Source organism: Cryptomeria japonica, chromosome 4, assembly GCF_030272615.1.
Source record: "Cryptomeria japonica chromosome 4, Sugi_1.0, whole genome shotgun sequence".
NCBI classification, from domain to species: Eukaryota; Viridiplantae; Streptophyta; class Pinopsida; order Cupressales; family Cupressaceae; genus Cryptomeria; species Cryptomeria japonica.
Window position 1 is genome coordinate 111,278,381 of NC_081408.1, and position 288,358 is coordinate 111,566,738.

The 288,358-nt window shown below is 37.2% G+C and overlaps 1 protein-coding gene across 3 annotated transcripts; it reads left to right on the plus strand.

The window, feature by feature from the left end:
- The first annotated feature begins 25,698 nt into the window (after positions 1 to 25,698).
- On the plus strand, positions 25,699 to 200,275 carry LOC131046138 (chaperone protein dnaJ 10). Of its 3 annotated transcripts, none has more exons than XR_009105935.2 (11): positions 25,699 to 26,090; positions 26,507 to 26,598; positions 36,477 to 36,536; positions 45,870 to 45,952; positions 122,223 to 122,382; positions 126,135 to 126,264; positions 136,412 to 136,570; positions 136,844 to 137,019; positions 138,899 to 138,979; positions 156,753 to 156,932; positions 199,792 to 199,927. XR_009105935.2 is itself a non-coding variant. In XM_057979802.2 (11 exons), exons 2-10 carry the CDS (start codon positions 26,512 to 26,514, stop codon positions 157,652 to 157,654), a joined length of 1,038 nt encoding a protein of 345 aa, XP_057835785.2. In that variant the 5' UTR covers positions 25,702 to 26,090; positions 26,507 to 26,511; the 3' UTR covers positions 157,655 to 157,660; positions 199,792 to 199,930. The 3 variants fall into 3 exon arrangements, 2 of the variants coding, with proteins under 2 accessions (XP_057835786.2, XP_057835785.2); XM_057979802.2 differs by lacking the exon at positions 156,753 to 156,932 and adding an exon at positions 157,553 to 157,660 and having other exon boundaries at positions 25,702 to 26,090; positions 199,792 to 199,930; XM_057979803.2 differs by lacking the exon at positions 156,753 to 156,932 and having other exon boundaries at positions 199,792 to 200,275.
- The last annotated feature ends 88,083 nt before the right edge of the window (positions 200,276 to 288,358 follow it).

The following is a 288,358-nucleotide window of genomic DNA, read 5'->3' on the forward strand; positions in this document are numbered from 1 at the left end:
CTTAGCCTTGAATGGAGACTTAGAATGATCAATTGCTTGAAGGAATGTTTGAATGCTTGAATATCGTTTCCACGCTTTTTCCGTCATACCAAAATGAGAGAGAAAATGTCGTTTATATACTTGTCAATTAGGGCTAATAGACTGATTTTCCCGACCTTAGGCCGACCAGGAAATGATATTTTCCAAATTGCAAACAAAAAGACCCGAAGTCCCATAGGAGACTGGGCCCAAAATAGGGCCAGGGACCAGGGCACTGGCCGCCATGGTCCTGGGGGACCAGGGTGCTGGGCGCCCTGGTCCTGAAGGACCAGGGCGCTGGGCGCTCTGGTCCCACCTCCCGGGACAGCAGGGTGCAAAGGAGGTTCAGGCCAGGGTGCTAGAAAATGAAGTTTTTGGTGTCATAATCAGGTTTCGGGGTCTCCATTCAGGTTCTGTGTTGCGTCGCCATCGTGAAGACCGAAATGCAGTCGAAACTGCAAGTGTCGCAATTTTAGGACGCTACACATATATATATATATACATATATATATACATATATATATATGTATGTATGTATATATATACATATATATATATATTTATGTCTGTATACATATATATATATATATATGTATATGTGTATGTATATATGTATGTATATGTATATGTGTATGTATATGTGTGTGTGTGTGTGTGTGTGTGTGTGTGTGTGTGTGTGTGTGTGTGTGTGTGTGTGTGTGTGTGTGTGTGTGTGTGTCTATATATATATATGTACATACATATATATATGTATATATATGTATGTACATATATATATATATATATATGTACATACATATAGATACATATATATATGTATATATATGTATGTACATATATATATGTACATACATACATATATATATATATGTACATACATATATATACATATATATATGTATCTATATGTACATACATATATATACATATATATATGTACATACATATATATATGTATCTATATGTACATACATATATATACATATGTATATGTACATACATATATATACATATGTATGTACATATCTATGTATGTACATATATGTATGTATATATATATATGTATGTATATACATACATATATGTACATACATATATATACATATGTATATATATGTATATATATATATGTATGTATATATATATGTATATGTGTATGTATATATACATATATGTATATATGTATAGATATATATATGTATGTATATATGTATGTATATATATGTGTGTGTGTGTGTGTGTGTCTGTGTGTGTGTGTGTGTCTGTGTCGGAGAGGAACTGTGGCAACAGTTTAAGAGCAGAATCCTCAACGAAGATCTAGCTAACTTCAAAAGTTTTGCAGAGTCTGAAGAGTGGTGGCTGTCCGAGTCGTCCACAAAGAAGTTGAATGATCTGGGTGACTACGCGATTGCAATACTTTAAATTATGAAGAGTTAGATTTCTATCAGACTAGTAGTGTGTTGTTGTATATTTATAATGCTATTTTGGTATTAGGAGTTGTTTGTTTTTTGAAACTTTCTGGGTAGTATATGGGGTTGGGGCTGCTATGATTGCCAGGGAATTAGGCAATCATTTTGAAGTGTCTATATATTGTAATATTTTGTTAAGAAATAGAGGGAGCTATCCCCAATAAAGATAGCACTTACCTTTATATATATATATATATATATATATATTTTTTTTTTTTTTTTTTTTTTATTTTTATTTTTTTTTTTTATTTTATTATTTTTTTTTTTTTTAAGGTAAGTGCTATATATATAGAGGGAGCTATCCCCGATAAAGATAGCACTTACCTTAATATATATATATATATATATATATATATATATATATATATATATATATATATATATATATATATATTTATATATATATATGTATGTATGTATACGTATATATATATATATATATATATATATATATATATATATATATATATGTATACGTATATATGTATTATATGCACACACACATATATATATTTATGTATGTATATGTATATGTGTATATGTATATATGTATATATGTATGTACATATACATACATACATATATGTGTATATATACATATATATGTGTGTATATATATACATATATATGTATATACACATACATATATATACTATATGTATATACATATATATGTATCTGTATATACATATATATGTATGTATATATATACATATACATATATACTTTTCACTTTTTGAAAATCCAAATTCAAATTCAGATAAAAATGAAATTTGGATTTCATCTCAAAATCCTACGACACATGTTGAAATTCTAATTCCCACTGCAATCAATTCAATCAACTGAGCAATCTATTCAGTGATCTCCCCAGTTAACTCCCCAATCACCTTTTTCAACTCTCAATTAGATTTTTGGTACAGAGCAATCAATTCAGTTAACAAATTAATCAATTCAATTCACTTACTAATCAATTTAGTCATCTGATCAATCAATCATGTTCACTCATCAATCAAATGAGTTAAATTCTCAATCAATTTTGTCTCAAGCAATCTCAGTCATTGATCAATTTTGTTCCAGAATGAATCTCAACTATCCATTTTCATCCTCCAAAATCTAATAATTCAACTCAATTTCTCCTAATTTCCCCTAACCACTATCTTTATAATTATTGTGTCTAACTTATGCAGGTACTCCAACACAACACTGAGAGCCACGTCAACACAATCATGAAGAAGAGTAATGTAAGCCTATTGGATTGGAAAGAAGGGGGTTTTGATGCTTCAATTAAGTGTTTTGTCAATTTGATTAAATTCCATTGTGCTTAAGGATTTATTTAGTTATATTCTAGTTTTGGTGGTTAGTTTGGTTAATCTAGCTTATTTATGACTAATTTTTTCTTAGATCAATATATACATATATATGTATATTATATATTATATGTATATATGTATGTATGTATGTGTACACATACACATACATACACACATACATACATACATGTGTGTGTGTGCATATATATATGTGTGTGTGCGCACACATACACACATATATACATATACACACACATAGATATGTGTGTGTGTGTGTGTACTTTTTTTTTACTGATAATATGTTGATTTTTTATTATATCATGAAATAAAGCACTACAGAAACAAAGAGTCATTAAACAACCAACCACCCATAAAAACACCCAAACCACCCAGCAAAACTAGAAACAAAAAACCACCAACCAACCACCCTTTAGCCTAGCAACCCACACCCGAGTAACGATTATTGAGCACAAAAAAATCTCGTTACAACTTTGCAATTATCAAAATTCGTTTGCAATTAAAAAAAACAAACTTAAAGCATAAGAGTTATGAACTAAAAACTAAACTACGCATATGTCGAACAAAAAATAGGTGTACACGAGCCTCATCTTGATCATGGGTGAGCTTCCTCCTCCTCCTTCACCACCATTGCATGTGAAAATCCACTCATACCTTCCATCGCCACTCCATGATTACTCGAAATCACTGTCAAACATGAATTTCTTGCCGCCATAGACTTAGACATTTTCCTAGTTCATGACCTCAACTACCATCCATACATCTCAGCATCCTCTACTTCCCCATGTGCCTGTTAGATGATCTCTTCCAACTCCAAGATTTGGACATACAACTTCAGTGCCTCTCAACCGCGCGTCGTTGTCTCCCGAAACCGAGCCTTCACTTCTTCTCTATGCTTGAGGAAGGGGATGCACCTACATCTATTTCTGAGTTCAACCAAAATACCTTCCGTTATATCAAAACCCCACCCCGGCACTACCCACTCAAGCAACAAATACATATTTTGTAAACAATACTCCAACTCAATTGCCTGCATAACCTTTCTAACTTCCTCACACAGGGTGCCCAATTCTAACCCCCACGCCATAATGAGTGAATAAAAATCCACCCTTGAGCAGTATCTATGGCTGATAACCGCCACCTCCTCTCCTAGCACCAACTGCATGACTTTCTGAAACAAGGGCTCCTTAGACTTGAATATAGTCTGCAATCTTCTCTTAGGGATCGACCCCCAAAAAGAAGGCATTAATTTGTTGGATTTAAGCGTAAAATTAGCTTCCATTACATTCACCACCTATGAAACCACCTTCCTTTGTCACAAAAAACTCTCTCAACCTCCAACAGTCATTAATCATCCACACTAGCTAGGCATTCATTCTCAAACTTTCCATAAATGCATCCTCCATAGCTCCACTACAAAATACATCGGCATTAATTGTCAACATCAGAGAAATTCACCTAGGATCGCACGCAAGGTGTGGGAAATTAATCTCGCTCACATCAATCGGGCAGCTATACAAAACAAGAACTATCATTTAAATTATGCCAATGAAATAAATCATCATCCTTGTCCCACCATTTCGTCATGCCTTTTTCCAGCTCACATGCCACATTGGATAGAGCATCTGCTAATACATTGCCACCTCTTTTGATTTGAGTAATACAAAAATCTTGAAATTTCTGCAACTTCAACACAATCAAGGCTATGAGTTTATTTAATCTCTAGCTCGATGAAAGCCCTTTCATCAATGCATTCACTATAACCTTTGAATCTCCTTCAAGGTGAACCTTCAAGATCTTCATATTAATTGCCAACTCCACTGCTAACAAAGTGGCATGCACTCCAGCCTCATTATTTTGTTTCATCTTGTAGTCTCTTTGCACCCTTAAAAAGGGTCAATGCATTATCATCATGAGCAGGACAACCCCGCCCCTGAGATGCCTGGATTTCCCCTAGAAGCCCCATCAAAATTTATTTTAATCCACCCTTGCTTCGACTTAATCCACTGTTCCTCCTCCTTTCTTTTTTCTTCTACTGAAGGATGAACCCTTGGAAACCCATGAATGGGTATGAGTTGAATCAAAGGCCATCTTGCTTGAATAAAATTATTCATCATAATATATGAATTCTTTACAAAATTATGACTAATAGTCACCAATGACACAACTCCAGAGATAGCCCTTTCCACTCTATCACACAGTTTTTCCAAAGATTCTTCTTTGTCCTGAAAGATTCTCCTATTGTGTTCTTTCCATATTCCCCATAGCACTAATGAAGGCAAAACAATCCATATACTAGAAAGGAACGACTTTCTATTTTCTCAAAACCAGCTCTTAAACAAGTCCAAAATCATGTTTGGGAGAGGAATTTCCCGTCCCAACTTATTTAGTAGAAATTTCCAAACAACTTGGGCTATCTCACAATGTAGCAATAAGTGTTCTATTGATTCTTTTGTTTCTCTACACATCACACACTGAAACAGTCCATTGAAACCTAACTACTTTAGTCTATCTCTCGTCAAGATCCTCTTTTTTAGAACGAACCAAGAAAATACCCCCACCTTCGTGACACATTTGGAGCTCCAACAAAGCTTGGATGGCCACTCCAAATTCATCTCTGAATTTTCAATGAGGTTAGACCCCAGTTAACTAAGTAGCTCCCAGATTTTGAACCACACCATTTTAAGACATCTTCTCTCAAACCAAGACGTAGTTTAGAATCTTCTAATATCTCATTAAATACGAATTTGAGCTGAGGGGAAAGAGGCAACCCATCAACATCCTTCTATAACCACTCATCAACTCTATTCAATCTTGTATTGATCATATAATCCTTTACTTTAGTACCCCAATGGGCTTCTGCCACCTGTTGAATGTGGTCTACATTACTTTGCAAGACTAAGGATGGTCTGCCCTCCCACGAATATGCCCAAAAATTTGCTTTTTCCCCATTCCCCAGTTGCCAAGTAAGTTGCTTTGTGATTACCTTTCTGCAGGTCATTAGAAAATTCCAGATCGCTGAACCTCTTGGTGGGTCCCTGACTATGAATATTCTTTCCCTAAGATTCAAATCTAAATATTTGTGTTTCATAATTTGCACCCACTTTTGTTCTAGTTTTTCATACATCTGCCAAATTAATTTCGCACCCATTGTTTCATTCAACAAACTCCAGTTCCTCAAACCTGCACCCCTTGCACCTTTTGATTGACAAACCTTATCCCAAGCTACCAGTGGAATCTTATCCTGCTGATTATTACCATACCAGAAGAACTTTCACATGAATTGATTAATGCTTTAGACAATTTTCTCTGGGACTTTTAAGCACATTATAGAGTAATAGGCATTGTCGATAAAACTGATTTCAGCAATAGTAGTCTCCCTACTAAAGTGAGCCAATTACTCTTCCAACCTTCCAACTTATTTACATAGTTGTCCATCAACTGGTGCCACAATCATGTCTGATTCAGTCCCCCAAAGAAGGGGGTACCTAGGAACCTTCTCGGTAAATTCCCAATCTTAACACCCAATATTTTGACAATCTCTCTTTGTTCGGTCAGATCCGTATTGAAGAAAAATATGTCTGATTTAGACCAATTCACCTGCTGGCCAGATGCTATACAAAATACGTCAAGTTCTTTTCTGATGATACGAGCTTCATGAAACGAAGCATCCCCAAACATGATTATGTCATCAATAAATTATTGATGAGTAACTAGATCAACCCTAGCTACCACATGAATCCCTTTTCATAGGCCCTCACCTCGTATATGTCTAATAAATATTCTTAATGTTTTTGCTAAAATAATAAACAAGAAGGGAGATAGTGGATCACCTTGCCTCAATCCTTAGGATGTTTGAAAGAAGCCCTACATACTCCCATTCACCAAAATAGAAACCCATAGTCCATCAATGCATGCCCGCACAATCTAGTGAGGAGAAAAGCCAAACCAATCTAGAACTCAGGCTAAGAAATCTCAATCCACCATGTCATAAGCCTTTCTAATATCTAGCTTGATCAACATTTGTTCAACGTTCTCTTTTTGAACTGTATGTATTGTTTCATGGGCTATAATAACACCTTCCACTATTGATCTCCCTGGAACAAATCCACTCCTCTTCTGAAATGATTAGTTTTACGAGAGGTTTCAATCTGTTCATTATAACTTTTTCAATTACTTTATACAGAACATTGCATAAAGAGATTGGTCTGAAGTCACCAAAAGAACTCGAATTCTCAACTTTAGGAATCAGGGCCAAGAAGGTACAATTTAAGGCTTTATCTATCCATGCATTTTCTCTTGCCTCTTCTACAACCGACCAGACATCATAACAAACAATGTCCCAAAACTGTTGATAGAAAAAGGTAGGGAAACCATCTAGCCCCGAAGCCTCATCTCCCACCATCGAAAAAAAAACCTATTGAATTTCTCTAATAAGAATTGGTTTCCACAAAGCATGATTCTGACTATCTAAGATGATGCATGGGATATGCTCCAACAATTGATCTTGTTGTGGGGTGTTCAAACTTGAATTCTTTGTCAAAAGATCACTGAAAAACTCAATCACCTTCTTGTTAATAGCTTTTGCCTTATCCAACAACACATTTGCCCTACTTTTAATAGATGTCACTTTGTTCCAAGATCTCCTAACCTTCATCGAGTTATGAAAATATTTTGTGTTCATATCTCCTTCCTTCAACCTACCTTCTCGATACTTTTGTTTCCAATACACCTCCTCTCTAGCTAGAATTTCATTATATCTTGATTTCAAGTTTTTCTCCCTGTTATAAGTATCCCATGTCACACCATGATCCATGATGTCTTTTTGGATTGATTCTAATTCCACTTCTAAAGTATTTCTACCAACAAAGACATTTCCAAACTTCTCTCGATTCCATTCTTTTAATTTCCCTTTTAGGAACTGCAATTTCTTAAAAAACTGGAAAGCCTTCAACCCAAAAATTAGAGGCGCTTCCTCCCACCAAGTTTTAATTAGGTCATTCAGCCCCATATCCCTTAACCATATTTTCTCAAATTTAAAGGGACATCTAATCGAGGCACTATCTAAACATACGAGGAGTTCGATTGGAAAATGATCCGATGCAACAACCAGTTTGACCCTAGCTTCAAAGATTAACGATTTAGCAACCCAATTACCTCCCATGATAAATCTGTCTAAATTTTTAGTGATATGGTTGCTCCCAATTCTTCAATAAGACCAACTGAAGGTTCCTTTATTAGTTCTTACTTCTCTCAAACCATTCTCCGAAACAAAATTCTGGAAGCCAACTTAAGATGCAGTAACACCTGCATTACCTCCTTTCTTATCTAACAGGTCTAAAATTGCATTAAAATCCCCCCCGAGAATAACCAATTCCTATGATAAATTACTCAGAACATCCGTCAATTGTTTCCAAGTCTCCAACTGCAGATTATCTTTCCTCGGGCCATAGACATTAATAAGAAAGAAGTGACAATTAAGGCTATTAGCATGGATTTTACATAACTACCAAGCTTGATTTTTGATGATTTCTTCCACATTAACAAGGGCAGGGTTCCATAAAATACCCATTCCACCTGAGTCACCAATAAAACTTGAAAAAACCCTCATTCATGACTGTCGGGCTCTCAACAACTGCCTCCTCCAAATTCGATTTGGTCTCTGGTAAACATATCAGATCTGATTTCATCTGTTCAAGACCCCGCTTGATCAAATGACATTTGTCAAGGGCATTACAACCCCTGACATTCCAACTTATGAGTTTCTTTTTTCTTCAAGAAGGGGACACCCCTTCCCTACAGTGAGTTTACTCTGACCCTTAGCATTACCTGCCAACACAATCCAAACCCTATTGGGTTTTCTACCTCTAGACATTTTCTCTCCAAGACAGGCTTTCATGAGCTGGAATTCTGTTTGATTAATGGCGTGGCTCTTAATAATGTCTTCTTCATCAAAGGCCCCCCAGTCCTCATCCTCATCTTCCCAGATCATTTCATTTGTCTCCTCTTCCCCAACTATCTTTTTCCCATTGATTATGTTAACACCTTGAGATTGATCCAGTTGTTTATCTTTCTCTGCACTCAGATCTAGTTGGGACCCAACCACACCCGCATCCAATGCCACCATAGCAACTTCCATTTTGTTTAGGGCTTCTTCCACTAGGTTAACGACCTGAATCTGGCTTGCTATTCTATCTGCATCGCTAGGAGCCGCTATCTGATCCATTGTTGTATTTGCCCCATTTTCCTCAGTGTCTTGCATGATCATGGAAGGGGGCTCCCCTTCAATTATCCATAGATTTATTTTGCCTCTTCTCCTTCTCCTCCTCTGCATGTTGTACCACTATGGCCTCCAGTGAAGAGACTTCAGTCTTACCCTTGGGCCCAATCATACACACCTCCTCTGAGTGGCCTTCCTTACCACACACAATGCATTTTTCTAGTTGATCTTCGACCTCTAACTATTGTGTCCAACAACCTGCATTTGTATTAATTTCAAGCCATGCAAGCAAAGGGATGTGCAGTTTCCATCCTATGCATATTCTTGAATATGTGCTGAAATCTTTTTTCTCTATGGCTTCATCCAACTTGATATAAAACCCTAACTTGTTGCCGATCATTTGAAATGTCACTTCATTCCAATATTCCCTCATAAGATTATAAAGGTGCAACCAAATGGGAACTTCTTCTAGAGGGGCTTTGAAGGGGTTAAATTTTGGCTCCCAATCCCTGATATATAGACCTCTGTCTCCCATGAAAAATGGACCATTATTTAAAACCCATTGCTTATCCTCACTATTCTCCTTGATAACTAAGAAAAACCTGTTAGGCATTGTCTTAATGTCCACTTTGAAGGGCCACTCCTCCTCACACCATTTCTTAACACGACAAAAGGTTGACTAGTCCCCAATCCATTTCATGAAAAAACCCTTTTCTTTGAAGAATGCTACTGAATCATTCCAACTTTTGTTATCTAGAAAAAAAGATAATTTTGGGCTTCCATCGGTTTAGGGTTTACCTTCTCCACCACCTCCATTCTTGGGATCTTTCTTGATCTCCATTCCTTTTCACAAACCTTTTGCCACTTTGTTTTCACCCTAGGCTGATTGGTATTGTGATTGCTAAAAACACCCTGGTGATCATGTTTGGGTCTCCATTGGTCCTTGTTCCAACCATTGCTTCCTTCCCATGAATGGTGTGGGGGCTCTATTCTGATCCTTCCAAACCCATTTTGGCTTCGTCTAGGAGATAAAGCCTATATTTGCATAGAACCTTGGTCGATCATTCGGTCGAAAATATCTGAACTCTCTAGGTTGCAAACCCAATTTCCTGTGCATCACCATTTCACACATGTATGAATGTAATAAATTGTATAGGTGTTCCTTATTATAATGGTGTTTGAAACCTGTGAAAAATGAATATGTGTGTGTGTGTATACTTATATACATACATACATAGATATATATGTATGTATGTATGTATGTATGTATATATGTGTGTACACATATACATATACGTGTATGTGTGCATATATGTATATATATATACATGTACATATACATATATACACATATGTGTGTGCGCACGCGCACATTTGTGTAGTTCTATTTATGTATACATATATGTGCACTTTATTTATTCATGTATATATATTATTATCTTTCTCATTTTTTATATAAAAATAAATAATATTAATGATGACTTAAGTACAAGAATCATAAATATTTTCAAGTCATCGTAGCCATTATAATACACAAACAAAATAGAATCCATACAGTATACCGTATCTTTATAAAACTAGCTAATAAGAAACTAAATAAAGCAACATATCCAAACATCTCAAGCCCTCCTATCCCCATGAATAATTCCATGAAGGATTTGTGAATGATCTTGATTTAGATCTTGCCATCTCCATGTGTCAACCACTCAAATTCAGCTAATCAATCAAAAGCCTTGTTCCACTTCCTAAGAACATGAACAAAATATTCAACTTCAAAATGTGTGGCTGTATGAAAGATCTATTTAGACATCAAAGCTAACCTCCAAGAATAGTCCTAATTTTTTTATATTCAAAAGGTTGACAAGGATTATTGAATTAGTCTCACAAATAACATTTTTTTAGCCACCAACATAATCTATCTCCAAAGCATAGAGAAAAGCCCAAGATTCCATTTGATCATTAGAATGAGAAATCAAAGAATAAGAGAAGAAAAAGTAAATAGAACTCGCAGTATCATAATCAATACCAACTTAACCTAGGTTACCCCTCGAGGATCCATCAATATTGATTTTAAGAAAATCATAAGGATGAGGAAATCACTTGCCTTAATGATTCATCTTCTTACAATGATGAATTCCGAGGCAAGGCCTATTGTGTTAATAAGGAGTATGTGATAACTCTAAGAAATCAGCAATACAAAGTTTTGTAAAGGTAAGAGGTCCCTCATCATAAAAAATTTCATCATAACCTCTATTTAATGCCAGACTTGAATAATTGCCTCTAACTTTATCTCAAATATGCAATTATTTATTTGCAAATAGATTTTCCATTGGGTAAAAGAGGGACCGATATACCAAATATATAAAAGGAAAGAGGTTGAAAAAAGGGGTCTACCCAAACTATTCGAAAACATAGGGTATGAAGTGAAATAACAACATGTCTATTTCATATTTTCCACCAAATAGTCCTTAATCAAATAGAGAAATGTCACTAAAAGAAAATATGATTAGTGTCTTGCTCATGAATGCCATAAAACACAATTAGAAGGCCCTTAAATACATCTTTTACAATTGTTTTACCAAGTGAGGCGCTTATTCAAACTTACTAGCCATAGTTGCCATTGACATGTTGTGATGGTTAAGTGGTGGTGTTGTTATTCTTGTCGTCAAGGTTCAAACATTGCTAGGGTGCTATTGTTGAATTTTTAAATGGGAATGAGGTCCTCCATTTGTGACCTCACTAGTTCATAGCTTTGGATCAAAATCATTAACCCCTTTTGACAAAAATCTTACTAGCCAAATTTGTTCCATACTCTCCATCCAAGAAGTTCAACATGTCTTCCTTTTTGTATCTCCAAAGCATGGTATCCAAGTCTAATAGGTACTCATCTTTAGAGCTAAGGCCCTAGGCAAGAATATTTGAATCCTTTAGAGGGCTATAAGAGCTATCAACCAAAATTAAAATGAGGGCTTCTCTATCTTCCACAAATACCCCTGTAGACCAAATTGTATGGTTTTTCCAACCATGGAGCAATGATATTCTCAAGGAATGTCTTAACTTAAAAATTATCCGTCTTGGGGCAGCCAATTGCCAAGAAGATATCTTGAATGGGTTTGAAGGTGGGGAAAGAAGAGATGATGGGAGGATGATTGTCCCAAAAATCATCTTAAGACAAATCATCAATATTTCAATTAATGATCCAAAACAGACCCTAATTAATTATTGAAACACCTATTTTCAAAGTGTTCCAAATGATCGACCATTTCCATTCAACTCCATCATTGGAGTATCTTTGTTAGCTATTCCTCTCAAATATTTTAAATCAAGGATCTTGGACAAAGGTTTCTTATGATCCTTACACCATCACCATTATAATTTGGACCCCAAGTATTTAAAATTGAGCTTAGAATGACAAAGACCAAGACCTCTTGGTTTTGTAGAATGACACACCATATCCCAACTTGAATAAGACTCCATTTTTGATAATCCAAAATTTCCTTCTAGATAAATATCCTCAAATGAGAATCAAACACCCTAAGAAATATTTTGGGAGTGGCTAATATTAAGAATTTATAGAAAATAAAGGACTATAGAACACAATTCAAAGGAATCGCTCTACCAATAGAGGATAACCATATGAAAGTTTATTGATCCACCTCCATACAAAATTTATCCAAAATATTTTTTCAATACTCTCTTCTAATATTACCAACTAAGAGGGGTATTTCTACACAATCCAAAGGTAAGATCCTGATTTTCAAGTGAAAAATATCAAAAATTATGTGTTGAATAGTCTTAGGTGTATTGAAGAAAAAACTACTTTATTTTTCTTATTGATTTGTTGGCCTAAATTAGATAGGTAGATGCCTATAACCATTATAAAGTTGACCACCTCATCAATTTTTGTCAAACCCATCAATGTTATATCATTAACAAATTGTTAAAAAGTTTGTGAAGTAAGATTATGAGCTTAGGACCAACCATTAATAAGCCTTGCCAATTCATGATTCTTCAATGATTTGCTCAAATCTTCTACCATCAAAATCAACAAACAAGGAGACAAAGAATAGAAGTAGAAAAAAGAGTTGAAGTGATACCATTGATAAGAACATACAAGAAAATCAAGAATACACATCTCATAACCCATTCAATCTATCCATGAGGAACTATAAAATTATGAAGAAAGGACCAACTCTAACTCTATCATAAGCCTTAGGCATGTTAAGTTTAATAAAGACGTCCTTCTCCTTTGAGAAGGTCATAGAATGGATAGCTTCCAACCACGACCACAATGCCTGAATCCATGATTGTGAGATCAAATTGCATTTTAAGGATTAATGAGGTAAAAAATTCATAGCTAGAAGTAGGACACACATTAAAATAGGTCTAAAATAGTCACCATGCAAGCCATTGAAAAGAGTCTCTACACTCGAGTTGAAGACTTAGTTTGTTTGTCAATTTTCAGAATCATCTTTGTAGTCATCAAGTAGTTTATTTTGCATAGTCATTTTTCCCACTCATTAAAGTCTTATACACTTTGAACCACTAAATTCAGGAAAGAATGACATTAGTTAAAATACCAAGACTAAAGATGCCTATAGTGAATCATTAGTGGTGAAATAAATAAAGTGACTCACAAATATTGTTACATGAATTTTACTCAATATTTATGTAATTTGTTGTGTCTGGAAGTCGATCATAATTGTCACATGTCACCTTCTTAAGTCATTATTATTTTCTCATTAACTTAGAGGGTAGGCAAGAGACATGGTCTAGGATTAGGAGTGTGTATGATGACTAGTGCCAACCCTTAGCCTAGTCATGTTGATCTGAATTATGGATTTAGAAGACAACACCTGAGTGAAAACTTGAGGTATTGTCGATGAACAAGATAAACACAAAATTGAAGCAAGCCAAAAAGTGATCTATTCAATTTGAAAATCCAACATATATCAATTCATGAGATTCCAAGGGTCACCAAAACCTTTTGAGAATCAAAACCCAATAGTCACATCTTTTTATTTACATAATAAAATCTAAAACTACGAAAATTTCAAAAAAACTATATGAAATTTTGTCCTAACTTTAACTAGGCATTTCTACTCGGGACTCAAAATTACGAACCGTTTAACTTGTTGGAAAGGTCTCCAAGAGTTGAAGACGAAGTCTTGAAAGAACCTGCCTATGGAAAATTTCTAAAGGAGAGGCCAAACTTTCAAGGGTTGAAAATGCCCCGAAGGCCTTAAAAAATGCCAAATACTAACATATAGAAAAACTAGAAAAAATATAAAAATAGTTTTTTTTTCAATATTTCAAAATTTCTTTTGATCATTACTTCCCCCTTGAAAAGAAGTGGGCCGCATTGCATCAACACTCTGAATGAGATGAGCAAAACAAAGCTGAAGCTGCTCCTTGGTAAACCTCTTTCCTTGTTGAAAAATCTGCCCTGCTCGAACTACTTTGTATAGATAGATCTTCTGTGGTTTGAGTATTTTCACCATGGTGTCCACAATCTGGTCACATTAGAATGGAGAAGCTGCATCTAGATTCAATTCTGTAGTGGAAATTGCTTCTGCCACATCAACAACATCTAATAGTGGAGGAAAATATGGCTTCAAGAGTTCCACATTGAAGACTGGGTGAAGAACCATAAATGGGGGTAAATTAAGCTCAAAAGCATTATCACCAACTGGCTTGATGATTGTTTATGGCCCATAACACAAAGGAAGAAGCTTCCTATTGGAACCTTGCAATCGTTCCTTTTGGATATGCAACCACACCTTGTCCCCAACATGAAAATTATGAGGATTACGATGCTCATCATGTCTCTCCTTATATTTCTTATTGGTATGCTCCAATATTTCATGAACTTGTTGTTGCAGATGATGAATTCTATCAATGAAATGGGTTGCCTTATCTTCCTCCTTACCAACACGTGGAACTAGATCGGGTTGAATAAGTGGTATGGCAACATCCATGGGTGCAAGTGGCTGATAACCAAGACAAACTCAAATGGGTTGTGACCAGTCAAACTGTGAATTGCCCTGTTGTAGCTATGTTGAACATATGGAAGACTTTCATCCCATGTGTGGGGATGTTTTGAGTGATACATGCGTAGGATGTGAATGGTCATCCAATTCCCTACCTCTGTTTGGCCATCTGTTTGAGGATAGAAAGTAGTAGACTTTGTTAATTTTGTGTCCATCTTTTCCCATAATGTAGATCAGGACTTACTAAGAAACCTGTTGTCCCTATCTGAAATAATGGTATTCGACAGACCAAAATGAACCCAAATGTGTTCAAAGAAAAGCTTTGGAGTGTCCTTTGCAGAAAATATTTTTTTACAAGCCACAATTACTGTCATTTTTGAGAACCTATCTACCACAACATGCACACAATCGTGGCCTCTTTTGGTGGTAGGAAGATCAGACATAAAGTCCATAGAAACTGAATGCCAAGGTTTTTTAGGAACAGGAAGTGGTGAATACAGTCCAAGTTTACGATTGGTAGGCTTAGCAATAGCACATGCGGTAAAAGCTTGAATATATGAAATGACATCATTTCTCAACTTTGGAGAAAAAAAAAACCTCTAAAGTATAGCAGTAGTCTTACCTATGCCAAAATGACCAACAACCTTACTATCAGCTTTTTGCATTCTGCATTGGGCACACAAATTTGGCCAAGGTGACAAAACATTCCATCTTGCAAATAGAAGTCATTCACTTGACATCCCTTCACAAATTGATTATAAATATCTGCAAATTCAACATCATTCTCATACAAGCAAGCCCAGGCTTCAGTTTGATGACCACATGAGTCCAATACCATACTGATAGCTGCAATTGGAGGCCTGCTCAAACAGTCTGCTACTTTGTTAGTGCTTCCCTTCTTGTGGAAAATAATGAGATGAAATTGTTGAAGATAGGCTAACCATCGTTGATGTCGATCATTCTACAACTTCCCTTGTGTTTGAAAAAATTGAGGAGGTTTGTGGTCTATGTGGATGACAGTCTCCTTACCCAAAATATAATGTTTCAACTACTTACATGCTTGAAAAATAACATACAGTTCCTTGTCGTAAGTGGCATACCGATGCACTATATCAGAGAAAGTCTTACTATGATGTGCAATTGGGTGACCATGCTGCATGAGGACTGCTCCTAGGGCATATTCTGATGCATCGGTTTGTATTTCAAATGACTGTTGCAGGTCAGGAAGAGATAAAATTGGTGCAAAACATAACCTTCGTTTTAACTCCTCGAATGCTTCCTGTTGAGCACCTGTCCATTTAAACTTTGCTTGTGTTCCCCCCACAATGAATGATTTAGAGGCCAAGACAAATGGGAAAACCCCAACACAAATCTGCGATAAAAAGTTTGCTAGCCTGAGGAAACTTTGTAACTCTGTGAGATTTCTAGGAGATGGCCAGTCCTTAATTACTTGTATCTTCTCCGGGTCAACATGGACACCCTCACTGTCAATAACATATCCTAAGTATCTGATACTCTACATACCAAAGGAGCACTTTTCTTTGTTTGCATAAAGCCCATGATCTTGTAAAGTTGAGAGAATTTTTTCCACATGTTGCAAATGTTCTTCCCAAGTTTTGCTGAAGATGAGCATGTCACCTAGATATATCACCACGAAGGAATAAGTGAATGTTCTGAGTACATCATTCATCATTCTCATGAATGTTGTTGGGGCATTTGTGAGACTGAAAGGCATCACTAGCCATTCAAACAATCCCTCTTTAGATTTGAAAGTTGTCTTCCACACATCAGCTGAGTCAATTGGTACTTGATGGTATCCCGATTTCAAATCAATTTTTGTGAAGAAGCGGGCCCCTCTAAGATGGTCCAAGAGGTCATCTATTTGAGGAAGTGGATACCTATTTTTGACTGAAATTTTATTCAAGGCCCTATAGTAAATACAAAGTCTCCAAGTTCCATCCTTTTTCTTTGCCATAACAATGGGACTGCCACGGGGTGATGCACTTGGACGAATATGTCCCTTCTCAATCAATTCTTGTATTTGCCTCTTAATTTCATTATTTTCTAATACTAATCTATGGTAGACTGGTTCATTAGGCAATGGAGTTCCTGGTATCAAATCAATAGTGTGTCTCACTTGGCAGTGTGTAGGTACCCCAGTTGGTAACTTAAACAGATTCTCATATTTTATCAAAATTTGATCCATTGATCTTTTTTGTAGTGTTGTGGTGTTTGTGATGGCATGAGAATTATATACTGACTTCCTTTCTTCTTTAGAACGAATCATCAATAATATGAATGTTCCTGTTTTGGCAACCAACCTCCTACATTGCTTAGCACTAATCAAAGAGATAGAGTATGCAGGGCTTACCTCTGGTATTTGGTATTTCTGCTCACCTAATCTAATTGTCACATTGTGAGGTCTAGACTCATAAACACCATGGCGCTGGTACATATATGGTTGTCCCAACAAAACATCACAAACATCTAAAGGAGCCACATCACATATTACCTCATCTTTGAAAGGCTTTATAGAGTATGAAAGGCGACACTGCTCCAATGCACTTGGATATATCTCCCTTGACTTACCCATCCCATAGAATAGGGTTGGGGGTGTGCTGTTGTTTTTAGATTCAATCTCTTCATAGTCTTTGTTGATATTAGGTTCTATTGACTTCCACTATCAACAATAAAGTGCAGGGCTTTTCCTCCAACCCACATCTATGAGTGAAACAATCTCTCCTCATCCTCTCGAGGCAATATCTTTGTAGTAGCTACCATTGCATATGGATCAACCTCAATGACCTATTCATGACTTTCTTTTGTGCAAGATTCTACCACCTTAGGTTTTGCCTTATCCTCATGCGTCTCCATCATTAAAATTTTTATGGTTCTGCAATCTTTTGTGTTACGAGAGGGACTCTTATGGAATTCACACCACATACTTTTCTCTTGTGTCTTCTTCATTCCCCATGCCTTTTTCGTTGGTGAATTGGGAGAAGATTCCTTCGAGGTTTGTTTCCATGTAGTTTTGCCTCCTTCACCCTTCCATTTGTTGTTTGCGAAGTTATCCCTCATTCCTTTCTATTTGAATTTCTCCTCAATTTTTGTAGCAAATTTATATGCACTAGGTAAAGTCTCTATGTTCAGGAATTCCATTTTGGTTTGGATATACCTATGGAGTCCACTTTGATATTTCAAAACTCGGTGCTTCTCACAATCTTTGATGCCTAGCTTTGTTGCTAAAGCATGAAACATTTAGTATATTCTTGAACAATTTGGTACTTTTTCTGTTGAAACAATTGCCACTGCATACATTTATGTTCATATGTATCTACAGGAAAATATTCTTCCTTTATGTGCTCCATGAATTCTCCCCATATGGGTTTTTGATAAAAAATAAAAGTACTGCCAGTTTCTGCTTCCTTGGATGCTAACTTCGGTTCCCATGAATCTTTCACATGGTTTTAAATTTTGAGAAGAGCAAAAGTTATTTTCTCTTCATCTGAGAACTGGTTGACAGAGAAATACCTTTCCAGTTTTGAAACCCAATCATCAACAACATCTACATCAATCTTTCCTTGAAATGTGGGTATATCAAAATTCACTTGCACCTTGAATGGTGTATACCCTGTGAATGGTGGGTTTGCTAGTGACCCATGACTTTCCAGCATTTGTTTGAACTACTCCATCATTTCTTCACGTTGTTTTGTTAATGCATCTGCAACCAACGCTTTAATTTCATTGTCGGCCTGCAACTTAGCCATCTGCGATCGTGTGCGTCTAAATGGAAGGTAGTCTGAAGGATTCCTTGTTTCCAACCCCAATCTTTGATATGTTGATTGTGTGTGATATGACACATAGGAGCGAACTTTCTCTGATACCACTGTTCCGAATTATGGATTCGAATGACAACACCTGAGTGAGATTTTGCAGTGTTGTGGATGAACAAGATAAACACAGAATTGAAGCAAGCCAAAAAGTGATCTATTCAATTAAAAAATCCAACATATATCAGTTCATGAGATTCCAAGGGTCACCAAAACCCCTTGAGAATCAAAACCCAATAGTCACATCTATTTATTTACATAATAAAATCTAAAACTACGAAAAATTTCAAAAAAAACTATATGAAATTTTGTCCTAACTTTAACTAGGCATAACTTTCTACTCGGGACTCGAAATTACGAGCCGTTTAACTCATTGGAAAGGTCTCCAAGAGTTGAAGGCGAAGTCCTGAAAGAACTTGCCTATGACAACATTCTAAAGGACATGCCAAACTTTCAAGGGCTGAAAATGCCCCGAAGGCCTTCAAAAACGCTAATTACTAACATATAGAAAAACTAGAAAATATATAAAAATAGTTTTTTTCGATATTTCAAATTTGCTTCTGATCACATGCTCCTCAAAAAATTATCCTCTACCGAAAGATGATCATTCTCCATATAAAGTCAAAATTGCCTAACCAACATGATGTTGGATTAGTTGAAGAGATCAAAATATTGAAAGGGGTTGGGGGGGGAGGTGAATCAATATTCGCACCAATTAATTTTTTTTCCCCAAAATCAAGACCTTTTTGAGACATACCAAATTAACTGATTAAGCATATCAAACATGAAACAACAAATGCAAAATAAACATGAAAACATAGCCACAAATGGAACACCAAAATTTATATGTGGAAAACCCAAACGGAAAAAACCACAAAGAATGTTAGCTCTCAAGATAATAGAACTAGTTATATGGTGTTTACAAGATGGGGGTGGCTCACTGCCAAATTACAAAAATGGCTCACTGTCGGAGTGCTCACTGCAAGATTATAAAAATGACTCACTACTGGAATTCTCACTACAACAAGTATAAATGAACTGAATAAAGTTGCATCTCCAAATGCATGAAATCAGTTCTAGATTAAGCTCATGTGACAACTCACAAAACCTACAATAGATTTGATGAAAGAACTCTATATTACTATCCACAAATACTTGCAACAGATCCGATGAAGGATTACTACAACACCGCTCTACTCCAACTGCTTCATTGTCTACACTTCACACTTCACACACTACTTCATATCGCACACACATCTTCATTTTTTATGTTCTATTCATACTTTCTATATATACTAGAAAGCTTACACACTGGGATAATATGTTGGCCAAGAGCAACACGTTATCCAATAAAGCCTTAATAAAAAACATGACAACCAAGTCAGTCTCTACAAGATCTCTACACGCTTCCTTTACACAATACATTCACCGATGCATATACCTTGATTACCAAAATAGAACAAGGGTCAACCAGACCCATATATACTAACCCATAAACACAAAATTCCAAGCACAACAAATCCAAGCTCCAAAACACATGAATGCCATGCATTGCATCGGTACCAAACCACGAGACATAAAAGACACAACTGGCATAACTGAAATAGCTGATACCGAAACACACAACTGATATCAAGATAAGCATAACTCAAGATTCTGGAGATGAAGATCTTTTGGAAGTGACTCTAGTAGATCATCTTTGTAGTACCTCTCCTCGATCGAACTTGTTAGACTCATATTTTACTGCAGTTTACTTTCAGTGGATACATTGCTACTATGTGTTATTCAGACTTATTGATAGTAATTCATGCTTTAAATTGGATATGTGATGTATGCTTTATTTACGGTATTTCAGTACTTGTGATTAGTATTACGTTTATGGATTATTGTCATGGACTGACACTTTTACCTTACTTATGCGATGTGTCATGTATATGTTGCGTGTTTGCAAGTGTATTGGATGCGAGGGGATGATTTTCCTTCACTCACTTCGGTGAGACAGGGAACGTCACGATTCTCCTTCATCGGTGTGTATGTCGTGTATTCTATATTTGTATATATGCATGTGTGGTTTTATGATGCATGATATTGCGGGTACAAGTACCGGGTAGGTACGGGGTATCGTCTCCACTTGGCTTCATAGGTCTGAGCGTGCCTTATTTGTCCAATGGGAGTGGAGGAGATAGTGGTTGACCCTAATTTTACCCCAGTTACACTCTTGTGAGTGTCATTAGTTGGTTGTACTATCTGTTTGTTCGGCTTTCGAGTGTTGTCATTTGATTTTTTCTGAGTCTTCGTTTGGGTTTTCTCAGTTTGTGTGCCCTAGTGGATTTGATTATTTAATTAAATTTATGGTGTCATTTCATAGTTGGTGAATTTAAATTATGTATTATTATGCATTGTGATTATGAATTTAATTAATTAAATGAAGTAATTAGATTTAGTTTGCAAGTTGCATTATATTAGAAATATAATTTTATTTAAATTTACTAGAAAATAAATTAAATTAATTGCATTTATTGTTCTCTAGATTTTAAAAATAAAATAGAGTTAAATTATTGCCTTAATTTTTTTTTGGAAAAGTTAATTAATTGGCATGAGAAAAGAAAAATAAAAAGTAATGATTTTTGCAAATTCATTCTATTTACTTTTTTGTGGAAATTAGAAAAGAAAATAAAATCCCTTTTATTAATAAATTAAATATTATGTTTTTGGGGAAAAATATTTGCAACCTAAAAGTTTAGGTTAAAAATATTTTATTTTTCATTCCTCCGAGTTCACGAGAAGGAGGCGGAGATTTTTGGGAGATAAATTATTTTTGGATGCATTATTTTTGTTGAAGAAGTAAAAATCAGAGGATTGTTGGTAAGGGGGATTGGCTTGGAAATCTGGTTGCAGGGCTAAGATCTTCCACAAGATTCTTCTAGGAAAGCTTCACAGGTTGGATTGCTTTGCCTAGTTTTGTTTTTAAAAATAAATAAGGTAGTATGAATCTCCAATATCTGTTGTGGAGATTCTCGTGTTTTATTTATTTCCTTTCTGTATTTATTTAAGCTTGATATTTGTGAAATTGGAGGGGGTTATGCTAGCAAAATTTTGCTAGATTTACCCTCCTTTGTTCCAAATAAATTTTTCCTATGTGTTATGCGTTTTGTGTTCTTCCTGTATGTAGAAAAATAATTAGAATTTGGTTTAAAAATTTGTCCTTATGGTTTTGTGAAGGAAGATTTCTTTTTAAAAGAATATTGGTGGTTTTTACCAATCTTTGTGTTGTTTAAGAGATTTGAGTTCTTTGGTAGATTTATTTACCAGTAAATTTTTATGTTTGAACTTTAGTTTTTTTGATGAAATTTTATTAAATTAAAGAGAGAAAAAAATAAATAAACAAATAAATAAATATATTACCTGTGATTTTATTAGACTCTGTTTTCTCAGAGTGCAAGAATGAGATTTTATAATCTCTGTTTTTGTAATGAGAAATTTTAATGTAAAAAAAAAAATAAAAAAAAAAAAAAAAATAAATAAATAAATATATATATATATATATATATATATATATATATATATATAATTTTTGGTAGGGGGCAGTAGCCTGCTACCGACGGTAGCAGTGCTATCGTGTGGTAGCAGTGCTATCGTGTGGTAGCAGTGCTATCGTGCGGTAGCATGCTACCCTATGGTAACCGAACTACCAAGGCAATTAATTCGCCTTCCCCGTGTTCAGGTTTCGTGCCTCCAGTTTATATTTGATTCGGATTTTCATATATATATATATGTTTTTTTTTTACATTGACATTTTATTATTTGAGTTTTAATGAATATTGTGTAAATTAGTTTTTTTTTAACATTGACATTTTATTATTTGAGTTTTAATGAATATTGTGTAAATTAGTTTATATGTTTTTTTTTAACATTGACATTTTATTATTTGAGTTTTAATGAATATTGTGTAAATTAGTTTTTTTTTAACATTGACATTTTATTATTTGAGTTTTAATGAATATTGTGTAAATTAGTTTTTTTTTAACATTGACATTTTATTATTTGAGTTTTAATGAATATTGTGTAAATTAGTTTATATATATATATATATTTTAATATGAATATATTTATATGATATATATTCGGTAAATACATACATACATACATACATATATGTTAGGGGGTAATTTTTATGTGGTTAAATTTAGCATTATTGGACAAATGACAACTCTGCTATTCTTTTATCAATAAAGATGTATTTTCTATTTTTCTGGAATATTTGCATTTGCAAAGTATATAATGCTTTTTACTGTTTTAAAAAGATAGCATGTTATAGATCTTTAGTATAAATGGTAGTTTTGGTAAAAGCATATTTACGTTGTAAATTTGATTTTGAGTTATTGTCATGTCGTAATGGTTGTTCATACCCCTTGGTCAAGTGTTGTTGTGTAATCCTGTTGATGTGAGCCATTGTGTGTTTTATTCCAAATGGTCAAATCCTGGGTTAATGATTTGTGTATCCTTCACCTGTAGTTTGTCAGGATTAGATATGGCTGTCAATTTCGTCATAGGGTTCTCGTAGAGAGACTGTTTCTGTTAGTGCCCTATGAGAGAGTGGCTTTCGAGCGGGGGCCGCACCCGAAGAGGATGGCTGGATAACCCCTCGAGAGTCAGTTAATAAGTGATGACTAATAGTTGATTAGGGGGTGGGTAGTTATAATGTTAATTAAGATATTGTACCTCGCACATGGTCGAGTGCTTGTAAAGGCTCAAGATGTTGTGGGAAGGCTTGGAATGGCATACTTACCACCTTGTCTTCACGAAGGGTTGGTAAGGTCCGCATGATACTTGGACGGAGTCGGGGGTTCGGGAGACCTACCTAGGGTAACCATCTTAAGCCATGTGATGACACTCTCTCTTTAGGGTCACTAGTGTTTTGTGAGTTGAGTCACTTGAGTTTTGCGGAGTCATGTTGTACTGTCGTACTTGTCTTGTTATGCTTGCTCGAGGGTCTTCTACTATCTCCTAGCACGGTGGGGTGGTTCCATTTCGGGATCACATAGTCGGGTGGTAGTGCCACTTCCCATCAGATATCTTTGTTTATATCTTCATGCGAGGATCAACTTCGCTGGTGTTTCTTGGTTCGTGACTCTTGTATCAACTCATGTTCGAGATTATTGTACTTTTGAGACCATTTGGTCATTGCATCAGTAAACTATGTAACCTTGGCATTATAACCTATGCATTTTAGTTGTACTTTTGGAAGCCATGTAATTATTGAATATTATAATTTTAATTCAATGGAATGTATGTTATTTCAGTTATCTTTCTTCTTATGTGTAAATGAATCATTGGAAGTAAATATATTGTAACACTTTAAATCTTTCAATGTGGAAATCAGTTTATTTATTTGATTTAATTAATTGTAATTGAGTCTCCCTAATTAGATGGATAATTGGATTAACATTGTGATGTTGTTTTAGTTCGAAGTAATCTTCGTTGGTAACCCTTTAGGATGTCAATGTTAGACTTCCGCTTGTGATATTAAATGTGCAATGTGATAATCAATGCACTTAATCCTTTTAATCTTTCAAAAAAAATTATTTCACCCTTTAGTTGCCTTGTAGTGTGGTTTTCCTTTAGGGTTTCTGGCAGGGCATTACAATCTTCACATTACTGCATCATATCAAAACTCCATACACCCACTGCACATACCAACTGCATACATATATATAACATCCTATCATCCGCATACATCCACATATACTATCCGGACCAAACCGAATAAGTAGTTTGACATCAATGACAACAATGACGACATTCACACAAGTCTAACACATGATAGATAGAAGCAAACACATTTTTGTATCTACTTAGAAGTATAGGTACCTCTACATTGACCAAAAGATTATTCCTCCTTAGAATAGGAAAGAGGATGCCCAACATTGAAAACCTTAATAAAGTAATATTTCACTAGTCTTCATATTAGAGAAAAGTGTATAGCAAATATAGGAGAATAGATGAACCAACAAGTAGATCTGTGCAAACTACTAAATCATTTCTATGAGTGTAATATGTTTGCTTAGGTACAAATTCGACCCTGATTCATACAATTGACCTCAAACATCATAGACCTTTTACCCAAATCTTGAAGCATTATTTAGACACATAAGTATCACTTCTAAAAAATAAAAAACAAGATCCTATAATCTTCATTAAAAACATCATTCTTTGATCGCTGAATTAAATATCTTCATCCTTTTCACATTCACTTTCATAACATAATATTCAATTCAAAACCATATTAAACCACAAATTATTATTAATTAATTTAAATTAATTATTTCTCTCACAAAGTCTTTTTTGTTGTTGTTGTGCGAGGGGGTATCCCCGCGACCCAACCCAACACTCAACCCGCCTTGCCTTGGTCTTATTTATTACCAAGTTGGGCTAGGAAGGGGTGAGTTGAGGCGAGACTAATCCTATGGGGATGCACATAATCAATCACAAACTATGTGCATTGGGTAAACCAAGGCTTCATAATCGAATTCAAAACCAAAAGAGAACAAACCCACACCCAAGCCAACTCCACTACTTATACATACTTATTGTTCTCCTAAAATCTTATAAAATAAAAATGCTTATAAAAATATAATTTTTTTTTCTACTCTACTCATAAACATTAAAATTCTATTCTATAATATTATCCACTTTATTCTTTTATACTTAAAGAGGGACACGAAAATTCTACGCTAACCGCATTAAAATTATTCTTTTCTATTCTATAATATTATCCTACTTTATTCTTTTATACTTAACGAGGGACACGAAAGTTCTACGCTAACCGGGTGCCCTCCAGGCCCCACGTTCCCTTCCCATACCTGTCCACCTAACGGATTCAATCTTCACCGTTTCCAAATTTTTCCTGCTGCTCAGTGACGTCATGCCTTCAGTCTCTCTATAATTTACCTCCTCATCTGCTTTTCAAACTAATTCGTCAACTGAACAGTTTCAGTTGATGGCAGCGGCCGATTCCAGTAAAACCAGCTTTTGCATTTGGGACATTCTGCTGGATGCATAGTTTTCGCGCCTCCGCCTCCGCTGAAAATAATCAAAGGAAAACGCATTGAAGAATACAGCCGGATCATAGCACTACTTGTCTTTGAAACCCTCATCCGTACAAATTATCTGCAATCTTTGCTACTCCACGTTGCTGTCTTCAGGCACTTTGTAAAGGAGTCCGCGAAATTATTGTAAGCTGTGAATTTCAAAATAATCCAGAAATTAATGGAAAACCATTGAAGATTTTAAAATACTGTTGACTATATTTGAATTCATTGGATTTCAATCGTCAGACGATTTGATATTTCACATTTTCAAATTGACATGGCAGTTAAAACAACTCTTTTCTGATCATCTTTACTTTAGTAAAGAACAATTCAAATTTAACACAACAGTTGGTCTAGCTTTTCCTGCTATATTTTCGAGACGCGACTAAAAAATTCAAGAATCCTATCCCTTCTTTTCACTTTATACAGACAATGGATTTAATTCCGCTAGTCTAGGGTTATATATTAAACCCTCAATGAGCATATAATGTTCATATGCTTTTGGTCTGTGTATATAAAACCTTCTATGGATCTCTTATTTTTTGTTTTGTTGATTGCAGTGACAATGGTGAAGGAAACAGGGTACTATGACATTCTAGGAGTGAAGCCCGATGCTTCTGCTTCTGAGATCAAAAAGGCTTATTATATTAAGGTCTTATCTTACCTTGCATTCAGCCCTGAAAATAATAAACATCATTTGGAAAAAGATGGCAAGCTTTATTTTTATACCTTTTTAAGTGCATTTCAGGTTTATTCGGCCAATATATGAATGAATTTTCACTGACTGATAACGTAACTAAAATCTATGTTCGTAAAAACAAAGTTGGAATGCTGTTTTTTTTACTCTTTGCCTATAGGCTAATTTCTCATAAGATTTTCAGAAATTACTTTCACAATCTGCCAAATATATTTTGCCAATTTTTCATATAGAATGAGTGTTACTAGATTTTCCAAACAATGTATAAAATTGCAATAGTCTACAAAAAATCATGATTATACCTGATTAATCCCGAATCCTGGAGCCAGCTGATTTATTCCCAAAACAATGCCCGATTCACGGAAAAATCATTGACCAATTGTTGGCCCAATTTTCCAATGATTTTTTGCATTTATATTGAATTAAAATCATGTTAAACACCCCCCCCCCACCCGGCCCACCCATGACAAATTTTTTTTGTTTTTGAAATCATTGTAAAAACTCGCAAAACCCTAGAAAAACTCGTGAAATTACTGAATTGCTCAGAAATAGGGCCGATCCAAGATGGAATCAGAGTCAATGTGGAATCAACGTTGAAACAGTTTGTTATTTTGTCCCTTAGTTTTGTTTCGGACCTCTGAAAATCCCTAAATAAAGGAGTGGGAGGAGCAATGTGATGGGGTCCCAGCACCACACTAATGCAAAGGCGAACGACCCGTCTAAAACAGTGACAGGAGCTTGAAAAAGAAAAAATATCAATAGTTAATTGCCACAGAAATCTTCAATGGAAGGATGACTACTCCAACCTAGGCGACGGGAAATTAAAAGACAGAGATTTACAAATCACTGGAGACTCAATGTTGCATTCAACCAATCCAACCGTCTTTACTATCTATGCTGGACAAAATGATTATAGAACAGAACAGAGAGAGAAATATTCATTTATTCATGCCAGAAAAGTTTACAAGATTTGGGACCAACCCCTTTACATCCTCGGATACATTTCCAGACCAAGACGTTGGTCAGTTGAACAAACTACAGACAACTCGGACTTCTTCAAGTCCTCCCGACTCACGCCCTCTCTACTTCCGTTTGTTTTCCATTCCCCCCATCTTATCGATCCCTTTCCACTTTTGTCTTTTTCCATTGGCTCTCCCTCCTCCTGGGTGTTACCACAACCAAAAGGAAAACAACAAACTCCAAAAATTGAGACTGCCACCGTGTCAAACTGAAAATTGCCATCGTGTCTTATTGCCTGCCCATGTGTCGACAGAAATAAAAACCTTCTAGTAAGCAACACAAAGACATAAATAAATAAAGCAAAGTTTAAGGGGAAACGATGCCCCTGCATCAGGCTCCTCGGGTGAGGAGTTTGTGAGCTATAGTAGGACTACACTTCCAAGCTATCACCAACTTGCAGCATGCCCCCTTATGCTTGGACTTAGCACCTTGATCAATTTACTTCTTTCCTTTCTTCCAGCATGTGAGCAGAATAGAGCCATCTTTACATAGTGAGATGAATTCAGGTTCCTCATGTTCACTTGTGGATCTAGGTCCACCATGAATTGAACTTCTCCTCCCAAGTACTGTTTGCATTTGTTGTAGCCTCTCGTTCCTGCACCTTTCCCATTCTTTGCACATGTTACAAGAGTCAATTCTATCATCAATATGAACAATATTTGAGACAGCACCTATGGTGTTAGAAATGTTTCTTGTCCCCACTCTTGCACTATGATGTTTGGCTTTCTCATACAACTTGATTTCAATCATTGCAGATTCATGTAAAGCAACTTCAGTTGTATCAAAGAATTGTGAAGACTGAGATTTTACCTTTTCACCCCTTGCTGTAATGTTTGTCCCACTTCCAGTTAGTGCAAACTACTCTTCCTCAACAGCTGCAATTTGAAGTAACAGGTCAGCTTCAGTATGTTGTTTTGTTGTCTCCACACTGTATCCATGAAGACTATGACCAATCTTTACATCTGCCCCAACATATGCTTCTTGCTTATCTACTATAAACTGGTTATCCTCTTTTCCTGTTGGCTGTCCCATATGCAAATCAATATCGTTCACAACCTTGCAACATTCAAAGAAATGAAGAACCACCTCCTTCGTTGTTGCTGCAACATTGTCTTTCTCCTCACCATCTACAAACATTTTCCCACTTACTAACATTACCTTACTATTGCCACTATGGTGGTCCCCTTTTGGCTCTTTTAAAGGCAACAAGGTATGTTTAGTTCCATCCTTCTCAATAGTATAAGTATTATTTCTACCATCATGCACTGCATTCCGATCAAACTGCCAAGGTCTACCGAGCAACACATGGCACACATCCATAGGCATGATATAGCACACAACACTATCCTTATAGTTTCCTATTTGAAATTCAATCAAAGCTGCTCATCTACCAATAAGTGATGCCCCTTTTGTAACCAAAAAACTTTGTAAGGTGTAGGATGTTTAACCTTCTCAAGACATAGTTTATCCACCATTTCAACTGTCACTAGATTATCAATACTACTGTTGTCTATAATAAGTTTACAACACTTGCCTTCTGTTTTGAATAAATCTCTCCTTTGTACAGGTTCTTGACTTTCCTTTGATGGCTTTAACAATACTCTTTTTAACAGCAAAGACTTTGCAGACTTAGGTTCCTTATTGTGAAGAGAAGTTGATCCCACACTTCCTTAATCTTCTTGCACAATTTGATTGTGCCTTTCAAGCCTTGTTCATCCTTCCTGTAGAAACTCAAGACACTCCCAACTTTTATGACCAGCATACTGATTGCACTTAAAACATTTACCCAAGAGACTTAGGTTCCTCATTGTGAAGAGAAGTTGATCCCACACTTCCTTGATAATCACCTCTTCCAGATGATCTACCTCCTTTGGTTTGATAGTCTCCTCTTTCGTGATTGGCTGGTTCAATAGAACTACTGGTTTCCTCATCTTGATGTTGCTGCTGTTCTTTGTTAGCATACTGTCCTCTTCCTCCATAGCCTCTTCCTGTACCTTTTTCTTGTCGGCTTTGCTTCCTCATAAGCTTCTCCTCTGCCTTAATAGCAAATTGTTAGGCTTCCTCCAGTGATCTAGGGGATACAAGACTCAACTCATCTTGCAAATTATGCTTCAACCCATGCACATATCTAGTCAGTTTCTCCAAATCCTCTTCACTATGGCCAGATCGTATCACCAATTTGTAAAACTCTTTGATATAGTCTTTTACCGACATATCCTTTTGTTTAAGGTTCTGCAATCTTTTGAAAAGATTGGTTTGATAATCACTCAGAAGGAACTTGGCCTTCAACTTAGCAACCATTCTATCCCAAGATCTAATCTTTTCCTTATTCTTTTTTCATCTCTCTGATTGAACATAATCCCACCACATTGTAGCATGGCCTTTGAGTCACATACATGCATTGTTAACTCTCATTTCTTTTGCAACCCTTTCATACTCAAAATATTTGTCAAGTTCATTAATCCAATCGATGAGTTCCTCTCCATTGAGACTTCCAAAATAATTGGAAACCTCTACCTTTGGCTTGGCTACACTCATGATTGCTCTTATTAATCTTTCATCATCTCCAGCTGGTTCTACAAGAACATTATCATTGACTTGGGGTTCCTCTTCTTCCTCAACATCATTACTCCCCTTCTTTGAGCCTACCTGATGTATTTCAATATATTAAAATTGATTGATATTCTTCAATTAGTTATTAACAAGTGGTTATCTATTTTCCTCATTAGATGATTAATATCATTTTAATATAGATATCAGACCGTTCTACCACTTCAGTTTTAAGGGAGAAGAGTTTACGTATGTTACCAAAGCGCTTAGAGACCAACTACAATAGGTTCCCTCAAAGTTTACAGATCCAAGCCCTTACCTATCTTGGGTCTATACCCTCAAGGCTTATGGGTCGCCGATCCCCACCCTATCTTGTGACTTAACCTATTGCTTGGTTTTAGACTGCCCCTCTTTGGAACATCTCATCCCCATCTTCTTAAATACTGACAGTAATAACATGATTTAGACTATAAGTACACTAACTTCTAGTGTATTATGAATATATATGATATTAAGTATGACTGTCATACTTATTGTAGTTTATAACAATATTATTACTAGATTTTGCATAACAACTTTATTAGGCTTCATATACTAAGCATACATATTAAGCACATCCCCATGCATACCACTAAGAACACAAATGTTACTGCCTGTAACTTGATAACAATTCTGATCTGATTTGATCAATGGTGATGTCACTAGATGCTTTTGATTCCTTCCCTTTATATCTCTCAATTTGAGGGAGAGGTCACACCTCTTCATCATGTATGCCCTTTGGCAAGAGACATACCCTTTCACCATTAGCACCCTTTGAAAGAGTGCAACTCTTTATTATTTCTACCCTTTGAAAGGGACACAGCCTTTCATAATCAGATCTGTACTTATTATTTAAATCAGATCCGCACTTCTCATTTCCAAATTATCCCCCCCTCTCAAATGAGGTTCTCTTCTCCCTTTTATATCTCATTGTTGAGGGAGTCACAACTTTTCCTTTCACGTCTTTTGACTTTTCATTAACTTAATTAATTTTTAATTAATCATATTTAATTATATTATTTTATATTTTAATTTGATTTTTAATGTTTTAATTTTATTATTATCATTTATTATTAAATTCTATTTCAAAGTGGGGACATTACAACATGGCATCCAACCTTGCCATAATGTTTTGCAACATTTCAAATATTCCATCTCCTGACCTCTTTGACCACCTCCTCTGTTCATTCTTCTTGGTGGTGTACTGCTCTCTCCTCTCCCAATCTCTTAAGGCTCTGATATCAAATGATGGGGTCCCAGCACCACACTGATGCAAATGCAAACGGGTGGTGTACTGCTCTCTCCTCTCCCAATCTCTTAAGTCTCTGATATCAAATGATGGGGTCCCAGCACCACACTGATGTAAATGCAAACGACCCCTGTCTAAAACAGTGAGAGGAGCTTGAAAAAGAAAATATATTAACAGTCAATTGCCACACAAATCTTCAATGGAAGGACGACTACTCCAACCTAGGTGATAGGAAATTAAAAGACAAAAATTTACAAATCACTGGAGACTCAACGAAGCATTCAACCAATACAACCGTCTTTACTACAATTCGATGCTGGGAAAAACGATTATAGAACAAACGAGAGAAAGAGAAATAAAAAAGCTCCCAAGATTTGGGACCAACCCTCTTAAATCCTCGGATACATTTCCAGACCAAGACGTTGGTCAATTGAAAAAACTACAGACAACTCGGACTTCTTCAAGTCTTGATGACTCATGCCCACTCTACTTCCGTTTGTTTTCCACTTCCCCCCGTCAAAAACCATCTAGAAAGCAACACAAAAACATAAATAAATAAAGCAAAGTTTAAGGGGAAATGGTGCCCTTGCATCACGTTGGTGGTCATCAATTGATTTTGAAAGGGCCTCAATCGTCCTAAATCATGTGGGGCATATGAGATAGTGTTGAAGCAGTTGGCAAATGTCCTCTAAATCATGCCTTCGATATGATTCAAGCTCTTTGCACACCTCAGTCCATGGATTTTGATGCGAACCAGTATATAATTAATATTGTACACTAGCTTTAAAATTAATTCTATTATGCACTATTATAGATGGCACTTTGACAAGAAGGAGTGAACCCCTATAGTTTATAATTAATACTATAAAGTAGTTTTAAATTTTAAACTATAGGGGTAGTTTTAAATTTTAAACTATTATAGACGATGAATATATATTAATAGTTATATAATAACTATAAATTAAAAAAAAATGTAAAATATATAATGCATATATTTAATTTTTAATATAATATATAATACAATATTTTTTTGATGGAGGAAAATCGAGTTTTTAGCTTGGTCTGATCCCAGAGAGACCACTTACAAAGGATCTCTTCCCACAAGGCCATTTCTAGGGGGTCATCATTCCCCACACTTAACTTGTTCAGACCCGTGAGCTCAATGACCCAGCAAAGGTAGAAGACTCGTGAGCTCAATGGCCCAGCGGGGGTTTGAACCTTGGTGTCTGCCTCACCAACGGAGTATTTCTACCATAACACTAAATGTCTGAAGACATATATAATATATAAAGATAGAGATATAGAATTTATAATTTATAATTGATATAATTAATTTTTGCTCAAACAAAGACATACAATTCATTATGTGAGCAATATATCCAAAGTGCTCCATGAGATAAATCTGAATGACAGCAAACAAGCTATACTTGTAATAAAACAGCCTCCAACCCATAATCATTAAAATTTGTCTCTACCTAATATAGTAGTTGCAAGCTAGGTATTGCCAAAACCAGTGGCTTGCTAATCTTTTACTTCAACTAAACAAATGCCTTTTGATTAATTCTACCCCATATAAAAGACCTATTGATTATTGCAATTGTGGAATATGATTTGATAAGCTTTCTCAAATATTGAACTAACCCTAGAAAGCTCCTTGCCTCAATCACAATGAAAGTCTTGGATCACTTTAAAATGGCTTCCACTTTTACTAAATTCCTAACAATATCTGGATCTAACCCTAGAAAACTCCTTGCCTCAATCACAATGAAAGTCTTGGATCACTTTAAAATGGCTTCCACTTTTACTAAATTCCTAACAATATCTGGATCGCTGTCTGATAAATTTTGATCTCAGCTATTTCATAGTTTAGCTAATCTTTGATCTCAGACTGCCCTTTGGTGTATTTGGTGACTGCCCTTTTAAAAAGTTAACTGAATATTTGCCTATGTAATCAGCAATATGAATATAAACAACAAAAATCTATTTTCTACTTATTTACTCCCTATATCTATGCTATGGAAATGCCCTTAAGTTTAAAAAAAAGTGGTTTGTGTTAATTTTAGTAATCAGATAAGCATTAAAGAACAGAAAATCAGAATCAAACACAAAATTAACATGACACACACATACCCTGGGAAAACCTCCCTCTTGGAGGAAAAACCCAGCAACAAGGATCTCAGATCTGATTATATTAAGGGCAGAAATAATCAGTTATACATTCACCCAGCTAGGGAACAATAGGAGCAAACTCATCCGGATATTAGATCTGATCTGAGCTTCATTAATTTCAGAATGATGATGAGCGGACCCTGAAGACAGCTCTCAGATTTCGCTCAGCAAAATGGAAGAGCTTCGCTTGCTAGACCTCTTGTAAATTGCCTGAAATCAAGTTCGCCTTGTATAGAACTGAGTTCGCTGGATTAGGGAGAGTGTTCGCTGTCTTCTAAGATGAAATTCACTGACTTTGTATTGCAGACCTGAATTCTCTTAAGGCAGAGGATGATTGCTTTTTCTTGATGTAGAATGAATTACATTGCCTTGTATATATATGAGATACAAATGGCCGATTTGTCTTAGTCGGCTAAGGATCTTGGCACCAAAATATAATGCTTCAAAATGACATTACACGCTTCATTTGTATTTGCCCTAGCACGTTTCATTTAGTTTATGTGCCCAAGTAGGACCAATCTCATGTGCCCACAAGTTACATTAAAATATTACAATATGTTATCAAATTTAAATAATCCGATCTAGCTATTAATTTCAACTGTTTGTGTCTATTTTTATACAATTTTTTACAATATTTTAAAATCTAAATTTTTACCCATTTTAAAAAAAATCTTAATAATTTTGGTTTGCTGTTCTTATCCCCAAACAATTTTTGCTGCTATGATATAAATCATTGCAATTGTGGAATATGATTTGATAAACTTTCTAAAATATCAAATTAACCCTACAAAACTCCTTGCCTCAATCACAATGAAATTCTTGGATCACTTCAAAATGGCTTCCACTTTTAATAAATTCCTAACAGTAGCTGGACTGTTGTCTGTTAAGTTTTGATCTCAGTTACTTCATAGACTTAGCTAATATTTGATCTCAGACTTGGACAACACTTTGGTGTATTTGGTGACTGCTCTCTTAAAAATTTAACTGAATATTTGCCTATGTAATCAGCAATATGAATATAAGCAACAAAAAATTATTTTATACAATTCATGGGTTAAACTTGTTGAGACATGGACCAGCTAGGACTCGAGCCTAGGACCTTCCATATGCTGCTGGAGTGCTCTACCATCGAGCTACTGGTCCCTCTTGGACCAGTCCATCATTGGTCCGGGTGTGGCTTATTTCCAACACCAACACCCCCCCTTAAGCCACACCTCTCGTGTGCTTGGGGCTCCTAGCCTGGACCTGGCTCTGATACCATGTTGAGACATGGACCAGCTAGGACTTGAACCTAGGACCTTCCATATGCTGCTGGAGTGCTCTACCACTGGGCTACTGGCCCCTCTTGGACCAGTCCATCATCGGTCCAGGTGTGGCTTATTTCCAACACCAACAAAACTCTATTTTTGCTCTCTATATCTCTATGCTATGGAAATGCCCTTAAGTTTTTAAAAGTTTTGTCTCTTTTTGTACAATTTTTTATGTTTTTTTAAAAAAATCCGATTTTCCCGAATTTTTTAAAATCTGATTTTCCTGAATTTTGCTGCTATGGACTATAAATAAGAAACATAGGCTATAATTCAAATATTTCTTACTTTTTGAGCAGGAAAGATTCACTCGTATTAACTAATAAAGAGTCACAAGCAAACAAGAGCTGCAGACCCAATTTTTCTCATCTGAATTTAGAGATGGGAGTGAATAACTAAGTGCTGCACACCTAATTGTTTTTGACAGGGTTAATACCATAATCTGTGTTTGAAATAAAAATTAAAGAAACAAAAGCAACCCTTTGCAATGATGCCATAATGATTATAGAATGGAATAGCTTCACAAACAGAATCCAAACTTTGTTGCTACATATTATGAACAGGCTGTAAACTAGTTGAAATATCATACATCTGGAAAGATGTCCATTGAATTGATAAATCAGTCAATGGCTCCCTTTGCCCATTATTTACTTTAACTTCCAAAAACACGTCATCAGACTGCCAATAGTGCTGACTGTTAAGTGTCAATTTTTTTGAGATCTCACTCTGACCAATTCAGTCTTCAGCTATATGAGTAGTTTGGTTTTGCTCATCCATGAAAACATGCGTGGCTTTGATCAAAGCCAATTAACGAGGGTAGGATTAAACAAAAGTTAAAACCAATACTAACAAAGAAACCATAATGTAAGATTTAGGGAAAGGAAGTAACACAGTACTCAAAGTTAATTGCTAAAATGAAACACAAGTGCTAATACAAAGCTCAACACCAGCCTTTACTATAATTTAATTATCAAGATCTTACACTATAAAATGATAACTCAATTTAAACGTTCAAAGGACAATCTCTACAGCAGAAGTTAGACTTCAAGTTTTGTTGAGAGTTCATGTACTGAAAGCACTTATTTATAGGTTATAATAAGTTGCTTTTAGGGATTTAAGATTATTAAATAAATATCCCAAATGAATTGTTTTTAAAGAAAAACTATCCTCATGCAGAACAAATTCTTGGTTGTAATTGCCTCACTATTGAATCATTGATACACCTTCGTAATAATGTATCTTAATTATTATGCATATCATTTTGAATGATTCTGATAGCAATTTCTGAAATGTGTTTCATCTTCTTTTTTCTATATCTAATAGAGAGATTTTAAAGCCATTTACTCATCTTTTAAAAAGTCATTTTTGTAATTTTAAGTGAAACATTACAGAGTGCTAATGTAGTCATAGAATTTATTTCTTTTCACAATGCTAAGAATTTTTTTAATTTTTCAGTTCATATAAAGAATTCATGCATGTTTCTATCTGGGGTGTTGCAGGCAAGGCAAGTGCACCCAGACAAGAATCCTAATGATTCTCAAGCAGCGCATAATTTTCAGGTAGCCAAAATCATTGAATTGGCAAGTAATTTGTGGGCTAGTTTTTTCTGATTTTCAAACTAGCATATTATCATATTTTAGCACATTTAATTTTTTTCAAGAGTATTAGATTCCCTAATTATCATGGTTTGGAGCTTGTCTACCTAAACATGAAAATTAGAAAGAAAACATGACAGCATCAGTAAATTGTAGATCTATGCCTACTCAAGAACAAGGTATTTACTATCATGTAACAAGGCTTACTTTGTGGACATACTATAAGATTGCCAAACTCTTCAGACCTCTTAATGTCCCCACTTTGAAATACAATTTAATGGTAAATAATAATAATAAAATTAATATTATAAAAGAATATAATTAAATTTTAATTAAGTTAATGAATGGTCAAAGACATGAAATGAAAAGTTGTAACTCCCTCAAACACAAGATATAAAAGGGAGAAGAGAACCTCATTTGAGGGGGATAATTTGGGAAATCAGAAGTGTGAAGATCTGATTTAAATAAGAAGTGCAGATCTGATTTAAATAAGGAGTGCAGGTCTGATTGTGAAAGGTTGTGTCCCTTTCAAAAGGTGCTAATTGTGAAAGGGTGTGTCTCCTGGCATACATGATGAAGAGGTGTGACCTCTCCCTCACATTGAGTGATATAAAGGAAAGGAATCAAAAGCCTCCAGTGATATCACCATCGATCAGATCAGATCAGAACTGTTATTAAGTTACTGGCAGCAATTATCAGAGCAGAGAATAGCAAAATCTAATCTATCATATGCAGCAATAATAATAATAAATGCATGACAATAATAGTCAGCAAATGGTAGACTAAAGGCTGCAACCCTGATATTACAATTATAATACAAAACCATAGCTTAACGATGATAATTAAGAAAGGTTGTCAATCATAATCTGATTCGATAACCAACAAGTGATTAGTTAAGGCAGAAGACTTGGTGAAGGGTTGCTACTCTTGGAAAGGGGGGGGCTGTTGGGAAGGAACATAACCTTCCACCCCGGTCAAAGGATATATATGTGCAACACTTCAAACATTCCAAGGATGAAAAGAAAACAGATCAACGAAGGCTTGAATCTGATATAAGGAGATCAGATTTGATATTGATAATAAATTAATGCATACAGCAGATTGATCATATCTGTGATTTTGGTTTCCCTCTTAAGAAGATAAAAGTTCTCCCCTCTAATCCTCTACCTTATTGGCCGAGAATTGTGATCTAGGGCAAACTAGGACATTTTACAAAAAGGGGACATTATAGACCTTCAGTTGATGGTGCCATGCTGTTAAAGATCTTTTCTTGATGGTGCCATGTTATAGTAGCTCTGCACCTGTTTAACCAAAATGAAAATGAAATCTTGCGTTTGGCTCTGATCCACAAAATATTAGATGTCAAATAGAATTGGTACCTTTGAGCCCTTTCCATTGGATCTGTTTCTGTTTAATCTATTTATGTACAACCGAGATCTCTTTCAAGTTGTAATTGGAAATAAGATATCATAGATCTATTTTAGCCACTGGATAGTGATGGAATGGATTGATAGCAGTCACCAATAGATAACTTATCATTAGGAGCTTTTTAATTCTTGAATGGGCTTTATAACACAAGCAGGTAGAAACAAATCTAATAATTTACAGGCATTAATCAACATTATTTAATAACAAAAAACAAACATGATAGCTGTGCTCTAAGATATTGAAGTCCTCCAATAGATCATAGAACCAATGGCTGTTATTCCTAATTCCCAAATTGGGTACGTGGGGGACTCAAAAAGATTAGAAATTGAACTAGTTAGAATGGGCATCTAGTTAAATGACCTACGTTACCCCAAGTTTCCGGGATGGGGGACAAGGGGACAGGGGGATGAGTTTCCAGGACGGCAAATTTTTATGCCAAATTTGGGGAGGTGGGGGGACGGCTATATAAAATATATAGGAAAATTCTAAATGTTTATATGAAAACATGGATAAAGCATGCATCTATACATTATATTCATATGAAAACATGGATACAGCATGTGTATGATACTATGAAAACATTCTAGAATGCAAACATCAAACATACAACATTATCAATATGCATTTCATAATAGATATTAAAGAAATAACATACAAAATGCCCAAAGGCTACACTGCTGCCATATTGTTTCATTGTCAGTTGCGATATGGAAATCAAAATAGTACTAAGTAAATACTAAAAAGCAAAGTATAATATTTATTATTTAATTTATTTTCTATTTATAAATTTTAAAATTTATAATATTAATTAATTTAAAATTATAAATATTTGATATGAATTAATAAATTTAATGTTGCATTTTAAATTTTAATTTTAATGCTGGAAAAATTAATTTTTTTTTGAAAATACGACATTTTTTTATTCTTTTAATATTTTTCCCTAGCCCTAGATGTGGGGGACGTCTAGCCGTCCCCAATCCGTCCCTAGCCGTCCTTGGGACGTACGAACGTCCCCTCAAAATTCTGATAATTTGGGGACGGGGGGGAGACGTCCCTTGGCTGTCCCCAAGTCCCCGAAACGTCCCTGAGACTGGGACGGGGGTTTTCAGGTAGGGGACGCGTCCTCGGGTTTCGTAGTAAATGACTTATTTAAATAGAGGGGAAAATGTTGATGAACTAAAATACAGTGTTCCACGGGTGTTGGGGATGGGGGGACAAAGGGCCTAAGTTTGGGGACAAAGACGGGGGGTGGCGGTGCTGATTTAGTTATACATATACTTATAGTACTTGAAAAACTAGTTGTGAAAAGATGTATAATAGTATAACAGTATAAGAAATACATTTCAAATGAAACTATAGGAAATTTCAAATTAGTAAAATTATAAAATAGCAAAATTTGAAATACGAAATCTAAATATGGAGATTTTAGATTTCTTGAATGCTAATTGCTAAATAAAATTTGACAAATGAAATTGTCAAATTGGAGATTTCTATTATATCGAAAAATGAATATCTGATGTCATATGATATATCACAAAGTCTATAAAGATGTTTACATGATTTATCATTACAATGAGTAGCAAATAGTGAAATACAGATACTAATAGCAATAGCATTACAAAAGACAAAATGCCAAAATGTCAAAACTCAAAATGTAGTGAAGGGACGCCTCTAATCATCTGCAAAGTCCTCATCACTGGAACTGTTGGACTCTGCAAGGTCAAGATCCCTCAAGCTCACACCAACCAGCCTTGAATATGAAGTGGTAGGATCATTCTCATTAATTTGTGAAAACTCCTTTGGCTCTACATCCCATCGTGCCGCTGGACTCTACTTGTACACAAGTGTCTTGCGATCCATGAGACGCAAAGCACCGTGTACAGTCACAAGCTTCTTTGCTCTCTTAGAGGTAAGTACGTTCCTCTTAAGAGAGTGAATGAAGCTATATGTAGACTAGTTCCTCTCAGCAGTTGAAGAATTGGAAACCTGGGATAGCAGACAGACAACTAGAGTGGTGGTCAAAGATTTCAGACCATGACAATTCCACCACAAATGTGTGTCCTCCTGTGCCATAGTTTCTATATCCATCTTTGCCACATTTGAATAGCCTCTAAGAGTGGCAAATTTTCCCCACTTAGTGCGAATTATGCCAGCATGTCTAGAATCAAACATCTTCTCTATGCACCTAAAGAAACCCGCCTGCACCTCATCATCCTGAATTGGTGTCACTCTACTTGGTCTAGCCTTGTATGTCATGTCCCCTCCTTGACTGTTATATATATATCCTAAATAAAGCAATTATTATTATTAATTTAATTTATTAATTACCAGCAAAAGATGATTTGAGATCTTCTTATTTATTAAATATTATTATTTTTTAATTAATATTTATCACTAATATTCTTGAAATATTCAAATAAAAATAAATAAATTATATTATACACATAATTTATATACATATTTACATATTCTTAATAACACAAGTTATATATTTAAAATAATTATGGATTCACACCAAGACTATTAAGAATGGAAATGAACAAAATAAACAAATTAATTAAGATGTTAACCAATAATTTAATTATGATGTTAACTAATGGTTAATGTGGTACAATTTAAGCAAATGAAGTGGTGGCGGTTAAGAAGAAATATCTCTTCTCAAAATAAATGACTAGTGTAATAAGACGTTTCTTTCCAGAATAAATGAGGCACATATTAATAAAGTTTGGAATGAAGAAAGTACGGAAAAAAGGATAGAATGGAGGAGTTCCTCAATCTGAAATATCAGAGCTATATTTTCAAATCTGATTGGTAATAAAGTATATATCAAATAAACTTTGTTGCTGACAGAGGAGAATGCATGGAGAAAGAAGGAATGAGATAGAGCCATGGAAAGATGAATTCCGATCAGACCAGAATCAGACCGCAACGTCATGGCCGTGGGTGATATGCATGGTGACGTACTTAATATGTGATTGTTGTATGAAGCCGCTGGCTCTTATACAGAACTTAATAATAATATTAATAATAAGAATTTAATAACAAATATTAATAATAAAATAATAATTATGGTTATTATAGTACTTTGTGAGAACTGCTCTGCAGTAATACGTATAATGTTAATATCTGAGAATAAATATATATATACGAGTACATATATAAATATAAAAGAATATTGTTTGATCAGACAAACAAATATTGGAATATAAATCAGGAAGAATTCATAAGTTAATATCAAAAAGAAAAGTATCTTTTTCTGTTAAGATTGTCAGTATTTAAGAGGTTGGGAAATGAGATGTTTCCAAAAAGGGGCAATCAAAATCCAATCAATAGGATGATTACCACAACAGTGTAGGGATTAGCGTTCCGAAAACCTTGAGGGCATGTACCTAAGATAGGACAAGGGCTTGGATCTGTAAACTTTGAGGGAACCTATTGTATTATGGTATCTAAGCACTTTGGTAACATAGACATCTGCTTCTTCCTGAAACTGAAGTATTGATTAAGGATGACATTTGCATTAAGAATTATGAATGATAGATTGATTATCTAGTATAATAGATGAACCATTTCCTCATTAATAATTGATAAATTAATTGGAACTATGGAATATCATCGACTTGATTCATTATAAGATAGTTTTGTCTCCTAATCAACTTAGTTTCTGTCACAAGTAGGTTGAGATGGATTGATTATGGTTAAAACAGGCCAAAATCTAGTAGGGGACATTACATCGTCCCACTTAGGATTCAAGGCAAAGGCAGCCATATGCAAAGGAGTGTTCAACTTGTTCCATCTGCGCTGAATAATTGGGCGGATGTGCTCATTATAGAATGCTAGAGAGGGGTCCTTCACTTGCATAGCAACCCTCATCTGGTCAAGCATAGAGTTGATGCACTCATACACCTCTCCAAGGTTAGGTGCATCCCCATCCCCATATCTAATGACCTGGAATACTGGAGAAATGATGGAGACAATGTATTTTGCATCAGTCCGAAACACATCACTCTTCACTATCTCCTTCACCCTTCTCCCCTGCCCTGTCTTGACCCACCTATTCCACTCATTAGTCATAACCATGAGTTGTGATGCCTCTTGCAACTCAATCATTCTCTCCAAGACAATGAAATAGGATGCATATCTGGTCTCAACTGGTTTCAAGAACTCCCTTTGCGAAGGTCCTGAAGAGTGCATGTGAAGTGTGGTGGTTGTAGATAAACATCTGCACATCTCTCGCATCGCTGACCACTCCTCTAATCCAGTCAATCTTCCTCATGTCCTTGAGTGCATTGTTCATGGCATGCACACAACATGGGGTCCACCAAATATGTCTATAGGCTGCCTCAATGAGTTTCCGTGCTGCTTTACACACATTGGCTGCATTTGTCACTACTTGGACGACATTTTGTGGCCCAACCTCCTCAATAACCTCCCTGAGGACCTGAAACTGAAAATCAGCATCTTTGCGATGCCATGTACAATCCACTGCTCTATGGAAGTATGGGCCCTTTGCACATGTGACCATGATTTTGATGAGTGGACAATGGCTAATGTCCGTCCACCCATCCATAACTATGTTGCACCCAGATGCCAACCAACATGCCTTCATTTTCTCCATCAAAATATTGATCTTGGAATAACTCTTATCCAAGATCGTGGTCCTCAATTTTGTCTCACCTGGTGGCACATATGTTGTTCCTCCCTTCCTCACCATAGCCATCATCTCCCTATAATAAGGAGACCATGTAACATGAAATGGGATGCTATTGGCAAAGAAGAACTTGTCGATGGATTCATCTATCTCATCTCTCAGCTGCACATTAAACATATCAACTAGGGGGTTACTCTGTGATGTTTGCAACTTGCGTTTCTCTGACCCCCTAGCCTCTCGTGATTGGGGCATGGCACTAGAAGTGGAAGTGGATGAAGGTCTAAACATCATTCCTCTCGTCTGCAATGCATGAGGAGAAGTATGTTGCACTTGCTAGCTCTACTGAAAGGATGCCTTAGTAGACAAAGTAGTAGGGATTGAAGCATGTGTCATCTAGAATGCCCCAAAGCTTGTTCATCTCAATTCTGTACTCTATATTTTTAGTTTCCTTCAAAAACTTACAATGATCCACATCTTTTCTAGTCCAAAAAGGTAAGATTGCATTCACTCTAGTGATGCTACCAAACCATTCAACCCCACTAATGTTGCACTTCCACTTCCTTGTTCCCCCACTTGTACGTGATGTGCCTTCTAATCTTGAAGCAAACTGTCTTAGAGGTGATCTAGGATCATAAGCACCCTTGGCAAACTGTGCCAACAACTCTGAAGGGCAACCTGTACTAGCTGGTGCACTCACCATGGAACTAGATTGGGCTCCAGGATCAGCCCCATGGTCACCCCCTCATCCTTAGGTTCAAATTTTGAATCATGTTCACTATGAGAATGGATTTCCTTCTTATCCTCACTCATGTCATGGGAGCTCATTGTGATAGTGACACTGCATTTCGCTAAAAATAAAAATAAAAATCAGCCTAGTTTAACAAATTGAAATACAAATTTGGAATTTTAATTTTGAAAGCAAAATTTACAATTTATAATTTTATATTATTTAAATTAAAAATAATAAAATTTGATGTTGAATCTTGAGGGCAAAATGATGAATGATTCATTCATCATTTTACCCTCAAGATTCAACATCAAATCTGATTTTGAGATGAATAAATTAAAAAACATGTTTAAACAAACAAAGAATTGAAAATCAGAAAATAAAACAAACAAAAAACAAGAAAAACCTACCTTGTGCTATAAAAATACCTCCAAAATGTTGTAAAATCCTCTTCCTCCTCTTCTTCTTGCTCCTTCTCACTCCTCTCACACTTACACTCACTCTTTTCACTCCTTCGATTAGACTTCTCCAAGTTTTTCCTCCTCTTCAGCTTGCTGGAAAAAAAAATCAAGACTTTGAAAATGTGAATGAAATCACGAAATATGGTGGTTTGTGTTATTTTGGGGGAAGGGGTGGGGCCTATGTCATATGAGGGTTACCCCCAACTCCCAAAAATAACACTTTTTTTTTAAATTTAATTTTTAAATTGCCTTTTACGTCTGGGCAACAAGAGACGTCTAGACGTCTCTCCACCCCTTGAGAAATGCCTAGGCATCTCCTAAGGAGACTTGGCGATGCCGAGATACACGGAGACGTTTCCCCGTCTTTGGTGGAGCACTGGTGGTGGTGGTGGGATGGCAGGAGACGTCACATCCCCATTTCCCTGTCTTGGAAGCGGCCCAAAAGGGGGGGGAAATGTGTTTGCGTGGAATTCTGCTAAAGGGAAACCTAATGAGTAGCATAATGGGGCAAGTAGGCGCAAGAAAAATAAAGTGAAAAAAATGTGTCACTATTTTCAAACATTCGTGCATTGTAGAGGCTTTTGGAGGGCTAATGTGATCGGACCATTTCATTCGGTCATTGTTGGATTTAGTGTCATGTCTTCTTTCCAAGCTTAAGTTTTTCGGAGTCCCTTTGCCTATTATTTTATTTCTCATAGGTTAAAGGGGGTGAAAGTAAGGGAAATAATTTAATAATTGAACTCAAGTTGTCCAAATTAACTTTATGTTACATTCAAAACCTGGATAAGATTGAGACTGAAGTTGCTGAGGCTCTGAAAAATATTTGTTAAAGAGCTTTGATTGGTCTCTCTTTGTCTTGTCTGATCTGTTCTGGTTTAGTTCTTAGTTTTTAGTTTTTGCTGATGGTTGGCTGCCGGTAGGCTATGTTTATCTTTATGGCAGCATTTAGTATATATGGTTTTAGGTCCCTTCAAAACCTGATTTTCCCTCTTTATGTTATATTAATAAAAGGATAACTTATGTTCTATTATTAAAAAGTGCGTCTAGAAAAAGGTCAATGTAATATTTCTAAACTTCAATTGTGTGCCTCTCTCCTTTTTAAGTCTGTAAAATTTCCTTTGTTTTTTCACTTTATATAAAGTTGTATCTTTTTCATTTCTTATAGGTAGTATTACATTATCTGCTTGGCTTGTGTACCTCTTGCAATGCAGAAGGCAACATGTAACAATTATGATCAACTCCCAGAGACAGCTAATTATGTAAATATTGAGTAAAATTCATGTAACAATATTTGTGAGTTACTTTATTTGTTTCACTACTGAAGATACACTATTTGTGGCTTTAGTCTTGGTGTTTTAACTAATGTCAGTGTTTCCTGAATTTGGTGTTTCAAAGTGTTAGACTTTATTTGAGTGGGAGAAATGATTGCAAAATATACTACCTAATGACTACAAATTTGATTCTGAAAATTGACAAACAAACTAAGTCTTCAACTCAAGTGTAGAGACTCTTTTCAATGGCTTTCATGGTGATTGTTTTAGGCATATTTTGGTGTCTGTTCTGCTTCCAGCTATGACTTTTTTACCTCATTAATCCTTATAATGCAATTTGATCTCACAATTATGGATTTATACATCATAGGAAGTTAATGGACGCTTAATGCTGACTATCTTGTGATAATGTTTGTGACAAATGGTCTCTTACAAATTTTGCCATCAGATATTTTTCTTGGTTTTGCTTGTCATTGGGACATCAACTGATAACCATTTCTGGAAAATTTCATTTACTATGAAGAATTTACTTATATCATCCATAGAAAACTAAATGATGAGAGTCTATTTGTAGTAGAGGCTGTAACCATTATTGACAATCCAATATAATCAGGATTGTAGTTTTTGAATCTAATGTCATTATAGTATTTTTCTTCATTTTAATTTATTTTACTTATGCTAGTTCTGGATAATATTTTTTATAAGAAACATGTGATAGTTCTTGATTTTCTTTTCTTATATTTTATTTCTTTTGGAAAGATGCTTGGAGAGGCTTATCAAGTTCTAAGTGATCCTCAAAAGCGGGAGGCATATGACAATTATGGAAAGACAGGTGTATCAAAGTGAGTAGCTATATGTTCTTACCATAATTGTTTGAGCAACTGCTCTTTTTAGACTTGAGTAAACTTGTTTTACATGCATTTGTATTTTCATCTTGTTGTGACCATTTCACACATCGCCCCATCGCAAATGGGGACCCCCTCTTTTTGCTTGTTTTTGTTCGTTTTCGCTTTCGTTTTTAGGGTTTTGTTAGTTAGTTAGTCGTCTGGATTTAGGGCCAAGCCTTAGGGTTTTAGATTTTGCCTTTTCAAGCCAAAATCCAGTCATTTTTGAGAGCTTTTTGAGCTTCTTTCCTAGAATGCAAAATTTTTGAATGCAATGAATTCGCCAAAATGGTCTAATTTTCAATTGGAATGTTCATGCAGAGCTTAAACTTGTCTAAATGATGACCGTCAATGTGAATTTTTGTCTGATTGAATATTTTGACCAAATTTTGACTTTTTTGAAGTTTGATCATGGGCATTGGAATTGATTTGTTTTCGCCTCGTGAAGTGTTAAAATGTGAAAAATCTTGTTATTTTGGCCTGTAGGAGCAAAATCGCTCCTGTCCCTCAGTGAAGGACGGGAGCTCAATTTCAAATATCTCATTGTCCTTGCAGAGCCCAGACAAATTTTACGTTTGAAGTGATGAAGAACGACGAGATCTTTTCATTGAATATAAATTGAAGATTTTCATGAGCACAGAAAGGTCTCCAGAAGGAAAATCGCTCCTGTCCCTCAGTGAAGGACCGGAGCTACAATTCAAATTTCGCCATGCCCATGCAAGATTTTGATAGCTCAGCAATTGGAGGACGTCCGAAGGAAGATACTTTGCCAAATGAATATAATTTGAGATGCAAAAAATGGAGAAAAATGACCTATATTGACTAAATCGCTCCTGTCCCTCTCCAAGGGACCAGGGCGAGGTACCTTGCAGCTCTCGTCCCTCTCCCAGGGACCAGAGCGATTCCCTCCATTTTGCAAAAACCAGACAAGGGTCAAGGCAAGTTTACGTTCAAAAACGAAGGAGAACATGAGATGAACGCATTGAATATAAATTGAAGATTTTTGGGACGTCCATACCAGTGTTAAATGCCTAGTTCGCTCCTGTCCCTCTCCAAGGGACCAGGGCGATACAATGGTAAAGATACGTCCCTCTCAAGTTCAAGGTCGTCCCTCCAAGGTTCAAGACCGATCCAAGCCAGGACAAAAGGTGGCGAGGACATTTCAAGGCATTTACATCAAGCGCAACGTTACAAAGGTCATCACATGGAAGGATTTGTACTCTAAAGACCTAGATCGCTCCTGTCCTTTGGCAAGGGACCAGAGCGATATCTACATAATGGCGTAGATTTCAAAAGGCGAACAAAGTTTCGAGCAACCAAGAAGGTCGAAAGGACGTCATTTCACGCAATGAAGTTGATTGCAAGTTGGTACAAACAAGAACAAGCATATAATGATGAACTTCGCTCCTGTCCCTCAGGAAGGGACCAGGGCGATGTTCGATGCATTGACCATTTCATGCAAAATTTACGTAAGGACAAGACATTGCAATATTTTAGAGGGTCCATGGTACGACAACAAGATGATAAACAAGAGTTTTGAACGTTAAATAATCACCAAAATGGATCTAGGAACCATATCGCTCCTGTCCCTCTCCAAGGGACCAGGGCGATTTGCTTTGGATTCCTTGTTTGTTTCAAGTTCAAGCTAAGTCAAGATGTCCTAAGATAGCATATGGTCCAAGGCATCGTTTGAAGATAATTTGCAAGGGTTTTGAACGTCCAAACATTGCCAAATAATGTAAAAGCCTCACATCGCTCCTGTCCTTTGGACAAGGACCAGGGCGATCCTATCAAAAACGCTCATATTCCTCCAAAATCGAAACAAGGCGAGGTTAAGCAAGACAAAGGACGGCGTTTGGAAAACATCACAATGAAGGATCGAAGGTCAAAAATGCATATTGAACGTGAAAAAATCAAGATCGCTCCTGTCCTTTGGACAAGGACCAAGGCGATGCTATTAAAACACTCCCGTCCCTTCAAAGATCAAAGCGAAGCAAGGTTAGGTAAGGTGAAGGACGACGTTTGAAGGACATTACCATGAAGATCGAAGTACAAAGTTGACAAGGCCAAGGAAAACATGTGGATCGCTCCTGTCCCTCTTCAAGGGACAAGGGCGATGATCCTTATAACATCGAAGGTACCTTGCAAAAGCAAATGGAAATAAGCGCAAAGGACACAAGCAATGATATTTCGAAGGTCAAAGATGCGAGATGGACATGAAAACAAGAAGATCGCTCCTGTCCTTTGGACAAGGACCAGGGCGATATGCACTTAAAGGACACCCATATGCGCACACAAGGCGATCAAATTCGAAGGACCATCAAGGTGATCGATTTTTAACGTGGAGATGAAGGAGTTGGACGTAAGAAATGCAAGAATCATGCCAAAGATGGTGAATCGCTCCTGTCCCTCTCCAAGGGACCAGAGCGATGAGGTACGTCCCTCTATTTACATATTTTTTGGCGCCAAATTAGATAATTTGAATTTACTTTAAATGCTAAATCAATTTAAAAAATTGAAAATCCATTTTTATTGGCATTTAATATGGCGTTGACACTTATTAATTATTTTTGCCTTATTTAAAAAACCGAAATTTGCAATTTAAAAACGCAAGGCATTAGTAATTAATTAATTAATTAATAAAAAAAAATCGATTTGAGCACTCATATATGGAAGTCGGCCTTGTTATGTCATTGCAAATCATTTAAAAATCGTTTGAAATTGTTATATTTCATCAAGTCGGCCAAAGAGATAAATCGATGAGAGCGCTATATATATAGGGGGGTGAAAACTATTATTTTCACATCATTATTTTACCTCTCTACATGCGAATCAAGGAAGACAAAGGAAAGTGTTAAGTGTGTTTAAAGATAGTGCGAATATTATCCAAGGTGGTGCGAGTTTCATTCATCCAAGGGTGGCGCGCTTAGCTATCAAAGGTGGTGCGATTCCAAACCAAAGGTGGTGCGAATTTGAAGATCACGCCTAAGGCGAATTTGCTAAAGACTTGGAGATTTATTTGTGCGAATTTGAAGATCCATTTGAGACCACGTCCAAGGCGATAAGTGAAGATCACATTCTATCCAGAGGTGGCGAAGTATATTTTGAGGGAATCATATTGAAGATTATCTTATACCTCAAATTTTGCCTAGGCGAATTTTGTTTTTGCATTCTAGAGTTAGCTCTCTGTCGAGGTATGGCGACCCCAAAGGCGGGAGCATCCACCAGTCGCTCGGCTCTCATGAAAGAAGATCAGAAGACCGAAGAAGTGGAGACCAAGATCGTGTCCAAGTGGAGCAACATTGGAGATACAAACTTGGGGAACTTTAACACGAAGAAGTTCCGAGAGGTCCCTTACATCGGCAAGCCATCACCTGTCGCCCGGAGAATAATAGAAAGTGGCATCATTAAGGCGGCCGGTTTTCCTCCAGCCATTCAGTGTCACGAGTTGATGATCGAGTGTGCCCGTCATTATAATCCACAGTCCAGGACCATTGTGTCCAATGAGGGAAATATTTTGGCGTACCTTTCAGAGGAGGCCATAAGTGAAGCCTTCCATCTTCCAGAGCACAGGGACATGATATACAAGAACATTGAAGGAGCCAGATCAGTGTACGATGATGATCCAGATGCTTGCCTAAGCATAATCAACAAGAACTGGCTACTTAAGAGTCGTCCCCGTCTGAGCAAAGTACCGAACACACCACACCGGATCGATTTCCAAGAGGAGTACAGAGATTTGATTACCATGCTCAACAGAGTTACAGGAGCACCTCATGCCTTCTATTTTGAGAAATGGATGTTTTATTTCATCCAGGTGATTGTTCAAGGGAAGGGTACAATACATTGGGCTAGGATAATTAGCCATTGCTTAGACGTACAGTTGAGAAGACTCAGGGCTACTAAGTCCTTCCACATGAGTTCATACGTCATCTATGCCTTAATCAGGAGCGTTGAGTACGCAGGACTACCTCACAAAGGAGTGATTGGAAGAGGACCCGGTGAGGTCAGAGTTTGCGAATCCTATACCTACTTGCATCATCCACCAGGGAAGAACTACAAGTTAATCAATGATACTTTCACGATGAACATCACAAGGACGTTGCAAGGAGGGATTCACAACAGATTATCTCAAGATGCCCAGGAATTAATCAAGAGGTACGGTGCTTGGTTCATTCAGTTTCCCAAGTTCACTTACATTAGAGTGTATGGATGTCCTTTACCTCCATACATGTTGCCGAGGTACCCGACAGACAGGATTGTGTTACTTGAAGTAACAAGGCAGTTGGCAGCATATGTGAAGGCATTCAGACACAGACATCAGAATGGAGTTCAGGTACCTATTATTTTGGGTAATTCAGTTGAGGTATGTCCCAATGTCTCAGCCATGGATGATGCAGAGAGGGAGTTAGCCTTGTATCCTTTTTCATCTTTTGCTTGGAGGAATAGTTTTGATCCTCATGGACATTTAGAGGAGACAGTCGGTAGAAGATTTAGACATGAGTACCAGATTGAAGATTTTATGATGAATCTCCTAGATGATCTCGAAGTGAAACGAAAGATACATTCTAGATTGCCTCTGGATTTCATCAGGAAATGTAAGATTTACAGAGTAGCCGACCAAGCTCAGGACAACGGCAGGCACATCCAATCTTCATATGATAGAGAAAGCAAAACAATAAGTTTGAATTGGAATGAGCCCGAGGCCGTGGATTTAGATGAATTGATGGCGCCAGTCTTGTCTTGTACTCGCAGATGGGTAGACATTCAACATCAGAAGTTGAGAGAACAAGGCATAGCCATGTCTTTTACTTTGGAAGAAAAGCCAGCCGAAGGAGGAGCCAGTGTTAGTGAAGGCAATCCTAATCCTAGGAATTCAGGTGAAGGTAACCTTCGATGTGCCAGTGAGGGCAATCTCCATTCGAGAGGTTCAAAGAGAAAGGAAAGATCAGAAAAGAAAGAGCCTTCCAAGAAAAAGCAAGGTGCTAACAAAGATCAAACACTAGGTACTTCTTCCAGGCCAGAAGATAGAACAGTTCGAGTGGAAGAATCCATGGAATCAATGGTACAGAATGACAGGCAGGAGGAAGAACAGGCACAGCATGTTTCATCCGATGGATCTCTCCAAGACTATGATTTAGAAGAAGATAATGAAGTAACATCTCCTCCCAGACAAGAAGAAGTAGTACACAAAAAAATTCAAGTTCAAGAGACAAGATCAAATATCCCAGATTGGTTGAAGGAAAGATTGACTAAGGTGATCGTAATGGAGGACGAGGACAGTGCAATCGATCTAGAGAGCCTTGTTGGACGTTCACATATGACAACAGAGAAGAAGAAGGCTACAAAGATGTCCAAGATGATTCGAGATGAGACTGGATCTAGAAAACTGCAGATAGCTACACCGGCGGCAGACAAATATGAGGGTGAGATCCTAGCAGAAGACTATCATATACAGACTATTGAGTTAGGACCATCCACAGCAGAGCAGACTTTAGATGATGCCACCGACACATTTGAGGCATTGAAGGATAAATTTAGAGAAGAAGTAGAGAAGAATAGAAAGCTTGAGAAAGAGGTCGGTGCATGGAGAACATATTTCAGTCACATCAATGAACCTTTGGGACGTCAGGATCCAGTTAGATCACCATTGCAGGCATTGCCCCTTCAATCAATCAATGAAGCAGAGAGATTTAGGAATATGGTCCAGCGTACATGTAATTGGATGGATAGATCTCACACGGTGGCCATTGAGTTTATTACAAGGATGTCGAAGATCACCCATCAGGCTAACCAAGTCCTTGAGATAATCCACAGACTGATGGCAACAGTAGATGCATTTGCCCATACCAAGGACGTTGTCATTCCTGTCTTGAAAGTTATAAGACATACATCCAGAAGAATTTTAGCACAAGAGAAGATCTTGGAAGGCGATTCTCACAGTTTGTTTCAGTGGTCAACCTTACTCCATATAAAGAGTGTTCTCTTTGAGGACATCAGTATTAGATGTGGTCAAGTTGAGGAGGTGATCAATCCGATCCAGGACAGAGTATTTGAGGTACTTCGTACCATTCTTGGCAGAAGGATCGAGGTCGAGACAGATGTGGATTTACAAGAATTTGAAGATAGAATCAAGATCATCTTTCGCAAGGACGCAGATGTTACAGATGAGCAGTATGATCAGATGTATGCCACCATGCTCCTAATTGATAGAACTAAGGAACTTGAACCCACTTGGGACACAGCTCTTCTAGATGCATTTGATCAGGTTATCCACTTAGAAGAGAGTATCAAGAATCTTCCCGAGATTCCAAGCACAGAAATCGAAGGAATTGTGACAAAATTCATTGCATATGCTAAGAAAGAGAATTGGAAGGGGAATAAGATTCTAGATGAAAGGTTGTTACAGATGACGTGACATCTTAATTCTCATTGGCTGATACCTCCTAGATTTTTGTGCCAAATTTAATATTTGGCTATGTATTTAATGTTGTTCAGTAAAAAGGAGGTCATTTGTAACAAACCCTAATTAGGGTTTAGGTGTCATGATCTTGTCCATTGATTTACTTTCAATCTGGACCTTTCATTGTAACTGGGGATGCTATTTATACCCCCATTTTTCATTTCATTTATATTAGAATAGTCAATAGAGAAATAGAGTTGAAGTTATAAGCAATTTTTATTTTGTAGCAAGATTGAGTCTTGAAGAGAGAAGTTCAAGCAATTGTTGTATATGATGACTTGGAAATCAATAAAATATTGAAGTTATGGTGTTTTGTTGCAAGTTTCTTGAGTTATCTTCATGGTTGTTGGATGTACTTGAATCACGCTCAATCAAAGTAGTTTGTTAATTTGAAAGACTAAGTGTAAGATTTGATATTTGGTAGGATTCGTAATCCAAACCACTAGCTTCTTGCTGATTGTAGGAACGCCTTGCGTGGTCGACTGGAAAACGTTTTGAGTCCTTAGCCTTCAAGCATTTTCGCATCTAGGATATGTACCTTCGTAGTAGTGTCCTTGGTCTTTGATGCATTGAATACCATTATTACCTTAGAAGATCGCACTAATTTCAGTTGAGTTGTTATCTTATGGCAAAATTGAAATTGGTTGAGTCTTGCCAAATCTCATTCATGCTAAGTCGTTCATAGGGTTAGATTAGATTAGACCTCTTAAACCCTGTCCTTTTTTCCTTTTTTTTTGAAAAGTTCCTTTTAGATTAGTAAAACCTTCGAACTATTGAATCCGTAAGAAGCCTTGAAGGAAACAGCAAATCACATCATACCACTAAAAAAGCTTGTCCACACGTGGAGACCCCACTAAAAGAACCTTGGAGTCCACCTAACTGATCCTTTTTGCAGATCTTCAGCAGTTAGAGACTATTTTCTCAAGAGAGGATAAGATGCCTGTCGGTATTTTATTCTGTGTATGATTGTGTACAAAATACACGTCAACAGAATTGGCGCTAGAAGGAGGGCTCTCTTCCGTTTTAAAGTTCGAAGTCCGAAGATTTTGAAAAGAGAAAAATATTGCAAACATGATCATGAAGTACGATGGTGTTGCCGAATGAAGGACTGAATCAAGTGGTGCAACCCAATTTGCAAGTAGGCAATACCCAAGAAGACATCATTTCCCAATTGAATCAAGTAGCTTGGAACGCAAGGAGAAGCCAAGTCGAATATAACAGAGTCAGAATCATCTTAGAGCAAGAGGAAGATATAGCCGAAGAACATCAAAGGGTCATAGCTAGGAATCTTCGCAATCAAAGGAACGTACAATAATCCTTGCAAGACTTCACGCTGGATCGCATTGGTTCATCCTCGCCCGAGAAACATCAAAGGTTGTTGAGGTCCACACCAGGCATCAAAGATCTAAGTGAACTTCAGTTTACTTCCAAAGCAAAGCGAGTTAAGAGAGAGGACACTCCCAAAGAGTTCGAACTAAGATTGGAAGGATCTCCTGAGTCATCACAAGTTCTCCAAGAACAAGTCCAAGCGGCGATCCAATCTAGTATCCAAGCAATTTCACAAACAAAGAGCCAAGCTAGTTCATCAAGTTCAGTTTCAAGGAATACAATGGCTCATCGTGCTCCACCACCACCTCCTCCTCCTCATGTACTCAATGGTGCGACGTGGCTAGTCAACAATCCATCACCGTTGGAATTTGCAGTTTATCATGATATGCCAAAGAATCCCGAACACTTTTGTTCCAAGTTCAATGTTAGTGATTTCCATCGCACAGCAGAAGATCACATCAAGATGTTCGAGGACCTTCTTCGTAACAGACAAATTGAATATGGAGATGTGGCATGTAGGCTTTTTCCCTACTCATTGGGAGAAGAGGCATACTTTTGGTTTATTCATTTGCCTACAGGGTCCATCAGGACTTGGGACGCGATGAAAGACGCATTCATTGCTAAATTTGGCATCCCAACTACACCAGCAGAGTTATATAGACAATTTGTTGAGGTTCGAAGGAGAGAGCATGAACCTATTACTTCCTTCAACGACAGATTTCACCGAGCATACACAATGCTACGTCCTCCTTATCTTATTGCAGATCCAAGGGAAATTTACTATGGAGCCTTAGATCATCTCACAGCTATGTTCGTAAGGACACATCCAACTCCGAATGATCTAAATGCGGCATATACAAGAGCCATTGAAGTAAGTAAGCACATGGGACAAAACATCACTGGACCACTACTACACATGGGATCCGTCGCAGCACCTAACCAGATGCAAGCAGTTGGCACGGCTTTAGCCAACCAAACTCCAGTCATGAATCCAATTCCGCAAGCGACATATCCTAACGTACAGCCGGCGAATCAGTTGGTCCTTCACCCAGGAGCTCCAATTTCTCAAGCCCCACCCGCTCAACCTGTGTACCTGCAAAATGCTACAAATTCGTCAAGGACACAAGAAGAGAAAGATGAAATGAAAGAGTTGATTGAGCAAGTCAAGAAGTTATCAACTGAGGTCACCCACCTGAGGAACCAGAATAATCAACTCCAGAGCATGCAGAGGGCCAACCACGGCCAACACGCGAACAACCAGAATTTCCAAGGCAATAATAATCAAGGATTCAGAAACAATTATCAAGGAAATAACAATCAAGGTTTCCAAAGAAGACCATGGAATACAGCTCCCAACAATGGAAATGTGGTGACGCCCTTGGACAATCCACCAAATGCGCAAAGTCAAGAGAACCCCTCTTCGGGCAAAGTGTTTTTAGCCGAAGCAGCCTTGTCTAGTTGGTGCAGACTCCACAACACGAACCAACATTCCGAGTTGCAGTGTCCTGAGTTCAAGATTGCGGCCGACATTTTCCAACAAGAGATGCGTACTACCAATCCGCCTGAAAATCCTCCCACCACAGGGTACGAAATTGTTCCAACCACGCAGTATGGTCAAGCCATGATCGTCGAAACCTGCAGATATTCACAAGAAGAAATTAGTCCAGTACAAAATGGGAGATTTCCTCCAGAATCGGCCAATGGACCAATGGTGCCACCAGGATCTCAGTTTCCGCCAGCATCTGCAAACGGACCTGTAGAGGATTCAGAATACTATTTCCCACCATTGAACGACAGTGTTTTAGTAGAAGGAATCAAGGAAGTGTTCCACCAATCGTCAGGAGGTGCAAACCAAAGAGTTTATCACAGGAATCAGAGAAATCCCGAACCATTAACAACATCGATTCCTCCAAACAATTTTTCAACTCCACCGGATCCCCAAGCTAGCAACGTCCCTGAATATCCACAAAACGCTCAAGAATACAGACAAAGGAACACTACGCCTCCTGCGGGAAATGAAATGAAAAGATTGGCCGCCTTGGTGTTAGATGAACTTAAGAAAGTCAAGGTGAGTTTACCACTCTATGAGTTGCTCAAAGTGTCTGAAATTAAAGAGGCAGTGATCAATAGTTTGAGTGAACCTAGTGCAACGAGGTCAAATGTTCAAGCCACTATCAATGTGACTCAAGAGGAAGCCGATTCTCAAGAACAACCTGAGCAAAACGAGTGCATGGTTCAAACTATAACCTTCCCAGCTAAAAAGGAAAATATGTTGGAAGGAAAAGTATTACTCAAAAGAGGCGAAACCAAGAAAACTCAGCCTATAGTCAAAGAGAACCTCACTACTAACTTGGTTCTGCCCGAGAAAGAAGTTACAATCAAGAAAGATGTGGTTAAAAAAGGAAAATCTGCAAACCAAGCCAGTCACTCAAAAGAGGAGAGCCCAGCAAAGGAAGATCACTCAAAGATCAATCAAATTAAACATCAAGAACCAAGTGAAGAAAATTCAGTGCCTTCTCAAGGAAAGGACGAACCGGCCCCGTTCCTACTATCAGTCAGAATATTTGGAAAATTATTACACAATTGCCTTTATGATTCCGGAGCCTCAAGCAATGTCATGCCCTTAGCCGTTTGTCAAAGACTGGGAATAACTCCCGCACCTACCAAGAGAAAAGTCACTCAGCTTGACAAGACAGAAGTTCCAGTCATGGGAGAATTGAACAACATTCACATGCAATTGGCCGCAGACCCAAGAGTCCAGAATTTTATAGATATATCAGTAGTGGATATTCCAGATTCATATGGAATGCTCCTGAGTCGAGATTGGTCCCGAAAATTGAATGGATATGTATCAACCGATTTCGCACACATGTGGCTACCATGGAGAGGAGTCCCGAACCAGATTAAAATTGATAGCACCCCAAGGTTGAGATTGATGATAACTGAATATGGAGAGGACAATGAAGTCCTATTTTTAGAGTCCGACCTAGGAACATATAAACCCAAAGTAGAGGAGATCCTAATGATACAAGATATACAAGATAAAAATACCCAACAAGAGGTCATGGAGTCAACCGAGATCGTCATTGAAAGCGATCAAGGATCCGACCAAGAGGACGAAGGGATGTTTGAAAACTTCAGAAGGTTTGTACAAAGAAACATTCAGCAAAGTGTACAACTTGGCAATATAGCATCCGTCCGAGATCTGCTTCTTCCGAATTGGTGTAGAATTCACAATGCCGTCCACTCAGAATTATCTTGTGCTTTATGCCAGACCGCATTGGAGCAAGTGAACAAAAGAATCCCGCAGACACTAATTGTAGAGGAAATTCAAGATTCAGAGAATGAAAGCTCTACAGACACCGAGAGTTCTGTAGAAGATGAAGTTTCGTCCGATACAACAGATGAAAGTCATGAAAGTCCAGAAACAGACAATCAAGAAAATCAGATATGGACACTAAGGTTCGACGGATCTAAGTCCAAACAAGGATCCGGAGCCGGATATGAATTAATTAGTCCTAAAGGAGAAACTTACCTTGCCGCTCACAGATTACAGTTCCCTTGCACCAACAACGTAGCAGAGTATGAATCTTTGGTTCATGGATTACTGTTAGCCATCCAAAAGGGGGCAAAGATACTGCAAGTATACGGAGACTCAGAAATCGCAATAAGACAAATCAGGAAGCAATATGTCTGCCATGACAAAAGGCTAACCAAGTATAGAAATCGAGTCTGGGATCTAATTGAAAGTTTTGATGCTTTCAATATCAATTCAATTTATAGACATCAGAATCAAGTGGCCAATTCATTTGCACAGGCCGCGAGCTCATTGATTCCATTAGCAATGGAAGGATTAAAGAAGTTTACCATCGAGTTGATATCAGTTCCTTCAGTCCCAGATAACATCACCAATTTCCAAGTTTTCGAAGACGACAAGCACATTTTAGACTTCCTAACCAGCACGGACGTCTTCTTAACACAGATCATAGATGAAGATGAAGTGGGTGAAGCTGAGTTCGATGCCGAAGGAGTCCTGAACTTAAAGACAAACACTATTCCGAAAGGAATGGTCGAATTAGAAAGGATTTTTGATCCTGATAAGTTGAAAGAAAAGAAGAATCACAGTGTAGAAGGCAATATGTGTGACGCGATCAATCTAGGTGACGAGACACAAGTTAAGAATGTTTTCATTGGAAAGTCTTGCACAACAATTGAAAAGGATGGAATCCTAAAGAACATGAGGGACTTCCCAGATGTCATTGCATGGAGCTATGAAGATCTCAAGACCTACGACACTGCGATTATCACTCACACAATCCCGTTGAAACCAGGAAGCAAGCCATTCAGGCAAAGACAGAGACCCGTCAATCCTTTGTTAGAACCGCTGATATACCAAGAAGTGAAGAAGTTACTCACTGCTAAAATCATCTTCCCAGTAAGACACTCGACGTGGGTCGCCAACCTGGTACCTGTTAGAAAGAAAAATGGAGAGATCAGATTGTGTGTTGATTTCAGAAATCTCAACAGAGCATCAGAGAAAGATAACTATCCGCTTCCATCATTAGATGAAGTACTGCAGATCGTCAATGGATCGCAAATGATGTCCTTCCTAGACGGATATTCAGGATACAATCAAGTCCTAGTCGAACCTGAAGATCGAATAAAGACTGCTTTCACCACCAAATGGGGAACATTTGCCTATAAGAGAATGCCTTTTGGACTCATAAACGCCGGGGCCACATTCCAGAGAGCTATGGATATCGCTTTCAGAGATTTAATTGGTAAAAGCATTATTATATATATGGATGATATCACAGTTTTCTCTAGACAGAGAGAAGATCATGTGGACGATTTGAGAAGAGTCTTCCAAAGATGTAGAAGATACGGTGTCTCCCTTAATCCGAAGAAATGCATATTTGGAGTCACAGAAGGAAAGCTTTTAGGACATGTCATTTCAGAGAAAGGAATATCTATTGATCCTGAAAGGGTGAAGGCCATATCTACTATCAATTTGCCAGCAAGTAAGAAAGAGCTCAAATCATTTTTCGGCAAAATCAACTTCGTCCGAAAGTTCATTACCGGATTTGCCGAGATTGTCAGGCCATTGAATGAAATGTTAAAGAAAGATGCAAAGGTCGAGTGGACTCCACAAGCTAGAAAGGCATTTGAAGAAATAAAGACCGCAATTATGGAGGCGCCAGTCTTGATTAGTCCTGATTATCTCAAACCATTTTATTTATATTCCTTCGCCTCCGAATACACTTGTGCCGCCATTCTCACCCAAAGAAGTGAAGAGAGGGATGAAAATCCCATTGCTTTCATGAGCACCCCGTTGAAAGACGCAGAATTAAGATATCCAAATGTTGAAAAGCAGGCATACGCATTAGTAAAGGCAGTTAAGAAATTCAGACATTACCTCCTGAGAGCCAAGATTTATGCAATAGTGCCTGATGCGGCAGTCAAGACTCTTCTCATGCAAAATGAATTAGGAGAGAGAAGAGGAAAGTGGGTCGCCATTATCCAAGAATTTGATATTGAGATACAACCCATGAAACTTGTCCGAGGACAAGCTTTGGCACAGACATTAGCGATAGATGGGCCAGGATTAGTCCAACAAATTTATGAATTAGAAGATGTCACACCTGATGAATGGTACAAAGACATTGTGACATATTTGCTTAATCACAGATGTCCTGCTCAGATGACACCTACACAAAAGAGAGCATTAAGGTTAAAGTGTCAACATTACGTGCTTCAAGGATCTGTCCTATACCGTAAAAACTATGAAGGAGTGTACCTGAGATGTGTTGGCAAAGACGAAGCAAAGCAGATAATTGAACATTTCCATTCCAAGTTTGGAACCGGACATGGAGCCAACCTCGCCACAGCTCACCAGATCCTAAGAGCAGGATATTACTGGCCTACGCTTTTTAAAGATACGTTCAATCACATTAAGACGTGCCACACATGTCAAGTCGCAGCTATAAGAGAGAGAAATCCTGCCATGCCACTGAATCCCGTGATTGAAGCCAGACCATTTGCGAAATGGGGAATGGACTTTATTGGTGTCATCAACCCCGCATCCTCAGCACAACACAAGTACATCATTACAGCTACTGATTATTGTACCAGATGGTCAGAGGCACAGGCACTTAAGGTTTGTTCTACTGAAGTTGTAATCAAGTTTCTAGAGGAGAACATAATCACAAGGTTTGGATGTCCCTATGCGTTGGTTTGCGATAATGGATCGGCATTCACATCATTGAGATTCTCAAATTGGGTTTTTGAGTACGGGATAACCCTCAAGTTTTCATCAAACTATTACCCTCAGGGTAATGGATTAGCAGAATCTACAAACAAAAATTTGCTCAGTGTTATCAAGAAATTAATAGAGAGAAGCCCCAGAGAATGGCATACCCAGTTGAGATTTGCTTTATGGGCAGACAGAATCAGAACAAAGAACGCACTAGGCATTTCGCCTTATTTTCTAGTATATGGTCAGGACCCAGTCTTCCCCATGCAACTCAGGATTCCAACCTTGAGATTCATTCAGGAGTACATGGAAGACACTTATGCAGTGCAGGCCAGGTTGACACAGTTGATGAACCTAGAAGAGAAAAGAGATCAAGCACTGGATAACTTTGCTAAACACCAAGGAGTGGTGAAGAGATGGTTTGATCGACAAGCAAGAGTCAAGGCGTTCCGAATTTCGGATCTCGTCCTGTATTGGGACAAAGCTCATGAGAAAAGAGGAGAACATGATAAATTTGATAAGCTTTGGAAAGGTCCTTATCAAATTTCAGAGATATTGGGAGAAAACGCATTTAGATTGCAGACTTTAACTGGAGAGGACATCCCGTTGCCCGTCAATGGGAGATATCTCAAACATTATTTTCAATCCTAAAATGCCAAGGCCTTCCCTTGTACATAATTAGTTTAGTTCGCTTTCGTTGTTTTTTTTGTTTTGTTTTGTTCTCGTTTTGTTGTAGTTTAGGTGCTTTTGCTTTTAGGTTAGTTTGTTTTGTGTCCTGAGGGGTATCCATTTGACATTGGGTGATTTTGTTATATTACGCTCTGACTTCCTGCTGGATTGTTGGATGCATTTGGAAAATCATGAGGTCTTTTGGAATTACTAAGGGAGTTTCTTTTAATGAAGCTTTGAGTCAGGACGTATTTGCATTGAAGTAGGTTAGCTTATTGAACTCACGTATTCTGTCCTTCAGTTATTATATTTTCACATACTTATAATCTCCGAGTCATTATGGTTTACAGGCGAAGCTGTGATCAGTGAAAAATCTAAAGTCTAGCTTCAGCGCCACCGCAATCCTCAAACCCTAGTGAGTTTCACTACTCACGAGCCAAAGAATTGACAGAACTAAAAGGCAGTATCAAAAGAAAAGATGAAAAATGAGAAAAATCAAAAGAAAAGAAATGAGCTAAAAGGAAATATCAAATTGGCTAAAGGGAATTTACGAATAACTCCATCGGGGCTATAGACGCCTGACTGGCAATGGAGCAATATTCGTGAGCTTGTGGCGATAACCTCGTCGGGACTATAGACGTCTGACTGGCAGCGAGGCTCTATCCAGGATGCTTTTGGAGTTTAGACGAACCATGTAGCTTATCACAGGGGAACCTGAAGATCATGATTGTCTTGTTGAGGGGAATTAACGCATTTGCACACACATGGGTAACTGTGGACTTGATACTTTGTCTCAATATGATGGTCTCTTCTTGTAAGTGTTTCTTAACTCCTGGTTTTGTTGAGGGAGGTTTTCTGGGTCTTCTTTTAGAAAGATTGATTCCCAAATGTTTTGCAACATTTCTCAGTGGTGTCGCCAGATGTTGTGACCATTTCACACATCGCCCCATCGCAAATGGGGACCCCCTCTTTTTGCTTGTTTTTGTTCGTTTTCGCTTTCGTTTTTAGGGTTTTGTTAGTTAGTTAGTCGTCTGGATTTAGGGCCAAGCCTTAGGGTTTTAGATTTTGCCTTTTCAAGCCAAAATCCAGTCATTTTTGAGAGCTTTTTGAGCTTCTTTCCTAGAATGCAAAATTTTTGAATGCAATGAATTCGCCAAAATGGTCTAATTTTCAATTGGAATGTTCATGCAGAGCTTAAACTTGTCTAAATGATGACCGTCAATGTGAATTTTTGTCTGATTGAATATTTTGACCAAATTTTGACTTTTTTGAAGTTTGATCATGGGCATTGGAATTGATTTGTTTTCGCCTCGTGAAGTGTTAAAATGTGAAAAATCTTGTTATTTTGGCCTGTAGGAGCAAAATCGCTCCTGTCCCTCAGTGAAGGACGGGAGCTCAATTTCAAATATCTCATTGTCCTTGCAGAGCCCAGACAAATTTTACGTTTGAAGTGATGAAGAACGACGAGATCTTTTCATTGAATATAAATTGAAGATTTTCATGAGCACAGAAAGGTCTCCAGAAGGAAAATCGCTCCTGTCCCTCAGTGAAGGACCGGAGCTACAATTCAAATTTCGCCATGCCCATGCAAGATTTTGATAGCTCAGCAATTGGAGGACGTCCGAAGGAAGATACTTTGCCAAATGAATATAATTTGAGATGCAAAAAATGGAGAAAAATGACCTATATTGACTAAATCGCTCCTGTCCCTCTCCAAGGGACCAGGGCGAGGTACCTTGCAGCTCTCGTCCCTCTCCCAGGGACCAGAGCGATTCCCTCCATTTTGCAAAAACCAGACAAGGGTCAAGGCAAGTTTACGTTCAAAAACGAAGGAGAACATGAGATGAACGCATTGAATATAAATTGAAGATTTTTGGGACGTCCATACCAGTGTTAAATGCCTAGTTCGCTCCTGTCCCTCTCCAAGGGACCAGGGCGATACAATGGTAAAGATACGTCCCTCTCAAGTTCAAGGTCGTCCCTCCAAGGTTCAAGACCGATCCAAGCCAGGACAAAAGGTGGCGAGGACATTTCAAGGCATTTACATCAAGCGCAACGTTACAAAGGTCATCACATGGAAGGATTTGTACTCTAAAGACCTAGATCGCTCCTGTCCTTTGGCAAGGGACCAGAGCGATATCTACATAATGGCGTAGATTTCAAAAGGCGAACAAAGTTTCGAGCAACCAAGAAGGTCGAAAGGACGTCATTTCACGCAATGAAGTTGATTGCAAGTTGGTACAAACAAGAACAAGCATATAATGATGAACTTCGCTCCTGTCCCTCAGGAAGGGACCAGGGCGATGTTCGATGCATTGACCATTTCATGCAAAATTTACGTAAGGACAAGACATTGCAATATTTTAGAGGGTCCATGGTACGACAACAAGATGATAAACAAGAGTTTTGAACGTTAAATAATCACCAAAATGGATCTAGGAACCATATCGCTCCTGTCCCTCTCCAAGGGACCAGGGCGATTTGCTTTGGATTCCTTGTTTGTTTCAAGTTCAAGCTAAGTCAAGATGTCCTAAGATAGCATATGGTCCAAGGCATCGTTTGAAGATAATTTGCAAGGGTTTTGAACGTCCAAACATTGCCAAATAATGTAAAAGCCTCACATCGCTCCTGTCCTTTGGACAAGGACCAGGGCGATCCTATCAAAAACGCTCATATTCCTCCAAAATCGAAACAAGGCGAGGTTAAGCAAGACAAAGGACGGCGTTTGGAAAACATCACAATGAAGGATCGAAGGTCAAAAATGCATATTGAACGTGAAAAAATCAAGATCGCTCCTGTCCTTTGGACAAGGACCAAGGCGATGCTATTAAAACACTCCCGTCCCTTCAAAGATCAAAGCGAAGCAAGGTTAGGTAAGGTGAAGGACGACGTTTGAAGGACATTACCATGAAGATCGAAGTACAAAGTTGACAAGGCCAAGGAAAACATGTGGATCGCTCCTGTCCCTCTTCAAGGGACAAGGGCGATGATCCTTATAACATCGAAGGTACCTTGCAAAAGCAAATGGAAATAAGCGCAAAGGACACAAGCAATGATATTTCGAAGGTCAAAGATGCGAGATGGACATGAAAACAAGAAGATCGCTCCTGTCCTTTGGACAAGGACCAGGGCGATATGCACTTAAAGGACACCCATATGCGCACACAAGGCGATCAAATTCGAAGGACCATCAAGGTGATCGATTTTTAACGTGGAGATGAAGGAGTTGGACGTAAGAAATGCAAGAATCATGCCAAAGATGGTGAATCGCTCCTGTCCCTCTCCAAGGGACCAGAGCGATGAGGTACGTCCCTCTATTTACATATTTTTTGGCGCCAAATTAGATAATTTGAATTTACTTTAAATGCTAAATCAATTTAAAAAATTGAAAATCCATTTTTATTGGCATTTAATATGGCGTTGACACTTATTAATTATTTTTGCCTTATTTAAAAAACCGAAATTTGCAATTTAAAAACGCAAGGCATTAGTAATTAATTAATTAATTAATAAAAAAAAATCGATTTGAGCACTCATATATGGAAGTCGGCCTTGTTATGTCATTGCAAATCATTTAAAAATCGTTTGAAATTGTTATATTTCATCAAGTCGGCCAAAGAGATAAATCGATGAGAGCGCTATATATATAGGGGGGTGAAAACTATTATTTTCACATCATTATTTTACCTCTCTACATGCGAATCAAGGAAGACAAAGGAAAGTGTTAAGTGTGTTTAAAGATAGTGCGAATATTATCCAAGGTGGTGCGAGTTTCATTCATCCAAGGGTGGCGCGCTTAGCTATCAAAGGTGGTGCGATTCCAAACCAAAGGTGGTGCGAATTTGAAGATCACGCCTAAGGCGAATTTGCTAAAGACTTGGAGATTTATTTGTGCGAATTTGAAGATCCATTTGAGACCACGTCCAAGGCGATAAGTGAAGATCACATTCTATCCAGAGGTGGCGAAGTATATTTTGAGGGAATCATATTGAAGATTATCTTATACCTCAAATTTTGCCTAGGCGAATTTTGTTTTTGCATTCTAGAGTTAGCTCTCTGTCGAGGTATGGCGACCCCAAAGGCGGGAGCATCCACCAGTCGCTCGGCTCTCATGAAAGAAGATCAGAAGACCGAAGAAGTGGAGACCAAGATCGTGTCCAAGTGGAGCAACATTGGAGATACAAACTTGGGGAACTTTAACACGAAGAAGTTCCGAGAGGTCCCTTACATCGGCAAGCCATCACCTGTCGCCCGGAGAATAATAGAAAGTGGCATCATTAAGGCGGCCGGTTTTCCTCCAGCCATTCAGTGTCACGAGTTGATGATCGAGTGTGCCCGTCATTATAATCCACAGTCCAGGACCATTGTGTCCAATGAGGGAAATATTTTGGCGTACCTTTCAGAGGAGGCCATAAGTGAAGCCTTCCATCTTCCAGAGCACAGGGACATGATATACAAGAACATTGAAGGAGCCAGATCAGTGTACGATGATGATCCAGATGCTTGCCTAAGCATAATCAACAAGAACTGGCTACTTAAGAGTCGTCCCCGTCTGAGCAAAGTACCGAACACACCACACCGGATCGATTTCCAAGAGGAGTACAGAGATTTGATTACCATGCTCAACAGAGTTACAGGAGCACCTCATGCCTTCTATTTTGAGAAATGGATGTTTTATTTCATCCAGGTGATTGTTCAAGGGAAGGGTACAATACATTGGGCTAGGATAATTAGCCATTGCTTAGACGTACAGTTGAGAAGACTCAGGGCTACTAAGTCCTTCCACATGAGTTCATACGTCATCTATGCCTTAATCAGGAGCGTTGAGTACGCAGGACTACCTCACAAAGGAGTGATTGGAAGAGGACCCGGTGAGGTCAGAGTTTGCGAATCCTATACCTACTTGCATCATCCACCAGGGAAGAACTACAAGTTAATCAATGATACTTTCACGATGAACATCACAAGGACGTTGCAAGGAGGGATTCACAACAGATTATCTCAAGATGCCCAGGAATTAATCAAGAGGTACGGTGCTTGGTTCATTCAGTTTCCCAAGTTCACTTACATTAGAGTGTATGGATGTCCTTTACCTCCATACATGTTGCCGAGGTACCCGACAGACAGGATTGTGTTACTTGAAGTAACAAGGCAGTTGGCAGCATATGTGAAGGCATTCAGACACAGACATCAGAATGGAGTTCAGGTACCTATTATTTTGGGTAATTCAGTTGAGGTATGTCCCAATGTCTCAGCCATGGATGATGCAGAGAGGGAGTTAGCCTTGTATCCTTTTTCATCTTTTGCTTGGAGGAATAGTTTTGATCCTCATGGACATTTAGAGGAGACAGTCGGTAGAAGATTTAGACATGAGTACCAGATTGAAGATTTTATGATGAATCTCCTAGATGATCTCGAAGTGAAACGAAAGATACATTCTAGATTGCCTCTGGATTTCATCAGGAAATGTAAGATTTACAGAGTAGCCGACCAAGCTCAGGACAACGGCAGGCACATCCAATCTTCATATGATAGAGAAAGCAAAACAATAAGTTTGAATTGGAATGAGCCCGAGGCCGTGGATTTAGATGAATTGATGGCGCCAGTCTTGTCTTGTACTCGCAGATGGGTAGACATTCAACATCAGAAGTTGAGAGAACAAGGCATAGCCATGTCTTTTACTTTGGAAGAAAAGCCAGCCGAAGGAGGAGCCAGTGTTAGTGAAGGCAATCCTAATCCTAGGAATTCAGGTGAAGGTAACCTTCGATGTGCCAGTGAGGGCAATCTCCATTCGAGAGGTTCAAAGAGAAAGGAAAGATCAGAAAAGAAAGAGCCTTCCAAGAAAAAGCAAGGTGCTAACAAAGATCAAACACTAGGTACTTCTTCCAGGCCAGAAGATAGAACAGTTCGAGTGGAAGAATCCATGGAATCAATGGTACAGAATGACAGGCAGGAGGAAGAACAGGCACAGCATGTTTCATCCGATGGATCTCTCCAAGACTATGATTTAGAAGAAGATAATGAAGTAACATCTCCTCCCAGACAAGAAGAAGTAGTACACAAAAAAATTCAAGTTCAAGAGACAAGATCAAATATCCCAGATTGGTTGAAGGAAAGATTGACTAAGGTGATCGTAATGGAGGACGAGGACAGTGCAATCGATCTAGAGAGCCTTGTTGGACGTTCACATATGACAACAGAGAAGAAGAAGGCTACAAAGATGTCCAAGATGATTCGAGATGAGACTGGATCTAGAAAACTGCAGATAGCTACACCGGCGGCAGACAAATATGAGGGTGAGATCCTAGCAGAAGACTATCATATACAGACTATTGAGTTAGGACCATCCACAACAGAGCAGACTTTAGATGATGCCACCGACACATTTGAGGCATTGAAGGATAAATTTAGAGAAGAAGTAGAGAAGAATAGAAAGCTTGAGAAAGAGGTCGGTGCATGGAGAACATATTTCAGTCACATCAATGAACCTTTGGGACGTCAGGATCCAGTTAGATCACCATTGCAGGCATTGCCCCTTCAATCAATCAATGAAGCAGAGAGATTTAGGAATATGGTCCAGCGTACATGTAATTGGATGGATAGATCTCACACGGTGGCCATTGAGTTTATTACAAGGATGTCGAAGATCACCCATCAGGCTAACCAAGTCCTTGAGATAATCCACAGACTGATGGCAACAGTAGATGCATTTGCCCATACCAAGGACGTTGTCATTCCTGTCTTGAAAGTTATAAGACATACATCCAGAAGAATTTTAGCACAAGAGAAGATCTTGGAAGGCGATTCTCACAGTTTGTTTCAGTGGTCAACCTTACTCCATATAAAGAGTGTTCTCTTTGAGGACATCAGTATTAGATGTGGTCAAGTTGAGGAGGTGATCAATCCGATCCAGGACAGAGTATTTGAGGTACTTCGTACCATTCTTGGCAGAAGGATCGAGGTCGAGACAGATGTGGATTTACAAGAATTTGAAGATAGAATCAAGATCATCTTTCGCAAGGACGCAGATGTTACAGATGAGCAGTATGATCAGATGTATGCCACCATGCTCCTAATTGATAGAACTAAGGAACTTGAACCCACTTGGGACACAGCTCTTCTAGATGCATTTGATCAGGTTATCCACTTAGAAGAGAGTATCAAGAATCTTCCCGAGATTCCAAGCACAGAAATCGAAGGAATTGTGACAAAATTCATTGCATATGCTAAGAAAGAGAATTGGAAGGGGAATAAGATTCTAGATGAAAGGTTGTTACAGATGACGTGACATCTTAATTCTCATTGGCTGATACCTCCTAGATTTTTGTGCCAAATTTAATATTTGGCTATGTATTTAATGTTGTTCAGTAAAAAGGAGGTCATTTGTAACAAACCCTAATTAGGGTTTAGGTGTCATGATCTTGTCCATTGATTTACTTTCAATCTGGACCTTTCATTGTAACTGGGGATGCTATTTATACCCCCATTTTTCATTTCATTTATATTAGAATAGTCAATAGAGAAATAGAGTTGAAGTTATAAGCAATTTTTATTTTGTAGCAAGATTGAGTCTTGAAGAGAGAAGTTCAAGCAATTGTTGTATATGATGACTTGGAAATCAATAAAATATTGAAGTTATGGTGTTTTGTTGCAAGTTTCTTGAGTTATCTTCATGGTTGTTGGATGTACTTGAATCACGCTCAATCAAAGTAGTTTGTTAATTTGAAAGACTAAGTGTAAGATTTGATATTTGGTAGGATTCGTAATCCAAACCACTAGCTTCTTGCTGATTGTAGGAACGCCTTGCGTGGTCGACTGGAAAACGTTTTGAGTCCTTAGCCTTCAAGCATTTTCGCATCTAGGATATGTACCTTCGTAGTAGTGTCCTTGGTCTTTGATGCATTGAATACCATTATTACCTTAGAAGATCGCACTAATTTCAGTTGAGTTGTTATCTTATGGCAAAATTGAAATTGGTTGAGTCTTGCCAAATCTCATTCATGCTAAGTCGTTCATAGGGTTAGATTAGATTAGACCTCTTAAACCCTGTCCTTTTTTCCTTTTTTTTTGAAAAGTTCCTTTTAGATTAGTAAAACCTTCGAACTATTGAATCCGTAAGAAGCCTTGAAGGAAACAGCAAATCACATCATACCACTAAAAAAGCTTGTCCACACGTGGAGACCCCACTAAAAGAACCTTGGAGTCCACCTAACTGATCCTTTTTGCAGATCTTCAGCAGTTAGAGACTATTTTCTCAAGAGAGGATAAGATGCCTGTCGGTATTTTATTCTGTGTATGATTGTGTACAAAATACACGTCAACACATGTTAATGAAAGTTGTATGGAAAATGACTTCTTAAGGGCGTTTTAAGAATTTCTTGGTATTTAATTGATGTTTTTATTGGTTTCTTTAATCAATTTCATGTCAGATTATACGTGCAAGGTCCATATTGATCATAATTTCCACAAGCAAAGAGAATGAATACCAAGAAGTGGAGGGAAAAATTAAAAAGGTGAGAGGCATAGCCTCTATCTATATGCTTCTGAAACATACGCCGTAAGGACAACATGTAGGCCCATTGACACATGCAGGCTCCTTACGCACCATACATAGGACTCAAATAAGAGGAATGTAACCCAAATGTATACTATAGGCATTGGTAACTATTATCACAAAAGCTTGCACCCTTGCTGAGCTATCAACTCAGCAACCTTGTGAAACATGGAAACAACCCCGAAGTGTGGGACCTTGCGCAAGGGGTTTGTATCTCCGGAGAAGGCTGACTTCCTTCTCTATCTAGGTGCAGGTGTTGAACCAACTCAACCCTTCAAAGCTAATTCCTAAGCCTACTCTAACAACTTGCAGAGGAAAAGAGAAGAGAGAAATTGCTTGAAAACAAAGGGAGGTGATGCACCAAGAAGAGATAGTTCCTCTCCCTACCGAAATGACACAAGTAATTAACTGAAACACCCTGAAGATGCACAACTTTCAGTTGTATGAGTAACCCCAATGCATAGATGAAGGTTAGAATCCACTGAATGCCAAGAGGGGAGAAGAATTCCCACAAGTCACACTCAGAAAACCAGTGATTTCATTGCTTTTCTCCTTGATCAACTGGGCAGCGCTGGTCCATGGAACATATCTATGATCGGTTCTCACTGATGGACCAAGGGTGTCATAAAATGACAACATTTTTGGCGATTTTTGCGGGATGCTTGCCTGCTAAGCATGAAGTCCAGAAGCTTTGAGCAATCCATTGGGCACTGAGTCATTTGAAAAGACCCAAAACATGTGTGTGCCATCACTTGGAGAAAAACTGAAAACTAGAGCCCACGCTCTCTTAAGGAGAATGCGGCATGTGCACAAGCACTTATGAAAGCAAAACAACTTCTAGTCTAATATTTACATAGCTTTATATGGAAAGGGAAATCAAACAAAGCCATTGACAGGCTTATCAAAATAGCTGCCTTTCCTAACTAGCTTTTGATGCCCTTAATGTTTGTGGACAACCAGCTAGAAAAAGAAAAAAGATAGGCACCTGTCAAGCTGTTGGAATGCCTCCCAAAGCTTGAGAGCAATGAAGCTTAGCCATGTTTGAATGTTGTCCTCTTCAGGTGGATGGGTGAAAAGAACTTGCTCTCCTTGATGCTCAACTTCATGCTTAGAGGTAAGCATGACATGGGACGACCTACATAGCTCAATCCATGCGAGATGCTTGATTGGACACCCTCTTGATAATTCTAGGTTCGAGCAAAAAACATTGATCTCGCTATCTCGCTCAACTGCCTTGATATCTTGCTGGCTGGCAAGGGTGGGTATTGATGACTCATCTAATGAAGCGTGAATCCCCTGCTGTTGTTCACAACACTCCTCCAGTTGAGGAGATGATGATTGGATGTGGATGGATGAGCAAAAAATTTCCAACTCATCCCAGAATTGATCTTCATCAATCTCCTCCATGCTTCGCTCCGTGCTAGGAAGTGCCCCCATATCACAGCAATCATGATGACTATTGGGAGAAGTATGAAGCTCCTCCCTTTGGAGCGTAGGTTCTATTGTGATGTTATGCATAGGTTGAGAGACACCCCTAGGCATGTCAACCGCCTCATCCTCGAGGGAAAAAATGTGTTCATGTTTTGCCACTTCCAGTTCAGTCTCATGCTCATGTTGCAGCTTCCCCTCATCCTTGACTTCCATCTGCTGATGATTCAAGACCTTATCAACCGCGGGCATGTCCTCCTCATTCTTAAGGAGGAAAGGAAGCTCATCAAATAAGAGGAATGAATCCTCTTCCTTGTTGTCATTGTTTGCCTGGATAGAGGTTCCTTGAGAGTGATTATCTTCAATCACCTCATGCAACAAGCCTGACAATGCACCCTCATGAGTGTGTGAAAGCTCACAAATGGTAGGTTGCAACACTCCCCTCCCTTGCTCACTGGCACAATCAGCTCTCCATATGACAGGTCCGCCCCTGAAGAGTGAAATAGTATCAGGATAAGAGGGTTGAGTGGGTGAAAATTTTTGCAAGGAAAACTGAGGCATTTGATTTTCTCGCATAGGAGAAGACCCCTGAGGCGGGTGCCTCTGTGAGATAGTGGATTGGGATCCTCCAAATTTTGGGTGTTGAATCTTGGAGGTTCAATCAAAGGCTTAGAGGGTGCCCCCTGTCTGAAACTTGGAATTTCAAATTTGGGCACCTTAGGGGCAGACCCTTCCTCCTGCATGAGCCACATCTCTATGGCTGCTAGTTGCTTAATTTCCTCCTTCCTAGTAGAGGCAAGCTGCCTTGCAAGGAACTCCTCATGTTGTCTTTGGGCTCCCAATTGTTGTTGCTGAAGCTGAGCTTGATAAGCAAGCTGATCTTGCTGCAAATCCCACTCCTGTTGCCTCTTCAACTCCTCTAGCTGCTTGGTGAAATCAAGCAACACACTTTTGATTTTTGTAATTTGCATTTTTTCATCATCTTGGGGCTGGTTGGGCTGCCAAGAAGTTTGAGCAGGGATGGGTGGGTGGCAAGCATTAGGAAAGTACCCACCTGTTGCTGAAGTGAAGTTGATTGGGTTGAAACTAGGAGTAGTCCTAGTTCGGTCCTGCTGGTATGGAGGGGAAAAATGGCTGGGATTCTCATAGAATGGGGGTGAATAGAAGTTACACCCATGATATGAACTCATTTTAAAGCATTTGAAGGAGATGGAGCTTGTTTAACAAAATGCTTAAAATAGCATATGGACCCTCTCAACCAGAGATTGATAACATACCACAGATCCACCAAATGTTTGTAGAGTCGCTAGGTGCTTGAAAGATGTTGCCTCCAAAGGCTTGATGAACTGAAGAACACACCGAACCTTCAGTTGGCTTTGGCTTAGGACTGCATGACTTCGGAACCTGGGGGTTCCGGACTTAAGCACTTCGGAACCTGTGGGTTCCGGACCTCCGAAGTAGTGGACCTAGGAACTGCGGAACCTGGGTGTCCCGGGCTTCTGGGGTAAGCAGAGTTACGATGACCTGGGATCCTGGGGGTTTCGGGGTCATAGAGTTATGAACTTTGTGTGAGCATGAACTGGTCCTTGAGCAGAGTCGCCAAGTGCTTGAGAGATGACTGCCTCAAAAGGCCAAGACACTAAGAATAGCACTGAATCCTTAGCATGTGAATTGAATAAGTCCCACCGGGCGTGCCAAAAATTGTTATCACAAAAGCTTGCACCCTTGCTGAGCTGATAGCTCAGCAACCTTGTGAAACATGGAAACAACCTCGAAGTGTGGGACCTTGTGCAAGGGGGTTGTATCTCCGAAGAAGGCCGGCTTCTTTCTCTATCTAGGTGCAGCTGTTGAACCAACTCAACACTTCAAAGCTAATTCCTAAGCCTACCCTAACAACTTGCAAAGGAAAAGAGAAGAGAGAAATTGCTTGAAAACAAAGGGAGGTGATGCACCAAGAAGAGATAGTTCCTCTCCCTACCAAAATGACACAAGTAATTAACTGAAACACCTTGAAGATGCACAACTTTCAGTTGTATGAGTAACCCCAATGCATAGATGAAGGTTAGAATCCACTAAATGCCAAGAGGGGAGAAAAATTCCCACAAGTCACACTCAGAAAACCAATGATTTCACTGCTTTTCTCCTTGATCAACTAGGGCAGCGTTGGTCCATGGAACATATCTCTGATCGGTTCTCACTGATGGACCAAGGGTGTCATAAAATGACAACAGTAACTCTATGGGACCTAGCAAAATTAGTTTTACGTTCTAGCATCCCCCATATAATTCAACTTGGAGGGGCAAGAGGATGGTGGCATTCTCCAATCCTTGTAAAAAAGAGAGGCATCAACACCCCTCTTAATCATATTTTGTAAGCTTGACGAGTTCTTGCTAAACTGACAGGAGCCTATGAGAAATTTCACAAGGTGAGTAACTAGCCAGACTTCTTGCCTTCTAGAGAAACTTGCTAGTTACTCAATTGTTCTTGCCCAAAAATTCATTCAAACTTGACGAGATTTGGTAAAAAATCTGCCATAAAAAAAAATGCATTGGGAGTCATTAAAACTTCTTTTTGTCATTTTGATCTTCAATGGTTATTGTTATCACAAAAGCTTGCACCCTTGCCGAGCTATCAACTCAGCAACCTTGTGAAACATGGAAACAACCCCGAAGTGTGGGACCTTGCACGAGGGGGTTGAATCTCCGGAGAAGGCCGGCTTCCTTCTCTATCTAGGTGTAGGTGTTGAACCAACTCAACACTTCAAAGCTAATTCCCAAGCCTACCCTAACAACTTGCAGAGGAAAAGAGAAGAGAGAAATTGCTTGAAACAAGGGAGGTGATGCACCAAGAAGAGATAGTTCCTCTCCCTACCTAAATGACACAAGTAATTAATTGAAACACCCTGAAGATGCACAACTTTCTGTTATATGAGTAACCCCAATGCATAGATGAAGGTTAGAATCCACTGAATGCCAAGAGGGGAGAAGGATTCCCACAAGTCACACTCAGAAAACCAGTTAACACAGCATATATGAAGAGAAAGAGCCACAACATGCACCTATGATGAAGGTAACAAAGCATACACAACATACATAGGTTTAAAGAGGGCAAGAATAGTGTTCTTCAATTAATCATAAGGCCAAACGCCAATCTTACAGTTGTAGAAATGCAAAGATTACAAGTCTTCAAGAGAAGAGGAGAGCATAAGAAAACTCCATGCAGCAGGGAGAGAACCCCTTACAATGAGGCTTAAAAGCCATTATATAGAAAATGGTCACAAGGGTGATCATGACCCTTGCATGTCAGTCTGGAAGTGCAGGGAAGTGCATGCACTTGACTTGTACATACAAGCAACTTAGCCATACCTCCAAAGGCAATGTTGAGGAAGATAGATTGACTGACCTTCCAAAGTCAGGCATGACATAAGTCACCCGGCATGGCCCTGTACCTCCCTTGATGGGAATCCTGCCAAAAACATCAAATGCACCCCTGTGGCTCCACAAAAAGTGCATAAGTCACCAAAACTGTCGGAGCATTTAAAGCCTTGAGTGTCAATCATGCCATCCGGAGACTTCGGAGGTTCGGACTCCCGAAGTGGGGAAGACAAGGGAAGGAGCAAGGAACCTCGGAACCTCGAGGTTCCGGAGTTTCGAGATAGGAGAAAGGAGGGCTAGGAAAGGAACTTCAGAACCTCGGGTTCTGGAGTTCCGGAGGAGCTAGGGAGAGAAGGCAAAAGGGGAAGGAACTTCGGAACCTCGGGGGTCCGGAGTTCCGGGATAGACAGGGAAAGGGAACTTCGCAGACCGGGGTCTCCGTAGTTGGACAAGGAACTTCGGAACCTGGGGGTTCCGAAGTTTCGGGGAAAGGACTAGGGAACTTCGGAACCTGGGGGTTCCGGAGTTCGGGGGAAGAGGACAAGGGAACTTCGGAACCTGGGGGTTCCGAAGTTTTGGGGAAGAGGACAAGGGAACTTCGGAACCTGGGGGTTTCGGAGTTCCGGGGTAGAAGACAAGGGAACTTTGGAACCTGGGGGTTTCAGAGTTCCGAGGGAGAGAACAAAAGAAAAGCTAAGGGAAGGAAGGGAACTTCGGAAACTCGGAATTCCGGAGTTCCGGAGCAGGAAAGAAAGAAGCTAAGGCAAAGAAACTCGGAACCCTGGGGTTCCGAAGTTCCGGGCTAGAGAAAGAGAGAGCCAAGGAACTTCCGACAAGACAAAACTTCAAACCATGATTTCATTGCTTTTCTCCTTGATCAACTGGGCAGCGCTGGTCCATGGAACATATCTCTGATCGGTTCTCACTGATGGACCAAGGGTGTCATAAAATGACTACAGTTACAATCTCAGCATGGATGGTGGGTGCTAATGATTGGTACTGTAATAATACAGCATGTAATTTGGTGGACAACCCATATTGGGATAGATTGGTAATTGCATTAATCATTGTTGGTGCTGGGTTTAAGACACCGACTTGTATGATTTAGTGGCTCATTGTTAGAGGAAGTCATAAAAGTTACACAACTAGTAGAAGATCAAAGGAAACTATGGTGGAAAATATGTTGAATCATTTTATTTGATGGGTGGACAAATGGCAAGATCAAGATGTTGATAAACATTTTAGTGCTTTCAAGCGGCATATTGATGTTGTTGAAGTCCGTTGATGCCTTGTATGAAGTCAAGAATGTTGATACCTTTTGCAATTTGTTGGAGGGATTGATCCATGGGGTTGGAGTGGAGAATGTTGTACAAATTTTCACAAAAAACTTAACTTGATATGTAGTTGTAGGAAGACTTATTTAGGGGAGGCACCCCACCATTTGTTGGAGTTCTTGTACATTGCATGGATCTAATACTTGGGGACATTTGAAAGATTGGATGAATCAGAAGTGTGTTGAATATGCTAGAAACATTACCAAGTTAATTTACAAATACACTTGGGTCCTATTGTGATGTTTTCACACATTGCCCCATTGCAAATGGGGACTCCCTTGTTTTTGCTTTTTAGGGTAGTGTTTTGGTGTCTTAGGGTTTTGTCTCCGATTTCTTGCCTTTGCAAATGAGTCAAGTTTTTCAAAATTTGGAGGAGTCACCAAAATCAATAAGGAGAAGGAATGGTCAAAAGGGTGTTTTGATGATATAGACGTGCTTGGAAACGTCGAAGGAGTAAAATCGCAATTCCACGGGATCAATTTTGACAACTTCCTACTTTTCAGGAAATTTTTTTTTCTGCTTTTTCTAAATTTAGGAAGTTTTATTTTTGGCATTTTGGGGCTAATCTGAGAACTTGATTTTTAAAGAACTAGAAACTTGCTTTTTTTTTTGCTTTTTTGGGATAGGTGGTCATTGGGTTAGAAGAAATGTCAAGTTAGGAGAATTCATCCGGAACAAACCAAGTATGGAATCACTTTCGAATCCAGAGGATAATTTCTAAAAAGCTAATTGAAGATCATGAAGAATGGCTAAGCCTGGCTTGACTCATGGGATTCCTTGTTCTTATCATGAAGATGATCGAGGCATGGTGAAGATTTCCTATCCAAGATGAAGTCCACCCTTCTCCAAGCATGGATGTCTGTCTAGACACCAAGTCCGCCTAAGGCATGAGGAAAGTTCCCCATCTCCAATGAAGTCTGCCTTGGGCAACATCAAAATTTCCAAGGCTTTATGAAGTCTGCCCATGGTATGAGGATAATTCTAAAGAAGCATGAAGTCCGCCATGGCATCATGATTGAAGTTTCCAATCTATGCTCAAGTCCACCCATGGTATAAGGAAGAATTCCAATGACAAATGAAGTCCACCCTCCCTATGGCAAAGTTTCCAAAGCAACTTCAATTCCGCCTTGGCATTTTGGAAGAAGTTCCTTGTTTCATGACCAAGTCCGCATCTTCCAATGAGGATTTTCCCAATCCACACACCAAGTCTTCCCAAGGAGAAGGTAAGAAATTGACAGCATAAGAAAATTTCTAATCAAGAGGAAAGCCTGTCTTGAATTGCATGGTAAAACTCCTTGTTCCTATGTCAAGTCTGCCCAACACTTAGCATGATTTCCTTGATCAAGCACTAAGTCCGCCTACGCAAGGTGAAAATTCCTTGTGGAACCACCAAGTTCGCTCTAAAGTGTGAGGAAATTCCTCAAGTGCTAGTAAGTCCGCGCCCCCCCCTCCCCCCCCTTGGTAGAAACCTCCCAATCATGGGCAAAGTTTGCCCAAAGTGAAGAGAAGGAAACATTAGTTAAGTATAGGTGGATTAAAACAAGAAAAGTGATGAGGTGAATAAAGCGAAAAAGTAAAAAACAAGAAGAAATTCGCCCAAGTGAAGAAAGAAAAGTTGTGGTGGATTAAAGCAAAACTCAAAGGTAAGGATAACATTTGCTTAAGTCTTGAAAGAGGAAGAATTTGAAAATTTTGGAAAAGTGTTGAGGAATAAAGAAAAGGTTGAAATCAAGATGAAATTTGCCTAAGTGTTGAAAAAGAAGAATTAGAAAATTTGGCTGTGTTGAAAAAATAAATTGAAATCTCGATAAAATTTGTCGTGAAGAGAAGGTCAAAGTTGGAGTGATTCCTTAAAGAATTTAAGGAGTTTTCATCAAAATTCTCAAGTTTACTTGCAGGACAACTTCCACTTCAAATCATCTTGCTTTTTTATGTTTTTAGGGGCAAATGCTTCAATTTCCAAAATTTTACTAAGTCTAAGAGTTATCCTTTGAAAATGTCTTCGAGCTTTGCACTCTAGGCTGGAAATTAACATCAAACCCCCATTATCGTTTTTTTTAACTTAGAAAATTTTCATTATTTTGAGGTGGTAGATGTCAACTCAAGGAAGGATTTCAAGAAACGTGTAGATGAGGTTCAATAACAAAGGACCAAAGCTGGAGTCCAAGATCGTGATGGAATGGAAGAGAGTTGGGGATATCAACCTTGGCCATGTGGACCTTGAAGACTTCAAGAAAAGAAGAAGGCAAAGAAATATTTCGTAATCCATAAATATTCCTTGGAAAAGATGAAGATTGATGGTGCCAGAAAAGAAGAAATTGTCAAAGTAGTCTGAGACAAGGACATGGATGTAGAGAATCTGAAGGCCAAAATTCAAAGCAACTTCACTTGTGCAAATCTAATTCAGAAGCAACATTTTGGCAAGGCATCCTCATTTTTGTCCATTAAGGATGGTTTTCGAAAACTGATGAGATGGACCTGATGGAATACGAGATTGACATTTTGCCAAGTGTCCCAATGGAAAAGCTTGACCTCATAGTAATCGGGCTCATTGAATTTGCTGCCAAAGAAAAGGATAAGGGACGCCGTCTTCTAGAAGAAAGTTAGATTTAGTGGTTGTTTATTTCTCATTGGTCCATTTTGGATAACCATTGTAGCTTGCCTTAATTAGAGTTTAATGTTTTAATCTTGGCCGTTGATCTTGGATCAATCTGGGCCATTGCTTTGTAATGGGATGTCTATATAAACCACCCTCCTCTCATTTATAAAGAAGGAGATTTCTGAGAAATTGTTGTAGTGATACTTCTTACGTGTTAAGACATTATTCATTGTTCAAAATGTTGGTGAATTTTTGTCTACTTTTGCAAGTTAGCATGGTTTCTTGGCTCTCAATAGGATAAATTTTATTTTCAAGTTGTTAGATTGAATGAAGGATTTGATAGAATTGCTTAATGTGGAATGGATATTTTCATACTTTTATAATTGGATGATTTTCAATTATTTTGCAACTTTAGCCTAAACCAATAAATGAAATTTAATTTCTATTGCTTTATTCATTGTTTAAAATGTTGGTGAATGAGTGATATGAAAATCTTCTGGATTTCCGTAGAAGATAGCACCATTCTTGTGTAGTTGTTGAATTTGGCAAAGTAAGAATTGGTTTTTAATTCCATGTTTGCAATTTCTATCTCCCGAGTTCATAGGATTAGCTTAGGGTTAGAATTATATTCCTAAACCCTCCTGTTGACGTGGCTAAAATCGCATTGCTACGACTCCATCCGGCCAACGTAGAATAGAATGTACTCGCTCAGTATCCTATCCTCTCTTGAGATAAGGAAGTCCCTAATGCTATTTCAATTGATCAATGGGGACGACCTCAAGGTTTCGATTGTCAGGTCTTGACTGCGGGATAGCTTAGTGATTGATGTGATTTGCTGGGAGCACAAGGGGACTTACGTTTTGCAACAAGCTGGTTTGCTGTGAATTTTGGATTGCGAAATAAAAGCAAAAGGGAAGGGTTTAGGAAGCCTAAGGACAAGGATGATAACAGTTGATGCAGTGGGTAGACAGATTTCGATAAACCAGTTCTTGTTTTGCTAGAGATACCCTCACAACTAGACAAGAACGGTGCAAGCTCCAAGGGATGAAGGATTTTCAGACCAGAGACACTCGTTTTAAGCACCCAATTCTGGCGCAGCCTAAGACGAACACCTGCAATTGAACTAAGCACAGTTTGGGTTCAGACTAACTATGCACGGTGACCTACAATCAGCAAACCCCCAATGGTATGAAATCGAAATGCATCAGATACCCCTCTACACTTCACCATTAAAATCCCTGCACTCTAAAATTAACCAGCTGAAAGAAACCATGCAAATAGACTAAAAACAAGATGATAAACACCAAATTTCAATGTTCATATATTTGCTTCAACTGCCATTACAACAATTTCTGTAGCATCTCTATGCTATGCCTAAAATCTAAGCTATTCTAACTCTAAAATCTAACTACAAAATTCTAACCCCAAAATTCTAACCCTTTAGAAAAGAAAGGCCTCTGCCTTTTCTAGATTTTACGATATGAATCAGAGGCTAGGATGGACTGCATCTAAGGGTCCTGATCTGCCTTCCAGAAGCATGGAAGCTTTAACCCATGCCCATTAAACTCTCAGTCATCCACCCAACAACCCTCTCAACTGCCTACAACTGTTTGGCTTCAATTTGAGTCTATCCGGTAGTTGGACATAACTGTCCACAACTGACCTGTTTCCCCTTTGTTTCAAAATATCTTGAGTGGGGCCCATAGGCAGTTTTACAATAAAACAATTTTAGTTTTCAGAAACTGAACTTCTGGAATTAAATCCAGCTGTGTATTTCTCGAGAATGCATAGACTTGCCGCATTCAGAGTGTTCTTCAGTCTTTGGTCCCAGTGGTGGACTTCAGCTTTGTGGTCTGGTGGCACTGTGGCACACTTCCCAATGCTCAGTTCAGATCTCGCGCTCCCGCAGCACGTTCCTACATCTTCTTCTTCAGCTTTCAGTGCCTGGCTCCTTGACGTTTTAGACCTTCTCCTGGTTCTTCGGGACGATGCCTTCGACCTACGAACAATCAATCTCACTTTAATAAATCGATTTGAAAAATTAAAATTAATTTGACAAACACTAAATTTTAATGTTTGGCTCGAGAAGCTCTTTGTGAGACGAATCTTTAAATGTTTTTTCGCTTGATAGAGGTGAAATGTGAGATTTTATTTTAAATGCTCATTTGCCTCTCTTTGGAATTTCGTGCATATTAGGCAATTTGAATCCTCTAAGCATTTTTTGAATTTCGGCCTATGAGGATTTCGACTTATTAGATTTTCGGCCAAAAAGGCCTTTTGCAAAGTTATTAAAATGCCTCTCTTCTAACATCTTCACGATTTCGGCCTAAAAGGCCATTTTGCCAATTTTTAAGTGATTTCGGCCTAAAAGGCCTTTTGCAAACCTTTGAGTGATTTCGGCCTAAAAGGCCTTTTTGCAAACCTTTAAGTGATTTCGGCCCAAAAGGTCTTTTTGCCAAATTTTAGTTAAAACGCCTTTACTTCTCATTTTTACGTTTTTAGGTTAGGTGGTCATTTTCGAGCCAAAAGCATATTTATGAGCTTGAAGTGGTTTTCGGCCTGAATGGCCTTTCTGTGAGATTTTCAGAGGGCATGAAACTTCCGAACTTTATCCTTTTGCTCATTCTGCTAAGCGAAATTGAGTTTTTAAGGCAACTCATGCGAGGTTTACTTCAAAGCATTGAACGCTTCCTTCACTTCTCTCCCACTACGTGGGCATACTAGACTCAAAACGGGGGTCCCTGTCAATGACAGGGTGTGTGTGCTATACGCACAACACCTCCCTTTTGCCTTTTTTTCCAAGTCTTCATAGTAGGATAAAACAAAACCTATTGCAAAATCATTTTAAAAAGAGAAGAAAGAGAAAGTTACAAGTGTTGGGAATTCGCAGAATCATGTAAGTCCCTCTTGAGATTACCAGTAAATCACAACGAACCAACTGAGACTATCCTCATGAATCTAGAACCTTGGAGTCGTCTTTGTGATCGCACAGTTCAACTGATAAGCACATAGAAGATTTTGATCAGGAGATAATAGGATATCTTTGGGTATTTTATTTTGAGTTGCGCGTGCATAAAAAAAACCAATAGGTCCTTAGTTTGATGAGAGAGCACATGAAATCCAAGGAGCTTGTACAAATGGGGGTGACATGATTTGCCACAAACTTTATCACTTTCTAGAGCATTGGAGGGGCGAAACCTTATCTCAAGTAGATGTTTATTAGCAATGCATGGTTGGGCTCTCCATTTCTATATTTGAAAAGGCAAGAAGGAAAGAATGCCATGACGATAGTTTTTCACGAGATGTTTGCCAAGAATGTAGATGAGATACTTAAGGTTAGTAACCAAATTAAGTTTAGATGGAATTTTGTATTTGGGCTTTTTTGTTTATTGTTATTGTTATTATTAGATTATTGTAATGTTTCTTTAATGGTCATCTTAGTCATCTTAGTTGTTTTAGGTAGTTTCTTTTTCTGTATTTAGTTCACGATTGTTTTGTTTAGAAACATCGTCATTGTAAATCTATATAAGGAGACTTTGTCTCCATTGTTTAATATATCATAACATCGAATATTTTAATATGGTATCATAGCGGGTCTGGGTCTGACTCCCTCATGGGAGGACCCAGGATTTTGGGAGGGTTCCAGATCCTACCTGGATTTTTTTTAATTAATTTTTTTATGAAAAAAAAATCATTAGTGGTTTTTTGAAGATTCAAGGTTCATTTTGTTCAAGGGCATTTTCAAAGTTCGAGGGCTTCTGGGTGACCACGATTTTTTGGCCTGCACAACGCATTTATTTCGTGTTTCTGTTTCTTGCTTTGTGAAGGCGTTAGTGTTTTATTGCATTTTTTTGGCACGATTTTCTCGATTTGTGGTGTTTTTATTGGCAACGTGATTTCCATTTTTCTTTCTGCGTTTTGGTTGTGTTTTCTTCCTGCACATGGTTTTGGTTTTTATTCGTGCGATGGTGGCCATTTTCTTTTCTTCGGCATCGATTTTGGGTTGTCTTTGTTTTCGATGGGAGGCTTTTGGACATTTTTGATGCACGAAAGTTTTTTTCTGCTCTCGTTTGCACAACTATTCTCTTGGTCGCGATTCAAGGTTCTGGGCATGTATTTCCTAGTGATGGGAATCGAAATCGTTTTTTTTATTGCTGGCCTTTTTCCTCTGCGCGTGATGATTGCAGTTTCTTTTTTCCATGCGATTGGTATTTTGTGGGTTTGGCAGAATTTGTGGTTTTTTTATAATTTTTTTATCCTAAAAAATGATTTGGTGGGGTTTTCAAATTTTTGTCTTTAAAAGAATCTGTAAGGCTTTATAATTTTTTCCTCAAAAATGAAGTTTTGTATTTTGATTCGTATCTTGGGTTTTGATCGATTTTTCACCTCAAAAATCCTGTCGGGTTTTGATTGATTTTTCACCTCAAAAATCGTGTTTGGGAATTTGTAATTCATGATGTTTGCGTAGGATTTTGGGTTTTGCTTGATTTTATACTCAAAAATCAAGGGTACAAGTGTTCTTGTCTTAAGGTTTTTACCGTTTTTTTTTCTGAAAAAACGATGCTTTGTAATCTTCAGTTTCAGGGTTTGATGTTTTTTTCCTCAAAAATCGTGGCTTCTTGCAGTCTGTTTTGGGGCGTCGTGCTCATCTGCAAAAGGTTGTTGAGGGTTTGCCAATTTTTCCTCAAAGTCGTGGTTTCGGTTTCATCTTCATCTCGGTGTCTCTGGCTACAGGGAGTGATACCTTTGTTACCCAAGAGTAAGGGGGCAGCCTTCTCTGTTCTTCTCTTGGTAGTTGGAACGATGACCATTAAGGGAGGGTATTAGAATATTGTATTGTTTCTTTAATGGTCATCTTAGTCATCTTAGTTGTTTTAGGTAGTTTCCTTTTTTGTATTTAGTTCACGATTGTTTCCTTTAGAAACATCGTCATTGTAAATCTATATAAGGAGACTTTGTTTCCATTATTTAATATATCAGAACATTGAATATTTTAATAGTTTTTATTTTTTTGTTAATTTGAAATTTAAGTTTCTATTTTTTAGGTGATAGGGCTTTTAATCAAGATTTTATATCTGGTTGATGGGGATAAAATGCCGACAGGTTATCTCCATGAGGCCATAAATAGGGCCTAGGAGGCCATTTTTCTTATTATGTTGGGAACAAGAGAATATATGTGTAGATGGACAAACCAACTCCACCAGCCAACTCTACATGCCTTTATTTGGCATCTCTAATTTTTTTTTACTTGTATGTTGGTTTGCTCTCCTTTGAATGCATAATGGTGAAGAAAAACGCCTCACCTCCACACCTTTGTAGACCTCCAACTCATCCAGAATTGTCGCTAAGTTGTGTTACATGGGGACGCATCCCCAACCCTCAAACCCCCATCCCCATCCCTTGATGTGTTTCAGGGATGAGGGGACAGGGGATGTCTCCTAGTTGTCCCCAAGGTGGTTGGGCATGTCCTAGATGCCCCTTGATTGTCCTGGGGACAGCTAGGTGTCCCCTACAAAAAAGCAATTTTTTATAATGTTTAAAAAAAATAGCTCATAACAATTAAAAAAGATTGTTAAATATGTCATGACAGCATAATAACAACGATATAACACGACAACATTTATAATAGCAACAATAAACATATCATGACAACATTATAACAACAATAAAATTAATCAAGACAGCAGTGACAACAACGACTGTAGTATAACAGCAATATATATATATATATATATATATATATATATATATATATATATCATGATTCAAATTCATAGTTGATGATATAAGTTATATACAGTTAACACACAACAATAATTTGGATTTTTGATTTTATTGTTAAAAAAAGTTGCAAACTTCAAAATTCATATTAAAGTTGTATTTGCCATAGTCTGGTATATTGTGTTAGTTTGTGAGAAGTACAAACAAATAATCTCTTTTCGGAATGTGGTTGGCATGCAGGCTTCTACAGACATCGTTCGACATCATCTTAAGTCTTAACATTGTCATGCTATATTACTGTTTATTGACTTGTAGAAAATCTCTCTCTCTCTCTCTCTCTCTCTCTCTCTCTCTATATATATATATATATATATATATATATATTATATTGTTGTCCCTCCCGCTGCCCCCAAAAATTGGCCCTTAGACTGCCATTCCCAGAATGCATCCCCTGTTGTCCCCCATCCCCATTCCTAAAATGCTATGGAACATAGTTGCTAAGGCCTTTGTCTAGTGTCATCTTCAAACCACTATCTCTCTAAGCTTTTACAATTTTATATATATATATATATATATATTATATTGTTGTCCCCCCCGCTGCCCCCAAAAATTGGTCCTTAGACTGCCATTCCCAGAATGCATCCCCTGTCGTCCCCCATCCCCATTCCTAAAATGCTATGGAACATAGTTGCTAAGGCCTTTGTCTAGTGTCATCTTCAAACCACTATCTCTCTAAGCTTTTACAATTTTACTGCCTTATTGAGGCATCCATGGACATTCATTATCTTTATCATGAACAACATGCTCAAACACTCATACAAGCTCAACAATTTGAGCTTCCCATTCAGACTCGAACCTGCTAGGACAATCTAGGAAATTCCACTCACAAATTTAAACCAATCCTATTATAGTTGCTGCTTAAGGATCTTAAGTATCTTCCACATTTTTAGAAGCTTAAGAAGGAAGATGGAATGACTCAGAAAGGGAAGAGTTGCAGTTTGCAATGGTTGCTTTAATCATTTAGTTACAAGATGGAACCACCACATTATGCAGTCGGTGGAAATGAAATTGCTGCATTGTAAAGTTGGCGGAAATAAAATTACTGCATTGTAAAGTTGGCGGAAATGAAATTGCTACCTTGCATAGCTGTCAAAAATAGCCATTGTCTGCATAAAATACTAGCTGTACAACTGCTTCCTCCTTGAACTAACTGTTCCACCATCATTCACAAAATCCTGGATTTTCAAGATTCCATTGAACTAAATTTCACATTTAAGGTGTTCAAATCACCTTAGACAGACCTATTCCCTTCTAAACGACCTGCATTATCTATCCTCTATTTTTGGTTGAAGGTCAATAGAAATGATCATCAAGGAATGTATTACAAGTTACATTTTGTCTTCTTGAGAATAGTGACTTATCATGTATTTCATGATCCAATTAAGATCATAAGATTACATTTGGAATTTTGTTTATGAAATACGTGAACAGTGTGAGCTATAAGAACATTACCCCTACCCTATTTTACTGTACTTACTTTGGTTTTCCTTGATGTTCTTTATTCCCTATATTATTTAGTCCTTTGAAAATATATATCCTGGGACCTGAATATGTTCAAACTTGCCACAATAGGTACTTTTCTCACTCATATTCTTCTCTCCTTAGTGAGAATTGTTGCAATCACTATAATGAGAGCTATTCATATTCTCATCATTGATGTCTCCTTAGTTTTCCTTTGGATTCATATATTAATCATGCTTTTCCAAGAAGTTGTGCTTCCCCTTTTACTAAAATGAGCCTACCTCTTCAAACCAAGTACACACATCACGGTGAGCTTTGTTCAACAATTAATAGAGCACTTGGTATCAAAGGACAATCTTGCTATGTTGCCATATGATAGCCTGGTAAAGAAGAATGTGAAGAATGACATGTCATAAAGTGAACTAGTTATGAATTATTTTCCTTATATTGCTTTCTACATTGCTACAACTGAAATATAAGATGTTTTACACGAGACAAATAGTACCCAATTCTCCCAAATGACAATAGGTCAATTCTAAATTTTGGTTCAATTTGAAAACCCTTGATTCATCAGTTTTGCTAAACAACTTCTTCAACGTGTCAAACATCTCCGTAGGAATTTTTGTGTCCTTAAGAGAAAGTTAACTTAGGTGCAACATGGATCAACCTGATCCTCCTTGCTGTAGAAGGCATTCTCTTTAACTTCAGTAAGAGGAGGCTTTTCCATCCCCAGATGCTTTCTGCATAGGTTTTTGGTTTTAAAGTGATTTTAATAGAGAAAACTCAAGATTGATAATGTTATCCAAACAAAATCAGGATCCTTAGAACAACCTGCTCCATCTCTAGAGACATTAAGACAATGGAAGAATTCTCCCACAACTAACATTATGTATATCACAACACTTCAAAAATGGGCTCTAATGGAGTTTGTATCATAGTTACAAGACTTGCCTTGGATTCGGCGAAATTTTATGGCAAAAACTCGGCAAAGTGAAAAATCCTAAAAATTCAAATATTTTTAAGGATTTAAAACTTGTTTCATGCACCCTTTATTAAATAAACTTTAAAAACACAATAACATTATCAAATAGAAGCTAATTTGATCACATACACAAGTATATATTGATTGTATAAGTATAAACGCAAATGGTAGCTGAAGGAAATAATAGACTTAGATATATAAATATTGTCAAATGTATACAAAACTCATGGAATATTAAAACTAAAATTAGAAGACTATGGCTCAAAGGAGGTTGCATTACTCATCCCAACGTCACGACAAGTCATGTGCTTGCATCTAAGATGGGTCTTGGATGATGATGTAGCCATGATATTTGCTTGTGTCTCAATGATTGGTGTGTATATTCAACTGGGGAATTTATTAGTAATTTATTTTTGAAACATTCAATACTGCATGCTTTGTTGACAAGTTCATTAACAAAGAGGAGTGGTTAAGTAAAAAGATAAATGGTTATGTGTAATGTCCCCTTTGGGAGAACATCAAATCTTGCCCACTATACTTTTAAATTATTGCAGGTTATGTATTTTTCAGTCTGCTGTGATAATTTGGACAAATTCAATTTGATGTCGTTTCCCTCTTTGAAAGCTGAAAGCTACTCTTAACTTCTCCTTAATCGCTACCTTTTATTCTTCACATATTTTACTTTTGCATACATCTAAATCTTCTTGAATTCAAAGTGATATTCCCCCCCATTATTAACTGAATGACCTCTTCTTATATCTTCTCTCATTACGAGACATACCTTTACATTGTGGCTATTGACCATTCCTAATTAAACTTTATTTAACTTTAGTCCATGCTATTAACTAACTTCTGTTTGTTCAATCGATGTAAAATTCTTAGTAATAAAGATCCACGATATGTATGTTCATCAAATGCCATTGTTACTCTTCTTTATTTGATTCAAGGTTTTCTAATATTTGTTTCCGATGTGAGTATCCATGCCAATGAATTTGGATTATTGCATCCAGATAAGTAACAGGCTCGTTTTGTTGAACACCAAATGCATCTTCATATAGCGTGTTTCCATATTCATCTACAGGAGGCTTATTATTGTTTGTTTGCTGCCTTTGTCTATTACCTTAATCGCTGTAAATAAACAAGCTTCTTTGATCGCTTTTCTTTCCAGTAATCACTGCCATTTGTTACATGTAAATGTTTTCTTTTTAATCGCTTCTTTCTTCATTAATCGAAAGTGCCACCCTTAATTTATATATCACTGTTTTGACAAATGATAATCCTTGTCAATCTTTGAAATTAGCGCTGTCCTTTATTGTTCATGAACCTTATTACATTTATTCGCAGTATTAATACCAAACACATAAATCCGCTATTAATGTGAGAAGGTCTTCAGCGGCTACTCTCTTATTTAATTGCTCCGCTAATATTCATATAGCAATGATTCATGACTATGATCCCTTTTTTGCTTTAATTAACTAATCCAAAATTCATGGAGTCCAATATTCTCCTCAAAGCCTTCCTATTTCCCACGTGTTGATGTGTTTTTTTATGCACGTGCGAACACAGAATAAAATACCAAGGTATCTTATCCTCTCTTGAATAAAGTCTCTCAAATGCTATGCTTCGTGATCAAATGAGACAACTCCAAGGTTGCGAAATGTCAGGTCCTGACTCATGGATAAGCTCAATGGTTTGATGTGATATTGCTTGAATCACAAGGGGACTTACGTTGTACATGAATGCTTGAATACTTGGACGTTGCTGGAATGTGGGATTAACTCATCTAACAAAGAAAGATCAAAAGGAAAGGGTTTAGAGAGTCTAATCTACTCCTAGGAATGCAAGAAAAGGTTGAATGATTCAATGGAATCCTAGTCGGCAAGGTCTCACCATCAAATCGAACAATTTGACACAAGCTTAGTGCAATCATCTAAGGTATATTTCAAAGATGTTCAAATTATTACCATCAAACATTGGTACCATTCAAGTTAATGCATAACAATGGACATATAACAATTGAAGTTAAGTTCTTAAATTTCTAGTTGACCACGCAAGACACACTTACAATCAACAAAAGGCTAGTGGTATGGATTAGATGGATTCCACACAAATGCATTTAACAAATTCTTTCATTCAATCTAAAATACTTGGAAGCAAATTCTAATCTAACTTGGAGGCAATGAGAACCTCAAATGCACACAACATTTAAACAAAAATCATCATCAAGTTGAACAATTGAGAGGCAATGGGGTTTATATAGAGGTCTCATTACAATGAATGGCTCAGATTGATTCAAGATCAATGGCCAAGATCGAAAGATAGAAACCCTAACTAGGGTTTGTTACAACCCCCATTACATTGGCCAATGAGAGATGAGGGTAGGTAAGCTAAATAATATTTGATGTAGTTCCATGTGTCACTTATTCTCTACTTGAATGAATGTTGACTTGGTACACTTTGATTGGACGAATGGTGATTAGGATGCCACCTCAATTTGCCTCATAGACTTAATCAATTTGCCTTGAACATTCTTTATGATATTTGGAATTCCTTGTGATACTTTGCATTTCATCCATATGTTAGGAACTGTTTCCTTGAACTATTTCTTCCTCAACGTTCTATGATTTTGAAATTATTTGATGTAGTTCCGGATTTCTTGATGTGAAATCCTTTGTGCTCATGTCTTGAACTTGCTTTCCTTCATTTGTTCATCATCAAGGTGAAGTCTTATTCATGATTGATCTAATCTTCATCTTCGCCTTCTAGAAATCTTTGTCCCGAAATCCTCATCCAATCTTTGAAGTGTTTATCTTCCTCATCCGCATTTGCGATGTTGTCCTTGCAATATGCATCCTCTTCAAGCCTTAATCATCATGCTTCCCTTCCTTGTAGCAAACCTGCAAAACAAACAAGCATTGAATCAAAACACCTATGGGATAAACTTTATTTCAACCTTGGTGGGAAATCCATCCACATACGGACGGATCAGTTCTCAAAACATCCACATTATCCCTATCCATTCTTTCACTTGGTGGAAATTTGATGCCTATCTGGATAATTTCGTTATTGATCTTCATTTGAATTGATTTGTCCCTTCCTTTGTAATTTCACCCTCAAGGACTTTGTTCTTGATATTTGTCCCAACTTGTGATAGGTAATATTTAGAAAATTGTAGCACCAATTTTGAAAATATGAATGTCCGGATGGAAATCTCGAAAATTCTTCTCAAGAAAATCTGACTTTCAGACTTGGGATAAGTCTGATTGCAGTAAATAAGTCTGAAGACACCCCTGTAAACTCAAAAAATCAGGTATTTGGAGCCCAAAATTGTACTCCCAGGTTTCAATGCATTTTGAAAATGGTGTATTAAAGTCTAATTTTTCTGATTTTTAGGTCTGAAAACACCCTCCGAAAGTCTGAAAATGGATGACCTTGGCTGCCCCAACACGTCCCAGTGTCAAAATTCTGAGTTTGGAGGTCTAAAAACACTCAGAAAATGACAAATTTCAGATATCAAAGTTCTAACGAAGTCTGGTTTTCTGAGGACAAAGTCTGAATATGCCCTCCAAATGTCTGAAAATGTCCTCCAAAAGTCTGAAGAGACACTGAAAATGATGAATATCAATGTCTGGAAGCGATCATAGCCATGTCACATGCTTGCACTTGAATTATTTTGCCCCTCAAAAACTTAGAAATGGGCACGTCTGGGCACAAATATGTGGCTGGAAATGAAGTTTCAGTCTGAAGACAACCTGGTATACTCAGAATATACTCAGAAAAATGTCAAAAATAGTGCCTGGAAGTATACCACAATTCTGAAAATGCTTGGAAAAAGATGTGGAAAAGTCTGATTTTTAGTTCTTAAAGTCTGAAGACACCCTTCCAAGGTCCAACAATGGCTGCCCAATGTCTGAAGACAACTTGCAACTTCAATAAATCAGTCATTCCAACAATAGCTGCCCAATGTCCGAAGACAACTTGCAACCATTTAAATTTGTCGCAGTCATAGGAAACACTTGTATTTGATGAATTTTACTTTCCTAAAGTGAAGATTGCCAAATCTAGGCACAAACAAAGGACTGGTAATGAATATCTGAGTCTGAAGACAAATCTAAAAGTGAAGTTTCGAACTTAGATCAACAATGGAGGCTCCACAGAATGCCCAAAAAACTCACTAAAATTGGCCTACAAGTGAAATCGCCCAAGCATGGAGATGGCTAGAAACAAAGAGTTTTTTTGAAGACAAGTTTGAAAATGAAGCTTCAAACTTGCAACAACAATGGTTGTTGTTTGTAACTAGGGTGATGTATGGGTTCGGATTGCCTTAAGGCAACATCCGAACCCCTTTAGGTCTGGGCCCAATCCTAGGGTAACGTGACCCCTAATATATGCCCAACCCAATCTCCACGCTATCCTAAATACACACGCCACCTAATAAATTGGTGCCAAAACCTAAAGGAGGCTGACTTGCAATTAAGGGTTAAAGGTGTGTATAAATAAGAGACATTTTGCAAGTCAAACTCACTCATTCATTCTGCAAGAAAGGTGAAACAGCTCTGCTTAATAAGGTGCGAATTCACAAGGAAGAAAGCGAATTTATCCAGACTTGTGCGAAATTGTCCAAGAGGACATAGGCTGTTTTGTACAGACTTGGAGAACTTAGAAAGTGTAGATCTGCTATGCAAAAGGATCAGATTTGACAAAGAAGCTAAGTATTGTATTTGTGCATTTAAGAGGAGAATATATAATCTGACTTGTGGGTCTTTAATGTTGGGTTTTTCCTCCTTGGAGGTTTTCCCAGGGTATGTGTGTTTGTCTATTGGTTACTTACTTTATTTCTGATTTTACCGAATGTTAACTTATTTGCCACAAATCTGATTACAATCTAGGGCATAAGCAAAAGGATATAAGTCTGATTAACAAACCTAGGGTATAAAATTACAATGGTGAACTCTGAAAAAGTGTCTCCAAACCACTCCAAAATGGCTTCCCAATGAAATTGCCTAAGTGTGTAATGGTTGGGAGTGAAAAGTTAAATCTAGAAATGAAGGTTCCAGCCAACAATGGTGTCCAAATCACTTCCAGCAATGGCGTCAAACTCTGATCTGAGTGCAATGGCAGCCCCCAAACATCAATGGAGCTCAGCAATAGCTTCAAATTTGCCCAAATGTGGCACAATCTGCCTCACAAACAAAATTGCAGCCTCCCCAGTCATGGTGTCACCCTAAGTTTGCAGAAAATGTGGCTTAATTAGCCACCCGTACTTGCTGTAGCTTTCCTCAATGGCAACGTCCATGTTTGATTGGGCAAACAAACTCTTCAAATTTGCAACTTATCTTCCAAAAATGGTGTCCAATGGACACTTGGACAAAAATCGCCCTGCTGGAAACTTCAATTTGTCACATCAGCACATTTATAATGTTATTTTAATGCTGGCTGGGCATGCTTATACATGTTTTTGCCTTGACATTTCACCACACAAGCAATGTGGGATAAAACTTTGCCTCGGGAAGGTCGATTTGCATTTGGAAAATAATTAATTATATAAATCATTGCAAATCATTAAATAATTGTTTGATTATTAAATAATCGTTTGTCAATAAAGAAACAATTAAATTTGACCCCACTTGCATTAAATTTAATTCACTTTCATAAAAAATTGGCCACTTGGGGAAAATCGCCCCATATTTGGATAAAAATCCAAATGAAAAATCATCACAAATCATCATACTTGCCATTTGGAGAAAATCGCCACACATCAGTTTAATCATTTGCATACAAATCCATCAAACTTGTTCATAAACTGACTTGGGGGAAATTGACCTTCATCTATTAGGAAATTTCATCCGCATCAAAGTCATGTTGGTGTCTGTTTTATCATCCACCAAACCTTAGAATAAAATACCTCAAGGATACTCTATCCTCTTCTGAACAAAATCACTACTTGTGCCAAGATTGCGAGAAGACCACAAGGTGACTCCAAGGTCTATATGTGCAAACAAGCGACTTTAGTGGGATAGCTTCTTGGGTAGTGTATGTTGAAAATATCAAGGGGGACTTACGCTTATCAACTGGTATCATTCAAGCTTTACTTAGGCAGATTTAACAATTTATGCTCTATGTTTTATTTTGGATTTTCTAGTTTAGGACTTCGAAAAAAAGTTAAAAGAGGATAAGGTTTAGGAATTCTAACTACTTCTAAGCTATTCTTATGAACTCAAGAGACGGTGTAGATTGGGTGAGACTAATAACAATACTCTGTTTTGCCACACTTGGGACAACTACGCAAAGTATGTGCAATCTTCTAGGATTGTGCTTATGATTTTCACACTTAGGAACAGTACCAACAATTGAACAATACTATTCCAAGTAGAAGTTAAACATCCACATTAAAGATTAGGCTAACTTTACACATTGAAAGGAAATCATCCATCCAAAGAAAGTATGAGCAAAATCTCACCAATCTATACTATCAAATCTATCATTCATTTAACTTCAAAGCAAATAACTTAAACAAATTTAATTTAAGTGTTGAAGGGAATATGCAACCATGCAACCATTTATCAATAAAAAGATTTCAAGACAATACTGATAACAAACTTTTATTACTTAAATAGCTTTACGCAACAATTTCATAAATCTCTCCACGCTGAAATGAAATGAGAGAGCGAGTTTTTTATATAGTCTTTGAAAGCAAAATAGACGGTCAAGATCAATCTAAGATCGACGGCTGAGATCTAGACAACCTAACCCTAGATAGAGTTTTCCAAAATAATATCAAAGATCAACTTTGAATGAGACAAATGGCACAAGATGTTATCTTTTAGGATTGCATCCCTTTTTTCTGATATTCCTCGAATCTAGACACAATCTGGACACACTGTGGCAACATATTAATCCTGAACTCTAACCCTTCCAAGTCATCTGCACATAGAGCAAAGGTGATCTCCCAGTCTAATTCTTGTTTTTGAAAGGCATCTTAGATGGACATGATGTTCGACGCCTTAGCCAAATTGCTCTTCAAGACTGGTCCTGTGATGGCAAAGAAGATGTCTTGTACTTTGACCTTCAAATTCTCCAACTGCATATCACTTTCTTAGATAGTCTTCTTCCTAAGTACCTCTGCAACTATAACGAAAATCTTGTCCTAAATCGCCTTTATCTGTACTTCTATTCTATCAGCATCAACTTTCACCTTTTCCAAGATTTCATTCTGTGCAACCAACGTCCAGTGCCAACTATTGAAGTCATAGGGAACCCCTACTTCAATTATCTTTACATCAACCAACTCTTGAGACGAGACTCCTTTCAGTTCTCTAAGGCATGGGATGATTCTATCTTGGATATCCTGGAAGTAAGTCCACACTTTTGACATGTTCACGATCCTAGAAAGTAAAGAAGTTTGTTCATATGCTAATGGTATTCCTTCCATAAACTTGGTTGCTTCTTCTCTTATACTTTCCATCCAATCTTTAGTTTCTCTGTTACTGCATCTTCCTCAAAACCTTTGACTAACTACTGTGAATTCAAAAGTGGGAGAGCCTCTGGATTTGCTTTATCAAGTGGCTTAGTAGTCAAATGCCGAATATATTCTTTTAAGTGCTCAACTTGTCTCTTATGCTCATTCTTCTTTTCTGTCTCTTCATCCAGCTTTGCCTTCATGGAAGCAACTGAATTGTCTTAAGTCCTCTTTTACTTGGGTCTTTGTGCTTGGACCTAATTCAAAAGTGGTGATCTCATACTCATGAGGAGCAATGTCTCCCTTTGCTTTGTTTACCTTTGGCACGGCTATCTGCACTGTACGGTTGCCTGCCTCATCTCTCTGGATGGTGGAAAATCTCTTGGCTGGTTTTTTCACTGCAACCTTTTCTAGTCTGGCCAAGAAATCTGCCATATCATCCTCTTCTGAATCCTTTATTACTAGTGTGTTTATTTTCAACCTCTCCTTCAACCAATGGGGAACAGTGGGTTGCTTAATACCTTCCATCTCCTGATTGCCTTCTTCAAATCCAATACCTCGAAGGGCGGAAATCATTCCTTCTTGAAACTCTCCTTCTTCAACATCCATTTCATTTTTTGATTCTAGAATCTTTGTGCCAATGGAAGACAGTGGCTGTTCATCTTCTTGGTGGACTGATTCTGCATTCTCTTCATGAAATGAAGAAGGAATGTCTATCTTCATCAATGACTCATCAATAGTTAATATATATTTTTCATTCTTAGATGTGGCAGAACGAGATGGTTCTACCCTTCGCTTCTTTTGAGCAGGCTCCTCATTTACAACTACTTTCCCCTTTCTTTAAGCACTAACACTTTGAGTTGCTTCTTCGTTTGAGGAATATCCTTTTGCCGCTCCTATCAGGGTATACGTCAAAGTTATATTTTTCTTCTTGAGCTCGTGACATTGCTGATCAACCCACCACCTGGTATACAACATAACTGGCCACATCAAAGTGGTTAAATCTGCATGCTCTGGCTCTGACCACTTGATAGGAGGAAGGGGTGCATGCTCATCAAAGCTGGGTTGAGTATGTTCTCCATTATCTTCCAACTGATATGGCACAAGAAAAGGTCTAGTCATTCTGATGAAATTTACTAATAGTCTGGAAAACAACCTTTTCCTGATATCAAATTCTTTTGCAGCATTAGCCCAAAAATCTTTTATGTCTACCCTGTGTCTAAATCTTCCTTCATTTGCTGATGTGATACTGTTATGAGGATCATAATTTGCTCTAGGTCGATAGAATGTGAAAGGGTACCACTGCATCTCTAGCCTGGCACTCTCGGTCGCCTGCGTTGTCGGACAATACTCTTCCATATTTCCAATAAAGAATGGAAATGTGTTTGCTGCCTTCTGCCTTATTCTTTTGAAATTCTGATGTCTCAAGTTCCCTGAGAACTTCAAGGAGAACCATCCGGTTGGTTGGGTAAATTGGAAGTTTGTAAGGATGACCTTCAAAGCCTTGGACCCTGATGTATGTAAATTTTGGAAATTGGATAAACCAGGATCCATATCTGCTGATCAAACTTTTAGTTTCAGGAGACAACCTTTGGTAAGTTCCTCCTTGCAATGTCCTTGTAATGTACATTAGGAATGCATCATGTGCTCGATAGCTCTTCTCCTTAAGTTGCAATTGCAGGTAACAATCATAGGACCGGAATTCATTCTCTCCATTGCCAACTATGCCTCTACAAATTAATCCAGAATATCTATAGGTTGCAGCTAGTAGATTGACTATGTAAGAACTCATGTAGAATGATTTTGTCTTCTCCAAATTTATCAATTGCTCATGAAGGTTATTGCTGATCATGCGAGACCAATTAAACATCCTAACTCCTGAGGTGATTTCATCTATGGAGTAATACATCTATGTTTCGAATGGTGTACCCTTAGGGCTGCCCATTAGCTTATTTAGCAACAGGATAATGTCACCATACTCTTCCTTGAAGTACGGGCGCAGCAGGACCTTTGGCACTTTCCCTCGGGATCTCTTCTTTTCCAACCACGATTTATTAACATTGGCCGCACAAAGCTCAGACCGAGCATCATAAATCCTTCTAGTATCCTATTCTGTCTTGTAGGTGGTCTTATTGTATTTTGGAATTCTGAATGTTTCTTGGATGGATAGCTCTGAAAGGTTGGCTAAAACTCTTCCATTAGGTGCAATAATTTCCCTTGACTATGCATTGTAGTGTCTAGCACATTCAACCATTAACTTAGCACATTGCTTGGCTAGAGGAAATCCGGCTGCTTGGACGATGCCATTCCTTATCATCCGACAGGCTATGGGTGTTGGTAGGTGTCCATCAAGACCATACATTCTCTTCTCGAACTCTTTTAGGTCAACATGTCCAAGGTCAGTATCTGTGACATTCTTCCATTTAGACTTGATCTTGGATTCCATCTGCCTCCCTTTTCTAGCAAACTTCATTGATGCTTCCTGAATGGTATTCCCTGCCAATATTTTCAGATTTTAATCTTGATTTTCAAACCCTTTTCCTAAAAGTTTCACTTTCAGCCTGATGAATGGTTAAGTTTCTGTGAAAAAAGTAGATTGAAAGTGAAGGGTTTGGCCAAGAAATTTAAAAAAATGAGGAAAATAAGATAGAAAGTGAAGGAAATTCAGTCAGATTGAGTTTTTGAATTCTCTTTATGACTAAAATTTACCTCTGATTCTGATAATGTGTCTTAAAATCAGAGAAAGTACCTAATTTCTTGACCTCTAACACTTAGAAGATTTTCACTTTTTGAAAATTTCTCTTGAAAATAAAAAAAATCACAAATTTGAGAGAAAACTTTTCAGTTGTTCTTTGAATTCTCAACCTGAATAGTGAATTAGTTGAGAATATATAGAGTTTAGGATTCTTGAACTTAGACGTTTTATTTTTGTTTTATTGTGTTTTTTTTTATTTTTTAAATAATTTTTTATTGTTTTTTTTTGTTTTAAGTCTTTCCAAAATGGAAAGTTTTATTTTCTCTCAAAATTTTGTCCTTAGCCAAGAATCTTCTAGAACCTTCTCTTAACTTTTAAAATTCTTGAATTTTTTTTTTGAAAATTTTCAAGGGTTGAAAATAATTTAATTTTAGGAAATAATTTTGAAAATAAAAATTATTTTCCAACTTGCTGGTCTGATTTCATGTGATTTGTGATCAAAACTTTATCCTCCTTGCATGGCAAATGAGTTGTCCTTATGTTTAATGGATCAAATTGTAGGTCTTTGGCTAGGTATCTTCACATATTCCATTTATGCCCAGATGAATCAATTTGTGTCCGTGTTTGATCAATCTTGCAAGGGTTTGGACAATTTCTTAATTGTGGATATGTCATGTCTTGGGGTTTGTGTCTTTGGAACAAATTTATTTCAATTTGCACATCCTATGTCTTGGCATGCTTCATGTCAATTGGACAATCATCTTTCAATTTGCTTTAACTTTCTTTTCCTTTAGGTGAACTTGAATCTTGTTTGTCTTGTCAATTCGTGCCTTGGATCAGACTTTGGAAGGATCTTTGGACAGTCCTTTTATAGGCAAACTCTCAACATGCTGTCTTCTTAAACCCTAGGTAGGATTTTGATTAACTTATGCCATCTTTATTAAATGCAGATTGGAGCAGTGTTTGGATATCACTCCTCATGTCTTGGCAAATTTTGGAAAGAGTTTGAACAGTCATATGTCTTCTTGTCATGATGGGCATGTGTTTGGAAGTTGTCTTGACTGGTGCTTGCTGCTCATGGCAGTTTTTAGTGATGATTAGACAATTTATCTTGCTCTTTGTCATGTCATCTTGTCAAGGTTTACTTCATCTTGTGTCTTGCTTTATTATCCAACCCTAGGCGGACTTGGATCATGTTATGCCACGCTCTTGTAAGGTGGATTTTAAATTATTTGAGCATGCTTGAATGCTTTCTTCTTGGCAAGGTGGAGTTTACACTTCCTTGGACAGGTTTGTATTGGAAGATCATTTAGAAGACTGTCAAAACATGTGTATTTCTTTATAGCAGACTTGAATAGTCTTTCCTTTTCAAGGCGGATTTGGAGACGATCAAGGCGAATTCAGAATATGATAAGATAAGAATGCTTTATTGTTTTATCTTTATGCTCAGCAAACCTTCAATCTGCTGTCTATGGCGAACTTGGAGAACTTTAGATATATTGAACTTCTTGATTGCTTCTTTCAAAACCTTAGATATGCTTTATTTCCTGTCTCCATGGCGGATTCTGTCTGAAATCAGGTTCTTTCATGCTTGGAGCTGCTCTATCTTGGCAAATTCTTGTGCTTTGAACCTTTCTTTGCAAAATAGAGAAATCTTGAATGAAGGAAAACCATGTTTTATAGCTTCATTGGCGGTTTCTAGAAGCTTTATTGCTTTATTCTAGAAGGCGAACCTTGGAAGCTTCTTCAATGTGCAATTTTAGAAAATTTTATTCTCCTTCTTTCATCCCTTTGTTTTCTTCTAGAAGGCGAGTTTGGGAAAGTTATATTTGTTTTATTGTTTTAATTACTTCCTTCTAAAAAGCGAATCTCGAAGAAGTTTAGATGCCATGTCATAATATTTCTAATGCAAGACCTAGGTGAACTTCTTTATTAGTTTTATCGGCTAACATCTTTGATTTCCATTTTGCTATCTTTAAAGCGAATTTGTGAATGCCATGTCACTTGTTTCATTGCCAACTTGTCAACTTTGCCTTATTCCAATATGGCGAGTTTGGGTGATGCACACAAACACATACATTTCAACTTGTAAGCTAGACTTGGATGAGACCTTGCCAAGGTGGAGTTTGGAGAGTGTCTAGGCGGACTTGAGCAATCCTTTTTCACACTAGCATGGGCAGGTTTCAAAGGGGTCTTGGATAATATGCACAAGGCGGACTTTGAAGGTTCTATTAGAATAATATCTTTCCCTGTGTTATTAATGGTCATTTAAGTTGTTTCTAATTTCACCTCTAGTTAACGATTGTTTCTTTTAGAAACATCGTCTTTGTAACTCTATTTAAAGGAGCTTTGTCTCCTTGATTAATTGAACAACATCGATTCTTTGAAATCCATATGCTTTTGCATCTGTATTATGGTATCAGAGCCTTGGTTATTTTTGAAATAATTTTTCAATTAAAAATTCGTCATTTTTAACAGTTTTTTTTTGAAAAATTTCTTTGTTTATTCGTGTTGAGACATGGACCAGCTAGGACTCGAACCTAGGACCTTCCATACGCTGCTGGAGTGCTCTACCACTGAGCTATTGGCCCCTCTTGGACTAGTCCATTGTCGGTCCGGGTGTGGCTTATTTCCAACACCAACAGCCCCCCTTAAGCCACACCTCTCGTGTGCTTGGGGCTCCTAGCCTGGACTTGGCTCTGATACCATGTTGAGACATGGACCAGCTAGGACTCGAACCTAGGACCTTCCATACGCTGCTGGAGTGCTCTACCACTGAGCTACTGGCCCCTCTTGGACCAATCCATTGTCGGTCTAGGTGTGGCTTATTTCCAACACCAACAATTCGAAATTGCTACTTTGGTAGTTCGTTTTGGCTGCAGCTACTAGGGTTTTCTGGCTATTTTCTGCCCTCTCCCGTGACCCGTCTCTCCTGCATTTCGCGCAACCACGCGATGCAATTTTTTTCCTGCCTGCAAATTTTTTTTCTGCCATTTTTGGACGGAAATCTGCATTTTCGATTAGGGTTTTTACCCTTCAGATCAAGTCGAAATTTTTTTCCGATTGCAGATTCTTGGTGGGTTTTTCGAGATCTTAACTGGGTCGTTGTCATAATTTTTTGGGTGCTTCGATTTTTGTGCCTCGATTTTCAAGCCAGCGGATCCAGATTTCGACAGTAGATTTGTTCTGGGTTTTTCGCAAGGATTTCTGGGTTGTCTTCAGATTTTTCTGGGTCAGCCGAAATTTTTTTCTTGAAATTTGTGCCCACCGTACTTCATTTTTTGAATTTTGTACCTGCAACTGCCTCTGTTTCTGCATTGGGATTCAATTTTTTTGAATTTCGTGCCAGCACCTCTCAGTTTTTTGTTTTCCATGCATTGGGAAACGTGCAAGATGGCATCATTGACCAACTTGATGTTGGAAGGTAGTCAGGGTTTGTGCACTTAGTATCTTCTCAGTAGCTTGTTTTCCGTGCATCGAAAAGCATGGAGATGGCTTATGGGCATTGATGTTTGTTTCTGTTTTTAATATTTTTTTACTTGAAAAAAATTCTGATGGGTTTTAATATTTTTTTTCCCTTGAAAAAATCTGTGGGTTTTAATAATTTTGTCCTAAAAAAATTATGTGGGTTTTTTTATATTTTTTGTCCCTGTAAAACAAAATAAAAAATCATGAGGGTTTATGATTTTTTCCTCCAAAATTGTACTTTGTTGCAGTCTGTTTTTAGTCGCACTTGGAGTTGTTGTGCGAACATCTGTACTAGTCTCTTATTTGCAGTCTATTTTTGGGCATCTTGCTCATCTGCAATACTTTGGAAGGTTTGTCGATTTTTTCCTCAAAATCGTGACAGCTGTTCTTGGTGTGTCTCTGGTTACAGGGAGGGACAGTTCTCCAACATCAGGTTGGACAGTTGGTGTTGTTTTGGGTATCTTCAGAAGTTCTGTAGTTTCTGGGAGGGTTGGTGGCTGACTCATCTCAAGTGGTAGAGTTAGTGGCAGGCTCTTGTTTTCTGTTGCAGCGTGTTTTGAGAAGAAGGGGGGCAACCTTCTCTGTTATTTCTCTTGGTAATTAGAACGATGACCATTAAGGGAGGTGTTGACGTGTATTTTGTACACTATCAAACATAGAATAAAATACCCAAGGGTACCTTATCCTCTCTTGAGTAAAGCCTCCGAATGCTGAAGATGTCGCAAAAAGGATCAATCGGGATGACTTCAAGGTTCTTGTATGTAGGGTCTCTACGTGTGGATAAGCTCTCTGTGGTATGATGTGATTTGCTGGAATCACAAGGGGACTTACATTCGATGATTGAACGTCTGATCTGCTTTGAATATTGCTGGAACACAGGCTCTTACTAACTTTGACTTGAAAAAGGAAAAAAGAGGAGGGCGAGGAAAAGATCTAATCCTAACACTAAGAATGTAAGAGCAATGAATAATCTTTGATGAAATTCTAACTAAGTCTTGTTTTGACATCACAGGAACATCTCCACAAGGTTAGTGCGATCTTCGAAGGAAAGCTTTATGATGTTCAAATCATCACTGCAAGCATAGACACCATCAGGTTGATGCATATCAATGAAGAAGCGATAATTGAAGTTAAGCTTAAGCTGAATGATTCCAGTTGACTACACAAGGCAAGTCTGCAATCAACAAACTGCTAGTAGTATGGATATACGAATTTCACCATCAATCAAACGCATTTCTTCCACTCATCTAATAACATGAAATCAAATATGAGAAGTATAAAGACCATGCAAATTGTCGAATCGACCCATAAATTTCACCATTTCTTCAATGAAGTTACAAGTCTTTTACAACAACATCTTGGCAACAATCTTTGCCTTCTCTCTCTACTCTACTCTAATTACTATTCTATCTTATTACTTATCTATTTCTAATTCCTAATGCCTTTACAAAATGAAATGCCAGGGCTTATATAGTGCCCTCAATACAATTCGATGGCTTAGATCGATTTGAGATCAATGGCCAAGATTCAACAATGAAAACCCTAATTAGGGTTTGTTACAACCATTACATAACATTTAATGCTTGACCAATGATAAAATTGTATTGCTTGGACACATGTCCTCTCTGAAAAATTTGACCAATGGATAGCCAGGGTAGGTAAATCAGAGTTTGTGCCACCTTCCATGAGTTAGGTACATTGAATCTGGACATGCTGAGGTGGACCACACTGACTGGAGAAGTGATGACTAGGATGCCACCTTGTCTGACACTTGTAACTTGGTAAATATTCAACTTGATGTTGTTGAGAAGCTAGCTTTAATTAATTCATCTGGAACTATTTGCTTCTTCAACGAACCCTTGCTCTAACTTCTTGTGTCCTTGATTTGCAGGATGATGATGTACCTCGCCTTGGAATGCTGGATTGGAAGAGTTCGCCCTTGTCGATGCTTGATCGTCCTTGAGGAGACCGTCCTTGATCTGGCTTGATTTTCCTTGAGGAGAACCTTCCGACTTGTAGATCCTTCGAGCTTGGGAGTCGCCATCTTGATACCTACACAACATTTCAAAATTAGTAATATATCTTGAAGTCTAAAATTTAAACTTAAAAGGAAGATTCAAGATTTTAATTAGGAAACTTCATGATAAATCTTGAGTTATCATTTCCTAATTAACCATGTAAAACTTAGATTTTCCAAAACAAATGTCTTAAAAATCAAACCTTGAACAAGGGTGTCAAGATGATTTTGCCATACCTCCTCTTGAGTTTTAAACTCTAAGAAATGATGTAAAAAAAAAAGATTTCGCTAGGCAAAGTGTAGATCAAAGCCTTCTCTTGAACAAATTGCGCCTCCTTTAGCTTGGAAAAGAAGTCCACCTTCCACTAGCTTCTTCAAAATTTGGAAATTCGCCTTCAAATGCCTTCAAAAAATCTGGAAATTATCCTCCAAACTAGCAAGAAATTCGCCTCTCCAATAGCCTTTAAGATGAATTTCGCCCTCCTTAGTCTCCACACTTAGTAGAAATTCGCTCCACTCTAGCTAGATTTCGCACTTCTTTCTTTGCCTTTTCCAAATCGCACTTGAAACATGAGTGAATGATTTGAATAATGAAAAACACACCCCAAATATATAGAGCGCTCACCATTTTATTTCCCATAGGCCGACTTGAAAAACAGACCAAAAGGTAAATAAAAATTAATAAAAGAAGAGGCCGACTTGATAAAAACATTAAATAATACCCCAAGCGCTCCAATTTTATTTTTAATTTAATAATAATTAATTTTAAATGCCTTCATAATTAAAAAAAATTTGATTTTTAGGCTCAAAATTAATTATTAAATACCATGCGTACTTATTAAATGTCAATTTAATTTTTAAAATATCCTGGAGTTCTAGCGAAATTGGCTTTTAATGTAATTTGAAGGATATTTGGCGCCCAAGCATGGAAAATAATGGTTATTAACAAGATCACTCTGGTCCCTTGGTGAGGGACAGGAGCGATTATACCTTTTGGACCTCACACTTCTTGTTTTTTACGTCCAAGACCTCATTTTTGACGTCCAAGATGGCATTTTTACTTAGAATTTCGAGTTCAATTTATTCGATCTTTGAAATGAGTGCACTTTAAAGCATTTTCGCCCTGGTCCCTTGGTGAGGGACAGGAGTGATTTCATCTTTTGTCCTTGGTCTTTGTCCTTCAGATCGCCAAATCAAGTTTGGAGGTAAGCAATGACCTTCGTTCATCTCTTCTATGTATGTTCAACCTGCTTCTTCAAGGCAAAAACGTGCTTTCCCAAGATTTTCGCCCTGGTCCTTGAGTGAAGGACAGGAGCGCCCTTTGCCAATTGTCATCAAAATTCGTGGTCCTTGTAACTCCATTCCACCCCGAAGCACCTTAAGTATCATTCCAAACTCGCGCCTTGGCTTAGATTTGTCCAAACTTGGCGAGAAGGACTGGATATTAAGTTTTTCGCCTTGGTCCCTTGGAGAGGGACAGGAGCTATTTTGCAAATCCAAGCTTATCCGTCCTTTGTTAGCCTTCCAAATTATATTCAATGGATAAATCATGTTTTCCTTGGTCTCTTCAAATCATAAAATTGTCTTGATCTTGCAAGAACAGTGCAAATTTGAAATTCAAGCTCCGGTCCTTCAGTGAGGGACGGGAGCACTTTTGCAATTACAAGCCAATTCGTCCTTTGCTAGCTTCGAAAATTATCTTCAACGGATCGATTGTGTCTTCCTCCACCCACCTCAAACGCGAAACTTGCTTTCCTTTTGCCAAAAACTTGCCTTGAGGGAAAATCGCTCTGGTCCCTTGGAGAGGGACAGGAGCGCCCTAGCCAATCACCTTGGTCCCTTGGAGAGGGACAGGAGCGAACTTGTCACTCAGGCCGATTTTCTTCATTGTGGCGTTCTTAAGTTATATTCAACGGGCAAAACATACTTCCCTTGACCTCCTCAAATCGCGAAACCACTTAAATCTTGCAAGGATAATGCGAAATTGGAATTCAAGCTCCGGTCCTTCAGTGAGGGACAGGAGCGAATTTTGCTCTCTAGGCCAAATCGTTACAATTTTCATCAAAAAATGTCTTGGCTAAGGAAGATATCATCTTACTTCATGCTACGAATAAAAGTTAATGTCCAAAAAAGGTCTAAAATTGTGCATATAAAGAAAAACGCTCTGGTCCTTTAGTGAGGGACAGGAGCGAATTTGACCTTCTAGGCAAAACTTCATCATTTCATTGTTTTTGATCAAGTCTGGATGCTCTATCATGCTCATTTCGTCCTTCACCATGCTTTTGATGTCTCAATTTAACCAAACAAGGCCAGGAATGGCTAAAATAAGTATTTTCGCCCTGGTCCCTTGGTGAGGGACAGGAGCGATTTGCCTTGGTCCCTTGGAGAGGGACAGAAGCGAAATTCGCTCTGGATCCTCAGTGAAGGACAGGAGCGAAATTTGACTTTTTGAACTCTCTATCAGGATAATTTTTATGGAATATAACATTTAAGTATAAGTGACATTTCCTTCTATGTTTCTTCTTTCTTATACTTTAAGTTATATTCCATATATACTTTTAGGATGTTTGAGAGTGGTTTCAGACCTCCAAGAGTTATATTGCAAAATCTAGTTTTTTGAGGTTTTTCAGTTTCCAGACTTAGTCAAATTTCAGGATCAGGACATTCCAGACTTAGCCAAATTTCAGGATCAAGACATCACTCAAGCCGGACTTGCTATCCATGTGATCCTCTTGGCGACACTCAAAATGCAAAGGCTAACTGACAAAACCCTAAAAAAACCTAAAAAGACAAACCCTAAAAAACAAAAAAGCAAGGGTCCCCATTTGCAATGGGGCGATGTGTGAAATGGTCACAACAGGAGGGTATTAGAATAATATCTTTCTCTTTGTGTTATTAATGGTCATTTAAGTTGTTTCTAATTTCACCTCTAGTTAACGATTGTTTCTTTTAGAAACATCGTCTTTTTAACTCTATTTAAAGGAGCTTTGTCTCCTTGATTAATTGAACAACATCAATTCTTTGAAATCCATATGCTTTTGCATCTGTATTTTCTTTGACATGCCAAATTTTCCCTAGGAAGGGCGGACTTGACAAAGGTTTTGCCATGTGCTCATGTTTTATCCATGCCTCGGTCAATTTGGAGAATTATCTTCCATTCTTTCTTCATACCTTAGTCAATTTTGATTTGATTTTACCTTCTTAACCCCACATAGGAGTTTCACTTACTCATGCCAAGAGTCAATTAACCTTTGGTAGGAGTTTACCGAGTGTTGGACATTTTTGTCTTGGCTTGAGTTCATCTTTCCTTGCCATGCCAACTTGGAAGTCATTATACCAAGGCGAGCTTAGAAGATTGTCTGACATTACTGTATATGTATAAGCTCAACCTCAGGTAGGAGTTTGAGTAACTCTTGCCATGAGTTAGTTGATCAATGGTAGGAGTTTACCATTCATTGGACAACTTCATTGTCCCTAGGTGAACCTTGATCCTGCCTGAACATCTTCCATACTTGACATCCTTAGGCGAATTTGGCTGATCATCTACCATTCCGCTTGTCTATCTTGAGCTGGATGAACTTGTCTAAGCATTTGTCATTTTTACTTCTCCAACTTAGGCGAAATTTTCAATGTGCCATATCTAAATTCTTCCTCTATACTTGATCAACAGTGTACATGCCATGTTGATACCATGCTGGTTCATATGGAACAAAAACCCTAATTTGGATTTCTAATTTGCTTTTTGCACTTGGAGACCTTATTTTCGAAATCTAAGAACATAGGCATTGATAATATGGTTGATCTTTTGGAACAAAATCCTAATTAGGGTTTGTATTTTGCTTTTTACCCTTAAAGACATAATTTTCTAAATCTGAGAACATGGGTAGTGATAATTTGGCATGGGTATCAAAACAATAATTCCAAAAAAAAGCAAAAGAATTCAAACCCTTAAAGAACAAAACCCTAATCTAAAAAAAAGCAAAAATTTCGAAGCCCTGCTTTTTATATCTAGAGACAAGATTGTCACATTTCGAAAAAATGTGCAGTAATAAAACAATTCGAGGAACAAAACCCATATGCCACTTTCAAAAAAGCAAAAAAAAAACAAAAATTTCTAAAAATAGCAGGTTATCAGAAATGACCCAAAGCAATTGTGATCCTCGTTCTTTGGACCTTCTGAGCACTTTGGCAATACTCAAATGCAATTCTGAGCAAGATTTCCCAATTTGACTCGAGATGACCTCAAAACTCCAACTCTTAAGCTCTCAGAAAATGGACATTTATGAAACTGTAGAGCTAGGACAAAACCCTAAAAATTATAAAAAAGGGGGTCCCCATCTACGATGGGAAAATGTGTGAATTAGGTCATAGGTCATTAGGATAATTTCCAACACTTAGTCAAAATTTTATCCTTCTGGTTAGGAATTTAAATGGGGAAAAACAGGGTCCATCGGAAATCTGGTGGAAATTCACCTCCCATCAGGATTTTGAGTGGGGAAAATCATGGGTCATTGGAAATGTGGTGGGAAAAGCACCTCCAATCAGGAATTTTGACCTTTTTATCACTAGAACATGGATTTTAATTAGAATTTAATGATTTTTCCACTCAAAAACATCTGGACACCTCAAATTTTATTAAGATGCATCAAGACAGCTAAATTTATCAAATTTGAGCGAGAAAATAAGGATTTCATCGGGATTAAGTGCAATTTAACATGAATATCCTTGTAGGAGCAAGAAAATAACCCGTAAAGGACCTTTTTAATGCTTAGACACAAAAATATCACCGACTTGCAACACTTAGGTAAATTTACGCTCAAATTTAAAACTTGTTGCAACCCCTAGAGTTAGGCAAAACTCAGAACCACTCTAACATTTTGACATTTTAAACACATGATCCTATTCAAAATTCAAAAACCCTCTCATTAGCCAAGGCAAACACTAGGAAATTATTACTAAACCAAGGCAATCAAAGCATAACACTTACCCTAAAAGGTGAAAAAGTGAGGGTCCCCATTTGCAATGGGGCGATGTGTGAAAACGTCACAACACCACACAAATACTGAGATTGCAACTTCAAATGGAGCTGACTTCACTGTGGTTAGTGGTACTATTCTCTATAGTTATTGTCAATATCTTTTTTAATAACAAATTCCTTGATGCTTACTGATCGAGTTTCAGTAACTTACTGATTGCTGCATACATGGAGATTTCCTTATGATGGTTATATTATTCTCTATAGTTATTGTCAATATCTTTATTAATAACAAATTCCTTGATGCTTACTGATCGAGTTTCAGTAACTTAGTGATCGCTGCATACATGGAGATTTCCTTATGATGGTTATATTATATGCCTTCAAACATGTTTATAAACAAGTTGATTAGTATATATGTAATTTTGCCTTAGTACCCAAATCATGATTAGCCAAATGTGGATATCTAATTTGTATTCTCATTTTGACTTCAATCATTGTATTCTTGTCTTGACTTCAACCAGTGGCCTTTGGCCTTATTTCCTCATCAAAAATATTTTCTTCAGACATCAATGATGACTAGTGTGTAATTATTGTTTCATCTTTTATAGATGGTCCTTGATGCAAGGTTGGTCTCTCTGATATTGTGAGCTTGGATGCATGCAAGTCTTTATTCTTTGAACACTAGGTCAAAGTTGGGAATATTACAGCCAGGTATGAAGGTTATGTGTAACATTAATGGTGTAACGTCAAGGATGGGGACCTATTGACGTGTATTTTGTACACAATCATACACAGAATAAAATACCCAAAGGCATCTTATCCTCTCTTGAATAAAGTCGCTAACTGCTGAAGATATCGCAAGAAGGATCAGTTAGGATGACTCCAATGTTCTTTTTAGTAGGGTCTCTACGTGTGGATAAGCACCAGTGGTCGTTGTGATTGCTGTGTCATCAAGGGGCCTTACGTTGCCGAAGATTTTTCTGAACTAAATAAGCTTTTCAAAAATATCAAAAGGAGTAGGGTTTTCAAGAGGTCTAATCTAGTCTAACCCTAAGAATGACTCAATGCGGACAAGACTTGGTGAGATTCTACCAACTTCAATATTGCCATAAATTAACAACTCAATTGAAATTGATGCGATCTTCTAAGGTAACAAATGATTTTCAATACATCAAAGATCAAAGACAATACCACGAAGGTACATATCCAAGATACAACAATGATTGAAGGTTTAAGCGATTCAAATATCTCCAGTCGACCACGCAAGGCGTTCCTACAATCAGCAAGAAGCTAGTGGTTTGGAAAGTGAATCCTACCAAAGATCAAGTCCAACACTTTGTCCTTCGAATTAACACACTACTTTGATTGAGAATGATTCAAGAAAAATGAACAACCATGAAGATAACCAAGAGAATTGCAACAAAACACCATAACTTCAACATTTCATTGATCTCAAAGCCATCATGTACAACAATTGCTTGAATTCCTTTCTCAAAGCTCAATCTTGCTACAAAAGTAAATTGCTTCTAAACTCTAATCTCTCTAATACATCAATAATCTAATCTTCTTCTAATATCTAATGACAAAATGAAATGAAATGAGGGTATAAATAGCATCCTCAATTACAATGAACGGTCCAGATCAAAAAGAAGATCAATGGTCAAGATTATGACACCTAAACCCTAATTAGGGTTTATTACAAATAGCCTCCTTTTTATTGAACAATATTAAATGCATAGCCAAATATTAAATTTGGCACAAAAACCTAAGAGACATAGACCAATGACAATTAAGATGCCATGTCATCTATAACAACCTCTCATCTAGAATCTTATTCCCTTTCCAATGCTCCTTTTTAGCATATGCAATGAATCTTGATACGATTCCTTCGATCTCAGCAATTGGAATCTCAGGAAGATTCTTCATTCTTTCTTCTAAGTGGATGACCTGATCAAATGCCCTAAGAAGAGCAGCGTCCCATTCAGGTTCGAGTTCCTTAGTCTTTTCAATCAGGAGCATGGTAGCAAACATCTGGTCCTGTTGCTCATCTATAATAACATTAGCATCCTTGCAAAAGATGACCTTGATTCTATCCTCCAATTCCTGCAAATCCACATCTGTCTCAATCTCGATCCTTCTACCAAGAATGGTAGGAAGTACCTCAAATACTCTGTCCTGGATCGGGTGGATAACCTCCTCAACATGATTACATCTAGTACTAATGTCCTCAAAGAGAACTTCCTTCATCTGGAGTAAGGTTGACCACTGAAGTAAACTGTGAGGTCCTCCATCCATGATCTTTTCCTGCGCTAAGACCTTCCTTGATGTTTGTCTGATTACTTGCAAGACAGGAATGATAACATCTTTGGTATGAGCAAAAGCGGCTACTGTTATCATCAAGTTGTGGATGATCTCAAGAACCTGAATAGCCCTATGAATGGTCTTCATCATCCTTGTTGCAAATTCTACGGCAACTATATGAGATTTGTCCATCCAAGTACTCATACGCTGGACCATACTCCTGAATCTCTCTGCCTCACTGATTGATTGAATGGGAAGTGCCTGTACGGGTGATCTTGCTGGATCCTGACGTCCCAAAGGTTGATTGAGATGGCCGAAATATGTTCTCCATGCACCTCTCTCTCTCTCAAGCTTTCTATTTTTCTCCATTTCTTCTCTAAGTTTGTCTTTCAAGGCTTCAAATGAATCGGTGGCATCATCCATCGTCTGTTCGGCTGTGGATGGACCTAGCTCAAATGTCTCTATATCATATTCCTCTGCTAGGATCTCCCCTTCATACTTGTCCACGGCCGGTGTAGCTATCTGCAACTTTTTGGATCCAGTCTCATCTCTGATCATCTTGGACATCTTAGTAGCCTTCTTCCTTTCTGTCACTTCCTGGGAATGTCCAACAAGGCTCTCTAAATCAATCACATTGTCCTCGTCCTCAATCACAATTACCTTTGTTAATCTTTCCTTCAACCAATCTGGAATGGCAGATCTTGTTTCTCTAACCTGTATCTCCTTATGCAATGTTTCTTCTTCTCTGGGAGGAGATGTTACCTCGTCATTGTTCTTGTCTTCATGTAGCTCATAATCTTGGAGAGATCCACTTGGTGACCTTTGAGGTGCCTGTCCCTCTTCCTGTCTATCATTCTGTACCATCGACTCCATAGACTCTTCCACTTCAAGTGTCCTTTTCTCTTGTCGAGAAGATGTGCCGGATGAACGATCTCGGTTGGCCTCTTGCTTCTTCTTGGAAGATTCTCTCTTTTCAGGTCTCTCCTTCCTCTTCGAGCCTCTTGGATGGAGATTGCCTTCACTTGCACTTCGAAGGTTGCCTTCACTTGTATTTCTGGGATTGGGATTGCCTTCGCTTACACTTGCTCCACCTTCAGCTGGTCTCTCCTCCAAGGTAAAAGTCATAGCTATGCCCTGTTCTCTCAACTTCCGATGCTGCACATCAACCCATCTGCGAGTACAAGACAAGACTGGAGCCATCAAAGCATCAAGATCCACCACCTCGGGCTCATTCCAATCTAACCTTACTGTTTTGCTTTCTCGATCATAGGATGATTGGAGATGTCTGCCACTGTCCTGAGCTTGGTCGGCCACTCTGTAAATCTTGCATTTCCTGATGAAATCCAAAGGCAATCTAGAATGCATCTTTCTTTTCACTTCAAGATCGTCTAAGAGATTCATCATAAAATCTTCTATCTGAAACTCATGCTTAAATTTCTTACCGACTGTCTCCTCTATATATCCATGTGGATCAAAGCTTTCTCTCAAGGCAAAGGATGAAAAAGAATACAAAGCTAACTCCTTCTCTGCGTCATCCATGGCTAGAGCATTAGGACATACCTCAACTGAATTGCCCAATATGATAGGTACAGGAACTCCATTCCCATGTCTATGTCTGAATGCCTTCGCATAAGCTGCCAACTGTCTTGTTACCTCAAGTAACACTATTCTGTCTGTCGGATATCTCGGCAACATGTATGGAGGTGAAGGACATCCATGCACTCTAATATATGTAAATTTCGGAAATTGGATAAACTAAGCACCGTACCTCTTTACTAACTCTTGTGCATCCTGAGATAATCTGTTGTGAATCCCACCTTGCAACGTCCTGGTGACGTTCATCGTGAAGGTATCATTAACTAGCTTGTAGTTACTTCCTGGTGGATGATGCAAGTGGACATAGGAATCACAAACTCTGACCTCGTCGGGTCCTCTCCCAATCACTCCTCTGTGAGGTAGTCCTGCGTACTCAAAGCTCTTGATCAAGGCATATATGACGTATGAACTCATGTGGAAGGACTTGGTAGCCTTGAGTCTCCTTAACTGTACGTCCAAGCAATGGCTAATCATTCTAGCCCAATGAATTGTTCCTTTTCCCTGAACTATCACCTGGATGAAGTAGAACATCCACTTCTCGAAATAGAAGGCTTGAGGGGCTCCTATGACTCGGTTGAACATTGTAATCAAATCTTTGTACTCCTCCTAGAAATCAATCCTATGTGGTGTGTTCGGGATCTTGCTCAGGCGAGGACAGCTCTTAAGTAACCAGTTCTTGTTGATGATGCTTAGGCAAGCATCTGGATCATCTTCGTATATTGACCTGGCTCCTTCTATGCTCTTATAGACCATATCTCTGTGCTCTGGAAGATGGAAAGCCTCACTTATAGCTTCCTTTGAAAGATAAGCTAAAGTGTTTCCTTCCTTGGACACGATCGTTTTGGACTGTGGATCATAATGACGAGCACACTCGATCATCAACTCATGGCACTGAACTGCTGGAGGGAAGCCGGCCGCCTTAATGATGCCACTCTCAATTATCCTCCTGGCAACAGGTGATGGCTTGCCAATGTAAGGGACCTCTCGAAACTTCTTCGCACTGAAGTTGCCCAAGTTGGTATCTCCAATATTGCTCCACTTCGACACGATCTTGGTCTCCAGTTCTTCGTTCTTTTGATCTTCCTTCATGAGAGCTGGACGGCTGGTGGATGCTCCAGCCTTCGGGGTCGCCATACCTACACAACATTTCATAATAAGTAACTAGATTTTGCAATGTATAACATAGATTAGATTAAAGATTAATTTTAGGAAACTTTATGATAAGTCCCTGAGTTATCATTTCCTAAAAACGATTGAGCTACTGAAATTCAAAATTTCAAAATTCAAAATTTCAAAATTCAAAATTTAAGGCTATGACGATCAAAATTTAAAATTAAAACAAGGGATCACATCGCCATACCTTCCTTGAGAGCTAACTCTAAAATGCAAAAACAAGGAAAATCGCCTAGGCAAAAATCAAAATTTGACGTTTTCCCACGTGATCTTCCTCAAGCGAATGTCCTCCCTAGCAATTCGCCACCTTTGGGGGGTCTCCAACGAGTTGATGGCAACTGCGTTCCACCACGACTCAAGTTCGTACCCTTCTTGTCCTATTGATGGAATTCGCACCTTGCAATTGATGAAATTCGCTCCACTTGAACACAATTCGCACTTCTCCTTTACTCTCCAAAATCGCATATGAATGAAGGTTTAAATGATGATTTGAAAATGAAATTTTCACCTTCCCTTTATAGGCGCTTACCTCATCAATCCCCATAGGCCGACTTGGTAAAAATAAGGTAATTAAAAGCAATTTTTAAATAAAAACCAAGGGCCGACTTTTTAAAATAAAGATTTGAAATTCAAGTGCCCCAATTTATTATTTAAAATAATAATTAATTCATTAAATGCCTTCGTTTTTAATTAATTCGATTTTTTAAATAGGCAAAATTAATTAATAAATGTCCATACGCAATTTTTAAATGCTATTAATTGAATATTCAAATTTTATCGATTTTTTAGCATTTAATAAAATTCAAAAAAAATGTGTTAGCGCCAAAATTTGGAGAGGTAAGGGTACAAACCATATCGCTCTGGTCCCTGACTGAGGGACAGGAGCGAATTATCATCTTAGCCTTGATTCTTTTGCCTTTTACGTTCAAAATCTCCATCTCCACGTTGAAACTGGCATTTTCGTTGGGAAACTCGAGCTTGATTGACTTGATTTTGTGGATGAATGCCTCCTAAGGTTAATATCGCCCTGGTCCCTTGGTGAGGGACAGGAGCAATCCCTGTGCTCTAGCCAAAACTCGTCATTTCTTAACCTTAACTTCTCGTTCATCACCTTCCAAATGATATTCTCAACCGTGTATAATCTTGCTTTGACGTGATTTTTGAAGGAAAATGAGTGATTTAATGAAAATCGCCCTGGTCCTTGCCTAAAGGACAGGAGCGATTCTTGGTATCCTGGGCTCATCCTTGTTCCTATCAACTTGCGATCGTCTTCACAATGTAGAATGAAGTCCTTTGATCCTTCTTGAACGTACGAAATGTGATTATCATTCAAAACTTAAGCCTCCATAGAAATTTCGCTCTGGTCCCTGACTGAGGGACAGGAGCGAATTTGAGTATATAGTGTAAATCTTTCATCATATTGACTTGCAATTGTCTTCAAGGCGCAAAATGATGTTCTTTACTCCCTTTCGAACATTTGAAATGTGAGTGGCAACTTAAATTTGGACACATTTAAACATTTCGCTCTGGTCCCTTGGAGAGGGACAGGAGCGAACTTGGGCATTTAGTGCAAATCCTTCATCCTTGGCGGTCTTTGTAACTTCGTTCTTCGTCGAGACACCTCAAACGTCATTGCCACCTTACACCTTGACTTGGAGTGACCTTAAACTTGGGAGAAAGGCAAGATAACAAACATTTCGCCCTGGTCCCTGGCTGAGGGACATGAGCGAACTTGCATTTTCAAGCTCAATCACACTTTGCCAATGTCCAAAAATATCTTCAATGGACTTGTTGTGCCCCCTTTCATTCATCCTTGGCCTGGAGTTCGTTCCAACTTGGTGAGAAATTGGTCTAAGGCAAAAATCGCTCTGGTCCCTGGGAGAGGGACAGGAGCGCCTAGGCCAATATGGGCCTCACTTTGGTGTCTTGTAATCTTCAATTTGTCTTCAACGGGTTCGTTACACCTTCTTTGTTTGCTTCAAACTCAAAACTTACTTAATCTTCGCCCGAAACATGCCCTATAAGGAAATTCGCTCTGGTCCCTGGGAGAGGGACGGGAGCTAACATCAAATTTTGCCCCGGTCCCTGACTGAGGGACAGGAGCGATTTTGCATTTTTGGTCCATTTTCCTTACGTTGGCAGTTTCAAGTTATATTCAACTGATGAAATATATCTCCTTTGATCTCCTCAAATCGTCAAATTGTTCAAATCCTGCAAGGACAAGGTAGTGTTTGATTTTGAGCTCCGGTCCTTCAGTGAGGGACAGGAGCGATTTTTGCTCCTGGCACATTTCCGTGCTTGTGAAATTCTTCAAATTATATTCAACAGAAAGAACATGCCTCCCTTTATCTCTTCCAATCCAAAAATCATCATCTTGATCTTGCAAGGACAATAAAATTTTGAGAAACAAGCTCCGGTCCTTTAGTGAGGGACAGGAGCAATTTTGCTTCTACAGGCCAAAATATCATGATTTTATGAGTTTAATCACTTCACAAGGCAAAAACAAGTCATTCCCAACGCCCGGAATCAATTATCAAAATTCTCAAAATTTGGTCAAAATTACTCAATCAAACAAAAATCAAAGTCTTACCATCAACACTTAGGCAAAAATTGGAGTTGCACTCAGAATTCCAACTGAAACTAGACAAACTTTCTTGACCTCTGGCGAATTCACTTCATTTCAAAACTGCATCCTACGGGAGGAAGCTCTCAAATTCAAAATTGGACTGGACTCTGGCCTGAAAACACAGTAACAGAAACCCTAAGGCTTGACCCTAGTCCAGACGACTGACATACTAAACCAAAACCCTAAAAAGCAAAGCGAAGAGCAGGCAAGAACGAGCAAAAAAGAGGGGGTCCCCATTTTAATGGGGCGATGTGTGAAATGGTCACAACAGGACCTTACAATATGTTATATTTTGACTTTAGCTAGGATACTAATAGATGAGATTCTTCTATCAGTTGTCTATGCAAGGCATGATTGATACATTTTGCATAATGAAAATGGCATTTCTTGCCAACTATGACTTAACCTGTATTCAGTAGTACAAGGACTGCAGCAAGCCAACTTTTCATATGGCGGTCCTTGTATGCTAAACAAGTTGTCCAATATATGAAACAAGATAATCCTTGATTGTGCCTTTGACTATGAATATGCAAAGATATGCAATAAGGGATATGTATTATGTAGATTTTTATGATCATGATTCATCATTGGCCTATTACTTGCTTAGAATTATAGTTTGATGGGGGTTTGGGGGCAACACCAAAACAAGGTTGAGGGTAGCACCCCTCGTGGGGGTCTGTGGGTGAGAGAGAGAGAGATGTAGAGAGACAGGTCTAGTTCTTGGGGGAGAGAGAAGAGACTGAGATAGAGGGAGGTTGAGAGATGGGATAGAGGAAGAGTGGTAGGGAGAGAGATAGGTCTAGAGTTCGGGGGAAATACAGAGAGTGAGGTAGATAGAGCAAGAGAGAGTGAGGTAGATAGAGCAAGAGAATGCTGATAGGAGTTTGTTGATCACTAAAATTTGGTTGAGTCTGAAAATTTATAAGATCTTCTAACACCTAGAGTTTGTATTATAACTCCAAGAGATTTGAAACCACTCTCAAACATCCTGCCAATGTATATACATGAAATATAACTTGAAGTATAAGAAATGTGATTTATACTTAAAATGTTATATTTCATGTATATATTCTGATGAAGAGAATGAGTGTGACTTTAAGACAAGGATGGGGAGTTAAATGTTATTTTTCATGTATATAGTCTGGGAGCATCTCATAAACAAAAAGGCATTGAAATTTTGTGAGATTAAAATGAAAAAAACACAAAAATTGCCAAGTCTTAGGCCAAGATTTGCCAAGCCTCACTGAGTTTGGCCGAATGTCTAGACATGATGAGTTTGGGAAAGACTTGGCCAAGTTCGAGTCCAGGTCCCTGAGACTCGATGAGGGTGCCTTGCCTTGCGACTTGCTGAGTACTTGCAAGTCTTGTTACACTGGTTTGTATAGAAAACTACTGATGTCTGGAAGGTCAAATACTTATATAGTATCAAATGATGTTCATATGATTGACATATTTATTCATGTCCAAGAAATAATTCAAGTTTCAAAATTTCACACAATTAAAAAATATGAGAAAGCACCTAATTGCAAAACATGGAATTGCTTGTATAAATTGGCAACTAACTAGACAAATAGTTATATCTAGGAAAACCATATTGGTCAATGACACTCAAACATATATCAGCCAACTCAACTCATTTTTTGGGATCTTTTTCAAATTTCCCTCATGGACAGTACAATCTAATTAGGGTGTGCCACATGACGCTAATTCAATGCCAATTCACTGCCTTGTTGACATCACCAATCTGGTTGGGGAGGTGATTGTTGCTGTTGGTACCCATAGGAAACTCAATTTTCATTTTCATCAAACTGACCCTTGGGCTTGACCTTTTCCACTCAGTTTGCAAGAGTTTGGTCCTGTTCTAGTCTTTTCTAATAATGCTTTTTTAGGGTAAAACTGATCACTGCAAGCTGATCAAGAGTAAGCAATGTTGAAGTATCAACTATAACCAAAGTTAGAGCAGGGGATGATAGAAATGATGGAGTAGAGGTTAGAGCAAAATGAGGACCTCTAAGGCCGAAAAAGTGAGATCTACACCTTTTAAAAGGTTTTTCCATGAGTCAGACATGCCAAACAGCATTCAAAACAGGGCAAATTTTCAAGTGAAACATGACAAAAGAGAGATAGAACAGCCAGAAATAAAAGCACACATTTGGAATGGCAATACCACCTAAATTTCTGCTAGTGATACTCAGAATATGGTAAAGTTGTGGGCAAAATGCACTTTTTAGAGGTTTCAATTAACAAGTCGGTTTAGATGTACAATTTGAGTGGATTTGCCTCGTTTATTCTGCCAAATATCAGCAAACATGGCAATCAAGTTAGTGAAATGTGCTAGCAAGAGGAAGGAATGAAAAGTTAGAGATGAGATGCAAATATTTGATGGTAATGCCACCTAAGAATCCCGCCCAATATGTAAAACATGGCAAAGAAAAGCCTTTAAACTCTGCCCAGGCAAGAAAGACAAGATGAGGTGCACTATTCCTCTTGCTTTTGCCACCTAAAAAATCTACCTATATCTTGAAAACAAGAGGCAAATTGATCTAAAAAATGCACCTGTTCTTTGAAAGTGGCAGTCAGCTTATAGAAGTGTGCCTAAGATAAAAGAGGAAATCAAGTGAAGTATGAGTGCTGTTTTAAGGTGGCAAAGCCAGGGACAAACTCTGTCTAGCAACTTAAAAGGTGGCAAAGACCTTATAAAAGTGCACCCAAGCTCAAGTGGGAACTAATCAAGGAATTGAGGTGCCATTTTGTGTTGGCAAAGCCACCTAGGAATTCCACCTATAATCCCAAAAGCTGGCAAACATACTAGTAATCAGCAGTCAGCCGCTGAACAGCAGTTAGAACACAAAAATTGCACACTTTTATGATGGCTTAGCCATACAATTTCTCCTCCGAGTGCACCATTTCTTGACTTTGCCACCTAAAATTTATTTCAAGTTAAAATGTGGCAAGATCTTAAGTGATCTCCACCATGCTTAATTAGTTCAGTTTTAAAGCATGAAATAAAGGATGCAGCACCTACAAAAGAAATCCATAAATCAACTTCAAGACAAGTTTACCTCTTCTACTCATAGCAGAAATAACGTGAATTCTTCTTATTTATGCAGGTATTTCAAGGAGTCTTCAATGCCATTGGTGAAGGTTTTCAGAGCTGCCATACTGTTTGCAAAGAGATCATCAGAGTTGATGAAAATGTATACTCTAAAACCAAATAGGAAGCACTGAGGCAGCAAAGAGGAGGTTATCTTTTAGACCTCTAGTCATCATCATAGTAAGAAGTAACCAAATTGTGGTTGAAGGAATCAAATGCAAGGGCTTGTCATACCGTCAAATCTAAATTTTCTTGGGGATCTTTGGAAAGATTGAAGTGTTATTGAGAGTAGTGTTTTTTGGCATATCAAAGAATCATCAAATATAGCATTCAGTTTGACTGGAAAAGTAATAGTAATAAGGAATATTTATATTGCATATTTTGTGTTGCAAATATGAGTTTTTGTTGTCATTGTATGTCAACCATGGTCCAAAAGTGTTCAGTTTTGCAGTTGACTTATGTCTTCATGTTGATGTATGGAGATTGATGGTGGTGATTGTAGATGATATATCCAGTTGACTCGTGGCTATTCCGGAGCATTGAAAATTTATTTAGATGTCCACAATAGATTTTGGCTAAGTATGACTCTTCCGGTGAAGAGTCTGTCAGACAGGGTTCAGTATTCTAGTCCGCATTGTGCCACATTGATTAATATTTGTTTCTGGTTGTAGTATGATGTTGGTGGATTCAAAAAAATGTTATATCTTAGTTTTAATGTTCCTATTTGTTCCGCAGTTGATTTTTTGAAGGTCTGAGTGTCAGTTATGGAGTTACAATGTACTTTTTTGCAGGAATGCTTTGCATTCCTCCACCTTTTGAAGATTTGGTGTCATGGTTCTGTGATATAGTGTTGTTGGTGTTAGATGATGCTATGTTGTGCATCCACAAGTGTTGTGTTGGTCCGCATCGCATTTTGAATATGTTAGTTGAGTTGCATTATCGGTTCCATTTTTTGGACCCGACTTGATTATTTTTGGTTTGTGTGTTAGCGCGCTGAGTTGAAGCCGATGAATTGGGATTGATAGGAAGGTATGCCAAGATGGTGTGATGCTTCACATGTCTTGTTTCCCTTCCGCATTGCTTTGGAGAAAATATTTGGGCTCGATTTTTTATACTCTACATGTTACATCTAATTAGGTTGACTTAATTAATCTATCTCTTTGTGCGGATGATATATAAAGGATGAGAAAGGATGAGATCTTTGGAAGGATTGTATGAGTTAAATGTGAAGTTGTGTATGGTGTGTCGAGTATGTGTGAAGTTGCACAATTGCAGATGAGTAGTAATGAAGTCAGTTTCAGAGGTTTAGGACTGTGAACTGTAATCAGCATTTTAGAGGATGTGTATCTCTTTAGTTCAGCAACAAGAAGTCCATTGTATCTTGCCCCAAGGTTGTGCACCTTAGCCTGCAAGTCCAAATCAAGAGCAGTGAGCTTCCTTGGCCTAGATCCTATAACTTTGTTGTCAATTTTCATATAGTGAGATAGTTCCCACTGTGGTTTGGAAAAATCTTGTTGTCCTTGTGTGATTGATCTTTTGTTTTCAGTTGTTTACTTTTGCACATGTGATAATTGGAATGAATGATAAATGAATAATTAAGTTCTAATATATGCTGATTCATACCCCCCTTTTAGCATCCATAAATGTTCAACATTTTGTTTAAACCCTAAGGCATGTCTATGTGCTATTTTCTAAGTGGTCCAAATCAGTTAGGATATTCATCTTGGGGCCCAAGTAAAAGAGACTTAATCAAATTTTTGCTAAGATTGAATATTGAGTTTCATAGAATTAGGGTTGGCATAGGAGTGTTTGTTAAGTTAAATGGTTTTTTGACAATTTTTTAGTTGTTTTAGAGATAAATTTCACCATCTTGTACAATATTTGACGAATATTGTAAATCAAAGGCATTTTACATGTTCAAAAGTCAGTTAAGTGACAAAAGTTACTAGTTTTCTAGCACAACTACATCTGACAACTATCATCATCAGTAGTTGGCTATTTTAAGAGGATAGGGATGAGCCTATTATTAGGCCTTTATTTTTATTAATTGTTGTAGAATTGGTTTGCTTTAAGAGTATTGTATTTCCTCTTTTTTAAGAAAGGGATAGAATTGCTTTAAAGTGGCATTTTTTTGGAATATTTTATCCCTAAAAGCGACCTCTTGAGAGCTTCTAAATAAGTGCTTTCAACCTTCTCTCATAGTCCCTATAAAGGTGCAACTGGAATTAATGACAACTACATTGACAAACTACTTGAGACAAGGGCCCAAATGACAAACAAACATGAAAGACAAGATTTTTGGCTTGAATTTTAACTTAAAACAAAAACTTTTTAAGGGTAACAACAATATGTAGGCTCAATACACAATGTGCATAGGACCCAAAGAAGATGAATATAACCCAAAGGTATACCACAAGCATTGGTAACATGATGGAGTTGACAAGATGCATTTTACATTCTAAATTTAGAAGCATGCAAGGTAAATGACAGAAATTATGTTGCGTTGTTGTCATGTCCCCTTTCTAGAGTGGACATCAGAGACGGAGGAGGTGGCCTATCATTGGAGTCTCGTAGGCTAGCAGAGGTTGTTTGGGACTCATTCAGTGCATATAGTGACTGGATTTTGGCTTTATAGGCAGTTTGGAGCCAGTTTGGAGCAGTTCCTTGATTTTAGGAGGCAATTCCTACATTTTAGGAGGCTGTTCCTACTTTTAGGAGGTTATGACAACATCCAGGGTTGGGGTTCCATGAGACCATTCCTTGGTTTCAGTTTTAGGAGATTTGGGTGTGTTTCCTAGTTTCTAGGAGCATCCCTAGATTTTAAGAGGTTATGACAGCATCCAAGGTTGGGGTTCCATGAAACCATTCCTTGGTTTTAGTTTCAGGAGATTTGGGTGTGTTTCCTGGTTTCTAGGAGCATCCCTAGATTTTAGGGATGAGATTGCCAGTTGATCCATGATTTCCGACATCAGTCACAGATAGGTGACAGGGTTAGTTTCAGGCTTTTGGTGTGTTTCGAGCTTTCTATAGCTATTTGGGTTATATTTTTAATATATTTAAATATTTCCTAAGTTAGCGTTTTAATATTTTAAATAAGGCTATGTCTATAGCCATTTCGGAGTAATAAGGGGTTTTTGGCTTCATTTGGATTCGTATGCCCATGTGTTATAGCTCGTTGGAAAGGTCTTGAACTTTTCTAAATGATTTTCACTTGCCAGGGTCCTTTTGGCGCTTGGAGTTATTTTATTTTGAAAAAGTGGTTTTTTTTCTATACTTGGGCACCTAATATTGGGAAATATGACTTTATATTAAAGCGCACTTTTCACATATCTTTAGGATTCGATTTGGAAGGAAAGAGATATAAGGAGAAGGAAGCCTAATTTCTCATTATCTTTTACATATTGAAAACTTGTTTGGTGCGATATTGCTTTGGTAGAGCAATTCTTCAATCTGGGACGCAAACCCCATGATTGGTACTCGTTGGGACATAGCTCTCAGCTATTGATTGGCAATGGATTCTTTTGGCATTGGCATTATTGGTCAGAGTGTATGCGCTATTCCTTGTGGAGATTCAGATTGCTTGGTGAGGGTTTCAGCAGGGTGGTTGAATTTCCCAGCTGGGGCGTGATTGTTTCAGCTTGATGCCACCATTACAGCAGGTACACTATACGCTGGAAGTGGTGAAGACTTTCATTCAGCCATAGCTAGTGTTCTTGGTTTGTGTTCATCATCTACCCTTCAGTTGGCGCCATTATTGGATGTAAGCACATCCCTAGTGCGTAGGGAATAATCTGGATATTATAAATCAGAAATCTGCCTGGTACGATTTGTATCAATTCTGATTTAATTGAATGTTCTTACTTGTTTCAGTTTCCTTCCTTATTTGCTGTTCTTTATTCATTACTTGCTTATATATTAAAAAAAAATACAAAAAGAAACCAAACATTCTGCAACTTCTCTCTATTCTGTAAGACCAATAGCAAAATCTCAGGAAAATATAGTTTATTATTTTAAAAATTACGGCAGATCAGCAAGGGGATCCATCAGGGATCTTTCAGTTGTGTACTATTGGCACTTGTGGGTAAATGATAGAAATTATGTTGCGTTGCGTACTATTAACACTTGTGTGTCATATGATATCTAGTATTTAAGTAGACCAAATTAAAGCCCTTGAAATGAAAGATTCATATCATTCCTCAAAGATCATGATGCGTTGTGTACTATTGGCACTTGTGTGTTATATGAGATCTAGTGTTTAAGTAGACAGAATCAAAACCCTTGGTATGAAAGAATCATATCGTTCCTCAAAGATCAATAGTGTTTAAGAAAAATTACATGGAAAAATCTCAAAATTGAAATTTTATTTTATTTTATTTTTATTTAGGGAATTCATAAGTACTATTTAGTTTCGTTTTGGTCTGTGTGTGAAGGTAGTTGGTGGAAAGTTCTAAAATTAAATCTTTATTGTCCAACATTGTGAAGAAACGTGCTTATTACTCTAGATGTTATTCTGGATAGTTTTGAATTGACATCTTTTGGTATTTCCGAGCTGTTAATATTTTTACATGCCCTTGATGTTATTGTTTCTCTTCAGCGAAGTAATGCTGGATCCAGCTGCAGTCTTTGGCATGCTTTTTGGTAGTGAGTATTTTGAAGATTATGTTGGGAAACTTGCTTTGTCTTCATTGGCATCAGTTGAAATAGCCGAGTCTGGACAAAGCCATGATATCCAAAAAATTCAGGACAAGATGAAGGTATGTTGGTTTTAGTTGAATTTAATATTTCTTACAGGTATAAATTGGGTAAGGTGATGCTTTTAAGTAAAAAATATGCTTATTTGTTAGAATATTGATATTAGTTGTAAGCTTCAGCCTTCAACCATAGCTTAGCAATTAATCATTATCTTGCCTGTTCTTGTGCTTGACTGATGGCTAGTTGATGTATAAATGTTGACCTGAACCTAGATGAGGTCGCATGCTTATTTTTAAGCACTCTAATATGCAGATAAAATTATGTAATCATATCAACAAAGTAATAAAAGATCAACTGAAGATTGTCCATTTACGGCAAATAAGACAAGAAAGTGACTAGTTTTTGACATCTTGTTATTATTTCATTAAATTTACATTTGACTTATGTTAGTGAATCCTGGTAATGTAAATAACATTTGAGATACAAGAACAAAAATGAAAACAGATACAATACAAACTTAATACAATTTCAAAGGTGACACAAGCCCGAGAACATTGAATCGCTTGCTAATTACATCCTAATTAAACCTATATTAGTGTTTACGTAACAATAGATACTACCAACAGTTAACCTGATGACCTGATAGCCATTTTTCGAAGACATAGCATGTGTCTGTAGGTCTGACACAGCAGGGGAGTGCTGGTTGAGCTATTTGTGAGCTTTGTTAATGTACATGGAGCTTGTTGATGTTAATGTTAGAACCAGAAACATTAGACACAGAAATCTGAAACAATAAATTTCACAAGAACAAGATACACAAGTATTTATCCCGGGAAAACCCTCCACCTGAGGGTGAAAAACCCAGCCACACCAAAAATCAAACTTTATTGAAGTCACAAACTTGAATACAAAAGCTCTCAAACTGAATGATCTAGACACAATTGTTAACCCTTAACAATCCGAAGATGAAGCCGATAACATCTGAAACTGAAGGCTTCTACAATACTGCCAGCTTGAAGCTTTCTGAGACATATAATAATCATCCCTCAATCATACACAAGAAGACAGAAGATATATACGCTGAAGAAGATACAGAGATGCTACAGAAAATACTGTCAAAAAACTCCACCCCTGAATGATCACTCATACAAAAATATAATAGTCTCTCTTTAAAGACTTTTCCATACTGCGAAATACGAACTGCTGACCTCATTTAAAGAAACGACAAGGCTTGAAAAATCTGAGATGGAGGAGTCGAAAAGCCAACATCCAGATCACGCAATATGCTGGACGGCAGTTACAATACTCACCGTTACAATCTCCGGTACCGACAAGAGCCATAAGTCGTAGACACAAGCAAACCTCTTTCCGGATGGAATATGAAGATGAAAGAAACCACTGCCAGCATGCATGAGGCTCCCACGATACATGCAGGTTGGTGACAGTTATCAAGGAAGCCGTTACACATCAGCTTCTCTTAGAAGTGTAGGAAGAAACCATCACAGGCAAAATGAAATCTCCTGCTGCTAAAAACATTAACAGTTGAGACTATTTTGGCCATTGCAAAACTTCTATACTTTCTTCTTGCGTAGTTCAGTGGGATGTATTTGCTTCCTAGACAAGAGTTTTTGATCCAGAGTGGGTTTTTACCAATTTGAATAATTCTTCCAGATTTAGGCACGTTTTTAAAATTATTTTCTGCATCGCAGATGTTTAGCATCTCTTTTTAAGTGAATAATACACATTGAAGATGTTAGCATATCCATTGTGAATGGGATTGACTGCCAATTTCACTTCATTTGAGATATTGACATCAAATTAAATCCGTTGCTGAAGGGGCAGAGTGTGGCATAGCCAGTCTATTTACAGATCAATTATTCAATATCATCCACATTTTTCAAGTATTTTTCTCTTTTTCCTATAGGTCCTGTCACTGAAGAAGCTCATCTCAGAGGGCAAAATGTTTGAATGGGCGTTGCAGCTGGATCCTGTCTCACAAGTGCCTTAATTCCCAAAGCATTTGTGAGAATGAAGTTGCTAATGTTCTCTAGATTATTTTCAGAAAAAATATTGATGATGCACACTGTTGCCTGGACATGTAAATCTAAGACTGAAGGTGCCTTGAATACCTGCTGTGCATGAAGCAGTATTGTTTCTGCATCATGCCGAAATTTTCCATGGTACATTACTGTGGGTAGTTCAAAGCATCCACATTTAATGCCTCTTTCCTTGTCTAAAAGTTATTAGAATTGCAGATAATTGTTTATCAGACAATTATCCATATTCAATATGTATCTCAGGAATGTAGACTGTGCCACCTAGGGCATGACATCAATCTGTGAGTGCATGGAGAACATGAATCAATTCAGTGGTGAGAAGGACCATTTCCATAATTTGAGGTACAGCTCCATATTGACAAGTACTAGGACTAGAAATATTTCCAGTTGGTACGATCTTTATACTAAGGCATCCTTGAGAGGCTTAGAATAAAATGTCAATCTTTTTACCTCATCAATTTAGAATGGATGAAGATACTTGTAATTGCTGAGGATCTGCATCTAAATTTAGCTTTCCTTCTGAATAATTCTTTCCCTGATATGTTTTGTTTTAATGAAAAAGAACTTATAGTTTTTCCCATTCCACTGATGCTCTCCAGAGGATTGTGGATGAGCGAGGACTCCAAAATGTTTGTTTATTTCCTCAGATTCTCAGAAGGGTGAATTATTGGAGCATTTTCCTATCAAATTTCAATGACATGATTGCAAGTAAAAAAAGCATACGGTAAATCAGTTCTATATTTGGTTTCAAACTAATCCCCAAGATCTTATGGCTGAAGAGAGAGTTCTGTTTGCTCCCACATACTGAGTTTTCCTTCGAGTCCTATCATCTCTTGTAGCAACAAGCCCTTGCGTCTTCTCATTTCAAACACTTAAATGTAATCTCATTTATCATTGCTCCTCCTTGAAACTTTTGTATGTATTTTCGTTTACCTTATGAGTTCAATTGCTAGAAGCTCCTTGGTCTAAATGTACATGATAAATAAAACATGGTACTCCATAATTGTATATTGGTTTGCAGTTAAAGTTAAAAATTAAATCGTAAATGATTACTGGGTAAGTTACAGAAACTCATCATCACAATTAGTTTTCTGGATTTCTGACAGGTGATGAAAGATTTAACTTGATAAGTGATTGGTTTAAGGAATGCTGCTTTTCTGCCGGTAAAATAAGGAGTTACAACTACATAATCTAATAGCAAATTGCCCAGAATACTTCATGTTCCCTAGAGAATACTCTGTTTGACAATAGAACAGTTTTCCAGTCCTTTAGAAGCCTGTAATTTCTTCACCATCACCATAGCTACTGACTTAATATCTTGTAGTTAGATACAGTCAAATGTGGATAGAAGTGCATTTACATTGTGTTGGCTCTTCTTTAAGAAGAATATCTTGTAGTTATATACAGTCAAATACCCTGTAATAAAAAATATTTTTAGTGACCTTTTAATTTAAATGCTTTGTAGTTTCCCGTGCATTCAATATGGGAATTAATCATACTGCGTAAATATTATCTAATCACAAGGATACTATTATGTCATAGTAGCGAGTTTTCTAATTAATAAACATTTGGGTCAGTAAGCGTTTAAACACAAACTATAATTACTTTCCAACAAGTTACCATTTTCTTTTATATCATGTTTATTACTGATTAGACCATAACATAATTTGAATCTAGTTAGCTTAACGATCATAGTTTTCCTAAAATGAATAATACAGGTTGATAATATATTTGGCTTTGCTATATACTTTGTGCAGGCCTTCCAAAAGGAAAGGGAGGAAAAACTTGTGCAATTATTGAAAGATAGGCTGCTACCCTATGTTAATGGTCAAAACCAAGAATTTGTGGATTGGGCTAATTCTGAGGCTCGTCGTCTATCAACTGCATGTAAGTTTTTTGGTTATTTTCTGCATCAACAAATTTTTATGAGTGAAATTAGCTGTGGAACTTTAAAAGTATATTGGTTATTAATGTGCTTTTTTAATTAAGTGGGTTCTCTAAATGAAATTTATAAAATAATTGATTATCTATTTATATAACTACAAAACTATCTTTGAATATCTCTAGTTGATTTGTTTACGATACCAAGAGAGAGGGATGTTTTGGGGCCATCATCCCTTTAAATTTAGAAAAGCATATTGTACTAGACTGCAATAGTCAACCTAACTACATAAAGCCTACAAGAGGCAAACAACAGACAAAAGCATGCAAACTCTCCACTATACACAAGCCAATATAGAATAGACGTGAACCAATAGAAGAAAAACAAAAACATAGTTACTATTTCTTGCACATCCCTCAGCCACCCACCCGACCAACACCACTCTCCAGAGCTTCTAGAACATCCAGTATCTCATCAACCCTTGCACTCCACCACTCCTTGCTTCAGGGTAGGATTACTATTGCCACCAATGTTAGCTAGTGACAAACCTTGTGGATAACCTCCTGCCTCTTCCTACCTCAAGCTAGTAGATCCAGAGAGAGAAGGGAGCACAAATATACTTGCCACTTCCAAGGTTCTCATTTTATGATGTTTTCACAACCAGGTGCAGATCCATATAGAAAGAGGAAAGAATTTGGAGCTCATGGTTGATGTTTGTTTACTGGTCTATCTGATAAAATGAATACATGAATTAATAATGGAGATGACAATGCGTACCAGATGCCTGAGTAAAGTATATTTTTAAGTGACACATGAAATTATTACAAAAGAAGACTAGATATGATTAGCCAAGGATTAGTGTCGATCCGACTAGATTGTACTACTTTCCTTGATGATACACAATATATTTAAAGGATGTGACGGTTGCCAAAAGGAACACTACTGTCAACCAACTGACACTTTAAGTACTCAAAGTTGACAATCAATTAATATTTAGTTGGATAACCAATAGTATCAAAATATAATAATAGGCATTGTGCACAGACCTTAATGGCATACATCATTTTCATAATTTTCTAAGAGGCGAAAAACAATGCTGACAAAGCCAAAAATAGAGATTCTAGAGTGTTTAACCAATGCATGCCAATATGTGAATAATGCTTCAGACCAACTTCTTTCGGACTAACTAGCTGAATGTATGACTGCTAATGCTGAAACCAAAAACCTTTTTACTTTACTCTAATGGAGTTTGGGTTTGCACAATACAGTGCAGAGGAATGACGTGCAAGGCCATATGATGTAGCTGAATGATGTGCAAGGCTATACGATGCATTGGAATGATCTGCGAGGCTGCACAACGTTGATAGAGGATAGCTGTTGTACAATGTACAGAAATTGAGGAACTTGCTATACAAGATAAGAGAAGTAAGATGGTTGTTGTATGCTAGAGGAAAAACAAGTTTGTTGTACGTTGTAAGAAGAGAACTGCTGTACTATGTAGCTTGGTCATATGAAATAGTCATACCTTTTAATGCATTTGAGTTTTTTTATGTAATCGAGCCTTGTTGTCAGGCATTTTATGTAATCGGGCCTTGTAGTTGTGCTTTTTATGTAATCAAGCCTTGTAGTCGAGCTTTTTTATGTAATCGGGCCTTTTATTATTTTCTCTTTCAATTGTTGAAAATATTTTCTCCTTTTCGGTGTCAGTCTTCCCTTATTTTCTAATTTACTTTTTCTTTTTTGTAAATTTACCATGAAATTGATTTAGCTTGACAAGACATCCAAATAAGAGTTCGGGAGCAAGATATCCGCAAGATCGCTTTTCGATGTCATTTTGGCCATTATGAGTTTTTGATTATGCTTGTCGGCTTTCGGCTTGACTAATGTACCATCTGCATTTCAATCTTGTATTAATCATATATTTAATAAGCAGCCGTGGAAATTTTTGCTCATATTCTTCAACGACACTCATATATAGTAAGACATGGGAATATCATTTAAAGCACTTGGATGAAGTTTTGGGTATCATGGAAGCCCAACCCTTATATGCAAAAGCATCTAAATGTGAGTTTGGTATGATTGAAATCCTATTCTTGGGCCACATCATTAGTGTGAAAGGGGTTCAAGTGCACCAAGAGAAGATTCAAACCATTCTAGATTGGCCCCCATCAAAGACACAAAATTATGTGGTTTCTATGGGTTGTGTAGTTATTATAGAAGGTTTGTTAACGGGTTCTCACAACTTGGGGTTCCCTTAACAAATCTAACCAAGAAAGGTGCATTTAGATGGATGAGTGAGGCTCATTGGGTATTGGGTGTTTGATTAGTTGAAGGAGATCATGAGCACTTGTCCAATTCTTGCCCTTCTAGATTTCAATAACCCTTTGTACTAGAATGTGACTCGTTGGGGGAAGGAATTGGTGCAGTTTTGATGCAAAATAGGCACCCCATTGCTTATGCGAGTAGGAAATTGAAAGATAATGAAAGATTGTACTCTATATACGACAAAGATATGCTTGCCATAATGCATGCATTAACCAAGTTTAAGCAGTATCTAGTGGGTGGTAAGCTTGTAGTATGGACGGATCATAATAGTTTAAAATACTTCCTAGAGCAAAAGGATCTTAATGAATGCCAACAAAATGGGTTAGTAATATCCAAGCATCCAATTTCGATATTGAATATGTAAAAGGAAAGAAGAATGTGGTTTCCGATGCCTTATCTCGAAAACCAACTATTTTCTCATTATCCAAAATTCCAACATAATTTTAAGATTGTACTCTATATACGACAAAGATATATGCTTGCCATAATGCATGCATTAACCAAGTTTAAGCAGTATCTAGTTGGTGGTAAGCTTGTAGTATGGACGGATCATAATAGTTTAAAATACTTTCAGAGCAAAAGGATCTTAATGAATGCCAACAAAAATGGGTTAGTAATATCCAAGCATCCAATTTCGATATTGAATATGTAAAAGGAAAGAAGAATGTGGTTTCCGATGCCTTATCTCGAAAGCCAACTATTTGCTCATTTACTACAAAGACAAAATCTACTTAGTGCCAGAATCAAAACTAAAGAAGATTTTGAGGGCTGTCAATGATACACCATTGGTAGGACATTCAGGATGCTTTAAAATTCAAAACCTATAAGTAGATTAGGGAAAGGTTCTCTTGGAAGGGCCTAAAAAATGATGTCCTTTTTTTGTTAAGGAATGTACAACCTGCCAACTTTCAAACAACTATGCTTGTATCAATTGAGGATTTGCCACCAAGGTATGACCATTATTCCAAAGTTCATAACAGCAGTGACATAACTTCTCTTCCTCAAGATATGGCAGCCTTTTGGTGCAGGGGCTCTTAGCAAATTTTGGTAACTTTGTTTCCAGGATGTTGGAATCATGTTTTTAATTTTGTAATAAGGCCAAGAGGCCATTGAGTGTGTGCTCAAATGATTGTAAGGGCCCTAAGAGTCTTTGTTTGACCAATGTTGGCATGTGAGCTCTTAAGGGTGCCAGGTAGAGCACTTAATAGGATAAGTTGTTTGTGAGTAATGTAGGTTGGTTGATGTTGTTTTGAGATTGTTAAGGCCATATGAGTCACTTGGAGGTGAGCAAGTTTGGGTTTGAGCAAAGTTGCTCACCTATGCAACAAATTGCAAAAGTTGCAAAAGTTGCTCATAGCAACTTTGCAACATTTTCATACACCAACGGCTAGTTGGTTGACACATTCGGTTGTGAGAATATGTAACTACTCCAAGGACAATATAAGGCTTGGAAAGACCGACGATAATCGGTTGTTGAAGATCTAAAAGAAAATAAACAAGTTTTGGTTTCCCATTGGGTGTGTTCTACCGAGTTTTTGCTGTTCTTTGCAAGTTGTACGGCCTGTACGGATTGACATGTCCAAGATAGGGTCATGGATTGTTAGATTGGTGTCTTACCTTCATTTTGTTTTTGATTTGGAGTCTTGAAGTGTTGTAGTTTGTGAATAAACTTCATTTTGTTGTAGGTGGGTCCAAGAGCCCTAAAAACCAGGGTTTCGAGAGCAAAATGGCTCCAACCTAATGTTCCATGGTGGATTTCCTCTCTGAAACCTTGTGGAATGTTAGGCTGCATTGTATACTATGTTTTCTTTTTGGTTTTGAGACAGGAGAAGCTAAAACAAAGATTTGCCACCATACCCTAGGCTTGGCACGTTGAGTTGGCAAGCATTAGGAATCATGGATAACAAGCCCTAATTGGGTGAATCCGGTGGGTGGAGGTGAAGAATGATTGGATTGGAATTCCATATGGAGGTACAAACCTCAAACCAACATCAATTCACAAAGGCAATCAGACCAGTGAAGGAGTTTTGATCAATCCCTATTTTGAAGGCCTAGGAAGGGGCAATTAGGCCTAATTAACCGGTAAGGGTTAGATATGCTAATGACAAAACCCACCTCTGGTTTTGAGATATTGTATGTAAACCCCAAAAGGGTGTCTGGAATGCCAAAGAGTTCATAGGGTTGTTAAGGAAGTTTAGCAATTAGATGCAGATTACTCCGCAGACAAGGCTACTAGAATTAGGTCTCCTATTAGGCCTAAAAGTGCAATTTGTTTGTAAAACACCAAACTGGTAAATGTCAAAGCTCTTGAGCAAGGAGTAGGGTTGGAAATCCATCCAAAATCATCCTTCCTTATGCGTGTAGTGTGGGGAATGAAGATCGTGTGGTAGAGGGGTTGAACTCTCCGGTTGGGTGTGAAAGGGAGTGGGAAAACAAGGTCTCCGAAGCAAGAAAATGGAACTCACAAAACAACAAGTGCTTATCCTAGCCTAAGGACCTTGGGAAGGTCAGAGAGGGTAAGTCTTGCAGACCCTTGGAGGGTGTGAGGTGTAGAATCATTGGATGATTCTTGTGTAGCTTGGAGGAGATACCTAGACAAGGTAGCACAAAAAGGTGAAGAGTCAACTCACTCTACATCACCTTTGGTCAAGAAGAGAATTGTGATTCGCATTCTATATTTGAGAGTACACATGGTTCAAACATGGGTTATGATAAGGTGAATAATAAATCAGATTTTGTACATTTTGGGACAGCTGATATAGAGCAATCCCAGAGGATGAATGAAGGATAATTGGCAAGAGCCAGGCAAGCCAAGTTGATAGCTCATCAGGAAAAGCTTCAACTTCAACACATTCATGATACTCATCACCATATTGGTAAGGAGGAACATGAGCTATCGAATTCTGATTTTTCAGCTGATATTGGTTATTTTCTACATGGTGGTGATGAAATTGATAATGAGGCTCATAGTGGACCAGCCACTAATGAGTTATCCTTGATTGGCACATAAGGTGTTCGCAATGCACCTTTGATTTTGTCACCTCTTTCATATGATAGGGCAGCCTTGTACTTATTGATTGGTGATTTAGTTTTCTTAGATATTACATTGGGCTATGAATATCAACATGCAAGGGATTTCATTTGGTGTATGGCTAAACAAAATATTTGCTTGGCATCCTCCAATGAAGATATACTAACTTGTTGGAGAGGTTTCCATCACACTTTCCTTGTCGGAAATTGGCTCATTGATGGGTTCATATCAGTATTGATGGTTGGTGGTACTTGTGGCTTCAATTGGAGTGAAGCTCTCAACTAGTTAGATGATGTACAGGATAACAACAATAACATATTGAGTATTGACATGATGGATGGATATGACAGTGCAAAGATTTGGGATCTTGGTATTGACATGTGTGGTGCATTTCTTCCGTGGATCCATGATGAATTGTTTCACTTTGGGTATGCAGGTATTTATATTAGAGTAGCGCAGTGGTTGGGTGAACCAACCTTTATCAGATAGATATGGGATCTAGGAATTGGTTTTTAGCTTGCAGGTGTAGATTGCTTGAGGGCAAACAATCTCCGGGAAGGGAGGATTGTAATGTCCCCTTCTTATGTGACAGGTAGTTGAGCAGTGATTGGCCTATCATCTGGTTCTCATAGGTCAGTGGAGTGAAGAGGGAACCCATTCAGGAGTCATGGAGCCTTGCAGAGGGCTTTGTGAGCCAATTCAGACATTCAAACGACAATTCCTAGTTTTTAAAAGGGATCCCTATTTTTTAGGGAATTACTGAGAGTTGGTTGTGGGGTGTCTAGGAACCATTTTGGATCATTTGAGACCATCTCCTAAATTTTAGGGAGGGGTCGTATTTTTTAGGGTGGACTACCAGTTGACTAGTTGACCACCCGGAGGTCCATGAAGCATAGCTGGTTCGCTTTTGAGCATTCTCAGATGTTTGGAGACACTTTCCTACTTTCTAGGAGGATTCCTACTTTTTAGGGGGACCACTGTAGGACTACCAGTTGACTGGTTGACCACCCGGAGGGCCACAGAGCAGAGCTAGTTCGCTTTTGAGCATTCTCAGATGTTTGGAGACACTTTCCTACTTTCCAAGAGGATTCCTACTTTTTAGGGGGACCATTGCCAGTTAGCCTACAACACTCAAAGTTCATCCATGTACAGGTAGCTTTAGTTAGAATTCGATTCGGAGTCTAGATGAGCAGCTTTTGAATAAAATGGGAGATATTTAAATATTTCCTAAGTTGGGTTAAATAAATAATTACAAAGTGAATTATTATAATCACTTTATATCAATAAAGTGGCCCCTTCGTACATTTTCCTAGAAGTTATAACTTAATAATATGGCCACTTTTAATGAGGAATTAGACCCTCAATGGGTCAAACCACTTAGGGGAAGTTATTTTTTAAATAAAAGAAACATTTTAACATGTTTAATGATGCCAAAAGTACAACCCTAACCCCAAATTCGAATTAGGGTTTGAGGAATGTTTAAAAGAAGCATTTGGCATTCATTTTGCCATTCTTGTTTGCTTTTTTCTTATTAACTCTTCTGGAAGGAAGTCTACAAATTCAGATCTGCAGGTATTCACAGGGAATTGGGAACAAAAACTCCCATTTCTTCACTCATTGGACGTAGCCCCAGTCAGATTTGGTCATTTTCCAGGATTGTGGTGCTTATAGAAGATTAATTTCAGGTCATTTGAGGACCAGATTGAGGAATATTCATCTTTTACAGCAAGAAGGGTTTGTGGAGACAATTTCTTGGTCATAATCTCTGCAGCCACAACTTTCTTATTGCAGCCGTACAGAAGGTACAGCAGACCGTACCCCTGGGAGAGATCCTTTGCACCAAAGAAAATTAATTACAGGGTTACAACAGTTGGATTTGTCAAAAATTCATTGTCAGCAATAAATAATTGTAGATCACAAAGATTTTCAGGTGGAATTAATGCCTAAGAGGGTTAATTGAGCAATTTATTGGGGAAAGTGCCAGAATTTGGAACCCTTGCCTGGAGACTTTGTGGGTTATGCAGCATATATGCATAAATTGTTTTTGGTAATTCTTTTTAGGTCAAATAACACTCATTGGTGCTGTTAGTTCATCTTGGAAGCACCTATATCATCACTTCTTGCATTCCAGTCAAATATAGAAGCTCAATCAGGCAAGCTTTGGACACCTGACATGCTATTTGAGGCTTGTGTGGAATAAATTAGTTATTATTTGTCCTTCATGTTTGCTGCAATAAAGAAATCAGAAGCCTGAAATTCAATTTTCAGTATTAGATTAGTTGTGCTTTGCATATTTCTTTCATTGTGCAACATTCAGAAGTCAATAACACGCAAAGCAAACCTCAAAATTCTTCAAAACGCAAAACATTTAGACGCTGGTCAAAGAATTTTATTTAAACAAATCTGTCAGATTGAGCCAGTGAGCAGTTGGCATCTTTCAGAGTTCTTCCAAGCTTGTTGAGGATGAAAACCCTCTTGGATTTGTTTGTTTCGAGGACTAAAAACACCCCTAGCTAGCTGAGTGGTTTCATACAAAGATGACCATTGTGTTGTAGATAGAAGCTTCACTTTTGGTTTGCAAATATTTTAGTGTTTGATGTTTTTTGAGTTGTAGATTTGGAAGGATTGCTATCAAGGAAATTGAAGTGTGATTAAGATGATTTGGAAGGTGACTTGCAGGCTGTACCATCTGAGAAGTATTCATTGCTAGTATAAGACTCATTTGTCTGTCATTTTATATGATATTGATACTGTTATTTCATAGCTGGGTTGTTGGGTTCTTGTTGTTTGGCATTATTATGAGGTGTTACAATAGTTTGATTTACATAAGCACTTTATAGCAGCAGTTTTTTAGTGTTTAATGTTTTTAATGTGCATTGACTATTCTTGTAGTCTTTCAGATGGTCATATTGTCCAAGATTTACCTTTCCTATGCATTCTATATTGTACATTGGATGGTAGTACCACCAGTGAGTTTGCTTAGTTATTTGCTGATGTACTTAACACACTGAATATGTGGTTAATTTGTGATAAGTTTTCCCATTAAATAAGTGGAAGTGCCATTTTGTTTGCCATTAAATAAGTGGAGAATTTGTATTGTCTCATCACCAAATAAGTGGAACTAGCTTGTTTTAATTTTTAGTATTGCATATACACTCCACTAAATAAGTGGTGTTGGCTGGCTTTTTACCTAGTGCTTTACTTTCAGTTGCTGCAATTTAATTTGATATGTAGATCCTTTCACCGTATGCTCTCATCTTGCCAATCCTAGGAACTGGGTGATTAGAAAGTGAAAAGGATATTGCATTGTAATCTCACTTTCAGTTGGTGTTAAATTCAAAAAATAATTTAGGGGTGTATATTAGACTTTTCTTCTCTTAGCAGGGTCCCAATAGAAAAACCCAAATGTTGGCAAAAGAGGGACCACAGACCGATGATCTGTGCTTATGCTCTTCAATGTGTAGTTTCTACCTTGGTGTAAAGGGATAAGGGGAAGATTAGAATCAATGTGGTGGATTAGTGAAGCATGACGGAATGCAATGCAAATAAATTATAATAAACTCACATCCATTCATCACATTCATATTTCAACCAAGACAAGCCATCATATATTCACTTTATATAGTTGTGGTAAAATCACATCAGTTTAACTTCTCTCCTACATATATGTTATCTTTTCCTTGCTCCTGCTGTCTTACATATATCTTCTTACTTACACATTTCCCTTTTATCTTATTTTAGCTTCTAGCCTTTCTCTTTGCTATCTTTTATTCTATATTCTCTCCTATTGTACTCTATCTTTCACTTTGCAGTCTATATATACACATTATTACATTGGGGTGTGTGTCCTTTTCCTTCTTGTGAACCTTAGATCCTGTCATAGGTTGCCTGTGAGTGTCATGTGTCTTGTGGTGCCTACAAACCTGTTCCTTTGTGCATCCTGATTTTGTCCTTACAACAATTGTAACTTTACATTCTATGTTATGCTCTCACTATTGTATTTTATGCTTAACTCTGCAGTACAATGTGTAGCTGACATTCTTATAGGATAATTTGTGTACTTGTGAGTTATAATTGTGCAATCATTTGATCTGACCACCAGTGAAAGAAATTATGGAAGCAATCTTTTGAATGTTGTTTAAGCAGAACACATGGTACCATTTAGTTAGTAGTTGTACTTATCATTCCATGTGCAACTAATGGTTGATAACTGTCACAACTCTAAACTAGCTTAGTCAATGGGAGAATTGCCAAGGATTAAACAGAATAGAAGAGATATGCTAGGTGACCCAAGGAGAAGGTCTAAGCAATGAAAAATAGAATTACAATGATAAATAACCGTGAGATCTTCTCACTTTGAATCATTATCATCTTGGTGAATTCATTGCATCTTTAATGATTACTGCAAATGGAAGGATTGAATGGGAAGGCGGCAACAGTCTATGAGGAAAAATAAGTACAGTCAAAACAAGGTAGAATCTAATTAAGTCACAAAGTTATAATCTATAAGACGACTTTCCTATGCAATCTTATAATGGCAAATGACTGTAGCAGACAGTTCTTACTTGAGCACTGGATAAACCTTTTGCTAAGATAGACTTCTTATTGAGGAAATTTATATTTTCATTGCCCCTGGCTTTATCCAATATCAGTGATTTTCACCTTTTAATTCACTTTGAAAGTTGGTTATGTATTTTCATCGACATAAGAGTTTATTTTAGCTGCATCCAAGACAACCTTGAACATTGTGAATACTAATTAATCAAGGATTGATCATTTTTCTATTTATATTGCAGCTTTTGGTGAGGCTATGTTGCACACAATAGGATACATATATACAAGGCAAGCTGCAAAAGAGTTAGGAAAGAATAAATTTCTCATTGGTATGCCTTTTGTTGCGGAGTGGGTACGTGATAAAGGTCACCACATTAAATCTCAAGTTACAGCAGCATCAGGTCAGTATCTTAATCTGTTGATTCTGAATATACTGGAATACATTGAGTTATCCCTGTTATCCCTCTTTAAGATTGGTCATAGAATATCCTGTTTGAATAATTAACTTTGACATTTATAAAGAGTAAGTGAAGGGAATTTGTTGTTTGCTGGAAAATGAAAAGGGTAACCATTAAAATTCACTCTGAATCATAGTTTAGTTTGTAGTTGTTTATTTACATATTCGAAAGAAAATTGGGTTTCTGTTTCAAAAAGATTATTCAACCGATGTGCAGGGGCTGTTTCTTTATTACAAATGCAAGGAGGATTGAAACGAAAGCTGGAAGGTGGTGTCACAGATGAAGATGCTTTATCACAATATATTCTAGAGAATAAAGATGTTATGATTAATTCTCTTTGGAAAATAAATGTAGTAGACATTGAATCGACACTGTCTCATGTTTGTCAAGCAGTAAGTCTCTATGTCTCTCTCCCTCTCTTTGAAACAATACATGTTATATTAAACCAATAAACAGAAAAAACAAACGATTTACGTCAGGGTGCCACCTTTGAGAGTTTCTCACCCCTGAACTTACTGATCTTATCGTCACCTCTGAACTTAACTAGTTGCACATCCTATTGCAATAAGAAAGACCTCCATTGTTCTGCTTCTTTCTTGTCCCTTTTTCTAATGTGGTCCAGTGACAAAGATTTATTACACATTTCTATGAAGCTATATGGTATTTGGTGGGTTATATCTATAGAACTAGAATACCCAGTCTTGCCCTTACATTTTTCCATAATTTCTTGAACATTTTGTTCAACTGCCTCCTCCGTCTTTGGCTCAGTCAAGGACACAGGTATCAGTGTCCACAAGATTAAAGTGTAGAATCTCAGGTCTATCCAATTCTAACGTAACCACATTCTTCCTTTATCTGCCTATACTACATAACTCTTAACCTGGCCAGGAAAATAATGTCATATTCTGAAGGTTCCATTTTTCTCAAAATAGGAGATAATCTCTCCTACCTTGTTTAATTTAACCTAACGCAGATAAGGATTTCTGCTCTTACCTCCTTTACATCTGAGAGACAATTTCCCCTTAACTTAATCTCTTATCTCCTGAATAATTATTAAGTTTATGCAAAAGTATATCAAGGTGAGAATGCTTTGCCCTTCCATATTTGTTCTGTCAATCTCTTGAACACCTGACACTTGATGCTCTCCAATCTTCATGTATCTCAGGACTTCTACTGCACGGTATTTTGTGGTGGCTAATCTGCATGCCCCTACTACTTACTTCAATCTTGAGGTATCTCAGGATATCTACCGTACACCATTCTGATAGTTTCTTGGCCTATTATCATGCCCCTACCATCTACTCCAATCTTGGAGTCTTTGAAGTATGTTGCGACACCTACTGCACAACATTTCCATGATAGCCTATTTGCATGTTGTATCAGAGCAATATATTGTTACTTCATCTTGGAATTACAATCAATGAATTATATTGAGATTAGCTGCTGCAATTTGATGATATGTATTATAATTTGTTGTTGGGATTAGCTACCTCAACAAAAAAATGAAGAACTCAATATTCAAAACAGTTCAACATATATCTTACTTGAAAATCACAAGTGAACCTAGTATTCAACACCACTGCCTACTTTACTTGGTGGTTGCAGTTGGTTACCTGTGCATTCCAATGAGATGGAATGCTGATCATGGAGATATTTGATGATATTGGCTGCATTAGCAGCGTAGATACACATTTATTAAGTGCATGTGACTTAATCTGACTCTTTGAGCGCTGTATTCTTCACAGGTTTATATTTTCAGTCTGAGAACTAATTGTATCCTATTTAGTTATTGAGAGGGCTAGGGGGGAGGGGGTGGGGAAGATTGGTGTCAGATATATTAGATTTTGTTTAAGATTGTTAAAATTTTTCTAGCATATTATTGGCATGTTGTTAGTTCATAACATGCAATTTACTCTTAGAAGTTGGTTTTTGTGCCCATAATATTATATTGATCTCATGGTGTACTAGTCACGAGGTTATAGATACAGGCTATTGATCTTATAGTGAGATTTGTACTTTTTGTGCAGTGTATCTGCTGACTTGAAATCTTAAAAGAATCTAGATATGTTGGTTGCGTACAACTCCTTGACAGTGAATAATCTATACAGTTCCTTGGTTGCCCTAAGACAGTGCCCTTAGAAGTTTAGAACTGCTAAGACTATTCTGCAGACACATATTCATTAGACAACTTATATTTATAAGATAGGATTAAGGATGTACTTGTTGTAAGAATCTTATTCATACCATGCACTTTTGGTTGTTTGGGTTCAGGTTCTTACTGACACCAGTGTTCCAAAAAACATACTGAAGGAACGGGCAATGGCATTAAAGAAACTGGGAACGGTCTTCCAGGTATATCTGCTTAATTATTGTAATTTCCGTAGAATAAAGATCCATTTATGTCTGTTAATCTCATTCCAATAAGTTAATTTTTTTGTGGTTAGGGAAATTATTTGTGAGGATTGTCTTTCCATAACCATATTGTAGGTTTAACATGATAATGTTTTCTGTCGAAGACTCTATGGCATTGCCTTCATCCCCTAGGTGCAGTCTAGTCAATTGCTTATTGTGTGTATTCTGTATGTATTTTGTTGTACACATGAAATGCGAGGAGCCTGAAATTTCAACTATGTGCCCCAAGCAAAATAAATTGTCAACTGTTGATTGTTAGAGAACTTAATTTTTTGTAAGTAACAAGTCCTTTTGTATATATGTATGTATACATACATACATACATACATACATACGTGTGTATGTATATGAATATGCATACATGTGTGTGTGTACATACATACATACATGTACATTCGTACATATACATACGTACAATTATATCCCTTAAAACAATATATTGCGTAAAACATACACACACACACATCTACATACGTACATATATATCTTGTAAATCAATAACTACAATTGAATGGCTATCTTTTCAACACAAGCTTAACATCAAATAACATTATTTGTTTTTTTTCTCAAAATATCTAGTCATTAATTAAATATCACAAAAAATATCAGTTTAAAGTTATCATATCCTTATTTGCAAAAGAAGCAGAAATAAAACTACCTTAAAGCTAACTAATCCTAAAACAATTAACTAAATACAAATGATTAAAATAGGTTCATATCCATTGTTCGGAAATAGCAACTACTGGAGTTGACAACTGCCAAAAATATTTGGCTGCACATGAATGTTTTCAGCTGATTTTGAAGCAATTTTTGCATTGAAAACCATGAACCCTCCAAATTATTACCAATTTAAACTTTTTCAATTTCAATCAAAAGTATATAACTTATCTTCATTAACATATTGATTGCATACCAACATTCATATGTGATTTAACTAATATGAACACAAGTAGAACACAAGATGCAGATTGGGGAGGTTTAGTTGATGACAGAAAAAGCACAAGTGGTGGTGCTTTCTTCCTTGGAAGCTGTCTTGTTTCATGGTTAAGTAAAAAATAGCCTTCTATTTCTTTATCCACTGCAGAAGTAGAATACATTGCAGCTGTATCTTTTTGCACCCAGGTACTTTGGATGAAGCAAACGTTAAAAGATATAAAGGTTGAATATGATTTCCCTATTACCATTTTTTGTGACAACACGAGTGCTATCAATATCTCAAAAAATCCAATTTTGCACTCTAGGACTAAACATATTCCTATTAAATATCATTTTTTTAGGGAACAAGTTGCTAATCAGCAAGTTAAGTTGGAATATGTGTCCTCCAAAGAGCAGATTGCAGATGTGTTTACTAAGCCTCTACCAAACTTTTGAGTTTTTGAGGCAAAAATTGGGAGTGATTTCACTTCCTCGTTAATTTGCAGTTTCGTCTCAGTGGGAGTATTTCTTGATACATTTAATGCCTCAGTTCAGGCATACTGATTGGTTTCATATATGCAGTTTTGGTTTCGTCATTGATGTCAAAGGGGGAGTAGTAAGATAGGGGGAGTTTCTTCCGATTAGTTCAGCAGGCATGTTTCAGTGTGCGTTCGTTTTGGTTCAGATTGGATGAGGGTGTAGTTGTCATCAATGACAAAGGGGGAGTTTGTTCAATATTTTGTCATTGATGTCACAGGTCAGATGGTGAAGTTGAGTTTTTGATTTGGAATTTCATTTGAGGTGCTTGGGTGTCTTCTTAAGCATTTTGACTATCTACTGTATGTGTGCCAAATCATTGGCTATTTTTTTTCTTGTGCTTAGCATATAATTAAGAGCTGTGTATTTTCTCTTTTATGTATTCGGCTCTTGTTTCGAACTTTCTGGTAGTGATGTTTTTAGCTTTTTAAGTCTCTAGAGAAGTCGTGTTTGCTACGCCTGGCAAATTCGTTTTGTATGACACAAGTTGTTTTGTGTTCCTTTGGCACGTTGCAAGGAGTTCCAAAAATTCGAACAATCATTTCCGTTCATGTGATGTGACTTTTTGTTCTTTTTAGAGGGATGAAGTGTCATCTTTTTTTTGGCTTCAAGGCTGTCTTGGTGACATGCTGGACAATGCCTTTTTCAAAGAAATATGAGTTGTGTTCAGAAAGCATTATTTATTCTCTGAAGGAATATTTGTTTTTTGGCATCTGTTTTTGGTTGACAGATAAGTAAGCTCGACAGCCTTAATATGGAAGCGTTTTTTATGACAATCTTTTTGGGAGGTTGCGATTTTGAAAACATGGGTTGAGCAGATATGTTTTTATATTTGGTGCTGTTTTGTTGCTGCCGTATGTATGGAGAGTTACAAGTGTAGTCAGAGTTGGAAAAGTTGAAAACGTTCGAACTCATTTTTCTTTATGATATTCCCTGCAACGAGATTTCTTTAAATTTTTTTTTCATTTATTGAAGACAATTCTCTGTCTTCTTTGATTTGGTGTGAGAGTGTTTTGTATTGGTTCTTTATGAACATATTTTTCCTCCCAGACAGCTGACACGTTTTTTTCCCTGGAACTATGGCTTTGGTGTTAAATATTTCAACTTTTTTTTTACAGTGTGTTTAAAAAAAGGGAATGAATTGGCATGCATCGATTTTTTTGACTCTTTGTTCCTTATTAAAATCAAGGCTTGTATTTAAAAGGCGACATATATTTTACGGGTGAAAAGTTTTGGAGAAAGGGCACGAACTTGTAAAAGGAGTTGGGTGTTTTGTTTTTGAAATGATATATATATCTTCTGAGCCGTTTTTAATTATCATTGAATAACCTGTATAGATGTGCGAAGAACAGTTTGTGTGGGTGGTTTTGAAGTGATGTATATTTGATGTCAATGATTTTCAGAATTTGTTTTGAAGTGATTAGCAGAGAAGTTTAATTTTATCTCAGAAGAGGGAGAATATTTTTGAATGGAGCTGGTTTTGGTTAAGATGCCTGCTGGAATTGGATTTCAGTATGTTAAGTATGTATTATCTTGCAGCAAATGTGATCAAGCTATGTATGTCACGATGAATGTAAAGAAGTTTTTTTTGTAAAATTTTATGAATCTAATTTGAGTTGGTGCTCATACTGAGGTTGGTGCCTGTTGATGTGTATTTTGTACACAGCCTAACACAGAATAAAATACCCAAGGGTACCTTATCCTCTCTTGAATAAAGTTTCCGAATGCTGAAGATATCGCGAAAAGGATCAATCAGAGAAACTTCAAGGTTCTTGTATGTAGGATCTCTACGTGTGGATAAGCTCTCTGTGGTATGATGTGATTTGCTGGAATCACAAGGGGACTTACATTCGATGATTGAACGTCTGATTTGCCTTTGAATATTGCTGGAACACAGGATCTTACTGCCTTAGATTTGAAAAATGGAAAAAAGATGAGGGCGAAGAGAGGATCTAATCCTAATACTAAGAATGTAGGAGCAATGATTGATCTTTGATGAAACTCTAACTAGGTCTTGTTTTGACATCGCAGGACCATCTCCACAAGGCTAGTGCGATCTTCGAAGGGAAGCTTTATGATGTGCAAATCATCACTGCAGGCATAGACACCATCAGGGTAATGCATATCAATGAAGAAGCGACAATTGAAGTTAAGCTTAAGCTGAATGATTCCAGTTGACTACACAAGGCAAGTCTGCAATCAACAAACTGCTAGTAGTATGGATATGCGAATTTCACCATCAATCAAGCATATTTCTTCCACTCGTCTAATAACATGAAATCAAATATGAGAAGTATAAAGACCATGCAAATTGTCGAATCGACCCATAAATTTCACCATTTCTTCAATGAAGTTACAAGTCTTTTACAACAACATCTTGGCAACAATCTTTGCCTTCTCTCTCTACTCTACTCTAATTACTATTCTATCAACTAGCTAACTACTCTCTATTTGTCTTCTAACCGCTTTCCAACTCCTTCCTAACTCTCTAATTGCCTTTACAAAATGAAATGCCAGGGCTTATATAGTGCCCACAATACAATTCGATGGCTTAGATCAATTCGAGATCAATGGCCAAGATTCAACAATGAAAACCCTAATTAGGGTTTGTTACAACCATTACATAACATTTAATGCTAGACCAATGATAAAATTGCATTGCTTGGACACATGTCCTCTCTAGAAAATTCCACCAATGGATAGCCGGGGTAGGTACATCCGAGTTTGTGCCACCTTCCATGAGTTAGGTACATTGAATCTGGACATGCTGAGGTGGACCACACTGACTGGAGAAGTGATGACTAGGATGCCACCTCGTTTGACACTTGTAACTTGGTAAATATTCAACTTGATGTTGTTGAGAAGCTAGCTTTAATTAATTCTTCTGGAACTATCTGCTTCTTCAACGAACCCTTGCTCTGACTTCTTGTGTCCTTGATTTGTAGGATGATTGATGTACCTCGCCTTGGAATACTGGATTGGAGAAGTCGCCCTTGATGATGTTAGTCCAAAGAAGGTCGTCCTTGTCGATGCTAGGCTGGAGCGAAGAAGGTCGTCCTTGTCCTTGCTTGATCGTTCTTGATCTGGCTGGATTTTCCTTGAGGAGAGTCTTCCGACTTGTAGATCTTTCGAGCTTGGAGTCGCCATCTTGATACCTACACAACATTTCAAAATTAGTAATATATCTTGAAATCTAAAAATTAAACTTTAAAAGGAAGATTCAAGATTTTAATTAGGAAACCTTATGATAAATCTTTGAATTATCATTTCCTAATTAACTACGCAATACTTAGATTTTCCAAAACAAATGTCTAAAAAAAAAAATCAAACCTTGAATAAGGGTGTCAAGATGATTTTGCCATACCTCTTCTTGAGAATTAACTCTAAGAAATGATGTAAAAATAGATGAATTTTGCTAGGCAAAGTGTAGATCAAAGCTCTCCCTTGGATACAATGCACCTCCTTTAGCTAGCTTCTTCAAGATCTGGAAATTCGCCTTCAAATGTCTTCAAAAATCTGGAAATTATCCTCCAATCTAGCAAGATTTCGCACTTCTTTCTTTGCCTTTTCCAAATCGCACTTGAAACAATGAGTGAATGATTTGAATAATGAAAACACACCTCAAATATATAGAGCGCTCACCATTTCACCTCCCCATAGGCCGACTTGGAAAATAGGCCAAAAATAAACAAAAGATTAAATAAAAGGAGAGGCCGACTTAACCAAAATATTAAATAATACCCCAAGCGCTCTTTCTTTTGATTTTAAATTAATAATAATTAATTTCAAATGCCTTTATAACGAAAAAATTTCGATTTTAAGGCTCAAAATTAATTATTAAATGCCATGCACCATCATTAAATGTCAATTTAATTTCAAAATATTTCAAGGTTTTATCGAATTTGCAATTTGAAGGATATTGGCGCCCAAGCATGGGAAAATAATAGATATCAACAAGATCGCTCTGGTCCCTTGGAGAGGGACAGGAGCGCCTATACCTTTTGGACCTCACACTTATTGTTTTTTACGTCCAAGACCTCATTTTTGACGTCCAAGATGGCATTTTTACTTAGAATTTCGAGTTCAATTTATTCGATCTTTGAAATGAGTGCACTTTAAAGCATTTTCGCCCTAGTCCCTTGGTGAGGGACAGGAGCGATTTCATCTTTTGTCCTTGGTCTTTGTCCTTTAGATCGCCAAATCAAGTTTGGAGGTAAGCAATGACCTTCGTTCATCTCTTCTATGTATGTTCAACCTGCTTCTTCAAGGCAAAAACGTGCTTTCCCAAGATTTTCGCCCTGGTCCTTGAGTGAAGGACAGGAGCGCCCTTTGTCAATTGTCATCAAAATTCGTGGTCCTTGTAACTCCATTCCACCCCGAAGCACCTTAAGTATCATTCCAAACTCGCGCCTTGGCTTAGATTTGTCCAAACTTGGCGAGAAGGATTGGATATTAAGTTTTTCGCCCTGGTCCCTTGGAGAGGGACAAGAGCTATTTTGCAAATCCAAGCTTATTCGTCCTTTGTTAGCCTTCCAAATTATATTCAATGGATAAATCATGTTTTCCTTGGTCTCTTCAAATCATAAAATTGTCTTGATCCTGCAAGAACAGTGCAAATTTGAAATTCAAGCTCCGGTCCTTCAGTGAGGGACGGGAGCACTTTTGCAATTACAAGCCAATTCGTCCTTTGCTAGCTTCGAAAATTATCTTCAACGGATCGATTGTGTCTTCCTCCACCCACCTCAAACGCGAAACTTGCTTTCCTTTTGCCAAAAACTTGCCTCGAGGGAAAATCGCTCTGGTCCCTTAGAGAGGGACAGGAGCGCCCTAGCCAGTCACCTTGGTCCCTTGGAGAGGGACAGGAGCGAACTTGTCACTTAGGCCGATTTTCTTCATTGTGGCGTTCTTAAGTTATATTCAACGGGCAAAACATACTTCCCTTGACCTCCTCAAATCGCGAAACCACTTAAATCTTGCAAGGATAATGCGAAATTGGAATTCAAGCTCCAGTCCTTCAGTGAGGGACAGGAGCGAATTTTGCTCTCTAGGCCAAATCGTTACAATTTTCATCAAAAAATGTCTTGGCTAAGGAAGATATCATCTTACTTCATGCTATGAATAAAAGTTAATGTCCAAAAAAGGTCTAAAATTGTGCATATAAAGAAAAGCGCTCTGGTCCTTCAGTGAGGGACAGCAGCGAATTTGACCTTCTAGGCAAAAACTTCATCATTTCATTGTTTTTGATCAAGTCTGGATGCTCTATCATGCTCATTTCGTCCTTCACCATGCTTTTGATGTCTCAATTTAACCAAACAAGGCCAGGAATGGCTCAAATAAGTATTTTCGCCCTGGTCCCTTGGTGAGGGACAGGAGCGCTTTGCCTTGGTCCCTTGGAGAAGGATAGGAGCAAAATTCGTTCTGGATCCACAGTGAAGGACAGGAGCGAAATTTGACTTTTTGAACTCTCTATCAGGACATTCCAGACTTAGCCAAATTTCAGGATCAGGACCTCACTCAAGCCGGACTTGCTTATCCATGTGATCCCCTGGGCGACACTCAAAATGCAAAGGCTAACTGACAAAACCCTAAAAAACCTAAAAAGACAAACCCTAAAAAGGAAAAAAAGCAGGGGTCCTATTGTGACGTTTTCACACATCGCCCCATTGCAAATGGGGACCCATGTTTTGCTCGTTTTCGCTTTGCTTTTTAGGGTTTTGGTTTAGTTTGTCAGTTGTCTGGATTAGGGTCAAGCCTTAGGGTTTTTTACTTTGACGTTTTCAGGCCAGAATCCAGTCAGTCTTGAGAGCTTTTTAAGCTTCCTTTCGTAGGATGTAATTTTGAATAAAGTGAATTTGCCAGAATGGTTTATTTTCAATTGGAATTTTGAATGCAGAGTCTAAATTTGTCTAAGTGTTGATAATGAAATTGTGAATTTTGTCCAATTGAGTAATTTTGATCAAATTTTGAGTTTTTTGATATTTGATCCCGGGCATTGGAAATGATTTGTTTTTGCCTTGTGAAGTGATTAAACTTGTGAAATCTTGATATTTTGGCCTGTAGGAGCAAAATCGCTCCTGTCCCTCAGTGAAGGACCGGAGCTCGTTTTCAAAAATCTTACTGTCTCTGCAGGATCAAGATGATTTTTCAAGTGGAAATGATAAAGGGAGGCGTGATCTTTCCGTTGAATATAAATTGAAGAATTTCACGAACACGGAAATGCCCTAGGAGTCAAAATCGCTCCTGTCCCTCAGTGGAGGACCGGAGCTCAAGATCAAATATTGCCTTGTCCTTGCAGGATTTGAACAACTTGACGATTTGAAGAAGTCAAAGGAGATACATTTCATCAATTGAATATAATTTGGAAACACAAACATGAGGAAAAATGGACCAAAAATGCAAAATCGCTCCTGTCCCTCAGTCAGGGACCAGGGCGAAGTTCAGTGTAGCTCCCGTCCCTCTCCCAGGGACCAGAGCGAAATTCCTTATAAGGCATGTTTTAGGCAAAGATCAAGCAAGTTTTAGGTTTGAGGCAAACAAAGATGGTGTAACGGATTCGTTGAAGACAAAATTGAAGATTGCAAGATACCAAATGAGACCTATATTGGCTTGGGCGCTCCTGTCGCTCAGTCAGGGACCAGAGCGATTTTTGTCTTAGATGAATTTCTTGCCAAGTTTGAATGATTTCCAAGCCAAAGATGAATAAGATGGGGCACAACAAGACCGTTGAAGATAATTTTTGAAGGTGGCAAAGTGTAGTTGAGCTTGAAAGTACAAATTCGCTCCTGTCCCTCAGCCAGGGACCAGGGCGATATCTTAGTTATGTTGCCTTTCCTCCAGGTTCAAACCACTCCAAGTCAAGGTGAAAGGTGGCAAGGACGTATTGAAGCGTCTCAATGAAGAACGAAGTATCAAAGGTCGCCAAATGTCCCAGTTCGCTCCTGTCCCTCAGGCAGGGACCAGAGCGAAATTTCTATGATGGCCTAAGTTTTAAAGGTTTATCAAGTATCAAGTGGCCAAGAGGGATCAAGGGACTTCGTTTTACACAATAAAAGCAATGGCAAGTTGATGAAAGCAAGCATGAGCCCAAGACATTGAAGTTCGCTCCTGTCCCTCAGTCAGGGACCAGGGCGATATTTACTATATTTGCCAATTCATTCAAAATTCACGCCAAGTCAAGGTTATGCAAGGTTGCGCAGGGTCTAAGGCGTCTTAAGAGGATGATATGCGAGAAAATCAAGCATCAAAAGGTCATCAATTGAGCCAAGGAACCTATATCGCTCCTGTCCCTCAGTCAGGGACCAGGTCGATTTGCACAAGATCATTCATTTTTCTTCAAAATCATGACAAGGCAAGGATGCACAAGATCGAGAACGTCATTTGAAAGGCAATGAACAAAGAGTTAAGGTTAAGAACGAAGAATTTCAAGTTAGAGCATAAGGATCGCTCCTGTCCCTCACCAAGGAACCAGGGCGATAATCCTTCAAACATTAGAATGCCTTGTAAAGGACAAGTGAAACAAGCATGGTATGAAGAAACAACGTTATTGTTTGCCTTACGATGAAGATTGGTGATCGAAGATGCAAGATCAAGGGGAAAACATTAAGTTCGCTCCTGTCCCTCACCAAGGGACCAGGGCGATATGAGCTAAATCACTCATTATCCTTCGAGGATCATGTCAAAGCAAAGTTGCAAAAGGTTTAAAACATCATTTGGAAGGCAACGCAAAAGAAGTGAACGTCACAATATTACCAATTTGAGCTAGGAATGGAAGTTCGCTCCTGTCCCTCTCCCAGGGACCAGAGCGATGGGGTTTGTATCTTTCCCTCCTCCAAGTTTTGGCGTTAAAACATTTTTTGAATTTTATTAAATGCTAGAAAAATTGATAAATTTGAATATCCAATTAAAGTTAGCATTTAACATTAGCGCATGGGCCTTTATTAATTAATTTTTGCCTTTTAAAAAAAAATCGAGTTTATTTAAAATTATAGGCATTAAATTAATTAATTATAAATAAAATGGGGCGCTTGATTTAAAATTTGTTTCATTTTACAAGGGTCGGCCTTTAATTTTATTTTAAATTTGCCTTATTCACCAAAGTTGGCCTAGGGTCAATATGAAGGTGAGCGCCTATAAAGGGAGGTGTTTATTTCAATTTCAAATCATCATTTTATCCTCTTTCGCATGCGATTTGGAGAATACAAAGGAGAAGTGCGAATTTCATCAAGAAGATATAGGGTGCGAACTTCATCAAAGTGGTGTGAAACGTCTTCAAAGAGGAGTGTGAGTTTGAGTTGTGCAAAATTTCTAAGGCGAATTTGTTATCATTAAGACATTGAAGACCCTTCCCCCAAGGTGGCGAATTGCTAAAGTGGACGTTTATTTGGAGAGAGATCACGTTGAAGTCACCAAATTTTGATTTTTGCTTAGGCAAATTCCTTGTTTTGCATTTTAGAGTTAAGCTCTCAAGTGAGGTATGGCGAAGATCCCTTGTTTTAAATGTTGATTTTTTTGATCGTCATTGCCTTAAAATTTTGAATTTTGAAATTTTGAATTCCGATAGCTCAATCGTTTTTAGGAAATGATAACTCAAGGACTTATCATGAAGTTTCCTAAAACTAATCTTTTATCTAATCTATGTTATGTATTGCAAAATCATGTTACTAATTTTGAAATGTTGTGTAGGCATCAAATGGAGATCTTATCAAGGAAAATCAAGCCAGATCAAGGACGGTCTTCACCGGGACGATCAAGCAAGGACAAGGGCGACCTCATCCAGTCTAGCATCGGCAAGGACGACCTTCTTTGGACTAACGTCATCAAGGGCAACCTCTTCCAATCCAGCGTTCCAAGGCGAGGTACATCAATCATCTTGCGCATCAAGGACACAAGAAGTCAGAACAAGGGTTCGTTGAAGAAGCAAATAATTTCAGAAGAGTTAATTAAAGATAGCTTCTCAACAACATCAAGTTGAATATTTACCAAGTTACAAGTGTCAGACGAGGTGGCAGCCTAGTCATCACGTCCACCTCGACACGTCCAGATTCAATGTACCTAACTCATGGAAGGTGGCACAAACTCCGATGTACCTACCCCGGCTATCCATTGGTGGAATTTTCTAGAGAGGACATGTGTCCAAGCAATACAATTATTTCATTGGTCGAGCATTAAATGTTATGTAATGGTTGTAACAAACCCTAATTAGGGTTTTCATTGTGAAATCTTGGCCATTGATCTAAGCCATCGAATTGTATTGTGGGCACTATATAAGCCCTGACATTTCATTTTGTAAAGAGTTAGAGATAATATAGAAATAGTTGAAAGCAGTTAGTAGATAGAGAGTAGTTAGAAGATAGAATAGCAATTAGAGTAGAATAGGAGGACAAGGCAAGAAATTGTTGCCATTGATTGTAAACAAACTCCATTTTCATTGAAGTAATGGTGAAGTGTGTCGTTTCTTGCAATTTGCATGGTTTCTTGTTGAGTCTTCAATCCTAGATGGTAGATGATTAGATGAATGGAGGAAATGTGATTGATTGATGGTGGAATTCGTATATCCATACTACTAGCAGTTTGTTGATTGCAGACTTGCCTTGTGTAGTCAACTGGAATTGTTTAGCTTAAGCTCAATTTCAATTTGTCGCTTCTTCATTGATATGCATCAACTTGATGGTGTCTATGCCTGCAGTGATGATTTGAACATCATAAAGCTTCCCTTAGAAGATCGCACTAGCCTTGTGGAGATGGTCCATTGATGTCAAAACAAGACCTAGTTAGAGTTTCATCAAAGATCAATCATTGTTCCTACATTCTTAGTATTAGGATTAGATACTCCCTTCGCCCTCATCCTTTTTCCATTTTTTTCAAATCTAAACTAGTAAGAGCCCGTGTTCCAGCAAAGCAGATCGGAAGTTCAATCATCAAATGTAAGTCCCCTTGTGATTCCAGCAAATCACATCATACCACAGCGAGCTTATCCACACGTAGAGACCCTACATCAAAGAACCTTGGAGTCATCCTGATTGATCCTTTTTCGCGATATCTTCAGCAATCAGAGGCTTTATTCAAGAGAGGATAAGGTACCCTTGGGTATTTTATTCTGTGTTAGGCTGTGTACAAAATACACGTCAACAGGTCCCCATTTGCAATGGGGCGATGTGTGAAAACGTCACAACAGTGCCTCAACTAAGTTTGAGTTGGTGCTCTTGGCATGAACTGTAGCTCACTTTTGTAATAGGGTTGGTGCTCATTTAATGGAAGCTCTTGATGCCATGGTTTTTTACCTAAAAGGGTCTTCCACAAGATAATGTTGTGTTCTCTGTGTACTTATCTTTTCAGTTATTTTCTAAAGGCCCATTTTGACTAAAAGTTTTGAAATACTGATTCACTCTCCCTTGCAACCCCCCCCTCTCAGTATTTCTGTTTTGGTTTTCATAGCGGAGGTCTGTAATTAGCATTCTAAAGCGCCCTTGCATTGTAAGATGGTTGGCTCATGAGAAAGAACAACTTGGAGTTAATGGGTACTTGCCCTAAATTTTCCTCGTGACACTGGAATGTGTTGCTTATCATTTTGAAGGTCTAAAAATGCATTGTTTGGTCTATGATCTGATATTAATTTCCTGAATTTGATATCAGTTTGCTTATTAAATCTCTTCGATATTGTAATTGAGTTATTATATGCTTTGATGATATGTAAAGATATTCTCTTGCAATGTTGATATTGTTAATGTATGCAATCTTATTGTTGAACGAAACGTGAATACGAGTACTTCTGCATTTTTGTCTATTTATATCAACAAAACAAAAAATAATCAAGGGTGGTCATTATAGTGGTATCAGAGAACAAGTCATCCTGCCAGTTTGTGTTGAGCAATCACAATTAGATTTTCACCTTCTATGAGTGAGAGAAAGAAGATACTTTTATAGAGAACAAAGGAAGAGTCTTTGGCAGTCCCCACGAGTTCTTGAGGGAGATAAAATTTCTGGTATTTTAGGGATGCATCAAGAACCTTGGAAGGATAGTAAAAACACAATAGAGAACTTGGCAGATAAAGGTAAAGAGAGAGCTTGTTCTTTGAGCTTAAACACTCTGATGGGAATGAAGTTTGATACTATGATGGATGTGATGTGTCAGCTGTTGGGATAAATTGGACAATTTATGCCGAATAATACACAAATTAATCAAAACACTTCACAAGGTACTGAAACAAAAAATGCAGAGAGCAGTTCAACTAATCAGCAAAATAAGAAGAAGAGGCAGCCTATAGCAGCAGATTCCTACTTTCATTCAAAGAGAAGCACTACAGGTTGTTAATGGAACTCCTCTACAATTGGTAGATGAGTTAAGGCATGCCTATGCTAAATATGATGCCCTTACTGAAGCAGTTAAGGACAATCTAACTTTCAATAAATTCATGGATTAGAAGAAGAAGAGGGGTGGTGGAAGAGTAGATTATAGAGGATCAGCAATTGAGAGGGACTTATAATATGCCTTGGGTAAGGTCGCTCTTGATTATTTTGATGCTAGTGATAAGTGTTCAGCTAGAGCTTGGGTGCATAAGTTAGATAACTATTTATCTCTTAAACCTATGGCTGAAGGTAAGGTAATTATAAGAAGGCTGAAGGGCCATTGTTTTCTTCAAATGATTGCACTCATAAGAGAGACACCTTGCCACTTGGTAAGAAAAACGTGTTTAATTTAATTTTATCATTTATTTTACTTTTAAGTTTATGAAAATCTTTACCAAGTTATGAATGACAATTTTCATCCTGCCAAAATGCCTAATTTTCAAAAGCTTGCCGTTTGCATTTAATCTCAGCCTTGTAGTGCTTTTGGTTGTGGGCGCAACTAGAGTGTTTTTGAGGCCATTCACACAAAGAGTCTAATAGGTTGACTCAAAAGCATTTGAATGACCTTGTCTATGTTCAACAAAACCTTTGGTTCCATGAAAAGAAAGTACAAGGGTAGGGTTCACATGAAGCACTTGACCTTAATGACATTGATCCATAATTAGATTGGATTACCGAGCTTGATGATTTTAATGTGGATCCATTGTTAATTGACGATGACTTTATCATTTCCCCTTCTTGCACATAGCTCAGTATGAGTTCTCCATTAGCCTATTCTCGGGTTCTTGTAGGATAAGTGGATGTGATTATGAGACTCAATGTCCCAAGGTGAGCTCTTGTAGTGATTTTTAGAATTTTCCGTAAACTTTCTATTTTTGACATATTGCTATTTTTAGTAAGTTCTATTTTTACCACTAGGTTTTGGCCTCTATTCCTCTTTCAGTTCATTCTAGTGGTTTCCAATTTTGGACTTGGTGAGTTCTTATGTTTCAGAAAGATATTTGATTTTTTCACTGTGTCTTTATAAAGTTGCATTATAAGGTGTACGCCTTGTGCCTCGCCTAGTAAGTTGACTTGAAATCATTTTAAAAGGGGGGCCAATTAGCTTTCTTGATGTGATGCCAAGAAAGGGGGGAAGTTTAATATTTTTAAAAAGTTTATTTTATGCGCTTCCTAAAGGTGGTGCTAAGATTCCTATAATCTCCCCTTTTTAGCTTGTTCCTGTCTTGATTGGTTTAGCCTATCATTGGCCCTCGTAGGCTAAGGTAGTTGGTTAGAGGGTCTTAGTTATCAAAGCATGAGGCTTATTCCCATCCAGAGTTCAAGTTTGGCCTTCGTTGGACTCAATTTCCCATACTTACTATTTATAGTAAGTCAGGGGATGCTCGATAGGGACCTTTACTATTTTTAGTAAGGCCATCGGATGAGTAGTGAACGCAGTGGTTGACCCCCTGGTTTAGACGGAATTGGAAAATAATGAATATTCGAGAAGTTATTAATGTTTAATTGGCCTAGATGATAATTATTTATTAAAAGGTGATAATATATGTTGTAACTTAATGTTATAACTTGAGGGTCAATTCATCATGAAAAGGGGGGCCATTTGAGGAATTGATTATGAATGCCAAAATGAAATATTAAATGTGTTCCTTATGTCTTAATGGAATAACATTTTAAATGTTATTAATATGTCGTTTATGGGAAATGGAGCCCTAAGGTGGAATTATAAATACTCCCTCAATGAAATCGATTTCATTCTATTGAGCATTTGTTTTGATAAATTATATTCTGTGAGGAGAAGACAAGGGTTTTCCTTCATCGGCCATTGGGAACGAAATCTCTCATTGGTTTGCAATCTTGAGGCTGTGAAATATCAGCTGAATCATTGCTTGATCATGGACTTCATCCAGAGGTTCAATCTTATGCAAAAAGGGAGTAGATTTATCCAGTGTTAGAGCAGATTTTGAAGGGTTTTGATTTCCAGGTCTGAGAATAATATTGGATGCTGCAATTTTGTGACTACTGACAATCTCTCCAGGCTGTACCAGACTTTAGTGAAGGAGCCATTCCTCCTGGCTGGGTGCTCTTGTGTATAGGGCGATTTTGATTCGGGGAGCTAGAAAAATGGGAGCTGGAAAAATTCCAATAAATATATTGGAGGAGTCTCTTGTATTTCAGTAGACATTCATGGCAATTTGGAGCGAAGACAGTCAGTTCATGTCGAGAATTGGATTATTTTGTACCGTTGCTATCTATCTCTAGGTTCATTATATTGCATGTGCTTTGCATTAGGAGTTATAGTAGCTACTTGCTGTTGTAATCAGAATTATGTATGCATGCATCTCAGGTGTTTAAATGACAGCATTGTTTACTCTCATATTAGCTTCCTAGTTTGTATGCCAAGTGTTTGTGTTAATGACTATTTTCTGTAGATGCACGCTAGTTTACATGCCAAGTGTTTGTAAAAATGCTACTGGGCTGTAGGTATGCATTTTACCTCAGGAACTCATGTATTTGCATTTGAAAAAAGTAAAAACAAGTACATTTCATTCTCAGCTTATTGTTGGATCTTTTGACTTTTATTTCAAAGCATTTGCATCATTTCTACTTGATTTTAAGAGCATACACAGCAAACTGAAATTCACATCAGCAAGCGACAACTTTGCATACAAAGTGTTTGACAAAATTACAAGGACAGCAAGTGAATGGTTTTGAGTCAGATTTGGTTAGGCTCCCTCACAATTTCTCTAGCTCATGTGCTTTGAAACTGGTTTGGAGGGAAATTGATTTCAAATTGAAGAGTGGTTGCCCTAATTTCTCTTTGACTCATTATATTCACAATTTGATGTCTTGTTTTGTATGCTTGCTTTTAACAACTTAAGGTTATGTTGTTGGAATGCTTTTAGAGTTCATCTTTTCTGGTTGGATGTAATGTCACCGGTTGGATGTAATGTGACCTTTTCAATATAGGATTTAATAATAAACAATAATAATAAAAATTATAAATATAAAAGAGTAAAATTAAACATAACCATAACTAAAATTTAGTTAAGTTTAATGAATAGTCAAAGGACATAAGATGAAAAGTTGTGACTCCCTCAAACACAAGATATAAAAAGGAGAATAGAACTTCATTTGAAAGGGAGATAATTTGGGAATCAGAAGTGCAGATCTGATTGTGAAAGGTTGTGTCCCTTTCAAAGGGCAGAAATAATAATAGTTGCACTCTTTCAAAGGGTGCTAATGGTGAAAAGGTGTGTCTCTTGCCAAAGGGCATACCTGATGAAGAGTTGTGACCTATCCCTCACATCGAGAGATATAAAGGAAAGGAATCAAAAGCATCCATTGAAATCACCATCGATCATATCAGATCAGAATTGTTATTAAGTTACAGGCAGTAATATCCTTGTTCTTGGTGGTATGCATGGGAATGTGTTTAATATGTATGCTTAATATATGAAGCCTGATGATGTTCCTATTCATAATTTAATAGTTATATTAATATAGACTGCAATATGTATGGCAGTCATACTATATATATATTGCTACTATTGTCAGTATTTAAGAAGATGGGATTGAGTTGTTTCCGAGAGGGGCAGTCTAAATCCAGCCAATCGGATGATTCCCAAGATAGGGTAGGGATCAGCGTCCCATAAACCTCGAGGCCATAGCCCCAAGATAGGGTAAGGGCTTGGATCAATAAACTTTGAGGGAGCCTATTGAGTTTGGTATCCAAGCGCTTGGCAACATAGTCATCTCCTCCTTCCTTAAAACTGGAGTAGTAACAAGGATTGAACTTTGCATTAAGAATTATGGATGACATAATTAATTGTCTAATACTAGAATTAATTGTCTACTATGATGGATTGACAATTTATTCATGAATAATTGATAAATTATTTAAAACTATGGAATATCATGGATTTGATTTATGTTAAGGAAAGAGCTAAAAGTAGAGTTGTCTCCTAACCAATTTAGTTTAAGTCATAAGTATATTGAAATAAATTAATTACTGTTATAACATGCCTAAATTTAGTATGGGACATTACATTGGAGAATGAAAACCCTATACTAGATAGTTGGTTTCAGTGGTGAAAGATCCAACCTAGCTGGTTGGTGTTCAAGTTATCAAATTTTTCTGTGATTTTGGCTTGTTGGGTGGCTTTGGAGTTGAATAAAATGAAGATATATTTAGTATTTTAATGTGGATTTGTTGGTTTTGGTGTGAGTTTAGAGAAGATTAGATTCAATTTATGAGTTCTGGTGTGAATTTTCTGAGTTTTGGAAGTGCTTTTTCTGACTAGCTGAGAATCAATGATTTACTCGTAACTCTTGAAGATTGAAGGCTATCATTCTGGGTATTATTTCTTGGATTCACCATAGTTGGGTGACCTCTCTAGAGTATTCGTGGTGTATAGCAAAAAACTGATTTTTTAAGCAAAATCACCCCTACAAGGATGCCATACCATTCCTCTTGACTAGAGTTTTCAGACTGAATTTAAATTTGCATTAGCGGAGGTCTGTAATTAGTATTCTAAAGTGCCCTTGCATTGTAAGATGGTTGGCTCATGAGAAAGAACAGCTTGGAGTTGATGGGTACTTGCTCTAAATTTTCCCTGTGAAGCTGGAATGTGTTGCTGTTTGTTTTGAAGGTCTGAAAATACATTGTTTGGTCTATGAACAGGCCTGATATTAATTTCTAGAATCTTATTTCAGTTTGTTTATCCAATCTCTTTTATTTTGCAATTTGAGTTGTTATATGCTTTGATGATATGCAAAGATATTCTGTTGCAATGTTATGATATTTGTGAATGTATGCAATCATATTGTTGAATGAAAATTGAAAACAAACACTTCTACTTGTTCGTCTATTTCTATCAACAAAATAAAAAATAATCAGGGGTGGTCATTACAGACTTAGCTGATTTAGAGAGGGAGGCAGAAGTGGCAGCATATGAGGAGGCAGAAGGCAAATTTGGTCAGCCACTATAGGCAGTTTTCTCACATACACAGCTTGAAGCTCATCTTATCACTATGGATAAGGCACCTAATGAGGATATTGCAGCTCTACCATCAACTTAGCAACATCTACATGGTGGCAACAAACTTTTTTGAGCTTTAGTAGTAGACGAAATTTATGATTTATAATTTTCATTGATACCAAAACTTGATATTAATATGTATTGAGAGGTTGTACTTGTTTCGTGGTCTATGATATGCATTGAACTCAAATTTATTTAGAGGTTGCACTTGTTTCTTGGTCTGTGATATGTATTAAACTTGAACTTTGATTTATATATGATGGAAATGAGTAATATATAATTTATATGTATGTCCAAATGTTCAATATATTTACCAAGTTATTGCCAAGTTTTTCGCGAGTTTTTGCGAGTCCCAAGTTTTTAAATTTTTTTGGGCCAGCTGAGTTATTGCGGAGTTTGAGTTTTTCGACTATGGTCTCAACTATAAATTTAATGTTTCATGTTTTTTGACAGAAAAGCATTTTTTTCTTGTTTGGGACAGCAGAGTAGCCTATCTTGATAAGCACCTTTATTCTCATTACCTTAAATGTGTTTCTAGACCTTATATCTAATTAGGTCTAAACTTTATAGATAGTATTTTTTTCTCTTATTTTGTGTTGTCTCATCACATCTCATATTGCATTTTTTTTCTCAAATCACATGAAGTTGCAATAATTTGTGAACTGTACTTCAGGGTGCTAAGGAATTTTGTAGGAGAGAAAATAGTTTGCGGAAGGACACTGGTGAACGAGTCCACACTTCTGAAAATGATATCAAAAGTTCCTCATCAGGATAGTCGCAGGTTTGGTGCCATTTTAGATTGTTTAGCTTGAACAGCAAATTAAGGCTGTCTTTTCTCACTTTCATGCTAGGAGATCCCGTGGTTTAAAATTAAAGGAACTATTCAATATAACTTGTGTGTTTTGCATCCTTGAGGAATGTAAACTCCAGGAATATCAATGAGAATACTTCCTTCCCTTCTTTACGGAGAGTAGTTTCTGTACTTTAATTGTTGATCTATTCTTTTTTGCCCAAAAACCCAATTGTTAATGAGCCTATTTACATGCTTATTAAGTACAAAGTAAAAGTTATGGAATATTTTCTACTTCTTTGATAGCATTCAGATTATCTGAGCCCACGATACACAACTGCAGTTAATAATGAGATTCACTATTGAATTGCCCAATGCACAATCTCTATTAACCTACTTAATGAACTCCTTGCTCCAGACAAAATTTGATTCAACTGTTCAAAATTTGATTCAACTGATACAATGCTACATATTTCTGAGAAAATGTGAGCTGAATATTATTCTTCAATATTGAGATAAAAGTCCATGAAAATAAAAAATGCAGATTGTAGTAAACTATTTAACAAACAGCCAGAATAAATTTCTACTAGTGATAATGATTTCACAAAGTTGGGCAATTTTCAAAAAGCTCTAACTAGGGATTTGTTGATATCATGCAACACTTGCTGCACCTAGTGCAAATTACATGGTATCATATACATGGATTGGCAGCATCTATTTATTCTGTGCGAAATCATGTTAAGAACCTGGGTAGTTCCCAGATCAGAAGCATGATGGAATTGTTAAAAAGTTAAAAACTAGTTCTAGTGGACAAAAGGAAGGACTACAGTACGGAAAACAATTCATGGTTTTGCAAATCTATCATTAAGGTGTTCCATTGCACTCCAAGCAGACCCTGCATTATGTTTAAAATCTGTGAGAACCCTCATCTGGGTTTTTGTTACTTCTGATAGTTGGAAAATTATAGCTGAGAACAGAGGAAGAAATTGATGATATTTTAATAGTCATAAATATAGAATTTTATATTGTATAGTAAATTTTTGGACTATGCAACCAGCTCCTACTATTTTGTACCCAGTATGCGTGTGTGTTTGGTCCTGGTACTGGCCAGTGCAGGTTCACCCCTGGTTATGCCCAGGGTACTGCCTGGGCGCCCAAACAGTATGCAACACTATGAGGGGTCTACGATAGGTGGGACAATGATGATTTCCATTCCTATTCATGATGCATGGGTAGATTTTATTACCTGTTACTTGTTAGATTGAATTTTGTTTGAAGATGAGGGTTTTGCTGCAGAATGAAGTTGCAAGTAGGAGAATTCTGGTTTATAGCTGCTAGAGTTATATCATTATCCTCTGTGCTGATGAATTAATGGGGTAGATTTATGATTGTCCTATCTTTTCTCCTTGGTAGCTCTCTGGCTTCTCTTTATTTTTATACTCACATGCCTCCGATACCACTTTCATTTGGGATGATTGTGTTTTGTGCAATCTTTTCAAAATGGATGAATCTCTGAAATTCATTCTTGAGAAGAGATTAAAATGCACTTGAGTAACCATGGGCCGATTGGACTAAAGTAGCTTGTAATATATATAGTCATGCAGATAGGCCATCAACAGCTGTTGTGAAATGCATGCTGCCATCAAAATGGATTTGTGTTGTGGTGGTTGATTATAATGGAAGTTAATGCCAGGGAGAGGGAATATTTTTACGGCGTTAGCCTCAATTACTTTCCTCTTTGTGAACCCTAATGAAATCAACCCACAAAAAAATGAAATGGTGGATGGAACATCAAATTACTTATCAACTTTAATGCATTCACGTTTAGTGTTTTGGGCCTTTGCTATTGCCATTGTTCCTATATTTTATGTTAATGCCACTATCTTGAGAGTATCTTGATGGTGCAAGGATGAAATAATGGATTAATCTCAATGCTTCTTCCCTCGTGCATTTAAAAGAACTTGCAGCATAGATTTACCAATCCTCTTAAGGCAAATTCATGAAAAAATACATGATGAAAATGAGATTTGAGTTCTTGTGAGAAAACATAAGCAAAAAAACTGAGACACAATTAGCCACTAGTGAATGAGATTTTGTAAATATGAATATGAGGTATTTAAATATTAGATTTAATAGCAATTATGAGTATCGTTGTTATAATTTAGAATTTTGGACATATAAATATTTTTGGGGCAAAAATAAAAATTATATTACTAAAATTTTAATTACATGAACCCTAGATATTTCCAAATGGCTATCGCCATCTAAGTAAATGAGAAAAGAAGAACCCACAAAGGATCCCTACAAAATCAACCGAAGGAAGACATACAGAAGCCACAAATCTGAACAGCAAATCTCCTTGCCAATCTTGGCCTGAAAATATCAATCCTTGTTGTCCTCATAATTAGCCCGATGAAGCACTTGGAAACAATCTTGATCTAGATCTCCTAATTCTCTGCATGCCAACCACTGTCCTCCGAAGCCCATTTAGCTAAGCAATCGACAACCTATTCATTTCCCTAGGAACATGAATAAAATATATAACCTCAATTTTTCTAGCTAAACAAAGAATCTATTTAACCATCAAGGCTAACCTCCAAGAGCAATCTTGAAGGCCTTCTCTGTTCAGTAGTTTGACAAGAACCATAGAGTTAGTCTCACAAATAATCTTCTTCCAGCCTCCAACACCAGCTCTTTCTAGAATATATAGAGAATAGCCCAAGCTTTCATCAAATTGTTAGAATGAGTTCCCAAAGAGTAAAAAAAGAAAAACTGAATAGAGCCATCATTTTCTTGGCCAATGCCACCAATACCCATTGGACTTGGGTTACCCCTAGACAACCCATTCACATTGATTTTAAGGAAATCACAAAGGAGGGGGAGACCACTTACATGAATGGTCCAACTTTCTACATGTTGAGCATTAGAGATAGATCTATACCTGGAGATTGGCAATACATTTATCTATACTATGGAGGTGTGTGATGCAGGAGGAGATCCTAGTAGTGTTAAAGGAGTCTCTTGAGGGGTTGGGAGGAGGCGACATGGGAGCAGATGCCACCACACATAAGTACTATTGGCAGGAGTGTGGTGGTCAACACTGCACACAAACGCTTGTGAGTGGGTAGTAGGGTGCGACACATGCCAAAGAGCTGACAATCCACCAAAATGGGACTTTATGCCATTATTCCCCTCACAACCTGTTGTGATGTATTCATACATCGCCCCATTGCAAATGAGGACCCCCACTTTTTTTCTTTTTAGGTTAGTTGTCTTAGCTTAGCTGTTGGTAGTAGTAAGGTCTTTTGCTATTAGTCTTTCGTTTGAAGAAGTGCACTTCCTCAGGTGGCTAGGTAATGGTAGAGCCATTTCTCCCTCCTTAGGTTGGAAAGAGGTCGAGTGATGTCAATTTGAGCATAGTAGGGAAGGAAGGTCAGTTTCAGGTTGAAAGGGCAAAATTTGGCTAAGTAAATGAAGATTTTCTTTGCTCCCTCTTAGGAGTGAATGTCTTCCTTTGCTCATTCACTATTGGTCATCACAAATTGCAATGTGGAGCTTTGATCGAGCAACGAGTTTGATCTTTTAGCTTGGCCTAATGCAAAATTTGGCTAAGTACATGAAGATTTCCTTTGCTCCCTCGCAGGAGCGAATACGTCTTCCTTTGCTCCTTCATGAGAGTGAATTCACTTCTAAGGCATTCATTGAGGGCTAGTTGATGATCTTTTGTGCATAGAGACCAAAAACTAAGACATGAGTTGGTGAAACAAAGCTAGAGGGCGAATTTGAGGTCACTTCCATTGCCTTAGCAGGGTTGGGGGGGGGGGGGGGATTATTGAGTGTTGCCCGGAGAGAGGCAGTTGATAAAAGAAATCCTCCCGAGTCCTCGAAAAAAGGAGTGGGCAGCTAGGTCGATCAGCTACCAACCTACCATAGAATAGTAGGGGCCCGAGGATTTCGGGACTTGACGAATCCCCATACCCGGTTATTATCAAAGGCCCCGCTCCTCTGGTCGACGTTGCACTGCATTGACTAAGACATGAGTCGGTGAAACCAAGCTAGAGGGTGAATTTGAGGTCACTTCCATTACCTGAGTCTTGGAGCGAATACGTCTTCCTTTGCTCCCTCCTAGGATCGAAATACTCTTCCTTTGCCATTTCATGAGAGCAAATTTGCTCCTAAGGTAATGTGATGCATTTGAGTGGATGGATGGAGATAAAATAGAGGAAATCAAGCTAAGTGTTTGAATTGTAATGACTTCCATTGCTCATCATTTGAAGTGAATGTCACTTTGCATTCATGTTGGAGCGATTTCAATTGCCATCGCATTGGAGCGAATTTCTCTTCCATTGCTCCCTTCTAGGAGCGAAAGTTAACTTCCTCCATTTGCACTCAAAAAGTCCGAAATTCTTCTTTTAGTTTGATGGAGAGTGTATTGATTTAGTTAATTTTGTAATTTCATCAATTTGATTTAAAATGTCTTCTTTTCTAGGTCTGCTTGAAGAATCAAAACCGGGAGTGAGGAAGCACATTCAAGAGTACACCAAGATGGAACACAGCACAAGGCAAGCATGACATTCAAAAGAATACGGATTTCACCTGCAGGCACAATGATACCAAGAAAGATGACTGCGCAAGGACTTCAGGATGTTCAAAAGATTTCATAAAGAAGAGAGGTCATACAATCACCTCAAGATGAGATGGGCAAGTGAGGGAAGAAGCTCAAACTTGATCATCATCACACCAAGCTTTGAGCAAGTGAATAATGTTGAGTATCAAGAGATATTGCTCAATACTCATTCATGATGATGAGATATGAGGTCTACAAGTACAAATCGAGGTGGCATCCCAGTCACTACTCCACCAATCAAAGGAGGTCCTACATCAACATGTCTTGATTCAATGAACTTGACTCATCCATGAGGGCATAAACTCCAATGTACCTCCCCCCGCTTTCTATTGGTTCACATTCAACATTGAACCCAAATGTAATCTTCTCATTGGCCAGAGGGAGTTTTCTTAACAAATCCTAATTAGGGTTTTCTATCTTGTAATCTCGGCCATTTATCTCAAATCAATCCCGGCCATTCATTGTAAAATGAGCTCTCTATAAAAAGCCCAATCTCTTAATTTGTAAAGGTTAATAGAATAGCAGAGTAGTAGAGAATTAGTGAATAGGAGAAAGATAGAAATAGGAAGTCAATCATAGTTAGAAGTTAAATTAGGAGAAGGAATTGCTGTTAAGACTTGTAAAGGAAGATACTCTTTTCATTGAAGTTATGGTGAAATGTGTTATTTTAATAAGTCCCATGGTTTCTACTTCTCATTTACTTTCATGTCAATTAGATTGAATGGAGGAAATTGTTGAATGCCTTTGCGTGGAATCCATTTAATCCATACCACTAGCCTCTTGCTGATTGTAAGTGCACCTTGCGTGGTCAACTGGAATTGTATAAGCTTAACTTCAATTGTTATACATCCATTGTTTAGTTTATGTGTTAACTTGGATGGTAATCAATGTTTGATGATAATGATTTGAACATCTTTGAATTGCACCTTAATAGATTGCATTGTGCTTGTGTTAAACTGTTCGGTTTGATGGTGAGACCTTGCTCGGTAGGATTCCATCGAATCATTCACTCTTCTCTTACATTCCTAGGAGTAGCATAGTCTTCCTAAACCCTTCTCTTTTGCTCTTTTTTTATTCTCCACACAAGTGGATAGAATCAAAGTTCCAGCAATTCAAGCATTCATGTACAATGTAAGGCCCCTTGAAGAAACAACAATCACAACGATCAACAGAGCTTATCCACACGTCGTGACCCGACATATAAGAACCTTGGAGCTATCTAAAGTGATCCTTAAGCCAATCTTTAGCATTTGAGAGACTTTGTTCAAGAGAGGATAAGATACCTTGGTATTTTATTCTGTATTCGCATGTGCCTAAAAAACACATCAACACAATCGTAGGAGTTGTTTGAAAGGCGGGGTCTTGACTTTGTTGGACGACTGAAGGTGAGCCACATGCATTGGGGGAAGTACATTGTAGTGGCAACAGAGTACCTCACAAAATGGGCAGGGGCTAGAGCACTCTTGGACAATACTGCCACTAGTACAAGGTTCATCTACAAATAGATTGAAACACGGTTCAAAATTCCCATCTAGATTATAAGTGATCGGGGAGTGCATTTTGTGAATCACATCATTAAAGCCATGATGACGGAGTTCAAAATATTTCACAACCTCTCCAGCATGTACTACCCTCGGGCCAATGGCCAAGTTGAGTCCACAAACAAAGTCCTTGTTTCTATCATATGTAAGTTGTGCTATGCTGAGGAGGAAGACTGGGAAGAAAGAATCCTGACGGTGCTGTGGGTGTATTGCACCATGTACAAGGTGACGACGTGACACTCCATTCCAACTCATGTACGGATAGGAGGCGATGGTTCCGGCATAATACATGGTGCCCAACCTACAAATTGCTATGGAAAATCATCTTAGAGACGCTGAGAGTGAAGGAATGTCTTTTGAATTTCACCAAGCTGGATGAATGATGGGTGATGGTATAGCGGGCGACAGAGGTTGTCCAATGGCAACAAAAATTTTGGTAGGAAAAACGTCTTTGATGAATGAACTTTTGGCTGGGACAGTCAGTGCTGAAGTACAATGGTTGTAACAAACTCAAATCAGGAAGTTTAGAGTTCGTTGGTTGGGAACCTATAAAGTGGGGGAAGTTGGTTAGAATGGGGCCATTAAATTGGCAACACTTGAGGATAACCCCATTTGGGACCCAGTAAATGGTTCAAAACTCAAAATTTACAAGGAAAGGAAAGGACTCACCATCAAAATAAACATGTTTGGATATGCAACTCGGGGAGATTGGACGATTAGAAGGGAGGAGATCTTGGTGGAAGACTCAGTGATCAAGGAGCAACTGTACAGACAAGATGAGCTTTGGGCCGAACTTGCAACAACACTGGAGGAAAGGTTGGTAAGGAAGCAAGTGGAAGACATTGGCATATCGCGCATACACAAACATTTGACAAATGCCTATTTTTGTACACTGGTATTATGGGTTTGGCTTAGTGGATACTAGAAATGAAAGGATACTTGGCCTCAGAGTTGGATGATGAAGCCGAGAGGGAAAGAAAGGAGGAGCAAGAAGTGAAGGAAGAAGAACCATGGAGGATTTCAAAGAAGAAATTGACCTCGTAGAATATGGAGACTCTCGGGCAGCGTTTAAAGGTTGTAATCAAGGCAGAGGATTGCTTTATCACATAAATGCATTGTAGTGATACGAAACTTGCATCCAACTCACTATGGCAAGTGATCCCCACCCAGTCGAGCCACCACAAGTCAATGGAGAAGTGACGTGGTACTAGTAGTATGGAGGTTGATACATCGACGAGCGTATGAAGGCATTGGACCCGCACCTTTGGTAGACAAAATTTTTGACTTAGATTACATGGGTACATGTGAGGAGTGTTATAAGTGCTCGTTGTTCACTTGTTGGTGGCAATATGACAAAGATTAGAATGAGACCCCGGGATGAGCCTAGAGGGACAAAGAGACAAACAACCAATGGAGGCAACATGAGGGCCGAAAGGCAGAAGACGAGAGACGACAAAAGCAAAATTGGCAAGAGAAAAAGTTTCAGAAGGAAAAGTCGTCATGACATCCTGAAAATTAAAAAATTAAAAAGGAAAAGGATGAGAAAAATAAAAAGTGAAGGGACAATGGAAGTGGAGGTAAGCAAGGATTGCTCGCACTTCAAGAATTAAAAGGTAAGCATTTTTACAAGGTGCTGAAGTTTAAAAAGTTAAAGATGAAAAGAGTAAGGAGAATGGTTTTTATGAAAAAATTAATTTGTGTGGTAGAAGTGCGAAGAAGCCTAGAAAGAAAAATAAAAGAAAAGGAGTTGATGAAAAAATTAAAACGAAGGCTAAAAATAAAAGGTGGACAAAAAATAAAAATTAAAAATGCAAAGGACATCAAAAGGAGGCAATCATTTTTTATAAATTTAATAAATTGCTTAATTGCAAAACTAACCCTAACCTTAAGAGGCCATTATAAAGCAAACAAACAAGATCATTTCTTCCTTGTAGATAGGGGTGGACCAACTGTAGAAAGAAGCACAAAGAGAGTAGAGAGGGGATTGTATGAGAGAGGAGGAAGGTGCAAGCCGTACGAATGGAGGGTTTCGTTGTGCAGGAGGAGGAAGTGCAACGCGGGAAGTACACAAGTCGTGTGAGCCATATGTGTACGATATCAGCAAGCCGTACGAAGGTCAGAGGAAGAGCAACAAAAGTTGGAAGTGTATCAGCAAGGGCCAATTTCACCGTACGAGGGAGTAACTCTAAAATCCATACGCAAGTACATTGTTTGAAGAACAAAATAGAGCATTGTAGCATCAAGGCTGTGCATCGTATAGAGTGTAGGAGAGCAAAATCTATACATTGTCTAGGGAGTAGGAGGTGGCTACAAAATTGCAAATAGACTCTATGAACGAGGGGTTGGAGAGGGTTGGATCCAGACACCATACGGGATAGGACATTACCATACAGATGAAGGTATCGCAAAGTGTTGAATCTATACATCATACGAAAAAGGACATCGCTGCACGTGAATAAACCATCGTATGCATAAAAAGAGGAAGATTCAGTACGATGTGTGAAGGGGCTTGTACAAAGCTTGGAGAAGGTAGCCGTACTAGGATGGACGAATAGAGCTGTATGGAAGGTACAAATTGCACATACCATATGCACAAGAGGGAGCCGTACAAAATTGAAGCAAAGTCTGTACGTTGCAGGAGGAAAACTGTACGAAGAAGAGGGTGCACAAAATAACGCTAAACAAGAAATGTTGGAGATGTTGTATGGGGAAAGGAAGGAGTCGTACGAGTAGGGTAGGAGCAGGCCATACGACCCAATAATCAATAGCCAGTACACAAGTAGAGTCTGTACAAGAGGGGGAATTGGATGCATGACCATGGTTAAGACAAGTGTTCGCAACCTTGGTCGGGTAACAATAAGCAGCAATTATTGTAATTCCCCGACAGGTGATAAAAATGGAAAAGACAAAACAAAGTCGCCAGTTGCAACAATCATGGTGACACAAGCTGTAGTAGAGGGCAAAAGATGCGACTGGGAGTGCAAAAGAATGGCAGGGTTACATTGGAGACTCACGTTTGAGAGTCTAAGTGGCATTGAGTGTTGCACATGGTGGCAAGACAATTCAAATGCTTGTATTCAATGTACGAGAGTTTGAGCCAGTATTAAAGGCTATGGTGATGGGCTATGATCACCACATAAACAAGTTCACCATCACCTTCTAGGGATGAGGAATCACGATATCATTTTGCTCGAGTGAGTTCACGAGGGTGTTTGGGATCCCCTCGAATGGCATCGAAGTAGCCAAACCCTTCGAAAAAATGACCACACAAGAGAAGGAAAAACTACTAAGACTGGTGTGTTGAAGTGACTTGACATAGAAGCAATGGGACAATGTGTGGAACAACAACAGTAGCCAAGGGGTTAAAAAGACCTTCATTACAACGACTGAATGGAGGTGCCTCATAAATGTGGTAAAGCGTCGCCTGATAGAAGCCAATAGAGCTTCCGACATTGCCCTATGGATGATATCTAATGAATGGGCTAATTAATGGGGTAGTATTATTGAAGAGGGTTTAGAAATTCTTGAGTTTGGAGCACAAGGCATTTTACATGTCTCACCATGCCATCAACCTCTTTCTGGAGGCACTCAGAACCAAGTTTCTGCAGATAAATAGGGACACTTCTAGTCCCTTAGCCGGGTGGACCCATACAAGCTGGCCATGTTTTACCGGGTGCACTTAGACACCCTCATGAGTGGTGGTGAGCCTGCAAGGAAGAAACAACAACAAGAGTTGCAAGGAAGTATCGAGTAGAGTGACAAGCCTCGAGAAGGAGACGGTGGAGGTCTCATCCTCTGAGAGTGAGTGTGAAGGACACCTTTAGGATGGCGACCCGTGCAAGTGTGGTGCCTACAGAGGACGTGATTGTGGATGATGTGCACATTGTGGAGGATGTTCCTACATAAGATGTGCTTATGGAGGATGTGCAAGTTGCAGAGGAGGCACCGGTTGAGAATGTGCAGGATGCAATTATTCTAAAGGATGTATCTTTGTGCACATTGGGTGCTATTGGAAACTACGATGACGAGGATGACGATGAGGTGGCGACCCAGATAGATAGTGATGAGGTCAACATAGTTGGAGTGACAGTGTGTTGTGACCATTTCACACATTGCCCCATTAAAATGGGGACCCCCTCTTTTTGCTTTTGTTTTGCCTGTTCTTCTCTCTTCTTTTAGGATTTTGAGTAAGTGAGTGAGTCATCTGGACTAGGGTTAAGCCTTAGGGTTTCCTTTTGATATTTTCAAGCCGAAGTCCAGTCCAATTTTGAAAGATTATTAAGCATCCTCGCGTAGATTGCAATTTTGAAATAGGATGAGCCTGCCAGGAAGTCAAGTATGTCTCAGGAAGAGTCCAGTCAGGATTTTGAGGGCAAATTCAAGTTAGGCCTAAGTGATAGCATTTTAATGATTAAATTATACATTTTGTCTGGGCAAACTTTAACCAAATTTTAGAAGCAAGGTAACCGATTCCTGGCCTTGGAGACGACCTAACCCTGCATGATGAAGCGATCTGAGGACCTAATTTTTTGATATTTTGGCTTGAAAAAGCAAAATCGCTCCTGTCCCTCTCTCAGGGACCAGGGCGAAAGTGATATTTAGTGCATCTTGGTTATTGACTTGTTTTATTTGCTTTCTGCAGGGTCGCCAGGGGGTATGATCGAACGTGAATTGAAGATTTTGAAGATTTTGAAGACTCAAAATGACAAGTTTTTAAAGTTTAAAGCCAAATCGCTCCTATCCCTCACTGAAGGACTAGGGCAAAATGGCTTACTTAGATAGTTTTGGGCCTCATTTGATCGAACTGAAGCATCAAGGACGCAATGAAGGATGAAATGAGCATAAAGGAGTATCCAGACTTGGTTGTTGGCAATGAAAGATTGAACTTTTGGCCTAGCAAGACAAGTTCGCTCCTGTCCCTCACCCAGGGACCAGAGCGATTTTCTTCAAACACACCTTCTTGGACATTTTTTGGATTTGGGCTCTTGTTCATAGCTTGCAAAACGATGATATCTTGGACATTTTTTGGATTTGGGCTCTTGTTCATAGCTTGCAAAACGATGATATCTTTCCCAGCAAAGGAGATTTGAGATGAAAATTGTAAAGATTTGACCTTTAAGACAAAAATCGCTCGTGTCCCTCACTGAAGGACCGGAGCTTGATTTTCAGATTTGCGCTGTCCTTGCAGGACCAAGACAATTTTATGATTGGAAGAGATCAAAAAGGGCACGTTTTGTCCATTGAATATAATTTGAGTAGTCGACAGGCAAGGAAATGTACCAAGTTGCAAAAGGGGCGCTCCTGTCCCTTGCTGAAGGTCCAAGGCGATTTTCTAAAAAGTGCAATTTTCTTACAAGGACGAAGCAGTTTTGTGATTGAAACGAATGAAAGAAGGTATTTTTAGCCCGTTGAAGATAGTTTGGAAGCCTAACAAAGGACGGATGAGCTTGGATTTGCAAAATCGCCCCTGTCCCTCACTGAAGGACCGGAGCTTGAGTGCCTAAATTGCATTGTCCTCACAAGATTTAAGTGATTTCGCGATTTGAGGAGGACAAGGAAAGTATGTTTTGCTTATTGAATATAACTTGAATGGACCACAATGAAAAAAATCAACCTAAGTAACTAAAGCGCTCCTGTCCCTCACCCTAGGACCAGAGCGATTTTAAAAGGAAGCTCCTGTCCCTCACCCAGGGACCAGAGCGATTTTCTCAAGAGACAAGTTTTTGGCAAAGGATGAGCAAGTTTTATGTTTGGGATGAGTAAAGGAAGGCATAATTGCTCCATTGAAGATAATTTTGAAAGACTGCAAAACACAAGTGGAGCCTATAATGGCCAAGGCGCTCCTGTCCCTCACCCAGGGACCAAGGCGAAAAATGCATTATCAAGTCTTCCCTTCCAAATGTGGTCGAATCTAGGCCAAGGCACATGATGACGATGATATTTGGAATACTTCAAAGAAGAACAAAGTTGCAAAGACCACAAAAACTTGATGAAATTGGCTAAGGCGCTTCTGTCCCTCACCAAGGGACCAGAGCGAAATCTTCAAATTTGCCTTATTGCCTAACATTTTGGAGTGCTACTTTCTTTTGCAAGACTCAAGATGGATTAAGGAACAATGTTTTACGCCTTGAAGATATTTAGATATTGATATGATTAAGGATTTGTGCCATAGACTAGAGATCGCTCCTGTCCTTCACTGGAGGACCAGGGCGATTTCTATAGAATCAATCATTCCTTTCCAAAACCATGTCGAGGCGAGATTATGCAAAGTGAGAAATGTCTTTAGGAAGATAATCAACAAGGAATTAACCTCAAAATCAACAATTTTAAGCTCAAAAGCAAAAAATCGCTCCTGTCCTTCACTGAAGGACCAGGGCGAATATCCTTGGAAGAGCTCATTTTGTCCTAGAGAAACGAGTTAGGCATGCATGGAACAAACAAGGAAGATCATTGATTGCCCTGCAACATGAATTGGCGATTGGAAAAGACAAGGACCAAGGGCAAAAGGTGGATCGCTCCTGTCCCTCACCAAGGGACTAGGGCGAAAATGTTTTAAGATACACTCCTTCCATAGATGGAATAAATCAAACTCAAGATTCCAAGCGAAAAGGCCATTTTTGGACATCCAGGATAAGACTTTGAACGTGAAAAGCGAGAAATACAAGGCTAAAATGCATGGGCGCTCCTGTCTCTCTCCTAGGGACCAGAGCGATGTTGTTGATGTCCCAAATGTCTCCCCTGCTTAGGCGCCAATATTTTTTGAATTGCATTAAATGCTAAATCCTCTAAAACTTTGAAATATTTTTAATTAAATTTGGCATTTAATGAGTTCGCATAAGGCATTTAATAATTAATTTAGCCTTTTAAAAAATCGAAATTTTAATTGCAAAGGCATTTAAATTAATTATTATTAAATTAAATAAAAGGAGTGCGCTTGAGATGTTATTTTAATATTTTTATAAAGGTCGGCCTCCTCTTTTATTTAATTTTTATTTATTCTAGGCTTATTTTCCAAGTCGGCCTATGGGCAATTGCAATGCATGAGCGCCTATATAAGAAAGGTATTTTGGAGCATTTTAATCCATCATTCAATCATTGTTTAAATGCGATTTGGAGAAGTGCGAATTTTGATCCAAGAAGGAGTGCGAACTTTGTTGGAGGTTAGAGGTGGAGCGAATTTTTCCTCAAAGCGTTGAAGACCCAAAAGGTGGTGAAGTTGATGAAGGAGGCGCATTTGCTAGAGGACTTTGATCTTCATTTTGCCTAGCGAATTTCTTAATTTTTGCATCGTTTTTTAGAGCTAGTTCTCAAAGAGAGGTATGGCAAGATCTCCCTCGTTCAAATTTTGAAATTTTGAATTTCCAATTGCATAGTCATATTTAGGAAATGATAATTCAAAGACTTATCATGAAGTTTCCTAAATTTCAAATCTTAAATCCAGTCTATATTTCTACGTTCCAAGGTATATTGCTCATTATGAAATGTTGTGTAGGTGTCAAGATGGCGACCCCAGAGGCAGGAGCATCCACCAGTCGTCCAGCCCTCATGAAGGAAGATCAAAGGAATGAAGAAATGGAGACCAAGATCGTGTCAAAGTGGAGCAACATTGGAGATACCAACTTGGGAAACTTCAGTGTGAAGAAGTTTCGAGAGGTCCCTTATATTGGAAAGCCATCACCTGTCGCAAGGAGAATAATTGAAAGTGGCATTATCAAGGCGGCCGGCTTCCCTCCAGCAATCCAGTGCCATGAGCTAATGATCGAGTGTGCCCGCCATTACGACCCACAGTCAAGATCGATCGTGTCCAAGGAAGGAAACACTTTGGCTTATCTTTCAGAAGAGGCTATCAGTGAAGCTCTTCATCTACCAGAACATAAAGATATGATTTACAAAAGCTTGGAAGGAGCTAGATCCATGTACGAAGATGATCTAGACACTTGCTTGAGCATCATCAACAAGAATTGGTTACTCAAAAGTCGTCCTCGCCTGAGCAAGATTCCCAACACACCACATAGGATCGACTTCCAGGAGGAGTACAGAGATTTGATAACCTTACTCAATCGAGTTACAGGGGCTCCTCAAGCCTTCTATTTTGAGAAGTGGATGTTCTTCTTCATCCAAGTGATAGTTCAAGGAAAAGGAACAATTCATTGGGCTAGAATTATTAGCCATTGCTTGGATGTGCAGTTGAGAAGACTGAAGGCTACTAAATCCTTCCACATGGGCTCGTACATCATGTATGCCTTGATCAGGAGTTTTGAATATGCAGGACTACCTCACAGAGGAGTGATTGGGAGAGGACCTGGAGAAGTCAGAGTTTGTGATTCTTATGTTCATTTGCATCATCCACCAGGAAGTAACTACAAGTTAGTCAATGATACCTTCACGATGAACATCACCAGGACACTGCAAGGCGGGATTCACAATCGGATATCTCAAGAGGCACAAGAGCTTGTAAAGAGGTATGGTGCTTGGTTTATCCAATTCCAGAAGTTTACATATATTAGAGTTCATGGGTGTCCTTCACCTCCATATATGTTGCCAAGATATCCGACAGACCAGATAGTATTACTTGAGGTGACTAGGCAGTTGGCAGCTTATGCAAAGGCATTTAGACATTGGCATGGAAATGGAATTCCTGTACCTATCATACTAGGAAATTCAGTTGAGGTATGTCCTAATGCTCTAGCTTTGGATTATGCAGAAAGAGAGTTGGCCTTATATTCATTTTCATTCTTTTCATTGAGGGAGAATTTTGATCCTTATGGGTATATAGAGGAGACAGTTGGTAGAAAGTACAAGCATGAATGTCAGGTAGAGGACTTTTGGATGAATCTCTCAGATGATTTAGAAGTGAAAAGAAAGATGCATTCTAGATTGCCTTTGGATTTCATCAGGAAATGCAAAGTTTATAGAGTGGCCGATCAAGCTCAGGACAGTGGTAGGCACCTCTAGTCATCCTATGATAGAGAGGACAAGGCAGTAAAGATAGATTGGAACGAACCTGAGATTGTGGACTTAAAAACTTTGGTGGCTCCAGTTTTGTCCTGTACTCGCAGATGGGTTGATGTGCAACATCAAAAGTTGAGAGAGCAAAATATATCTATGACTTTTACTTTGGAGGAAAGATCGGCAAAAGGAGGAGCAAGCGCAAGTGAAGGCCATCCTCATCCTAGAAGCACAAGTGAAGGCCATCCTCATCCTAGAAGCACAAGCGAAGGCAATCCTCACCCCAGAAGCGTAAGTGAAGGCAATCCTCATCCTAGAGGTGCGAAGAGGAAGGAAAGACCTGAGAAAAGAGAAATAGAGCAATAAGAAATAGTTAGAAGTTTAGAGCTTTTGGAGAGAAGAAAGTTATTTTGTAGCAAGATTGAGTTTTGAAGAAAGAATTTCAAGCAATTGTTGTCTATTTTGGCTTTGAGATCAATAAAATATTGAAGTTATGGTGTTTTATTGCAATTCTTGTGGCTATCTTCATGGTTGTTTGTTTTCTTGAATCATTCTCAGTCGAAGTAGTACTTAAGTTTGAAGGACTAAGTGTTGGGCTTGATTTTGGTGAGATTCACGTTCCAAACCACTAGCTTCTTACTGATTGTAGGAACGCCTTGTGTGGTCAACTGGAGAGTACTTAAACCTTCAATCGTCATTGAGCTTTGGATATGTGCCTTTGTGGTAGTGTCTATGATCCTTGATGAATTGAAAAATCATTTGTTACCTTAGAAGATCGCATCAATTTCAGTTGGGTTGTTATTTCATGGCAATATTGAAATTGGTAGAATCTTGCCAAATCTAGCCTACATTGGGTCATTCTTAGGATTAGATTAGAATTTATCCCTTGCAAACTCTACCTTTTGATCTTTTTGAGAAACTTGTTAGTTTAGAGAAATCTTGTTCTTGCAGCTCGGAGGACGTAAGGCCCCTTGATGAAACAGCATTCACAACGACCACTGGTGCTTATCCACACGTAGAGACCCTACATAAAAGAACGTTGGAGTCACCCTGATTGATCCTTTTTTGCGACATCTTCAACAATCAGAGGCTTTATTCAAGAGAGGATAAGGTACCCTTGGGTATTTTATTCTGTGTATGATTGTGTACAAAATACACGTCAACAGAATTGGTGCTAGAAGGAGGGCCCTTGAACCACAAATCCAAAGGAACAGTACTATCCAGAAAATTTACCAAAAAAAAGAAGGAATACATTTCGAGCATGATCATGAATCACGATGGTGTTGCCACATGAAGGGTTGAATCAAGTAGTGCAACCTAACTTGCAGATAGGCGACATTCAAGAAGATATTGTTTCAGGATTGAATCACCTAGCGTGGAACGTAAGGAGAAGTGAAGCTGAGTATAACAGAGTGAGAATCATCTTGGAACAAGAAGAAGATAGGGCTGAAGAACACCGAAGAATCACAGCTAGAGAGCTTCGCAATCAAAGGAACTTATAGTAATCCCCGCAAGACAAATCTTCACGCTGGATCGCATTGGATCTTTCTCGCCCGAGAAACATCAAAGACTATTGAGGTCAACACCAGGCATCAAGAATCTGAGTGAGCTTCAGTTTACTTCAAGGTCGAAGTGAGTCAAGAGAGAAGATACTCCCAAAGAATTTGAACTAAGATTGGAGGAATCTCCTGAGTCATCACAAGCTCCGTCCCTTCAAGAACAAGTACAAGTGGCAATTCAAGCAAGTATCCAAGCAATTTCTCAACCGACAAGCCAAGCCAGTTCATCAAGTCTCTTGTCAAGTTTTCAAACTCTGAGAAAAACGATGGCACACCATGCTCCTCCTCCTCCTCCTCCTGCTCATGCACTTAATGGTGCTACTTGGCTAATCAACAATCCATCACCATTGGAATTTGCAGTTTATCATGATATGCCAAAGAATCCAGAACACTTTTGTTCCAAATTCAATGTCAGTGATTTCAATCGTACAGCAGAGGATCATATCAAGATGTTCAAGGATCATCTTTGTAACAGACAAATCGAATATGGAGATGTAGCATGTAGGCTTTTTCCTTACTCATTGGGAGAAGAGGCATACTTCTGGTTCATTCATTTGCCTATAGGGTCAATCAGGACTTGGGATGCAATGAAGGATGCATTTATTGCTAAGTTTGGTATACCAACCACGCTGGCCGAGTTGTATAGACAATTTGTTGAAATCCGAAGGAGAGAACATGAACCAATCACCTCTTTCAACAATAGGTTCCATCGCGCATACAAGATGTTACGACATCCCTACCTCATTGCTGACCCAAGGGAAATCTATTATGGAGCCCTAGATCATCTTACCGCCATGTTTGTAAGGACACATCCTATACCAAATGACCTAAATGCAGCATACGCGAAAGCTATTGAAGTCAGTAAGCACATGGGACAGAATATTACTGGGCCACTATTACATATGGGACCTGTTGCAGCACCAAATCAAATGCAAGCAGTTGGTATGGCATTGGCCAACCAAACTCCAGTTATGAATCCCATTCCACAGGCAACATATCCTAATGTGCAGCCGGCAAACCAGTTGGTACTTCATCTCGGAGTTCCACTTTCACAAGCTCCACCAGCACAACCTGTGTACCTGCAAAACGCAACCAACTCATCAAGAACACAGGATTAAAAGGATGAAATGAAAGAGTTGATTGAACAAGTCAAAAGGCTGTCAACCGAAGTAACTCATCTAAGGAATCAAAATAATCAACTCCAGAGCATGCAGAAGGTCAACCACGACCAACATACAAACAATCAAAATTTCCAAGGAAATAATAATCAGGGTTTCAGAAACAATTATCAGGGAAATAACAACCAAGGCTTCCAGAAGAGACCATGGAATACTGCTCCTAATAATGGAAACGTGGTGACGCCACTAGATAACCCATCAAATCCCCAAAATCAAGAGAGTCATCCTACCAGTAAAGTCTTTTTGGCAGAAGCGGCCCTGTCCAGTTGGTGTAGACTCCACAGTACAAACCAGCATTCTGAGTTGCAGTGTCCTGAGTTCAAAATCGTAGCTGACATTTTCTAGCAAGAGATGCGTAGTAATGATCCACTTGAAAATCCACCCACGACTGGATATGAAATGGTCCCAACTACACGGTATGATCAAGCCATGATTGTGGAAAGCTACAGATATTCACAAGAAGAAGATAGTCAGACTCAAAATGGGAGATTTCCACCAGAATCTGCTAACGGACCAATGGTACCTCCGGGTTCCCAGTTCCCACCTGCATCCGCAAATGGACCCATTGAAGACTCAGAATATTATTTTCCACCTTTGAACAACAGTGTCTTAGTTGAAGGAATAAAGGAGGCATTCCACCAGTCTTCAGGAGGTGTGAACCAAAGGGTATATCATAGAAATCAGAGAAATCAGGAACCCCTAACTACATCAGTCCCTCCAAACAATTTCTCTACTCCTCCAGATCCACAAGCCAGTAACAATCCAGAGTATCCACAACACATGCAAGGATACAGACAAAAGAATGTTGCGCCTCCCATGGGCAATGAAATAAAAAGATTGGCCACGTTGGTGTTAGAAGAACTCAAGAAAGTTAAAGTTAGTCTACCACTCTATGAGTTACTCAAGATCTTAGAAATCAAAGATGCAGTGATCAATAGCTTAAGTGAGTCTACTACAGTAAGGTCAAATGTTCAGGACTCGGCCAACAAAGCTCAAGCTACCATCAATATGACCCAAGAGGAAGCCGACAACAAAGAGCAACCTGAACAAGACGAATGCATGGTCCAGACCATAGCTTTCCCAACCAAAAAAGAAGATATGTTGGAAGATAAGGTATTACTCAAAAGGGGAGAAGCTAAGAAAACTCATCCTGCCATCAAAGAAAGTCTCACCACTGGTTAGATTCTTCCAGAAAAGGAGGTTGCCGTTAAGAAGGATGTGGTCAAGAAAGGGAAATCTCCAAACAAAACCGATCACTCAAAAGAGGAGGGCCTAGTAAAGAATGACAATCCGAAGGTCAATGAAGTGAAACATCAAGAACACAATGGAGATTCTTCAATCCTTTCCCAAGGAAAAGACGAACCCGCCCCGTTCCTGCTATCAGTCAGAATTTTTGGGAAATTACTACATAATTGCCTTTATGATTCAGGAGCTTCCAGCAATGTGATGCCCTTAGCTGTCTGTCAGAGATTAGGAATAACTCCCGCTCCTACCAAAAGAAAAGTCACTCAGCTAGACAAGACAAAAGTTCCAGTCATGGGAGAGTTGAACAATATCCACATGCAATTGGCCGCGGACCTGAGGGTTCAAAACTTCATAGACATATCAGTCGTGGATATTCCTGATTCATATGGGATGCTTCTGAGTAGAGATTGGTCACGAAAATTGAATGGGTATGTTTCAACGGACTTTGCACATATGTGGCTACCTGTTGTGACCATTTCACACATCGCCCCATTAAAATGGGGACCCCCTCTTTTTGCTCGTTTTGCCTGTTCTTCACTTTGCTTTTTAGGGTTTTGGTAGTTTGTCAGTTGTCTGGATTAGGGCCAAGCCCTAGGGTTTCCGTTACTGTGTTTTCAGGCCAGAGTCCAGTCAGCCTTGAGAGCTCTTTGAGCTTCCTCTCATAGGATGCAGTTTTTGGAATAAAGTGAATTCGCCAGAGGCTAAGTGAGTTGGTCTATTTTCAATTGGAATTTTGAATGCAGAGTCTAAATTTGTCTAAGTGTGAATGATGAGATTTTTGATTTTTGTCTGATTGAGTAATTTTGACCAAATTTTGAAAATTTTGAAAATTTTGATGATTGATCCCCGACATTGGAAATGACTTGTTTTTGCCTTGTGGAGTGATTGAACTCCCGAAATTTTGATACTTTGGCCTGTAGGAGCAAAATCGCTCCTGTCCCTCAGTGAAGGACCGGAGCTTGTTTCTCAAAATTTTATTGTCTCTGCAAGATCAAGACAAATTTCGAATTGGAAGTGATAAAGGGAGGCATGATCTTTTCGTTGAATATAATTTGAAGAATTTCGCAAAGACGGAAATATACCAGGAGTAAAAATCGCTCCTGTCCCTCAGTGAGGGACCGGAACTCAAAATCAAACATTGCCTTGTCCTTGCAGGATTTGAACAATTTGACAATTTGAGGAGAATCAAGGAAGTGCATTTTACCAGTTGAATATAATTTGAAGGCACGAACATGAGGAAAATTTGACCTAGAAGTTAAATCGCTCCTGTCCCTCAGTCAGGGACCAGGGCGAAATTCAGTGATAGCTCCCGTCCCTCTCCCAGGGACCAGAGCGAATTTCCTCATAAGGCATGTTTTGGGCAAAAAGCAAGCAAGTTTTGAGTTTGAAGCAAGAAAAGAGGGTGAAATGAACCCGTTGAAGACAAATTGAAGATTACAAGACATCAATAGGAGTCTCAAATTGGCCTAGGCGCTCCTGTCCCTCAGTCAGGGACCAGAGCGATTTTTGCCTTAGGTCAATTTCTCGCCAAGTTTGAACGAACTCCAGGCCAAGGATGAATGAAAGGGTGCACAACAAGATCGTTGAAGATAATTTTTGAAGTTAGCAAAGTGTGATGGAGCCTACAAGTACAAATTCGCTCTTGTCCCTCAGTCAGGGACCAGGGCGATATTTACCATATTGGCTAGTTCATCCAAAAATCACGCCAAGTCAGGGATGTACAAGGTTGCACAGGCTCAAAGTATCCTTAAGAAGATGATATGCAAAGAAATCAAACGTCAAAAGGCGATCGAATTGAGCCAAGGAGCTAATTCGCTCCTGTCCTTCAGGCAAGGACCAGGGCGATTTTCACAAAATCACTCATTATCCTTCAAGATCACGTCAAAGCCAAGGTACACAAGATCAAAGATATCATTTTGAAGGCGACAAACGAGAAGTTAAGGTTAAGAACGAAGAATTTTGGCTAGAACATAGGGATCGCTCCTGTCCCTCACCAAGGGACCAGGGCGATAATCCATTTAAGCATCAAAGTGCCTTGTAGAAGCCAAGTGAAGTAAGAGTGGAATGAAGAAATAACATTATTGTTTGCTTTATGATGAAGATTGGTGATCGAAGATGCTAGGATCACGGAGAAAACATTAAGTTCGCTCCTGTCCCTCACCAAGGGACCAGGGCGATATCCACCTTAGAGGGCACTCATTCACACAATCAAGACGATCAAGCTCGAGGTTTTTGACAAACATGCCAGTTTCAACATGGAGATGGAGGTTCTGAACGTAAAAAGCAAAAGAATCCAGGCTAAAATGACAATTCGCTCCTATCCCTCTCCCAGGGACCAGAGCGATAGGTTTGTATCTTTCCACCTTTTCAAAATTCTTGGCGCTAAAACATTTTTTTGAATTTATTAAATGCTAAAAAATCGATAAATTTAAAAATTCAATTAAATGGCATTTAAAAAATTACGCATGAGCATTTAATTAATTAATTTTGCCTATTTAAAAAATCGAATTAATTAAAAAATGAAGGCATTAATTAATTAATTATTATTTTAAATAAAAAATTGGAGCGCTTGGATTTATTTTTATAAAGTCGGCCTTGGTTTTTATTTAAAAATTGTTTTAAGTTGCCTTATTTTCACCAAGTCGGCCTAAGGTAATGCATGAGGTAAGCGCCTATAAAGGGAAGGTGATAATTTCATTTTCAAATCATTATTTCACCTTCATTCATATGCGATTTGGAGAAGACAAAGAGGTGTGCGATTTGTATTTACAAGGTGCGAACATCATCCAAAGGAGTGCGAATTTGAAATTAAAGTGAGGCGAATTTGCTATCATCAAGACATTGAAGACCCCTTCCAAAGGTGGCGAATTACTAAAGAGGACGTTCATTTGAAGAGAGATCACGTTGAAAGCTTCAAATTATCAATTTTGCCTAGGCGAATCTCTTTGTTTTGCATTTTAGAGTTAACTCTCAAGCAAGGTATGGCGATGATCCCTTGTTTTAATTTTGAAATTTTAATCGTCATAGCTTAAATTTTTTGAATTTTGAAATTTTGAATTTCAGTAGCTCAATCGTTTTAGGAAATGATAACTCAAGGACTTATCATGAAGTTTCCTAAAATTAATCTTTAATCTAATCTATGTTATACATTGCAAAATCTAGTTTCTTATTATGAAATGTTGTGTAGGTATGGCGACCCCGAAGGCGGGAGCATCCACCAGCCGTCCAGCTCTCATGAAGGAAGATCAAAAGACTGAAGAAGTGGAGACCAAGATCGTGTCGAAGTGGAGCAACATTGGAGATACCAACTTAGGCAACTTCAGCACGAAGAAGTTTCGAGAGGTCCCCTAAATTGGCAAACCATCACCTGTCGCCTGGAGGATAATCGAAAGTGGCATCATCAAGGCGGCTGGCTTCCCTCCAGCAGTACAGTGCCATGAGTTGATGATCGAGTGTGCTCGTCATTATGATCCTCAGTCCAGAACGATCGTGTCCAAGGAAGGAAACACTTTGGCTTATCTTTCAGAGGAAGCTATAAGTGAGGCTTTCCATCTTCCAGAGCACAGAGACATGATATACAAGAGCATAGAAGGAGCCAGGTCCATGTACGAAGATGATCCAGATGCTTGCCTAAGCGTCATCAAGAAGAACTGGTTACTTAAGAGTCGTCCTCGCCTAAGCAAGATCCCGAACACACCGCATAGGATTGATTTCCAGGAGGAGTACAGAGATTTGATTACAATGCTCAACCGAGTCACAAGAGCCCCTCAGGCCTTCTACTTTGAGAAGTGGATGTTCTACTTCATCCAGGTGATAGTTCAGGGAAAAGGAACGATTCATTGGGCTAGGATGATTAGCCATTGCTTGGACGTATAGTTGAGGAGATTGAAGGCTACCAAGTCCTTCCACATGAGTTCATACATCATATATGCCTTGATCAGGAGCTTTGAGTACGCAGGACTACCTCACAGAGGAGTGATTGGAAGAGGACCCGACGAGGTCAGAGTTTGTGATTCCTATGTCCACTTGCATCATCCGCCAGGAAGTAACTACAAGCTAGTTAATGATACCTTCACGATGAACATCACAAGGACGTTGCAAGGTGGGATTCACAACAGATTATCTCAGGATGCACAGGAACTAGTGAAGAGGTACGGTGCTTGGTTTATCCAATTTCCGAAGTTTACTTATATCAGAGTGCATGGATGTCCTTCACCTCCATACATGTTGCCGAGATATCCGACAGATAGAATAGTGTTACTTGAGGTAACAAGGCAATTGGCAGCTTATGCGAAGGCATTCAGACACAGACATGGAAATGGAGTTCCGGTACCTATCATATTGGGCAATTCAGTTGAGGTATGTCCTAATGCTTTAGCCATGGATGACGCAGAGAAGGAGTTAGCTTTGTATTCTTTTTCATTCTTTGCTTTGAGAGAAAGCTTTGATCCACATGGATATATAGAAGAGACAGTCGGTAGGAAGTTTAAGCATGAGTTTCAGATAGAAGATTTTATGATGAATCTCTTAGACAATCTTGAAGTGAAAAGAAAGATGCATTCTAGATTGCCTTTGGATTTCATCAAGAAATGCAAGATTTACAGAGTGGCCGACCAAGCTCAGGACAGTGGCAGACATCTCCAGTCATCCTATGATCGAGAAAACAAATCAGTAAGGTTAGATTGGAATGAGCCCGAGGTCGTGGATCTAGATGCTTTGATGGCTCCAGTCTTGTCTTGTACTCGCAGATGGGTTGATGTACAACATTAGAAGTTGAGAGAGCAAGGCATAGCTATGACTTTCACTTTGGAAGAGAAACCAGCCGAGGGTGGAGCTAGTGTAAGCGAAGGTAATCCTAATCCCAGAAATACAAATGAAGGCAACCTTCGAAGCGCAAGTGAAGGCGATCTCCATCCAAGAGACTCAAAGAGGAAAGAGAGACCGGAGAAGAGAGAATCTTCCAAGAAGAAGCAAGGAGCCAACCGAGATCGTTCATCCGGCACATCTTCTCGACAAGAGAAAAGGACACTTGAAGTAGAAGAGTCTATGGAGTCGATGGTACAGAATGATAGACAGGAAGAGGGACAGGCACCGCAAGGGTCACCAGATGGATCTCTCCAAGATTATGAGCTGCATGAAGATAGAGAAGATAACGAAATAACATCTCCTCTCAGAGAAGAAGAAACATTGCATAAGGAGATACAGGTCAAAGAGACAAGATCGGCCATCCCAGATTGGTTGAAGGAAAGATTAACTAAAGTGATCGTGATTGAGGAAGAAGACAATGTAATTGAGAGCCTTGTTGGACGTTCTCAGGAAGTGACAGAAAAGAGGAAGGCTACCAAGATGTCCAAGATGATTAGAGATGAGACTGGATCCAGAAAATTACAGATAGCTACACCGGCAGTGGACAAGTATGAAGGGGAGATCTTAGCAGAGGAATATGATATAGAGACATTTGAGCTAGGTCCATCCACAGCCGAACAGACGATGGATGATGCCACCGATTCATTTGAGGCCTTGAAAGACAAGCTTAGAGAAGAAATGGAGAAGAATAGAAAACTTGAGAGGGAGGTCGGTGCATGGAGAACATATTTCAGTCATCTCAATGAGCCTTTAGGACGTCAGGATCCAGCAAGATCACCTGTACAGGCACTTCCCCTTCAATCAATTGGTGAGGCAGAGAGATTCAGGAGTATGGTCCAGCGCATGAGTACTTGGATGGACAAATCTCATACAGTTGCCGTAGAATTTGCGACAAGGATGATGAAGACTATTCATAGGGCTATCCAGGTTCTTGAGATCATCCACAACTTGATGATAACGGTAGCCGCTTTTGCTCATACCAAAGATGTTATCATTCCTGTCTTGAAAGTAATCAAACAAACATCTAGGAAGGTCTTAGCGCAGGAAAAGATCATGGATGGGGGACCTCACAGTTTACTTCAGTGGTCAACCTTACTCCAGATGAAGAGTGTTCTCTTTGAGGACATCAGTACTAGATGTAGCCATGTTGAGGAGGTGATCAACCCGATCCAGGACAGAGTATTTGAGGTACTTCGCACCATTCTTGGCAGGAGGATCGAAGTTGAGACAGATGTGGATTTGCAGGAATTGGAGGATAGAATCAAGGTCATCTTTTGCAAGGACGCTAATATCACAGATGAGCAACAGGACCAGATGTTTGCTGCCATGCTCCTGATTGAAAAAACTAAGGAACTTGAACCTGGATGGGACGCAGCTCTTCTAGAGGCATTTGATCAGGTCATCCACTTGGAAGAAAGAATGAAGAATCTTCCCGAGATTCCAATTGCTGAGATCGAAGGAATCGTGTCAAGATTCATTTCATATGCTAAAAAGGAGCATTGGAAAGGGAATAAGATTCTAGATGAGAGGTTGTTATAGATGACATGGCACCTTAATTGTCATTGGTCTATGTCTCTGTTGACGTGTATTTTGTACACAATCATACACAGAATAAAATACCAAAAGCATCTTATCCTCTCTTGAATAAAGTCGCTAACTACTGAAGATTTCGCAAGAAGGATCAGTTAGGATGACTCCAATGTTCTTTTTGGTAGGGTCTCTACGTGTGGATAAGCACCAGTGGTCGTTGTGATTTGCTGTGTCCTCAAGGGGCCTTATGTTACCGAAGTTTTCACTAAACTAAAGAAGCTTTTGAAGAAAAATAACAAAAGAGTAGGGTTTGCAAGAGGTCTAATTTAATCTAACCCTAAGAATGACTTCATGTGGACAAGACTTGGCAAGATTCTACCAACTTCAATTTTGCCATAAGATAACAACTTAATTGAAATTGATGCGATCTTCTAAGGTAACCAATGATTTTTCAATGCATCAAGGATCAAAGACACTACCACGAAGGTACATATTCAAGATACAATAATGATTGAAGGTTAAGTGATTCAGGTATTCTCCAGTCGACCACGCAAGGCGTTCCTACAATCAGCGAGAAGCTAGTGGTTTGGATTACGAATCCTACCAAAGATCAAGTCCAACACTTTGCCCTTCGAATTAACACACTACTTTGATTGAGAATGATTCAAGTAAATTGAACAACCATGAAGATAACCAAGAAAGTTGCAACAAAACACCATAACTTCAATATTTCATTGATTTCAAAGTCATCATGTACAACAATTGTTTGAATCTCTTTCCTCAAAACTCAATCTTGCTACAAAGTAAATTGCTTTTAAACTCTAATCTCTCTAATACATCAAACTCTCTCTCTGATCTCTTATTTTCTAATTTTCTAATTATGAAAATGAAATGAAATGAGGGTATAAATAGCATCCTCAATTACAATGAATGGTCCAGATCAAAAAGCAGATCAACGGTCAAGATCATGACACCTAAACCCTAATTAGGGTTTGTTACAACCATTACATAACATTTAATGCTTGACCAATGAAATATTTGTATTGCTTGGACACATGTCCTCTCTAGAAAATTCCACCAATGGAAAGTTGGGGTAGGTACATCGGAGTTTGTGCCACCTCCCATGAGTTAGGTACATTGAACCTGGACGTGCTGAGGTGGACCACACTGATTGGAGAAGTGATGACTAGGATGCCACCTTGTCCGACACTTGTAATTTGGTAAATATTCAACTTGACGTTGTCGAGAAGCTATCTTTAATTAACTCATCTGGAACTATTTGCTTCTTCAACGAACCCTTGTTCTAACTCCTTGTGTCCTTGATGTGCAGGATGACGATGTACCTCGCCTTAGAATACTAGATTGGAAGAGGTCGCCCTTGTCAATGCTAGGCTGGAGGAGGTCGTCCTTGATCTGTCTTGATTTTCTTTGAGAAGGGTCCTTAGACTTGTAGATCTTTCGAGCCTGGAGTCGCCATCTTGATACCTACACAACATTCCAAAATAAGAAACTAGATTTTGCACTGAATAACATAGATTAGATATTTAGGAAACTTCATGATAAGTCCTTGAGTTATCATTTCCTAAAAAACGATTGAGTAACTGGAATTCAAAATTTCAAAATTCAAAATTTTAAGGCAATGACGATCAAAAATTCAAAATTAAAACAATAAATCTATATCGCCATACCTCACTTGAGAGCTAACTCTAGAATGCAAAATAGAGGAATTCGCCTAGGCAAAATTAATGCTAGATGGCCTTGACGTGATCTTCAAACAAACGTCCTTCTTATCAACTTCGCCACCCTTGGAGTCTTTGACGTGTTCTTCAATGTCTTTCGCCTTAATTCAAATTTCAAGTTCGCACTCCTTAGATGATGTTTACGCCTTCCTTTGATGAAATTCGCACCTTCTTTGGATACTCCAAATCGCACTTGAATGTAGATGATTAAATGATGATGTGAAAATGAAATTTTCACCCTCCCTTTATAAGCGCTCACCCTTACAATTACCTTGAGGCCGACTTGGTAATTAAAAGCAAATTTTTAAACAAATAACAAAGGCCGACTTTTATAAATAATTGAAAATTAAAACCCAAGCGCTCCATTTTATTATTTAAAATAATAATTAATTAATAAATGCCATCGTTTTTTAATAAATAAACTTGATTTAAAATAGGTAAAAATTAATTAATTAATATTTATGCGCAATTTTTAAATGCTTTCAATTAAATATTGATTTTCCTAGCATTTAATGAAAATTCAAAAAATGTATTTTTGCGCTAAAACTTGGAAAAGGTAAAGACACAAACCATTATCGCCCTTGTCCCTGACTGAGGGACAGGAGCGAATTATCACCTTGATCTTGATTCTTGTGCCTTTGACGTTTGAAACCATCATCTTTACGTTGAAATTGGCATTTCGCTGGGAATTTCGAACTTGGTTAACTTGACTTTGTAAATGAAGGCTTCTTGTGACCATTATCGCCCTGGTCCTTTGGTGAGGGACAGGAGCGATAATGGTGTTTTCTCCTTGATCTTAGCCTCTTTAATCACCAATCTCCATCATAAGGCGAATAATAACGTTATTTCTCCATTCCACACTTGTTTCACTTGTTTTATCAAGGCATTTAGATGTTTAAAGGACTATCGCCCTGGTCCCTAGGTGAGGGACAGGAGCGATCTTAGTGCTCTAGCCAACATTCTTCGTACTTAACCTTTAACTTCTTGTTCATTGCCTTCCAAATGATAATCTTGATCTTGTGCGACCTTGCTTTGACATGATTTTGAAGGAAAATGAAGGATCTTGTGCAAATCGCCCTGGTCCCTGACTGAGGGACAGGAGCGATATAGGTCCTTTGGTTCAATTGATGACCTTTTGACGTTTGAAACCTTTGCATACCATCTTCTTAAGACACTTTAGACCCTGCGCAACCTTGTACAACTTGGACTTGGCGCGAATTTTGAATGAATTGGCAAATATAGTAAATATCGCTCTGGTCCCTGACTGAGGGACAGGAGCGAACTTCAATGTCCTGGGCTCATATTTGCTTTCATCAACTTGCCACTGCTTTCATCGTGTAAAATGAAGTCCTTTGATCCCCCTTGGACACTTGAGACTTGATCAACATTCAAAATCTAGGCCCTCATGAAGATTTCACTCTGGTCCCTGACTGAGGGACAGGAGCGAACTAAGGTATTTAGTGCAAAATCTTTATCATCTTAACTTGTAATTGTCTTCAAAGTGCAAAACGATGTCCTTTACTCCCTTTCAAACATTCAAAATGTGGATAGCAATCCAAATTTGGCCTCATTTAAACACTTTCGCTCTGGTCCCTGCCTGAGGGACAGGAGCGAACTTAGGCATTTGGTGTAATTCTTTCAATATTGGCGACCTTGGATACTTCGTTCTTCATTGAGACGCTTCAAAATGTCCTTGCCACCTTTCACCTTGACTTGGAGTGGTTTGAACTTGGAGGAAAGGCAACATAACCATCATATCGCCCTGGTCCCTGGTTGAGGGACAGGAGCGATATTGGACTTGTAGGCTCCATCACACTTTGTTAACTTCAAAATTTATCTTCAACGGATCCGTTTCACCCTCCTTTCTTGCCTTCAAACTTAAAACTTGCTTGCTTTTACCTGAATTTTGCCTTATGAAGAATTTCGCTCTGGTCCCTGGGAGAGGGACGGGAGCTACACTGGATTTCGCCCTGGTCCCTGGCAGAGGGACAGGAGCGATTTTTTCATTTTGGTCCATTTTTCTTCACGAAGGCACTTCAAAATATATTCATTTGATAAAACATATCTCCTTTGATCCCTTCAAATTGTCAATTTGTTCAAATCCTGCAAGGACAAGGCAATATTCAATTTTGAGCTCCGGTCCTCCACTGAGGGACAGGAGCGATTTTTACTCCTGGGGCATTTCCGTGCTCATGAAATTCTTCAAATTATATTCAACGGAAAGATCACGCCTCCCTTTATCACTTCCACTCGAAAAATCATCTTGATCCTGCAGAGACAGTAAGATTTTTGAAAATGAGCTCTGATCCTTCACTGAGGGACAGGAGCGATTTTGCTCCTACAGGCCAAAATATCATGATTTCACAAGTTTAATCACTTCTCAAGGCAAAAACAAATCATTTCCAATGCCCGGGATCAAATATCAAAATTTTCAAAATTTGGTCCACATTACTCAATTGGACAAAATTCACAATTCCATCATCAACACTTAGACAAATTAGACTCCGCATTCAAAATTCCAATTGAAAATAAACCATTTTGGCGAATTCACTTTATTCAAAACTTGCATCCTACGAGAGGAAGCTCAAAAAGCTCTCAAGACTGACTGGACTCTGGCCTGAAAAGACAGTAACGGAAACCCTAAGGCTTGACCCTAAATCCAGACAACTGACAAACTACCAAAACCCTAAAAAAGCAAAGCGAAGAACAAGCAAAGACGAGCAAAAAAGAGGGGGTCCCCATTTTAATGGGGCGATGTGTGAAATGGTCACAACAGTCTCCTAGGTTTTTGTGCCGAAATTAATATTTGGCTATGCATTTAATATTGTTCAGTAAAAAGGAGGCTATTTGTAACAAACCCTAATTAGGGTTTAGGTGTCATGATCTTGACCGTTGATCTGCTTTTTGATCTGGACCGTTCATTGTAATTGAGGATGCTATTTATACCCTCATTTCATTTCATTTTCATAATTAGATGTGAGAAGAAGATTAGATTATTGATGTATTAGAGAGATTAGAGTTTAGAAGCAATTTACTTTTGTAGCAAGATTGAGTTTTGAAGAAAGAATTCAAACAATTGTTTTACATGATGGCTTTGAGATCAATAAAATATTGAAGTTATGGTGTTTTGTTGCATTTCTCTTGGTTATCTTCATGGTTGTTCAATTTACTTGAATCATTCTCAATCAAAGTAGTGTGTTAATTCGAAGGACAAAGTGTTGGACTTGATCCTTGGTAGGATTCGCTTTCCAAACCACTAGCTTCTTGCTGATTGTAGGAACGCCTTGCATGGTCGACTGGAGAATACTTGAATCACTTAACCTTCAATCGTTGTTGTATCTTGGATATGTACCTTCGTGGTAGTGTCTTTGATCTTTGATGTATTGAAAAATCATTTGTTACCTTAGAAGATCGCATCAATTTCAATTGAGTTGTTAATTTATGGCAAAATTGAAGTTGGTAGAATCTCACCAAGCCTTGTCCGCATTAAGTCATTCTTAGGGTTAGACTAGATTAGACCTCTTGCAAACCCTATCCTTTTGTTATTTTTTGAAAAAGCTTGTTTAGTTTAAGCAAAATCTTCGGCGACGTAAGGCCCCTTGATGACACAGCAATCACAACGACCACTGGTGCTTATCCACACGTAGAGACCCTACTTACAAGAACATTGGAGTCATCCTAATTGATCCTTCTTGCGATATCTTCAGCAGTTAGCGACTTTATTCAAGAGAGGATAAGATGCCTTTAGGTATTTTATTCTGTGTATGATTGTGTACAAAATACACGTCAACACTACCATGGAGAGGAGTCCCAAATCAAATCAAAATCGACAGCACTCCGAGACTGAGGCTTATGATAACCGAGTATGGGGAAGACAATGAAGTCCTGTTCTTAGAATCAGATTTAGGGACATACAAACCTAAAATAGGTGAGGTTCTGATGATACAAAACATACAAGACGGAGATGGTCAGCAAGAAGTGATAGAATCTACAAAAATTGTTGTGGAAAGTGACCAAGGATCCGACCAAGAAGATGGCGGAATGTTTGAAAATTTCAGAAAGTTCGTACATAGAAACATACAGCAAAGTGTGCAACTTGGTAACTTGGCATCCGTTCGAGGTCTGCTCCTTCCCAACTGGTGTAGGATACACAATGCCATCCATTCCGAACTATCCTGTGCTTTGTGCCAGACCGCATTGGAGCAAGTGTACAAAAGAGTCCCACAGATATTGATTATGGAAGAAATGGAACATTCAAAAGATGAAAGCTCCGCGGAAGACGAAACTCTATCCGATACATCAACCGAAGGCTAGGAAGACCAAGAAACCGAAGGCCAAGAGAACGTAATATGGACACTAAGGTTCGATGGATCTAAGTCCAAACAAGGATCCGGAGCAGGATACGAATTAATTAGCCCAACAGGGGAGACTTATCTTGCCGCTCATAGATTACAATTTCCTTGTACCAACAATGTAGCTGAATATGAATCCTTGATTCACGGGTTACTAATGGCTATCAGAAAGAAGGCAAAAATACTACAAGTATATGGAGATTCAGAAATAGCTATAAGACAAATCAGGAGGCAGTATGTCTGCCATGACAAAAGGCTGACCAGATATCGAAATCGAGTTTGGGACCTCATCGAGAGTTTCGAAGCCTTCAACATCAAATCTATATATAGGCATCAAAATCAAGTGGCTAATTCCCTTGCACAAGCCGCCAGCTCTTTGATACCATTAGCAATGGAAGGATTAAAGAAGTTCACGGTAGAATTAACATCAGTACCTTCAGTCTCGGATAACATCACCAATTTTCAAGTTTTCGAAGACGACAAGCACATACTAGATTTCTTAACCAACACGGATGTCTTCCTAGCTCAAATCATTGATGAAGAAGAAGCCAAGGGGGCAGAGTTGGATGCGGAAGGAATTCTGAATTTGAAGACAAACACTATTCCAAAAGGTATGGTGGAATTAGAAAGAATCTTTGATCCTGACAAACTGAAAGAAATGAAAAGCCATAATATGGAAGGGAACATGTGCGACACAATCAACGTAGGGGATGATGTACAAGTTAAAAATGTGTTCATTGGAAAATCTTGCACCGCACCAGAAAGAAATGGAATCCTGAAAAATATGAAAGATTTCCTAGACGTCATCGCATGGAGTTATGAAGACCTCAAGACTTATGACACTACAATTATCACTCACACAATCCCTTTGAAGCCAGGAAGCAAACCATTTAGGCAGAGACAAAGGCCAGTTAATCCTTTATTGGAACCCCTGATATATCAAGAAGTTAATAAACTACTCTCAGCCAAGATCATCTTCCCGGTAAGACATTCGACGTGGGTCGCCAACCTGGTTCCTGTCAGAAAGAAGAGTGGAGAGATCAGATTATGTGTTGATTTCAGAAATCTCAATCAAGCTTCAGAAAAGGACAATTATCCGCTCCCATCACTGGATGAAGTGTTACAGATTGTCAATGGGTCACAGATGATGTCTTTTCTAGATGGATATTCAGGATATAATCAAGTTTTGGTTGAGCCTGAAGATCGACTAAAGACCGCTTTCACTACCAAGTGGGGTACATTTGCGTACAAAAGAATGCCTTTTGGACTTATCAATGCCGGGGCCACATTCTAGAGAGCCATGGATATCGCTTTCAGAGACTTAATCGGAAAGTGCATTATTATATATATGGATGACATCACAGTTTTCTCCAGAAAAAGAGAAGATCATGTGGATGACTTAAGAAGAGTCTTCCAAAGGTGTAGAAGATATGGTGTATCTCTCAACCCGAAGAAATGCATATTTGGGGTGATAGAAGGGAAACTTTTAGGACATGTCATTTCAGAAAGAGGAATCTCCATCGATCCTGAAAGAGTAAAAGCTATATCCACTATCAATTTGCCAGCTAGTAAGAAGGAACTCAAATCTTTCTTCGGCAAGATCAACTTTGTCAGAAAATTCATCACCGGATTTGCTGAGATAGTCAGACCTTTGAACGAAATGCTGAAGAAGGATGCAAAGATCGAATGGTCGCCACAAGCCAAGAGGGCATTCGAGGAGATAAAGATGGCAATTTCAGAAGCGCCAGTTTTGATCAGTCCTGATTACCTCAAGCCCTTCTACCTATATTCCTTCGCCTCTGACTACACTTGTGCTGCTATTCTCACCGAGAGAAGTGAAGAAAGGGATGAAAATCCAATTGCATTCATGAGCAGCCCACTGAAAGATGTAGAACTCAGATATCCCAACATTGAGAAACAAGCATACGCGCTGGTAAAGGCCGTTAAAAAATTCAGACATTACCTCTTAAGGGCCAAGATTTATGCAATAGTGCCAGATGCAGCAGTCAAGACTCTTCTCATGCAGAATGAACTAGGAGAAAGAAGGGGCAAGTGGGTCACCATTATCCAAGAGTTCGATATCAAAATCCAGCCCATGAAACTTGTTCGAGGACAAGCTTTGGCACAAACATTGGCAATTGATGGACCCGGATTAATCCAGCAAGTTTATGAATTGGAGGATGTCACCCCTGACGAATGGTACAAAGAAATTGTGACATACCTGCTCAACAACAAGTGTCCTGCCCGCATGACACCCACGCAGAAAAGAGCACTAAGAATAAAGTGTCAACATTATATGCTTCAAGGATCTGTTCTATATCGCAGGAATCACGAGGGAATATATCTGAGGTGTGTTGGCAAAGATGAGGCCAAACAAATAATTGAACATTTTCATTCCAAGTTTGGGACCGGACATGGAGCCAACCTCGCTGCAGCACACCAGATCCTGAGAGCAGGATATTACTGGCCTACACTTTTCAAAGACACATTTAATCATATCAGGACTTGCCACACTTGCCAAGTCACAGCTTTCAAAGAAAGAAATCCGGCCATGCCACTGAATCCAGTAATTGAAGCAAGACCATTTGCCAAATGGGGAATGGATTTCATTGGTGTCATCAACCCCGCATCCTCGGCACAACACAGATATATCATCACTGCAATTGATTATTGTACTAGATGGTCAGAGGCACAAGCACTCAAAGTATGCACTATTGAAGCCGTAATTAAATTCCTGGAGGAAAACATCATCACGAGGTTTGGATGTCCTTATGCGTTGGTTTGCGACAATGGCTCCGCCTTCACATCATTAAGATTTTCAAATTGGGCTTTCGAGTATGGAATAACCCTCAAATTTTCATCAAACTATTATCCTCAGGGTAATGGGTTAGCTGAGTCAACTAATAAGAACCTGCTCAGTGTTATCAAGAAGCTACTAGAAAGAAGTCCGAGAGAATGGCATACCCAATTGAGATTTGCTCTCTGGGCAGATAGAATAAGGACCAAGAACGCATTAGGGATTTCACCTTACTTTCTGGTTTATGGCCAAGACCCATTCTTCCCCATGCAACTCAGGATCCCGACTTTGAGATTTATTCAGGAGTACATGGAAGACATTGATGCTGTTCAGGCCGGATTAACACAGTTAATGAATCTTGAGGAAAAGAGAGATCAAGCATTGGAAAATTTTGCAAAACATCAAGGAGTGGTAAAGAGATGGTTCGATCGACAAGCCAAAGTCAAGGCGTTCCGGATCTCAGACCTTGTCTTGTACTGGGATAAAGCACACGAGAAAAGGGGAGAACATGACAAATTTGATAAGCTTTGGAAAGGCCCTTATCAGATTTCAGAGATTTTGGGAGAAAATGCATTCAGATTGAAGACTTTAACCGGAGAAGATGTCCCATTGCCTGTCAATGGGAGGTATCTCAAACATTATTTCCAATCTTAGGATGCGAAAGGCCTTCCCTTGTACATAGCTAGTTTAGTTTGCTTTTGTTTGTTTTGTTTTCGTCTGTTTTTCGTTTTGGTTTCCGGGTCTTAGTTTAGGTGTTTTGTCTTAGTTTAGTTGTTTGTCTTGATGGGTATCCATTTGAAATGGGGAGATTTTGTTATGTAACACTCTGACTTCTCACTAGGTTGTTGGTTGCATTTGGACAATTATGAGGTCTTTTGGAATTACAAAGGGGTTTCTTGATTGAGTGGGGGAGATTGCAGTAAACTTGGACATCGGTCATGATCCCTTGATAGCATAGGTAGCAGAGCGTCTTCTAGCCTTTACGGAGGGTAAATATGAGGGAGAGTTTTTTAAATGCTTCACTGTGAGAGGCTAGCCGAAGGTGGATACACAGAAGATGAGAGATGCATAGATCCTGCAGCGACCTATGGTTGGAGGCTGCCATGGACAAGTACTTCGAGCGATTTATGGAATGGAGGTTGCTTTCAGGGATTTGTTCCTTAAACATTGGAAGCAAACAACCACACACTCCTAGGTTGTTGCCCAAGGAGCTCAGGCCCTCCACTAGATAGAACATGCTCGGTAGGCTCTTATAGAACAGGCTCAAAAAGCTCAAGATCAATTGGCACAGGAACACTCTTGAGTCACTTCTTTGGAGAAGAGGGTGGATGAGCATTAGCAGTAGTTGGTTGATAGAGATCAATAGGTGGTAGAGCTGACTGCACAATTGGTAGGAAAGGGTAAGCAGATCACGCTACTGAATACACAGTTGGGGAAGAAGGGTAGTGAGCTCGAGGCAATGCATGTGAAATTGATGGAGGCAGCATACGAAACTGATGGAGGCAACAAAATCAAGTTCGTTCCCTTCAGGAGTAAACATATCCCAACAGGAGAGTGCATTATACTTGAGAAAATAATGTAGAAGATCAAATAAAGATGAAGGGGAGATTGAATGTTATTACTTAAGAAAAGAGGTCACACAACTTTGAATTGTAGAATTCAAGCCACTAATGTTTCAAAGGTAAAACTCAAAGACAAATCAAGTGAAGCTAATATTGCCATTGTTGAAGATCCATTAGATGTTGGCATGGTGAAGAATTCGTCAATGAAGAATGTATTTTTAAAAGCCCACATGTTGAAGTCAAGAAGGGATCTAGTGTAGATGAAGCTGAACATGTATGGCTGCCTAGTTAGTTTGGGAGTTTGTTTAACTTGGAAAATATACCCTCATGAGGGTCATGAGATAGTGTGATAAAGCATTGTGGATGTAGTTGAACATTGATGGTTATCTAATAATTTAGGAGATTCATAATTTTGGAGTTTGGGGAGGGTGAATCTGAGAACCTAGGAATTCAGCTTGAGAAGTACACCTTTACAAGGGTTATGAGGTAGTTTGATGGAGTTCTATTTTTTCCAAGAATTGTTTTCAAAAGGAAGCTTCCAAAGAATATATGGTTCTATTTGGCTATGATATTTTTAGTTTCTAGTTAATGTGTTAGTATATTTTGACTTTAATACAATAAACTTTAAGAGGGGGTGTCTGAATATAAGGCTTACCTTTTGTACCTTTTGTAATAAAGTCACTATAGTGCTATGTTCCTAGGGGATACATCCCCTAGGTTTTCCTAGGTGTACCCATCCTAGTGACGTGGGGATGGCTCAGGGACTTCTGCTAGCTGTCCCCATTTAAATTGTCTTGAGGATATGGGGAGGAGCAGGGGATGACTAGCTATCCCCGGGATGATTGGGGATGTTTGAGATGCCCCTGGCTGTCTTAGGGACAACTAGCCGTCCCCTACTGCTGTAACTGAGTAATATAATAAAACAAGCCACAAACATAAAAAAAAAAATGATTTATTAAGCTGTCCTCTACTGCTGTAGCTGAATTTTATAATAAAAACCCAAGCTTAAAAAAAATTTATTTATTTCAAATCCTTGTTAAGATTTTATAGAGGAATCCATTCCATCATAGTGCTATTACTTTTGCAATTGGACAAAACCATAATATTTGAACCATGAGTACAATTTAAAAATAGTGGAAGAGTTTATATAAAGTTTAAACTAGAATCTGATATAGTCAGGAAGAAAGATAGACCAAAGTATCAAAAAAACTTTTCAGTTATGTGACATATTATAAAGTTATAAACACATACAAAGGAAGAAGGAAAACAATTTTTCAAGAATGCTCCTTTTATTCTCTGTTGTTAGGTGGAAATTGTAGCAGCAGTATTGTTGCTGTTGTTGGTTGTAGGCTACACTACATGTTTAGAATTTCAGTTTTCATTATTTAATCTCATGTTAAATTTAACTACTTTAGTGCCTTTTCCGAAGGTTGGAAATTTGGTATCCAATTGTGTAAAGGCATAGCGTACAGCTATATACAATCCGGATATTGTTTTGATGTTTGTAAAGCTGGACATTGTATTTTTGATATTTGCAAGTGTGATATGTAAGTAGAAGGTAGGCACTTCTTCGAAGGTTAATTTGGTTAGCTATTTGAAATTTATGGTTTCTTTATTTTTGAAGCTTTTATATTATAAATTAATATTAATTTGTTTGATTTTCATGTCGATGTATATGTTAATATGATGAATGTCTTATCATTGTTATGATGATATCAATTTTATCATATGAAGATTTGACATTTCCCTATATTTTAAATTCTATAAAAGGATATGGACCTCTTTGTAATCGTCACTCCAATATTTAATAATATTATATTGTGTTATTAGTCTTTTTCTTATAGGGGAGTTTTTTATACTAGATGCTATGAAATGGTAATGACAAGAAGATTGCCAGATCCTTCGCCAAAACATAGAGTCAGGATGCAAGAGAGCATGGCTGCCTTATCGAATGTAAAAAGGCCTAAGTGCTAAGATTGGTCGCCATTAATGGCAAGGTAAGTGAAAGCATCTACAAAAAGCATTTGGACCAACTAGACGAAGGTGGTGCCAAGGCCAAATGGCTTCAGCATGGCTAATATGAAATGACATTGGATTGATCATAGACCTTTTTGAAGTCAATTTGATGAAGAGAGCCTACTAATTTGTCTTGTGTGCCCATTCCATATCTTCCCAAACTATGAAGACATTGTAAGGAATATGCCTGCTTTGAATAAACTTGATTTGTGTGATGTCCCCATCAAATTTCTAATACAAAACAAGATTTCGTTAGATATTGTGTAGCTAACTTGAGAAAGCTCCTTGTATTATCTTTATAAGTAATGTGATTGAGGGATAATGGGTAATCTAAGATATATGGTCCTGATCAATAAGGCCAAATGTCATAAAGATTTGCAAGCATCCAAGCTTATGTTGTCATAAATATGACCTTGCCAACTAACCATCTTACACAACATTATGCCTCCAATGAAGGGAAGACATACATCTTACACAACATTATGCCTCCAATGAAGGGAAGACATACGAAGACAATCATCATAATCAGAAATTTAGTCTTCAAAGATTTAGGAACATCGATGTATTATCATCAACATCAGAACAACGTCATCCCAATCAATAATAGGAATCTATTGATCGAGATTATAAGCGTCATGATCATCACTCCTGATCAATACTTAAGCCTTACTCCAGACGATATTGAGAAGGCTACCTCGGCAAAAGATATTCCAAATAGTGGCTACATATTCCCAAATACAAGGGAGCATCTTTATCGTGAAAGACAATACATATCCAACTCAGTTAACAAATCATTGGGAAAGTACAAAACATGTTATAAGCAAGGAGGAACAATTCAATAAGAATCATCAAATAAGTCCTATTAATCTAGGAAGAACCAATGATTGACTCAAAGAAGCTATGATTTGTATTGATAGAAGAAATGCAACTCCATTAGGCAAGGGGAGGAATTATTAAGAAGCCCACATTGCGAAACTATTGAATATGAAGACATTCAATAGCGATTTAAGTATTATCGACTTATTGACAGGCTAGATAGAAGAAGCCTAAACGGAGATGAGAATAGTTGCTGAAACATCATAGCTCGATGGCAACATTAATAATGAAGAAACTGAATATCGGCTAAGGATGCATTGATCGATGTCCGAACGAATACAATCCATCTAGTAAGATGTCATCTAAGACGATCATTAATAATGAATGGAGACATGTATGAGCCCAATTGGGATTAAGACTGCAATTAAGAGAAATAGGGACTGATACAAGGATGAAGAGAATAGACACAGCAATATGCTGTGAACAATAATTACATAGATTAAAATAGGATTAATGTAAGGCATAAGCAATGAGCAAACAAACACGATTTGTGTAAGGGTTAAGATTTGATTAGTTGCAAAGGAAATATTTTTCAAGAAGGTGCGATTGATATTGGAAGAGATGTGATCCCTCTAAAAGCAACCTTTCCATCGAGGGGCAGAGATATATTAAGGACCAGCCCTCATTTGTCAAGGGGGCAACAAGTAAGGAGATTTTATTTAGACATCTACGTGAAAGCAAGTAAATCTGAATAAAGCAATTACTAAGGGTAGAATCTATTTTATTATGACTCTAATCTGAAGGCTCATTTTATAAGGGAATTCTTGGGGAGAATCTATTTTATTATGACTCTAATCTGAAGGCTCAGTTGAGCAGCAACAAATCATGAGACGATATATAAGGGAGGTCATTTTATAAGGGAATTCTTGGGGAGAATCTATTTTATTATGACTCTAATCTGAAGGCTCAGTTGAGCAGCAACAATGTATAACATTGAGGCATATATTTCAAATCAAGATAAGTTTTATCTTCTGAACTATTCTTAGAATTTTAAGTTAAATATTATAATGAAATATATTCAGTTTTGATAAGATTGTATTTATTAATATGTTACAACTCACTTTTTAAGTTAGAATTATTGTTTCAGGACTAAATGATGGTAAATCCCGAAAGGGGACATTGCAATTTGTTCAAGTTGAACCACAAAGCTTTTGCAATAATCTTGTGGAAGACATTCAACAGGGTGATGGGTTATCAATTGTAGATCAACTCCAGATCCCTAGCTTTAGGTATGAATTTGATATGACCCATTGATCTAGGATGAAATAGCTTCTAAGCAGGCCTTGAATATATTTTAGGCAAAGTCATCCCAATTGTTTTTGTTTAATTCATAGGGAAAACCATCCCAACTAGGGGTTTTATCATTAGCCATGCCAAATGTCGCTGAGTGAAGCTCCTCTTGAGATTGGAGTTTATCATAATCTGTAATTTGGTCATGAAAAGGCTACATAGGATCACATCTAGGCAATTCTTAAGCATGTCTTCTTTTCTGGATAAGAATATTGATCTTGGAAGACCTTGCTATAATGTTTGACAAAGGCATTCAAGGCATTAAAAGCATGGAGAAGGCTTCTCTGATGCGTTTGATTTTTTGAGCTGAATATTTTCATCAAGTACTAGTTTCTTTTTTTTCAAGAACTTTTGATAATTTATTTGGAAACCAATGAAGCATGATATACTTTTACATTTTAACACTTCTTTTGTGATAACAATCAGTTCTAACATTTGTCTTTAAATCAATTAAACTAAAACAAAAAAAGTTAAAACAAAACAAAAATCTCAAACGTTTCTGTGAATGTGCAACCATAGTTACCATTCATACAGAGCTCATAGTGGATAAATCTGCATGCATATACACAATGGAACAAAACCAAAGTTCCACTTATGGAATGGAATTATTTTAGGAGAACATAATTAGCGGAAATGAATCACTTAAATGTATATGCAGATTAAAAACCCAGGTTTGTACTGCACCACATACTTAAATATCTAGAAGGTCCAAAAATCTATCATTAATTATGCAAAAAAATCAAACGTGTTACTGTTCTATTCAAGTAGACTGATAAATTAAAGGTCCTTTGTAAATCAGAATATTATATGAATAATAAAGTGAAGATTTTATTAATATACAGTGAAGTACAAAGTAGTTATTTTATACAACAATCACAACATTCTGTCTCAGGCCCCAGTGATATACCATGGAGTGTTCATTTTAAACAAGAATTTTGTCATTCACTGCCTCATTGTCTCATTGCTTTATTATCTCCATAAGGGAAACTAGAACTTCATATAACAATCACAACAGTTGGTCTCAGGCCCCAGTAATATACGTGGAGTGTTCATTTTAAACAAGAATTATGTCTTTCCCTGCCTCATGTCTCATTGCTTTATTATCTCCATAAGGGAAACTAGAACTTTATACAACAATCATAACATTTGGTCTCAGGCCCCAGTAATATAACGCAGAGTGTTCATTTTAAAGGAGAATTATGTCATTCCTTATCTGATTTTTATCTCCATAAGGGAAACTAGAATTATGTAACCATAATTATACAATTATATGAGCCATTATTGCAAGTGTGGTGACCTGATTTGCATTGTTCAAACCCTAACATGAAAAATAAATTACCCAATTTTGTTATTTTCACTCTTCTGGATACTAAAGTTCAAATTTTGTTAATATTACTAAATAAGCATCTATAATATCACAGTTATATTTCTTATGTTACTAATATGAGAAAATAGAGGCAGGAATTCATCACGACATTATATGAATATAAATGATCCTAAAATAAACTGAAGGCGGGTTTATATTAAACTAAAGGACTTAAAATGCAACTAGATTTCTTGTGCTTAAAAGTTAAACAAATTATTAATCAACAGGCTTCAAATACGGGTATTTATGCCCAGAAAACTGTCTCGTGCCTCGAAACTGTGGGAGGCCATAAATGCAATTGGATTTCTCATTCTTAAAGTTGAACAAATTATTAGTCAATAGGCTTCAGTGAAGGCATTCGTGCTCAGAAAACTGTTTTATGGTTGGAAATTGTGGGAGGTCGTAAAATTCTGTAAACTTGCCAAAGATTTATTTATTTTGAAATTTCTGAACATGTAAGGTGCAGATTCATCCATTTATGGTGGACATTTAATGTGTAGATTCATTCATTTATACCATATACGAGCCTCGATCCAATTTTGTTGTCAAGTTTTAACATTTTTTGAGCACCACGTTGAAGATATAAATACATTCAATTTGCTAATTTGCCATACTTTTCTGATGCGTAGGTAGGTGAGCGTCTAACATCATGAAGGCACCAAGATCTGGTAACCCCTCCAAGCTTTGAATTTACATCTGGCAGAGACAACAAGCATCGATTCACTTCCACCGCTTCTTAGTGATTGTCTGATTTTCCAAAACAGCTATAAATATTTTCCACCTCAAACACTCAGATATGTAGTTTCTGTAGGCACTGATGTAATCTTAATTGAAAAGGTCTCTTGTAGTTGGCTTGTAACTTTGTTCTCTAGACTTTCACAGTTGTATTTGTTTAGAATATAATAGTTTTAATAGAGCATTTCTGAGGGACGTTAGAAATAAGAGATCTTTTTTTAACATATGATATGGGGCATCTCCAAAAGTGCATGTGTATTGTTTGTTTGGGATTGGGTAGGATAGAATGGTGTGCCTTATTAAGTGTAGTTTATTGGCTTATGTAAAAGATATAATTTATGTAACAAGGGTAATTTATGTTTTCTATGCTTATGCTTATAGTTTTTTTTTAAAATTATAATCTTATTTTAAGGTTACACATAATTTTAGGAAATAAATTTAACTTCAACTAAATCTCTTTTATATAAATAAATAATACAGGTATGTACTTGTTCTTACTATCCGTCAATCTAAACTATTTTGTATATTTATGCCGTGCTCTTCCTTGATAGGGACAAGGATTTTTGTATTTGTTGATCATCACTTTTTCTTGTAAGCCTTCAACTTTCAAATGTTGCTGAAAAACTAAGAGTTTTTTCTTACTTAAATCTCATGAAAAGTTTTATGAAATCATGTTTTGACTTACTTTTATATTTAAAAATTGCATTTTAATGTATTTTCTTAAGATTGTTTTAATTTCATGGTATATAAATCTTGTTTGAGTAAAATGCAAGTCATTGTGACTTGATTAGTATTTGATAGGTTTTTAAAAAAAGTGATTCAAAAATGGTGATTTGATATTTTTAACTTTGTTATGCCTATGTTTATAGTTATTTTAATTTGTTTTTAGTCAAAAATAATATATTATTTAAAGTTACACAAAGTTGAAACAGGATAAATTTAACTTTATCAAGTGTAAAAGAGACGGAGATCCTCTTTATATAATTAAATAATACAGGTATGTGATTTGCATTTGTAAGATATTATATTGAATAGTAGGCTTCATCTATTTTGTCTATTTAATTGTAACCATCCACCAACACAAACTGTTTTGTCCATTTATGTGATGCTCTTTGTTAACATGGATAGAGATTTTTCAACTGTCAAATTTTATTGGAAAATTAACATGATTTTTTTCTTTCTTTCTGAAATCTCATAAAAAGATTTATAAAATCATATTTTTATTTTTATATTTAAAATATATGTTTTTTTTGCACAAAATAAGTTTTGTTTGAATAAAATACAAGTTATTATGACTTGATAAGTATTTGATAGGCTTTTAAAAAAGGTAATTTTTTTTTTGATTTTTCCAACTTTTTGATGCATATGCTTATAGTTATTTTATTTTATAAAATAAGTAGTAGATGAGTCAAATGTAGAAGAGACTGAAATCGTCTTTATATAAATAAAGAATATAAGAATATAGGTATCTATTATTTGTTATTTGTAGGAGATTAAATTTAATAGGCCTTATCTTCTTTGCTTATATGTGGTTGTCTTTATTGGCATGGTCAAAGATTTGTGGATTTGTTAATAATTTTTTTTCTTTTTTTCTTGAATCTTGTTGAAAAATTATGATGAATTTTTTCCTTAAATATCATGAAAAGGTTTATAAAATCATTTAAAACTTTTTTTTATTATTACTTAGATAAGTATTTTATAAATTTTGAAAACAAATGATTCAAAAATATAAATATGATCTATTCAATTTTTTATCTTTCATCTATAACTTTTGGTGTTTACTATAGACATACAATTTAAATGCGGCGGATTGATTTATTTATTTAACAATTAAATCTTTTTTTGATTTTTCAAAATTTAATCTAATTATTGTATGTTGTATAATTTTTTGTTTTCAATATTTAAAAATTTCGTATTTTGATAGTGAAATGATCATACCCATACTATCTCCAATTTAATTTTGTTTCTATCTCACTTCCTAGAAATTATCTGAGCACTCATAATATTGTGTCCATCTTGCTTTAATTTTATGTTAATTTGTTTAGTCTTATTATACACTACCATCTCAAATGGCCACTCAAGAAAATAGATCTTGTCCTATTGAGCATAATTAATTGCAATTTTCTTTTACCAAATATTCTCTAATTCTCCCTATTGCATGCTCATTGCACTTCTTAATGGTGCAAGTGCTAGTGTAAATACAAAACAAAAAAAATTGGTACTACAATGCACAAGTTAATGTCGTTGAGGGTAATTTTGGAGTCTATATAGCACCACCTAAGTTTACTGACCATGTTGAGCTATTGAATTGATAGGTTTACATTTTGTGAATTGGAGAAAAACATGTAAGTAAAGTTTGTTGCTACAATTATACATATTTAATATGTCAATATAAATTAAAAATATAAATAATAAAAATAAAAATAAAAATATATGCAATAGTGTTATATTCAATAAAAGAAAACTTTTGAATATTTTGATTGTATATTCCTAGAGTGTTATGTTGTAAAGTTTTAGACATTTTATCTTTTATTAAGAAGCTTAATTGCATTGAATTGAAAACTTTTGAATGTTTTGATTGTATACTCCTAGAGTGTTATGTTCTAAAGTTTTAGACATTTTATCTTTTATTAAGAAGCTTAATTGCATTGAATTGAATTGAGGGTTCTTATTGAAGCTTAATGTATTTGATATGGATAATACTAACAAAATTGAAAAAATGGAACCTATAATTTTATTCTAGAAAACATGACAAAACTTGGTACAAGTACCATTACTTGGTCTATTTAAAGATTTGACGTACTACTAGTTTTGTAATTTACTAATGTAGAGTGGCTACCATAAAGAGTTAGATATATGTTAGCACGTCTTAAAAGTGGAAAGCATAATTTATATGATTTGAGAAAAGAGAACTTTTGTGAATGTCAACCATTGTATGTATAATACGATTATTGTGTATCAACACCTTTTGTCTTATAAAAGACAATCATCTTATATAATTATTGACATTTAGAGGGAGTGTAAGGGTATTTAATATTAACTTATGTTTAATTTTGATGGTTGAAAATGCAATATTTTAATAGTAGAAACCCTTTATAACTATAATTATAATTATATACTGTAAAATTCAAATTTAATAAAAATAATTATGGCAAAGCAATAAAAATAAATCTAAAATATAGCTCTAAATGCAATATAAATTTACCACAATGATAGATGAGAGAATATGAATAAGACGAACTCGAACTCATCGAAAGATGGGCATCAAAACACACAAAAATATGATTACGGTAGTAAGTTTTAGAAATAAATCACACTTAGATCAAAGAAAGACTGGTCATAAAGGGGCCAATAGTTCAAAAATAGAGCACTCTTGCAACAATTGGAAGGTCCTAGGTTCAAGTCTTGGTTGGTCCATGAAAAGCTCAATATGGTATTAGAGCTAAGCAAGGCAAATGACCCAATCATCTATAGAGTGGCTTAAGGGGGAGGGTTGTAAATAAGTCACACTTGCACCAAAGATAGACTAGCCACAAAAGGGTCAATGGTTCAGTAGTAAAGCATTCTAGAAGTAGATATAAGATCTTAGTGTCCAATTCCTACTTGATCCATGTAAAGCTCAATAGTTAGGATACGCATCCACAACAAACATGAGAGGCCGTGGCCTTACTTCTGTGATGTTTATTTCAAGTAAAAAACCGCTACAACAGTAAACAAATGATTTAAACAAAAGTAGTCTTCTAATGATTGATATCATAAGCATCTAGAAGATATTGCTAGCAAATATAGGAGCTCTTATCACCAATGGAAGATGTGATCAATCTTGTGCAATAGCTAAACAAGGCGTTGGGTATGTTTAGAATTGTAATCATCAGAATAAGATAAGGCCTACAGACATTTAACAAGAGTTTTTTTTCTTTCTCATTCTACAACCAAATCAAGTAATTAAATTCATTAAAATGAAATACAAAACACAGAGTACAATCAAATATAGTTTCAAACATTAAGAATGGAAAAAATAGAAGTACTTGAAAGTTCTTTACCCTATATAAATAATTAGAATATACAACTTATTAGAAATAGTCACTAGCATCGTCCAAGAAGATTTGATGTTGAATTCATTCTCCACATCTGGATTCGATAAATTGTCAAATTCCTTATCACTGTGTTTCCTCCTCCCGCACATCTTAATTTGTAGCATCAAGCTTTCTCAAACTAGAAGAAAACATAAATATATTAAATGCATGTCATATAATGTATCAACACTATCAAAGGGATCCACAAAACCCTAGCGATAGCGAATGGAGGGAAATTTGAATTCTGCGAATGGAGGGATCAACGCGACTGATTTTTCCTCTAGATTTGCAGCTTGTGCAGCTCAAGGACAACTTGTCTCTTTGGGATCTATGGGGGATGATAAGGATGGTCGAAAGGATGAGGACCCACGACATCGGGACCCTCCTCTTGACTTTAAAAATATTGAAGATTCTACAAAGGTGGGTCACAAGATCTTGAACGCTGAGCTGGAAAAGACGACTGGAGACAAGGTGGTCAAATCCTGGAATTGTTTCTTTGCAAGCAAGCCTACTGGTAAATCCATCTTTCCCTTTGTGGAAGATGTTTCTGATAGAAAGGTAGGTAGATTAGCTATTGCTATACCAGATGTGGTCATAGATCACAGTATTTCTCTTATGGCATTTTCTCTTGTGGGGAAATTTGTTGGACCCAGTCCTAATATTGAAGTTGTTAGGTCTTTTGTGAAGAGAAAATGGAGGGTGAAAGGACAAATTGATGTTTCAGCTTCGTCAAGGGTTTTTTTTGTCTTTTCCTTCTCCTGTGGTGAAGACTCAGAAATGCCTATGAGCGGAGGACCTTGGATGCTTGGGAAGTCTTCTTTATCTTTAAGAAAATGGTCTCCAAAAATGGAGCTCAATGACTCCTTTTTTGAATCTACTCCGATCTGGGTGTGACTCCCTAGTTTGCCGCTTGAATTTTGGTTGGAGGATGTGTTTTCAGGCATTGCTAAATCCTTCGGGGAGCTTGTGGCTATAGATTCTATGACAGCAGTGCGAAAGAGACTGGTGTATGCGAGGATATGCATTAATATCTCATAGAACACAAACCTTCCTAGCTCTATCGAAATAAATTCCAAGCTAGGTAAGTGGGAACAAGTCATAGAGTTTGAATCCCTCCCTTTCGTGTGCTTTTCATGTAAGAAAGCTAGACATTGGGCAAAGGCTTGTCCTAGTGACCTAAAGAATGCTCAGAAGAACAATAATCATGTTAAACAGATCTGGAAAGAGAAGCTGAACAAAAAGGAGGAGGGTAGATCGGAAGGAGGAACTGGATTCCCTATTAACTCAAAAGATATAACAAGGGATGAAAGAAAAGCTAGTCCTTCCAAGGAGAGTCCTCTGAAGGAAATCAGAAAGGCTAAAGAGAATGTATTTGAAGTTAAAACAAGCAATGGCTTTGAAGCTTTACAGATTCAAGAAGAAGAAAATGTAATTATAGAAGAAATTCTTGAAGACGGTGAGATTGGAGACACAAATGAATCACAATATGAGATTCCAATAGAAACAGAACAAGAATGTAATAAAGTGTGTTCAAAGGACTCTGAAGCTCCAGATGTAATATTTGAAGAAAAGACCTAGTTTAGATCGCCCCAGGTTAACCTTAACTCTCTATTCCAGAACTTTGGGACCGATTCACCCACCTCATCTCAGCGAAAAGGAGAACCTTGGAATAGTAAGAAGTCTACATATAAAAATGAAGAAGATGAAGAGTTAATAGAAATGGGAAAAAAGAAAAACAAGAAAACAGGGTGTACTAATGGGGTTAAAACTAGAACCAGATCTAAGGCGGATATTGGACTTTCCAAATCTCCATAGAGGTGCAAAACTATGAAGTGGCACAGGGACCCGGAGAGAAAACAAAATATAGCTGATGGAAGGCAGCGAACCATTCAAGAATCCTACTCCCAGGTTTCCGAATGAAGGTAATCTCTTGGAACATTAGAGGCCTAAATGGTCTCCATAAGTAGGATGTGCTCAGGAATTTTATCAGAGATCATAAGCCGGACATTTTCCTGGTTTAGGAAACTAAAATGAGTAAGGAAAAAGTAGAAAAATCAAAATTCTTTAAACTTGGGGGTGTGTATGGCAGTAGTTCTAATGGAGCGTCTGGTGGGGTTGCCATATTTTGGAATAAGAAAACTATTGATGGAGACCTAATTGATGAAGATAGTAATATCATTTCTATGAGAGTCAAATGAATTGCTGAAGAATAGGACTGGGTGGTTACCAACATTTATGCCCCCAACTCTAAAGCTTCTCGGAGCAAGTTTTGGAACAAAATCTAGCAGAAAAGAGGGACTTTTACCCAGGATAGTTGGCTTTTGATGGGAGATTTCAACACTCCTCTGCAGGAAATTGAAAAATTTGGTGGAACCCAAGCTGAACTGGATAGCAGGATTGATCTTATGGACTTTATCAATGCCAATGCCCTCATTGACATTGACCTTTCTGGAGCTTCCTACACTTGGTCTAATTGAAGGGACGGAGGAGAACTTATTCAGGTAAGGCTTGATAGATCTCTTATTACTCCTGACTGAGTCCTTAAGTATATATGCTCTCTATTTGTTATTAACAGAATTGGATTAGACCATTATCCTATTTCTTTTATTGTTGATTCTATTAAGGGCAAATGCTGCTTTCCCTTTCGGTTTGAAAAAATATGGATCTCACACCCTTCCTTGGAAGCTTCCATTTCCAAATGGTGGAATATAACTGTGGATGGTTTTGCCATGTTCAAAGTTGAAAAAAAGTTAAGAAACATCAAAGATAACATCAAGGTTTGGAATAAAAAGGTTTTTGGGGATATTTTTGAATCTAAGAGGAAGCTCAAGGAGGAATTAGAACAAATTCAAAATTCTATTCAGAAACATGGTTATAAGAATGTCCCCAAGGCTAAAGAAGATGAGGTTCTAGCCAAATTACACAACACTATTTCAAGAGAAGAAATTTACTGGAGGCAGAGATCCAGGGCAATTTGGTTAGAGGCTGGTGACAGAAATAGTAAATTCTTTCATGTGACATCAATGAAGCATAAAGCGACAAGTAGAATTTCCAGATTGATTGTTAATGATAAAACTCTTGACAAAGATGATGATATAGCTGATGAAGTTGTATGGTTCTTCTCTAACCTTCTGACTGGTAGCAAGGAACTTGACCTTGTTAAGCAACAAGATCTGGTTGAAAATATTCCTAAGATTATTGGACCTAATTAGAATAGGATTTTATCTGCCATCCCCTTAGTTGATGAAATTAAAAGAGTTATTTTCTCCTTCCAAGGGGATAAGGCACTGGGCCCAGATGACTTCCCTATGTTTTTCTTTCAGGAATATTGGCACATTGTTGGGGCTGATGTGGTCAATGCTGTCAAAGAATTCTTTGGTTCTAGAAGAATTCTTAAAGAAATCAACTCTAGCTTCATTGCTCTAATTCCCAAGGTGTCTTGAGCTGATTTTATGGGTAAGTTTAGGCCAATAAGTCTATGCAATTTGTTTTACAAGATAATCTCAAAAGTCTTGACTTCTAGATTGCTGGCTGTTCTTCCTCTTGTTATCTTTGAGGAGGCAAAAGGATTTGTCTCGGGTAGGCAGATTTTGGACTCTATAATTCTTGTGCATGAGAATATCCATTCTCTTAATGCTGCAAACAAAGAGGGATTCCTCATAAAGCAGGATTTGGCAAAATCCTATGACAGGGTTGAATAACAGGTTCTTTTACGGATCATGGAAGCCTTTGAATTTGATGAGAAGATTATCAAAATCACTAAAGCACTGATATCTACGCCGAATTTTTTTATTCTTGTTAATGGATCTCCTTCCAGATTTTTTAAGTCTTCAAGGGGTCTCAGGCAAGGAGATCCTATCTCGCCCATTCTTTTCACTATTTTGGCGGAATGTTTGAGTAGATTGATTCAAAAGTTGAAGGAGAAAAGGATCATCAAAGGATTGCAACCCTCTTCAGCTAAATTCTTCTGCACTCATCAACAATTTGTTGATGATACTATATTATTGGGATACTCTTCTATGAGTGAAGCTTCTACCTTCAAAAATGCTCTTAGCTCTTATTCCCTTGCTACTGGCCAGCAGGTTAACTGGGATAAATCTGCTATTTACTTCATCAACACTCCCTTGTTGAGGCAATAGAGGATTGCTAACATAATTAGCTGTAAGGTTGAGTTGCTCCCCTCTACTTATTTGGGCCACCCTCTTGGTTTGGCTTCTCCAAACTCTTTCTGGAATTCTTTGATTGATAAGTTCAACAAAAAATTGGCTAGATGGAAAGGCTCTATGTTGTTGCAGGCTGGTAAGCTCCAGCTTCTTCAAGCTACCTTTCAGAATCTACCTATTTATGCTCTTAGTTTGTTTAGTATACCGGTCAAATTTGCAGAAGCGTTAGAAAGAATTCAGAAAAGATTTCTTTGGTCTGGCGTGGAAGATAAGAAAAGAATTGCTTTGGTTGCTTGGGATAAAGTTTGTGGTCCTAAAAGTAGTGGGGGGTTAGGTATCAAATCCCTGAAACCTTTCAATAAAGCTTTGTTATCCAAAGGTTTGGAGGGCCTATGGTCTTAAGAGAGATTGGAGCAGGGTATGGTTTGACAAATACATCCATAATCAACCCATTCATCCCCTTCTCCATTCTGAAGATATCTCTGCTGGATCTTTTATTTGGAATAGTATGATAAAATCTATTAAAGTTGCTAAAGCTGGAGCTGGCTGGGTCCTTGACAAAGGTAACAAAATTAGATTTTGGGAGCATGTCTGGATCAAAGATGAGCCTCTTTTTAACCAGGATTGCAACCATATCATTGAAGATTGTAAAAGGAGGTTTGGTTCTATGGTCTATAATTATTGTGAGGAGAATAAATGGGTTAGACTTGATGCTGTTTATGCTGGATTCTCTTCGCTCCAACACGATTTGCTGTCATTTTCTGTTAGCAAAGACTCATATGATGTCTTCTTATGGAAGAGTAATCCTAGGGGTACTTTTACTCTTTCTTTTGCTTACAAAAAGATATCAACTCAGGCTTGTAACCCTATATGAACTAAAGTTTGGAATAGATTCCTCATTCCTAAAGTTAGTATGTTTTTCTGGCTTGCCACTCATAACAAGATTCTCACTATTGATAACCTGGTCATAAGAGGATTTATGATCCCTAATAGGTGTGAGTTATGTCAAAAAGAGGATGAGTCTGTGGATCTTTGTTCATTCATTGTTCTTTTACATGGGAAATCTGGGGTAAAGTGTGGACGCAATGGAAAGTTGATTGGGTTATGCAGAATAGTTTTAAGGAAGTCCTTTGGCATTGGATTTTCCCTACCAAGCTTCCCATCATCAAGACCCTTTGGTCCTTTCTTCTTCCTATGACCTGTTGGCATATTTGGAAGGAGAGAAACAATAGAATTTTTAGGGAGACTGAGTGTTCTTCTTAGGTGGTCATTGAAAAGATTTGTAGGGCTATTAAATAAAACATCAACACCATTCACAAAAGAAACAAGCAGTGTAGTTATATTGATATGAATGATAATGATAAAATGATTCTTACAGAATGAAAATTATTGAATAAGGTTTGGAAGTCTGATCTGAAGAGTAGAAGAGATAATGTGGTTTGGAGGTTCCCTCCTCATGATTGGGTGAAGGTGAACTTTGATGGTGCAGCTAAAGGAAATCTGGGTAATGCTGGCGGGGGAGGTGTTATAAAAAATTCTCATGGCTTTTGTGTTGTTGTGATTGATTCTTCCTTTGGAATTCAAAACAACCATGTTGTAGAAGCTTTGACAATGTTAAAATGTCTTCAGCTTGCTCAGGGTTTCAATTTAAAAAAAAAAATGGCTGGAGGGGGATTCCCTTAATATAATTCAGGTTATTAAAGGTATTAGTTCCCCTTCTTGGAATATCCAAAATATCATTGATAAGGCAAAAAAAATGTTAGATTCTTGTGATAGTGTGGTTATTACCCATACCTTTAGGGAAGGTAATAGGGTAGCCGATTTGTTAGCTAATGAAGGGGTCATTTTAGTGGAAGATGCTAATTATATTGGAGAGTCATCATGTAAGAACAAAGTTTGAGAGCAATTATTTTATGACAGGATCAATGGTACATATTAATCTCATCATTACCCTTTTTCGTTCAGACTTCAATGATAGAGTTTGGAGTGAGGTGGATTGTCAGATGATGACCTGTCTCAGGCGTCGCATTAATGAGTATAGGTTTGAAAGGCCTTATCATATTAAGTACTAGGTTAATTTGCATATTTTAAAGGGCTACTTGAAAAACAAGATAATTACCTTTGTTTTCGATTCCAGCTTCTCTGTTCTTCAACATCTGGTTAGTTTGTGCTCCTCTAAGGGTTTCAATTTGAATTGCTTCTACATTATCGATGGAAATCTCAACCGTAATGAGCCCAACAACTGTGATAGTTGGAAGGGTGAAAGGAAAATTTGGAGAAGGTTGCATAAAAATGGCTTCACTGATTATATGGAGAAATTGCATGGGAGCAAGAAGCCCATTTCCTGTGGTTTTTCCAAGGGTTGGAAAAATAACAGAGTTACTCTGTTTGGTCAGACCTGGAGAGTGGATGAAGATTTGGTGGCCGAGGTGACTGGTTTGCAGAAGGACGACATTAAATTTTATAAAGATCGTAAGTTCTCGTTGGAAGCCATCAAAAATTTCCCCAAGAACGAAGAAGAAAGGGCTCGCCTTGCCAGAGAGGATAACATTTCCTATTATCTCCCTAAGCAGGTAAACTCCTTTTGGCAGAAAATGTTGAAAGTGTTAATGGAGTATCTTACTGTTGATGGTAGGTTCTCGAAAGTCTATAATTATCACTTTGTTATCCGTAATCACTTTCGTCATGGTTGAAAGATATCTCTGCCCTTCTATCTGGCCTCCTCCCTTAATGATAGTCTGGCTGACCATGCTAAGAAAACCAATTCCTACCCCATTGCCTACCAAGGTCTTATTTTGTTAATTTATGAGTATCTTAAGGATAAAGTTAAGGCCAATAAGGATGATCCCCTTGTGGAGAGTGCCCATTTCTCTGAGGATGATGACAGTTCTGAGTTTGATGAGGATTCTACCAATCCTCCCCCTAAAAAGAAATCGTGGGTTAGTAAGAAAGCTGAAGAAGACGCTGAAGAGATGAAAGATCCTAAGCAGGAGCAGAAGAAGGAGGCGAAGAAGGAGGTGAAGCATGACTAGGAGAAGGAGGTGGAGGGTGAGAAAGGAGACAAGGATAATGAGCAGGGTAAAGAGGATTTTGATGAGTCAGAGGAGGAGAGTCCCTATGATACAGACAACAGGGATGAGGTTCAGAATAATATGGAGGAGGGCAACCCTAGGCTTGAGGATTCTGCCTAGGACATGGAGGATGCATATACTATTCTGAATGCTGTTAGAAACAACTCTCTGTAAATGTTTAAGTTCTAGAAGTGGGTGGTTGATAATATTACCAACATTCAGGAAAAACAGAGAGAGATGGAGCTCAAAATTGATAATGTGGTTAAGGATATTAATGATAAAGGAAAAGAGGAAAATTCTAAGGATAATAGTGAAGCAGAGGATGAAAAAGATATTCCTGACTGGTCAGAGGGTGAGATCATAAAGGGAGATGTGAATCACCTGGAGGATGTGGTGAGGAATCTCAAAGAAAAGGGTGAGTCCGATTATGAACTGATAAACAACAGGGCTAACAAAATCGAGAGTGCTCTGAGGAAAATCATGGAGCATAACTTAGTTGTGATGAAGGTGACTTCCCAAAATATGAATGCGCTGGTTGCCTGCATAGAGAAGGATAAGAAGAAAAAAGATACTGTGATTGGATGATGAGCCGGGTTCTAGCTTTGTCCAGCATTCTTCCAGATGCAGAACTAGGCAAAATGCTAAAGAGTTGGAGTTGAAGACTAAAGGTAATCAAAAGGTGCAGGAAAGCAAAGACCTTAAAGAGGCAGCAAATGCAATTATGATGCTTGTCAAGGATGCTGAGGAGACCATAAATATTTTCACCTAGATGTTCTAGTTTTGTTTTGGGTGTGCCAGTATCTCACTGGTCTTTGCTGTACTTTTCTCTGGTTGCTGTCTTTTGTGCTGATCTTTTGCTGCCTTTATTTCTTCGTTCTGTCCTTTCTTGCTTCTCTAATGATTTTCTTTATGATATGTAAGTGGGTTTCGGGTCCCTTAAAACCTATTTTTCCTTAATCAAAACCACTGTCACTTAACTAGAGCAAACAAAATCTAATGTATTCATGTAATGGTGGGAAATTAGGGTTAGAGTTAAATTAAGATAATAAAACCACTTAATGACCTAATTAACCATTACATTAGGGAGGAGAGAAATCTAATATATCTAGCCTTGAAAGAATGAGATTCTGATAAGATTCTAGGCTCCTTTGGATAGGGGCTTCTCCTAAAATTGAATTGAATTGAATTGTTGAATATTAAGGCAAAACAAGTGATAAATTGAAGAGATCAGACAAAAAAAGTAAGCTACAAATGTCATACATAGCCACCAACCTAGAACTAGGAAAAATAAGATTTCTAGAATCTACTCTCAGAAGTTCAGATTGATTTTTAGGACTGGGTAGTGCAGACACCTAAAATTGTTCTGTCTAATTAAATAGATATTTTTATTTATTTAATTATTTTAGCCTAATTCTTCTATTAATTGAATAAATCTTTATTTATTTAATTAATTCATTTATCCTCTTCTAAGCCTTTCTTCATTTAAATAAATACTTTTATTTATTTAAATTGTCCTTTTCCTAAATTAAATAAATATATATTTTTATTTAATTGATCCCACTCCTCTATTAATTAAATAAATCTTTATTTATTTAATTAATTCATTAGCCTTTTCTACCCCCGACACATGTCATTCATCTCTTAATTCCTACACTACCTACCTCTCATTATTTTCTTATTTCTTCTACCTACCCTTTAATCCTAGCCGACCATTTATCTTTTACACCTCTTAATCTTATCCCTCCATTTCTTACAGTGTCTTCTATATAAGAGGATGCTTCTTTCATTATCAATCCTCTTAAGCACTCCTACACATTCAAACTTTTTAATGCAATCGAGCCTACTTGCAACCACATTTCCGTTCTTTGTTGAGCTCTTGTGCACACATAAAATCTGAGAGCAAATATATCAAGAAAGATCAATGGAGATATGAATAATGGAGATTCAAACCCTAGTGGACATGTGATGGTATAATCTTTGTGATCTTGTTGATTTGCATTGTCTTAGGTAATCTTCATATGTTATGGTGGATCTTTGTTGTTGTTAGGCTATGGTTTTGTGTTTGAATCTATTTTAATCTTCCAATATTATTGTTCCATTATTCACTTTTCACCATAAACAGGTAGTATTAATTCGCCATGATCCTCTGAATTTTTTGTCATTGAAAGCTAAACATGTTCATCTCTGTGAACTATGTTGATCCTCCTGAACACAACTCTGTACCTATTTCCTAACATAGAAAGAAAGGGGAAATTGCTAGGAATAGGGGTTTGCTTAAGTCAAACCCTGGTTTAGGAATTAACACTTAATGAAATAATGTAAATATTGAAATAAATATTGAATAGATATACCTCAAATTTGCAGTTGATGACGATGATGCTTTTTTCTTCTAATGCAATCACAACCATTGTATGAAAATTAAAAAAATCCTAATCACACACATGCTTTCACAAGATTGATGTAATTTTTCTCCACAATAATTGAATGATGAATATACAACCTTGAAGATCTTGGAAAATCTTGCTAATGAATGCTTCACGGATGCATGACTATTTTGATGGAGACAGATAAAATGAATTGTTATGATGTCTTTATATAGGGGTTTCTAGGTAAATTATTGATTAGGCCAATCTCTAATGGCCATGTATGGCCTTAAGGATCAGATCTTTGTGGGGAGATATAACACCTGCCTCAATTCAAATTGGGGCCTCTTTGAGTGGGACCATTTCTTTTTAGGGTGCTATGGTCTAGATTAGGATTTACCATGCCTCGGTCCCATTGTAAAGGGACCAAAATAAAGTTTCAGGGAGGTGGGCACCCCTCTGTGGGACCTACAACATGTTGTACATGGCATCAAAGTTGGGTAATAAGCACAAATAGGACCTAGAGAGAGGATGGGGATAAGACACAATAAAGTGGGAGCACACGCATGAGGTGTAAATTGGATTGGTGACAATTTGTGATGCTACATTTAGCTCCCAATTTAACTTGAGTATGCACCTCCATAAATACTTGTAGTAAAGTAGATGAAAGTTTAGAGAGAGGAGCAATTAGGATCAAGATCACAAGAGGTATAAGACATCACTAATTTCAAGGAACCAAGCCCCTTATCTTAGGATCTTAACTCACACAATCACATGCAAGGGCACACAAAGCAAGGCAAAAAGAAAAAGAAAAACAAAGACATAAAGAAAAAAGACAAAAGACACAACACAAAAGATAAAAGCTAAAATAAGACCTCAAGTCAACTAGCCGTAGAGATCTTGATAATCAAAATGTCTCAAACACTAATATCATTCTTGAAATGCCATCAGAAGGACATATGCAATCACATAAAAAGAGAAAGAGCATGTATCAAACCATGAACCACAAACAAAAAAGCTATGAGTTCATGGAGAGAAGAAAGGGGAAAAATGGATGTCACGTGCTAGTTGTGTTTTGCTAGGTGATGCATAAAAGGAAGAGAAAGAGAAAGAGAGGACATGGATACCACATGCTAGCTATGTTTTCCTAGGAGATCCATGTTGTAGAGGAGAGTAGAATAGTCTAGCTATGTTTTGCTAGTTCCACTCATCCCTCTGTGTGTGCAATTGTTGGGTTGCAGGTGTTAAGATTCCCATATAAGAGTTTGTTTTCTTTGGTTTCGATCATGCATCAACTTGTATAAGACATGAAATGAAAATGCAAATAAGTTTTTGGTTCTAGGAACTTCTCGTGTAAGACTTTGTTTTGTTAGGTTTCGAGTATGTGTAATCCCATGTAAGGCAAATATATGTTTGGTTTCAAGAACACCCTATGTAAGAATTTGTTTTGTCTAGTTTTGAGAATTTGTAACCCTATATAAGACATATATAAATGTTGCGTCTGGTTTTGGGCATGAACCATCTTGTATAAGAGTTTATTTTCTTTGGTTTTGAGAATGAACACCCAATTTAACACATGCAGATATATAGTACAATATAGTACAAAGAGGGAAATATATAATTACCCCCCTTTAGATGTCAACATAGCTCTATGTTGATGTCTTAAGGAAGCTAGAGACAAGGATACCCACCTTCAACACCAAGGGGATATCCTTTTAGGAAAAAATGTTCATAAATCCAAGCTAAAGAGGCATTACTCTTACAAGCAAGGACAAGATAGTTGAAAAAGAGATATCTTGCAACAAGTGTAAAGGGTATCCTTGGAGGAGAAGAGATCTTTGTTTAAAAGATATGTACCTCCAAGAGGAGTTCTTGAACAAGCATAAAATCTTATACCAGAAAAAGGGAAGGAAAATAGGAATTCCTACCTTCCCCTTATTGCTAAGTGAAAGAGAATCTTGATAAAGGATGACATACTTTTGACCCAAAGTGGAAGGGTTTATTTAAAATATATATACATTGCCAAGTGTAGAAGTGGTTGTAGTCAAGGATACACACCTCTTGCATAAGAGAGAATCCTCGAGAAGACAAACAACTTCACAAAAGGAATGACATCATATCATGAGAAAACACCACTCAAAAAAGGAAAAATGGATCCTTGGAAATGATAGGAGAAAGATCAATGTCCCCCAAGTGTAGGGACAATGAGAAGGATCACTCAAACTCTAAGGAAAAATTTAGTCATAAGAGAATTCTCATTTCAAGCAAGGAATAGGTCCTAACGAGGAACACACATGTATTCGCATGAAGGATAACTCCATGCAAGAAAGGATATCAATATACAAAAAAACAAATCTAAAGAAGAGGTAATCTTGAAAAGAAGAAATAGGAAAGAAGGATGCACTATCCTTTCCCCCCAAGCAAGGAGAAAAGGATAACCATGGTGAAGGATCACACCCCCTTAATGAGAGATTATTCATAAGAGGCATACTGTTTCAAACAAGGAATAGGTCCTAACCAAGGAACACACATGTAATTGAATGAAGGATAATTCTATGTAAGAAAGGACATCATGGTATGAAAAATGCAACCCATAAAGGAAAACGTGAATCCCTAGAAAGAGGAAAGAGAGAAAAAAATTATTCTTGCCCCCCAAGCATAGAGACAAGAATAAATAGATTATTATGTTGCACACTAAGTATGATTGCACCTGAATTTCTACTACCATGAATGGCAATGAGCCCCCAATAGGTAAGCTAACAATGTGACATTGCGAGGAGCAACATAATAGTATCTTGAATGTTATTTGAAATGATTATGAGAAATATGCCATTTATTGTCACATATTACTTTAATGATACCTAAATCAATGTAATTTTGTATTTTTGTTTGCAAAGCTCGACATTCATTAGTAGAATGGTCATGGATTTCATGACTTGCAAAAAGTAGAATTTTCTAGATGTTGTCTACGTTTCCTTCTTCGTTTAGGCCAAAGAAGATAAATTAAATTAGCTTAAGAAGACTGGAAAAAATATTATCTTGTTGTAATGTCATATTGGAATGAGAAGATATAGATTCACTAGACAATAGAGGAGAGCATGTTGACAAAGGAAGAGGTTGGAAACTTAGCTTTTCATTAGAAAATTGTAATTTCTCATAATTTTCAAGACTTTGTTGCACACATCTAAAATTTGTACATTGTATCCATGTGCACAATTAAGAGAGGGTTTGATCTTAGGTGGAATTGGATTAAAGTTTAAAGAGGCCCAATAAATATCTAGACATGTGCCATGATAAAAATTTTGAGTATCAAGTTTAGGAATCTTAGATTCTCTACAAAAAGAAGGTGTGAAATCTAATGACCCCCAATCATCCTCCAAGAGTTCTTCTTTAGAAACATCTTTAGTAGGGGATGATGTATTTTTACAAATTGGAGAGGATTATAGGAACTAACAAAGTATATTGTGCTTCAATTTGTATGTTCTTGTCAACTTCTAAAGTAATCACTTGATTATTATATGTCTAAGGCACCACATGATAATCAGGTTGATGATTCACTCCTCTGTAAACAACAATTTTTGGTTTTTGTTAAGATTGAGAGACATCTTGATCAAGGTGGACAAAAACATTAGGGTTCTTAACAACATGAATGTCATTGATTTGATCTTTGTTAGGTTCTTCCTTTTTGGGAGAGAGACCATTGGAAACATTATAATGATGGGAAATGGTATCATCCTCTTGTTCTAAGGTATCTTTATGATTAAGACAAACTTTAGGAAATAGACCATCATATGTCATTAATGATTCATCCATTGGGGGAAGATCTTTGAAATGAAAAGGTGTGGTATCACTAGGAAAAGTAGCCACAATATCATCCAAATAATCCTTATGGGAGGTACATTTTAGGAGAAAGATGAACATTATTCTTCAAAGATTCATCTCTAGGAGGGATATCTTTGAAATAAGTGGTCATATTCTCTTCTTGCACCAATGTTCCCTCATTAGTAGGACCAATATTGGGAGAAGGTAAATCATAGCTATGAATGAAAGGTAGAACTAAGTTATTACCATATGCATGAAATGGAACATCATGAACATCTTTTATTCAACTTGAAATTGAACTAGCAAAATAAGATAAGAACTCCATATGCACTAATGATCAAACAAGAAACTCACATGTCATGTAACCAAAGTAATGTTCACTCTATATATGCATTGAAATTATGAAAAATCAGATCTGAAACACAATTGAGCAATTATTTAACCCACAAGTCAATTTTAGGAAAATAAATTAGGGTTTTTGTGAATTTAACCTCTAAATTTATGTAGTTTTTGATTAAAAATATAATCTGAGTGCAAAATTGAAAATTAAAATGCATACAAATTAGATATGAGAACACAAATTAGAAATAATGGTGTAAGAAGTCAGGATCACCAAAATGTAATGGTGGGAAATTAGGTTTAGGGTTAAATTAAGATAATAAAACCACTTAATGACCTAATTAACCATTACATTAGGGAGGAAAGGAATCTAATAGATCTAAAATTGCAATATTAAGATTCTGATCAAACTCTAGGCTCCTTTGGATAGGGGCTTATCCTCCTTAAATTGAATTGAATTGAATTATTAAAGATTAGGAAAAAATATGCGATAATTGAAGAGATCGGGCAAAAATAGTAAGCTACTGATGTCATATGGAGCCATCGACCTAGGTCTAGGAAAAATAAGATGTCTAGAATCCACTCTCAAAAGTTAAGCCTGAATTTTTTGTGACTAGGTAGTATCAATTCAACATGGTCCTTTGAATTTTCTATCATCGAAATCTGAACCTATTCGTCTCTGTGAACTTTGTCGATCCTCTCAAACATAGCTTTGTACCTATTTACTATATACAAAAAGAAAGGGGAAATTGTTGGAAATAGGGGTTTGCCTAAGTCAAACCCCGATTTAGGAATTAACCTTGAATGAAATTATGCAAATATTGAATAGATATACCTTAGATATGCAATTGTTGATTATGATGGTTTTCTCTTTGAATGTAATCACAAGTGTTGTATGTAATGACATGAAAAACACATGAACATAAAAAATCCCCAGATCACACACACATGCCTACACAAGATTGATGTAATTTTGCTCCATAATGGTTGAATGTTGAATATGTAGTCTTGAAGATCTCTAAAAATGCTTGCTAATGAATGCTTCGTGGATGCACATATATTAGTATGGAGACTTAGATCAAACGAATTGATATAATGTCTTTATATAAGGGTTTCTAGTTAAATTACTGCTAAGGCTGACCTCCAATGGTCATGTATAGCCTTAGGAATCAAATCTTGGTGAGGAGACAACACTTGCCCCATTTCAAATTGGGGCCCCTTTGAAGGGAACATGGCATTTCAGGGTGCCATGGTCTAGGATAGGATGTACCATGCCCTTTGTGGGACCCACAACAAGTTGTACATGACATCCAAGTTGGATAATAAGCACAAATGGGACCTAGAGAGATGATGGAGATAAGACACACTAAAGTGGGAGCACAAACATGAGTTGTAAATTGGACTAGTGAAAATTTATGACACTGCATTTCAAAATCTATCGTTAGTAGTTAGAGGAAACAAACAACTATAGCAATTTAGAAACAATGAAAGAAGATGCCTCCAAAGAAAAATATAAATGCAATAAGCCACAAAAACCTCAAGCATATAAGAGATCAAGGGTTTTTCTTAAAAATTAAAGATTGAGGAATCCTTAGAGGAGGAAGTAGAATAAGAGGAATCATTGCAAAGGAAGAAGAGGAAAATGACTAGAGCCTATTTAAAGAAAGAAAAAGAAATTCCATCTTCTTCCCCTTCTCAAGTTAAAGAAAACACTCCACCTCAACAAGAAAAGATTCCATCACCACCTCCCAAAGTGCCAACACAACCTCCATCCAAGCTACCATCTCCACCTAAAGGTGTTTCTCCTTCTTCATCCACCGAGATTGAGCAAGAGAAGAATAATATTAGTCAAGATGAACCTAAGGTAGTTGAAATACATGATAGAAAAAATGTAGAAAATAATTTTATGAACCATAGGAAGAAGGCTTGGATGATAAGAGGAAGAACAACAAACAAGTTTCAGAAGAGGAAGGGGCAATGGATCACTTTGGTGGAGAAAAATGTCAAGGTGATGCTAGAGGATTAGGTGCTTTAGGTGGTGGAGATGGGGAACAAAATTTGAGTGGAGATGATGTTTTCTTTGGAATTAAAGTGGGTGTCTTCTAGGAGGTGGAGGGGAAGGTTTACTTTGGGGAGAAGGATATGTATATGAATGTTATTGTGGAGGGAAGATGTTGGTGCTATTGTTATACTATTTTTCCTCTTTAGAGGGAATTCTTCTTCTTGCTCTTCTTTTAAAATCAAAAGATCGTCTCCTTTTCACTACTTGTGACCTTTTTCTAATTTTTTGGCTCCTTGGAGATGCCCTTTATTTATATTTCTCTTTAGAGGATACTATATTTTTGGGTGTTTTTATAGTTGAGTCTTTCTTTCAATTTGGAGCAATAAGCTTTAATGATACTCCAGCCTTAGAAGTCCTTTCTACCTTACCTCGGGATTTTAATGTTGTTCTTGGTAGGTCCTTTGGATGAGGATGATCCTCTAGTATTTGAAGTATCTGCTTCCTTCTCTTGAGGCTTCTCTTTTATATCCAAATATGATAGCATTACATAAGGAACATTCACCCATTCCTTAGTCCAATCAACTACTTTCTTTTCACGTTGATCCATATCTACCACCTATAGTATTGAGCGATGAATGTTGTGGATGGGAAATTTGTATATTTCTCTATAATCATAAGAAATATTCAACCCCTTACCATATTATTTAAGTTGTTGGGCATTATTATCCCAATATCAAGGTTTGTTAGAGTTACATCCAATGATCTTCAATTGTGAGCCCATAGTTGTAAAAGCCTCTCATGATTAGATAAAGAATTAAGGAGGAGATGAGGGAAAAGATGTCGTACCATTAGAGAAACAAAAAATTATTTCAAAATAGAACATTCAAGAAGAAGAACAAATGCAAGATAAAGAAGTTGGTGGATGGTAGGAAGAAAAGGAGGATGAGAGAGAACATACAAATTAAGAAGGACCTCAAGGGGATGATCATGACCAATAGAATGAACAAGAGGAGAAAATATTACAACAAGAGGATGACGATCAAGCTCTTAAATATAAAGATACATCTCATTCATTAGATTCTAGATAACTCCTTGTATGGTTAAGCCAAAATATTTAGAAAAGGCAAAGGAAGTATAATAAGCTTCAAGAAGAGCAGTCGTTTTGTCTTGGATGAAGCCTTCAAGACCCTAAGTAGAAAGAAGAAAAGGGAAATAAATATAGCCTCAATAACCATTAACCAATATAAATGCAGAAAATCTTAGATTGCTGTACCAATAGTGGATAAGTCTTAAGAAAGAATTTAGCAACAAGATTAGCAAATCCAATATTTGGATTTAGGAGTTTAAACAAGGGGCGAAGAAAATAAATCTATGCAATAGGTTGTGGACACCATCCTCGAGAGTATATAAAAGGATTAAAATACTAAGAGTTGAAAGCATAAATTACACAAGTCAAGAAATATGTTAGCCATCTTGTAGGGTCTATACATTTATCAACCCCTTCATTAATCTTGCAAGTTGCCTTAGGTAATGAAGGGAAACTCTAGGACCCTCATGAGTTCCTCACTTAAATTGATAAGTTGAGAGATGGTATAGAAGCATTAGGAGATGATGCAATTAGAAAGGCAATTAACATTTATCATTATCTAAATCATGAGGTGAGTTTGATGCATTATCTTCTCACTTGCGTTGATGCAAGCATATTGATGTGGGAATTTATCTCTCACTTTTGCAAATAATGAATTACGCAAATCAATAATAAATACTTCATGCAATAGTGATTGAAAATGAAAATTAGGATAAACCAAAGGAATGTCTCAATGCCACAAAGATGGTTCTCTCAACTTTAAAAAGGTGTGAAGTTAAAACAATGAAAAGTTAGGATTTGACCAACAAAGTTTGGTTAAGGGTAGAGGAGTTCATTAGAGATTTATAATGCTCATTTTGAGAATATTTTCTACAACTAAAAGGCATTATCAATAAAAACTCAAGAGTTTAAAGATAATTTACATCAGGTGGTCATGAAGGACTTCATTTATGGAATTTTTTAGAAAGTTGAACAAGAAGCTAGAGAGATCAACATATTCTATGACCATTAAAGTTAAATATATTAAAAAACTAGATCTAGAGGATCTAAATGAAATCGCTAACATATTTTTGGATGCTTTTCCAAGTTCACAAAACAAATGAAATATCAACCTCTTCTTTCAATTGTTCAATTATGTTGTGCATTTGTTAATCTTGTTCAATTTTGGATAAATGAAGACAAGGTCTATTTCTCCCCTTTCCTACACACTTCTCAGCTAGCTTGGAGTTTGAACTACAAGTTTAAAGAGTCATGCATGCAGTCTAATTGCCACATAAAAAATTTGGTCACTAATTTAGGTCCCACACATTTTTCTCCTCCATGCAAATAACCACCTACTCTCCCAAGAGCCCAACTATGGATTTTAATTCAATTAGCATATAGTTTTCATATGGATTAGCTAGTTGTTAGTTTTAGTTGAAGATTTGGAAAGCTCCATTATCCCCACATTTGGTATTTTGACAAAGTTTGTATAAAATGTATAATCTGACCTAGGCTTCAAAATCAAGGGTTAGAAAAACTCATTTGTTAGAATACACATAGATGTTATACATTACTAAGTATGAATCTCCTAAAGAATGTAATTTTAAAAATATTCAATCAATTAATCAGATATTTGCTTATTAGAAATAGTTTTCTCAATCATTTGGAATTGATATGATTTGGATTTTTTTCACTCACAGAATGGATAAATAGGTTGGACCTTTGTCTTGAATGCATTTACATAAAATAACTTCTTGAATGCATTTACACAAGATATCGTCTTAGTGTAGCACATGGTTATGGTACTTTGATTTGATGAAGTTTGAAAAAACTTTAAATTTATGTGTTTACTTTGATAATTGCATCAAAATTGTGATAATTTTTGACTAATGTAATGTTGGTTTAAGTTATTTCAATCTAATCTTTCCAAGTGAATGAATGGATGCTTTACTATCATTTTTTGTTATGTAAAATTTCTGTACGTTCTCTTTCTATTCTATCTTGTTTTCTATAACTCCCCACCAAGAAACGCTAGAGGAATTGACCATCATTTCCAAAAGAGTGAAATATTTTTTTTTAAAACTATTAAATGAATGTTTTATAACATAAGAAGGATAAGATTGGAACTGTATTGCACAAGTGGAAGACATCTACTAGCTTTCCCCTAAGATTTCTCAACGTTGTTACTATTCTAATCATAAAACATTTGAGGAATTGAAACTAATCAAAGATAACATTTGATACATCTAAGAGCATATTCCATAATTATCAACTAAAGTAATTCATTAAAGCAAATTACTGAACCACACAATTAATTTGCATAATATAAGTACTTTCTAAAACTACATTCATTGAATAACCAATAGTAATAGACGATTACAACATGCAAAGAAATGAATGATAAACATGAACATTTTCAATTACACAAAATTATCATTTCCATTTGCCGATATATAAAACCTATCATCAAAATCTCATATCACTTACATCTAGATTACATCACGAATACATGATAGTTACATCATTATTACACCATTTTCCATGTAGGCATGTCCATACATATTTACATTTGATAAACATAAGTACAACATAATAAATGCATAAAATCTCCATCTGACTCACTGAGATGATCAAATCCAAGGGTGGCAATCTGGAATAGGAATGAAGCCAATCCATGCATAGACAAGTTTGAACTCCTTGATGGAAGAAGACAACTACCACCCGACTATGTGGAACCCGAAGGTCCACCCCCCATGCTAGTAGATAAAATAAGGCGATCAAGCATAAAAACAAAGAAGTAAACAACACATGGTCTAAACACCCTTCCACTAGGTAAAGAATCAATCAAGACATACATAGCTATAACATCAAACAGGTAACTCCAGAAACTACAAATACAAAGAAATGACACTAGTGCTCACAACGGGAGAGCGTCATCACATAGCTTGATATGGGTTATCCTGGCAGGTTTCCATAGGCCCCAAACCCCATCCTGGGTTATCTTGGTAGCCTCTCTTGACCCCCAACCCCCATTCAAGTCTCATGCAAAACCAACATACCTTTCAAGAGGATAAGGCAATTGATCATACCATTCTAGGCCTTCCCACCTCATCTTGAGCCTAAATGAGCACTCAAGACATGGGAGAGGCAACATTATCTTATTTAATGTGTTTAACTACCCAACCCCCTAGATTCATTATTAGGTTATCACTTGTAAAGCAACTCATCCTATGGGTTATCCTAGCGATCACTTTAGGACCCCAACCCCCATGGAGAGCCACTCCCCCTTATGACACTAACATACTAAAAAATATCTCCATAACATAAATGAACACAGGCCAATACATATCACAATAAACTCCAATACAAGAACCTTCATGACACTTAGCCTCATACATATCTACTTGGGAATAACACACAAGGGGTATCATAGATGACTTATACAAATCAACTCACATTCACGGAACCACTGAAGAAAAATGACAAAAACAAACTAACAAGTGCATACACATATATATACAAGCATCATCCATCAAGCATTCTCATAAAAATTACTATAAATTAAATTTCATTAAAAATTACAAGCGATATCAAATAAAACATTGGAAACATATAAGCAAGCACATTCCCATTTACTTCATTATCCCAATATAACCTCAAAACCAATAATTTTGACAAAATAACCAATAACCCTCTTACTAGTAGGTTTATTTCTTTTTAGTTTACAAATGTTTAAATAAACAAATCTATACAATAAAATGTACATACATACATACATACATACATACATACATACATACATACATACATACATATGTATGTATGTATGTATGTATGTACACACACACACACATATATACATATATGTATGTATGTATATGTATATGTATGTTTGTCGACTTGAATTTTATCTTCATGATATTACCTGCAACATGTTAGCTTCACAAAATACAAAAGAAATGCTACAGGATACCCAAAATCAACCAATGAAACTACATGAAATACATATAAAATAAAATCATTATTACCTTCCTAATTTAAGTCTCATTGTTTCCTAACTCCATTGTTCTTGGTTGCAGGTAATTTGCTCTCAAACAAGCATTGATAGCTTCCAAGATGGCATATGAAGAATGGACCACTAGTTAACTGATACTATGATATGCATATGCAAATAATATTAAGCTAACATGATATTTGATCTATGAAAATGATTCTAAATTTGCTAATTTCTTCAAAAACTCAAACTCATGGATGAAAGATAAAAACTCCTAGAATGACTATAAGATTAGCTATTAGACTATTAGTTTCAAAATGGCTTAGGAGACCTCTTTTTATAGATTTTTTGAGTGCAAAAGCTGATGTGGTAGAGATCAATGATCATAATCAAATATTGCAGATTGGATGGCTATGAGCAAGAGGTTGAGATGTCAGAGAGAAAGGGGGAAGATGTTCCTCCTACAGCTACAAGATGGAGGAAAAGGGGGAAGGAGAAGACAAGTGTCACTCATCTCACCTTGACCGAGGATGAAGACTGAGAAGATATAGGATAGTTGGAGAAGATGTAGGAATGAGAGGACAAGTGGACTCAAGTCCTCCAAAGATGTAGGAAGGTTGGAGAGAATATAGAAGAAAATTGGAGAAATATGTGCACGAACACAATATTTCATTTATTTGGAAGTTATTTTATTTTATTTTGTTGAATTAATTTATCCACATGAGAGATGAGTTGGCAAAAAGGAAGTGATGTGTAGATGTAAAGGTGAGTTGGAAATGAATTAAACAATTAAGAAACTAATTAATTAATAAGACTATAGGATAGAATATAGGGGAATAATTAAATATTAGATATTTAATTAATTGATTAGAAGAAAAGGTTAAATGAATTAATTAATAAAATGTTTCAATTAAATTAATTAATAGAAGTATATAGAATGAATTAAATAATATTTTTTTTCAAATTAACTATTTAATAGAAGGATAATTATTAAATAAATATAATATGTATTTAATTGCTTATAGCCAATTTTATGTGTATACATTTTGCCCCTCTTTGAAATAATGTTGAGACAACATTGTTTCAAAGATTAAATCAAGTCTCGATAATGCACTTGATGATGATAAAAATCCTGATTGTGTGCCCCCTTGGGAGATTGATCGTGAAATTGTTTGAAAAATTTGAATGATTAATCTCACGATAATTAATTTGGAAAAAAGGTCTGTCAATTAATTTTTTTTTGAAAAATAAATAAAATTACTCCACTTAAAAGCATTAATTACCCTTTCAAATGGTAATTATAAAATTAACCTAGGTTAATTTTATCCTCATTTGCACCCTTGTCAGCTTTTGGAGTGGAAAGAGTTTTCTTGCTAAGCTGTCAAAATGGTGATTCCGTTCGAGAGCCATTGATTTGAGCTTGTACGACAATATCAATGTCCTTCTGAGTATGGCCCATCGGTATGTACCTTATCCCAAACTTGTTTTTAATTTTCCATATGAATTTCCATGTTTTTCGGTACCTGTGATTTAGCACTTTTGCTTCGTAGGTTAGCGCATATACATCATAAGTTCTTGGTTTTGTTAGTTTTGTGCATTTGAGTGTTTTGTTATTGCTTTCATTTAGAATGTTAGCACATTTGAGTGTTTCTTGCTTTTTCTTTGAGTGTTTGCACATATGCTAAAAAGGTTAGCATATTCGACTCTTATCATGCTTTTAACCAGTGTGCTAGCATAAATGCAATGTCGGTTTTCACATTTGTGAGATTTAGCGTTCGTGGTTAATGGAATAGCACTTTTGCCTTGAAGAATAACGCTTTTGGTTTAGATGAGTTTGTTTGATTTTGTCCATGTTAAAATTCAGTGAGATGATTTGATTTAGGCATTTGATGCGTGAATGTGATAGATAGGTATTCAATTGTTGTCTGATTGATAGAAAATTTGACAAATTTTGATTGATATGATAAATGATTTTTTGATTTGATTGATTAGATTGGAAGATTAACTCTAAGAGTCTGATTCAGTCTCTGATGAAGAGCATGACAGTGTTTGATTGAACTTATTCATTGATTGAAAACCATTATTAATAGTTTTAGGTTTGTTTTGATAGCCTGATTTGCTTGGTAGAAAAAGATTTACGAATTGTTGATGTGATTGATCGTTTGTTTGGTAGTTTGATAGATTAGTGATCTCTTAGATTTTAGATAGATGATTGATAAAAATCAAATTCTCTTGTTAAACAGGAGAAACCTGATATTCTCCAGTGTTAGGAGAAATTCCCAGCCATGTGCCATTTAGTGCCAAAGCTTACACAGGATGAGATTAGACACATAGATGCCTACAGATTACGCCATTTTTTATACATGCTTGATATTACCCATAATAGGGGTTTATTGACTGCCTTAGTAGAGAGATGACATAGCAAGCATGACACTTTCCACCTGCCCACTGGTGAGATCAGTGTTACACTCAAGGATGTCTACATGATTCTACACATCCTTGTGATTAGCGAGTTAGTCCAGTATGATTTTCAGGATCTTGGAGGGACAGAGGCTTGCAGAGCTGTGTTCGGTGGTGAGAGCATTGTCAAAGGAGAGATCTGATGGGAGGATATGATTATATACTATGAGAATCTCCCCGTGATTCTTGTAGGGTTGATTGGTGGATTTATCTGTCCAGATAAGAGATCTTGAGGTTTTGCTGTTGGTTGGGGTGGAATCTTACAGTGCATGATGCATCATCAAACTCAATATGGTTGGGGTGTTCGTATGCTCACTCATTTGTATCATGATCTTCATCAGGTTGTCTATGACGACAGTGCTAGTCTGTCTACAGGATGCACACTTTTACAGATCTAGTGCTGGGAGCACATTGCTGTTACCCAACCTATTCATCATAGAGTTCATGGTGATAGGCAGCCATATATCTATTTATACGTAGGTATATTTACTCAACCAAAGATGGGTAAGATGGAGTATTGGCATTGGGTTCTGAATTTATTGGATATCATCATTAGGAGACCTTACATTGATTATGAGCCTTGGATGGATGATGCATGGACATCACCATGTATTTTGCAGAGTAGATATTTGATTGGTCGCACTCCATACATTGTTGAGCGACATTTGATTGGTCGCATTTTGAGACAGTTTGGTATTATTCAACACATGCCTACTGGTGTCGCCATGTATGCATGATGATACAAGGATAGGCGAGATTGGGGACCTTTGTCTTTTGAGATAGCACACGTAGATTTTTTGGCTTCTCCTATGGTTGCATATGATTTCAGATTACACATTTTGGATCCCAGGGTCACAACGGATTACTCTCAGTACATGCTTGCACACCCTTTTCCTCAGATCAATGATCCAACAAACTCTCCTCCTAGCTCAAGAGATGAGGAGGATTATTCAGATGATCCTATTATTAGGAGATGGAGATGGAGGTGAGATCTTAGTGCTTCTCAAGATGCCATAGGAGATTGAGGAGATGAGGGTGGATATGGAGGAGGTAGGAGACCGTGATGAAGAGGAGGTCGATTGAGAGTATGTGGAGGACCTTTTGGGCTGATTGGCAGGGTTGGGAGACCACTTCCCATGGAAGACAAATATGTGGGCAGGGTCAGGAGGGACATGGGTAGAGCAAGGATGGGAGAAACAAGAGGATTATCCTCTCTAGGAGGAGGCAGGAGTACTGGATTAGATAGGGGATAAGGGAGAGGAATTAATTTTGGTTGGATTCATCCAGATCCTGGGGTTATTACAGCTCAAGGTGGAGGGGATGAGGGAGAGGAGGACTCAGAGGATCATGTTCCTCTCATTAGATGATAGGTTTTGAGGGCTACCCAGGTTTAGACTCTAGAAGGTGGAGAGGGAGGTGGAGATGACGGTGTACAATATGCACCTCAACAGGATGTGCTAGAGAAGGAGACCCTATATGATCTCAAATCACAGATAGATCAGCTTAGAGCACAGGTGCAAACACTGATGATAGAGAGAGACGAGGATGTTAGGAGACAATAGGATACTCAAGCCCTACTTGATCACATTCAACAGGTTGGATCTAGCACTCTCTCAGCCGATACCATCCGAGAATTGGTTCGGGATGGGAAGGAGACAACACACTGGCGACGATTATATGAGGATTTAGTCTTAGAGAGCCAGAGAGCAGGGAGCTATCAAACCACCGTGAGGATGGCTACCATCAGTGGTGGGGTCATGGGACCTCCTCAAAGGAGTGGAGATAGGGGGGACAACCATCTGGAGGATATTCTCCCCCACAATCACAAAGACAGACAGAGTCAGGTGGTAGTGGCACATGACAACCTTGACTTGATTTATAATGACGAGGCACTGTATACTTGATTTGATATCATTGTATGTACTTGAACTTTTTATTGTTTTATGATGATCTATATACAGATATGGAATTTATATGAGGATGATGATTCATTATTTATTATGCATGCTACTTTGACGATGATGATTTATATGCATTGATTACATATATTTAGTGATTAGATAGATGATATGATGATGATCTACTCTTTCTTTTTATGCTTCTATGATGATCTATATGCCTTGATGATACTGATCTATATGATGTGATGATTATGAAATGAAAAATACATTTGATTTTTGATTTTGATGATCATGGATGCAATTGAAAATGATTCTATAATGCTTTACTTAAATGATGCAAATGCAGTGATCTATATGAAAATGATTCTAATGGTGACATATGCAAATGAATGTTGATTTCTATTCTCTTGATGAGTATGTATATGATGTAATGATTTTGTGAAATGATCTACATGAAATGTATTTTGATTTTTTGATTTTTAAAATTCTATATGATGGTTATGGATGATACATGTGATGAATGCCTATATGAAAATGCTTATGTTAATGAGATGATATTGTGATACTTATAGATGTGATGAGATGATCATAATGAGACGCCTATAATGATACGAATCTAAGTGCAAAAGATTCAATTAAAATTATCTTAATGGATAAAATGGACTAATGATTACTAGATGCAAAATGATAATGAGCCTAATGCAACCAACAATGATATAATACAAATGATAAATGAAATGTAGTTAATGCAAACTAATAAAATGCAAATGATGTTTATTATGTTTGAATGCAATTAAATGAAATGAATGATAATGATTAATAAAATCAATGATCCTAAAGATAAATGAACCTAAAATGATCAAATGTAAATTATTTTTGTTTATCCAAGTATACTCAATCATTATTTATGACCGTTGATCTCTGAATGAAATGAAATGCTTATAATGCAATTGATAATGAATTCTTATAATGCAGACGAATAATGAGCTAATATAAAATGATCTAACTAAAATGATACTTCCATTCTTCATAAGCTATCTTCTAACAATGCTTAATTTCATCATTGAGCTTTAAAATATTTTAAGTAAATACAAGTAACTTGACATAATGATTCAAGCTAACCTGATTATTTCTTACATGGATTTTGATATAGCAAGTTTATACAAGCAACTTGATGCAATGAATCAAGCTGACCTGAGTACTTCTTGCAAAATAGACAAGGATTATCTTCCTTCAAGCATGACTTAGAACGTCCTCTTTGATCTTTTTCCGATCATATCCTTAGACGAGTACATACCTTAGTAAGAGATAAACCACATATAGCAGACAAGGAAAATAATCATGCCTCATCATAACTACTCTAGTCATGGACATCCTTGAGTCGCATAGAGTACACGATTAGCAAAAATCAAGATAAAAACATCGAACCTTATATGCCATACACATGTTCTCATGGTCATTAACTAATATAATCATTTTGATGAATGATCATTGATAATCCTTCATTAATTGCTGGTTGATCTATTATGTCCTGAGTTTCACGATCCAGTTGTTGCAAAAGCCTTGATCTTTGCTACCTTGTTGCTCGTTATCTATTTCAAAACCTTAGGTGTTTTTGGTTTTTTCTAAGTTCTCTGAATATTTTGGATTTTCAAAGATTCAAAAGATCACCTTAGCAAAAGGATTTAGAATTTTGCCCCCAGCGGAAAAAACCTCTATTACGGATGTATGAAGAATGATCCAAACTATGACATGTTAGCATGCAGATATGATTGATAAAATCCAAGACAATGATTACGTTGAATATGTCAAAGATTGATAACTGTTGGTAAGCTACATTTTTCTTGCTAGTGGTTTAGAGAAAATGAATGCGAAAGATGAAATGAATAGGCCAGGATAGATGGAAGCGATAGATACAAATAGGATGGATAAATGCGCAAAGCGATCTCATAGATGGAAGAACTCACTTTTAGATAGCGCCTGTTTACCAGGTTTTCACCATCTAAACTTATTGCACTTTTTCCATTTTTGATTTTTTTTTTTATTGTTTTCAATGTTTTATGCTTTTTAGAGATTTTTCTGCCTTTCTGTTTTTTACTGATTTTTTCAGGACTTTATATCTCTTTTTACTGATTTTTTTAAGACTTTATATGCTTTTTATTGATTTTTTTCAAGACTTTATATGCTTTTTATTGATTTTTTTCAAGACTTTATATGCTTTTACTGATTTTTTTCAAGACTTTATATGCTTTTTACTTATTTTTTCAAGACTTTATATCTCAAGCATAGAATTTCTTGAGATGCATAGAGTTGATGGGCTCATCAAACCAATCACCTTTAGGTGTAGATAACTTATATTCTCCTGAACCATATGCCACTACTATAACAAAAGGACCTAACCAGTTTGGTTCAAACTTTCCCTTCTTTTCTCTATCTTGCTGATTCCTTGAATTCTCCCTTAGAACTAGATCTCCAATCTGAAAGACCCTTGGCTTGACTTTGTGATTATAAATTCTTCTCATTCTTTGTTGATAGGCCTTCAAATGATCTATAGCATTTTGACGACGCTCTTGAATCAACTCAAGTTCTTGAAGTCTAAAGACTCGTTCTTCTTCTTCTTGAATAAGAACTTTCAAGGACACTCATAGAGAAGGTATCTCTACTTCCACTGGTAATAGTGCTTTTGATCCATAAACTAAGTTATATGGAGTTTCCCCATTTGGTGTGCTAATGCTAGTTTGATATGCCCAAAGAGCAGGATTTAGCTGAATATGCCAGTGTTTTCCAGCTTCATTAACTATTTTCTTCAACATCTTCAAGATTGTTTTATTTGACACCCCAACTTAACCATTTCCATGTGGATAATATGGAGTAGAGAACCTATGCTGGATATGAAATTGCTCACATAGTTCTTTCACATCTTGATTTTTAAATGGCCTCCCATTATCAGTGATAATGGTCATAGAGACTCCATAGCGACAAATTATATAGTTCAAGATGAATGATGATATTTTCTTTTCTGTCACTTTTGTCAATGGTATTGCCTCAATCCATTTAGTAAAATATTTAGTAGCAATCAAAATGAACTTGTGTCCATGAGAGGATGAAGGATTTATCTTACCTACCAAGTCAAGACCCCATTGAGAGAATGGCTATGATCCTGCCATAGGATGCAGTTCTTGTGTTGGTGCATGAATGTGATTCCCATGAATCTGACATTGTTTACATCCCTTGGCATATGTAAATGAATGTCTCTCCATAGTAGGCCAATCACAACCCAATCGAATGAGTTTATTAGCCAATGTTAAACCACTTGAGTGCGTGCCACAAATACCTGTGTGGACTTCGTTTAGAACTCTCTCGGATTCTTCTCGTTCAAGACATCTTAGTAGAGTGCTATCTAGACCTCACCTATATAAGGTATCAACAACAATTGTATAGCGGGATGACTGATGGATAAAATATCTTCTTTGATTGCGGGATAGGTTGGGAGGAAGGATACTCTCTTTTAAGTATAGGTAAGTTTGGCTATATAGGGATTTATCTGTTATAGATATATGACAATTCATGTAGGTATTATGGGCTTCAATGGTAGGATTTAAGATATCTTCCACTAGGAATTCATAACGTTGTTGGTTCTCTTGATTTTGTAAAAGAGATGCTATTGTAGCCATTGCATCTATTGCTTTGTTCTCATTTCTTGGGATTTGAGTGAATGCTATTTCTTCAAAGTGTTCTTTAAAATCTTCAACCCATTGTTTGTAAGGCATCAAATTGTCATCCTCAGTTTGATAATCATCATTTATTTGGTTGATTATAAGCTGTGAATCACCATAAACATGCAATTCGTTGATGTTCCATTCAATAGCCATTTTGAGCCCAATAACTAATACTTCATATTCTGTAATGTTGTTTGTACATGGAAATCATAGTCTATATGATTTTGGAATTGTGTGTTCTTGGGGTGTGATGAACAGAATTCCAGCACCTGATCCATATTGCGTGTAGGAGCCATCAAAGTACAACTCCCAAAAATTTGTGTTTATTGTCAGAATATCTAAATCAAGAAATTCAATGTGCAATGGCGTGTCATCTTGTAGAGTTACTTCAACTAATTGACCAGCAATGACTTGTTATTTAATAACTTTTTGATCAACATATTCTATATCAAACTCAATTAGTATCATTAGCCATTTAGTGAGTCTACCTGTCAAAGTTGGCTTGCTTAAAAGATACTTCAGTGGATTTATTTTTGCTATCAGTTTCACATAATGAGTCAGCATATAATGTCTCAATTTTTGAGTTGCAAAAACAACTGCTGTAGACGTCTAAAACTGGTCAACGCTTGCAAAGTCATACTTTAACATTTGCACATTGCCTTATTTTAGGGTTTTTGAGTCGCATTAAGATTTCTCCTATGTCACGCACTTGGTATTTATCATTTGCGAGCATCGAGTCCTTCTTCTGCATTCTTCATTCGTCTTGCCTTCGAATTTGGTCTTGTCGATAATAGTCTTCAGTCATGATTTTGGTCAATCTTATCCTGTCGCATCAATGTCCGTGCTCATTTGTCATCATTTTGGACATTGTCAATCCTAATTAGGGTTTTGTCCTCTTTTCAATCTTGTCAACTTGCGATCGATTTGTCATTGATCATTGTCATTTTCAATCTCGTCATTTTACGATTGATTTGTCATCAATTGTTGTCATTTTCAATCTTGTCGACTTGCGATCGGTTTGTCATTGATTGTTGTCGTTTTCAATCTTCTCATCTTGCAATTGATTTGTCATCGATCGTGGTCATTTTCAATCTTGTCATTTTGCAATCTATTTTGTCATCGATCCTTGTCTTCTTGTCAATTTTGTCATTTTGTGATCGATTTGTCATCGATCGTCGTCTTTCTCAATCATGTCAATTTGGATCAATTTTTCATTGTTCCTCGTCAATTGGCACATTTATCAATCAAGTCACTTATCAGCATTGGTCTTTTATCAAGTCAGAATCATGATCAAATCAATCTTACATCAAGACCTAATTGTCGTCCTTGCATTTCTAATTTATCTTCTAGGGTTTCATGATTTATTCATTTAACCTTGTTTGTCATTTCTCCCTCTAGGTTAAATAATTTATTTATTTATCCTAAGTCTTCTTGTCACAATTAAATGTTTATTTAATTGGCTAATTAATTCCTCCTATTTTTGTAAATTAATTAATGAATGAGAAATTATTAATTAATTTACCTAATTTGCATCAATTTCCTAATTTCCAAGTCATTATTTCCAACTTAATTTTCTAATTTCTCCAAAATTCCTAAATGTCTATTTCTATTTCAAAATCTTGTCACAAATCCTTGCATAGCAATTTGTCATAAATCCTTGCATAGCAATTTGTCATATACATGTCATAATTTTGCTATTCTTGATTTGAATTTCCATTCGAATCACTTTCATGCTAATTTGATCTTTTCTCCAATTTGTCTATAAATTGGATGAATTTCTTCAATCAAGGTCCCTGATCCCTGGTCGAATCAATCATGCTTCGAGTATTCTTGCGCTATCGTCTTGTCTACTTGCTTTCACATCATACTTATGCACTTGAAGGTGAGATCCACAAACAAAGCTATTTGAAGGAGAAAGAAGGAAAATGGAGCCACATGAAGGAGACATTCAAGTCTGCATTTGGTTTTCTTAGTTTTCAATCTTGAATGTCTTGTTTTCATGTCTTTATTGAGTGTAATTAGGATTGTTATCACTGCATTTGAGTTTTCGTGATTGAACTAGACTAATTTTTATATTGCTTTGATGATTTCCACATTTCCTACCTACATTAATTGGTGAACCCGACGTGAACTAACACCCTAACCATGCTTTTGAGTGCTTTTGAGATGATTTGCAGGTGAAAAACCTAAGAAATAGGGTAATGTAGGGCTTTCTGGGCACTTCTGTGCCTGTTTAGGAGACTTTTGTGCCTGTGTCAAGCATTCTGCGCTTGTGTCAAAAACTTCTGTGCCTATGTGAAAGGGATCTGCCCCTGTGTTGCATCATTCTGCGCCCGTGTTACTGCATTCTACACCTGTGTCAAGCATTCTGCGCTTGTGTAAGGCCAGAAACAGAGGTAAAAAAAAGCAGTGTTTTTACTTGCAAATTGATTTGTTTTGCATTCTGTTTCTGCTTTTTGGTTTTATGGTACTAATTCTTTGTGCAACACCTTGGCATTACGCATGGCAAAGACAAAGATGAAACTACTAACGAATTTTATGCAGGTTCGATAGTCAAAGATCAAACATATCAAACTTCTAACTTGGTGGTTTTGCAGGTTGCCTTGGATTACAACTAAACTTTGTGTTTGTAATTCATATTTAGGCACCTAGTATGATTTCTAAATAGGTTGGAATGAATGTATGTTTTCTTTGATTGTTGAGTTTGACATTGGAGTAGGAGAGTATGTTCTCATCCTTCTTAGGGTGGTCAGAAATCTAGATCTTCAATACCATTCTCATGTCTTGATTGTGTGTTACCTTTAGAGGGCTTGCCTTCCTAACCATTTGCTTTTGCAAGCAAGTGACAATCATGAGAAGGGAACGACCCAAAGTGAGTACGGCTAGAATACCTTGGCATTCTAACTCACTATAAATAAATACCTGATGAGCGAAAGCTTTGAAGGAAGGGTTATGTGGGAATTGTAGTTACTTGGGAAGTGATGACCCTTGAACTCTTTCTCATATCGACATCTAAGTAGGGCCTCATGGTCTAAATCATGCTTGCGTGACTACATTTGTTTGGTATCTTGGTGGGCTTAATGTCTCAATCACGCTTGCGTGACATCAAGGAGTAACACTTAACATAAATCCTTACTAAACACCTTGTATTTAGAGGCCAAAAATCCTTCTAGTTGCTTGAGAAGGACAAGTTTGGATACTTGGAAGAGATACTAAGTTCGCCATGGGGAGATTTCCATGGGGACCGATGCTTGGCTGCCCTGAGAAGTGAGTGCCGTGGAGGGGAGCCTGTGGGGTCAAGCATCTATGTATTCTCCTTGAATCTCATAACAAGTCTACCTCTCAAGTACCTATTGTCCTTGCCTACCATAAGAAATGTGTGAATGAGCATGATTGTCTTGAGTCTAAGTTGAAATATCTTGTCTTCTTTGCTTGTCAAAAGTTGAGTTGTGTCTCATTTCAAAAACAAGACAAATTGATTCAAAACAAGGTTAAACCCAAGAGTATTTCATTCAACAAACTTCAAAACACCTTCAAACATGGTTGTCAAACATTTTTCAAAATCTTGTCTCAACATTCATGTCACTTAGATTTAGGTTCATCCTAGGTTTGCATTTTGCAAAGTTCATTGTCAAGTACCAAGATTAGGTTTCACCTAGGTCATACTCCTTTGCATATCAATAAGGGTCATCCATTTTGCATGTGTCCTCTTTCATTAGAGTAATACCATTGTCATACATTTGCATTTGCATACCCTAGGTCTCTTCATTGAGTTTAAGTCATTATCATATCATATTAGGGTCATTTGCATAGTAATTGTCCCTTTGCATATAGTGTCAAAACTAGGTTTTGTTATACTTAAGTAATCCACATCTTTGATAAACCCTAAGTCATTGTTAGGAAGTCTAGACCTTATCAAACCTTTTCTCTTTATGTCATTATTGTCATTTGGTCAAACCTAGCTTAGTATCCAAGCATATAGGGGAGACATTGTCATTTTGTCCTTTTATCACTTGGTCCTTTTGTCCTTTGAGGTCTAGACATAATTTCAATTTCTTAATGGTCTCTTTTTAGATTTGCATTTCAAAAGTTTGTCAAAATCTTGAAAAACAACCAAAAACATAGATTGCATTCTTGCCATAGATTGCATTTTCATCTATTTAGTTTGCATTTTGTTGCATATCATACATTATCCTTGAAAAATTCCAAAAATATTGCATTTGCATAAGTGACATGCCTGTTGAAACAAGGTCAAAATCTAAGAAGATGGGCGAACCAACATATCAACCCATTGACAACATATCAAGTTCACATTTTTAAACTAGTCAAACAGTACAGATTGAAGGTTCATCAAGCACATTATTACCACCATATGGAATGGTTCAACTTGGACCACCTCCATTATATGAACCAATGTTTGTACCCATGAAACCAGGACATGGGAGTGTTCCACCAAAACCAAGAGGAAATGCACCTTTTCATTGGAATCAACCAAACCTGCAACATGAAATTGAAACATTACATGAGGAACAAACTCTTTCACAAGGATTTGGTTCAGATCAAGGCATTCAACAAGAAACAAATCCAAATATTTTACTAGATTCTTCATCAGATTCCGATGCCTCTGATGATGTTGATACGTTCCTTCAAGATCCAAAGTTGACAAAAAAGATGGATAAATTCTTGAACAAGGTCTTTTAGATGTTCCCACAGAAATACCTTGACATGATGAGTAATGTGCAAAAACATGTGCAAAAACAACAAGGCAGTGAGCTGTTAAGTTTCTCTCCACATCCAAATGAAGAACATGTGCAACAAGAAACTCAACCTACCTTGATGAGTAAATGTGCTTCAAAGGCGTTGACAGTGACTATTCCTCAAAAGTCACCATTTGAGACAATAAATAATCCATTATTTAACACAACACTTGTAACACAAGATCAAATGAAGACCACACAAATATTGACAGATGTCCCTCAACAAGAAGTGGTTCCTCACATGCATAAAATTGGATCAAAATCTAAGATGCAAGAAAGCTTCACAACTAGAATGCCTGATCTCACCAATGTCCAAAACAATTCCACAATGCAACAAAGTTCCTATGTCCCACTAAGTTCAATATATTTGCCAAACACTCAAGTACCTATTATGCAGACTATTGTGACAGATCCTTCGATAATGGCGACACAAAGAGCTACAGATAGTGGTTTGCACCAACAACAAATGTTGCAACAATTGAGGAACACACAAAAGGTACAATCGAATGTGCAAACAAACAATGTACAACAACAACAATATCGCATTCGACAACAAGTTGCAGCGCCTTCTGCCTCATTACAAGTTAATGCAAACTTGCAACCACCACAATGGATTGGACAAACAACACAACAAATTAATGCAAGTGCCATACCCCATCTTAAGGAGAAACAACAAAAACCACCCAAACAAAGTTTTTTGCAAATGATGGGATTCACACTGCGACAACAATTGGCACAAAGTCAGCAAATTCCGATTCAGCAGCATCAACAACAACATGTGCCCCAATATGTGCCAAGACAAACAAGCTATCATACTTCACAACCACAATTGACATCTGTGCAATATCAACAACACCCTCAATTGCAATATCAACCTAGGATACAAACGATGATTCCACCACAAGAAGCACAACAACAAGGTCAATATCAAGGCATGGCACAACCACAACAACAAGAGGTGTACCAAGAACATTATATGCTAGAGACACCAAAGACGGTAATTTCAGAGCATCAACAACCGATCAGAAACATGATGTATCGACAAAGAGTACCCACCAGGATTAATGATGGACCTCCAAAATCTAACACAATTGCGCAACAACTTGAGAAGTTGCAACGACAAGTTGACACATTAGAAACTAAAGGAACAAAGAAGTTGTACACAAATCAAGATTTATGTCCTAATCCATTTGACAAGAGCTTATATATGCCTCCATTCCCTAAGCATTTTGAGGCACCTAATTTCGAGAAATATAAAGGGAATGGCAATCCAAAAGACCACATTCGAGCATTTTTTACGGTGTGTACTGAAGTGAGTTATGAGGAAACATATTTAATGTGCTTATTTGCACGAAGTCTCATGGGACAAGCCATGGATTGGTATTCACATCTGCCAGGAAATATAAAGACTTGGTCGAAATTGGCTCAAAAGTTTATATCTCACTTCGCATTCAACATTGACAGTGATGTGACCATGTCAGATTTATGCAACACCAAGCAAAAGCAAGGTGAACCATTAGTGACTTTTTTGCAATGATGGCGAAGCTTGTATAGTCGTTCTTCCCTAGATATACCTGAAGAACAACAAGTGAACTTGTTTATCCAAAATTTGGTCCCAGAAATGATGTATGAACTCAAATTGAAAAGTCCCAGTACTATTGAGAAACTCATTAAGAAAGGGATGAACATTGAAACTGCTCTTGTAGCTAAAGGAATCATTAAGCTCAACAAAGACAGTGACAACACAAACAATTCTGGGGACCGAAATAGATTTTGGTACAAAAACAAGAATGTCACTAATGATGGAGTTGTTGACGCAAGAGCGGTGAATGCAAATCAACCCCCATTCACAATAAAGAAATTGAGTGCTCCTAATATGTCAACTATGGAACAAAATCAAACACCAGAAAACAATGTTACTCAACAGCCGCCATATCAACAATACACTCAACAATATAATCAACAACAAGGTCAGCAACAAAACCAACAACGAAGACCTTTCCGATCAAGGGATGGGCCTCCTCGACAATTTATGCCATTGGGAGAGCCTATTGAATCAGTAATGAAACAATTAATACAAGCAAAATTTATCAAGTTACCAGATATCAAGGTAGAACCAGTGGTAAAGCCGCATTGGGGGAATGATAATGCCTATTGTGAGTACCATCGGTCAAAAGGACATAAAACCACATCATGTTTTCAATTGAAACATATGATTCAAGACTTGTTAGAGCAAGGAGTAATTAAGGTCGATCCGCCCAACGCAACCTCTAACACTGATCATACAATTTTCAAAACTCCTTTGCTTGATCATGACAAGGGTAAAGCATCTTCTTCAAACTCTACCCAAACAACAAATTATGCAAATACTAGTTATAACAATGTCATCAATTGTTTCCAAGCGTCAAATGAGTATGTTTCCACCATAAGAATAAAGGAACAAGATCCTTCTTGCGCGGTCACCACTCATCGATCCAAAATAGTCCTAAAAGGAGCTCCTGCAGTTCCTCCCAAACCAACTCCTACAAGTCAATATAATCTCTTGGATCATTTGGGAAAGACACCTACACAAATATCGATCCTTGAGTTGTTGAAAATATCCCCTATGCATTGCGCAGTCTTAGATAAAGCTTTAATTGAGTCCACTGTCCCGACAGACATTGATGTTGACTAGTTTCAAGCCCGAATTGGACATCTAGCTGTTTCCCAAAATGTTGCATTTTCTGATAATGATATCTCACCTGATAAGCTCCCTCATAATGATCCTTTACATCTTGAAGTCTTTGTCCATAATTGCAAAATCCGACGAGTCTTGATAGATGGCGGAGCTGGTCTTAATATCTGTACCTTGAGAGTGGTCATTGGTCTTGGTTATACATAAAAGGATATTGATTCTTCCAGAAGAATAACAATCAAAGCATATGATGATGCTGAGCGCCCATCTAAAGGGATAATTACATTGCCTATCAGAGTCGATCCAATGACAGAAAACACTTTCTTGTAGGTCCTAGACCTTGATCTCCCTTACAATGTGATTCTTGGCTGTCCGTGGATCCACACAATGAAAGCAGTTCCATCCACTTATCATCAATGTTTAAAATATCCTTACAATGGAACTGAGATAACAATTCTAGGAGATCCTAATCCATTTCAATTTTGTGCTGCCCTAAAGGATTCTCTGTAGCAGCAAGTCCCAGTCAATAGAGAGGCCAAATCACATAGTTATGTGGATCCTAATGAATTGTTAGATGCCGTCAAAGGAAAATTGAAGATATAGGACCAAGAATGTGGAGAATATTCAATGGCTCAAACATTCCTTATTGAGAATTTACCGATATCTCCAAAATCACATGGCAAGCCACATTTGTTGCAAAAGGAACCTAAAATGGTCATTCAGTATAAGCCCCCCACTTCATTTACAAGATGGGGTGAACTTGACAAAGAAACTTTAGATGATGATGTCATAGATTGGCTTTATAAGGATCCAACTGAGACCCCACCTGTCAAGTTGCCGGTGGAGCAATACGGCAAAGGATTTACTATGCTGCAAAACAAAGGATATGACGGTTGCAGTGGCTTAGGTCTTGACAAGAAAGGAAGGCTAGAACCTATTATACCCAAGATGCGACCTCCAACTTTAGGGTTAGGTTTTGTACCGTTGCGAATTGGACCCTCATCTACCAAAGTGACCATGTGTAGAAAGGGGCGTGACTCTGATGATGAAACAACACCTGAGGATACCTGACCCGAAACTGATTCCAATGAATGGGAGTGGAGTTCTTTTTCCTCTAGTTCCTATGCCCTTGACAATGTTTTCCTTGAGCTTGATGATTTGCGTATGGAAGACAAACATGAAATAACTCCCCCTCTAAAGACATGTCCTAATGCTTGGATAGAGTCATTCTGGGACCCAAGCTCTGATTTAGATGCGAACAGTTTAGATAGTGATACCATAGATGTTCACATCTTTACCATTTCGGCCCTCTCTCTCCTTAAAACAAATGATGACATGCCCCTCGTCTATCCCCAGCTTATCCAACATGACCAACAAGAACCACTCACATTGGATTGTTTTCAAAATGACGAAGCAATTGCAGAATTCCTTGGACTACGGGAAGGCATACCACAAGGTGATCATAAGGCAGGATTTGCTATTGATTTGGATTCCACAGAATATTTTGGGGAGTCAACTCCATCTTCCAGTCATCAAAATGAAAAAAGAAAAGAAAAAATACAAAGTCAAAAGAATAGGTCTTTGAGTGAAAACCATAAGGCACTCTTTAATCATGAAAAAGTAAAAATAAAAGACGTACTTGTGGGTGAAAACCTCTCTGAGGCGCCCAAAGGTGGAAGAGTGGACATACCCCTATCAAGTCAGAATAAATCAACATTGCTTGTGGAAATGACCGAAGAAATCAATTTGGGTACACCTGACAACCCTAAGGTCATTCATTTCGCTGCTTCTTTATCAAAACAGGAAAAGATAGATTTTGTCAATTTCTTTCTTGAGAAGAAGATTAGCTTTGCATGGTCCTATGCAGATATGCCTGGCCTTGATCCAGAATTAGTCCTTCATCACTTGCCATTAAAAGCAGATGCCAAGCCTGTCAAACAGAAACTCAGAAAGATGCATCCCCAGGTGGCTCTTTTAGTCAAGGTAGAACTAAAAAAATTACTAGATGTGGGATTTATTAGACCCATTGATTATGCAGACTGGATTTCAAATTTAGTACCAATTAGCAAGGTAACTGGGGGCATCAAAATCTGTACGGATTTTAGGGATCTTAATAAAGCATGCCCTAAAGATGATTTTCCATTGCCAAATATCGACATTATAGTTGACATGACTGCTGGATATGAGATGCTCTCATTGATGGATGGTTTCTCTGGCTATAACCAAATTCGCATTGCTCCTAAAGATCAACATAAGACTGCATTCACCTATGCTTGGGGTACCTATTGTTGGAATGTGATGCCCTTTGGTCTTAAAAATGCTGGCGCAACATATCAAAGAGCAATGATGACAATTTTCCATGATTTCATGCATACTTTGATGGAGGACTATGTTGATGACTTATTATGCAAATCTGTCACTAGAGATAGTCATCTAGCCATCTTGGGCCCAATCTTTGACCGAATGGAGACCTACAAGCTTAGACTCAATCCAAAGAAGTGTGTCTTTGGTGTCATAGCCGGAAAATTACTAGGGTACATTGTTTCTCACAGAGGCATTGAAGTCAACCCTGCCAAGGTTAAAGCAATAATGGATATGCCTCCTCCTTCCAATCTCCGGCAATTAAGAAGTCTGCAAGGAAAGCTACAGTCAATCCGTCGCTTTATAGCTCAATTGACAGACAAATGTCATCCATTCCAGCATTTATTGCATAAAGGAGTCGCTTTTAAATGGACTGAGCAATGCCAATCAGCATTTCAAGCTCTTAAGGACTATTTGCTGTCGCCACCTATTCTAATGCCTCCTATAGAAAGAAAGCCATTTATATTGTATATTTCTTCAACTGAAACGGCACTAGGAGTTCTCTTGGCCCAACAGGATGAGAATGACAAAGAGTGAGCTATTTATTATATCAGTCGGACACTAGTAGGCTATGAGTTGAATTATTCAACTATTGAACGAGCATGCTTAGCAGTGGTATTTGCAACATAGAAACTCTGACACTATATGTTAAATCACCAAACATTGCTGGTTGCAAAAATTGATCCCTTGAAATACTTGCTTAGCAGAGTAGCTTTGACGGGTCGCCTAGCAAAGTGGGTTATGATCCTTAGTGAATTTGATATTGAGTATATGGAGTGAAAGGCAATAAAAGGGCAAGTCATAGTGGATCAACTTGCAGAGGCTCCTATTTATGATGATGATCCCATGTTGACAGTTTTTTTGGATGAATCAATCTTTGCTCTTACATCTTCTAATGAATGGAAGTTATACTTTGATGGGTCCCATACCAAGTTTGGGTCCAGAGCAGGCATATTGTTTGTCACCCCTCAAGATGATGCTATTCCCAAGTCCTACAGGATAATTTTTCATTGTACCAATAACATTGCAGAGTATGAAGCACTGGTCACAGGACTTCGAGTAGCGGTCCACTGGAACATCACACATTTACAAGTCTATGGAGATTCTCAATTAGTCATCTGTCAGGTGAATGATGACTATGAAACAAAAGATGAAAAGCTTATTCCCTACAAGCATATGGTAGATTTCTTCAAGACAAAATTCATGGCTATCTATTTCAGTCAAGTTCCAAGAATGCAAAACAAGTTGGCAGATGCGATGGCTACAATTGCTTCCATATTGAATATACCCCATAATATGGACAAATGTGAATTTTTGGTCGAGCAGTTGCTTGTCCCTTCTTTTGAAATTCTGACAACATATGTGATGTGTGTTCTTGTTGGCCCTAACTCCCCGTGGTACAAAGACATCTATCAATATTTAAAATCCCAAACCTTACCACCTAACCTTTCTGCTAACCAATGTCGAGCTTTCATTCGACAGAAAGCCAAATAAGTCATCATTGCCGACACCCTTTACCGTCATTCCTTTGGCCATACCCTCCTTAGGTGTTTGGATTCTGACGAAGCACAAACGACTTTACACGAGGTTCATGATGGTATATGTGGGGGCTATTTCAATGGTCTAAGCTTAGCCAAAAAATTGATTCGTGCTGGGTATTATTGGCCCACTCTAGAAAAAGATGTTCACGATTTTGTTAAAAAGTGCTACAAATGCCAGATCCATGGAAATTACATTCATGCACCAGCCCAAGAGCTTCATTCTGTCATATCTTCGTGGCCCTTTTCTCAATGGGGATTGGATCTTATTGGCAAGATTCACCCAACATCTGCAAATGGACACAAGTTCATCATTACAGCCATAGAATACTTTACAAAATGGATCGAGGCTATCCCCATGACCTATATTACTGGTGTGCAAATTTCAAAATTCCTATTGAATTATATCATATGCCGATATGGGGTTCCCCTTGCCATAGTCACAGATAATGGCCGTCCCTTCAAGAATAAAGATGTCAAGGAACTCTATGAAAAGTTTCATATCCAACACCATTTCTCCAGTCCATACTATCCACAGGGTAATGGTCAAACCGAAGCATCAAATAAAACCATTATCAAGATCCTAAAAAAGGTTGTCAATGACGCTGGTCGAGATTGGCATGTACAGTTGAATCTAGCACTATGGGCTTATCACACTTCTATCTGCACACCTACTAGCGCAACACCTTATTCCTTGGTGTATGGTGCGGAAGCCATTTTACCCTTGGAAGTGGAGATTCCTTCTTTGCATGTTTCCTTGCAAAATCTGATTGATGATGAGATGCACAGAGTCTCTCGATTTCATCAACTTGAGATGTTAGATGAGAAACATCAGACAACCCTGACACATTTGCAAGCATATCAAAACAGTCTCCGTCGCTCTTATAATAAGAAGGTCAAAGGGCGACACTTCGAAGTGGGAGATCTAGTTTTAAAGGCAAACCCCAAGAATGCACAATCTACTGACATCATCAAAGGCAAGTTTGAACCTAATTGGGTTGGGCCTTTTATAGTGACTGCAGCCTATGGCTCGAGGGCATATCAACTTGCCACTCCAGAAGGTGAACCTTTATCCGATCTTGTAAATAGCATGCACCTTCGCAAGTACTGGGCATAATTTTCTATCAGCAGTTTTTCAAGTATGATCTTGAAAAAATATAAAAAAATAAAAAAGTAGAAAAAAATACAAAAAAAGTGAAAAACAAAGAAAAAGAACAAAAAAAAAAAGTAAAGAATAATGATTCGCCCTCTAGTGAAAACTTGACAAACAGGCACTTTGGGCAAGTATCATGGTGAAAACCTAGCAAACAGGTGCCATGTGTAAAACGATCATTGCTCTGTCATCTATCATGACCTCTAGCTATGCTTTCTCTCTGCAGGTTTATCATGTTTATCCTCGTCTTAACCCAATGTTCTGTTTCAGGCCTATGATTGGTCAACATCATTGTCTTGCATACTCCGTTTCTTGTGCATATGTTTCGGTCTTGGCCTCTATATATGTCTTTCAGATGTGCATTGGGTGCGTTCCCCTTGTCCTGATCAATCATTGTAACTTTTGAATATAAAAGGTCCTGAAATAATCCAAAAAAATTGAAAAATGTCCTGAAAAAATCATAAAAAAATTGAAAAATGTCCTGAAAAAATCATAAAAATTTAAAAATGTCCTGAAAAAAAAATCATAAAAATCAAATAATGTTCTGAAAAAAAAACCAAAAAAAATCAAATAATGTCCTGAAAAAATGAACAATTTTTTTTTTCTTCAAAACATTAAAATCCAAAAACACGCATTTTGCAATAAATGATCCCTTTGTGCATAGACAGATCGCTGAGCATACATCCAACGACAATCAATCAAACATTGTGCTTTAATGAAATCACGCATTAACAGATGAACTTTTTCAATCAAACCAAACATTCAAACTAATCACAATTGTCATATCAATCGAACATCAACATCAATATCATAAGTCCTTGGCACATTATCATTAGTTTTATACAGGGTGTGGTATACTCGAAACCAGACTGTGTCCTGTCTTAGACAGGGTACCGCATGTTCTGAAACTAGACAGCATGATCGTCCTATCAACACTTTCAACTTTTGACAATGAAGATCAAGATGTTTGTTTGACTTGTTGGAATTAGTGAGTCTTATCTTTTTATTGATTTATCTTTGGCTTCGATCATGTTCCTATGTTGCTCGATGATGTCACCGATTGATTTAGAGTGACTGGGATGGTTCATGGTCCCTTTCTTTTTTGTTGTGATTGTTGTTTGTGGAATGTTTGTCACAAACTGGGGCAACTATATCATTGGGTGTCTGTGATAAGTACATTCGCTTTGTGAATGCCGCACATACCTCGACCCTTGATGTGTGCACCCTAGGATGATTCACTCATTCCTTGTGTGCGATGTGTCTATCTTTTGCAATAGAGGTTGCGTTTCAGCTCTGGCCTTCAATGCCATGATGCTACGCATCCATTTTGCTACATTAAAATAAAGGTTCTCACCTACAAAGTGCATTACTGAAAGCAAGTTTTTCTTCATCTCTAACTGTCCTTTGTCTCATTTTCTTTATCTCTAACATTTTTTCCGTCAGTTCGGATAGTCAGTTCGGTCTAGTGCTCCGATTTCACAAAACACATATGCTGCATCCTACATCCATTCGGTTAGTAAATTTGCATTATATCAAACATCACATCAAGCATTTTATCCATTTCATATTATAAATGCATCAAAAACACATAAAAAAATATATCCATACATTTTCCACAATAATACATCAACAGTGCATAAGTCATCCATACATGGAAAATAACATAAGTCATAACACATTGCATCCCATCATATTGATGCATATCATATCATATATCAACATAATATCAGAGTACAAAATTGGACTGTCTGTCTTAAGTATGGCCCACAGGCTGACTACATAATGTCAGACTACATTTGTCTCTATCATAAGGAGCACGTGCCTCTGTCACTGGGTGCTCCCTCTGTCCTCCTCATCCCTGCCATGTCTCAAGGATGATGTCACTCCTATCCAAGGTCCTAGCTGTGGTGGTCTCATAGGTCCACTCACCCCCATGCTGCTCACTGACCTCCGAGAGCGTGCCCTGCTCTCTGTCCTCGATCATGCTTGATATGACGATGCTCTTTGTTCTGGTGGAACTACACTCTCATATAGTGTCCTCCAATGGCGTATCTCCTCTCCGGTCTCTACCAACATCTATGCCATCTCCCGTGCACTGGCATCCCTAATTGACCCAATATACTCAGTGACTCTCTGTTCTTCTCACTGTGCCTGAGCTATTGCTGTATCTCGAGCCACTATAAGTCTGGCTATCTCTGCTCTGAACTGATCCTACTCTGTCCTCAATATGGCATTCTGTCTCTCTAATGTTGCAATATGATCTTGCTGACTCGCTATGGTAGCCCTACACATCTCCATCTCCTCTATCCTAGCTATCTCTGGCTCTATGGGTATATCCTGCAATGACTCTTGATCGGCTGAATCTGGCTCATAGTCGTCATCCTCATCATCTCCATCCTCATCATCCCCCTCATCCTCTCCGTCTTCATCCTCATCTCTATCCTCATCATCTCCCTCCTCCTCTCCAGTGAGCGGGAAGTCCTCCAGTCTCCTAAGTATTGGAATATCAGGATTTGTCAATGGCACTGGCCGTCGTCGTGCAACCCATCGCTCATACTCCTTTGTCATCCCGACGTCCACCACATCAGATCTCCAATCCCACTATCTCTGCTGTAGCTATGTGAAGTTGGCATATGCTATGTGTGGTTGAATCATTCTCCCCCACTGACTTGTCTCTCTATGAGATCGGACAAAGTGTGCAGTCCCTCTAGGTATATCCTGCCTCTCTCCAAACTGTCGTCTGACTCTCTCCAGCAGGTACATCTCAATCACTCTTTGGTGATTCACTGGTCACCCAATTAGGTATCTCTCTTGTCTACAATATGATAGCTCATCGCTATCATCTGACCATCTAGGGCAATCAAGGTATGGCCTCCATGTGAACTCTCTTAATCTGTCTAGCTCATGTCACCAATACAATATGTATCTGAAAGGACCCTATCTTAGTGCTCCCCCATAGAAATACACATATGGTTAGTGTGGTAATACCTATCTCTCTACAATTGGTCGACATATGGCTATGTGCTCAAATGCCCATACCTATAACAGTGTGACTCCATAGCTCAAGGTCTGAACTCCCTGATATGCTATCTGATGCAACTGAAAATATAGCATAGCCAGTACACATGGTCCCCATGCATACACCGTACCCTCTATCACCATCCACTCTAGCACTCTTCCCCATCCAATAGGGAATCGATGTCCTTGTCTATCTCCTGCTAGTAGGCATGCTATAACCACGGCTATCACCACATATCGTCGATCATACTTTGATGCCATGGTCTCCCAGCCAATCTCCCTCTGTATTGATATGTCTCTCCAACACTGAACTAAACCATATAATATTCCTGAAGCAGAATAGTTGGCTGATCCAGCAGCGAATCCTTTATTTGCAGGGATGTAAGCTTGGTTTGACAGATTCGACAGAAGGCTACTGGTTGTGGATTTAAAAGCCTCCCCGGTTATAATATCCCGGTTCCTCCGCCAATATCCATTAGTATCCAGTATTGAAATAAAATTAGAGTTGTGATAGCGCAGGAAGCAGTCATCTAACCATATTCGCCCACCAATGTCGTTGGCGCAAAGTTCGTGAATACTGCTATTCGCCTCCAGTGCACACTTTGAGCAACTCAGTGCCGATATATTTCCAGTACACTGCAGCAGACCATAGACCCTATTGGGAGATTGACCATGGGAAGAAATGTTGAAGGCTGAACTTCGAGGCGCATTAAGAAACAGATCGTTGATAACCAGATTCAAATTTGTGGACTAAGTGCTGCCGTCGGTGAAAGTAGAGGAATTGTCGCAGGTGTGCGATACGTAGGTAGATATGACTAAACGAAAATTTATTACAAACAGAAAAAGGAGGGTTGGAAGAAAAGTGGTTCGTCTCTGAGGAATAGAAGGGAAAGAGTTGTACTTCATCTTGTTCTTCCTCGGTACTCTCTGATGGCAATTCGGTATCAGAGATAGCAACCCTTGACTCGATACAAATCCTTAGCAGAATATGTCAAAAAGGTTAAGTAGACGGCTTGAGTGGACATTCAATAGACTAGTGTAAAGTATGTGCGGAATGGTCCACACAGTTATGGTAATGAACACGGGTACAGAATATGTCAAAAAGGTCAAGTAGACAGCTTGAGTGGACATTCAATAGACTAGTGTAAAGTACTGAACACGGGTAGCTCATGTCAGAATTTTCTGGCACAATACAGAGAGTTGCGTTCGCTGTCTGCGGCTACTCCTACCAAATTTCAGTTACTAGTCGCCAGACCTGCCAATAGAACCGTTTAATAAATGTCTGCGGGCCCATTTTAAGCTAGGAAAGATCTCGTACTCTGTTCACTTCCAAAGCTCATAAGAACTGAAGGCCATCAGTTTATTTTTTTATCATTAATCTTGAAGTGTTTGAGCTAGAACATACTAATTCTTTATATTAAAGCTCAGTCAGAAACTTCACGTTTTTGGAAAAATGTGAATATTGTCAAACTGATAATATTTAAACTGATAATATTTAAAGTTCGTTCACATTACCCCAGTCAATGCTTGATGGCCTGCTGTTTGAAAGACTTCAGTTAAATGTTCAGATTCTACTTAAATTTATCGATAGTGGAGAAAAAATTGGGGAAAAACTTAAAAAAGGCTGTCATATTGTATATTTGTTTCTTTATCTTTTCATTTGCTCTCAGCAACTTTTCATTAATGAGGACTCGACTGCAGTCGACAGATTATATTGAAGGATGGAATCGAAATTCTAATATATCATTTTAATAGAAATAATTTAGATATTGAATATTGTGATAGTGAAGATTATATAAGTTTAATTTTTTTGTTTTAGATTTATTTTTATTTATTTATCTTTAATATTATTACTGATGTCTGAAATAATTTAGTTTTCATGAAAATTGATATATAAATTAATTGTAGTTTACGATTATTAGTATTTATTTTTAAGATTCATATAACTAAATATTTAGTTTTATTAGTTTATCATTAATATTAGATTTATGATTGTGAAAATAATTTCAAATATTGTAAATCTCAATGAGACTATTGTCTAAGTCATTGTGAGTTAACTTGAAGCATGAAATGTTTGGATTACATGCTAGGATATTTTTTATTACTTAAGATGGGGAAAGGGCCTCACACTCATAGTTACAACTTCAAAATAGAGAGATCAAAAAGTAACAATTAGTTGCACCAACACAAAGAAAATGAACAAACAAAAAAATAGAACCAAACTAAAGATAATGACCAAAAACATGTACGAAACTCGCTCACATTCATATTGTTGAGGCTCATTAGAGGGTTCCTCTTATCCACCACCTGATTTAATCCTTTAATCCACTTTTCCAGGGTAGATCCCATGTTTTTTCTATCATATTTCAAATTGTCTTTGGTTCCTCCTTAGCTTGATGACACTTCTCTTCCAACCATCCATTCTTCTTTTTGAGGTCCTCCTATAGATAAGTCATGGATGCTATATAATAAACCATGAGATTTTTGGTAATGGAAAGAAACTTATCCAAAGTTTCATCAAATTTAGAAATTTTGCAATACAAAGAACTAATTTTTTCCATCCACGTTGCCCTTATTTTCCTTTAAGAGCCTTTAATACACTCATTATTATCATGACCTAATCTTTTCACACTTATGAGGTTTTCTGAAGGCAAGATAGAGTTTGGAAACAATGATGTTGAGTTGATTTCAAGTGCCTTCTTCTTAGAATATTGATAGTAGGAATCATAAATGTCTTTAGATGATAGATCCAGAGGGATTTCATAGGTAAAACCAAACTTTTTTTCTTCATTATTTTTAGTAGAATCTAGAATAACTTCTCAAGTGTGAATTGTCATGTATGTTAAGCCTTTTATTTGATAAGTTTTATCATGGATAGTAGGTGTCACAATTCTTAAAGACCTCTTTTATTTGGTTTCATTCTTAATTTCCTAATTATCCTGATCGTAAATCCCCTCCAGTTCCTTCCTTTTACTAATTTTTTTTCTTTTCTTATTTTTTTTGATATTTAAGATTTCTACTTTTATTTTTGCTTACTTCCTTCCTTCTCATCAAAATAGGAATGCGAGATTTGAGGATACCTTAAATTGAGATTGGTTTCATTGGAAACAATCCTTAGCTCCTTGACAATGCACTTTCCATTCTTATCCTTCTTAATAGAGGTTTTCAACAAGGGTAACCAATTGGGGATTTAAAACTTCTTTCCTGCTACAAGGATTTAATAGAGAGGTTACATTCAATATATTGTTAATCCTTAGGGTTTTTTTTTTATTATAGAGAGAGGGTCATAAGAATTGATATTAAATCTAGGCTCTCTAATAGCAATGTTAGTTTGAAAAAAAGACTAGTGAGTTGTATGTAGATTGACTCGGTCAAGAAAGTATATTAATCTTCTATGTAGGGAGAATAGATCTCCATTGGTAATGGATTCTTCTAGGGAAGACAATATAGAAGGGAAAGCTATTTATCTTACTAAATTATTAATATAGTAATAGAGAAAAATGATAATTATGGATTAGCCAAAATTGGTCTTCTAATGTGAACTATTTTATTAAGTGTCAACTTACCTTGTCCCATGGCTTAGGGATAAATTCTCTGATATAACCATTCTAGGACTAAACCATTTCTTCTTTCTTTTTGATAAAGCTTCTATAATTTCCTTTTTCCTATATTTGTGGCTTAATCTCTTCACCTTCCTTGTCCTAGTGAAAGCTTGTATAGATTATATAACTTAAGTCTTTGTCATCAGGCTTGACATTTATTGTCTTCATCCTAGCTAATATGACATGTTTTGATTGCATTTTGTCTACTTCTTCTATTGTGGGTTTTGTTCAAAATTATGTTTCCTTCTTCTGACCCATGATATGGCTTTTTCTTGTCAAGTCACCTACCATTTCAATTGCCTTTTCCCTATTGTCATCATACAAGAACTAATCTTTCTATCATAGAAGCAATCTTGTGTTCATTCTCAAAGTTGCAAAACCATGATATATGAACATGGAACTCCATTGCTTCATTTCCTTTGTATCATACTTAATTTTCTTATAAAAAATATACAATGCTATCAAATTTTAAAGTAGCAAATCCATAAAAAGACAAAACATGTCATCCATAAGAGAAACATTTTCTTATCATAACTAGGTCTCTTTTCATACCAATGAATCCCAATCTTTTTTTTAAGTTGTAAAAGACCAATATATTGATGTGTTATCTATTTCACTAACAGACTCTTTTGACAACTAGTGCTTTTATCACGTGTCTCTCTATTGGAACTTTAGTGGAGTTACAAAAGGTTGATATCTTACCTTTGATCAAACTAATTTCTACATGGTGATGTTTCACTGGTATCAAGATTAAATGTTTGTTTGTGGCTCAAAGGTTTCATTTCCTCTTAAGCTTGTGATATTGTGATATTCATATGTGTTGGTGACTTTTCCACATGGCAACATATCATGCATCTTTAGTGCATTGTAAAAAAATTGCGAGGAAGACCATGTTTCTCATGAATGTGTGAGATTCTAGCATGTGTCACACATCAATCATATTACTTGGCTCTTACAAAATACCTCACCATCAATAAGGGTTGGGTTTCCAATCTAATAGAATCATAGGTATTCAATAAAATTGTAAAGACGTCATACTCCCAATTGATGGATATGCATTGTTAAAATATCATTTCATGAAGTGCATGAGAAAAATCCTTGTTTGTGATTGTTGGAGTTTGGAGTTTGGAAGGCTAGTGGTACCTAATGTATTTTCAATTATTGATCTAATAAGGGCATTGGCAAAGAACTATATACCTAAAAAGAAAACAATCTACACTAGACATGGACAATGGTCAAGTTAACAAGGGATTATATTTGTTAGGTTTTTAACATTGATCCAAGTACCCAAATGCCAATTGGTATGGTAGTATTTCTTGTTGAATATCATAGACTAGAATATGATTACAATGTTAAGAGGCTACTAAGTCACAAGCATAGCGAGAATGATAAGTTGATGAATTTTATAGATGCTAACAAGTAGTAGTAAATGGTTATGATATGTTTGAGGAGTAATTCTAGAAGAATTATTTTGTTGTGTGATAGGTCCTTATAATTGATGCTAAGATATTCATGTTGATAAAACTCATGGTGTCAGTAGCAAACATTTAGAGTAGGGATGATATTAAGCACTTAGATTATACCTCATTTTCTGAGAAAAAGGTCAATAAGGCCTTGGTTAATAAAGAAAGATAACTCTATTGTGCATATAAAATGGTATTTTCTATTTTGTTATATTATTTTGTTTAGAGATGTGGATATATGGAAGCCTCCACTAAGATTGAGATTGTTGGATAACTAGAAGAGGTGTCTCCTAGTCCAAGAGTGGACTTACATTTGAGACAACCATTGCCCATATGTAATTTATTTGTATTTAATGAGTACTTTGTTAAAGTAACTTATAGAGATTTCGGTCATCCAACTAAATGGATATTGTTTGAGATAGATAGAATATTTTTAAAACCAAAATAAATGCAACCAAAATTAAAAAATAATCCATATTTATGGTGATTGATACATCTTTGTAGATATCATCATAATTATAGTATATGGATTTGATGGTGTACGAGTTCATTGACCTATAGTCATAATGGGTAGTAACATTGGGCCATGGTTTATGAGCCACCCTCTTTTTTGTGTCCTATTTTTTTATCCATTCCTTAGGCCTAATTAATTAGATATGCAATTTAATTTTAGAGTCTAAGCTTAAAATAATAATGTAATTTAATTTGAGGTTTGGTCTTAGAGATCAATTTAGGATCTAGGTTGACTTTTTCTCATGGAGCTAATGTTATGCATCTAGAATGGCGTGTATATATCTTAGTCCTAAAAAATTATTTGAACCAAAAATTAAAAAAAAATTGAATTCTTAAAGTTTTAGTGTTAACAAACTTGCAAAAAGTTTTAATGAGCACATCACATGCATTTTTCTTCTAGATGTTCTCTCAACTGGCATTGATGTATTTGTAAATAGTTTAGGTTGAAAAACATGGTTCAATCTTTTTAAATTTATTTAAAGTAGCATTAATATGTGAAATCTCAAATGTTTTGTTAGGATTTCTTAGAATATTGCATACATAGTGGTTGCAATTGATTGAAATATTGATAATTGTATTATTAGGGATTCAAATTACATAAAATATTTTAAAATTCATGATAAGATCAAGAATGCATTATTGGTTGTTTAAGTTTACCATTTACTTCTATAAACCCTAAAATATTTTGATTTTTTTAAAAAAATCTAGCATGTTAAAAATGGATTAGAATTTTTTTGTTCAAATTAAATCACTAATATTCTATTTTAGTATATTAAACTAATATATATGATTTTTCTTGCTCAATATTTTAGCAGCACATTCAAGTATTATTACAAAATTTACATAGACCACTTGGTTGCTCTAACATCATTAGCACTTACTACAAAGGGAACTTTTATTTGATTAGTTATTTGGGAAAATTATCTTTTTAGGAGAAGAATAGTTATTTTTGTTCTATATGGCTCTATTATGTCAAAGAATCATAAAAAAATTATAGACAAATGTTTTGTGCAACAACATAGAACATAGAATTGATTACAATAAGTAAAATGTTTGCATTAGTTGTAAGACCATAGTCTAGTACATAAGAATTGAATAGTTTATCAAATAGAGATACGAAGAAGTGTATGATGAATAACCATTAGGTTATGAAGCACCTTGATGCGAAGACATGATATATAGATTGAAGACTTTTCTTTGAGGTGTCAAACAAGAACCAAGAGAATGGTATAGTAAAATTTACTCATACTTGATTATCAATCCAAACTTATGAGAAGTATTAGTGAACCTATATTGTATACAAAAATCAACAAGGTCAATTTTTTAATATTAGTTGATATATTGATGATTTAATCTCTATGGAAAAGATGTATAGACATCCTCAAATCAACTACTTCATAACAATATATTCAAAATAAATTTGTTATTTTCTAGGCATTGAAGTTGTTCCCTTAGATGATAGAATTTTTTTTTAGAGTATGTTAGGGATGTGTTAAGAAGATTTGAAATATTTAACTATAATTCAACGCAAACTCCTATTGTAACAACAACAACATCAACATATAAAATAAGAAAAAAGATTAAGTATTCATTTGGCAAGAATCAAAAGACTCATTATAAAATTGATATGCCTTGCAGCCTTAAGGCTAGATATAATTTATGGTGTTAGTCTAGTTAAAAGGTTCATAAAGTAACCAATAGGATCACATTTGTGATTTCAGAAAAATAAATTGAAATAGTTAATAGCATATACAAGGCACAAAATATTATTATCCACGACTAATAGATGATAGCAAGAGTTCTTCCAAATGTATTTTTCACTTTGGATTATATGATTAGTCTCATGAACATCAAAGAAGCCTCCTATGATGACAAATTCATTAACTAAAGTATGTATTAGAAACCACAATAGCACATGAAGAAATTGTGATGTGAAGAGTATTGACATTTTTATTACATAAATAGGAGGATCCAATACCTATATATTACAATAATAAATCAATAATTATATTTACAAGGAATCATTTTTCACAAGCAAACTAAACACATTTATACTAGATAACATTTCATCAGAGAGTTAGCAAATGTTTTAACTACTATATTTCATTGATTACCCCAATTAAAAATTTATTAATTATTTATACGTCAGATATCTATTAGATTTTTATTAATAAAATATTTTTTTTATAAATTGTGAATTTATTGCCCCTAACCACGAATCAAAATTGTAGGAAATTTCTTTTACCTGGTTATCACAATGACAAATCCAGATGATGTCCTAATAAGTTTCGGAAAATCATTATATAATGCCAAATTATAATGTAATTGCCATTATAATGTGCAGTCCACAAATAAAAACTTGATTGCCCTATTGCACTCATCGAGGAAATACAAATACAAGAATGTTGCCCTAGAAGCCAATAATCTCCCCTCGTTATCCCCTCACAATCGATAGTTTTAAGCTCTCAGGAAATTAAGTGCACCGCACTATACTTAAGCAAACAGGAAAACAGAATATATGATAGCTAAATGTAATAGTGATAGACTACTGGATATGATCGAGTGTGTGTAGTTATTTCTCACATAAAGATCTGTGTACGAGCATCACAGAATCTAGAGTTGTGTTTGTTCTAGGTCACCTTGCGTCCATTTGAGTGAGATAGGTTTCATTATAGATGGAATCCCTTTGAAAGATGACATTGACATTAATTATGATGTTGAAGCATGGATTTCGGTATCACTTAAAAAAGCAGGTATTGATGGATTTGGCAATGTCACTGAACTGTTAGAGATCACATAATAACATTGGACATAGATGGACGAAGTATTGCATCAGCTTGTACGCACAAAAGCCCAACATGAATGCATCTTAAGGCCTGCTCCTCACTGACTTCTAATCCATTTGAATCTACCAGATTCAGGAATTCCAGTTTCTTACCAATTCTAGGAGGCTTTGCATTTCGTACGGAAGATGGTTATCAGTGTTTTTCTTTCCAGTGATGATTTCAAGCAGCACCACTCCAAAACTGTAAACGTCGACTGTAACTGACAACTGTCCTCGCATTGCATACTCTGGAGCTAACTATCCACTGGACAAAAATCTATTTTATTATAAATGTTTATAAATAACTACAAGAAACAAGGGTTTGAAGATGAAATGAGAATAAATTAAGAGGCTCTACTGTATCTGTAATCGAAATAAACACAAAGAAATAGCTTTGAAGTTTGTATATTCTAGAAAACAAAATACAGCGAATTAACTACCTGCTTAACTGTTGAGAATGTCTGGCATATATTTAAAGATTGAACACCCACTATTTATTACCTAAAATTAACATATATTAAGAAAGAGAACGACTGGTTGGGTATTCCATGTTTAAGTTCTCTATATAATTTTAATTCCGATTGAGTTTTAGAATTTTACATGACTATTAGTTGAGTACTCTAAAATTTGTATCATTACTATAGAAGAGTGTTTACTAATTGAACAGTTAATGTTGATGGCTTCTTTATACATTTAAATATTTCAAATATTTTACTTATTTTAAAAAAATGAAAATATTTATATATATAAAAAATAAAATTACAATGTCAATAGCTTAATAACCATTAAGTTAAATCTAAAAGCATATAAACTGCATAGTCATCATCATGCTTACTAATAACCAATTCAAATCTAAAATTGTTAGCACAACTTAACATGTGGTCTTCCCCGTGATTTACGGTGATTGTGATTTGCTTTGTGGCTTATGTTTAAGCTAACCAATGAGTTCTTGTTTTTAACTCCCTCTTCATCTTCCAGTTTTGTTTCATGCAAATAGTTGTTGATATCTAGAAATTTCATGCATCTCATGCATAATTTCTGCTCCTGTGATCTATATATCATTTGTAATTCATACAAATTTGTAGTAATGTAAATGAAGATGATTGAATTGCATCAATTAAGTTTTGATTTTCTTCTTTAATTTGTTTGCAAGTTTTGTTTCTTTCTTTTCTGCTAGATCTATTTTATTTTGTAGGGATAGCTGCAAAATTCTACATGGTATCAGAGCTAGATTGCTAGAAAGAAGAAGCATTAGGCAGATTTTTGAAGATTACCATCATCATGGAAGTTGATGTAGACCTTTATTTCTAGATGCATGCATATTCTTCCCCTAATTTTTGCATGCTCCTTGCTTTTTTTTTCCTATATTGATTTGTTACAAATTGTATGTGCTTTGCAAGCACGACATGATAAAGATCTGGAAAATTTGGGGCTTTGTAATAAAAATTGAACTTTTAGAAAGTTTATATGGGGGTTTTGCTTAATGCATTTAGTATAGGTTTCTTTCAATAAGTTTCCTAATAAAATAGAAGATTAAAGTTGCTATGCACTCTTCCTCCAATTGACAGCCAAAATAATTCTTTTGTTCCACATTCCTGTCTACATGATATTCCAATGTTGCAACTTTGTTTGCTCCTAAAGATTCTTTCTAGTGGGGTTCCTAACTACATGAGATTCCAGAGTCGCATCCTCGAGTGCTTCCAGAGTTTCTTTCTAGCGGGACATTGTTGAGCAATGGATAAACAATGGCATCATCCTAATCAGAGGACATTTTGTAGTTCTTTGGCTTGGAGCACATTTTTGCAGATTCATATCTTCTTGTCTTCAGATGATCAGTTTCTGTATTCAAAGACCGTGTACCTACCTGTTCATCCATTTGAGCAATGCATAATACGTACAATTGCATTTTCAAAGTATCCCAGAGGTACTCATGCAATTGTTTTTATGATTATGTACAATCCTAGTGCAATGTGGATTCATTTGCAGTTCTTCTTTGGCAATTGCATCTTTCTTCTATAGTTCGAATAATGGTTAGGAGTTTCTCTTAGTTGGGTTTTCTCAATTATTCTTTGTAATTGGGTTCTTGATTAGGCTTTGTTGCCAGGACCCATATCTCTCCTTAGTTAGGCTTAAAGGGGGTTGCTAGCACAACTTAACATGTAGTCTTCCCCGTGATTTACGGTGATTGTGATTTGCATTGTGGCTTATGTTTAAGCTAACCAAGGAGTTCTTATTTTTAACTCCCTCTTCATCTTCCAGTTTTGTTTCATGCAAACAGTTGTTGATCTCTAGAAATTTCATGCATCTCATAGATAATTTTTGCTCCTGGGATCTATATATCATTTGTAATTCATACAGATTTGCAGAAATGTAAATGAAGATAATTGAATTGCATTAATTCAGTTTTTATTTTCTTCTTTAATTTGTTTGCAAGTTTTGTTTCTTTCTTTTCTGCTAGATCTATTTTATTTTGCACGGATAGCTACAAAATTCTACAAAAATCACTTAAATTGCGTTATCATCATTTTTCTTACTATGTGCCTGCAACTCTTGTATGAATATGTGTCTTGTCTTCAGGGAAACGTTTGGCCAAAGTCAGCTATCTTTGGATTGAGTTTGTGGTCAAGCAAAATATTGTTTTCTTTGATATCTCTATGAATGATTCGTAGTTGTGAATCCTCATGATGGTAGAGAAGACCACATACAATTCCAATTATGATGTTAGAACGTTTTTGCCAGTCTAGCTCTGCACTCTTTTTTGAATTTGTCACACAAATTTTAAAAAATATTTGTGAGTGTTTCATCTCTTCCAAAACAAATTAAGGCTAGGTGGAAACTGTTAATGCATTAGTAGCTTCTACAAGATAAGACTTTCCTAACCCGTTAATCTCCTCTATTATGTTTTGGTTTACTCATCTATGCTATTAGATTATTTGATTTATGCTTTCTGAACTGAATATGTTTATCAGACTATAACATTGATCATGATTATGATATTGACATTGGGTAAAGATGGATTAGATCGATGACTTGCTTAACATAGTTAAGTGTCTATCTAATGCTATCGGGCTCGTAACCCGATAGCATATTAATGTTGATTCATTTATGAATCATCATTATTATACTATCATGGTATTAACCCGATAGCATATGTAATGCTATTACTTATCGGGCTTGTTTGCTTTGATACCGATTAATTATCGGGTGTGTTTATATCGATCTATTATCATTTACAATGGCGCCGATTAGTTATCATAAACATCGAGTGGATCGGTTGACATTTGTAAGAGTCACGACCAATTGACATCTTGGTCGGACATGTCTAAAAGACATGTCCGATCAAGGTGCCACTTGATTGTGACTACCTTACTATATATGCATCATTCAAAAGAAAGGGGATTACATTGAAATCGATACATGTTCATCCTCCATACCTACAACAAAAGAAAGACAACAATATTATTGTCATAGTCATAATACCAAAATCTTAAATACACCATCTTGCATATAACTTATTCATTAAATTGGAAATTGCAATAACATTTACATGGTATCAGAGCCAAGTTGATCGAACTTGAGGCTATTCAATTTTGTGAATAATTTAAAAACAAGGTTATATACTACATCACATTTCTCCAATGGCCAGTGCTATCAGATTTGAAGACAGACTCGGAGGTGGCAATGATTTTTCAGCTTAGAAGTTCAGAATCCAGATGATCTTAAAGGAGAACAAAGTGGATTCATTTGTTCAAACTAAAAATGACCAACCTAAAAAATAAACCTAACAAAACAACATGGATTGAGGGAAATGAAAAGGCCATAAAAATAATAGTTGATGGGGTGAGAAACAACATAATGCCCATCATAAGAAAACATCAGACAACCTATAAAATGTTCAAAGCACTTGAAAGCACATTTGAGATATCAAATGCAAGTCGAACTCTGGGGCATTAAAATGAGAAATAAATCATATCACCATGAACAAGGAGGAGACAATCAACACCTACTTTATGCGGATATCAATTCTAAGAGATGAACTAGCAACTCTAGATTATGAGATCCAAAGCAAGAAAACTTAAAAGAGAGACCTGTGAGACATTCAATGCTATAGATGCGATAAGTTCGGGCACTTTGTTGCAAAATGTCGAGAGAGAGCCAAACAAGCCACATTTGCTAGAGTAGGAAAGTCTAAAAGAGAAGATGACTCCCAAAACTTTGTCCTCTACTCAACACTTACAAGCCATGCATCAAATAAGTCTAACTCCTGGGTGATCGACAGTGGCTCATCCAGACACATTGTAGGGTTTAGAGAAGTGCTAGACTCCATGACAGAGGATAATGATGAGGAAGTAACCATCACAGATGATTCCTCACATCCAGTTAGAGGAATTGGTTCCTGCACCATCAAACTGAAGACATGCACATCATTGCAACTCGAAGGAGTACTATATGTCCTCGACATCAAGAGAAATCTAGTCTCCATATCAGCCCTAGAAGATAACGGATACAGAGTAACCTTCATGGAGAACAAGGTGTTGGCTTGGCCAAGAAATTCTTCTATCAAGAAAGCTAAAGTCACTGGTCAAAGACAAGGCTATTTGTATGAGTTGTGCACAGAGCCCAACCTAGCTCTAATTCATGAAGCAACAAATGAAAATGAGGTCTGGCATAGAAGACTAGGCCACCTAAATTATAAAGCTTTATAATCTATGGGAAACCTTGTCATAGGTTTACCTAAGTTGCAGCAATATCATTCAGAGGCATGCAAGGGATGTGCCCTAGGTAAAAATATCAAGGGTGCCTTCCATAATAGTACTAGGAAGACAAGCAAAGTTTTAGAGTTAGTTCATTCTGATGTATGTGGACCAACGTTTGTTCCCTCTCTAGGAGGATGTTTGTATTATGTAATATTTGTTGATGACTACTCTAGGAAAACTTGGATCTACTTTCTAAAGTGTAAAGAATTAGAAGAGATCCTTAGTAGGTTTAAAGAGTTTAAATCACTAACGGAGAACTACTTAGGAAATAAAATTAAAATCCTAAGGACTGATAATGGGGGGGAATACACATCAAAATTATTTAAAGATTTTTGTAAAAATTCAGGGATTAAGAGGGAGCTAACAATACCTTATAATCCTCAACAAAATGGGGTAGCTGAGAGGAAAAATAGGACAATTGTAGAAGCTTCCAAAGCCATGATTCTTTGGGCAGAAGCAACTAACACTGTTGTGTATATACAAAATAGATGTCCTCACTCACATCTTGAAGATAAAATTCCTAAAGAAGTATTTACCAAACTAAAGCTAGATATCAGCCACCTTAGGATATTTGGGTGTCCTGTCTATATACATGTACCTAAAGAGAAAAGACTAAAACTAGAACCTTCTGGAAAAAGGGGAATACTTGTAGGATATAGTGAAACATCCAAGGCCTGTAGAATATGTATATACATGGTTAGGAAAAACATTGAACTTAGTAGGGATGTAATCTTTGAAGAAGATTTAGCCTTCAAAAGAGCCCTAAGTACAATAGAGGCTGAAATCTATATCCCCACTCCTAACATACAAGAAGATCCTACTCCTGAGCTTCAGAGGGAGAATCTTGAGGAAACTATAGGTGAAACTCCAATCCTACCTAGAGAAAACCTCAAGAAAAGACCTCTATAGGCCACCAAGACTGTAGCAGAAGCTCAGAAGTTTGCTACTCCTTCAGGAACCCTCAAGGAAAGCAAAAGACCTAATAAATTCACTAGCTATGTTGCTCTTATGAATGATCTCTCTAAAGCTTAACCAAACATTGTATTAGATGCACTTAAACATCAAGTATGGAAGGATGCCATGTCTGAAGAGTATCAGTCCATTATGAAGAATGATGTTTGGGAGATCGTTCCTATGCCTACTAACAAATCTATTGTTTCATCTAAATGGATTTTTAAAATCAAACATGTTGCAGATGGCAGTATTGAAAAGCACAAGGCCAAAGTTGTAGCTAGAGGGTTCTTTCAAAGGGAAGGAATAGATTATGAAGAAACCTTTGCACTTGTAGACAGATATACCTCAGTAAGAATAGTACTAGCCATTACAGCAGCAAAAGGGTGGAAGGTGCACCAGATGGATGTTAAGACAACATTTCTTAATGATGAGATCTTAGAAGAAGTCTACCTAGAGCAACCTAAAAGATTTGAAATTCAGGGTGCAGAGTCTCATGTGTGAAGACTCAAGAAAGCTCTCTATAGGCTTAAACAGGCTCCAAGGGCCTGATATGAAAGAATTGACACCTATCTCTCTAAACTAGGCTTCTCTAAAAATGATGCAGATCCAAATTTCTACTACAAACAAAATAAAGGTGATATATTAATATTGATTCTATATGTTGATGACTTACTAATCACAAGAGAAGATCACCTTATAGATCAATGTAAGAAATATTTATCTAAAGAATTTGATATGAAGGACTTGGAACTACTTCATTACTTCCTAGGTTTAGAAATATGGCAAAATTCTGAAAATATTATACTAAACCAAGGAAAGTATACCTTGGACATTTTGAAGAGATTCAGAATGCATAACTGTAGACCTATGACCTCTCCCATGGAAAAAAAATTACATAAACTTAAGGAAGCATCAACAGAGTCACAATCCACTAACCCTACTCTCTACAGACAGATGATTGGGTCGTTGATGTATCTAGTGAATACAAGGCCAGATATCTGTTATGCGGTCAATGCCTTAAGTCAATTTATGTGTGAGCCTAAGGAAATCCACTTGATTGCAGTGAAACACATTATGAGATACTTACAAGGTACTCTAAACCTTGGTCTCAAATATGAGAAAGTCGATCTAGACCTACACGGATTTATAGACTCAAATTGGGCTGGGAGTGTGACTGACAGAAAAAGCACTTTAGGGTGTTGCTTTAGTTTAGGATCAGCCATGATTTCTTGGATCGGCAGAAAATAGTCTTTTGTAGCACAGAGTTCCACCAAGGCCGAGTACATTGCAGCTTCCATGGCTGCTCGAGAGGCAGCATGGCTTAGGAAGTTTCTTGTGGGACTATTTGGTGAATCCATGAAACCCACTGTCATCCACTATGACAACCAAAGCTGCATAAAGCTTTCTATAAATCCAGTATTTCATGACAGATCTAAGCATATTGAGATTCCATACCATTATGTACGAGACATGGTAGACAAAAATGTGATCAAATTGGAATATGTTAGTACAGGAGATCATATTGTAGATATTCTGACCAAACCACTTTCTAGAGTGAAGGTTGATCACTTTAGAAAAGGTTTAGGTATGATAGAAAGGTAATCTGCTTTGTAAATAAGATGTTTAATGTGTAAACTTCTTTTGTCATGTTGAGACATTCTAGGTTTCACCCTCTGTGTTCATATCTAAGAGGTGACGATCTCTCAGATTATGAACACTTGTATGTAGAAATCATAAGGTGACGATCTTATGATTCTCTAAACCAGTCATCATGTTGGATCTCTGGTATGTCATGGATGTGCCATGATGGTGTTGTGATAAAACATTTGTATAAAATGATTGTGCACATATCACAACCTAGATACGATGAGAATCTAACCATCCTCATATGTTTATCCTTAGTATTGCGCGTTTAGGCAATACTGATATCACATGTTCAGGTGATATCTTGTCATAATGAAATGATGAATCTTTTATATCACATGGTTGGGTGATACTCTATGTCACATACTTAGAGTGATGTTTTATATTTGTATCTTATGTCCTGATGGTACTTCATATCATATGTATAGATGATATATATTCTTGGAGACCGACATTATGGAAAAGAAATGTGATGCAGGTTACTCTATCTATCTTCCAAAGCTAAGAGGGTGTGTTAATGCATTAGTAGCTTCTGCAAGATAAGACTTTCCTAGCCCGTTAATCTCCTCTATTATGTTTTGGTTTACTCATCTATGCTATTAGATTATTTGATTTATGCTTTCTGAACTGAATATGTTTATTAGACTGTAACATTGATCATGATTATGATATTGACATTGGATAAAGATGGATTAGATCGACGACTTGCTTAACATAGTTAAGTATCGATCTAAATGCTATCAGGCTAGTAACCCGATAGCATATTAGTGTCGATTCATTTATGAATTGGCATTAATATACTATCGGGCTATTAAACCGATAGCATATGTAATGCTATTAGTTATCGGGCTTGTTTGCTTTGATACCGATTCATTATCGGGTGTGTTTATATCAATCTGTTATCATTTACAATGGCACCGATTAGTTATCATAGACACCAAGTGGATCGATTGACATTTGTAAGAGTCACGACCAAGTGACATCTTGGTCAGACATGTCTAAAAGACATGTCCGATCAAGGTGCCACTTGATTGTGACTACCTTACTATATATGTGTCATTCAAAAGAAAGGGGATTACATTGAAATCGATACATATTCATCCTCCTTACCTGCAGCAAAAGAAAGACAACAACATTATTGTCATAGTCATAATACCAAAATCTTAAATACACCATCTTGCATATAACTTGTTCTTTAAATTGGAAATTGCAATAACATTTACAGAAACTTACCAAAGAGAAATATGTCCAAGCTCTTGTTAGGAAAATACACATAAACAAGTAACCTTTCATCTCCCTCAGCAGAACATCCTAGCAACTTGTTAGGAAAATACTCATAAACAAGTAACCTTTCATTTCTCTCAGCAGAACATCCTAGCAACTTTGTAAGCTTTCGATGTTGAACGTTTGCCACCAGCTTAAGTACATTCATAAATTCTTTCTTACCTTGTGCTGATTTTGCAGAAAGCTTTTTCAGTGCAATCTCATTTCCATCTTTAGTTGTACCCTAAAAAGCACAAAAATATAAATTTAGAACTCTCCATTTAAATAAACATTAGATGAGACCAAGAATTAATTATCAACCTACCTTGTAAACCACACCAAAACCTCCCTCTCCAAGCTTATTTTTGTGATGAAAGTTTTCTGTGGCTTCTAAAAGCATTTCTAAGATGAAGACAAATTGTTGTTCTCGCATAAGGAATCCAGATTCTGAAGAAAGTCCATCACCCTCTAAGGATTGGAAAATAATGAGAAAAAGCATGGGTTAAACGTAAAGAGCTTTGTTATACTAAAATCACAATAAGAAAAATAGGAAAATTCAAGATGAATTTAAGAAGAGCACCTGGATTCTCCATAGTAATAGTTGTTGACCTCCCAAAAATAACAATTTTGACTCGTTTCCTTAATACAATATAACAGAGAACTAATGCCAGACTGATGCCTCCCGTAAGGCCCAAAACTATGCGTAATGTTTTTGAAGTGTTTTCTGTAAGATGTGATTTAAGAATTCTTCATTAGAATTATAGCTAAATGATGCTTTAAAGGTAGTAAAAATGAAAGAAGATAATTCAATTGCGGGTTCAAGAGGTATTAACAAATCCTATCTTCCTTATAACTTAACTGTGGCATCTAACAAATGGCTGTAACCAAAAAAAAAATACAACAGGATATACTTTCATTTCAATAAATATGCATATATACAGGGTTATAGCTTCGAGTCAAGCTGGCGACCCCAATAAATATGAGATCTAATAGATGGGCTTTAACAATTCAATGAGAAAAAATAAAATATCCAATAGATATAGATCTAATAGATGGGTTTAACAATTCAAAATCAAATGAATGGATAAAAAACTATAAGAACGAAACATAATTTCCGATTTGATAAGAATGAAAAGATAATCCAACTTATGAATATAATACATTAGGTGGCAGATCGAGTCACACCGGCGACTACTCTATAACTTGGCATCCATTTAACAAACCCAGAGAGAGAGAGAGAAATAACTCATACTTTCTGATGTCGTCGGAGAAGTTCCATTGGCAGGAGGAGGGGCAGGTGTTGAATCAGATGGAGGTATGGTAGCATTTGGAGTGGATTCCATAGGGTAGGGTGAGGGCGACTTTTGTAGGAAACAGGGAGCAGAAAAATAGACAGACAAATTTATATTAAACAAAATGGAAAACTACATAGATTGACTGAGCTGCAGCTCATACACAAAATACTATTACATTTAGATCATTTGGAATGATATCTTCTAACAGCTATGTGGAGCTTGGCCCTGCTCTGAGTGTGGATACAGAATACATTTTCATTCAATATATAGAAAGCCTTTCATATACGAGAGAGAGAGATCAGACATAAAACATTGATTTTCTTACTGTCCACAATCTGTAGAAGATTAGAGATGGCACATTGAGAAATTTGGAGCAATAAATGAAGATCTATTTGAATCTATTAAAAATCTGCTTTGAATCTTTGTCTTAAATGCTGTGAGATTTGCCCTGCAAATTGAACGATACACAAGATTTGGAATTAACAGAAGCAACTGTGCATACGGAGGATTTGACATTGGGTAGTTGAGATTACATCTCCAACGCTCCCCTTTAATCTCAACTACCAATTTCAAAAATTGCAATTTTCTTTGTCACTTCTTTCATTGATACTTCGGCATCTAAAACTTCATATACTAGAGATCAAACCTAGGAAATCCCATGATCCTGTTGGGATGCTCTAACCATAAGCTCTGGCTCTTTTCGTAACTAGTCCATTCTAGGTTGAGGTGTGATTCACTTTTACTATAAATACCTCCCATAGAGTCACACTGTAGGTGCTTGGGGATCTCAAAACATACTTACAAAAATTACAAAATCTTGCTGCATTCAACAACATTTCTTCATTATCTATTGACCAGTTCACTAATCTTTTTATGACTTTTGACAACACTATCCTCCTTTGAAATCTTTTATCAACTCCTCTTTGTTACATTGTTTTGCAGGCATTTAAAATGCACTTCCACACAATTTCAACACTCTCTCAACCTAGACACACAGTCTAGCACCCTTCTCAATCTTGTAACAACCATGAAACTGAGTTTTTCTCAAACTATCAACATACAATTACATCAAATCTTCTTGAAAATGTATTGAGACTTCTTCAACCAGACAACAATTCTTCAAAAAATGTGACTTACCTTTACTCACAATGGTAGATTGTTAAAAGACAAAACCTCTGATCTCTCCTTGGATGGTGGCCTGAACAGTCTCCTTTATTGGACAAAGCTTTCCTTTCATTATTTGCACTGGTTTGACTAAACTCCTCTTCTACAAATATTTCAAATATGGGCTAGTTTCAATCACCCGAGACCTCCTCCATGCTTTCACTCTGCTCAAGCCTGCGCTGGCTCAGATTTCAACAACACCTTTAATAGTAGTCTCTTGCTACGTTCTGACATTAGCATCTTCAAAAATTGCGTGGACACCTTGCAATCTTGTTTCAACTTTCATTCAACAGTTGTGGCTATACTTTGCAATATCTTCCTCCTCCTAGCCAGACAATCAACTCTCACATATGTAAACTTATCTTTGATGGATGACACACCCATGATCTCACACTCTGCTATCCTTTCTAACTTTCTATGGCTTCAATACAATATGTACCTTTCAAACAAGAGACAACATCCATTGTGGCTTGATGGGGTGATTCACAAAATATCTAGTATATTTAGTTTCACTCTTCTAAGCATTTGTTTAGCAATGCCAATACAACATTGCTACTATTTTTACCTTAGTAATATTGTGAGGTATTCACACATCGCCCAACTGTAAATGGGGACCCCCACTTTTCGCTTTCACTTTCTAGGGTTAGTCCTTTTTGCTTTCTAGGTTGTCTTAGAGCCTTTGTTGTTAATATTTGCATTGAAAGGATAGAGTTTCTCAAGTAGTTAGACAGTCATTATGTCAGGTTAGTCTCTCGAGTGGAGTGAAGTAAGTCATCAAGCATGTTGCAAGAATGATCTATCGGTGAAAGACTTGAGGATTGAACAAATTGAGAAAAGTCAGGTGAAAGGACTAAGTCAAGAGTCTTTCCTAAGGATGCGTACCTTGCTCCCTCACTACAGAAAAATTTGCCTAAGTACCTTGACCCCGTACCTTTCTATGGACATAGACACCCGTACCTTCCGAAGGATCTGGAGCAAAATTGCCATGTCCTTGCAAAGGTCCTAGAGAAAAAATGTTCATAAGGACGTGTACCTTCCAAAGGTCCTAGAGAAAATTTTGCTTCAAGTCAAGTCCCTTGCTAGGTCCTAGGGTGAGTGTCCTTGTTAAGGATCCAGAGCAAATTTTCAAGCCCTGTCCTTGGAGAGGTCCTAAAGTGAACTCAAACTCTTGTCTTTTCCGCGACCGAAGTAAGATTTTTATCTTCAAGGTCATGTCCTTCCTAAGGACATTGAGCGAAATTTTATCAAGACCATTTCCTTCCTAAGAACATTGAGCGAAATTCCTTTGATAGGTCCTAAGGCGGATGCTGAATTGATGTCCTTGGAGAGGACATAGAGAGAAATTTTCCTTGAAGTCTTGTCCTTCCAAAGGACCTAGAGCAAACTTCCTTATTTTAGATCTTGTCCTTGGAGAGGACATTGAGAAAATTTTATTTTAGGTCATGTCCTTCCAAGGGACATTGAGTGAATTTCATTTTAGGTCCCGTCATTCCAAAGGATAGAGAGCGAATTTTATTTTAGGTCCTGTCATTCCAAATGACATAGAGTGAATTTTGTTTTAGATCTTGTCCTTATGAAGGTTAGAGAGTGAAATTCTTATCAAGAGTATTTTCCTTCAAAGGGTCTTAGAGCGAATCGTGTGTGTACCTTTCCAAGGACCCAAAGCGAAATTCCCAAAGGCAAGCATTTTGGCACCAAAACTTATTCAAACTCGAATTTATAAGAAGAAGAAGTTTGATCTGTTAAGTTGGCTAGCATCAAGGAAGACAATTTATTTTTGTTTGTATTAAACTAAGTTGGCTTTATACCCAAGAGTTACATCTTTACCCTAAATCGCATATATAGGAGAGGTCAAAAAGATCATTTTAACATCAACTCAAAACACAATCCCTTTCTAAAGTGAATTTTATTACCAAGCCAACAAATTACTCCAATTAAACATCAAACTTCAGCAAAATATCAACAAATTTAATCAGCATAAGATCGAATCTCATCATTGGAGATGCAGGTCTAATCTTTTGAAGTAGGCAAGATTCATCATTTGAGCATCAAAGAGAAGCAAATTTTCTCATCCAACAAGCTTATCAACCAGCAAATTCATCTCAAGACAACCCAGATTTGTCCTAGGGCACTCAACTTATCTTCCACACAATGAATTTATAGATTTGGATAAAATCACATAAAATTAGAATCAAAGATTATGTCAAATTAAGAGATTATATAAGGTTATATATCATGTATGTTTTTTGCCCAATTGTTTGTTTTGCGGGAGGTAAGGAAAGAGATCAAAAGGATAAGGTTGAAAGAATATCGGAACAAGGATCTCAAGGAGAAAATTTTAACATCAAGGTCAAGATACAAAGAGGACCTCTTCAAGAAGCTCCATTAGCATCAAGAACAACTCAAGTGCATGAAGAAGACTCAAAGTGCTAAGCACTTAGAAGCAATAGAGTGGGATATCTTCAAGGCTCTTATTCTATCACATTGACATGGAGAGATCATAAGATGGCAAAGGGGAGATCATACAACCATGATAAGGCAAGATATACAAGCAAGGATTGAAGGAATGACTTGACCATGACAAATACTTCCTATCACCACTATGCAAGATCAAGAGGAAAACTTCATCAACAAACACTATAGCATGAAGGAGGACAACATACATGATGGAAGAATGTTTGACAATCTTGAATTCCTTTTGGGAATCCAAGAATCAAAGTCAGTACATAGAAGATCTACATTTAACCAAGTGCATTATTCACTTAAAGTACATCATGAGAAAGAGAAAGTCAACCAAAGTCATCACAAGACCTACATCGAACATGATTGAAGAAGCAGATAGTTTCAGAAGAGTTAATCAAAGTTTTCTTCTCATCACCATCATCACTTTAAGCAAATTGGATAATGTTGAGTATCAAGAGATATCTCTTCATATCTCATCATGAGGATGAATCTATCCAATCTACAAAGGTGTAAAATTAAAGGTGGCATCCTAGTCATCATCCCAGTCACCATTCACCAATAAGGGAAGGTGTACCTTAGCAAGTCTTGATTTGATGTACCAGACTCACCCATTGATGCACAAACTTCGATGTACCTATCCTCAATATCTATTGGTCCATACTCATTGAATGTAATTTTTTCATTGGCTAAGGAGAGTTTGTTGTAACAAAACCTAATTAGGGTTTCATTGTAAAATCTTGGCCATTCATTGTAAATGAGCTCTCAATATACTTGGCTCAATCTCTTCATTTGTAAAGGTTAATAGAAAGTAGAATAGTGAATAGTTAGTAATAATAGTGAATAGAATAGCAATTAGATTAGGAGAAGGAAAAGATTGTTGCCAAAACTTGTTATAAAGAACAATTGATTTCATTGAAGTTATGGTGAATTTGATTTGTTATTTCAACAACTCGCATGGTCTTTGCTTCTCTATTTACTTTCATGTTTATTAAATTGAGTGGAGCAATATGTTGAATGTATTTGTGTGGAATCCATTTAGTCCAACCACTAGCTTCTTGTTGATTGTAAGTGTGCCTTGTGTGGTCAACTAGAATGATATGAGCTTAATTTTGAATCGTTCTACACTCATTGCCTATGCATTAACTTGAATGGTGATCAAAGTTTTCAATTAAGTGAAAAGAAGGTTTTGATGGGTCCTCGAAACCCATTTATAGAAAGATAATCAAAATATAGGGCATTAAAGTCCAACTAGAAATATCAAAACACAACAAAGAAACAATAAGAAAAGACAAAAGGCCAACAAGAAGCCAAAAGAGGCAGAGGGATAGCACAAATAAAACTAAGGGACAACCACGAGCAACAAATCCTAAGAAATTTTTATGATAAGCTCCGCTGCTTCTTTCTCCAATAGAACCGTAGAGGCAACAACACTCTTCAAATCCTCCAGCTCCTTGGCATGCTGGGTCATCTTCCTAGTACTAGCATGAGCTCTTTTACCATGACTAGTAGTCCCCCCTTCAAGAGTCAGTACCTTATCCTCCATAATATCAATAGTGTTCTTTTATAGTTGGACCTGTTCCAACTTGTTGATCATCATACTGAAGCTATCGACAGAGGATTTCAGAATTTTGTGGCCTTGTTCTCCAATTTTCTTCAGGGTATTATCATGATTGAGAACCCGCTTCTCAAGATCATTGAATCTATCCTCCACAACCTTAAATTGAGATCCATACACTCCAGTGATAGCCTTCGCATCACTGATGGCTTTATTCAATTCATTTAGGTAGTTAGGAAAGGTACTAAGCTTACCACTTCCAATAGATTCAAGGGTAGTCACTTTCTTGGATGAATCCTCTGAATTATTCTTCAAACTGTTGATCTCTGAATAGATCAAATCAATAACCTTGTAGAACTCAATAATCCCACTCTTCACGGTATTCAACATGGTTAATGGGGAGTTTCTGCAGTCAATGTTGATCTTAGGGGTAAAATTATCCAGGGTCTCCAGATTAACATCTATAGTATTCGAAGGTAGAGTATCACCTTTCATCACTATCTTCCCATCTTCTTCCACATCATCTGTTGATTTATTGGGGTCCTGATGATTGGGTTGAATATTAAGAGAATCATTCCCTTTATCTGGGCTGATTTTGAAGATGACAGGGCTTCGCTTGTTTTTCTTTTTTGGCGGAGGGGTAGCATAATCACTATCAGTCTCCATCCCGTCATCATTCTCTTCATCATCTTCAAGCCAATTTTCCTCCTCCTGAACCTTACTTCTTTTTCCTTTAACCCCTTTTCTAGGTTTCATATTTCCAAACTGAGAAGACAAATATTTATCCTTCTTCTTGCTATAACCCTTAGTAGGGGTAATCCTATCAACATAATCTTCCCACTTAGTATCAGACTCATTGTCTTCACAATCATTAGAGTTCTTAGACTCATCATCTGAATCTGAGAGCTCGGTGATAGAATTCTTCATAGAGGAAGCCTTGACATGGTTGTATAATAGAAACATTAACCCTTCATGCATGGAAGGGTTACTGTCTGGGTTAGCCCTAAAATCCTTAATGCTAGTGTTAAGGGAGCTAAACAAATATAAGGGAATAGACACCAGATCTTTATAGCAAAACTGATTCAGAAGCACAAAGTGATAACCATAGAAATGAGAGTATCTACCATCAACTATAACATATTGCATGACAACAAACAAAATCCATCTCCATACCTTCTTTATCACTTTCGGTGAGTAGTAGGTTTTTGCCGGATTTCACCAACTTGCTTTTCTCGAACTCCTCCTTCAAGAATCACTTGATAGAAGCTTCAGTGAGCTTCCCATCTCTGTAAAACTTTCTGCCTTCCATTGGCATACCAGTAACTTCCACGATCATCCCTTCGTCAATTTCAACCTTTCTTCTTCCTATGGTAATTTTACCATCTTTCCAATTCTTTTTGAAGATTCTGGTCATGGTAGGGTTTTTCCCTACAACCTTCTCCATATACCTTGTCATCTTAGTTGTTTTGAGTATAGCCTAGGCCTTCAGCCTGTCTTTCCATTCATCACTAGGAAAGAGGCTCAATTCTTTTCCTATTACCTCCCATGGTATCTGCAAATAGATAATTCTTATGCTTCAGTGTAAAACAAGGAAAAAAAAAGATCAAAGTGCAGAGTAGGAAGGTCTTCAAAATAGAAATGGGCACCCATAAAATGATTCATTATGGCCTTTTTCATTGATAAGTGCATTGTCATAATTAATTATCACTCTCTCGAAACCGTGCACTCTATCATAAATGAGGAGTGCATGCACCTCGTGAGGAAGATCCAGCTCATCTCTCCAGTTCATAGTATGCTCACCACATATGACCATGTTGGCAGCCCAATCAACAATAGTATCTGTCTCTCTATAATTGTGAGACACAACACATAGCTCAAAAGAGTTGATTATCTCCTTAGCTTGAGATATGATATTCTTTATGGTCCATGAAGGGGAGGATAGGACCTTTAGGCATTGAACTATATTATTTGAATCTCCATCAAGCCAAACTTTAGTAAATCCCATAGATTTAACTAGGGCAAGAGTTTGGTAAGCAGCCATGGCCTCGACTAAGTGGTTGGTCTGTGATCCCATAGGGAGTGCCACCGCCACAATACAATAGCCAACCTCATTTCTTATCACTCCCCCACACCCAGTTGGCCCCGGGTTTCCCTTGGCTGCCCCATGAATGGTGATAAATGTTTGATGGTATTGATTTGAATTTTTTTGAAATGTCCTTAGAAGATTGCACTGAGCTTGTGTCAAATTGTTAAAGTTGATGGTGAGACCCCGCTCAGTAGGGTTCCATATAGTCCTTCATCCATGTTCTTATATTCTAGGCCCTAGAATAGACTTTCTGAACCCTTTACCTTTTGCCATTTTTTTTTAAAATCAAGTTAGTTTAGGACAAAGAGCATCACCATATAGCAACATCAGATGACCAAGTTCTAGAAAATCAATCATTCAAGCATTCGAATGTAAGTCCCCTTGTGATTCCAACATAATCACATCAACCAACAGAGCGTATCAACACATAGTGACCCTACATTCATGAACCTTGGATTCATCTCGAATGATCCTAAAACTAATCTTCAGCATCCGAGAGAGTTTTTTCAAGTGAGGATAAGATACTTAAGGTATTTTATTATTTGTTTGCATGTGCCTAAAAAACACATCAATAGAATTGGCGCTAGAGGGAGGGTTGATCATGATGAATTCCTGAATAGCTGATATCTAGGTTCTATGAATTCATATTTGAGGGAATACTTTTAAGGACCTTTTCATCCTTCTTCCATGCTCAACAGAATTAGGAGGGCATGACAGCGAATGCAAACTCTTGAATAGTTGAATCCAAGGAAGATTAGTGGAGAGTCATCTTGACGCTTGACAAAATTTAAACAAAAGATAGGCATGATTGTGGATAAATAAGTGAAGCAGTTGATGTCATAGTTTCCCAAGGAAGCACTTCACGCAGCAGGAACCGGTTGTGATTTCAAGTCGAATTTGGGCTTTCAAAGTTGAATTTGAGATTTGTAAGATCTCTCTTTTTTCCAAAAATCCCCAAAAAAAGCAAAAAACACAAAATCCAAAACTAAAAAAATCAACAAAATTGGGAAATAAAAAAAAAAAGAAAGATTTCTCAATGGAGCAACAACAGTCTTATAATGAACAACAATTTGATATTCCTCAACTTTAGTGGAGATTGAATGCACAACTTTACCCATGCTGCTTGTTTGAATTTGCAAGGCCAAGGCAGTGCATAATCCACGAGACAAATGAACATGACGTGACGCATTGCTTAACATACCTATTCTTGGTTAAAAAAATTGTCCTTTGATAAAATTAATATAACACCACTGTATTGCCCCTTAAAGAACAAAACATTAACCAAGCAATTGGGTAAACTTGCCAAAGTTTCCCTTTGAATTTTTCTAAGGTACAACACCCACTTTGGATTTTCAGTAAATGAAAGAAAGAAAATAATTATGCATATACTTTTCACCAGAAAGTACAAAAGGCATTTTCACATCTACACATCACTATGTTGTAAATGCAAAAAAATAATTAAATCAATCACTAAAATAACAAAGTTCACAGACTTTGTTTTATTTATCACTTCTCATTCATCAAAACTTTCAGACATAATTTCCTTTGTAAATACATAATATTCCGTAAAAAATAATGACTATAATGACAGAAATGAACCCCAACAAAAATTTGATTCCTTCATCAAACACAAAAATTTAAGTCTTCCAAAATAATCATTTCCATTTATTCACATATAAATGAGTATTTCTATATGAAACATTAGATAATGCAAAATATATCAAATCTGAAAGCTTCCAAGAAAATAAAATTCAAAGCTTCCCATAGTCTTTTAAAAACATATAAATAGCCACACATTGGCTAACTGAAGTTTAGGGAAACACAAAGTTACATAACTCTTCCCATGAGTCAAGATTCAGTTCCAAAGACATAACCAGAAAACTAACTTTTTAAAAAACTGTCCTATAGTTTATCATAAAATAATTTCAAAGGCTGACACAACCGAGATTACAACTACGAGGCAGGATCTTTGGGATGGTTCTGCACTATTCTGGGGACATGTTTCCATTCCAAATGAATAGCTAAGAAGTTCTATATAACAACAAATTTCGGGATTCTGATGTGTGCAATCCTCTGGCACCACATTTCTTTATCTCACCAAACTTGAGCCACAATATCTGCATGATTTCCCAAGTCTTCTATGCATAGGAAAAGGAGGGATTCAATATTTTCCATTGTTGAGAATTTGTTTGTTGTTAGAGCTTTTGCTTCCCTAACATAGTTAATTTTCCCTTCAAATGACTGAGTAATAACTTCTAAACTTTCTATGGTGTTCCCATCCTCTTTTAGACATTTAATCCCTATGCACTTCAATTAATTTTACATAGATAGAATGAGTTGAGATAACTCATCTCATAGTTTAGAAGATTCACTGCATTCGTATTCTACTATAGACTCTCGCCACTCAATGTCTTTCCTGCACACATAGAGAATGTTATCATCCAGGCCCTATACTGATTTTTTTGACAGAAACTTTATGATGCCATATTTCTGCACATCAACCATTTGAGCTACCATGACTCTCTATTTGGTTTCTTCTTTATTCCAATTGACAATCTTTGTCTCGAGCTCCTTCATTACAGCTATGGCATTCTCGTACACTTTGCTCAAATTTTTGAAATATTCTATGCCGGATTGAGTAATCCCCTCCAACCATTCTAGGAAAATCTCGGTCACCATCTTACTCTTGTGAATCCGGCCTAGAAGTTTCTGATTAACAGGCGACTTAGGATCAAATAGCATAGGTAGATATGAAATTGACTGAGCATTAGGATTATAAATGGTGTCAATGTACTCTTCCATATGCCTCAACATTACCTTAAGATCCTGCTTATCCTTCTCATCCTTCCATGTCCTGTTAATTATTTTTTTGGTGGAGGCCTCTAAATGGTGTTCATCTTCCACATGCAATCCAACAACCAAATTAAATTTTTCAATATTGAAATATTTTGTTGATGGATTCTCTACTTCTTTATCTAAAACAGGGTGTGCTATCTCAGCAGTCCAACTACCTATATCTTGATCAAAATCAATTTTGGAAACCATCTTTAGCCTTTTGGATTTCGGAGTTTTATCCAAGCATTTGCTAACCATGTCCTCAATAGGAACTGAGACAAGAACCACATCACTCTTTTTGCTACTAAGAGTGGTGTGCAACCAATGGGGAGTACTGGAACCTTTATCTTTCTTTGCTTGGTGTTTCTCAACACTTACATTGGCAAAGATCAATTCACCTTTAGTGCCCTCTTCTTCTTTGTCAGGTTCTTCAAAATCTCCAACTTCCAAAGCAGGTATCTCGATGTTCTATTCTGCCATTTTATCCTCAACTTTAGGAGACCCTTCCAAATGGACCACCACTATACTTTCTGACAACTTTTTGTCCTTGTTCTTGGTTCTTGACTTGGTCACACAAGCTGGAAGTTGGCTAACAAGGGACTTATTTGAACCTTTGATAGTATCTACCTCAAGCTTAACCTTGGCACCACCTGCATCACAAGTTTTAATAGACTTATTAGATGAAACATTTTTAATAGGAGAATCTTTGATAACAAGCTTTCCCAGTCTCTATTTTCATAGCCACTACTCAGTTCTATAGATAACAGGGAAAGTTCTCATCTGAGTATGATCTTCTTCTTTCTTATCCAACTCTATCTTAGATATTGGGGAACCCTGTACTTTCTTTTCATATTGTGGCTCAATCAGATCTTCACCATCATCCACAATTCCTATTACATTCATTCTGAGTTGAAAGGAAATGATCTAGTCCATAGTAAGCCTGAAAAAATGTTCTTCATCTTACTTCAAATTCATCTCCTCAATTCTCCCAAAAATCTTCAAGTTGTGAAAAATGAGATAAACTCTCTTTAAGAGCTAACTATTCATGAGTATAACCTTTGCTATCAAAATTTGGTCGAGCAACATAGTATTGGAGGTTAAGCTTCTTGAAATCAACCTCCAGGTTCAAGGCATCAAAAACAAAGTGACAAATATAATAACCTAGTTCAAATGGGAAAGAGATGCCTGAATCTTGTCTGGCCAGAGTTTTCTTGTCAATATGAGCAAGTTATTTGCATAATTCAATTAACACAAAATGATCAAGGGAAAACCTCAACAATTTAAATGGTTCTCCTTCGAACCCTCCAACCCTAATATAGGTAAACCGAGGATACTGAATGAAATAGCTTGCATATGTACTCACTAGTTACATTGCCTCTTTAGATAGCCACTTGTTCACATTTCCTTGCAGTTCATAAACTAGCTTCCCTACAAACACATCATGAACTCCTTTGAAATCATTAAGATATTTTTGTAGCTGGAGATGCGGGTGGTAGTCATAAATTTTCATCCTGTCAATCCAGTCTGCATGATGCAGACCTGGGCAAGGTCTAACACATGACAAAAAATAAAATAAGTATGAGGACATGTAGAAATTATTGTTTCCAAGGCAATTTCTTAGCCCTTCATGCAATCTCTCAATAATTAATTCAGCCCAATCTATGTATCTCTTCTCATCCAATATGACATGGATGTAGAAATATATCCACTCTTTCCAATAAAATGCATGCTAACTTTCTTTTAACTTATGCAACAAAATGACAATATCCCTCACCTCTTTGATCAAATTGTCTCTAGTCAAGGGATTTGGCAGTCTGGAACCACCCTTCTGGAATTTCAGGAGCCAATGTTTTGCTATAACACTTTTGTACTGGGTTTCCTTTTCTCAGAAAAACCCATATGAGGTGGTAATCGTCCAATATTCATATGGCTCTTTAGCAGGAATTTTAAAGACAACCATAATGGTCTCCCTACTCACATTCAATAGGATGCCCCCATTTGCATTTCTGATACATCTATGTTCAAGGTCATACTTGTTCATGCACTCAAGTACTAACTCAGGGCACTATATAGTAGAAGGGAAAACTGAAGCTTCTATTAACCCACTGTCCACAATTCTTCCCATCATGGGTGAACCAAAGGGATTTCTAGCTCTTTCCAAAAATTCATCTAAATCTGCATTAATTAGGGACGTATCCCCAAATTCTAGAAGAGAACAGCCTAGACCAGATTTTGGCCCTGGTTTTGCTGGGATGGGTCTCATTTTCAAAACCAAAATAGGAAGCAATAATACCCACTATAGTTACTACAACAAAATTAACAGTTTCTTCCCTGTAGCATGAAAATGACAAAGATGGTGAAGATTTTTAACTCACCTTTCAGGCAACTATGTGTCTTCTAATTGTGATAAAATTGCCTCCAACATCGAACCTCCTCTTTTTTAATTTAGCTTTCTCATGAAGATACAAATCTTCTTTTTATACAAAAATGATATAAATGGCTAAAAATCCGGTGCTGATTACCACAACTCATTCACTCGTGTTGAGTGACAGCGGAGATGACACTTCTGACACTTGCTTTTATTAGATAACACTTCGTGCAATCTCTTATCAGAAAAAATGATTACCACCCTATGAAAAATATTTACAAATAAATCACTGAGATTCTTGGAATATTCCTTGCATGTTGGTCATTTTCTTTTTTTGGCCTCTGCCTTTGCAAAGCTCCCATTTTAAATGTAGAATGGTTGAACTATTGAACCAATGAGCTCTCGAACCAAGGAAGGTTCAGCGGTTTAGATTCATTCCTCCGCTCGAGCTTTCTGCACAAGTTAGGCTTGGCGAAACCAATACATAGTATGTATATATAAAGACTCATTGAACTGTTGAACCAATGAACTAATGAACTAAACACCGGCTTTAAAAAAAAGTTTCAAGGATGCAAATGTTTTAGGGATAAAAATGCATTGTCCAAGACAAACCGACCATGCTAAATTTGACATACATATTCTTTTGGCATGAATATTCCAATACAAGGTAGGATCAACAAATGCAAAAACAATAGGGGGGTAACAATTGGCTCTGACTAGGGACCAGACTGCAAAGGACTAGGACAAGAACTTCGAATCTCTGGTTACGCACTAGCTTCAAACAAGGAAAGAAGGACCAAGACAAACCAAAACTCACACGACCAACACACAAGAACAAAGAAACTAAACTAAGACTATGTACAGAACACGGGACTCCTGTTTTACAATTGGTAAAGTTTTAGATCTTGCCCATTATAGGACAGAGCCAAGATTGTTCCATCTAGATACTCTAACTTGAAAGAGTTAGGACCCAATACTTGATGGATTTTGAATGGTCATTTCCAAAGAGAGTCAAATTTTCCATGAGCTCCTTTAGGTTCTCTTCTCTTATCCCATAACAAAATTTGGTCTCCTTGCATAAATTTCCTCGGTCTAGTCTTTTGATCAAATATCTTCTTACTAGAGCCTGATGATTTGTGATATGATCGACCAACTCATTCCTTTCCTCCTCTATTTTGGTCAAGTACATTACTTTTTTCTCTAAAGAATTCTGAAAATATTGATCTTCAATCACTGTTTGCAATTTAGCTGCTACTAGTTAAAAAAGCAGGTTTTGAAGGACTTGGCAGTGTCATGGAACCGCTAGAGAGCATCATAATCATAGTATACATAGCTGGATGAAGTGTTGCATCAACCTGTATGCACAAAAGCCCAACATTAATGCATCTTATGGCCTACTCCTAATTGACTTTTTATGCCCTCGAATCTACTAGATTCAGTGCATTTCCTGTCTTGAATAGTTTCCTTTGTTGGCATTTGGCATTATAATAGACAAATGGAAGATTGTTGGCATTTCAATAAGGATATTGAGAAGGTTGTTGATGATTATGGATATAACTAATTAAGGATGTTTACTGTCTTGATATTATTATTTTGTCATTGATGTCAAGAAATTGATTTTCTAATTCAGTATGATGTTGCCATATCTTGAGAAGTATGATTTGAAGAGTATAAAGATGTCGGTAAAAGACACAGAAAGAATATGATGAATAAGGGGATGAATAAGGTATTCAATGGGAAACTATTATCGAGTTAGACAATGATGAGATCATGATGTTTATATTGTTCTAACATCATACATATGTTGTAAACTGTAAGGTTAATATTATACTATGTTACCGAGCAAAGAACCTAGTCGGTAAACCCTAAGGAACCTAGTCAGTAAACCCTAAGGTTATCGCTATCGGTTAATGAAGGCAGAATGTAGAACCGAGTGAAGTTTAGTATTTCCCGAGTTGTTACCGAGTTGTAACCGAGCTATAGCAGAATACATTAAATGGTTACATGCATTATTTAATAAAGGAAGCTGATGAGCTGAAACCGATTAAATGATTGGTATGCTGTGCATGAAGTTTGTTAATGAATCTATGGCAAAGGAAAATTGGCATGAAGATCTACAACTCAGATTCAACCGCAATACCCTAGCACAAGTTCCAAGAAATGTATGCAAGTTCCAAGGCAGGGTAAAACATTTTCAGATCGAAGGATACATTGAACATAGTCAACGTTTGAAGATCTGATGACTATGATTGATCATGGGAAATGTAATCAAGGAGATTAAGCGGTTGGCGAATTGTTTATAAATAGGGAACTATTGATAAACAATGTATGCAGGCAAATGTATGCACAGGGATGCTACATAGTGATTACCGAGCACAAAAGCTTGAAGACCTATTTGAATAACAAAGTATAGAAGCCCAACAGATAGACAAGATTAGTTCTATGTCTAGATTGTATTGAGCAAATAGGAATTTGCTTTAGCATTTTAGATGAGAAGTTGCAGATAGATTTTTATTACTGTTATTTTGTGAAAGTGACAGAAAATCTCTTAACCGAGTGGACTTAACAGTCTTATTTGTAAAACCCTCTAGCAAGGTGACATTCTGATTGAGTGTTTGAAATCCATTAACAAGGTGAAGATCCTAACAGACCTGAGGGAGATCCGTTAACCGGGTCACATCTAGCAATGTGTTTGTAATCTTTAACAAGATTTTCTTTTAACCGAGCATACTCTAGAAGAGTATATTTCTTAATGGGTCCGAAATCCCGTAGTAGTTTTTCCCTATTTGGGTTTCCATGTTAAATCTAGTGTTATGAGGTTTATGATGTTTATATGCTTTTGAGTTTGCATGTTTAGCAGTTTTGGTTATATTACTAAAGTATATGTTACCGAGGTTGAATCTGATGTTTTTATGGAAGATTAAGTTTGTATGATTCACCCCCCCTCTCATCTTGTTGGCTATTGGATCTGTTCTTACATTAAGTATCAGAACTATCAATTGGTATCAGAGCTTTGGACTCTGGAAGAAAAGTTTAAAGGTACTTGAGGCAAAGATCCAAAGATGTATAAGAGGGATGCACCGAAGCTAAACAAGTCAAGTTTCTCTAGATGGCAGAAAAGGATGAAGCTGCACCTATCAAGAGTTGGAGAATACATTGTATATTATCTAGAGAATGATTTCATCACACCGAGCACCTATCCATTGACAATGGAAGAGATAAAGGCAAAGCAAGAACATATCCAAGCAATGATTGAAATAACATCTACATTGATTGACTCAGAGTTTAATGATCTAGAAGGCTGCAATGATGCAAAGGCTATGTGGGATAAGCTCATATCAGTATATAGAGGAGATGAACATGTTCAAAGAGAAAAAGTAGATAGTCTAAGAGGACAACTTGAATCTATGAGGATGAATGAAGGTGAGAACATAACTCAGTACAGTACAAGACTAAAGGAGATTGTCAATCAAATCAAAGGAGCAGGTGGAACTATTGAAGAAAAGGATATAACAAGTAAGTTGTTAAGAACCCTTCTACCGGCTTATGCAATTAGAGTCTCTGCAATCAATGAATTGAGGTCTGTACCTAATATGCCAGTTTCTTTAGATGTTACTATTGGTAAGCTACATGTATTTGAGTTAAGTAACTTTGATAACAGTGGATCTTCGATAAATAAAGTTGAATCTGCATTTAGTTCTTTTCATCTTGATGAGTCTAATGATTACAATGAAAGAAAGTATAAGTACTCTGAAGGAGATCACAGTGGAGCAAGTGAAAGATTTTGTAAGAACATGGAATAAGTACACAAACTGTATGAGGAAATCAGAAAGCAGGAAGAGTTTGAAGCACTATAAGCCAGAAGGTTACTGAGAGGCAAAGGTAAGTATAAAGGAAAACTACCTTTGAAATGTTTCAATTATGATAAAATAGGACATATGGCTTCTAACTGTCTTGACAAAGAATCTACTGAAAAGAGAGATTACCGAGATGGCAGACAGAAAGACAATCATTATAGAGGATACCGAGATTTCAGAAGAAGAAATAGAAAGACATGCTTAATAGCAGATGAGGAATCCAATGATGATAAATTAGATGAAATTGATACAGAGGAAGTAGTTAATGTGGCTATCAAAGATGGATCAGATGAAGAAAGGTATGAAGAAAAAGCCCTAATATCTCACATAAATACTAATGATTCTTGGATCATAGATAGTGGATGCTCGCATCATATGACAGGAGGTAAACACAAGTTTGTTATGTTAGAAGATTATGATGGAGGCTATGTAAGATTTGGTAATGATGCACTATGTCCGGTGAAAGGTAAAGGATCTATAGAACTTCTTGACAATGCAAGATGCAATGATGTTTATTGGGTTGAATGTTTGAAATACAATTTGTTGAGTGTAGAACAGCTAAACAATACAGGTTGCCGAATAGAATTTCAGAAAGGAATTGTCAAAGTTCATGACAAGAATGGAAAGTTAGTTGCTACCGGGACACAAACAAAAGGTAATACATTTCACCTTGACTCAACTCGGAATAAATGCTTGTATGCAAAGATAGATGATACCTGGTTATGGCATAAAAGGTTTTGTCATGTAAATTTTGATAATCTGATCAAAATAAGTAAGAAGCACCGAGTAAGACGTCTACCGAGTCTTGAAAAGCCTGAGAATGCTATGTGCCGAGGATGCTAGATGGGTAAGATGACAAGATCAAGCTTTACAAATAAGTCTTACACTTCTAAGGGAATTTTAGATCTTGTGCACACTGATCTTTATGGTCCTATGAAAGTTCAAAGTTATTATGGTGATAAATATTTCATATTATTTGTGGATGACTATTCAAGGATGATGTCAGTGATGTTTTTAAAAGAAAAATCAAAAGCTTTTCAAATGTTTAAATGGTACAAGGCAAGAGTTGAAAATCAAACAGGAAGACAACTGAAATGTCTTAGATCAGATAGAGGAGGAGAGTTCACATCTGATGAGTTTAACTTATTCTGCAATGATCATGGTATTAAAAGACAAGTCTTTGCACCGAGAACTCCACAACAAAATGGAATAGCTTAGGGAAGAAACAGATCTATTGTGGATTGTGCTAGAACACTGATGATTGAAAAGAAAGTGCCACAAACATTTTGGAGGGAAGAAATAAGCACAGCAGTTTACACCCTGAACCGAGTACAACTAAAGAAAGGTACTTTGAAGACACCATATGAAATCTACTATGACAAGAAACCTAATGTAAGTTATTTTAAAATCTTTGGAAGTAAATGCTATGTACACAAAGATGATAGAAATGGAAAGTTTGATCAAAAAAGTGAAGAAGGAACATTTCTAGGTTATTCTTCTAGAAGCAACGCATATAAATGTTTGATAAGGTCATCTAACAAAATAGTAGAAAGTGCAAATGTGAAAAATTGATGAATTTGCAAAAAGAAATGATGAAGGAAATTCCAAAGAACCAGAAGATTATGATGAATTTGTCTATGTTCAACTGACAAGTCCTACAGAGAAAACTATTGAAGAAAATGAAAAAAATAACTAGTTACCGAGTGACGAAGAAGATCATACAGAGCCTATTGAGTCTGTATTAGCCAAGTATGTCAGAGGCATCATTGACCAAGTCAGATTATAGGAGATAAGGATGATCCAGTGATGACAAGGATCGAACTGAGATAGAACACATGTCTGATATCTGAATTTGAACTGAGAATAGTGAAAGAGGCATTTAACAATGAAGATTGGATAAATGCTATGACAGAAGAGATTGATGAAATCAAGAAGAATGACACATGGACACTAATCCCAAGACCAAAGGACAAAAATGTAATCGGTACAAAGTGGATTTTCAGAAACAAGCTAAATAAAAAAGGTGAGGTCATTAGAAATAAAGCAAGACTAGTTTGCAAAGGTTATGCCCAAGAAGAAGGAATTGATTATGGTGAAACTTTTGCACCTATGGCTAGACTTGAAGGAGTAAGAACATTGTTGGCATATGCTGCTTTAAAAAACTTCAAGGTACATCAAATGGATGTCAAATCTACATTTCTAAATGGAATATTAGAAGAAGAAGTTTTTATTGAACAACCTGAAGGATTTGTTGAAGACAATAATAAAGATCAGGTATGTAAATTGAACAAAGCATTATATGGTCTGAAACAAGCACCTAGAGCATGGTATGAAAGATTGCACTCTTATTTGATTAAGATTGGTTTTATAAGGACAAGTGAGAATAGGAATATGTACATGAAGAATGATGAAAATGGAATATTGATCTCAGCCATATTTGCTGATGATATTATATTTTGTGGAAATGAGTCTCTTTGTAAGAACTTTGTAAATGAAATGAATAAAGAATTTGAGATGTTATTAATCAGTGAGATAAAGTATTTTATACATTTACAAATACTGCAAATGAAAAATGAGATTTTCATTACTCAATCCAAGTACATAAAGGAAATCTTGAAGAAATTTGGAATGGAGGATTCAAAACCAGTAAGTACTCCTATGACTACCAACTGTAAACTATCAAAGAACGAAGAATCTGCATCTGTTGATGAGACACTTTATCGATCCATGATTGGAAAGCTACAATATGTTGTTCACAGCAGACCAGACATGGCACATGTAGTAGGTATAGTTGCAAGATTCTCTGCAGATCCTAAGGAAACACACATGACAACAATCAAAAGAATTTTTAGATACTTGAAAGGCACATAGGATTATGGCTTAGTATATCAGAAAGGAAATGATTTTGATTTAAAAGTTTATACTGATGCTGATTGGGCAGGCAACATTGATGACAGGAAAAGAACAAGTGGAGGAGCTTTCTTTTTAGGAGAAAAACTAGTGAGTTGGCTTAGCAAGAAACAAGGATGTGTTTCACAGTCAATAGCAAAAGCTGAATATGTTGCTACAGCATTGAATTGTACCAACATAGCATGGATCAAACAACTGTTGGAAAGTATAAATGAGAAAGTTATCGAGTCAGCAACTATATTCTGTGACAATACTAGTGGCATTAACATTTCAAAGAATCCTATTATGCACTCTAAGACAAAGCACATCTCTATCAAATATCATTATCTTAGAGAAGAAGCTCAAGAGAAAAAAGTGGGTTGGAATATGTTAGCACAAAGGAACAAATAGCAGATATCTTCACCAAACCACTACCAAGGGATGGTTTTGAATATCTCAGAAGTAAATTAGGGGTCCTACCCCTATCTTCTACTCACTGACCGAGTTCAGTGAAAGCATCAATTTGATGACTCTATCGAATATCTTTTTAGAGTTGATGTTGATTTACACACTTTAGGATGTTTTCTAAAGGCGTGCATGAAATAATGCAGGATACAATACAAGGAACAAGAATTGAAGACAAAATGCTCTAATTGAGACTTAGTTGATACCCAATAGTAGGAAAATCACTTCCTACAAGAAGAAATTATGTTTTAATTCTTTACTTTTTCACATTGTTGTCAAAGGGGGAGAAGACTGAAGAAAAAAGGAGAAGTTTGTTGACAGTAAGAGAGCATTTCAACATTTCAGAATCACAGCAATCTGAATCTTTTTAAGGTCAAATCAATTGGTTTTGCCATCAATGCCAAAGGGGGAGATTGTTAGCATTTGACATTATAACAGACAAATGGGAGATTGTTGGCATTTCAATAAGGATATTGAGAAGGCTATTGATGATTATGGATATAACTGATTAAGGATGTTTACTGTCTTGATATTATTATTTTGTCATTGATGTCAAGAAATTGATTTTCTAATTCAGTATGATGTTGACATATCTTGAGAAGTATGATTTGAAGAGTATAAAGATGTCGGTAAAAGACACAGAAAGAATATGATGAATAAGGGGATGAATAAGGTATTCAATGGGCAACTATTAATGAGTCAGACAATGATGAGATCATGATGTTTAGATTATTTTAACATCATACATATGTTGTAAATTGTAAGGTTAATACTATAATATGTTACCGAGCAAAGAATCTGGTAAACCCTAAGGTTATCACTATCAGTTAATGAAGGCGAAATGTTTACCGAGTGAAGTTTAGTATTTACCGAGTTGTAACCGAGCTGTAACAGAATACATTAAATGGTTACATGCATTATTTAATAAAGGAAGCTGATGACCTGGAACTGATTAAATGATTGGTATGTCATGCATGAAGTTTGTTAATAAATCTATGACAAAGGAAAATCGACATGAAGATCTACAACTCAAATTGAACTGTAATACCCTAGCACAAGTTCCAAGAAATGCATGCAAGTTCCAAGGTAGGGTAAAATGTTTTCAGATCGAATGATACATTGAACCTGGTCAAAGTTTGAAGATCTGATGGCGATGATTGATCATGGGAAATGTGATCAAGGAGATTAAGCAGTTGGATAATTGTTTATAAATAGGGAACTATTGATAAACAATGTATGCGGGCTTAACTGAGTGGACTTAACAGTCTTATTTGTAAAACCCTCTAGCAAGGTGACATTCTGATTGAGTATTTGAAATCCTTTAACAAGGTCACATCTAATATGGTGAAGATCCTAATAGATCTGAGGGAAATCCCTTAACCGAGTCACATCTAGCAATGTGTTTGTAATCTTTAACAAGATTTGCTTTTAACCGAGCATACTCTAGAAGAGTATATTTCTTAGTGGGTCCGAAATCCCACAGTGATTTTTTCCTATTTGGGTTTCCACGTTAAATTTGATATTATGAGGTTTATGATGTTTATATGCTTTTGAGTTTGCATGTTTAGCAGTTTTGGTTATATTACTGAAGTATATGTTACCAAGGTTGAATCTGATGTTTTTATGGAAGATTAAGTTTGTATGATTCACCCCCCCCTCTCATCTTGTTGGCTATTGGATCTGTACTTACATTAAGTATTCGAACTATCATCCACGCCTGCATCACATGTTATTAATGAATAAGCAAATAAGTGGATGTGATTCATATTAAAGTAGAAGTATTACAATTACAATTTTATAATGTGATGTTGAGATTAATAGCTTTCACAAATCATTCAACAGATCTCTCAATTAACTCAAATAATAGTGGATCTTACAAGACAACTGAGATATGTGACCTAATCAACTAAGATACATGGCGTAATTTATTCATTATTCCTAACAATTAAATCATAGAATAAGCAAAGTAATAATTAAATCATAG

Excerpts from the sequence above, each read along its gene's own strand:
- LOC131046138 (XM_057979802.2), top strand. The coding sequence starts at position 26,512 with ATGGTGAAGGAAACAGGGTACTATGACATTCTAGGAGTGAAGCCCGAT. Across the intron at positions 26,599-36,476 it reads AAAAGGCTTATTATATTAAG|GCAAGGCAAGTGCACCCAGA; the intron begins GTCTTATCTTAC and ends GGGGTGTTGCAG. Across the intron at positions 126,265-136,411 it reads TCGTCGTCTATCAACTGCAT|CTTTTGGTGAGGCTATGTTG; the intron begins GTAAGTTTTTTG and ends TTTATATTGCAG.